This window comes from Pteronotus mesoamericanus, unplaced genomic scaffold (assembly GCF_021234165.1).
Source record: "Pteronotus mesoamericanus isolate MK-2021 breed Mesoamerican mustached bat unplaced genomic scaffold, CSHL_Meso_final scaffold_174, whole genome shotgun sequence".
NCBI classification, from domain to species: domain Eukaryota; kingdom Metazoa; phylum Chordata; class Mammalia; order Chiroptera; family Mormoopidae; genus Pteronotus; species Pteronotus mesoamericanus.
This window is the reverse complement of record NW_026555309.1, coordinates 37,603,873-37,892,230: the sequence shown is the minus strand read 5'-3', so window position 1 is coordinate 37,892,230 and position 288,358 is coordinate 37,603,873. Positions and strand designations below refer to the sequence as shown.

Sequence of the window (288,358 nt, the reverse complement as noted above, 5' to 3'; positions counted from 1 at the left end):
ATGAGAGGGGTCTGAGGAGATTTAGAATGGAAGATAGTCATCAAATAAAAGAGAAGATCTTCTGAATTAAAGGACTCAGTCATACCTCTTCTCCACACAACCATGAATACATGTACATGTAAGATAGGCCCTGTGCATGGGAAGTTAAGGCAAATGAACTTTCTGTGTGTTGTTGGTGGGTGAGTCCCTCCAGCAGACAATCTGCTCAGGTCTAGCGTGTATCTTCTTCCCAGTGAATGCAATCATAATAAGATCACTGCATCTAATCAAGGTTTAAGATTGTGTTGAATGAGGAAATAAAGCTCAGCTTGGATTACTCTTCCTCCAAACCAAATACATGTCACCTCTGATATCAAGCTTGCCTTTGTCTTCCTGTCACTTCCTCATCACCAACTCTCTCCTGTTGTCCTGTTTCTAGGATTCAAGCAACCATCCTCCCAGTCAACAAAAGTTCAAGTCTAGAAAGCATTCTTACTCCTATTTTTATATGTGAAACTAATGCTCACAGAAGGCATGTGACATGTTCAAGGCCACATGGATTAGTTAGTGACAGGGCTGAGGAGAGCACAGGTGGTCTGGCCCCCGAACCTTAATCTAGGACTCAGGACACTGCACCAGGATGCCTCTCCTAATAATCTGCTTGAAAAGAGTATCATAACATGTGTTATTGATTCTATCAGAGTTAGTCTCTCTTTCAAAAGTGTGCGATGTTTCAGGCAAAGACATCAGGAAATTTCATTTGCAATAAAAGTGGTTGAATTCTTTGAGCAATACAGTCATCAGCTGACAACATATCGGCTGTCATTTTCCAATCTATCATCCCTTCCCGATCACAGGGATGACATTTAAGCACGTGGACATCTTCATTTTTTAGCTATGCTGGTAATATTCATGCAGATGTTTAATGTCATTTTTGATCTAGACTACCTATATCCTTTTGTTGTAGGTTCTGTAAGAGGAATGCAACTACCCGTTTACAAGTTTATCTGGCTTGCCTGACAGTCTTAACATTTTAACTTCATTAAGCTTTCCCTGGCCTAGAAGGGTTCAGGATTGGAGCAATTCTTGGTTATAACTCACCATTTTACAAGATGTCTCTTTTACAACCAACCTTCTCACCTGTAACAGAGTTTTCACAACTCTCTCCATCCCTCAGGATGAAAATTTTTATCTAGTGATTTCCTACAGACTCTACAAGATCATGCAGTTAAAGAGAAAACTAAGGGCTAAGTATGCAAGTACTTTTATATCTGTTGTCTTAGAGATTCCCATTGAGAACGAAATATCTTTGGGTAAATGATCTAGAAAAGGGATGCTTTCCTTTAATAGTAAAAGGATCTTCCTGATATTAAGAAAGTTTATAAGCCTTCATCTATTCTGACTTTTATTTTAAAATTTATAATGATTATTTTAGGGCAGTGAAACTATTCTGTATGCTCCTATGATGATGGATATTGATGGATATGTCTCTTTACACATTTGTAAAATCCCACAGAATCAACAATATCAATATTTAACCCTAATGTAAACTATGGGCTTTCAATGATACTGATATATCACTGTATCAATTGCATAAATGTACCACTCTGGTGAAGGAATGTTGAAAATAGGGAAGATGTGGGCGGGAGGGGACAAACGGTGTATGGAAAATCTACCTTCCACCCTATTTTACTGCAGATTTAAAACTGCCCTAAAAAATAGTCTATGAAAATATAATAGCATAATTGATATGAAAATTTCTTTATTATAGGCACATAAATTAAACCCCAAAATATAATCTCTCCTTTTATAATCCTGTGCTGTCTTAGAGCCTTTTTTTTTTTTCTTCACTCATAACCCTTCTCTTAGCTTCTGTACAAAGATCTGGCTGCTGTAGTTGTGTGTGCCTGCACATGCTCAAAACATATTTCAGGGAGAGAAAGGTGACTGTGATCTCGCTGTCAAATACATGCTAATTGAAATCTGTGCTATTTCACACACAGGTTGCAACTAATTCTTAGTTGATATTGTAAAGGTATGAGAGAAGGAAGTGTTAGGTTATTATAAACAATTTTTTAAATATTTTAAAAATTTATCGTCACTTTTTGGTGTGTAAACATGTAAATGACAGATTTTTATCAATTCACAAAAGCCATTTTAAGAATCTATCAGCATCACTTTGTTAGTTGCCAAATTAAATTATTGTATCTTAAGTAAAATAATAAGGCTGGCTGCTCTTATATAAATTGCACAGTAAAGAATGGGTTTCCCTCAAGTTATTTCAAATTAGTAAAGTTTAATTATACATGAGTTTTCCCAGCATCTTTAAAATTTTGATTCAAAAGGCATTTAGCAATAGAGATGTTTTCCTTGTCTTCACACATGTATATATGATCTAAAATCACATATACATCATTTAATAAACTCCATGTAAATTTTATAATGCCTTTTGATAGCCTTGTCTAATTCAGGATTTCTCTATCTCAGCACCGTTAATGTTTGGAGCTGGATAATTCTTTCTGGTGGAGGCTGTCCTGTGCATTCCAGGATGTTTAGCAGCACCCTTGGCCTCTACTTACCAGATACAGCTGTACCCTGAAAAATGTCTCCAGACATTATTAAACATCTCCTGAGCAGGAAGGGTTGGGGGGCGGGGGTAGGAGAAATCTCTCTCAGGTAAGAACTGGGCGAACAAATGATTGAGATGACAAAGCTCTATTTTCTTTAAAAAAGAAAATCTATTTTATTTTAGTTGTGCTTAGTCTACCTCGAGTTAGCTCAGCTGTTTATAGCACTAATGAGTTTAAGGTCAGAAGATTGATCCTTCCGAGGCTTAATGCATTCATCCCACAATCACTTATTGAGCGGCCTACAGTTGCATTGCACTGTGCCCTGTGCTGAGAGATACCAGACAACCATGGAGGCAACCAGTGCCTTCCAGGAGTTTGTCATTCTGCACAGTGAGTCGGGGGAGGGGGTGGCCAGTATGAGGGTGATCCAGGGTGTCTCCAGGGTTTGCAAAAAGCTATGCCTGAGTCCAAGAATGAAGGATAGAAAAAAATGTGGTTATACAGACAGGAAATAGGGTTGGTTTCTCCCATGAAGGAGCGATATCAAGGACAATTACTTACAGTGAAATGTTAATATGTGCTAGGCATCACACTAAGTATATATTACATCATATCCCCTTTATATGAGGTGTACGTATATGACTAAAGTTAAGTTCTGGCACTAAAATCATCAGATTCTGGTTTAAATCCCTGCTTCTCTTAGTCCACCAGATGACTTGAGAAAGATCCTGATCCTCTTTACATATTAATTTCTATGTATAAAATGAGAATAATTATGTGGCATGGCAGTTTTGAAACCTAAAGAGGAGACACAAAACCAATTTAGCATAGTACCTACCCTTACAATAAGTAGCAAATATCTTCATTCTCATTTTTTATTATCGTTTTTAAATACGAATTTATTTAGGGAGGTAAACCAGGCCTGTCTGGCTTCAGAGCTGTGAGCGCTGTGATTCTCCATGTTCCTGGAGCGTGAAACGTGAGCAGAGCATGGGAGCTCCCTGCCCTTCCTGGGGAAAATCAGGGAACTCCATACCCCGGACCTTGGACTACTCGCAAACAACAGGAGACATTAATGGCTCTGGGCACTGCTCATATGAAGATCCCCCCACCAAAAGAGAGAGAGAGAGAGAGAGAGAGAGAGCGCAGGAGGGAATGTGGTATTAGATGGAAGGAAAAAGATAGGCAGAAGCCAAATCATGAAGACTCCTCTAGGCGATGATAAGGAGTTTATCCTGAAACCAATGGGAAACCACCGGGAAACCACCGAAGGGTTTGAAGCAGAGTGATGTCATGACCAAATATGTCCTCTGAGAAGCTCACCTGGGTCTTTGAAGGACAGAGAATGGACTGAAGTATGACAATACTGATAAGAATGAGGCCAATGAGGAGACGGAGTGGCTGATGACAGCCTGGGCTTGGCTAGTAACAGAAAGGGAAGCATTAGAAGGTTTAAAGGGATTTCCGTGATAGACTTGATAGGATGCCCTTCAGCTAGCAATGAATTTTTATATCAATTATACTAACTTATTTTAATATCCTTTTTTAGAGTAGTTTTAAGTTTACAGCAAAATGGAGCAAAAGGTAAAGAATTGCCAGATACCTTCTGCCCCCACCCCTGCACAGCCTCCCCATTATTACAATTGATTACAAATATAGCACCTTTTTCCCCCCTCCTTACAGCTACCTTCTCCTCTAGCCTAGAAACCTCTAAGTCACTAGACACCGAGAGAGCAAGAATAACTATATGCATAAATCAGCATTGAATCCCAAAAAGTGGAAGCGAGAACTCAAAGCTTATGGCCTTCAAATGTTTTGCTGAAAATGCAAATGTCTGTGGAAGGAATAAAATGAATGATACTAGGTCATCAATGTCATTACAGTATGAGGGGAGACATGACTTGCTTGGATATGGTATTTACTTCAGTGCGCCCCATTAACATCAAGCATTTGCCAGATTATCTGTCGCTTCGGAACAAATTTGAATAAGTATGTATTTTAAAAATATGCTGAGATGCTTTTGGTTTGATATGCAGTATACTGCCATGTTAGAATAAATTGGCAGCTGACGGATGCTTTCCTATAAGCACATCTTTGGTTAACTTTTAATGCATTTACTGATTTATTCAACAAATATGTTTTGAGCTATTACTCTGCCATGTGTTGTGCCTGGTGCTGAGGATAAAATGAAAACAAGACAAAATGTCTCTGCCCTTAACCAGTTATCATTGCAGAAAGAGACAAGACAGGTAAATCAGTAATTCCAACAAAGTCAAGCACTGGTCAGAGGGAATGACTGGAAAGGTTATGGTACTTCCAGTATGGTACTGGAAAGGGAAGGGCACACAGTCCTCTTCTGGAGGAGCTATTATGGCAGTGCAAACCTGGCCATAACTAGGATTAGCCTGGAAAAGGTAGAATGGGCAGAAAAACATCCCAAGCAAAGGACTAGAGGTGAGTGTGAAGCGGACCATGTTCCTGAGATAGCAAGTATTTCAGAATGGCTGGAGAAAAGAAGTTCACAAGAGGCAAAGACCCTGGGACAAAATCATGAAAGGACTAACAGGCCACAATAGTCAGCCTCAAGTCGTGCAGATGGCAAGGTGGAACTCTGAGAGGATTTTCAGCAGGGAGGTGACATGATCAGGTTTGAAATGCAGAGACCTCTTTGCACAATGAAGAACGCATGAGTGGGGGTGGAGATGTTGCGTAAAAAACTAGGCAAGTGAATCGGAAGTCTTATGTGTTATTATAGACTAGACATTACGCATTTTAAGAAATCAGAGTGGGAATAATGAAGAGAAGTAGGCAGATTTTTAAAAGGCTATTCGGTTGGTAGGATGGCCAGGTCTTGGTTATTGACTGAATGTGGTAGGCTAGGGTTGGGAAGTGTTGAAGACAGTACCCAAGTGTCTGACTGGAGTTAGCGAACACAGGAGAAATGGTTAGGACAGGATAATAAATTGTACCTTGGACAGTTTAAGTTTCATCTGTCTGTAGGACATTTCCGTGGAGAGGCCACCAGGTGGTTGAATGCACTGTACTCACAGACGAGCTCTGTGCCAGGCTCAGAGATCTTGCTGGCATCAGTCTATCCCACGGAATTTTGACTGAGTACCGTCCATGAATAGAGGAGTCAGAGGAGTGGGAAAGCATCAAGTGAATTTGCCCTTCAGAGCTATCCTGGGGCTGCCGTAATTCCTCTCTGTAATCAGTGATATACCAACTAGTTTCCCAAAGGCCGCTGCAATGACCCTGTGGCATTACTCTATTATTAGACTTCCAGGGATTTCTGTTTACCGTGATTCCAATGTGCAGCCAATGTGACAATCAATATCTATATATTGAGTGCCCCATATATGTTCAGCACAATGACTATCTGAATTCTCTTCAGAATTTTAGATAATGGTGGGCTAGAACTGGAGAAAAACAGTTTAAACAGGGTGACTGGAAGTAGGAGGAACTGGAAAAGCAGGTAAATTGCAGGGTTAGGCATAGCAAACAGCAAATGTCAATCTGTACAAGTCAAGATGGGTCAGCAAACCCAAGAGCAAGAACATTGCAGAGACCAAGAGACAGCGCCAAGGGTAGAGAGCCAGTAGAACAAGACAGAACGGGAGCAAAGCCAGGAAGAGAGCATGGAAGACCCAAGGCAGTTAAGGTGCTTAAGCATCCACGTAATTCCTTCCTTCTTTAGCAGAACGTGGTGCTTTCATGGGCTAAATCAGCTTTTGTGTACAGGGTTGCAACAGACAGCAAGTACTTACATTGGTTGGATTGCCTCCTGATTCCAGCACTTTATTCTAGATATTTTTATTTAAGGCGGTAGTTTTACTTATAATAATTTCCACATTGTCTAAATCCTTTAAATAGGAACTCCTGAAATAATTTTAAGTAGGTTCCATTTAATGGACACTTATTGTAGTCCCTGAATAGGGATTTTACATGCTTTGTCCCATTTAATCCTCATAACAATCTTATAAGTATTGATTTTATTATTAAACTTGTTTTACAGATGAAGAAACTGAGTCTTAGAGAAGTTCATCCAACTGCTCATTCAAAAATATGTATTGAATGCTCCCAAATGTTTATAAACACTAGGTCAGATCATTAATTTATATGTATTCATGGCAGAATACTGTGCAATAATGAAAATTAATAAATTACCTCCACATGCAACAAAATAGGAAAATCCTATAAACAAAATGTTTACCGTTTATTTAAATTTCCAAAAGTTAAAAATTCAGCTTTATTTAAATATTTTATTTAAAATTTTGTATGTATTAGATAAAATTTATTAGTTATACCATTAATTATATTTACCTTTTAATTTTAATGGATCAATTTGAATAATTTAAAGTCAAAAAACTTGGCAATACTTGTGAAAAACAATTTGATGTTTTAATCTTTTGCAATTTAACGTGCAGTTTTATTAAAATAAAATGTAATTTGTATAGTTTTGACTTTTAAAAATTATAAGCAAGAATGCTAGATCATAAAAAACACACATTGTCTGACTTCACCCATAAAATTCCTAAAAGGCAAACAGCAGTCAGTGGAGTGGTTACCGTTGGGGAAAAAGATGGGGCGCTGTGACGGGAGGGGGCACGCAGAGGGCTGGGGGGGCGCACGGCTCCCATTTGATCGGAGTGGTTGTTGCATGTATGTGTGCACTCTGAAAATTCATCATGGCGCACCCATATTTATGTCCTTTTTGCATGTGCATTATAGTTCAATAAAAAGTAAGTAAACAATAGAGACAAGTTTTCTTTTGGCAAGTCACCCACAGAATACTAGTGTTCAGTACCATGATACTGGTATCAGTCTGCCATTTGCTATTCATTATAGCTATAGGGAAGAAAAACATTCCATGTGAAAAGGAACCAGATTTTGTTTAGGTGCATTTAATAAGGACCTAATGGCGAAAAGAAGGACCTACAGCAAAAGGCTTTTATAGTTCAGAGCATGTGTTGAGAGAATTGGGGTTTTTGCAAGTGTAGTATATACTGGCTCAGTGCTGTGTGATTTATATGTATAATCAAACTCGTTAAGCCTTCTCCTCTCCCATTTCCCCTATTTTGAATGGGAAAATTGCAGTTCCTGTTGTCACTGGAAGAAAACCAAAACTCTGAGGGCTGTCTGTAAGACTCTTGGTTTTGGCTTCACTTTCTTCTCCATTTTTCTCTAGAAACTTACTGCAACTCACGCTCTTGTTCAGCCCCCCTGGTCTTTAGTTTACCAAAGCCACCGTTCCCCCAGGCCCCAGGATGTTTGCCCACACTGTTCCCTCAGACTGGACTTCTTGTTCCTCTTTTGCTTTGTTATTATGGCCTTTAGAGAGATCTCAGCTCACAGAGAGTTTCTCAGGCAAACTTTCCCCACCGTCCCAGACCTGCCAGTCACCTTGGACATGCTGTGGGAACCATGTGCCTTTCCAGCAGTGCCCTGAGCTCGGATTGTAATTATACCTTTATTAGCAGGATTAGTTTTTAAGGGTTTTCACTCTAAGTAGACTCTATGCACCACAGAAGAACCTATCATGTATTTATTTGTCCACTGCTGAATCCCTGATGCCAAGTGAATCCTGGCACATGGTGAGCCTTCAGTAAATATTTGTCAAAAAATAAACAAATACAAAGGGCAACTTCCTCAAGGTTACACAGCTAATCAATTGCTATACATACTATTTCATCAAACCCTTACAATTAGAGGGTTAGTTTTTACTATTATAAATTATGAAAATGAGGGCTAGAAAAATTGTCACTTTTCTAAGCTCTGTTCATTGAATAGTACCAAAATGATGGCCCAGAACTCCCACTTCCCTGGCATTTTCTTTTTAAAATATTACCTCTATTTTGCTTGCTTTTTGCCTGGCCCCCGCCGTCTCCATTCTGAGAATTCATGCCAGTGCCCAAAGGGAAACATTAATATGAGTTCAGGGAGCTGAGCAGAGAAGTAACCCACCACTCAAAATCTAGACGGATGTATTGAAACCCTAACTAAAAACATGGCTTTGATCTGGCGACGCACTTGTCACTTCCGTAGTGTGGGTTGTCCTTTGCATAGTGCATAGTCCCCTTCAAAGAAAACTGAAAACCACTATTGAGCTGTGCCAGAAAGAGTCATAGCCGTGTTGAACATTCTACAAACATTCCTTTACGAGCATGTATCATCTTGACATGTTATTTAGATATATTTTTTTACAGAAGCAATTGCCTCTATGCTGTAAGCTGATGGAAAGCAATGGCACTTGCTCTTTAAAACCGTTCGGGCTCCCAGAGGGAAACCACAATTCAGATCACGGCTGTACAGCAACCACTTATGGGTACGACTTCCCTGTGGCAAAGTTCTTAGTTAAGACCATGGATCATATCATTCCCAGTCAGCTGACTCCTCCCTGAATGCTCGTGCCTGTGCTTCTACAACCAAATCTAAAGTTGAGCCTTCGCCATAGTAGTGTACACACTCCTTTTTTTTTCTTCTTGATTATTTCTGCTCTCCTTTTTGTCTTTCTCTTTTCATTCCTACCTTGTCATGCATGGACTATGGACAGAAAGTCCCAAAGCTAATACATGAGAAAGGCATTCCCTTGATTCAAAATGTGATAATGCCCCAATGTTTTCTAAAGATTTTTTTCCTCATTAATCCAGCCCGATCTTCAAGCAATAAGCTACTGAAGAGGAGAGTTGAATATGGGCCTCACTGATTTATCTTCTTATACTTTCTAAAGCCCACTGATCCCCTCTAAAATCAGAACATCACTCACCCAGGGCTCTTTGCTCAGAGAAAAGCCTTTATTAGCAATTAACCAAGAGACCTCAAAAGCAACTGCTCTTTGAAAAAAATAAATTAAAAGGAAGATAAGAGGAAGATGTGAAGTAATGATAATGAAGATTTTGGAGTTGGAAGTGATGTGCAAGAGCAAACAACAAAAGGGAAAACAGTCAAGGACACTCTGAGGACATCCGGGAATAGGGAGGACAGAATAAGGAAAGGCTAGGTGCACAGGCTTGGGTCGGGCTCGCTGGTTCACCTATTTATTAATTCATTCATTTGACAGTGGCAGCATGGCATTGCGGTTAAAAGTGCAGATATGATAGCCAAGAGGACTACAACCAAATCCATTTCACCATGGGCAAGATGTGAAACCGTTGATAAGTTACTTAACCTCTCTGGCTTGGGTTTACTCATATTTAAAACGGGCCTAATAATGATGCCTAGTTCACATTTACTGGGAGGATTTGATGAACTAACATAGATAAAATGACTAAAATTGCACTTGGCACATCATAGACACTATAAAGAAATTTTGTAATAAGAATACGTGTGCAAATGATTTATTTGTTCTCTTCTACTTTGCTCTGGTCTCAGCATTTCTAATGTTACCTATTCTCTAAGGCCCGCATCAAAGATCAAACCCTTTGGTGGGTAATTTCATTTAAGTGGCCATCCTACAAATAACATTCCTTTTCCCCCTGGAAACAGTACCCAGTTTCCTGGTTGGACAATGTCCCTTCCTTAGCTCACGTACTCAGAAACAGAGCACGTGAGTAGGTTGAAGGCAAGAAGAGTGTTCCCTTCCCCCAATCAGAGTGACTGCCTACAAGGTGGACATTTAACCCAACTCGTCAACTCTGAGCAAACTAGGACTTGTGTGGGGCCCATCAGAAAAAAAAAAAAAAAGTTTCTGTTCTCCTGGACTTGAACCTGGAGGGTACGGTAGTGAGGGGAGGACTTGCCTGAGGATACAGACATCACAGAGGAAGCAAAGGTGTAAAAGAAGGAAAGAAATGTTGGTCCCAGGTGCGGGACACCTGGGTCAAGTTTTTCCTGAAGCTACCCTTCTCTCTGGGGTATCAGCTACGGAAATCCGTATCTTCCCTGTCTCATTTAAGCCCTTTCTTACTTGTGTTCTCTGTTGCTAATCACTGAGCGAACCCTATCTGACACATACTTTGTGACCCTCCCAAACACAGCTGACTTCTCTCTCCTCTCAGTATTTCTTTCCGTATGTTCTTATAGAATTTGTGTCTGCGCCTGTTGTGTGGAACTTACCACTTTCTGACATGCCTCGAAATTATTTTTGAATGTATATCTAATCTTCCCCACTGGAATTCTACCTTCTTAAGGAAAAGGAACTTTTCTGATTTGTCTTTAAATCCCCCACTCTTCATGATCTTTATCAGAGGGCCAAGAAATGGCATAGAGCTGGATGAATTTGTTGATGGTATCTTGGTTGGCTGACCAAGTGGCAATGAGTTCCAAACTGAAGACCTAGAACTCCTGACAACTGGGGATTTATTGAGTTCCTCAAATCTACATGCACACTATGTGCTGCATAAAGAATCAAATCATTCATCCATCCCATATACAAAATGTCATAAAAATGTTTTTATAATCTGTTGTGCTTGTTAATCTATTGTGATTAACAAAATACAATGTCATTTTAATTCTGTCACTGAAACCATTGCAAATATTTTTCAATGTATATTCTCTCAATTAGCACACATATAGCTGGATACATACCTTAACTTCACACTTACAATAAACAAAACTGCTCACTGAACACTTTAGATCCATCATGTCACGTGAGCTTCTCTGAACACGACGCTTCTGCAATGTCTTCCATAGGCCCTTACTGCCTCTAGCAGTGCTTCCCAAACTTTACATCACAGCACTAGTAGAAAACATGAACATTCGCCTGGCTCATTATGGTCAGAGGACAAAGATACCTGCAGCTGGAGGTGATCCGCAGTGCATGTGGCAATCCTAGGTCCCACCCTGTTACACAGAAGGCTGAGAAGATAGTTTTCTTGCCACAACTAAAATTTGTTCCTGGCACTGTAGTGTGCGACAGTCTAGGGGGTAATTTTCAAGTCTTAAGCATTGAATACAACACCTTCAAGATCACACCCCTGCCTATACCTCCCTCTGTAATCCTTCTGGCCCCAGCACTGCTATGCATACACACAGACATGTACACACATGCACACACACAAATATAGACAGGCATGCATATATTTGCTGTCCTACTGCAGTGTTGGACTACTCTAGGTTTCTGTGCACACACTACGTTGCATTCCTATTTTCAAATGAGAAAACTGAGGCATAGAATGGTTAATGTGACCCAAGGTCTAGCAGCAGTGTCCAAACGTGGCCCAGGATCACTATGAATGCAGCCCGACACAAAATCGTAAATTTACCTAAAATATTATGTGATTTTTCTGTTTTCATTAGTGTTTGTGTAGTTAATGTGTGCCTCAAGGCAACTCTTCCTCTTCCAGGGTGGCCCAGAGATGCCAAAAGGCTGGACGCCCCTGCTAGAGACAAATGTTGACAAATCTAATTCTAGAGTCAGCAAACTTACTCAGTGCTATATACTGATTGTTATCACAGTTTGAATTTGAATCTCATTACCTTCACTGACTTCCTTCTGATCGAAGAAGACAACTGAATAAGATGATTTTTAGATCCGATCTGACTTTATTTTGCATTTTATTTTATTTTTTAAATTTTGATTGAATTTACTGGAAGGACAGTGGTTAATAAAATTGTATAGGTTTCAGGTCTACAATTCTATCATCTATCTGTTGGATTGTGTGTTCACCACCCAAAGTCAAGTCTCCTTTTATCACCATTTTTCCTTTTGTCTTTTAATTTAGAACTGGGACTGTACTGGCTTACAAAAATCCTGATTCAGGTGTTACCTGACTCTTGGTGAATATACCCCTGGTGTGCACCTCGGCTACTTTTAATACTTCACCACATATGGGGGTGGCTTTGTGGCTTTGCTCTTCACCACAGTTGCCTGTAGGAATGAATCTTATGTGATTTGAATCAAAATTTTATATGAGAGAGATGGTGTGTGTATTGGGGTTGGGAGAGGAGCCTGAAATGGGAGACTGGGCAGCAAAACATGAACTCCTGTTATTCATCAACATTCTGTTAACGTACCACATAATTCCAGGTCTGAAGTGCCAGGAGGTGGCAGAAACAATTAAGTTATACAGCACTAATCCGATACTGTAGTGTTTGTCAGGATGTTGAAAATGCATGTTAATTAGGCTTTGGTCTTCCTCTGATAAAAGGCTCTTTCTAAGAAGACAGAGAGGCGGTGTCTGTCAGATCCTAATGCCTTGTTTTTACATTTCTTCACCCCCCAGCTTACCCATTATCCCTGGGAACCTCCAACTGTTTGCTATGACAATTGTTTAACTGACATTAATACCCAAAGCCATGTGGGGTTTTTTTGTCATTTTTCATGGTGTATTAGGTAGAAGACATGGCACCGTTGAATCTTAACTAGGGAATGCGAGAAGAGGGTTAGAGGGAGAAGTATGATTACCATATTTTGCTGTGTATAATGTGCATCCACGTTTTTGTGCACATTATACAGAGGATTATTATACCCTTGGTATGTAATCATTATACTCATGTATAATGTGCATCCTTATTTTTCCTTCAAAAATTTGGGCAAAAAAGTGTGCATTATACATGGCAAAATATGGTACATTCCTTATAAATAAGGATCATTAAGCAGTAACATTTAGCTGGTTGATGACTGTTTGCCTTTCATTCTGATGAGCTGATCTGTCCCTGAGTCACTGAGACTCATGTGACCCCATGGGATAATCAAGAAGGCTATTGCTTGTTATGGTTAAGACCATATGCTGTGGAACCTGACTTTCGGGGTTCAAACCCTTGATCTGACATCTGTTAGTGTGACCTTGGACAATTACTTAATTTCCCTGTGTCTCAGCTTTCTCATCTGGAAAAGTTGGATAATAAGAGCACGGATTTCATAGGGTTGTTACAGGAATATAAATGCATTAATACAAGAAAGGAACTAAGACCTGGAGTTGGCACAGATGAAGAGCTATAGACATCTTAGCTATAATCATTAATGGTAAGTGCTAATTCCTTATTATTTGCTACTAAGTTTCTCCAAAGAAGGAGTGTGGTCTGAGGTTAGAAAAGCCTGGGCTGAATTTTCCCACACCCTACACATAAAGTACAATTACTTGTGAAGCATTTTGATTAGAATTTCATTTGTTAGGGGGTACAAGGTTTCATGCAACGCCCCCGTCCCTGACCTCCTAAGGGGCGCTAGCCGGTTCAGGAGGCACCAAGCAGGTGTCACAAAGGCAGGGTGTCCCTCCCTCCTGCTTTTAAACCTGAGATTACACACATGGAAAGGCAAGAGCAGGCTCTGCTCTTTAATAAGCAGCTGTAACTGTGATCCGAGTGCTTTATTGGTTATTTCTCACACTCTGGGTTGGGGAGCTGAGGTTTTAGCCCAAGGCAACAGCTTCAAACACATTACCTAATTATCTTTTCTTGTCTTACATTTTATGGCAGAAACAATTTTGTGTTCTACTCCATAACATTGCTTATTCCCAAAATTCAAATGTAACTGGTGCCCCATGAATTTGAGCTGCTTCTATAGCTTGAAATCGCCCTCTCTACCTTTTTCAAGCATTTTTGAATACAGAGGACATTCCTTTGGGGGTACTCAGACCCCATTTTGAGAAGCACAAATGTGTGTATCCCCTTCTCACTTTATATTATTCCTCTAAGAAATTCCATCTTTCCATATCTTGGTTCCTTAACCAACCACGTGCCAATGACTGCCAAATTTCTATCTTTAGTCCAGAACATACCTCTGAATCCTGGACTTACATTTACGTGACTAATGAACAAATTCACTTAATGTCTCAAATGTGGGAAAAGCAACCATTCCACTTTCCAGAACCACATGTTTAAAATTGAGCTAAAGGACCACTCCCACCTTAAAGCCCCACTCAGTCCTCCTCAGTGTCTCTTCTCCTACCCCCCAGCTGGCTGTGCAAGTCAGAAGCCTGCACCTGCCCTCCTTTAGCCTCTTCATGCCCCATAATTCATCCCTCACCAAGTCCAGTCAACTTAAACTTCCTAATTTTTCCTGCATATACACACTTCTCAGCATCTTTGCTGCTACTGCCTTGGACCAAGATACTATCACGTCTTTCAAAGACCGCCAGGGTCTACCCTTGCTCTGCTCCAATCTGCTCTCCACACTGCAAGCCTCATGACTATTTCAAAATTCAAACCCGATGATGCCACATACATGCTTCAAACCCTTGGGTAGCTTCCCATCGCCTTGCGGAAAATGAGACTTGAGGTAGCAGGGGGATAATTCTGTAAAGTACATGATTTTCTAACCACTTTGCTGTGCATCTGAAACTCATACAGAATAATACTGAATGTAAATTTTAATTCAAAGATAAAAATAATAAAGGAATTCCACATTAAAGAAATGTACTACCAAAACCTTTGAAAGCCCCTGTAATCTGTTCCTTGCCTGCCTGTGCAGCTGTTACCCATCAAAGACCACGCCCTCCAACCCTGTTCCTGCGACATTGACCTCTGATCTCTGCAGGAAGGACACATGTCTTCACACTGCCTATGGCTGCTTTTGGGCTGCAGTGGCAGAGCTGAGTGACTGACAGAGAAACTGTATGGCCTACAAGGACTAAAATATTCTGTACCTCATCCTTTACAGAAAAGGGTCACCCACCCCTGAATTACAGCATGTTCGTTTCATGCAACCAAATTTTTTCTGAGAACTGAACTTGTGCCTGCCAGTAGGCTAGCCACTGAATTATGTCACTGGAAACGAACAGCTAATGATGGCAAGTGGGTGTTTTGACAGATAACTGCTGTCCTCCTTAAACAGAATGAACTTGAAATCAAGACAGTTTTACCTTTTTAGCCCAGACACTTTCTAGATGCTTTTGTCTTCTTATCATTTCTGGGTAAGATGCCAGTTGTCTCTTAAATCATTTCAAACACCACACTACTTTATTAACAGAGAAGAAATCTGCCTTCAAATTTCTGGGGGCTTTAAATATCTTAGATTGAGTATCAACTAATCTTCTAGAGTAGGGGAAGTGAGGAAAAGAAAGAAAAGAAGACATGAGGGAGAGAGAATGAGAATTATACAAACTAGAGACCTGAAGGCTACTTCTAGATAAAAGAGGATGCACTATAGAATTAGACAGTGCTGGGATTTAGTTCAATGTTAAATCTTACAGGCCTTAGATAGAAAAAGAAATAAAAACTGATGTTAGTAAAATAAAACCGACTGAATTTAGTCAATAATAGTTTGACTTTAGAAAGTTTACTTATAGTCTTTGAATCTGAATTTCCTTGTCTATAAAATGGGGACAATAATAAAACTACATTTAGTGATAATGTGCCTTACATGCCTCTTATGTGTTAGCAAAAAATATAGCCTTAAACTCAACACTTATTTATAAGAATTTAAATATATATTTGTATATTACTTAAGTATTATAAAGTATTAAATACTATATAAGTATATACTAAAGTTAAATAGTTTTTATATTGAGTATATATAATTTTATATAATGTTAACTTATTTGTATAAATGTGAACTATTTCTGGCTCATCAGAAGTGTTCTATATATACCTGTTGAATAAATGAAAATTACAGTGTAGTATAAAAACTGCATAATATGCTCATTTCTTCTCTGAGAATGCTGAAGGACAGAGAGTGACATACCAACATTTGATTTTGGATGTGGCCTGGTTGATTGTTAACTGTTGAGAAAGAAAGAAGCACAATTTATGCTTTTCCCAGGTTTGTAAGCTACTGTCTCTTGTGTGCCCCACAAAGACACTGGCCTGGATTTTCTCAGTGTAGCCCCATATCTAGCCTGGGTGGTCTGGTGTGTTTAGTGCTCTACAAAAGAAAAAGTCATCACGAGGTATGTCTACATGACTGTACAACCCCACAGTAATGAGCTAGTCTTAGGGGACCCAGTTACTATGGGCAGCCCAGAGTGAGGGGAAGTTCTTGTTCTTTGTATCAAACAGACCCAGTTCCCAGTCCCAGTTCTTCGGCTCTCATAAACACTGGTCGTGGATGCTGTCCAACATACTTTCTCCTTCTCCTGACAACACTGCCCTAGTGTTCTTGGAGGAAAGCCCTCTCTGTTGTCAGTTTCAACAAAAATTGAATCTATCACTAACTAGAGGGATGAGCATTCAAAGGTTTTGAGTGGGTCCGGGAGCACAGACACCTCAATAGCAATGAGCATACCCAGAGTTTTTTATTAAATATCATTCTCCCCTAAAAAGAACTGTGGATCCTTGGAGAAATGGCCATTTTGGGAAGGAGGAAAGAGAAAGTGCAAGATGGGTTTGAAATACCACATGGTTTGGAAAGTATGAAAGTACTCAGAGAATGATGAGGACTTGCCAGTTTGAAGGAGCTCCCATTGGGCAAATTGGATGCAAATGGAGCATCGAAATAAATAATGATAATAGAGATTTGGCCCACTAAATAAAACAGGAAACCATGCGTCCATGCTAGATAAATAAATTAATTAAGAGCATAAATAAATATGTATATAAAAAAGTTTGATGAGCAATGGTATATGTACTTAGTTCAAACAACCTTTTCAAAAAATAATTACTAACAACAAAGCAGAATAGAGAGCTCTACAGTGAGAAGCTTGCAAATATCACCGTCCTCCAATGGTCAAAGTTAACATCACTAGTAATGGCACAAATCAATATCATGCATCTCCTGATAAGATGCAATGAGAAAAACACATCACTTCTGCAATATTCCTGCTAATGATGCACAGCATGAAGCTATTCATGAGGGATCATCGGACAAACCAAAACTGAAGGGACTCTACATAGTCACTGACCTGTAATGTTCAACAGTGTCTACATAGTGAAAGTCAAAGAGAAGCTGAAGAGCCATTCGAGACTGAAACCAAACAATGTGACAACTAAATGCAACCGCGATTCCAGACTAGATCCTAATGTCATAGAGACATTAGTGGGACAACTGGAGAAACCTGAACAGGATCTGAGGATTAGGTGGCAGTATTGTATCACTGTTAACTCTGATTCGATGGCTGTGGCTCGGTTATGTAGAGAATACTGTATGTATGGAAAATGTACATTAAAAATGTATGGGGAATAGGCTGTTGGATTGACAATTCTCAAATGACTTGGGAAAAAGTCTGCCTCCTGTACTTGCACCTTTGCTGTTAAGTTTGAGATGGTTTCAAAGTGAAAATACTGGCACTACAGACATTCCGTGGAAGATATCTTGAAGGACAGGCCAGAACTGCCATTGTTTGTGAGGAGAGAACTGGTATCCAACATGAAAGAGAGACTCACTTTCTACTGCTCATCTTTTATACTGTCAAGATATTTTATGTTGGAAATTAAAAACTATATTTATTAAATGAAATACAGTGTAATGGAAATTAAAAAATAAAATGCTTGTATAATCATTCTAGCAATTTTGAAAATTACAAATATTTCAAAGGCTTGACCCGATCCTTCAGAGATAAGCATTTTGATGTTTTTCTTATTACTTTCCGTTACCCTTCCCCACTCCCCACTGGTTTACATTTTGATGCTGTGGTCCTGCGCTATATACAATTTTGTATTTTTAAAATTGTCATTTTCTGTGCTACATAAAACTCATTTAAACATAAATAAATGAATAATCTTTTCATCTATATGTTTAGGCTATTTAATTTTGATTGCTAGCACTTACTACATGATGAAATATATAAATTAGTATTATATTACTACTACTACTACTATTACTATTTTGGCTGTAGCTCCTGCATTAAAATATTGGCTCCTCCCATGAGGCTAAGACACTTTGGTTTATTTCCCTCTGAGGCTTTGACGCCTGGTGATATGCCTGACACCCAGAAAGCACCCAGTAAATGTTTACACTAGAAAAAAATAAATGCCAAAGGGAACTTACTTATTTTTAGGTTTCAGAACCTATTAGGTAGAAATTATTTCCTGGGCTGATATTAGGTACTTACTCTATGCTCAGGTACTGTGCCAAGTACTTTACAAATAGTCTCTAATTTAAAGAAGGGGAAGGGGCAAGCAAAATACACAAACAGAAGACTCATGGGCACGGACAATGGGGCAGAATTGACTGTGGGGGTGGGGGGAACCAGGCAGGGGAGAGCAATGGGGAGAAAGGCAGGACAACTGTAATGGAACAACAATAAATAAAAAATAAGGAGGGGGGAGGAGGACAACAGAAGACGGAAGGGGAGGGGTCGTCAAGGAACATGTACATATAAAGGACACATGGACAAAGCCAAAGAGCAGTAGGATTGAGGGTGGCAGGTGGGGATGGGCCGGGGCGGGGGGGGGAGGAAAGAGGGGGAAAATGGAGACAACTGTACTTGAACAACAATAAAATAAATAAATAAATAAATAAAATGTAAAAATAGAAGATATTTCAAAACTTTATGGGAAAAGACTCTTACTAGACAGAGGAGCATCGAGAGGCTTAGGAATGAGTAAACTGACTCAGGTCACACCGCTGGCATTTAGGAACCTGAGACTAAACCCTGCCCCGCCGGTCTCTCTGGCCATTCCTCCTTCGATGCTTCCTCATGTCCTTAACGCCTCTGGCAGCCATGTCAACCGCGGGCCCTCCGCCTCCTCCCTCGCTCTGCTGTCCATGGCTTCTCCTCTGGGCTCCTGCAGCGAATCCTTAGCTTTCTTCTCAGCTTCCTTCCCATCCTTTCATTTCTTTCCAGGTTAGGTTTCCAAAGACCAGCCAATGACGCCTTCACCAATTATTTTCAAAGACCGTGTAGTGGCTAGAGCAGAATTGCCCAGAGCTTGTAGACCAATTAGTCCCTGAGAGAAGAAAGCAAGAATGTCTCGATGTCTCTTCTCTAAAGCAGTGAGTCAGGGAGCTAAGCATTGCATCTGAAGAAGCGTGCTGAAGGTCAAGGGTGTTGAAATGTTCATCCATTTAACCCATACCTGGCAGGCTTGGGGTACCAGGTGCGGCAGTAGGGTTATAGCTATAAATAACAAGGGGGGCGGTGAGGTGGGATGCGGAGGTGAAATGTGAAAGGTGAGATGTGCAGCCAGAGATAATAAAAGGAAGGGTGAGATGGGACAGCAAAACAGAAGGCAGATTTGACATATTCTAGAGACAAGACTAATTGAGTGAAATCATCCCAACAACAGTGAGTTATTTAAAGAAACTAAATAAAGAGAGTTAATGTCTATGAAGAGTCTCGTACAGGGTCTGGCACCTAGCAAAAACGCAGTAAACAGTGTATCTTATTAATACTACCTCAGTTTTAAAGTTTTGGAATATGGAAACTATTTTGTAAAACACTTCCCACAAGTAGAGACATATCTTTATTCAGATACATTTGTACATGCTATCTTCAAAGGCTTTTCAGATACAGTGACAATCTAAAAATGCATTCTAAAATATTGGTATGTTTTTCAGAGAAGTCAATAAATCAGTCATCTTTCCTATCTCTTTCAGAATCTATGGCTCTGTTGATTTTCATTTGGTGTCACTTTTTATAAGGGTTTTCTAGCCTAAACATGAAAGTATATCATCAGAGGATTTATGAAGCAACTTGAATTTTGAAAACTAGACCTAGCCCAAGATTGTTCTTGGTGACTTTTGTTTCCTTGTCTCTTACCTGCTTCTTAATGCCATTGTGTTCCCATAAGACTTTATCCCTCTATTACCCATGGTGCCATCAGTTACAGCTTGAAATTCAGACTTGCTAAACATCTAAGCTCAAATGACAAAGCAAACTTGAAATCAAATTACATATTTGTGTAGATCCTCCCCGACCACTTCCCTGCCCCTTCAAGTAAACCTATGTAAATTAAAAGCATATTCATTGAATACACAGAAATTGAAGGCAATATATTGGACTGGGAACTTACTGTACTGTAATCAGATGTGACGTTATAATTCCATAGACCCACCTCAGAGAAACATGCCTCCATCCTACTTGAATGGTGAGAAAGGAATCAGTTTGTAATGCCCTTCAAAGCAAGAAATCTCAGTGTTCCCGGGGATACTCTAAGATAGAATGCAGGCAAACCACTGGGGCATAAGCTTGAAATGTCTAGTTCAAGAGCTAATTTGAAAGAACATTGCCTGATGTTTCCTGTCTTTCTTTACTCCTTGGTCCTTAAACAAACGTTGTTACAAGTTTATTAGCCTGCTCATGGTCTTCTCTCTACTTTCTCTGCTTGAGATGAATTTCAGTTACTTTGTCCACCAGACCTCTTCCTTGTTATGTTTGCTCAAACCTGAGTGGAAATAATCCATACAGTTTAGTGGCTACAATTAGACAGACTGGGGCTAGAGTCTGGCTTTGCCACTTTCCGGCTATGTGACAGGGGCACCAGAGTAGGTAGTCAAAGACTGTCTGATGAAAAGGCCACTAAGAGTTAACCAATAAACAAACAAGGGAAAAAACAAACAAAAACTCATCGACACGGTTATCCCAATAAGTTTTATAAAGAGCATTTTTTTTCCTCCATTTTTAAAATATGAAAACTGAGATCTTGAGAATTAATCACTTCCTCCATGCCATGCAGTGAATGGAGACTCATTCTTTAGTTCGTTGTTGAGAATTCCTGAAGGGGTGGGAAAGGCAGAAGAGCATATGAGGAGGAATAATTTGTTCACGCATAGACATATTTGGTTAAGATACTCTGAGCAACATTCAAGTGAGAGCATCAAGTAAACAGTTGATATAAAAACCTAGGTCTGAAAAGAGAGGTCCAAGCCAGAGGTAAACAGGCCGTTTGCATTCTTTTTGACCTTGAAGCCTCTCAGGAATTGGGTTCCAATGAAAAATACAAAAGGCAGAAGTTGTGGGTTGTTTTTATGTGTTTATATGAGCTATTACTGAGGGAACTAGGAATCTCAGAATTGAAACTACGCCATTTGGTCAATTAGCATAATAGCCAAGGTCTCCCACAGAAATGCCCCTGTTCCAGCCACATTCGCCCTCCCAGCTGATTCCCTAAGGATTTCATAGGTGATGGCTCTGCAGGATGTGGTGGAAGAGGCCCTGAGCTAAGTGTGTACATTTGGCTTCTTGTCTTGCCTCTGTCACCTACATATCATTCATTTTATTTCAATGTGCCATTATTGAAGACCTACTTTGTGCCAGGATCTCTTCTGGAAATTAGGTCTTCAGAGTCATCATGTGCCCTCGAAGAGCTCACCGTTTGACAAAGACGTGTACAGATTAAATGTGCACAAAGTGTAAGTGGTCTCTCTGAGGAGGTGGCCCTTTTACTAAAGTCCCTCACTGCTATTAAAGCTGTGCATCTTCATCTGTCTACATGCTATGACCAGCGGAGGGAGGAGGAAAAGGGCTCAGCGTGGTTCAGTGAGGGGTTGGCTTGTATGTGCTTTGAAGCCAAGAATGGACTGCTGCTGACAGCTTGAAGACACATGGCGGGGGGGGCGGGGGGCGCTGAACACAGCGGGGAGGTTCATTCTCTCTGTGAGCAGAGCTTTGGTTAATGTACCTAATCACACTTTGTGTTGGAAGAGAGGTGGCCTGAAATAAAGGAATAGGTTGGCGCATGAGCAGGCAAATGGCAGGGCTGGTGGGTCAGGGGTCTGAAGGAGAAAGGCTGGGAGATCGAGGCCCCAGTGGCCTGGAGAAGGGGCATGAGGATGGGGCCCATGCCAGAGGCCAGGACATGGGGCCTCTTTTAATTGTAGGTAATGCCCATGAGACCATTTATCGTGGAAGGGGCCCTGGATACCAAGCAATCAGAGTGACCTGCCAGCTGACATCAGACAAAGAAAACTGGGAGTATTCTTTGTTTCTAGATCCTGCTGGGTAAGCACGTTATTTCTCAGCTTCAGTTGGCCTCCTTATCGTGCCTCAAATCTATATTCCATTTTATAATCTCATAGACCTTGCTTCCATGTATCTCTTACTCCCAAGAATAGAGACCAATGAACTGCAGCCCTTGTATTTAGAATGCATTGAGATCTTGTGAAAATAGCAATGTGAACTCTGAAGCCCGCAGGGCTATTTTTTTGTTTCTTTATTTACAAGCTAAATAGCCTTGAACACATTCAGAGAGGTAAACCTCATCTTAGAGATGATAATGCCTATCTGTAGGGTAGTTATAAAGACTAAATAAAATAACGCTTTTAAAAGGCTTCGCACAGTGCCTGTGGCATGATTAATCCTGAGTACGGGCTAGATGCTCTCCCCAGTAGTCAGAGTGCTGCAGAGTAGTCTCTGGCCCTTGTTATCCATCTAGACCTCTCCCTCTCACGTTCGGCCAAGCTCCCAGACACCCTTTTAAAATGATATTACACCCAGAATAGTAAAGAGACTTCCTCTTGCTTCCGACGCCCTTGTAACCACTATCAGAAAGGCTGTGTTGAGATCTGTTGTAGCAACACATCCACCAGCCTGCGTCCCGCCACATTGATTTCCCCCTGATTTTAGTCTACGACTCCCCAAAGTGCCCTTCACGTTCCCTAGAGTTACAGCAGCTTAAAATCTACCCGCCTAGGGCGATTATTGTAAGCGTGTTACAAAAGGAACTTAATGAAAGGTCGAAAGCTTAGACATATCACTTACCAAAGCAATTAAACATATTATTCAAGGCTGTGCCACCCGGGTTCCTGCGGTATACACCAGCAAACCTAGTAAGAGCATTTCCATTCCACACTCAGTCAACCCCCAGGTGTGGCTTAACAAAGAAATGCTAATGCAAAAATGACAACAGCTTAATGTGTACAAGCAGAGGATTATAATGCCAGGTTAACAAATCCTGGCCAAGAAACGATACATTCTGAGAATAAATAAAACCAACAATGGCCTATTGTGAGAGCTGTCCACACAGCATTAAATTATTTTAAGAATTCACAAGGTGGGGAAACCAACGACAAAATAAAAGTGGACCAGGAATAGCAGGAGAGAGCATGAGCGGGGTTCTAGCTTTAACTGTGTTGCGAAGTCATGATGCTAAATGAAAATATTCTCGCTGACAAGAAACAAACTATGAAAACTATTCTTACATATGACTGGCTCTTCCACTAAACCCTGGTCAAATCAACTTTTGTCTCCTACGTTTCTGTCTTGTTTTAAAAATTGAGGGAAAAGATGAAAAAGGCTTGGGAAATAAATGTTCATTTCTAAATGAACACTAAAAACTGACGCTGACACCACAGTTCTGTAATCTGGTTAAAAGAAATTTATTTAAGCAAATGTACAAACAAAGAGAAAATCAAAACAAAGCCAGCGAGCAAGTGATAAATGGAGCAGGTTTCACATAAACTGTGAAACAACAAATAAAATGAATTATCTATTATTTGGGCCCATAACTATGCAGTCTACCGAGGAGAACGTAAAAGAGTGCTTGCTAAATTCATTGAGTACTTACTCTCAAATAATCCCCACAAAAACCCTATGGGGTGGATACTTAGGATAGAGGGGCAGTTAGGCATGAGCAGAGCAGAAACAATGGGCCAGATATGGAAGGTCACCAGGGCAGAAAGTGCCAGATGCAGGGCAGGGGACTGCAGGCTGGGACCGTACTCCCAGGGCGAGTTTTCCTTCCCTCATGTGCTCCTAATCATGCGGTTTAGGCTTCTCTGACCTTTCATATGGCTAGTCATGCAATTTAAACACCCTAGAGGAGGAACAAGGGGGGAATCACTTCATACAATTCTCATACAAGCCCTTGCATGACCACTCCCTTAAGCATTAAGCCCTCAGGACAATGAGGTTCTGACCCATGGCAAATAATCTTAGGAATAAAGCCTTGGGTCTGCTGACCACAGAGACAGAGTTGTGGTCAAACTGGAGATCACATCTAGGCCTCAGTTTTCTTTCAGCTCCATATCCAGAAAAGCAGCCAAACCAGATGAAACAACACCAGGGCTAATGTCAGGACGAGACACAATGCCTATGATCCCTCCCCTAGCACTGACCAATCAGTAGAGACCACAATCCTGAAAGGACACACCTGGAAAGCTGATGAATATTCTATTGAGATCCTCCCCTGACACCTTCCCTGAAATCCCCACCTTTAGAAAACAAGGAAAAACCTTAAGTCAAAGGACCCTGGGCTTGCTCTCTGTTTTTTGGAGCCTGCCCGCACCTTCTCTCTCAGGCACATACCTTTACTTTCTTTCTCCTAAGTTCCAAGGGCCTCTTTTTGCCTCTGTAACTTGTTTTCTGAATCCAAGCAGCTCAGCTGGCTCATTTCTTCTGCCTCTGTAACTTACTCTAAATAAACTTTCTCTTGCATTTGAATTCTTGGCTCTGAATTCTTTCTTAGCCAAACTCAAGAACTGAGGTGTAACATTCGCCATTAACACTTAGAGATGAGTGAGCCTAGTTTTAAGAACATTTAATCATTGACTAGGATGCTTTGGCTGCAGGTAATAGAAATCTCTATTTAAGCTTCATCAACAAGGGAATGCGTTCTTGACTGCAACTGAGAGCTCAGTGGCAGGCTGACTCCAGGTGTCATAGAAGGACCTAAATTCTCTCTGTCATCAATGTCAGCTTTATCCTGTATCTGTACCACCTGATGTCACACAAGATGGCTCACAGTGACAACATGAGCTACATGTTTTCTTATTTCTGTCCAGCATGAGAGAGAACCCCCTCCTCCAGGGTATAAACTCTCCTTCAAGCTTTTGGGGACAACTTAGGTCATATGACAGCTTCTAAATCAGTAATTGTTGCTCAGGGATGTCATGTGTTGGGATGATAACATTAACAAGAACCATTCCTAGAGCTGGAAATGGGACCCCTTTCCTCTAAATCATGAATGTGAGAGGTACATATGTGAACAAAAATAGGCTGCTTATAAGAGGAAAGAAGGAAGAATAGACTGGATAGTCAATCTGTATGTCCAATACCTTTTCCCAAAGTCAAATGCTTGGCAAGTGACAGAGCCAACATTGAACTGGTTAAATAACTTTTAGAACCATGGACCAGTTTCTGCAACTTAGAAAATCACGCCACCAGGCAATTCTTATTACAATCCAACAAATCAGTTTTAACAATGGCACCCCCAGAGACACATGATAACCATATTTACCAGACAAAACAGTCAGGTCACTTGTTCTAAAGGACAGTGAACTTATCAAGACAACTGAACACAACATTTGAAATTCAGAAAGTCATAGAATATCTAAGGCATTTGAATGCTATGTCAGTAGAATCCATTTGCTTTGAATGAGAGTCAACTCCGCATAATAATAAATATTCATGAACCATTTACTCTATCTTATTATTATTATTGATATTGGTTCATGGTAAAGCAACACTGTTGTATTTTAAAAATTGCAAAAGGTATAGAAAGCCTTTAGGCAATTCTAATATTTTTAATGAATAGACATAAACAAAACACATTCCCTGATAAGCCTGCTCTAATTTCTTCTGGCTGCTACTGATAATGGTCTGTAAACAATGCTGCCACAGAGTCTGGTGTCTCTAAAATATTTAACACTGAGAGAGAGATAAGCTGGCTAGGTGATGGCCTCCTTTTAGCTAGACGCAGATCCCAAAATATTCCCTCCCCCACCTGGGGTTACACTAGTGCCACAGAAATATAATTCTTTCACAAAAGATGGGGTCGGGGGGAAGATGGACAAGTGGCAGCCCAGGACACCAAGTCTGCTTGGAGGACTGGTTCCAGCGTCCTATGCAGAGGGAAATAGACCAGGTAATTCAGCTTTTGGACCATCTTCCAACCTCTCCCTCTGCTTGGGGTCGTGACCACATACCTGGCACTCCAAGTTTGGCCAGTAACGCCATTAGGAAATCCTCTCTGTTCCTGAGTAAACAGAATTCCTTCTTATTTTCATCTTCTGAGTAGATGCTCTGTAAGTTTTGGGCGAATGCAAAATCTTATTATAGGCTTTTAAAATTGAATTGAAATGCTAAAATGAGACACTCAAATAGGGGATGATCAGGATTACAGCTGCCCTTGGCATTTCTCCGATATCATCTCTCTTTTTATTCCTTCTGCTCCATTCTTGACCAGCTCTTTCCACCGTCCTCTGAGGGGTCATGGACTCTTGCAACTTGCCACCCCAAACTCAACCACAAAATTAATTTTGTAATCATCTCTTTGGTCATTACCATTCTATTCAAAAACTTTCACCACATTCCCATTGTTCACAGAGGACATTCTCAACAGAGGTCCGCAAACGTTCTCCATTAAGGGTCGGATAACAAATATTCTTGGCTTTAGGGGCCAGATGATGTTTGTTGCCAGTACTCAACTCTGTTCATATAAAACTTTACTTATGAATGCTGAAATTGATATTTTATACAATGTTCATATTCTTCTTTTGATCCCCCATTTAGCAGGGCATGGGCCACACTGAAACAGGCCACAGGCCGGATTTGACCTGGGGGCTGTAATTTTCTGATTTCTTGGTCTAAAGCCATTTAGTCTAACACACAAATCAATTCCCACTGACAGTCCAGCCATCTCTTCAGCGTTAGCTTTGACTCCTCCCAATTCACCATCAACATCCACTCTTGCTAAGTAACATTTTGTTCTCAAAGTGTGTGCCATATGCCCTTCTGTCTTAGCTCTTGACAATGTCATTCATTCCATCCAGCCTCCAAGACTCATTTAAAGTATCAATTCTCTTATGAAACTCTTCCTAATGATCTTAGCTTGAAATAACCTTTTTATCTTTTTTAATAGCAATTTCTGCCTAGTTCTGTGTAAGCAATTTGCATACATTACTTTTAGCCCTTAGACAATGAGATAGGTACTACTGGAAGACTTGAGAAATAGGAAACTGAGATTCAGTGTGATTGTTTACCTGAAATCAAAATAGTAAATGGACAAGGTAGAATTGAAACACAGATATTGGGGACCCTAAAGTGCACACACTGCTTTTAAGCTCCAAGTACACCACACGCACTAGCATCTGTACTTTTATGATGCTAATTTTATTTCTACCCACTATTAGAGCTATTAGTGTGAATTTCATCTCCTTTTTCTAAAGGCTAAAATTCTCAAATCACAGTCCATGTCTTATTCATATTTGTATCCTCAGAGGGATTCTCATAGAATAGGTGTTTAATACATTTTTGTTGAGAGAATGAGCACCATTCAACACATACTTGTAGCAATGAATTGCTATTATTAACTTTTGGATTTGATTTCCTGTAATCACTACCCCTGATGACAGAGAATGAACCTGACCTCTTTCACTTTTTTTTTTTTTCCCCCAGAAAGCAACACTCAGAGATCAACAGAAAATCAAAGCTGGTTTCTATCAGTATGTGTGGAAAGATGTTGTTTGTACTCAGGTGAAAACTAGACAGGTACAAATACAAAACGCACTGGGTCATTTGTTTTGGGTGTTAGCCCTTTCTTTCAGACAACCGAAGAGCCCAGGATTGTTGGGGTGCACGTGAATCCCATTAGCTTGTGAGCCCTCAGGTCAGCATGGCACTTGATGGCCTACCAGAACCTTGGGCATCAACAGCCACAGGCCTGGAACCTCCTTGCTTAGTTTGTGACAGGGCCATCTCTCTCTCCACTGGACACTTGGGTCATTTAGAATGGTACTTTTCGTCTCGCTGTGGTATTGGCAACAGGGACAGAGCAATCAACAACTGCCACCCCACTTACAATTCAAGTTGCCAAAGCTAGTAAATGACTGATTTTCATGTCTCCTGAGTTAAGTTTGATAAATTGTTCCCTCCTTTGGATACGATACTGGTTAGGTGATGCACTGAGGAACAGCATGGCTCAGCGCCTGTATTGGGTCCAAGAACCACCACTCATTCCCTGTGTTGCTGCCCATGTTTTACATGATGTATCTGACTTCTGTTTTCATTGCTTATAAAATGGAGAAAAATAATATCCTCCTCATTGAATATTAAATGAGGGAGTCAGCATGGATATATCCCTACCTCAATGCCTGTCTCATGGTAGGAACTTGCTCAGTTACTTCAGCCACTGTTCTTTCCTCCTTCTTTCCATCTTATAATATTATTTTTGGAAACTAGAACTAACATGGGTTCATAAGTTAGTTGTGTGACAACAGAGTTTTGTGATTTTGTTTTGCTTTGCGGCTGTCTCAGGAACATAACTGAAATTTGACTGTATTGGGTTGGCTGAAAAGTCCATTTAGTTTCTCCTGTAAAATACAAGATACATTTCTCATTTTCACCTATAATTTGATTGATTTGGACATTTTGAGCACGTCAGGTATCTCCCATGTGGTAAAACTTTCATCATTCTCAGTTAATGTCTCAATTTGATTGCTATCAACTTCAACTGATCTACCAACTGTGGATCATCATCCAATGAGAAATCTCCAGCACAAAACTTTGCAAACCACTTTTGAGATGTTTGAACAGCCACAGCTCCTTCTCCATACACTGTACAAATCTTTTTTTTCTTTCAGTTGTGTGTTTACCCTTCTTGAAATAATAAAGCATAATGTGCCAAAAATGTTGCTTATTTTCTTCCACCCTCAATATTAAAATGGCTACTCAAAAATCCACCAATTTTGATGTTTTTTTTTAAAAATGCACACTGATACGACAGCTGTCACAATAGAACCTAACAAAATTGTTTCAAATGAAGTTGAAGACAACTAAGCACTACTAGAGCCATCTTATGGAAAGAACAAACTTTTTGGCCACCCCTGTATTTAATGATGATTTTTTTCACAAGTTGAACCTACTTCACATATGTAGTGAGCCTAAAATTTAAAACCCAAGATTTAAAAAAGAACTTTTTTCTGGTCATTTATTTATTTATTAGTTTAAATTATATTTTCAATTACAGTTTACATCCAGTATTATTTTGTATTAGTTTCAGGTGTAGAGCATAGTGGTTAGACAGTCACATACTTTACCAAATGTTCCCCTGATATGAAATGGATGCCTTGAAAGATGGGAATAGCTCATCCTATAGAGACACTGAAAGTCTGACTTACAAACCCAAGTGATAACAAAGGCGATTCAAGGGGAGAGAAGACTGCATATGGGGCCACCGATGGCTCAGTGACCGTGGCTTGATGTCACTGGGGAGAAGCAACCAGTGGTCTTCAGCTAACCACGCCCCAGTGAAATCTATTCTCTAGGAAGATTTTCTTCTGCCCCTACCTCCTCTTTCCTTTCCCCTTCAGGATAAATCAGCCAAGCCATATGGTTCTCTTATTCCTCTTCACCTTTTACCTCTAGTCATGGCTACGTTGATGTCCTCCCAGGTCATTTCGTAAATTCCCAAACTATATGCATTCCTCTTAGCTCATTTTATCCTCATATTTCTTCATCATAGTTGATTCAAATTTAACGAATTTGTACTGAGGGTCTCTGACCGCCAGGCGTGGTCACTGGCTGGGACATCCAGCCTTAAACAATTCACACAAACGGCCTTGCCCTCATAGGACTGATTTCACCATCCTGCCACCTCTCCTTTGAATGTGATTCAGGGTATCGGGTCCTTCTTTCTGTCTGTGGCCTATAGCTGGGTTGACAAAAAAGCAGTCTTTCCGTTTGGAAGCAATGTGCTCCCACACGGCACTTAAATTCTCACACAAGCGCACTTATTCTGGATTATAATGGCTGCCTACTTACCTGCGTATCTCTCCCCAAAGAAGGGAAACTTCTGAAAAGCAAAGACTTGATCCTGTCACAGTTATAACCCTGAGCCTCACAACTGTTGGCTCACATATAGAACAATCTCACATGTAGTTGATGCTGGTTAAATATTTATAGATGATAAATGTGAGGCACAGAAAGGTTAAGAACTTGCCCATGATCACAAAGCTAGAAAATAGCGGAGCTCAGCTCTGATCCAAAGCAAGCAGTCCATCTAAATAGCCTGTTCTCATGACTCTACTGTAGTGCATCCCCCTGAAATTGTCATTTCATACTCTTGCCTCTTTTCTCCACTGGACTGTGAAATTCCTTGGGCCAGCAGCTACATTGTGCTCATTAATGCATCTCTCGTATCTAGCATAGCATCTTGCAAAACGAGAGCTCCATCGTTGAACGGATGGAAGTTTGTGTAAGACTGGTTTGGATTTTGCTCTTGTGGGATGAGTCTAGCTGAGGCCTTTCATATCCATTGGTCAGCATTACAGCAGATGAGACACAGTATGTCATTCAGATGGAACAGAATTATCTCCTCTGTGAGTGTGTGTGCGTAAACACAGGGTTTTTCCAGGTCTCTAAGATCAAGGGTGCGAGCTTTATTCTATTACAAGCCACTTTTCTTCGTGGTCATTAGTTTAAGTAGGGGAGCTGACCTGGTCCAAACTTAGCCCCCAGAAAGCATATCTCAAAGGACACATGCTCAATGAATATGGACAGGGAGTTCATACAGCGGTAAAGTCTTTATTTTTAGCTGGTAAAAATTTATTTTTAGAGGCTAGAACTATGGATTTTTGGTTGGTCCCATCACTCTACATTAAGCAACTGAGTCAATATGGCAAAGTGGAAAAAGCTTACATCTTGGCACAGAGCCCAACTGCAATACCCAGTCCACACACTGATTGCCATGCGAGCCTGCAGAAGTTTTCTAAACTCTTCTCTCCTTTGGTTTCCCTGTTTGTAAAGCCCTTCTTGTTTCTGCCGGTTACTATAAGAATTCTATGAAATAAGAACTATGACATTGACATTTCAACAAGCCTGCTTCATCAGATACAATCAGAATGCGATTTTATTGTTGTTTTCCACTAACCAATTAGACTTATCACAGAGGGTTGGTTGTTCTAGCGCTGCGTGAAAATTCGATCAGCTTCATGGCATTTCTGCCCATTTAAGACAAAAATACAGTGTCAGTTCAATCACTGAAGGTGTCTAGTAATAATCAGAGCTTCGAGCTTCATCCAAAAATAAAACCACTCTCTATCGCCACATCCAGGGCCTTGAGTCGGAAGGTCCCCAAGACCAGCTCTGGCTCGATGATTTCCCAGGAGGACTCACGACTCGCATCGAGTTATACCCTGGCTCTGATTTATTATGCCAAAAGGATACAGAGCAAAATGAGCCAAGGACAAAGGTACATGGAGCGGGTCTGGGGGAAATTAGATGCAGGCTTCCACAGTTCTCTCCCAACAGACTCACACAGGATGCACTTAATTCATTCCCTCAGCAGTGAGTTGGGATAACACCTGTGAGAGGTCGCCAGCCACAAAGCTCACTGGAAACACAGCAGCGGGATCTATACCGAGGGCTTCTCACATAGGCACGCACTAAAACTCCACACTCCCAGAAGGAAGCCAGGGGTGCAGCATTAAATGTTTTACTTGCAGAACCAGTTTCAGCCCAGTGAGCTACACTGATTAACTGGAGGGATGAGGCCCCTCCCCAAATCCAAGTTCTCAGACACCTGTCAAGGGCCAACCTTCCAAGTGGGCCTTCCTAAGGGTAAGCAGCCAGGCTCGCTGGGTTCTCTCTGACGACCAGTTGCCTTGACTGGAAAGAGTAGTGTGTCCCCACATGTCTCTCTTCCTTGTGTTCTCTCCAACTACCTAGCTAATCCCGAGGACAGGGAGGAGAAGCAAGGGGAAGAGGACATTTCTTACTAAACTGGTGCCATTTCAACTTTGCCCCACATATCTGGGTCTGCCTGGTGTTCCGCGGTTGGCACTGTGTCTTACTGGCGTCTCATGGGTTCTTCAGGTTTTTCCCTGGAAAACATTGAGCAGGACTTCCTGTGAGGTGCTGACCCATTTTCTTTGGCTGGAGGCCTCTCAGCCCCAGGTTCTTCCGCAGACGCTCCTCCCGGACTCCCTATGGAAGAGCCCTGTCCTGCCTTTGAGTGGCCCTCCTGGGCAGGATTTAAGAGTGTTGCCTGTCATCTCTCTGTGGCTCCGGGAAACATCCGTGCGTTTTTACTCCTGAGAAGCTCTGTGGGTGTAGTTGGCCCGATGCGGTCACCTCCCCTTGGCTGCAGTTGCCTGGACAGCCACCCAGCCTGCGAGTCAGACACCAACCAGCCATGCCGTTACTGCAGCTGCAGAGGCTAAAGAGTAGGCCTTCTGAGCGGTCCTGCTGAAGCACCTCTTCTCTTTTGATGTAAAGATCAGATCATCCCTGTCTCTCACCTGGGTGACTGGGGACAGTGAGGAGGGCAGGGGAGGGGGAGGGACTCAGGGCGCACTGGCAGCCCTCTCCAGAAATTACTTTCATAACTACTCCACGAATTTCTGTCTCATGACTCACTTGGACGTCTAAAATCCAGGTGCAAATCCGGGTTCGAAGGAGCCAGCAGTTTGTGTAATTTGGGATAGGGGGAGATGTGCCTTCTTTAAAAAAGAAACCCTATAGAACTAAATATAAATACAAATCTAGGTACTAAATGAAGCAATAGGTAAAAAAATATGAAAATTTTAGAAAGCTGGCAAATACTACAAATGTAAAACTCAGAAAAATGTATTATCAATTAACTACCTGACACTCCTCTCTGATACTTTTTCCTATACTGTTAGCTGCATCTTTCACCGTAGACCCTGAGCCCTTTTGTACAAGACAACAAGTGTGTAATGTTTTTAATAGGGTGAAAAGAAAGCCTTTCTCTAGCATGATTTTCAGGAATTTATATTATTGATAGGTAAGATAGTTTTCTTTCAGTCACAATGCCTCACTGGTCAAGTCATAGTCATTTTTCAGATTATTGTCACAATTGGGAAACTTTGTATCAAGTTTGCGTCCGGCATGATTTGTAAGATTTCGAAGAAATTTCTGCAGACTGCCATCCAGTTCCATCATCTTCAGCCTTTTTCTTTACTCCGTCCCACGTGCTGCCATCCTGGGGTCCGTCACCCGGGGTCTGTGCCTTCGTGTCAGGAGGCTGGGTGAGCTCCGAGAGCCATGCAGAAGCCATGCCCACACTGGAACTGTCAGCAACAATGTAAACTCGAGCCGCACAGCTCTGTTCCACCCCCTACTAATTGTAGCCACAAGTCAACTTCCCATTAGTTCAGTGCTTCTCAATGGATAGAGGTTCAGTTTTCCCTTTCCAGGGGACTTTGTCCCAACTGTGGCAGGTGAGGGGTTGCGAGGGTTTGGGAGTTGCTACTGGCACCTAGCAGGTAGAGGCCAGAGGTGCAGCAAACATCCTTCAATATACAGAACGGCGCCCCCTGCAAAGAATTATGCAGCTCAAAATATGAAGAGCACCAAGCCTGAGAAGCCTTAGTAGCCAGCTCCTGCTGGCTGGCTCTCCAAAATCTGCCCCTAGTCATGGTAACACCACCAGACGCTGGGTGGCAGTGCGACAAAGAGAAAACTCAAAGTAGATGTAGGCTGGGATCCTAGAGCATTGCTGCTAAAGTATCCTACTTCTGCAACTTCTGTAAAAATGTATGATTGTAGAATCACACTGCCAGGCTGTCCCAGGGCCGTGGAAGGGGCCCTGGAATGGCGGGGTCCGAAAGCTTCAGCTTCATCAGCTTCATCGGCTTCATCGGCTTCATCGGCTTCATCGGCTTCAGGATAAATCTTGTCTTCCCACCTCAGCTGACACAGGCAGCCTGCAGAGTCCCAGGTCAGCATCCTGTTACACATGGACCAGGAAAGCATGTCTTTTAAGTGTTTATAACAGCCTCGCACATTTTCTCAATTTTGTAACATGCAAGGCAAGGGGAGGGCACAAGCTGGCCATTGACAGGCTGGGACGATTCTCACATTCAATGTCAATGAATTGCCGGCCCTTAAAAATGATATTAAACACATCTCCCAGATCAGATTTCAGGCTTTGGTTGAAAACTCCAGCAGCACTAGGCTCTGGCTCCCACCTGGCAACCAGGGATTTTGCTTTAAGTAGCAGTTGCTTTTACAGCAACCGAGGCTCCCTGCCCAGCCCTCTAAGTATTGAAGCCTGCAAGCCTGCCCTGTGGCATCAGTTCAGTACAAAGGGCTGTGCAAATATTCAACAGGCTATTGATGTTTACACTTTAAATTTCTTTTCTAGCCTTTTCTGAATGCTGGGCAAACACTCCCTTATTTATCAGGGACCATTTTTCTTTTCTTGGAGAGTCACAAGGTCCACACTGCAACAGAAGCCATGTATCCTCTGCAATTTGTCACATGCTGCATTTCCTATGAAAGTGCAACGTGCAGAGGGAAAAAAATAATTGTCCTCTCCAGGGAGTGCGGCAGGGCTGACCAGCTGACCATGGTGGCGGGCCTTGGGGGTGATCTGCAGGCTGGCCCCGGGAAAACCATTTCTTGAAGAGGCCAGGATACAGAATGCTAAATTGATTTCAAAGCCCAAAAGGCCAATTACATGATGCAAAAATTAATGAGCAAAAGGGAAAAAAGGCAAGGAATAATAATGGCAATGCAAAAATTATAATGTGTCTAAATTAAAATAAGGGTGTATTTCTCATTTGATACAGGAAGATGGCACCCACTGACATTCAGCAAAAAGTGTGAGTGGGCCCCTTTCAAAACCAGGCCTTTCTGGTCACATCCACAGATGGCTAGTAATTCCCAGCCAAGAGACAGGTAGTGTGTTAGATGTCAGGCAACAGAAGAATAGAAAGGTTGAGTAGCTTCTGTCCCTGAATCCTAAACTCTGTGCTGTTAGTCTTGTTCTTAAAGACAGGATTCATTATTTTAGTTGGATAAAAATCAAGTCCACCTTTCTTATTTTTCACTGAAACCCAGAGTTACTTGGAGACTACATGTGATGGTTGATTTTATGTGTTAACTTGCCTGGACCATGATGCCCAGATAATATGATGGTTATTATTCTAGATGTTTCTGCAAGGGTGTTTTCAGATGATATTAACATTCAAATCTGTGACGCTTGAGAAAGCAGAATGCCCTCCTTCATGTGGACGGGCCACATTCAATCAGTTGAAGGTCTGATCAAGCAAAAGGCTGACCACCCCCAAGCAAGAGCGTATTCCATAGCACATGGCCTTTGGATTTAAATTGCATCAGCTCATCTCTGGTTTTCAGCCTGCTGTCCTACCTTGCAGATTTTTTTTTTTAATTTTTATTATATCTCTGAGCGACAGAGAAAGAGGTGGAGAGAAACATTAGTTTGTTGTTCACCCACTTACATATTCACTGGTTGATTCTTGTGCGCACCCTGACCAGAGAGCAAACCCACAACCTTCATGTATTGGGGCAGCGCTCTAACCAACTTAGCTACCCACCCAGAGCCTACCTTGCAGATTTTGAACTTCACAGTTTTCCATAATCGCATGAGTCAATTCCTCAAAATGATTTTAGCATAGGTTTCATACGTCTTATTGGTTCTGTTTCTCTGGAGAACCCTGACTAATACACTCCCCAGGGAGACTTCAGACTAGGATTCAAGTCCAGGGCCGGTCCTATCCGGTATCCTGTCAACATCAAATGGTCTGACCACAAAGGCCGATAAAGACCATTGTTAGGGAGGCAAACCGTCACACTCTTCATGGGGTTATCACTTGTGTATATTGTTCAGCTCCACCAGCATGACTATTTTTCAGCTCTCTCTCTTTGAGAAAAATAAGAAGGACAAGCAGACTTAGACTTGAATCAAAAGACTGGAGCAGATACAAGTTCCAGGAAGTCAGAGAGCTGAGGCAGGAAGTGCTCAACCAGGGTGACAGAAGATACAAGGACCCCACAGGGGGACGGAGTGAACAGCAGACAGGAACACTGAGATGTGACCTGTCAAGAGAGACCCAAGAGGAGTCACACCCTAGGGAGACACGGAGGGTTGTTAAAGCACAGAGTCAAGAATTTAAACCAACCCATTTAAAGCACGTACAAGTGTAGACTATAGGAGGGAGAGTGAGCGATTCACCCTACAAATATTTGCCGTGGGCCTCCTGTGTGTCAGGCCATGTTGTAAGCACTGAAGATGAAATGGTGAGCAAAAGCAGCATGATCCGTACCCTCAAGGAATCTGGGGGCTGCCCTTAGCAATTACCTGGAATAGTGATTCTCTACAGAGTAAAGGAGAGGGCGTACCTTGCCATAAGCTTGCTTTGTGTCTCCAAGGAAACAGGCAAGGGATGCGTGGTTGTGTTGTTTTGAAAACGCATATTCCAAATGATTCTATACATTTCTGCTGGGAAACAATTTTTAAAATCTATTGTTTTCATAACATAAACTACAGAAAGTAAAGCTCAGGGAGTTCTTCATGCAGAAAGGGACAGTGTGAGAAGTATTTGCCAAGAATAGTAGCGAGCGTTCATAGCTTGCTTTTATAAACTGGCAGGATTGGGGCGGAAAAATTTGTTGACAAGCATTCAAGGACCAGAGCAGAGGAGCAGATACAGATAAATTCGCAGGCACACATCACTTACCCATCCTGCAGCTCCCACCTCTCTCTCAGTGTGCCCGCACACACCTCTGCACACACATACGTGCACATGCTATCGGAACAGGGTGCTTCCCCATTGCTTCCTTCAGCAAGGCATGCTGTCCATGCGGCAGACCCAGCACAAGGCGCTGGGCAGGCAGCCCTTGCCCTCACGGAGCTTACTATCCGCCAGAAGAGGAAAGCAGTGAGCAAACGCTTGCTCTGAAGAGGACACTTCAGACTGATACCCAGCTGGAGAGGAAAGGGACACAGCACGGCGAGAGCACAGAACAGGGAGACAGCCCAGCCCTGGGTGTCAGGAGGAAGGTGCGATCCAATAACTTGACCTTCTTTGACCTTCTCAAAGAGGGACATGTTCCTCTTTTCAGAGCCCTGGAAACAGCTTATCATTCTCTTCCTTCTTGTATTTCATCTGCATACCAGAATAAAGGCAGCAAAGAGAGGGTGGAGGCCATTTGCCTCCGTGTCAGTGGTTGATAGGAGAGCCGTTGCCTACTGAAAGTGTTACCTGAATATGGTTCACACAGTAAGTGGGACTCTCCCACCGTCCTTTAAGAGTTTCATAAATCCTGCCTATAAGAAAAAGTGCCGCGGCCACTCACAACACAGAAGTTATTTGCAGCCTTTTGATTTTCGCCAGGTGGTGTGCAGTCATTACTAATTCAATCAAATAGCCCAGCTTCAATAAGTCATTGGCCCCAGCAGTGTGCAAAACAAAACCAAAACCAAAAACAGGCATCCTGGGCTTTGTCCGTGACCCCAAAGCCAATTTTTTACTTTTCCTGATGCTTTTCTATGAGATTTCCTTAGGGAACCAATATGGTTGTTAATTTCTACCCTCCTCCTTTTTAGATAAATAAGAAGGCAATTAGGTTCACCCTGCAGCCCAGAAGTATTTACTCATCAGTAAGTATTTTTGACGGCAAGCCTCTTGACCTGTTGACAGGCTAGCAGGGAGGCAGGGATGCAAATAAATAAAAATAATAAACCAGGCAAGTGTGAGAACAGAGGCAGAGGCTAAACGCCTGAGAGAGGAGAGGGTGAGGGATTGTTTCACAGGGAAGATGCTTGTTTAGCAGCAGTGAAAGATGGATAGGAGTTTGCCAGGCAGGTGGGAGAGAGGAGGGTGGAAGAAGAGGGAGGGGTGGCTGAGCACCGTTCAAAGGCACAGAGGTGAGGAACAGCCCAGCCCTCTCATTCTAAGCAGAAAGCTCTTCAATTCAGTGTTCTGCAGGCACCAGGCATGAGGGGGCAGGCTGGTGGAGCAGTGAGAGTGGCGTTGCAGCCTGTGTAGCTTTCAAAGCCAAAGTAAGAAGTCCAGGTTTCTCCTGGAGGCAGAAGCAATCTCTAAAGAATTTTAAGCAGACGTGACGTTGTAATCGGATTTGTGTTTCAGAAACATCACCCTGGTAACTGTGCAGTGGGTAAACGCGGATGGAGGGACCCAAAGCGGCGAGATCCACCAGAAGGCCACGGCAACAGGGGTGCGGGCTGAGAAAGGCGGCGCATCTGATTTTATTTCTCCCGGAGCCCGCACCCTCCCCCCAGCCTCGGCTCCAGGAGCCTACTTTTAGCCTGACACGGTTGTGTTTGTTTCAAACTTCTCTCCTGGAACCCAGCACCGAGTATATATTCAGCTCCCCCTGTCTCAGCAATAATTGGAAGCTCTCCCACGTTCTGCCTCTCTCTCCTGAAGCAGAGTCATCTTCAGTCTCTGAAACTAGCTTCACCCTTTGGCAGAGGTAAAATAGAGATGAAATATGGTGGACAGAAATTCTCAGGCCTCATCTCTTATAAGTTTGCCCCAGATGAGCAACTGTGTTTTTCCGCCTTTGGAAAGTAAACATACTCTTTAGAAGAGAAATTTGGTTGGCTTGGCTTAAGATACGTTCCCCAGCCCCATCCACCCCCATCCACCCAGGAACGATTGCCAGATGCAATTGCTGTAACTACTTATTTGTAGCTGGGGGAGGCCCCAGAAAAAAAATGATCCAGGAGGCGGATGCCTTCTCCTACAGCTGGTTTCACTGATGTAGTAAATACAAGTACCTGCAGAACCTGATTCTCTTGCAAATATTTCTGTTCAGTTTGTCATTGTAAGAGTGGCAATGTTTTCTTTGTGTGAATATCATCTATCAGATACTTCTCTTCACTGCTTGTATTGATTTCTATTTCATATACACAAAGGCTTTTCCCCAAATGAAATCTAAAACTGAAAGAAAATGGTTACTTTAAGGGATATTTTTCTTATTCCCCCCCAGGGCCTGGCCTGCCTTCCTTGCTTGCAGGGAGCAATTGAGCTTTGCTAATTCCAGCGCTAGGTGTAGGTGCGCTTACACTGAGGGGGATGAGACAAGAAGCGCTTACTCAGGAGAGGAGAGGGCACACGATGGGGAGTGAAACCTAACACAAGGGAACTAATCTAGAGTCATCAGTCAGATTCCTCTCTGGAGAAAATGCAAGCAAAGGACCAGGCACAATCTTCCAGGTTGCAGTGAGACATGAAGAGCTAGCGAGGGGGCCTGGGCCTAGGAATTACAGGCAATTGCAAGGCAAAGGAATGCTGAAATAGAAACAAAGAGTAGTGTACTCGTACTCTGCCTGGCGATGCTGCGGAGAGCGTTGCAGGATTGACATGAGGCAGCATTTTTCAAGGGTGAGTGTAGGCTTCCCAGGTAATAAGAACAAGTGTAAATGTCAAAGGGCACTGCCTTTGTGAACACAGGGCACATGGAGGTATAGGATGTGTGTGCTCGGCAATGCTACTGTAATTGTAAAAAAAAAAAAATGCATATGCATACTTAGTCTAACCAAAAGAAAAGGGAAGGAAGGAAAGGAGGGGAGGAGAGAGGGAGGGAGGAGAAAAGGAAAGGAAGGAAACAAAGGAAATAGAGGGGGAAGGGGGAGGGTGGAAGAAGCCAGAGAGCTGGGGTGGAGAGTTGACCCCTGGGCGTGGAAGGGCTGTGCACGCATGGGGAACACGACCATTCTCTCTGTCTCTTGTGAGCAAGAAAAGCTCGCACCTTGCTTCTCCTTTACGTCATCCCTGCCTTTTTATGTGTGTCTACTCTGTTCTAGTTTTGCTCTAAAATAGTGTTCAACTTCCTCATCAGCTGTGCAGGTCTTAAAAAGACCACCCAATCCCCAGGCCTAGGCCCCTCCTCCATTCAACTTTTTTCTTCAAGTTTCAAAACTCTCTGGGGAAAACAAACAAAAACTCTGTTTCACTTTGTAAATTCTCAATAAAGAAAGCCAACTGTTTGCTGGTTACCCTGTGGTTTGTTGCCTTTAGTTGGAGATGCATTTTTTTCTCTGAAGTGGAGCTGCTGAAAAAGGCCTTCCCTAGCACCTTTTAAGGTAGAAGAGTTGCAACCTGGCAGTTGAGTTTAAAAAACATATATGCTTGGGAAACAGTGAGAAGTGGGGAGAAGCACAGAGCACTCCTTTACCTGTTTTGTCGTGGAACCAAGAGGAATCAAACCGCAACCAGCATCGGCACCAGCATCTTTAAGACCGCAGCGGGACCAGTTCTCCATCCAAGCGGCGGTGCTACTATGGACAGTCAAGGAAAACACGAAAGGACATAAGAAGATGCTGGGATCCAACAGGAGCAATGCCCAAGCTGGAGGTGTACGTACGACTGAATTCAGCTAGGTTGCCAGCGATGATGTGTGTCCAGAGGGTATTTGTGCTGGCTGATATCTTTCTAATACAGGGCTGCTTTAAGTGAGCTGGTAGCACCTGGGTCAATTATTGCTCCACAATGTATTTCAGACTCAGGTAGAAATTCATTATCACAGCCTATGTGACATCACTGATCATTCTAACACGCTATGGCCCTCTTCCAAATGACCCTGGGCAGGCTCCACTCTGATCTCATGACACACAAGAGTGTCCTCCCTTTCCATGATATGTGAGCTGATGTTTTATGGGAGAAACAGCCAAGAGGGTAAGTTTTCTTTTTAAAATGTGTAGAGGCCAAAACAGAAATTTTATGTAAGAAAATCAAAGTGGTCTGAAGTACATGTTCTTCTGGGAAGCAGAAAGCCCCTAGGAATCATCTCCCTAGAAGCTGCAAAGTTCAAGCTCCTACCTGTCTCATGTTTCCCAGTGCGGTTCCAAGCTGGCAGACAGGAGAAGAAAAGGAAGCCAGAAAATAGCGCCCTTAGCTCTGGAACCTACAGAAGGTTCCTCCCACCTTTGTCGGGAGCCAGATCTAAAGTAAGGCTTTATTTTGCTTTTTATTTATTTATTAATTGGGGGGCTGAAGGTTTGTTTATTTTTTTAAGGCAGAGGTGAGAAGAGAAGCAAGAAAGAAAAGAAAAATAAGTCTCTCTTCAGTAGTTTTTCTGCTGAGGGTCTGTTAGAGTGGAGGCTGTTAGTAAAACATTAACATTTAACGAGATTAAATGAAATCAATTTCTACCTGTGCAGAAGTTAGAACCACCTTTCTTTAGTCAATTGCCTTAATTTGGGGTTCATTTTTGAGTTATTTCAGCCATAGTTAGTCATGGCCAATTCTTAGATTAGAGAAGACTGGCCCACGCCCTTCTACCTAAGGGTGGGGGGAAGTCGCAAGGCAGAGAGCCATCATCATCCTTAAAACCGTGATTGTTGTCACTGTAGTCACCATCATCATACCCCTTGTCATTGATGCTGAGCTCCAGGCCCTTGAGTAAGCTCCGCATGTGCATCATTGCATAGAAGACGTACCTACTCTCTAACGTAGGACTGTAACTGCTCCTATTCTTCTGATGAGTAGATTGAGGCTCCTAGACATAATGTAAATTACCTAAAATCACGGACACGGTAAGTAGCGGGGCTCAGACTAACATTCAGGTCTTCCTGACTCCAAACTTTGTGTTCACAACTAGGACATTTCCTACAATCTCAGGGTCTAAATCCTGGGACTGTCCAACTTCTGAAAAGAAAATCAACTCATAGAGAAAGCATTAGAGTCAAAGACTAATGTGTGTTGCAGTCCAGTTCATCAGTACATAATTGTTTGGCCTTGGCAGGGCTACTTACCACCTGGGCCTCCGTTTCCCCACCTGCACCATGAGGGGGCTGGACAGGTTTATGTCAGGGTTCTCTTCCAGTCCTGATACTCTGTGAGGTGGTACTTTGAGGGATTACATACCCATACTAAGTTTTCTCCCAACAAAATAGTAAGTGATCTCAGTTTTCCCATCTGTAAGTGAAAAGATTGAAATGCTAGGGCTCTAGGGAAAGAGGTAAAAAATTATGTCTGATTGGGCTAATGACTAGACCCTGTGCTTAAGCTTCTTTCAAGTCCAGCAAGAACAGCTACTCCTACCCCCGTCAACCAGGAGCTGGTGCACTCAGCCCCCAGAGCCTCTGCAGAACCCCAAGGCCTTAGGCTGCAGAAGGAGTGCAGCACTTACTTTTATAATCACATTCTTTGCTTCATGAAAAGATCTGCTAAATGAAGACTTTAAATAGAAATCTCTTTTAGAACATTTAATTTAATTTTCTTCTTTAGAAATACATTTACCATACCAAGCAAGGCCCACCTTTATCTCCAACTAGAGTTATGAATAGTTACAGTCTAATGGAAGCAGGCACATTTTATGCTTAAAAGGGAAAAGATACAAATTTACTGACTGAAAACATATTCATTGCCAGGATATTTTTCAAGGCATTGAATGCTGGGCTAGGTCCTGGGAAAGTAGGACAAGGTGGTGTGAACAAGGTCGGTGTGGCCCCTTTCCACACAGAATCTTTCAGTCCAGTGTGTTGGGAGGTAACTTTTAAAGTAATAGCTCAGAAAAGGAGTCAGTGCTATGACAGGAGAAGTGGAGGTTTTATAGGTACTCTGAGTGTGGGCACGTCATGAGAAACTTCTTGGAAGGAGTAATGTTTGCAGTAATACCTGAGGATTCAGAAGGAAATTGGTGAAAGAGTTGAGTGAGTGGAAAGTGGAGAGCACTCCAGGGAAAGGAAAAAGCAGGTATAAAGACCAAAGAAACCAGAGAGCATGGCATGCTGAAGTAGCCCACAGCAATATAAGACAGAAGATCCAAAAGATGAGGTTGTTCAGGTAGGCTGGGGCCATCTCAAGAAAGGTAATAAGTCTTCTTGGAGATCTCAATCTGAGTAACCTTTGGCTAGTCCCTTAATGTCTCTGATGCATAAATTCCTAATCTGAAACATAAGGGGTTCAGAATAGGTGATACCTAAGGTCCCTTCCAACTATGAAATCAAATGCCTTAGCTAAAGGCAGGAGAAAAGACTGAGCAATAACTTCATCTGAACTTCAGTGGAGGTGTAGAAAGACCAGGTTAGGGTGTCCTGGTTAGTTTAATCAATAATTATTTACCTAATACCTATTCTGTGCCAGTTACAAAATTGGGACTCTATGTTAGATGCTGAAAATGTGGTCCTTAAGTTATTACAAAAACAATTATATAGTCAAGTTTTATGAAGAAAAAAATAAGGTCTAGATCAAGGATATCTATCATAAACCTATAGAAAGCACTATACTACATAATAAATCATTAAGAATGTGTCAGGGATAAGTCAAAACTAACTTCCGTGAAGATTCTAGCCAGAATAATTTAAAAAAAATGTAGAAAGATCTCAAATGAAAAAATAAAACCACTACTTTTAGCAACCAGTGAGATAATCTAAGTAGAAAACCTCAGAATATTACAAGCCCTTGGAATGAGTAAGAAAGCTTATTAAAATTGAAAGAAAACATTTATAAAATAATCGATGATATTATCCAATGTTTCCTCAGAAATTGAAAGTTTATAATGTCCTTAAAATACAATTGCTAGCACAATATCTGCAAGATCTTTGAAAAAATTATAAAACATTTTAAGTACATTTAAAAAGAGCTAAATAAATTGGTGATGACCATATTTTGGGGAGGAACCCAATATTAAAGCAAATCAGTCCTCTCATATTGATCTATAGATTAAATGCAACTCCATTCAAAGTCACAAAAAGCTATTCGCAAACACAGTTAGCTGTTTCTAACACTTATTTGTGAAAGGACAATGTCAAGAATATTGAAAACGAGTATGGTTTATAAGATATGACAATTTACAATTAACCTATAACAAATAGAACATATATAACATATAACAAATAGAAAATATAGCAGTTGCCTAGTAATGGATTTACAAACAGACCCATAGAACATAATAGAGAGTTCAGAAACAGACCCATGACCATTTTGACACTTCAGTATGATAAGTAAGTGGGGTAAGAATGAACTATATGATACACAGTGCTGGGTAAATAATGAAATTATCTCTCTATATCACACCTTACTCCAAAGAATTAAACATGGAATAAAAACCTAAATGTGCAATGCCAGATCAACATACCATATACCTTAAACTCACACAATGTTATATGTCAATTGCATCTCAATAAAGATGAGGGGAAAAAACATGTAGATGTGAAAATACCAGATTGTGTTAGAAGAATTGCTTTGGCAAAATTTCCCCAGATAGATTACAATTCAGACACTATCCTCAGAGCCTTTGTGCTTTCTCAGGGCCAGGACTGTATATTTTTCATTTCTCTGTCCTCAGGAGCTCATACTATACCAGGCAGAAAGTAAGTTGTCCATAATAGTTTGATGAATGAAATATGTGTTGAAAAGGCAATGAATACATGAGTCAATGAATGACTGAGTGAATGAATAAAGCCTCCATTATGGCAATATCAGTCCAGACTACTTCTCTGGGTAGAAGGAAACTGGATGGAAAAATGAGAAGTGCAGAGCACTAAGATTTCTTGGTCTACATGGAAGGAACCCAAGTGCACATCAATGGACAAGTGGATAAAACAGCTGTGATACATATGCACAATGGAATATTACTCAACCATAAAAAGAATGAAACCTGATCATTTGCAACAGTATGGATGGACCTAGAGGGTATTATGCTAAGTGAAATGAGTCACTCAGAGAAAGACAAATACCATATGATTTCATTTATACATGGAATCTAAAGAACAAAATAAATAGACAAAATTGAAACAGTCTCATAGACAACAGAGATCAGACTGATGGTTGCCAGAGGGGAGGGGGTTGGGAGACAGGAAACAAAAGGTAAAGTACGGCATAGGGAATATAGTCAAAAATATTGTAATAACTATGTACCATGCCAGGTAACCATAATAACGCACACTGACTGTATTATATGTGTGAGGCCTATGCCAAGAACTTTATGTGACTTACCCGTTAGCCCCTCACAAGAATCTGAAGCCATGGGTGTTCTAACTATTCCCTTTTATAGATGAGAAAAACAAGGCTCTGCCAGGCCAAGTGACTCCAGGACAAAAAAAAAAAAAAAAAAAAAAAAAGGCAATAGCCAACACCGGATTTGAATCCAGGTGTGCTTGGTCCCAGAGTCTATGGTTTAACACCGGATGAATCAGTCTATGCAGGAGAACATTTTCCAGAAAATATTTCCGTAGCTTCCCCTTGAATACTTCCTCCTTCTTTCCTTTATCTTGTCCCCTGTTAATACATACTTTCCTAACCCTCCTTTGTGATCATCTTCAAGTCATCTTCCCAGGTTTTCCTGGCTCATTATAAGCTCTCAATAAATACTCCACAGAGGGAGGTATTTCATCCAACTCTGCTTTCACAGTTAAGACTCCTATCATGAGCAAACTCATACCAACAGATATGTGTATATATTGCCAATTCAATATGTGTGAAGGTGTTGCTATTAAAGAATAGTTTACAGTTCCTCATTGAAAAATGAAGAAGTCTTATGCTGACCTTCCCAACTGCTTTCATTGTCTTCTTCAATGTCCTGCATTCAGAAAGGCCCCAGCAAAAACTGCTTAGCTGATGAATCCCCTCTCTTGGCATAATAAAAAGTAAGACACAGTCCCTGGCTGAGCAGCTCTCAGTAGGATAGGAACACACACACACACACACACACACACACACACACACACACACACAAGCACTGAGGCTACAACGTTGGAGGAGCCCTCAAAAAAATCTTGACACCCCTGCATTTCAGTTCACAAGAAGCAACCGAATGTCAGATGAATCTGGGCTGACACGTAGTTCTGAAATGACAGGTGGTAATGAGCTTGCTAATTATCATCTAGCTACCTTTCGCTAGTCATCGTATCAGGCTCTCTAGAAAATACCTTCCATCTCACCTTGGGAATCCCCAGTGGCTCTTCTCCAGGTAAAGACTGTCAAGCCGGTAACCTGAAAAAGCTCTCCAAATGACCTTCGGGTGTCTAGGCTCATAAAGGAATTAAATGTGAAATATTAATATCCCTCATTGAATGTGAACTTTTGACTGTGTCAAAGCCCCCACCAGCCTTCTCCACATGGTCCCCACTTTCTGTTTTATTGTTATTGTTATTGATATTATTCAGCCAGAATTTAGGCTGCCCCCTGAAAGCACTGTTACTTCCCTTCCCCACCCCCTGCCAAAGTCATTTATGTGCATCTTATGGCCTTGGAGATGATTAAAAGATGATTTCTATTTCCCTGTAGTCATTTGTCACTTTGCCTTGGATCATAAAAGTCTAGGGTAAGTTTCCAGGGAGATTTAATCAAATCCCTCCAGAGATAAAGGGGTAGAAAAAGGATGAGGCTGTTAGACCAGAGTTCCCGCCATGCCCTGGGTATGCAATCCTGATGGAGCCCCTTCACCCCTGCTCCTTGGTCACCTCATCTGTCATAAGTTATGTAAGCTTCACGAGCTGACACTCATAAACACACATAGCAGGTGCTCCACACATGGGAGTTCCTTTCCTCCTCACTCCTAAAGAGAAGCCCTGAGTGCTGTTATTGCAGAAGTGACAGTGTCACAGGTCCGAAAATTCTAGCACCTGCAGAGGCACAGCCAACCAGACTAGGAAGGCCATGGGGAGGTCCCTGAGGGCTGATGACAGTGGAGCTTCCCAACAGCTCTTTGGGGGGGATGGTGGTCATTGTGCTTTGCAGGGGAGTTTATATCCGGATGGGGTACAGCCTCCTCTTCTGCCTCTTTGACTCGTGTACTCCCTAAAGTCCTCAAATCCATGACAGTGGGTGAATGGCCAACCCAGATCAAACACTGGCCAGTCTCACTCTGGGCTATTGTTCTGAAACCAATGGGAGGCGTAAGGGACCAGCTCTGGAAGGGAAAAGACATCCTTGTTGGTTTCAACAGTCAGGAGAGAACTAACATTGTGAGGAGCGGTTCTTTAGAAGGGGCTGGGGAGGTGTAAACTGAGTAAGACACAGTCCCGGCAGACACACAGATTCCGTCACAATGTAAGAGGGGCTGTCCCCACATTGTACGTGTCATGCCATGAGTGTGGTACAGAGAGAAGCTTTCCTTCTGCCAGGAATGCAGGGTAGGGACAGCATACAAGCAATGTGATTTGGGGCTCAGGGATTGTGGCATGTACAAAAGAGTCTACTAGCCAGAGAGGTTGCCTAGATTGAGGGGAGGGCATGAGCGAGAATTAAGAGAAACAAAACAGGGGAGGTGGGAGTTGAGTCTGGAAAGATCATTTGGGCCAGATGATCAGGGCCTCACATACAAAGGTATCCACCAAAGCTACCGCTGAAGGGCTCTTGAGCAGAGCACACCTTGATCAGATAGATCTGTCTGTCCCCAAAGCTCCCTTTACTACCTAGTTCAGAATTTCATGAACAAATTCATGTTCTCAGGAAAACACCCATTAAACATTTATATTGGTCTTTAAAGAGAAAGTATTTGCCAATACATTATTGTACTTATTATTCAAATTAGTAGTAACGTAACACATCCAATACGATGATGGATCCATTAGTGCCCTTCCAGTGGAAATAATAGAAACCTGGTACGCTGAAAATTCAAGAGACATCTGAAGAACCAGTCGCCAAAGGGCAGGGGGTGGGCAGCTGCGAGGATTCCAGGAATGCACTCTCATGGAGAACGCCAACAGGGGAGTCAGATGCAAGTGCTTTCTTTTCTTTTTTTCCCCTTAGAATTTAGAATAATTTTTTCCTCCATTTACATGTTGTCATATCTGTTTTAATAAAATATGAAAGGTATGACCAAGGATGCCATGTACTTTCTCTCTTGGCTCCTTCTTTTATATGTTTCTGTCCAAAAAAGATCAAGACTCCTTTTATTCTTTACATCTATGGCCTTATTATTTCATTATGTCTGGATATATAAAAACACATTTTGTGACTTTCCTCTTTTGCTCAGCACTTTGACCTTGAGTTTGAGCCATAATGATTCATGTAGGTTTAGTTCATTCATTTTCACTGTGGTACAATAGTCTAGTATTTAAATATGCCCCTGTCTTGTTCTCTTTCTGTCTGCCTTTTTCATTCTCTCTACCCAACTTGGTTTCTTACAGCACGTTCTCTGGAGCCCATCTCTGACATGGAAAGTTATAAAGCTAATCAGGCAGTATTCTTGGGGGATACACATAAGAAAGTGAGGAGGGAAGGACCAGAGGGAGAAGTTGGACCGAGATGTGGCTGCAGCAGAAACCTTGGCCTGTCCCACAGGGAGCTTTGGAACTGAGATGGTTGTCATCATTGTGCCAGGTGGAGAGCTGGGGGCCAGGCCTTTGCATCACCAGACTTGCCAAACATGGACGGTTATTCCCTTGGAAAGATGCATAACCATAACGGTGCATGAGTCAGTTCTCAGCACACAAGGACAATTCCCAGCAAGGCATAGAGACGTGAGCATGCAGCACCTGGAAATCCAGTCCCTGGAGACTAGGTGTGCTGGCCTGAAGAGAGGATCTGGGCCAAACATCCATTGTAGACTGAAATGTGGTTTAACACAAAATTGGTTCTACCTGTCTTCCAGGGTCAACTTGTAATAATTGAGAGCCCAAAAGCACAACGTCAAATTCCTTGGTTCCATGAGAAGTAGTGCTGTGCAGGTAGGTTTGTGCAATCAGGTATGCTTGCTTGAGGTTTGGAAGGAGGGAGCCAGGTGGAAGCTGAGTACTTCTGCCGGCCAACAGAGGCTTGGATGGGTTTGGCATTTCTCCATCAGTGATAGCAGGGTTTCTAGAACCTGGGGCCAGGCTCAACGGTGTTGAGAAACAGCCTTTGGGCAGCAATGCAGGTGGGACAGGTCGCAGCAGGGAACGTGTGGCTCTGGAATCACCAGCAGCAGCTTCTGATATTGGCGGCTGCCCAGTTGCAGCCATGGTAGGGTGGGCGCAAGGCCAGGGGCTTCCTGATTTGAGAGGAGGCGACAGGTTTTGGGGGATCTGGTTCTGGGTGACTCTGCAGGCCATTCCTGTAACCTCAGTCTGTTTCTTCACTGTTTTCCTCCAATGATTCTCTAAGCCACTTAGTGGCCTTAAATGTTTCCCTTCTTGTTAAAATCACACAGGGAGATGCAAAGTTTCTGTACTTGGAACCTGACTGATGTATATCAGTTATTTATCATTTTATTTAGTAATTTGTATTGGAGATTTAGATTTTCTTCCTAATTTTTTCTATTAAAAGCAATGCTGCAATAAATATACCTGTACATGTCTCCTGTTGACTATATGCAAGGGTTTCTCTGGGTATAAATGTATGTATGTCTTGTTGTTAGATAATGCTGACTAGCTGTTCTTTCCTCTCATGTTCCCTCTTTATAGTATGAGAGTTCAATTTTTCTGTATCTCCACCAACTCCCAGAACTGTTACACATTTTCATTTTTGTCAGAGTGTGAAGTGATAGCTCTCTGTTGTTTTAACTTAATTTCCTCTAATAATTAGTGAGATTATTCTTCATAAACATAATAATTATCATTCATGTTTCCTCTTCTATGAATTCCATGTTCACATCCTTTGTGCATTGTTCTACTCAGTGGTTCTTCTTTCTCTTACTGATTTGCAAAATTTATTGATATACTCTGGACTCTAATCCTTTGTTGGTTATATGTGTTGTAAATATAGTCTTCCAGCCCATGGCTTGTCTTTTAACTTTTTATGGTGCTTTTCAATTATGTAGAAGTTTTTAAATTTTTAAGGTGTTGCAGAGATTCTTCCCCATGGGGGATTGGACAGAAAAAGTCAAACTTTCAGCTACCAGTGTCCATGGTTTCAGCCATTCTTATTCAAAGGAATGTGTATATTTTTAAGTCAGTATAATACTGGCTATCCCTTTTTGAATATTTAATCTAATTTGCCATTTGTTTGTACCAAGAGGATACATGAAATTATTACTATTTTCAGCCTTTGCGTGACTCCAGATTCAAATCCCAGGGAAAAACAGATTATCTCATTAGAACAGCTTGAATCATCCACTTACTCTTGGCCAGCAGATGATGGGTCTTCTTGACTGACAGGCTCATCAAGATGGGGTCAGTGGAAGAGGAGTAGACCCTGAAATGAGAGCCCCCATATATCCTTCAGGGAAAGTAGAATGGGTGCTGAGCGGGCAAAAAACAATAGACGTGCTACGAGTGTGAGTGTTCGGCAAGATGAATATTGAATAAGAATACTGACTTCTTGGTGGCAGTAACAGAGTTTTGCTTTGCAAAACAGTAAAACAACAAGATAAATTCTTTATAACATATTTGCATATAGTACAATTCGAGCACAAAAGAAAGAACCCTCAAGTCAGTCTGGTGCATTGGAGGAAGATCCAGAGAAGGTAATGCTTCAGCTAAAGGGAGAAGGAGATATTCCAGGCAGAGGAAACAGCCATGCAAAGCATGGAAACTGTAACAGGCAAGTTGTGTCCCAAGAACTTTCAGGCGTTTAGCATGACAGCCATGTGAACCACAAGGAGGGATGTTATAGGTAAAACCAGATGAGAATAAAGTGTCTTATAACTGTTGACCAGGGTATGTCTTCAGAGAGAAATAAATGAGAGTGGGGAGGTATTTTTAATAATGAAAAAAAAAAATAAGAGTATCCAAATGTAGGTGTTAAAAATATCTCAGGCTTCACAGAGGCTGACATGTGAGACACCGGCTCACAGCTGTTTAAAGGTACCGTTGGCAGAGAAAAACATTGGTCCACCAGGGCGTGCATGGGACATAGCTTATCTTCCAATCTGGGCTTGAATTTAAAGATCGCCATTTTCAGTGTTGTAGCAACAAGCTCTAAAGTATAAAAGCATAGGAGAGTCACAGGCAGGGAGAACTTATAGCCAGGATTGTTTTTTAATACAGTCTTTTTTTTTTTTTTTTTTAAATCATACCTCTGTTTTTGTTCTTCTGGAATGTACCCATGTGAATTTGTAAAAATATTTTAATGTATTGAATTTACTGGGGTGACACTGGTTAATAAATACAGGCTTTATTTCAAATATCATATTCTTGCCCACGTGCATCCTGACTTTTGTTTCTGGACACCTGAATGCCTAGATCTGGGCGTGACTACAGAGCGGAAAAAAACAGTGATGGTGTAAAACATGGCGGCAGCTGACCTTGGTTCCAAACCAGAGTCTGCCGCACACTCGCTATGTAACTTTAGAGTTCTCCAATCTTGAATTTTCATACCTGTGAAACAGTTAAAACCACCACAGACCCCACTCACACCCAAGGAAACCAAACTAAACAAAACGTAGTCCTATACACCTACACAGAGAATTAATTCAGAAGAGTCTTCACACATATCACTCTTTTAAAACGATACATACAAATAAGCTTTGTCTATTCCATCTTTCCTTGTTTTGAAGCTGTGCAGTGGTTTTCAATCTGTAGGTTGAAGAAAACCCTAATTTTGACCAGCATTTAAAAAACAATAAAAACTGAATAAAGTAGACTGGAACAGCATAAAATAGAGTAGACACAATAGAAATAGAAAATACCAAAGCAATACCATAGTTAAGAATACTATTATTTCAGGTGTGTGTGTCTCACTGTGAGTTTATGTGTGTATGAGTATGTATAGCAGGTCATGGTAAAATAGTTGGCTTACATTTTTTAACAATGTTTTTAATAGGATGACCTAGGATTTAAACGAAGACTTTCAGGTCCAGGTCCAATTCACTTGCTCACAATAGATACTTGCCCAATGTAGAGAAGGGTTGGGTGCCCTATGGGTTTCTAATGAATATTGATTGCTAGTCATGGAATGAGTGATGGAAATTACCAATTGAGGGACTAAGACATTGCTAGGAATTAATGTTCTGATAAGAAGGAGTGATATCCTAGTAAATAGCTAAGGGCTTTTAGCACCAGCTCAGCTCTATCTCTGGGGAATGTCTGAATCTGAAGTCACCATTATCCTCTTAAAAACGGCAAATGAAGATTCATAGGCCCATAAATGTCCTCTTCTATGAGCCCCTGGACTTGCACGACTTAGTTAAAAGGCAGAGCTCATGAATAAATGTCCTGTTTAGTAAACCCAGAGTTAGGGGCAGAAACACTTGCCATTTTATAATTCTCTTAGAACCACTGAGTTTAGAGTTTACCAACAAAAATATCACTGAGAAAATGACCTTTGAAGAAAGCTCAGTTTGCTCATTTGGAACTGGTCTATGTGATCTCTAAGCTTTCATTCAATTTAACATTCTGTGGGCTGAGGTAAAATTTTTACCTACAGAGCCCATTAGTGAATCTTGACAAGAGGACATGGATATCTTGAAGTCACAACTTTAATTCACTGATTCATTCAATTATATTTTAAACAAAAGCATATTGTACTCCTACTATGTTTTTGGTACAAGCTAAATTGAAAGAATGGAGTGAACAAAATAGACATGTTGAGTCCAAGCGTATTGAGTTTCTAAATCAACACAGGAGGTTATGGGAAACAACAGAAATGTCTCTTAACTGGTGAGAGAGTTTGCAGAAGACTTTTTAAAGGAAGTAACATTTAAATTATGACCTACCAGGAGAATGATGGGGAACTAGTTTGGTAAAATCTCAGAGTAGAGAGATGTTCCTCAAATATGCTCGAGGGTGAGCATATTTGAAGGCCACAAGAACAAGAGTGGGAAGCAGGAAAAGAGAGAGTCAGAGACAGAGACAGAGACTGAGACCAGAAAAGGAGAGAAGTGAGAGAGACTTCAGCAAGAGGTAAAGCTGGAAGCCGTGGGGCAAGTAAGGCCTTAAAAGCTGCATCAAGGAACTTCAAGTTTATCTGAAGGGCAATGAAAAGTCACGTGGGAGAACTTCACTCATGTTTTAACAAAACTAGTGGTTGATCCAGAGGAGTCAAATAGAACAAACAGACTTGAGGGTCTGTTTTTTGTCTATGAGGGACAGAGCAATAAGGGAAACTTAGGAGACCCACAATGATGACCTTAATTAAGCATATCTCCAAGGCCAAAATTATTGTCCTTTCAAGGACAATTTCCTCCCTACCTTATCTCTTGCCCCGTAATACTGCTATGTAACAACTACTCCAGAAATCTGCTGCTTCAACAATAATAATAATAACTTTGTTTCTCTTTTGGCACCTGTGCTTTTGGAATCATAGGCAAGAAATTGTTGCCAAATCCAGTGTCATACAGCTTTTCCCCTGCCCTCGACCCTTTTAAGGAAAGCACTACTAAATGGCCCAGCAAAGGGGATGTATACAAGGCCCAGAGAAGTGTTGGTGCTAAAACCCCATCTGGATACCTCTCTTCCCGCTCTCAACTGCTCCCTGTCCCAATACCCGCTCTTTGCTCTGGTTGGATACCTTTGTTATTGGGAGGGGACTCTGCCAACTCTGAGATGAGAGTGACCAAGACTTGTCTAAAAGAACTTCTGCTCCCAAAGATACTTTCATTTTAACCATGGGCAGAAACCTTAAACCAAGGGAAGGGCGAATACGTTTGACATTTTGGTCACCTCTAAGCAGGTGATAGAAACCTTCCCACAGTTTGAATCAGAAAACTGACTCAGTGCTCCACTTCCTGCCGTTTCTGGCATTCCAGCCTTGAGCATCTTCTTAATAAACAGCTTTATTAACAAAAGTCACCAGGATTCCACTACAAACAGGATATGGTGGAAGAGTAACCCATTAACCAAACAGACCCAGTTAGTGAAATAAACAAAATTCCTATAACCCTGCTACATAATGTTAATCCCTCCCTCAAGGTGGCGGGGCTGCTCCCCACTGGCAACGGCACCTAACTACTTTTCCTTCTTTTCCAACTTTTTTCAAGACATATTTTCATTGCGTGATTTGTTTCTTAAAACAGAAAATATTCTTTGGGAACCTTCTCCAGGTTTTGTCAGGTGTCCTTTACATTGTATAATATAGATGGTAAAACAAGTTGGTTTTCTTTTCTGTCCTCTAAACGTAACATCACAACGCTGGAATGTGATCTTCTAGGCTATACTCCCTTGCTGCGGATTCTGATTTTATGTCTCTACCAGCATCCTAAGGCACCCCTCACATATACATGCATGTGTGCACACACACATATACACACACACAGAGTCACAAATCATTGGTCCATAAAGCAGAGGGACAGGAAGAGGTGTTGGTGTTGTGTGTTTGTATTCTGTTTTGTTTTGGTGGTCGTACGGAGTGCAGAGACTGATGAAATCAAAGTGTGTGTGTGATGAACAGAGGCCAGGGATTAGCGAGGACAGCAAGGAACTGCACTAACTGTGTGGGGCACCAGAGGTCTGCAACGGAAGGAGACAGCAGGTGAGCGCAAGTGTACTGCTGACACAAAGGAGAAGGGGCGTGGAAGTTAAGTTCCACCTACCACCCAGCTGTGAGCCCTGGTAAGTCCATTTCAGTCGACTATCAAAGTCCACTGTGGACACACAGATGGGCGCAATGGGCTGAGCGGCCCCTCCTATGGGCAGATGATAAAAATCCCAGAGAGGCTTAAGGGTAATGGGGAGAGGCAAAAAATATGCATGGCTGAGGTTAGCAGAAAAGCTTTCTATGCCTAATTTGTTGCAGAAATTATTCAAGAAGAAGTCAACTGTGAAAATATGGCCACTGAGACCCTGCCAAGGTTAGTAGGGACCATTGGGATCTGCTGAGCAAATTCTAGCTACATAATCCAAAACTGCTTGGTGGAAGCTTTAGCTAAAGCACCGACTCTTCTCGCCCCCGGTTTTAATAAGGGAATCTGTGGGGAGCGGCAGGCTGAGGTGACCACATTGCAGGCAATTGTGCTGAGCCTGATGAAGTGGCTCCTGGTCTCTCTCTCAGGAAAGAGGGTTTTTTTTGTTTTTGTTTTTGTTTTTTAAAGATGCCTCTCTCACATCTCTTCATAGACATCCTTGGATATTCACCTCAGATCCTATACAAAGTGACAGAGAGACTCTCATCTTGCTGGGGTTTTATCAGACAGCTGGAAGTAGTAGTCTCTCTTTTGTTCAAATTGGCTAATTCTTGACTAGAGACAGGGGCCCAAATAAGAGCTAAACAAAGCCTGAAAAGCAGACATGAGGAGGGGGGAACCTCGTGGTCTCACATGGGCTGTGACCGAATCGGTGTCACCAGAAGAAAACTCTGTTTGATAACTCTGAGAATATTCTAGCAAAGGTTTATTTCATATCTTCCCAAATCTATAATTACACTCACTCCACTCCAGTAGAAATCTCTCCCCAGCTTTTACTCTCTAATGGCCATGTAATAAAAGGTAATATATATTCAAATACTAAGCCATAAATAGGAACACGCAGCAGCACTGTCTTCCTGAGGAAATCTCTGGTCTTTTGGGATGCATATTTGTTCACACAATGAGCAGACACAAATCAACAATGGTGGCTGAGCAGGCGCGGGGTGAATGATGGCCTCAGCTCCTAATGAAATCAAACCATGAAAGGCATTAGAAGGATTGATTGGTGTTAAGTTAGCTGCCAGTGTTAGCCAGGGTACCCCAGGCTGTAATGAAACTGCCAGTGGTTATTTATGGCGACGTAGGGTTTGGGGTGTAAGTCACACCCAGCAGGCTGGTCTTACAAACAGACAGACATGTGCTTGAACTTCCACAATGGAAGGAGCGGCAGACACCCAATTCTGTGGGGCTCCTGCCCAGCTGGCTGGGATGGCAAGCTTTCCCAATCATTTGCACCAGGCTGAATAAGCCCAGGCTCCCATCCAAAAGAAAAATGGCTCTAGGTTAATGTATAGCTTGAAAATGTTGACTTTAGGTAGGGCAAGAGAAGGGGTCAAAATCAACCCTGGGTAATTGTTGCTAAACACAAAGCCGACTAAACACATACCCATACAAAAACAACCTTCTAGTCCAAGCCAAGGGACAGGATCTATGCTTATTCTCAATGCTTGTTTCTCCTCTCTTGGCCAAGGGTCCTTTCATGGGAGACAGAAAGGGGAAGAGAAAGGAAACCAATGTTGATTCTGGGTAACAGAGTCACGTGCTCAGGTTCTGGGGGACACAGAGCAGGGGACCAGGGTGAAGGAGCCCAATGACTAACATGTTCACATTCTTCAACCCAGTTCTCTTCACTGTGTATGGTTTGGCTTTAAGGTAAATGTGGAAAAAAGGATGAAAGACAGTTGAAAAATAGGACTTTTCAAGTGCCATTAGGAACATGATTATATTACAGACTGTAACCACCAATCCTGACCTATTCCATCACCTGTTTTCCGAAACCAGAAAAACCCTTGCATCAAATGACCTGCATTAAATCAAGCCTCCATATTCCTTATAAGTATCTTCCTTTGCCTTCTGTCTTCTGATAAATCTAAGATTCTGTCAAGGTAGTGATCGCTCTTACTGCAGTATTTTCAGGGAGTCACCTTTCAGTGCTGGTGACTGTTGAGTGGCTCCTGGGCATGCTAACCATTTTAAACGAACTAGCCACCTAGGAGCACAGGATACAGCCTTAGTGGTTGACAAGGGCAAAGTAGAGGACTGGGGTTCCCACCAAGGCGCTGAGTCTCCATGGATGTTGAGAACTTGGATCTTCCTCCTCTGGAACAGTGATCTCCAAATGTCAGGACAGCATGTCTTCGTGGGTAAATAACTGTTTCAACTACAAATATGTCATATGTGTATTTATGTTTATTTTTATATAAAGTATTTACAGTTTCTGCTGTTTTGTATATATTAAGAAGCATAGATAAAAAAATATAAAATGAAGAGATTTGAAGTAGAAAAGACACAAAAACAGCTTCAAAATCATTTTAAATTTGTCTATTAACACTGTTTTCTGCCCTACAGGGTATGAACCAGTTTTATAACTATTAGGAAGTTCATTTTAGCATTTCCAATTGCCTGTAATATGTCTGCTCTTCAGATTTTTCTTTGAATTGAATTAATCATCTTATGGATTTTCTCATTAATTAATAAACTAGAGAATATCTAGTTGATACATGTTCATTTTTTTGTATGTATGACAGTCATCGTTGTATCTCTTTTGAAAATTATCCTTTAACAAATGAAAACAAATATGTGTCTTTTTAAAAATCTAAGTTTAATGCTTTGTGATACAGCAATTTAAGTATCTCATTTTAAATTTAGTTAATTTTGATAACTGGTTTTAACAGACTCTATAGCTGCAAAAATAAATTTCACAGAGCTAAGTTGGTCAAATATGAAATTATAATGATCATTTTTCAATCCCACCCCAATTATGTAAATGTATTTGAAGCATAGAACTAAAAACCGTTTTCCTTAATGTGAATCAGTAATTATTATAAACTAATAAGACTGTGTCATGTTTTTTGTATAACTGTGTGTGTGTGTATAACCAAATGAGTTGATATTCCACTGAAATTTTTATTGAAAAGATTTTTAGGAGTTAAAAATTCTGTTTCCAGTGTTATAAATGCATATCTGAGAGGCACAATAGTTCTCACACTTAATGTATTCTTGGAAAAAAATCATATATATAATTTTGAAAATATTTTCAGGCATCCATTTTTAAATGCTTTCTCCATAGCACAGGTTTCACTTGAGAAATTATGTTTCCCACATCGTCATCTTCACCTTGAAGGGACAAGATAAGTCTATTACTTTTTAAAATATATGTACTATGTAGTATTGCTTTTGTCACAACATGGCCAGAAATTTTTAAAAAAAGTGTGTCATAGGCTAAATTGTGTCCCCCAGATGTCCTGTGTTGAAGACCTGAGGCCCAGTGCCTCCAGCTGTCACGCATTTAGAGATGGGGCCTTTAAAGGGGCGGTTGCCTCAAAATAAGTCCAAGCGGGGTCCCAATCCTGCATGACTGGTGTCCTTGTAAGGAAACAAAGAGACACCCGGGATGTACATACAAAACACAGGGAGAAGGGCGCCATCTGCAAGACGAGGAGGGGGCCTCAGGAGAAGCCAACCCTGCCAACACCTTGATCTTGGACTTTTCACCTGCAGAGCTGTGAGAGAACACATTTCTGTTGCCTAAGCCGCCCGGTCTGTGGTGTTTTGTTTTGTTATGGCAAACTAATTCAATATGTAACTCATCTTTCAGTTTGACAACGCCTTTTAATTCTTTGCTGAGAAAGCCAGCAAAACATCTTGTGCTACAAAGAATGTTCATCTCTCTCTATAAAATCATGGAGATCGCACTATTTATAGTCATTCACGTAATTTAAAAGTCTCCTTAACAAGGGAATATAAACTACATAACATGACACATAAACCACAGTATGCTGCCGTGCATGGAAAATCGGAGAATGGGCCAGGCACCGCTGCCAAGAGCAGCGGTACACGTGGTACAATTCCCATCATTCCATCCCCAGCAGGTACGTCTGACGTACTTTCTAGATGAGGGCTCTGAACGCCAATGTCAAGTCATCGATCCAATGAAGCTCAAGTTCTTTCTTTTCCTTAAAGAAGGAAAACAAAATACACATAAAAATTCCAATATTGCCTTCCCACACCCTGAAGCATCATGCTTTGCGTATGCCTGGGATGTCCACACTCTGCTTTGAAGACACCACTACAGGCCATGGGAGCATCCAGAAAGTTTGTGAGGCAGACATGATTTAAAATGGTTGGGTCCACGGGAGGCTCCCCGGAGAATAAATTATGGGTAGACGTGAGTAAAGGCAGTGCAGTCAGTCAGGGAAGAGGCTAATGCAATTTTCCAAGTGAAAAATGATGAGAGTGTAAAATGAGGAGTTGTTATAAGGACAAAGAGAAGGAGACATATTCCCAACATACTGGAAGGCCGGGTGACTGGAGCCAGGCAGCAGATCCGTTGCCGGGTGGGGAGGGAGTGTGTGAAGTGAGAATGGTAAACTCAGGATTCAGGAGTTGGGGGCTTGGGCGGTGTTAAGACCATTAAAGAGAAAAGGAATGAGGTTTAAGACATGTATTTTGGAAAAAAAGATCACAATTTATATTTTATTCATGTTGAGTTTGAGGTACTTTGGGAATAGCTAGGTGAAATTATCCACTATGAAATAGGATATTTGTGTCTGGAGCTCACAAGGCAGAGATACAGTTAATTTTGTATTAATTAGAGTAACGATGGGGTACAGAGGAAAGAGAATATTGCATACAATTTGAGATCACAATTAAGACAAAATTAGAGTCAATTCCCGATATTCTAGTGCCCATTTAATCGTGTCCAGAACTATAGCCGATCCACAGAGGCAAAACTCCGTTATCACACAGGAACTGAATGGTGTGCAAAAGAGCTTCCCTCTGAGCAAGAAGCGGGTGACTTGGGATTACAAGGAAAGAAGACAGGCCTTGGGTCCAAGGAGAGGGCTCGGTGCCTGAGAGGGTTCTGCGCTCCAACACTGAAACAGCCGGGGCACCCCGGGGTAGCGTGCCACACAGCTAACTCTTCCCTCCTGGGGAGCTACTTCCATCCTGGACCCCCGTGTGCCTTCCCCAGGGCTAAGCTTCCCTCAGGAGAGAAAGAGCTGACTTGGGATATTTCAGACTCACCAGAGTGCTAGTGGCAGCAAAAGTGAAGGGAATGAATGAATTTACAGAAGAAAAGTATACCAGGACTTTCTTTAACATGGTACCATTCTGTCTCATTTCAGTTGACAGCCTGAGAGAAGAGATGCCAATGATTCCATAGTCCAAAGCATAGGCAAAAAACGATTTCAAGAGATGATCTTTAACCTGTGACATAATATCTTTCTTCAGGTATAACAGGGATGAAATTTAAAAAACTCAGAGAGAGAATTTCCTTCAGAGAGAGTTCTTAGAATGGGAGCCATTTCTTTGTCTCCCACTAAAGAGGAACATTGCAGGGTAAGCCTTCTCCCAGTCCAATAGCGAAGGAAGCCTCACAGATGCCATTGAGAGCTTTATAGTTTCCCCCTGGTGTTTGGAGGACACAGTGCACTGGTGTCTGAAACAGACGCCAGGGATCGAAAGCTCAGAGGTCCTATCAGCCAGAGGCTTCAGGGCAGAGACCTGAGCTGCACAGGGAGTTAGCCACCAAGAACAAGAACAAGTGTCTCCAGGGTATGAAAAGACAGCCACGTGGCAGAAAAGCATCCTACCCACACCCTACAACCATTTTAAACCCTCCCCCAGATCACCCAGAGGGGTGATGCATTCTCATTCAGAGAGCGGGGCCAGCACAAGGGCTCAGGGAGACACTGTACGTGGCTGGCTCGAGATTATCATCAGGCTGTGGAAAGTGCAGCTGGACGATCCTGGCCGTGAAGTCTCCAGGGAACTCTTGGGCACACCCCAGAGAAAAGCAACATTGAACAGAGAGATAAAAATCTAGGGAACACCAATGGTGGATGGCATGCCAGCATCATACAAGATCTTTCCGACCTCTGTACTCTCTTCTCCCACAGCTCTGGAAGAGAGAGAGGAAAGAAGAGGTAGAGAGAGAGAGAGAGAGAGAGAGAGAGAGAGAGAGAGAGATGGAGAAATTTGATCCCAAAGCTCAGAGTGAGACGGTGGTGAGGAGACAAGTGCAGAGGAAGAAGGTAGAGAAGAGGATAACTCTTCCTCAGTGTAGACTCCCACCCTTAAAGGAGAAACTTGTTGAGGGAAAGGAGAGTTTTAATTTCAGACAATCAATGGAGTTCTGTTAGAAAATGGGACTATCCATTTTACTGATTCAAATGAGGCTGTTCCATGACAAAAAGCAAGCCAGACAACGGCCAGTTATCTGAGGATTATGAGTCGTTCATTGAACTAGTCATGGATTTCATGCAAGGGCAAGGAAGAAGCCCCACAGACCAGGACAATGGGAGAAGCATCAAATTCTCTTCTCTTGCTCTCCATGGAGGTTGACTCCATCAAGGTCATGGCTATATGAGTTTAGAATTAAGAGCAGAAAAATAAAGCTGCACCGTCTTAGTGAGGTGTGGGCAGAAAAAGAGAAGCATGAGGGGCTGAGAAAGAACAATGAGAAAGCGGGAGGAAGCGTGATACGGTGGTGTCGCAGAAGTGGCTGTCTTTTTCCTCTAAATGCCACCCTACTCTTCCTGTGTCCTCGCACACCTCCCCGCTCATATGCACACTCAGTGCAATCCTGGGCCAGCTGGCGGGCCACTGATGAAAAAGTTGTGAACCGAACTGACAGAACAGTCCTGCAAATAGTTTCCATCCAACTGTTCCAGCTGTAAAGATTACAGTTCTCTGAACACCCAAATGGTCTTCGTTTGCGAGGTATGTAAATGATGAAATCACAGTCTTGTTTCCAACACCAGTAAAGAGCCAGAGCTGATGAAATATTTGCTGCATTGGATGAATGCTTTCTGCTTTTTGTAAAATATCCACCCTGCGTTATGGGCACAGCTCATCCTCCCGGAATAAAGGAGAACAGGTGTGTTCCTTCCACCGGACAGATGAAGGAGCTGGGACTAAAAAAGAAATCGACAGACTTGCTAACTATGTCTAGAGCTGGGATGAGGTACGGAGACTCCTGAATCTTGGGGACTTTTTATAAAACATTTTGCTCTCTCCCTGAGATACCTTTAATTTGCATGACCCATTAAGTTTACAGAATATGGTCACTCACTTTCCTTGAAGGTTCTCCATCCCCCTCAGTCCTAGGGATCCCATAAAACCCAGCCCTTTGTCAGCCCATCTTAAGTCTTTAATAAATGCTCAAATTGTAGGCAACCTTAGACTGTATCAGGTGCCTTCAGCTCATTTAAACAAAATGGAAATGATCTTATTTCCTATTACAGAGGGATGTTGAGAGGACTGAGAACATACATTAAGTGGCCAACACATAGAAAGCTTTCTGTGATTATTAATTAATGGACATTCGCATAAAGAGTTCAGTGGAGAGTGAGTAGGAAAAAGACCGTGCAAAGACGTCAGCTCTAACCTTGGGGACATTCTTGTCAGGATCACAGACATGCCTTCCTCCCATCTTCTAAATGGTAAATCCTGCCCTCACTGAGATCAGCAGGAAGACACATGCTTGTGCTCAGTTCCTGTCACATAAAAACAACAGGGTTCAGGCAAATTCTCAACCGAAACTGTTCTGCATGTTTCTGCCCCTCACTTAATCTCAGGGATAAATACCATGTAAAGAGCTGGGGCTAAATGCCAAAGATGTAAACCAGCTGGAGAGCAGCAAAAACAGGAGCCATGAGAGCCCTCTGGTGCTCAGGGGAGCTTCCTGTTCCTTTTTTTCAACAGGCACCACCGTTGGAGTACTGCGTGATGTGTTTGGTGGTCAGCATAGTAACAGCAGGGGTAAATACATATTTGAAGCATCCTGAATCCAAGCATCTCTCTGAGTGCTTTTAATACCAAGCTGTACCATGCAGACCAGCAGGAGTTGGTATTTAACAGCATGGCTAGCGAGAGGTACAGTGTCCCAGAAAATTCCACCGGTTTCAGTGTTGACCATATGTAAGGCACTGCGCATAGCATTTTCTTGGGCATCTACTCCATGACCTCCAGAGCCCTCATGACAAGTTGATATTATATCCCATCTTAGACACTGGGGACGCTGAGACCAAGAGGTTAAGGAGCCCACAGTGACAACGTGGCTAGTCAACAGCAAGGTAGAGCCTATGTCTTCTGGTCCCAACTTGCATAACCCTGATGCTACAGTGTGGTTGCCCTTGGTCTTCGATACAACTTGTAGGTCTCTGGATTCACTCATGAGTATCCTGCAGATTCTAGGACAGTGTGCTAAGGCCCCATAGAAACTCAGCTACCATCCAGTGAAGTGACATTCATTTTTTTTTAAAGATCATTATCTGCAAAATAAATTTAATTGAAAATCCCATCATGTAAAAATAAATTCAGGTGGAACTCAGCTTCCTCAGCCGTATGTTTTGGGGGTAATAGTGCCATAGCCTGAAGTGGCTCCAGCTTGGAGCACAGTTTGAAAACCACTAGTTTGGACTATATTTTATCATTGAGGAAACTGAATCCTGGAGAGAAGAAGGGACTCACCAAAAGATAACTTTTTAAAAGTCTTCAGAGCATTTTTACCTTCATTCTCTCATATAAGTCTATCTGCTATGAGTCGTGGTCACATTGTGTTAATGAGAAACGGGCAGTGACTTCCCCAGCTTGACCCAGACAGCGAGCACTGGAGCTGGGATTCCACCCCAGGTCTTCCGACTCCAGCTCCATACCTTCCCACCATTCCATCGTGGCACCCAGGCCTCTCATGAGGAAGTGAAAGGTGGGCCTTGTGAAAACAAAAGTTCACAAAGACCCCAAACTGGTCTGCATGTTCTAAAGCACCCAGACTCTGGTGCCTGTCAGTCCCTGCTATTTATTGAACTGGCACCTGTTCGCTGGTTCGTAGTCTGGATCACATTCCCTGAATTTAAATTCAGCCCTAGAAACGTTCCTTGTGTCTGCCCCTCCTCCTCTACTGTCCTGGGTGAAGTCATTATATTGTAAGGGGTTCATCTGTACCTGCCTGATCCTTCCCATGCAGCCTGGAGGGAGGGCGTCTGGGGATGGGCAGGAGGCAGAAGGGAAGCGTGTTCGGGTTAAGCAGGGAGCTGGCAGCACAGCAGGAGAACAGGGGAACAGCGCAGCAGGAGAGCGCAACCAACGAAGTAGGGAGTGAGAAAGGCTGACTCCTGCGCCTTGGAGCCTGCAAGTGCAGGCGTGGGCCCTGTGGGAGTCCCCAGGTGCTGCCGCTGAGCCCCCGGGTCGGGTCGGCTGTCGTCTTGGCTGCTGTGCAAGGTGGAGATCCCTGGGATCTTCTCCAAACTGTAATCTCACGCAGGAGCCAATGTCCAAACTCCTGAGACATAGAAGAGACTTCGGCTCAGAATACTAGCAATAATCAGGAGAAAGGGGCCATGGAAAAGCAACCATGAACAACCCATTTAAGGAGATATATATATTTCCCCTTCTTTTCCATTTCTAAGATCAGAGCAAGGGCAGTGCAGGTGAATAAGTATGTGGAACCTCCTCATCCCTCCTGTTCATGCCAATGGGCTACAGGCTCTCCTATGTTTAGGGAGAGCTGGGGTTAAATAAGAGACAAGAATTTTAGAATGAGGAGAATGAAATCTGAGTCTTTGAGAGGGACCAAGAAGTTATAAAATCTGGCTAGAACATCTATATAATTTATTTCGCATCCAGGCCACTAACGAGAGCCAAAGGGGGCACTATTGATAACTGCCTGAGGACAAAGGTGTAAACCGGAATAATCCCAGGCAACTAGGACTTTGTCACTGTGCCCATAGGAAAGAGGCTTCCATAGGGCACACTGTTAACAGATTTTGGAAAAGTACAAGCACGTCAGGTGTGTATTTGAAATTAAATTATAGAGTCAATTAATACCCACTTTAATTTTTTTGGTATTGAAGTCACGTTGAGAGGATTCTGTCACTACTGAAAGCCCCTCATGAAATCATGGGTAAATGTAAAAGTAGCCATTCAGGGTGTGAGTGCTAAGACAAAGGAAAGCACTGGGTACCCAACGAGGCTGAGTGAGAGGCAGTGAGCCCAGCCTGGACGGCCCAGAAAGAATTTCCAAAGGGAGAAACCGTGGGCTGCGCCTTTAAACACAAAGAGAAAATGCACAAATGTGTGAAAAAAGTGGGCAGAATGAAAAGGGGAAGGCAAAGAAGAACCACGTGAAAATAAATGCAAGGAGAATAGGAAAGAGAGAAAAGTGGTTAGATCTAAGGCTGGGCAGACGATGCATTTGCAGCCCAAATCTGGCCCTCTGTCTGTTTTTGTTAAAAAAGTTTTATTGAAACACGGCCACAGCCATTATTTTATATATTGCCTGTGGCTGCTTTCACACTTCTGTGGCAGAGCTCAGTGGTTGCAGAAGAAACGGTCTGGTCTAAATTATTTGTTAGCTGGCCCTTTATAGAAAACTGTTTTCTGACCCTTTTATCTAAAGCTCTAAATAGTGAACCAGTTGCTGCCTACGCCGCACCCCTACTTCACTGCCAGGTCTAAGAGAGGTATACAGAAAGGTGATGGACCTTCTTTATTACTAAGCCTTTATCACTTTATCACTTTAGTAGTTTATTAAAACTACTAACATAGGCCTTTGATTTCACTCTTTGGTTTCCTACCTAGTGAGATTGGCTGGATCCAGACCTAAGAGAAGATTATCTTGTGAAAGACAGAGGTCCTTTAAAGAAATTGCTGCTAACATCTTATGCCCTCAGGCCAATTTTTAAAGCCAGATCCTTGCAGAAACAAGCCCTAAGAAGAGAACAGAATACATGGAGTTTATTTTGGAGGTGCAGCGATCCTAGCAGGGAATGGGAAGTTGACACTAGGGGAGAAAAGCAGACAATAAAGAGCATGTTTTTCATTCAGCAACCACAGTGGACAACCAGAACGTCATCTCTCCAGGAATATATAGGAAATTGTGTACAGCACCTGCCTCAGAAACAGCCCAGCCAAGGGAGGAGGGTGCTGGGCTACTGCTACCCAACACCCAGCAGTCCTTGGTCACTAGAAACCCAATCCCCAGATAGCAAACGCCAGTCATGGGCTGGGCACAGTGGCCTCCTACAGCCTGAGGACAGAGTCAGATGAATAATTATTTAGATGAATAATATCTTCATGTTATTTGAATAATGTCATCATGATTACATATATATGTACTTTAACAAAATAAATGCATGTGCAAAATATTGTGTACATTTTACAAAAATATACATGCACATAATCTTTGAAATACCTTTGTGAGATTTATGTATGTGTTATGTAAGTGTATATATACATATACTTGTGTATGTATATTATTCCCATTTTATAGATATAAAAAAATGAAGTGCTGAGCAATAACACGTAAAGAAAGAAGAAGGAGGAGGAGGAGAAGGAGAAGGGGAGGAGGAAGGAGGAGAGAAACTTCAGCAGGGGGCAGATTGAGAGCTAAGCCCTCACTTTGACCGAGACTAGCAGAGTGGCCTCGGAGAAGTTACTTAAGTAACCTGATCCTGTGAGTTGGGTTTTTAAGACTGACAGGATTTTTAGGAGAACTAAATAATGTGGCCACAACAGCAGCTACTGTTCTAGGGGAGCTACCACACACCAGGCACTGTTCTAGTCATGCACTTTACTTCATTTAATTGTCTCAATCTTTTATGATATGTTACCTATTAAAGCTCTGTGGGGACTCAGAAAATTGAACAATTGCGTGCGAACTGTGGAGAACACCTTCAGCACACGGGGGAAGGCCACCAACAGCGGCTGGCAGTCATCAAGGAGCCTGGGGAGAAGCCCTGCCCAGGAAGAGCAGGGAGAGGAAAACAAGGCAGCAGCGGGGTTCGGTCCTGGTATGGTTTCCACATCGTGCAGGAGAAGCTGCCTGCACAAGTCGGAGGCTTGGCCAACTGTTGGACATGTTTTAGGTATGTCTGCTTATGTCTACCGCTGCAATAAATCAGGCTGTGTAACAGTAAAATACTTACTTACTTATAGGGCATAAGTAACACCATGGGGTCTAAGTATATTACATGTATAATGGCAAGTATGGAAATCTAGCTGGCAGTGGTAACGAGATGTCACATCTACCATGTCACTGAGCACATGACTTTCCCAGAACCCTGAAATACATGGCTATTTGGCTGGGCTGCAGCTCAGGAATGAACTCCAGTGGGAATGCTAGCAGAAATGGAACAGCCACACAGGTTGCATTCCTGGTCCTGGACCCCACAGAAGACAATCTTGGCATTCGCCACCCTTCCACCCCAGGCAGATTTCCTCCAGAGAGGCACACAGTCCACTCCCTCCCTTGCTTTGCTCAGTTCTGTGACCAAATGAGGGGCCTGAGACCCTCCCCACCTGCACGCACTCTCTCTCCCCAAAGCTGCTGTGGTTGTCCTTCACGGCATTTACTGACAGCCGACACTTGAAATGTCACCTCATTACTTCATCGCTATGCAGTCATGCAACGCTTAGGGACCCTACCTACACCTAAGCTGTATGATACAGCCTATCACACCTAAGCTACAAGCCTGTACAACATGTTACTGTATAAAACAATATGAGATTAAATACGCACAAGAGAAAATGACGCATTCAAGTGATGCGATAAATACAAGAGGTTATGAGGCTGCTGCCAGCGTAACCTGGCATTGTTTTACAGCAAAAATTTGGTTTTTTGTAAGTAGAAAGAAGACACCCTAAAATAATGATAAAAGTATAGTACAATAAATATATAAACCAGTTAAGCCGTTGTTTATTATCATAATCAAGTATCACGTGCTGTAAGTCATTGTGTGAGCTGTATTTTTATGCCACTGGCACCGCAGTAGGTTTGTTTACACCTGCGTCACAACAAACACATGAGTGATGTGTCGCATTAGACATTATGATGGCTACAATGTCACTAGGTGACAGGAAATTTTCAGCTCCATTAGAATCTTATGGGACCACCGTCTACGCCGTCTGTCATTGACCAAAACGTCGTTACACGGCACATGACTGTAATTTTATCTATCTATTCAGTTATTTATTTTTATTTATTCATGTATGTATAATTTTATGTTCCTGTGAATTTCCTGTCTCTCCACACTAGAATGTAAACTGCACAAGAACAGGAACTTGCTGTTTATTGAAGCACCTCAAACATCTACCATAAAGCAGGGAATAAAGTAAGTATGAATAAATATTTTTCTAAACAAAAATGTATCCTTACACTCGTTGGGAGGTTTGTTTTATTTGTTGATTTGCTTTTAAATAACAGTTATAAATAAGCTACAAAATTTATTTGAGTTGTGCTGTCTGTCTTCTCTGAGGTCCATTGAGTTGTATTGTCTAAATGTTACACTGAATAAAGAAAAGAAGCCAGAGCACGTATTAATTGTGCCTATTTTTTATCTGAGATTTTACACAATAGTTTTAAACTGATTGCCTGATCCTGGTCTCACACTACACTAAGAAGACTGTGCTGACATTATTGTCCTCATTTGAAAGATAAAGAAGCTCTTGTTCAGAGAAGTTAAAGGGCTTACCCAAGGTCACACAGCAATTAGCCACTGGGGGAACACGTGGCTGATGTTAGGATACGGTAATCTGGATTCTCATCTAGTGAGTTTTTCATTAAGCACAGGACAGGAAACTGTATGCACAGCATCTCTGCCTCCCATCGTACCTCCATGAGCACGAAAGCCATTACCCACCCACCTCTGACCAATGGCGCCCCTCCCTCTGGAGCAGGCTTGGCTCCTCCCCCACACAGCACTGCCGCCAGCCTCCGCCAAGCAGTGATGCTGAAGGTTAACACGGCTACTCACTCCCTGTCCTACTGACTCTTAAGCCCTCTCCCAGTCCCCAGTCCACAAGATGGAGACAGCAAATGGCTTAGGTTCTAGAAAGGGTCTTTTAGGGATGACTTATTAGAAAGCTTTACCAGTTGCTCAGCACCATTTCAGAATATGTGCAAGTATATTACTGTTATTTTGATACATTGCACTGGAATGAACTTTTATACACACACACACACCACATATATACAGAGTCATAAAATAGTATTATAAATTATGTGTAAGAACAGGAAGAGAGGCTTTAAAATATTTATTTCATTGCCATTACAGGTACATCTCATATTAATACTTTACAGAAACTAGAAAGAATGAATCCAATCCTTTGGTACTAGATGTTTACATTTCAATGGTCCTAAATCTTACATGCCTGCAGTGTCAGACTGAGGAAATGGGTCTTGATAAGGCATGTGTGCTTATTTATTTGTTTTGCACAGGACAAGAATGAAAAGCAATCTTCCTGTTGAGAAATATTCCCAAAGAATCTGGCTTTTACCCAAGCAATAATTGTGGTGCATAATTTTTTTTGCAAATAGTAAATAAATGTAAAATTTCATTATACCTGATTTCTCTGTAACCACCTGGGGTTCTAATTAAAATTCACTCTTGATATATGCAATAGCATCAGATAATGTTATCCTTACCTCGTTATATAATAATTACATCTGTGGCTTTTGGTTTTGTTTTTAATTAGCATCCACAGTTCTCTAAAAATGACATGGGGTGATCAACACAATTAATTTTTTTTTTTTTAACGATAAAAGAAAAAGCTTAAAGAACAAAGAAAGCATCCCAAGGTAATTAGGAACCCATGAATAAAAGGTCACTGATTTGAGCTCGAATGGATTGCATTTCATCCATCCTTTTCTTCTACTCTTCGGTTCCTATTAAAAGGCTGTGGAGGGGACCTTGTGCCTATTTTGTAAAGGTAGAGACCATGATAAGTCGTGGCTCTCTCCATTTCTGCAGTCACACGATACTGACTTCATGGGGTTTTGTCCAGCCTCATCCATTCTCCATCGGGGCTTTGCACCATATTTGCTGTAGACCTCTACAAGGAAACCTGAAGGGGTAGTGCCTGAGGACAGGGCGTATCAACAGAGCAGTCAGAGGAATCAGCAGTGTGGCTTAACCCAGACCCCACTTACAGATTTAAGGGCAGGAGGCAGGAAGAACAAGGGAGATAGAAGGTTGCCATGATTTCTAACTTCACCTCACCCCTTGAACTGGGTTTTGGGCAAGACAAAGGCTTAGAGTCACTTAGTTTGGGTTTAAATCAAAAGCAAAGTCATTTTGTATTAAAAATATGGGAAGACTAGATGACATCTTGGCTGCACAATTTTCTATTTAAAATAAAACTTTAAAAGGCATATGTTGAAAACATGAGGCTCTGTACCAAAGGATAGCTCTTCAGTGAACATAATAATGCTTTAGCTGTAAATGGCTATCTTGTTTCCTAAATAATTTGTTAATTCAGTTTTACCTCATATGCTTGAGACCTGTCATGACCCTGTTTAAGAACCTTCAATGACCCTCTGCTACCCATGAGATCAGTTCTAAATGCCCAAGCTGGCATCAAGCGTTTCCAGTCAAACCCCAAAACACATGTTCTACCTTAGCTTCTATTATTCCTCTTAAAGAACATTTCACCCCAGTCTTTCTGGTCCTAAAATCATGTCTTACACTTTCTCTCCTCCCTCATCCCTATACTTTCCTCCCCCACCCCTCCCTTCCCTTCCCTCTCCTCCTCTCTCTGTCTCTCTCTCTCTCTCCCTGTTACCCTCTACATCCCTCCACACAAAAACATAAAGCCTAAGAAGGTTTTCCTACTCTTTTGTTTCCATTCCCCTACAGAAGCCTGACATATGCCTGTCTTCCCACCTCAAGCCCCATGTGTTACGAGAGAGTACACAAGGGACTGTCATTTAATATAAGAAATGCCTACCTAGGAGCAATGGAGAGCTGAGTGCTACATTAATCATAAAATCACTTCTCTAATCTCCAGATCCATGTCAATCTGCCTGCCTTCAGCCTAAGAAACACACAGGTCGACACACTGCGATCTACCCACCAAGTTGATCCAGTTGGGCCGACGCAGAGGTTAACTGGGCAAACGTTTCTGAGCACTGGCCAAGTGAGGCGCCTTGGAAGGTTCTTCATATGGATTATCTCACAAAGACCCCCACAGCACCCTGTGAGGAAGGGACTGGGTGTGTCTTGAAAAACAAAGTTAACTCAGGCCCCGTGAGTTTGAATGACTTGTCCAAGGTCACATTGCTAAAGTGTTACCAGGAAGAAGCTGGCAGGGCAAGCATATCGGTTCACAACCCTCGTCACTGCAGACGATTCCAACAAGGGGGCAGCTCTGAAGAAGTCTCCCAGAAGCTGGCAAGGTTCCATCCCTTCAATGACCGGCCAGAACCCACCTATTCAGAGGAATGAGGAAGCATGCTTTTTCTCAGGACAGGTTAGGTTGGGTGGCCCTGTGTCAGCATCCCTGGAAGAACGTTGACCAATAGTTTATTCATTCCATTATGAGTGCCACTGTTTTCCCTACATCCTGTCTTCCCAAGGCAGCGAAGACCATAGGGATGACCTCAAGCAAGATCCCCTTGGGGGACTCGCACATCAGTCAAACTGAGTGCCCATCATCTTCCCCATGTGCAGAGGGAGCGCTGCCTCTCACACGTGCCGCAGTAACGTTAACTCATGCAATCCTCACATTGTAAGACGGAGAACAATGACGTTACGGTTTTCCACGTCCCCAACATACAGGTAAGGAAACAGAAGCACCGAATGGCTGACAGCGTCCATCATCTTGTGGGTAAAAAGAAAGGATATGGACATGTTCTATTTATTGATCAGATTAGTCATTACAGGATATTCATTTCATCATCATTCATTGAACTACATAATCTGTTCTGTGCACATGCATTACACTTTCAATAAAAATGTTTACGGAAGGACATGATTTAATTCCAAGACTTAAGAATATATATCATACATCATCCTTTGTCAAAGCTGTGTAGTATTCCATTTTATAGATGTACAGTTATTTATTTATTTTTATAGCTGTTTATTTAACATTCTCTCCCTGCGTTTCTTCCTAGTCTTTGGTATGCTTTCATATGTCACAAAAACCATCTGTGTACATATATCTTTGACCATGTGTGCATGTACATCAATAAGATAAACTATTTTAAATGTATTTAAAATATTAGTCCTCAACTAAGCATCTTTTATTAAAGATTTGACAGTTATTGCCAAATTTCTCTCCAAAAATTTGCACCTGCCTTTGATGAGAACATACTTCTTCACACCTGGCCAATATGATGATCATCAAACTGATATCTGTCAATCTAACCTGGGCAAACTTCTCATTGGTGTTCTAATGTTCATTCCTTTCATTTTAAGTGCTGCTGGGCATTTTTTCATATGCTAATAAGCCCATTTTATTTCCTTTTCGTCAATCTGCCTATTTACATCTTTGCCTAATCATGTTCCTATTAGCCAAATAGTCTTTTATTGGTTTCTAATATCTTTTTGTCTACTGAGAAATTCAGTCCTTCATTTGTCATTATGTTTTTTTTTAAATAAAAATGCTCCATTTGTATTAGCCAAATTTGTGCATCTTTCCTCTTATACCTTTATGTCTTTTGGGTTTTATGTTTTGTTTAGAAGGGCCTTCTCCATTCCAACATGACTTAAGAAAATATTTTCTCTAATACAGCATTCTTAAAGGGATTTACCTAATAAGATTTTGCTCTCTCTGGGCAACAGAGTGTTGGCAACAATATTCAGGTAAAGCCCATGTATGTTGGATTGAATATCTGAAAGATTCCTTAATGTGAAACTCTACAAACATGATCCAAATAAATACTTGAACAAGACTAAAGCCATGTATAGTATGGCGAATAAACAGATTTTACTGGACAATTAATTAAAGTTTTCTGTCATACAACAGACTGTAGATCCTATTTGGTGAGCTTCTGCCACTCTCCCACAATTCCTCCTCATGAAGGAAATGATGAATATATTTAGCTGGAGTTTGTAATCTAAGCTCTAGCATTCATCACACCAGCCACTGTTTGGTCAGTCCCGAACACAAACTACTTCCTCACTTGTCACTACTTTTATGACGTACAGAATAGGAAAGAGTTCCCAGAGGTGCAGTAGTTTGCCCTCCACAGCACCCAGCAGATGGAGATACAGACAAGATTTAAACCTAGGTCAAGCTGCAAAGGCTGAGCTCTTCAGTATCAGACAACACATCCATGTGAGACATCCAAAGGTATAACAAGACTGCAATGGAGAGGCAAAAAACACGTTGCCTCAAGAAGTTCAAACAAGTGAGGCTCTTGGGAAGGGTCTCAGTAATACAAGGCACCCCCAACTTTTAGCACAATAGCCCTTTATAGAAAATATCCTACACCCCCTACCCACACCAGTCAGTGTGCCAGGGCTATTCCCTCTGCCTTGCTTGCTTGTTCTCTGACGGATGCAGATGGCAGTGTGGCTGGCTGACTTTTTGTCTACACAGAACCTACTCTCCACAGCTCTCGTAATTTCTCAGATGCCGCCGCGCCACCTCCACCTCCTCAGTCCCCTCCTCCTCACTATTCTGTATTCGCCGTGGTTGCTCCCGTCCTGAGGAACGAACACATCAAAGCCATATGGAGTCATTCTTTCTGGGCTCCGGGTCCTTTCTCTTCTCTCCTTTTCCTGAAACATTAATATTAATAGCTTGTTTCTTCTCAGTTGCTTTCTTCTTCAACCTCAAGGGACCAGAACCTTTTCTTGGTCTTTGTGCCAGACTGAGGCCATGTTTGAAGGCGTGGGGAGCCGCGCTGGGAGCCACAGGCACGGGGATGTGTCTGATGTAATAGGGCCACACAGGGTAAGCATGCGATGCTGCTCCACTGCAGTCCAGTTGAACCAAAGATTCTTTATAATATGTGTCCCTTTTGGAGGAGGAGGAGGAGATAAAGAGATGCAAATAATCTAGCAAAAGCCCAGTGAAACCATTCCTAATTAGTTAACTACTGGCTTGGAGCCAGGCTCTGCACTAACGTTACATGCCTCATCTCATGTTATAATCACGATGCCACCAGGTTAATGTCGGTATCCCCATTTTATAGAAACTCAGGTTCAGAGAGAGTCATCCACTTGCCCAGTGTCACACAATTTGTAGGTTTGACCATGGAAATGCCAGCCTCTTTCTAACCCCAAAGTCCATGTTTTAAACCTTCACCATCAGCCGTTGCCTGTCCTGGAGCCTCTGTCTTCGGGCTGAATTCCCAGAAAATGGAGACAGGAAGAAAAGCTTCTTTTGTGCTCAGTCAATGGGCCTCGGTGTCAGAGCCTGAGATCTGGCACCGCAGGCCCGGCCTTTGAGGGCCTGCGTTCTCCTCACTCACACCCACTCAGCGGGGCTTGGCGCCGTCTCCGAGACCCCGGCAGCTCTGGCGTGCGAGGCGTGCGGCCAGGCCTGTGCCGCCAGCCCTGTGCCGCCAGCCCTCCGGGAAGGCCTGATTCCTGCGCTATACATTCCTGCCATGGGCCAGGGGCAGCTGCAAGTCAGAAATATCAAAGGGACGTCTTCCAGGAGGACTGGAGTGAATCTCAAAACGTCAGTGGTCACACTGGAGTGGGCAGAGGGAGCAGTGCTTCAAGTTCACGGAGATAACAGGATGTAGAGTGGCAATGACACCACCCTCGCTGGCATTGTGGGGTTTTGTTTTTAACTTTTTAGTGTATTCTCTGGATGTGAAAGTCTAAGGTGGCCAAAATATCTAGAAACTTCATCGTGGTTTGCAAGGCTTTCCGTGATACGGCTTTGGCGGGGTTTTTCAACCTGAACATGAATAACCCTCTTCACCTCTTAGCTCTGACACAGCAGTTTCCTTTAGGTTCTCCAGATTCCTCCCTGAGGGAGGGCTTTCCAGCCTCAGGGCAGCTGCCTCTGCCGTTGACCTGGCTCACCCTCACTTACCTTCTCAGCTTCGTTGTTTCCTCCACAGCAGATTCGGTGAGTTCCCCAGGCTAGGCACTGATTACACAGGGTGCTAGAATAGTGAGCTCTATATTTTCCTTAAAGAGCCAGGCAGTAAATATTTTCAGCTCTGTGGTCCATACAGTTTCCTATCACAACTACTCAACCCTGCTGTTGTCGTGTGAAAATAATCACAGATAATATAAACCAGTGGGTGTGGCTCTGTTCCAATACAACCTGATTTTACAAAAACAGGCGACAGGCTGGACCTGGTCTGTGGGCCCTGGTTTGCTGGCCTTTGCTCTTGGACTTCAGTGAAACGGAACTGTGGAAGCATTAACTGGGGTTTCCACAGTAACCTATGAAAACTGGCAACATGTAAATTGGTTTGGGTTCCCGAAAACTAGATCACACCTTTGAGTGTAAATTGAAGCAAACATTTCTTGCTGGGCCGAGCCTACTCGCAATACATTATTTTAAAGAGATGCATGTTATCAGCAGTCAGCTGAGACTCTGAATCCCAATAATCCATGGGGTGAAATGGGAGCAAATTATTTATTTTAATATCTATATTTTGAATCCTTTAACATGCCTCCCAAGATGCTGCCTGGCTTGAGAAACTGAGAAAGAAAAGTTAAGTGAGAACAAGAACTATGGAAATGTAGAAAACATGCTGCCAGAAATGTTCAGAATATCGATTCTGCTTCAGTCAGTGGAAGTGAATTAATGGGTGGAACTATTTTAGGATTTCATTTGGATTAATTTAAAATAAGCTCATAAGTCTGCTACATGCAGGCCCTGGGCTCCGTAGCTGTGCCTGTGTTTATACCAACCACCGTTCCCCGCCCCACCAAATTAGAGACTCCTATGTCATCAGTGTTTTCTTTTTTTGGATAAGAAATACTTCCTACCAGCTCCCAGTATCTGATGGAGTCCAGCAAGAGCCAGCTAGAAGAGTCTTATTTATTTATACATCAACCATTTATTGCATATGTACTGTGGGTCAGGGAAAAGATGTGGGTGAAACACAGACCCTACCTTCCCCTAAAGAGCATCCTGGTCAGGTGTGTTGGTAGCTAATACTTACACCTGTAGGACAAGTCAAAGGAATCAAAGTAACGCACAGCACTAAAGACTGTACCCATGTGTGAGCACCATGGCCAGCTGCACAGTGGGCCCCCAGCCACACACACCCTCGTGGGCAGCTTACTAGCTGTCGGAGTATAGGCTGCAGGTAAGCTGGGGCCTTGGAGTCATGGTCCTGCTGGAGAACAGGGGTGAGACCAGAGCAGAAAAGGAAGTGTTTTGACATTGCATGAATTCAGGGTTCCCAGGATTCTTCTATAAATGCCCAATGGGTCAGCTGGTTAGTGGAGAGTTCCCAACACTTCAGCCACCCATGAGTGATGGGCGGGTGGCATTGCCAGTAACACAATGCATTCCTTTCACTCTTGCCTCTTCTCTCCTGTCCCCACTTTAAGATGATCTCTAACCACCATCCCCCCCGCCCAAAATCTCATTCAGTTATGGCCAGGAATCCCTAGCAATGTCATGCGGAGTCATGTGGCCATACAGACCCAATGGGTACAGCAAGAAATAAAAGAGGAAAGCCTTTAGTCACGTGGGGTGCTTGGAAGTATTCTCTAAGGTTACTAGCTATGGCACAGGAAGAAAGTTGTGCCCCCAGAGCCCAGGCTCAGTTGCCACCCTAATCAAAGATGAAAGGCAGGCCACAGGAAGGTTTCTACTCATCTGACCCAGTGTATTTGTCACTCCAGACAGGATGCTAGACCCCTTCCCCCAAAAAGCACATCCATTAAACTGTGCTTGCCCACACCAATATGTAGACTCAGTCTGATACACATCTTTCAAAGAGCCTGTTTGCTTTTTTATCAGTGAAATGGAGTAAATTTCTTAGTTTCTTTTTACCTTTGTTGAATAATAGGTGAATGAATATTTTTTAATCTGCTTGAACGCATATGAAATCATGAACCTACGTGGGACACCTATCTTTTTGAATCCATTTGCTTCGCATACTTCTCTCTTATAGTGCTTTTCAAAAAAATGTAATTAATGAATGGTTTGCTCATTATTTTTTCAATATCTCTTTCTTCTGATTGCATGCCACATGAAGGCAGAGTCATGTCTGGTGCATCATTTCAAGTTCTCTCAATTTTCACTTGTTGACCTCATAAATGAATGCTCTAGCTCTCTCTGGCTTACTTCATTGCTCCTCTCCTGGGAATGCCTACATTTGGGCCGAATATCACAGACTTCGACAGGTCGATCAGTATCAGATGCTGCATCTGGACAGCCCCTCCATGCATGGACAATGGAAGCATCTCCACTGATCCTTGTAGTGGGAAAACCAAATGAGGGGGAAAAAAAAGAAAAGACTGGTTTGGAGGGAAGGCACTTGCTGACTAGCAAGTCAGATTATTAATATTCTAGGGAAAATAAGAAACCTATCTAATATGTTGTGGTATAGGAAACCCAACACAATAACAAACAACTTCCTGCTGGACATTTCAAGTAATCCAGACTCTAATTCTTCTGCATGAAAAACTGTGCGAGCCCTGCAGTCAGAGAGCCAAGGCTGAGTTACAGTGTGCAAGGCCAACATATTTCTGAGATCGCTCCAGGAGACCTAATGGGAAAATTCAAATGAGGCCACCTGCTTTATTACACGTCGAAAGGAGCGTCAGTTCCCCTCCCCCTAGACTGCAATTTATTCTCCTAACCTTACAGCATGGGAAATAGGATTTTTTTTCAATGGATTTTCCTTTTCAAAGACATCGTCTTTATCAAGCCACCAAGCTTTTCGTTGAAAATGGATTTAGATAATTCGAGGCTTAGTGTGTCGGGCTTTTATTTATTTATTTTTCTTTGAAATTTTCTTTTTCTGTTCAGGAAGAGACCCATTCTGGTGTAGTCATGCCCCATTGAACAGAGCCAAACCTGGATATAATTTATTTCCTGTGAGATGAAAGCGGCCTAATATGGAAGAAGCTATTGAAATTAAAATCTCAGAAATGAAAATTGAAAACCACCAACCCAAGGCAGCAGTATTTTTATCAATGATGCATTCTCCCAAGAGAAAGGCTATTAATGGATATATGTATATATATGCACATACATATGTTCACACATATATGCATGTGTGCATATAAATACATATAGAGTTTTATATATATAAATACAGTCTTCGGAAGGAAGATAGGCAGTAATTAGCAGAGAAAGCAGAATCAGTAACATCTAATTAGAATGGAAGGAGAAGTCATTTTTAAAAACTGTCATATATTTAATTAAGAAAAATTAGCATTTGGATGCATAACTGCTACTAGTCGGCAATGAGGTGAAGAGGAGCAGGTTTCAGGAAAAAGCGAATGACTTTCTAAACGCGCACTCCATCTGCCCCATGTCCAGATAACTACACACAGACCCTCCACCTGGAACAGCTACGTGGTAGATTGAAACTCTCATTCTATTAGTTTCTCTTTTTGTTCAAGAGCTATTGGAAGCAGGTGCAGTCAAACGCCTTGGCTTTAGGAAGTTTCCGGTCTCTGGAAGTGTGCACAGGGATGTTTGGTTAAGTGTGGCACTGTCCCCTGCTTCCTCTCCAGAGACCAGGACAACCATTGGCTGGTAGCTCCACTTGGCCCTCACCAGGCAGAATTCTCAAGAAACTGTAAATTGTTCCTTCTGCCAGCTATATTTGATTGGCTGTTGGGTGTTTCTGTTTTATTTCTATCTTATCTTCTTTTCTTTTCTTTTCTTTTCTTTTCTTTTCTTTCCTTCCTTTCTTGCTTGCTTTCTTTCTTCCTTTCTTTTTTGCCCTGATTTGGCTTTTAAAAGAAATCCACCAGGACAAACAGGTTGTCTTAGTCGATTCAGAAGTGCATAGACTGAGTGGCTCAGAAGCAGCAGATGTTTGTTTCTCACAGTTCCACAGGCTGAGACACCTAAGATCACGGTGCCAGCAGGTTCCTGGTTCATAAATGGCTGCCTTCTCACTGTACCTTCACATGGTAGACGGGGCGAGAGAGCTCTCTGGGGTCCCTCTTATAAGGCCACCAACCCCATATGTGAAGGCCCCACCCCCCTTGGTAAGTGTTATCACACTTTGGATTAGGTCCCACCACGTCAGTTTTCAGGGGTCACAGACAGGCAGTCTATAGGCTTAACCTCCCTGTTGGGCCGCCTGCGTTTTGGATTGCCCTAGAGCAATCCAAATCCCTTTATATCTTTTCAACTTGGCTTCCTCCTAGACATCTGTCCCGAATAAGTTTCAGCTTCCGTCACCTTCTATACCCCTCTGGGCTGAAATACACGGTCCTCCTATGTGCCCCCACAAGGCACTACGCTGCTCCCTTTCATCGACCTCACAGCGTTGTATTGATCTGCGTGTGAGTCTGTCCCACCATGAGTCAAAGGTTTCGGTGGACAGAGCACAGGCCTCTCTAGCCTTTAAATCCATAGCGCCTAACAGAGTGGGAAAATTTCAAATGATTATTAGATTTAATTAAAATTTTTTTTTCCTATTTTGTATTTGTCAGAGTGGGGTGGGTTTTGCTGCTTTAACAAACAACTCCCACATCTCCATGAAGAACAAAAAATTACCTTACAACCAGAAAATTTATTTCTCACTCACATTACATGTCAACACTGTGCCAGTCCTCGGGGCCTCACCTGGGCCCCAGGATGATGGCAAACCACCATAAGGACGCTGCTCCATTGTCATGGCCAAAGGAAAACAAGCTCTAGAAGACCTTACACAGGCAGCTAGATACACTGACCTGAAAGTGACACTCACGACTTCTATTCACAACTCACTGACAGGAAATAACCATAACCACACGTGAACGAGGAATTTTACTCCTGATTCTAGAAAGCAGAGTGCCAAATATTTGAAAACTAACACTAGTGATTCTAGAACAGCTGTTGAACAGCTTTACTCTAACACCCTGGTGGGGCTTGCGGGAGCTGGCCTGTCACAAAGAAACAGGAATCGTGTCTGATTTGACTGAAGAACCTAAGCCCAGCACTGACTGGCTGTGTGTCGCACTGGCCTCCAATGTGTTCTGGTTTGACTTTATGCTTTTTGTATGAGGTCTCCCTTGTACCTTGAGCTCTCATTGTATTCTGCCTGCTTTCACCTGATGATGCCCTATTCATCTTGCAGACATTTGATACAAGACTTCCTCCAGGAAGCCTTCGCTGGAAATCCCTTACACACATACCTTACCATATTGCGATTAAGTACCTTTTGTTTCTCTTTCTCACAGAGCCCTCCATCCTAAATTCAATGCTTTATCTCAATCCCCTATCATCTCATGCTAGATTGAATGTTTCCTGAGAATATAAATCCTGTCTTGTCCAGTACAGTAACCGCTGTATCTCCAAATCTAAACACATACTAGTTGCTCAAGAAATGACTATGAATGAATAGATTAAATCTCAACTGTTTTTAAATTGTTTTAAGAGGGTTTATGCCAGTGCTCTCATTCCTGGCTGCCTTCCAAGAGAGGAAGGAATGTTTTCCCTTTATTCATCCTTGTGTTTAATCCAGAATCACTACCATTCAACTCATCTTCAGATTTCCGTCTCTCTGGCTATAATTCTAACTCTCCATTTTTGTTCTATTTCTAAGTTGTGAAAGCCCCCTTCCCCTTTGGATAGTAGAAGACCTTTTCAGAGTTGTATACTCTAAATTTTATCAACTCATTTTACACACACACACACACACACACGTACTCAGGGACTTGATTTCCTACATTTAAAACAGAAGATATGGCCATGACTGCTTCTAGAGTTCATATTGGTCCCAACACTCTGATTGTATGATTTTATATAGTCAATTCTGCATGATCTGCACTCATCATATAGTATGATCTGCATTCCAGTCAATTCACCAGTGATTTTCTATAACACTTAAAATAAATCCCTGAACCTCTGACCAGTTTAGCTGTTCCTAAGCAATCTTAAGAAGCATTAGCCTTATCTGGAAAAAGGCAATATGTTAGGTCGTTAATCCCTTGAAATGAATAGAAAACCTTTTCTTGTCACCGGCAGTATTGCCAGAAATTCACCATTTGTCGATGTAAGGTTTTTGACAGATGTGTGCCAAATTCTATGCTGTATGTTTGCCCACAGGTAAGTCAGAGGTGCTATGGTAAACTTCTGCCCTTCTTCTCACTCCCTATTCCTCAGTGATGTTATCTTTGAATAAAACATGATGTAATCTTCTCCCTGCCTGTGCAGTGTTCTAACCCAACTTATTCTCCCTTCAGGGAGCTTTCCATGGCCCGCAGGCTAAGGTACCCCTTCCTGCGCTCAGTCCCCACAGCACACTGTGGTCCTCTAACTGTAACCCTCCCCCATCCTGCTGGGACGGCCTATTTACTCTCTGCTTTCCCCAGTAGAGAGCAAGCTTCCGTGAGAGCGTGGCTTGCGACCCTTACCCAACATCTGCCTCGCAGGGCCGAGTGCACCACTCAAGGATTTTTTTAATGGACATATAATAAATATTTGTCAAAAGCATGTATAGGACCTCTCTGGTCTGGTTAAGACTGAATTGGAGTTAAATCCTACAATCACTACTAGATTTTCCAGTTCTCAGGCCAAGCATGCGCTTTCGGCACCAGAGGGAAAAAAAGACAATGAAAAGCATTATAAAAACTCCCTTGACAAGCTTACCCAGAACTCTGGAATCAAATCATCCTGTAAGCAGTTACTATAATGCTAGGATATATAACCATTTGTGTCATTTCCAATTGGAAATTTTCTTTCTATGGCAAGAAAGTCACCATTACATTTAGTAAAATTAAATTAATGGTCTCTCAACTGGTAATCTAACCTATAACTCAAACATCTTAAGATATCCTTACCTGGTCTTCTATTTGTACTCTAACTACAACTTCCCAACTAAACAACTTTGCAAATGACAAGCTAACTGTTTGAAGTGAACAAGGCAACAGTGGTGTGCCTGGCAAACACAGGAGAAAGGAAAAAAGCAGAGCAGGACTCCGCCGACCCCAGCTGCATAGGGAAGCTGCCAGAGGGCCGTGTAAGGCCTTGCTGAGGAAAGGTTCCGGTAGAGCTCCTCTGGTATTTCTTATGTGCAAACCTAAGCGTGTTTAGCAGTTTCCAACTTTCAGATGGGTTTAATTCCAGAAGTACGTTTCTGTGTCAGATCCTTTTAAGAATTCAAAGCCATTTTCCCATATTGTCAGTGGCTGTAAGTTTTCCAGGCTAGCTCACCCAAACATATTTATTCTACACTTTAGCTGAAATACATTTTCAATTACAAAAGTAGAAACCAATGTTGTAAAGGGACCGTTTTCTTTCAGATGCCATAAAACATAGCTAAACATGGAGAAAAGAGCAAAATGCATTTAAAAGTCACAGTAATTCTTCGGGCTTCATGTTTGTTAAGATACAAAACTTAAAATGAGGGAAATGAATGAGAACTCAGTTTTATATCACCTATAAGCAGCATTGGACACACAATGAGGTGTTTCCTATCAGCCAGTCTTCCCTTTAAAAAAGAAACTGATAACCAACTTATAGCTGTATATGAGGTCAACCAGAATAAAGAGCAAATTTAGGTATGGTCAAATGATAAATTCTGTCAACAGGGATGCATACAGAAGTGATGTGTGTAACTTCCAGGTTACGCTCCTCAAGTCCTATCTCAGCCCCCCACCAACTGGCTGGGACATAGAAATACTGGGGAGCCATCCTAGATGGTACAGTTGAAGGTGGTACCCAAGGGAATGATGAAGCACAAGGTTTCTCAGACAATATTGAGAAGCAAGGCATTCCCTAATTTCTGAACCATCTATGATACTTAGTGATTGCCAGAATGATCACTTTGGTTTTCTTTCCAGCTTTGAAACTGAGTGCCCTAAAGAACACATCCATTCCCAGGTCTCAACAACGATGTTATCTTTATTTTTCAACAGAATCTCTAAACTCAAAGTTTAATTTGTGAAAGTATTCAGTACAAAACTGATCATTTATAAAAATAAATCTCCGCTCAAACATCCTCTCTACTTTACACAAGTGTCTCCTGGTCCATTGAGACAAGTGAGGCAGCAGCCACGTATGATCACACGTGAACATCTATCATCAGTACCATGGAAAACAAGAGCAAATCTATTTCAGAATGAAATCGCCCATCTTCTCAAAGATACAGAATCTTAGACCTTCCTGCTTCTGCCATTTCCTCAAACTCCTCCAGCTGAAAATAAAGAAGCCAGGAAATACCCACATCACAGAGGTGGTGAATGGTAATGCTAAACTTTACACTTAAATCTGTCAGGCTCCATTAAACTTTTCTTTTTTTTTCTTTTTTTTTTTTTTTTTTAGTATGCTTACGTTCTTGAGATTAACATGACTACTTCAAAGGTTGCCATGGGAATTAAACAGGACCATGCATGTGCTATAAATGCTAATACACTGTACTAAATACTGGGTTGAGTTCCCTGTGAGCACATTCTTAGGTTGCCACCATGCCTATTTAGCTGCAGACAAATAATCTCCGAACTTTAATCCCATATTTCTTTTGGTCTTTTATTGGTTTAAAAATATAGTAATTTATGTATAAGTTAAACATATGTGTTACTTTGCTAATAAATCTTGATTCTTTCACTTATTGGCTAGTTGGTCTTATGTTAGTTTCTTAACCTACATGTACTTCAGCTTCCTGCTCTTTTAAATAAGGATGCTAGCATATATACTGGGTTTTAAAAAGGTTAAAATAATATATACAAAGCATCAAAAACACTAGTTGATGCACAGTAAGATGTATAAAGTACAAGATATAATTATTATGATCGTGTCTATTATAAAATACCCAAAAATAAAATTTAAAGAAAATAAGAAATGAGTGAAATACGTTTTCTCTTGTTTACTGATTAATGATATAAACTTTTTTGTCCAACCTAAAAATATTATCATTAACTTTAGCAACAAAAATTTGATTGAATATGCTCCATTGCTTTTAAAAAGTCTGGATACATTTTCTGGGAGAGGGATTTAGTGACCTGGTAGAAGATTTATTTTGATTCTTGATTTTAATGACTGCCTTACTGAAAACTACACTCGATAAAGAAACACAGGAAAAAGCATATTCATATACAAATAATCATATTAGATTTAATTTTAAATCCTGGTCCCTATCTTTGGTCCCATTCAATAATAATTTTAAATTTTATGTTTATATTTAGTTTATGTTTATAAATTTCTACCTTCCATAATGTCAACCTCCTTTTACACAAATTAAAGGACAGTATTTAATATTTATAATCTTTACAAATGGTTTAAAAACCTACTAAAAGTTTTCATTTGGAAGATTTTTTAAAGCAGATTAGAAAATTCAGTTTCAAAGCCTTATTAATATTGAAATATGAGAGTTTTATAGATAAATACATTAGCTTTAGTTTCAGGTACAAAAATCCAATAACAATGGAAATAATTTTAAACATTTGTTTTCAAAATTATTTCTTCAAAGCATGAGTTTCCTTCAAAAGCTGTTATTTTCTCATTTAGTGTCAAAAATATTACTTTTACCTCAAAGGAATCGAGTATATTTTGTCAAAAAAATCATATCACTGTTAGATAACGTAATAGCCATTGTTTTTAGCCCAATATATGTCTGAAACAGAGTCAAAACCAGGAGGAGTGAACATGTGGTTCTTCCACTTTTTTATTATTAATTTCAGCTTGAATTATTAGTTTCATTTTGATCTTCAGTTTCTTTGCAGGAAATATTTTAAGTCACTTGTTCATTTGAAGAGGGTTAGGTTATGAAATCAGCAATCTAGCGTATAAATCCATCTCACCAAGGACATGTAACCTGCAACATGTCACCATGTGTTCAGAGCGACTGCATGAATGAGGGAGCCACCACCCACCTCTGCCACTCCCCTCATGCAGAATTCCCACGGGCCATGTGCTACCAAATCCTCTAATTTACTGATTAAGCAACGGAGCCAGTGTCAATCCTTATAGTTATGGCTAGTCAAGCTCCGTCCATCTCTATTTTTTAAGATAAAATCTAAATAGAAATTGAAGTTCTAATAGTTTGCTCAGGCACCTGAAGATATATTCTTGCACATCTCTAGGAGGTGTCCACCCTATTTTGGAGAGGACAGCGTTAAGCTGCCTCATGCCAACAATGCTACCACGTGGTCACCAAAGAATAACACGAAGCACATCTTATTCTCCTACCTCTATTCTTCCCAGAAACGGGATTCAGGCACTAACAGCTTTTCTCTTTCTTGTGTCTTATACTGTTCAAAATTAAACATAGTGATATCCCTTACTATTTACTCTCTCTCTAGCCTCCCAGCAGCTAACCTCCAATGTGGACATAGTCACAAAAATGTGTGGCAGAGAGGGATTAATAAACGCTCCCGCTTTGTAGCTAAAGGAACAAGAGGCGAACACTAGGGGAACATGAACTAATAGAGTGACTTCATAAAGTAACTTATGAACTTGTAGATGTCCCCCAAATCTGTGCATGCACTGATGTGATCCTATGGAGCATATCAAAGAATTCAAGAACTGAACATCCAGACAGACCACTGCCCACACTGCAGGCTGACCCCTGGGTAGCACACACATGTGATAGATTTAGTTGGAACTGCAAAGCCTTTAAAAATTTAAACGGGCATTGGAAATAGAGTCCATAGAAGTCAGGATGGAACTTGTAGCCTACACCTAACAAGGTCAATTACCTGATAAAACAAAAATATCAATGTTTTCAAAGGGATTTAAATGAGGCCCAGACTTTCACAGCATAACATGCAAAATATGCAGGATCTAATCCAAAATTACTGAGCATATGAAAAACTACAAAAACTTCAATCCACATAGAAAAAGACAATCAACAGGCAGCAACCACAAGATGACACAGTGTTATGGGCTGAATTCTGTTCCCTCCAAATTCATATGTTGAAGCCCTAACCTCCAGTACTTCAGAATATGACTGTCTTGGAAGACAGGGACTTCAAAAGGATAATTAAGTTAAAATGAGGCCGTCGGGGTCCATTCTAGTGCAACTGAGTGGTATCCTTGTAAGAAAAGGAAACAGACACATAGGAGGCCCTAGGAATGCCTGCAAAACACAAAAAAGGCCACGAGAGACACTATGAGACAGCAGCCTTCTGGGAGCCAAGGAAACAGGCCTTGAAGATTGAAGCCTAGAAATCTAAATACAACGTATCACAATATTTTCAGGGAAAAATTATATTTTGAGTTGCCGTCATTGCTTGACAGTGAAGAATGACTTGAATTCAGAGGTCAAAGGAGCAAGGTCGGGCTAAGCTAAGAGTAACATGAGGATGGGGTAAAGAAAAGTGTGTGCCGAAAAACAGGTCCAGCCAAGGTGAGTGGGTGTGGGTCCTTCAGGAAGAAAGAAGAGACTTCATAAGTCAGGAAACATCAGGCCTGAGGGGAGTTTGAGCTTTTAATCAGTGCCCTTTTGACCCGAAAGAGACTGTTACCAAAGGAAAGAAACTGATCTTCTCAGTCACCCAGTTTAAGTTTGACTGCTCTCCTCCCCCACCTGTCTCACTTCAGGCTGCTGTGACAGAGCATCATAGGCTGGGTGGCTTATAAACAACAGAAATTTGCCCTGGCTGGTGTGGCTCAGTGGATCGAGTGCCGGCCTGCGAACCAAAGGGTCACTGGTTCGATTCCCAGTCAGGGCACATGCCTGGGTTGCAGGCCAGGCCCCCAGTAGGGGGCACGCGAGAGGCAACCACATACTGATGTTTCTCTCCCTCTCTTTCTCCCTCCCTTCCCCTCTCTCTAAAAATAAATAAATAAAATCTTAAAAAAAAAAAAACCCCAGAAATTTATTTCTCATACTTCTGGAGGCCAGAAATCCAAGATCGAGCCCCCATCAGATTCAGTGTCTGCTAACAACCCTCTTCCCGATTTGTGACTGATACTTTGCCACTGTGTCCTCAGGAGGCAGAAGGGCAGGGGAGCCCTTTGGAACCACTTTTACAAGGGCACTAATCCCATTCGTTAGGGCTTTTCCTCATGACCTACTTGCCTCCCAAAGGCCCCACCTCCTAATACCTTCACTTTGAGGGTTAGAATTTCAACATGCGAATATGGGAGGACACCAACGTTCAGCATATTATACCACCCCCTCAGCAACAGTGGTTAAGAGTGTGCTTGAGCAAGATGAGGCAAATTCTAGAAATAACATTCTTTCTTTTTATACCGATATATGTATTTATATGCAATTTATATATTATCTGTAAATAAAAATATATAACATATTTTACATATCAAATGTAAAAATAAATATACATATAAATATATTTTCTATTTTATATATTATATACATTTACATATACATATACAATATGTGCCAGGTGGCACATATATTTTACATTTATATTAATATTTTATATATTGCACAAATTTATATTTCGTATATATGTACATTGTGTGTGTATACATACATATAGAATAAGTTCCAGATGGTGAGGACCACAGGGGGCCCCTGCCACGTTGGCCTGGCGTGAGCAGAAGTGTATAAAGCGTAAGAACATCCTACCTGTTGGGTGGTCCGAGCGGGAGCTGCCTTCTTCAGGGGCTGTTTCAAGGTGTTTTATGCCCTCAAATTCAGGGCCATGTGTGGAGAGAAGCAGCGGGGAGTTGCTCCCGGCATGGTCCCCGGGGACCTTCATCCAGCTTCCATGGTCTGGCAGGGCCTTCGGGGCCGGAACAGAGATTCAGCCAAAAGGCTGCGTCTGTGAAGGGGCTACGTTGCCAAGGGAGCAGCCTGTGGGCAGAGCACAAAGGACAGAGCACAAATGCTGGCCAATATGAAACTGAGGCTACAGACCACCGGCTTCCCATGGCGCGTCGCTGGGGGAGGCCCTTGAGAGGAAGTGACTACCGATTGACCAGAGAGCCGGGCCGGGGCAATTGAAGACCCCTCAGCCTCTCCGGTCTTTGGAATGTCCGTTCCGCCCAGCGTTCCCGCAGCCGGAGCCATTTAAAGGATGCAGCCTTGAGAGCGCAATGTGGTCTTGAGACCGTCTGGACAATACACATGACTGAGCAAGTGAAGGCATATAAACTCAAGATTCTGGCCGGCCATGCAGAGATCTACTCATCTTACTGTGCCCAAGACAAGCCTCATAGGTAAGTTCCCTTGCTTGTTAAAACTGCCCCCTACCGATGTAGGAGTGGTCTCCCTCTTCTCCGTCTCTCGCTGCTGATCCCAGAGCCAGTTTCAAATTTTACCCTAGGGAGCTCCCGAGGTTTTGGACCAATGCATATCCGCATCGCTGCCTTAGAAGAGGAGTTCAGCCTTCCACCTGAGCTGTGCTGCGTGGTTGGGGAGCGGCAGGGGCTGAGATGCCTCCTGCAGCAGCTGTGGGCTCAGGGGGCCAGGGACAGCTCCAGCCCCGCCCAGGGCAAGGAGCAGCTGAGCCAGCCTGTACCCAGGACCATAGAGCTTGGCTGGCCACCCACAGATGCCCAAACCAAGACTCTGTCCATCCAGATTTTCTGACTCAATGATGGCGCTGAGGGCCAAGGAGAAGCTTCTGCACACATTGTGGATTCTGCACACGGCCAGGACCCCCAGCTACTCGGAGGAGCAGATGGAGAACGGTTGCACTGGCCTCACCATCAGTTCATGACCAGGCATCAAGCTTTGTTGCCTGGACCTGGGGCAGGGTTTCCTCACCTGGGGCTTCTCAGACTACTCGCGTGGCGACGTGGTGTTGGGGCAGCCCGAACGTGGCTACGCACTGAGGGAGGTCACCTCCTATAGCCCCCTGTTTGCGGTCCCCTCTGTTTCCTTGCTGGCCTTCAACCCCAAGGTCCCTGAAAAGGCCAGAAGACCCAGTTCCTCTCCACAGTCAGCCCTGTCTGTAGGATGAATGCCGGACGAGGCTCCCAGAAACGGCAAGGCTGTCCTGACCGCTGCCCCAGCCACCACTGCCTGCCCGGTGTGCACCTGAGGCCCACCGAATACTGCCGACAGCAGCGTGAGCTTTGGGACTCAGACCTTCTTGAATTTCTCCCAGATGCAGCTCCAGCCTCCCTGGCCAAGCTCAGGATGCACACAGTGCCCTGTTGCTCTGCAGAGGTGGGCAGGGCCGCTGCTGGGAGGCAGGGGGTCCAGGCCCTGTGGGAGCCCCCATGAAACCCCTGCCGCTCAGCTCTGCAGCCAGAGGTACTGGCTTCGCTCTGCCAGGGCAGCCCTAGGGTGGGCCTTTCTGGTCATGAACACCGGAGGCACAGTTCCCACTGTGTGGCTTGCCCCAGAGCCTGACTGTCTAGTGGAGGACAATGTCAAAGTGGCAGAGATGAGCCCGAGCTAAGTCTGAGAACCTGCTCCTGGGACAGGATGTGCCCTGGACCCTCACCCAGCATCACCGTCACCCTGCTGGAACCTCTGCCATGTCATACCAGGACAGGAAGACAAGGACAAGGAGGGGCAGGTGGCCTGTGATCATCGGCTTGTATAAATAAAATCATTTTTTGTTAAAATGTATATGTAACTAAAATTATAATAAAAGTTGACACTTAGTAAAGCCTGTTGTGGGTTTATAATACGTAAGTTTGTGGACACCCTTCTACTCAAAGAGTGGAGTCTAAATCTCTTTATCTTGATTGTGGGATGGACTTTAGTGATTTGTTTCAACCAACAGATGAGAATAGGTCATAAAAATGATATACCCTTGTGCCTCTCTCCCCCTCCACCCTCTGCATCTCTGTCACCCCCCGTGCCCACTCCCCCATTGCTCTGACTGGGGGAAACAGCCACCAGGCCAGGAGACCATTCCAGAAGCTCTGCAGAGAGACCCAAGTGAAGAGAAGCTGAGACTTCCCTTCGACAGCCAGCACCAACATGAGTGAGTCATGTGAGAGAGCCTTTGAAAAAGGTTACCTTCAAAGTGGATTCTGCAGCCACAGCCCAGCCTTCAGACCACTGCAGGTCCACCCAACATTTATTGCAGCCTCGTGAGAAACTCCAAGCCAGAGGAGCCCAGCCAAGCCGCTCCTGAATTCCTGCACCACAGAAAGAGCAAGGGAGGGAATGAGCATTGCTCCTCCAAGCCACGACACTAGGCGGCTTTAGGTAACTCATACAAAGCCTATGTGTCAGGCTTCACACGCATTAACTTAATTACCATAAAGTAGAGCATCTTATTTTACAGATAAGCAATCTGCTGCCTGGAGTTATTGCATGGTCGTGGAGTTAATTCACAGCCAAGCTGGAATTCACACTCGGGACAGGCCATCTAGGTCATATGACTGGGGGGCCGGCACTGAGGACGCAGTCATGGAAACTGGTGAGTGGACTGATGAGCAGAGGGAGAAGCTATTTACCAGGAGAAGCATCATGTTCAGCTGGAAGAAATGAAGAACCTCAATGAGCAAATTTAGTGGAAACTCTACAGGTCAGGTTGAACTTGAGGGTAAGGACTGAGCTCTTTGGCAAAGAGAAAAGCAAAGCAAGGTGAGAAAAAAGCAGGACTATGGAATGGTTTGTATTCTTTTAAGGGCTAATAAGAGAGTCGTGAAGAACACAGCGGGAATCAGTCAAAGTGGGGGAAGGGTCGCAGGAAAAGCCGCACAGCTGGTTTCTATTACTGGTTGCCCCGGCAATGGGACCCTGCCCCTGTCTAGTAATGTTTTTTTAAGTGAAAAGATGTAAGCAAATGAAGTAACTAGTGATTTTATTGGTGTGATGTTCACCCTCATCTAGTTAGCTGCACCTTATCAGGAGGTCTGAGTACAAATTTGAAAGGGGTTTCGTCCCAGGAAAAGAATGATACCATAAAAGGGAATTTGGAGAGTATGGCCCATGGGCTTGGGCTTGACCTCTTGGCAAGGTCTTCCAGGTACCTCGGGTTTGTTTCTTCCCGCTATACTCTGGCAGGAATCATTTTAAAGCAATACATATCACAACTTTCTTGCCTGGGTCCTTCTGGCTTTAATGCTGAAGGAATCACTGAGTCAGGGCCCGGGTCTGGTCAGCCACTCACCTCCAGGGTCCTATGTAAGGGGACAGAAGCCTATAGCGGCCCTGCTGCTCAGACGGCTCTGCCTTCTTTTACCATGTCTACAGAGACAGGCTGCCCAGAAAGAGGGTATTTGTTTCCTGGGACTGCCATGACAAAGTACCACACCTGGCGGGCTTAAAGCAACAAAAATATATCATCTGATAGTTCTGGATGCTGGCAGTCTGAAATCAATGTATAAGCAGGGCCAGGCTCTCTCTAGACTAGAGGTTCCTGTGGGGGACCCTTCCTTGACTCTTCGTAGCTTCTGGTAGTTTGCTGGCAGTCTTGGGCGATCCTTGGTTGGCAGGTATATTGTCACATGGCCATCTTCTCTGTATGTGTCTATGTGTCTTCTTATAAGGAAATGAATCGTATTGGATTAAAGCCCAACCTAATGACCTCATCTTAACTTGATTATATCTGCAAAGATCCTTTTGCCGAGTAAGGTCACGTTCTGAGATAATGGGCGTTAGCGTTCAACATGAGAATTTGAGGGTGTGGGGATACAACTCCACCTATAACAGAAAGGGAGCAGAACCCAGAGCGAACAGAAATAGGCCAAAGAAGAAGTGACCCCAAATGAAGAGCCCGAGTTGATTTGTACTTTATGTGCACCCATCTCTACTCCTGTGACAGTCCTTCGTCCTTCGGGTCCTCATGCCCCTTGCAGTCCTCACAGTATCACACTTGGTCTAAGAGATAAGCTGCTAGTCTTCGAGTGTGAAGATGTGGCTTGGGGGGACCCTGCTGCTGACTGTGACTTTCCCAAGTTGCCCACGTGAGCACCTGACCAGCGACCTTCAAACTCATGTCCCTCAAACAGCTCCTGAGTCACTTGAGCTTTGGCAAGGCCTTCACACTGGGCCGGGGTTTCTTCCACACAGGAGACACTGTCATCCTAGGTGTCTGGGCCCCAGGGGCGTCCTCCAGCTCCACCATCTGCTACTCAGCCTTCAGGAAAGAGAACAGGAAGAAGGAATACTGGTTCCCAAACACTGAGGGGACAGTCTGGAAATGACATGCATCACTCCTGGTTGCATTCTGTTGTCCGGAACTCAGCTACATGGTCCCCCTCAGAAGCCAGGAAGGCTGAGAAATGAGTTTTCTAGCTGGGTAGCCATGTGTCCAGTTAAAAATCAGGAATTACATTATTAAGGTAAAAGGGGAGAATGGATATTAGTGGGAAACTATCTATAGGCACTAGATATAACACAGTGATGAATCTTTGAGTTGGAAAGGACCTTAGTTATCTTGTCTGTGCATAAATCCTTGAACTAAGATGGTTAAAAATTGTTTCTCAGTCCACTGTGCACACCAGTAAGGATGAGAAACATACACCCTAATCAGAGTCCATTTTATTGCTGAACTGTTTCCAGGCTTAAAACTTCCTCCAGTTGAACCCCAATCGATCTCCCAGTAACTCTCACCTGTAGCTCAAGACCTTCTGTCTGAAGCCTCAAAGGTAAAGTTTCATGTTTCCCACACAGGCCCCTTCACCTCTCACCTAGCAATTGTTCCCCCAACATGTTCTCACAGCTCTCCTCATCCTGGTGGCTGTCCTCCGGAATGCCCAATGTCTCTCTGATTCTCTTGGAAAAATGACATTCAGAGCTGGACAGGCTATTCCCCTGGGATGGAGAGATGTGACTCTTGCTCATCCAGTCTGTCAAAACCATGATGGCTGCAGCGAGGCTGAGAAGTGCTGGGAGTTACAGCTTCCGCCAGAACGGAGCTCAGCCATGGATGAAAACATTCGCGTGACGTCCCTGAAAGTGCGTTCAATCTGCACGGCCACTGGCATGAGGAAAGCCCAGGTCTTTTTCACTGTTTTTATTATTCATATCCAGATCAAGGCTCCCAAAGCTCTAATTTTCCAGATTTCAAATACTTCTGGTAAAAATGTGGCAAGAGACATTGAGGTGTGTTTCCCTGGGAATAGATCGTAAGTTCTGGAGTAAAACAAGCATGGATCAGCTAACTAGGTCCAACATACACTAGGTGCATGTGTTAGAAAAGGGAGCTCACCTCCTAGGGTATGTGTGTCCTCATCAGCCTTCCTGGCTACTGTTAGGAACATATGTGTATAATTAGGGTTAACATTGGGTTAGAGCTTGTCATGTGTCAAGCTGAGCTTGTGACGCATTTTATACATTTTGACTCATACCCACCTCTATGAAAAAGGTTCTATTATTATGCGCATTTTGTAAAAGAGGAAGTGGAGGCCCAGAATGTTAAAGGCCTTTGCTGAGCCATAAACCCAAGGCCTTCTAGCTCTATTCTAGGAGCACCCAGAGAACATTCTAGCCATCCTGGTACCAGAAATCCCACATTGAAAGCCAGAGAAATGGGTGGTTCCTGCCACTGAACAGTAAATGATGTGAGCCACGCCAGCTCAGGGAATACCAGTGCTCAGCCCTCAGCGGTTAAGGCCAAGGCAAAGGTCTCAGCAGGTACCATCCTCCACCAAGCTCTTGGGGTTTGGCAGCTGTGACCGATTTTGCAGCTGTATTGGCACGCTTTCCCAGAAACAGATTAGAAAGCACAAAAATTTAAAGGAAAAAAAAAAAAAAAGAAGGGAAAAGAAAACCTACCCTGAAGTGTTATTTGCTAACAGCCTTAATTTTGTAATAAATAAAGACTGCAAATGGGAAGAAAATGCATAAAATGAAAATAAGCTGAGTGAATCATGATCCGCGGTACCTACAGTATATAAATATTCATGTTAAATTACCTTTTACTCCAACTCCATGGCTCTCCTGTGTGCACTTACGGCTGAGTGGTTTCGGTGGGTCTTAGTTACCAGCACAAACATGTGTGACTTTTGTGAGGCACGCAGAGTAACTAAGAACTATTAACACAAGCCTGAAACACGTTGAATCCCACAGTAAGCCCCGGAAGCTCAAGCACCCTCTCTCTGCTTGGACGGGAACAGTAATCTATCCCTTGGTCTTTCCCAGCCGATGGAAACTGAGCTGAGGGAGAAAAGAGGGGAGACAATCCTTAATCTTAGCAACAGCAGGATCTGGTATTTTAGCTGCAGAGCTTAAAGAAAGAAAGAAAAAAGCCTTGTTGAAAAGTTCAAATCGAGGTAACCAGTTTCTGAAAGAGTCTTTTGTGTGGGCGGGTTCGGAGGAATGAGGGCTGCGTGGGCAGGGAGGTGCTTTCCTGCCTGCAGGGGACCAGCTGCCCTTCCTGTGGGGGAAGCCTGGCTGGGCTGCTGAGGGCTGGTACTCACTGTCACAGCGCTAGATGGGAAGGCCAAGAAAGGGAGGCGAGTTTGCCCCGAGGCTCAGCTGGCTCAGGGGCCCACAGTCCTTTCCACCTTCTGCTCCGGCCTCCCCGGGACCTTGGGGTTAAACCCCAGTCAAGTCCAATGGCCATGATAACATGGATCTCACTCCTCACTCAGCCATTAGCTGCTTCCGCCCAAGGCAACATTCTAACTGCGAGCTATTGGAATTCCTTGCAGGGACACAGTGCGGGGAAACTCCCCCAGCTACCCCTGCTTGTCCCAACCTAAGAAAAGGGAAGTGGGTGGTGTGTGTAGTCTGGGTGTGAGTGTGTGTGTTTAGACCATGCGAGGACATTGTCTCATGCAGAAAGGACACTCTATAAATTGTTGTATACGTAACAGCAGAATGACTTGAAAGTGTTAAGTATGCCTTCCTCCTATACCGCAGGGATACAAATTCATTACATCAGCATATCCTTCAAATAAAGACACACAGTTCATGAACTTAAAACTTTCTCAGTACAGTTTTTGGGTGTTTATTCCAGTTAACTTAGTAAGTACTTCCTGAAGACGAACTATGAGGTATTATATTCAGAGCTAGTAATGCCAACGCAGCTGATGTAGAGGAGAATGGAGACTTCTGAGACAGGCCGGCTTCGAATTCTGGCCACTTGGAACTTTGAGGCCTTAGGTAAAAATGCTGAAACTTTTGGTGCCTCAGTTCCTTCATCCATAAGCTAGGGTAGCACTGCCTCATAGGGCGGATGTGAGGACTGAAAGAGAGGGCATGCAGGGCTCATAGGAACAGAGCGTGTGGAACCAAGGAGCTCTACGAAGGGGCTGGTATTAAAACTCAGGGACTACCTGCAGAGAGAGTGCGGCCGAACATGGAGCCGTGGGCAGAGCAGAACATCTCAGTGTGTCCGGTCTTTAATGGGAGTGTGAGCACAGACCCCGGGGAAGGGGAGGGAGGCGATGACAGGGACCGGGCTGTGAGAAGGACAGCCCTCTACACGGAGGGTCAGCAGGAGCCAGTGCAAGAGGCGGGAGCCTGCGGGATAGTTTCAGAAAAGTCGTGTCACTCCCTGTAAGGGAGTTGGGAAATCTAGTTTCTGCCAATGTCAGTTCAGTAAGTTAGAGAGTCTTTGGGTAGTATCCTGGCTCCCTATTATGGGTGTATTTAGGGATATTTAAAAGAAGATCAATTTTGAGAGTCATTTATTGAGCACCCACAGGTCTTTTGCATATATGGTTTCATTTACTTGAAATAACCCAAGAAAAATATTGTTACCCCACCTTAACAAGGGAGGAAACTGAGGTTCAGAGAGGTAACGTGGCTCAACCATCAGGAACAGGAGGAACTGAGGTGCAAGCCCCACTTTGACTCATGAACTGCAAGACTGTGCTCGTCTTCCTGCCTCTGCTGAAGTTGGTCACCTCTGTGGGTCCCTGCCTTCTCCCCTCCAGCCAGGCTCCTCCATGTCCTTGACCTTGAAGATCATGAGTTTAACGATCTTCCCATCCTGATCTTCTGATCCTTTTTCTCCTGTTTCACACCAGACAGCCTCCCTACCCAGAAAATAGAGGCAGGCAGCAGGAGGGGAGCCTACCTTCCTCATTCAAAAAGACTCATCTGTCTCCTATATCTATGTTGATCTACAGCATATTCCTGTCACAGAGAATTTATAGAACTCTAGGTAACACGACTTGTTTATGCTCACACGGAAAGTTAAGGGAAAAGAAGGATCATGTGTATGGTCTGCAAATACCAAGATTAGTGACTGATCCATTTCTGAGTCAGCCTCTTTGATGGTGAGTGCTCACACTATTGCCATGCACTCGACCTCTCATACACACTGCATCTTGGCAAGGTGAGTCCCCATTTCCTGCCTCTCCAGTAACCTAAAGAACCCTTATTCTGCCTGGAAACATGACCTTCGTGATGAGTCATTTAACTCATATTTTCTTCATTAGAGCCATGTGAACATGCTACTAGAAATGGCAAACAAACGATGATTGGAATGCAGGAAGTGGGGTGGGTTGGAAGAAGTATTTGAGCACTCTTCAGGAGAGGAGAAACAAAGTTTAATTTTGTTTATACCAAAGGAAGCACATGCTCTCCAGTACCTGGGCTGGGGTGGGGTCCACATATACAACCCTCAGGTATTACAGCTGAGCCCTGCTTCATCCAGGACCAGTGGACACGGGCAGCCTCTGAAGAGAGTGGAGGAAGGAGCATGAGGGTGATCTGCGCGTGTAGGGAGCCAGACTTTCCTATTCCCAAGTCACAGCCAGGACTCCTCACAAATCTCCTGATAAACACACCCTAATTGCCAATGAAGAGTTGAGAAAAGAACTAAACAACCCCTTGAAGGCAAACCAGGACCTGTTAACTGAAAGTGTGGACGCCAGGACTACTGGCAAATGTGTTCTGGGGGGGCGGGCAGCATGGCTGCCCGGGAAGCGCCTCGAGGGCACCCAGACAGTTAGGAGCCAGTCCTGCCAATTAATGGAGTGCTTCTGAGTAGGAGCTGTGTCCAGGAGAATTTCTAAAATAAGCTGCAGCTGCACCAGCTAAGGCCCCTGGGAAGTGGGGGCAAACTCATTCTCCCCAGCAGCAGGGAGGCAGGAGGCACAGCATCGCCATGGCTACCAGGCCAGGCCAGCCCCAAAGCCTTTCAGGAATCTCTGCTATTTGTGCAAACTGGGTAGCTTCCCCCAAAGGCCAGCATTCCTACACTCTCCTGTGGTCTCCCTACTTCCCTGCACTTCAATCATAAAGGCAAGAGAGGACCCTTCCACTCGACTCGTGCTGGGGACCCTCACTGATGCTCAGCTAGGACACCTCCATCAGAGGCCGTGCACAGCGGAGGCGAACCCCGCAATTTCCATTTGCCCCAAGTCCCACGTGTTCACAGGTCACAACATGGACCGATGGTATCATGCTTTTAAATTCCTAACGGGACTGGAGGAAAAACTGGACCCTAGTTGATGTGGCCAACGTGCCAATTAGGACTCAAGTGTCTCTCCTTTTGCTTTTCTATGTTCTGTTTTCCCAACATGATCTCAGAGGGAGGTGAGTGACGAGATCATTTAATTGCAATTGTATATTTGCCGCGGATACACCCAGACACTTCCCAGTGGGGCCGGCAGTGCATGGCAGCCTGCATTTTTTCAAAAAAAACAAGCGAAATGTGTGGATTGATTTAATAAGGTTATGTTTTGGAAAACTATAGAAAGTAAATTTAAACTAGCTGAAAATCTTATTAAAACCAGACTTTTCCAACCAACAAACAAATAAAAAATTTCTAAAAAGAGCCTGTGAGAGTTTCTGTTCAAATGGTCCCTAACACTGTCTTTACCCACGTATTCAGTTCTTGTGATTTCTGGCCAGTACATCTCCATTATTCCACAAGAGAGACAACTTTATTTTTAGGGTGATGTCTCCAAATGGACTCCTTCTACGACCCCTATCCAAATATGAACTTCTAGCGGAAACTGCCAGTCACAGCACGCCAGTGCTTAGGCTTAGGGTGGACACTGACGTACGGTGGACCCTTCAGAGTTCCTCCCTGTGACTCTCAGAATAGAATTAAAAGTAAAAAGACCTTTTTGGTGGGAAACAGAGAAAGTGATTCCTGGAGCTGAGGGCGGCTATGGTGCCAGCCTTTAAGGAAAGCGTTTGTCTAAAGGAATGAAAATGACTTGCAGAAAAAAAAGCAAAGACATGATAGAGAGAACCCTGCGGTCTAGTCTAAGGTATATGCGGCAGAGCTATAGCAATCGGCCCCAATAAATTCTTTCCTTGTATATACAACCTGGTGCAGTCCCCTTCCACACTGGTTTGGGTCTTGGCCATGTGACTTGCATTGGTCAGTGGGACATCAGCGAATGTGATGGAAGCAGAGGCTTGAAAAGCAGTTATGCGTCGGGAACTACCCTTTCTGTTGCTGCTTTTAGAACTTAGCCACCAAAAGAAGCCCAGGCTCAGCTGCTGGAGAAAAGTGGTCCAGCCAAGAGCCAGCTCGGTTTGCCAGACATGAGGAGAAGACACGAGGGATCACTAGACCAACCATCAGGCTGTAGCAGCCCTGAATGATGACTCACAGATCTGGGAGCAAGCGCAATGGTGGTGGTTTATTTCACCAAGTTTTAGAGTTACCTTCTTCACTTGGGAGCAGAAAGGTCTCAGCAGCAAGTTATTTACTGTTGAGTAAAAAACCATAAACAGCCTTTGACCATATTGTAAGTACTCCAAGAGGTAATTACACTCAGAACCAATCCTTCACTAAGAGGAACCAATGCAGAAACCAGGTATAAGACAGACACTTGACTATAGCTGTTTGTTCGTTTGTTTTAGTTTATTTTTTTTCACATGAGGAATCCACATCTGTGATTAAAAGGTGAAAAAATATAATAGAGGGTATTGTGCAAAATTATTCTCTTTCCTACTTCTGGCACTTAGATCCCTATTCAGAGACAACCATGCTTACCAGCTTTTTGGATAAACTTCCAGAAATAGTCTATACATGAAAAAAACTGAGAAAGAAAAGCAAGAATATAGATAGGTAAACAGATATTATATAGCTATAGATATATAGCCAAATATTTATAGGTTATATATAACATATATAATCTTTGTTTTCCACAAAATGTAATATATTATATTATACACATTGTCTGTACCAGGAATATGGGAAGGACAACCCAGAGGGAAACTTACTAACGAGAAATCCTAATAATCTGTAATGTCCCATGTAGGGGAAAGTGGAGGGTTTTGATGATATTTTCTGCAATATAAAATAATCTTACCCTGTGTCTCTTGTGTCTCTGAATACACACACACACTCTTGATGACTATATTCACACGTGTACACCTGTGCATGTATGTCTGCCTTGCTTTGCATGCAAAAGTGACCATGCACATGTTTAGGGATCAAAGTTCTTCACCACACCAGCCTGGTCCCTCAGTCCTAGCCCGGATGTCCAGGCCGTGAGTTGAATTGCCTCTGGAAGGCCTTGTGCTAGAGACCGGGCTCCCTGTTCACTTTTCTCATGCCCAAGTCTGTGCAGCAACATCCCAGTTTTCTGGAGGCTCACACCTGACATTGCTCAAGCCTCAGAAGCCCAGTTTCCCAGATGCACACATCCTCCTCCTGCGCTCCTGACACCCACTGACAGGCGGCCTGTGGGATCTCAGTCCATCATCCCCTATTGTACAGATGGGGAAAAGGGCCCACGTTTAGGCTCAGGAAGTCCCCAGAGGAAGAACACGGACACAACACAGCCTGGAACCTGTTCTCCAGCAGTAGCTTGGGCAGAGGAGCTGGGTAGTCTAATACAGTCATAGGCTTGAACCTTGGCTTCTGTACATAAGAGCTGTTGTCCTCTTGGTTCTGGAGCCTTGGTTTCAATAACTGGAAAGTGGGTTAATAATAATTACATATAGAATAGTTAGAATTATAAAAAATACACGCCGGATACAAAATGGTGTATATTCACAGAATAATAATAGTTTTCCAAATTTTAAGTTGCATACCTGTATTTCTTAAAGAACTTCGCCCTGAGAGCTCTGGCTTTCTTTCTTATTTCTGTAAACATTATCAGCACGTAGAAAGCAGCTTACGCATTCAGGATACACAGGCAACCTAACAGCGCTGTGGGCCTTGAGAGGAGGCAGGCGTGACAGAGACTGACAGCTCTGCTGCTCCCTGGGCTCTCCCTTCCCCAGCGCCATGATAAGAAACTCCGGGAACACCGAACACTGCTCTACCTGCTGTTGACAGCAGAAAGGGCAGAGCCAGGTCCACGGTGGGTGAGACCGCTGGACCAAGGCCAGTCGCTGGCTGAAAGGGAAACAAACATTTCCCGGCACATTTCCTCAATCATGCCCACAGATCTGCATTACTCAACACCACCCCAGTTTTTCTCCAGAATTTTCCAAATACCATAGCCAATGCCGTGGCCACTTTTATTTCCAAGCTTCCAGGTGCACAGGCACACAAGAGTCCCCTCCTCAGCACCTAGGCATGTCCTCCCACCTCTAAGTGACCTCCAGATGAAGTCTCAGAGAATCGCTTGTCAAGCACGCGATTTGGCAACAGGGCAGGGACTATTTCCTGACTTGCGCAGATAGGGGCTTATATCACAGCATGAAATTTGTTTACCCTTATCTTAGCACACAAGAACAAATTATCCCACCCTTGTCATAAATCCAGCAGCCCTGTATCTATGGGTGGATTTCCGCATAAATCTCCAGCAAACTCTTTCTTGGCTGACTGTTTACTTTTGTTTGCAGCCTTTGCTAGGATTCAAGCTCACAGAATTGTCAGTTTCACTGAAGGACTCACTGGCTTTTATCTGTGGAGGTAATAGAAGAAAAGAAAGAGAGCAGCCAGAGCCACAGAAACCTCACCACCCAGGGCATGTAGCCTGTGTGTCCTCTCTCTCAGCTGAGTCACAGTGGCTCCATTGGCCAGAAGGAGCCAGCAAGTCACAGTGAAATCTGTCTTGCACAGCCTGGGAAACCAGGACTTTGGTTTCAGGGCCTCTTGGAGACTCACCGAGTTCAGAATGGTTGGTACACACAGAAAATCCTCAGTGGGGTGAGAAACCAGGCCAAGTACGCTTTATATGGATTCAGTAGCCATTTAAATAACCGGGATCAGGTAGAAGGGGAATCCCCCCACCCCCCACCCCCACCCCCGCATACATACATACATACATACATAACATAATATAACCAGCAAAGTAAACATTGTTGGCCAGGATGCCTACATTTCAAAGACAAGGAGGGGCTAGGGAATTTTTTTTTAATCGTTAACAATAACAAGAATAGCTACAGAGGCCTTACTTTGCTATGCCAGGCTCCACGAAGGCCAGGCTCCACAGAGTGCTTTCATCCAGCCTTACACCACCAGGTATATAATTCCTTCCACGTGCTCACAGTATCCTGGGGAGCGGGTACTGCTAAGACTAGGAAACTGAAGCACAGAGGTTCAGTGATTTGCCCACATGGCACAGATATATGAGCTAGTGCTTGATGAACAGAGGTGTTTAGCCTTCAGAACGTAGGTTCTAAATCAGCACTTCCTAAGCACTAGCACACAAGAATCCCCTGGCGACCTGGTGAAAATGCAGATTCCAATTCAGCAGGCAGGAGGGCACCTGGCATTTCCTGAGACGCTGCACTTCCAATAAGCCCAGCTCCCAGACCCAGGCTGCCAGTTCAGAGCTCACAGTTGCAGATGCAAGGGGCGGTCCGACCCAGCCCCGCCAAGGGCAGCGTGAGCACCTCTGTCTGTCTACCAGCGGGTTGTTACCTGTGCACAGGGCAAGAGCAAAAACTGGGAGTGAGCCACGGGAGACTATGTAACTATTTGACAGTTACTTCATGTCTGCTAAATCTAAGAATAACAATAAAAATGGGGCTGGTACTTCATCTTGTTACTTTTACTTTAGTCTTCTAGTAATTTACATCTGTGTTATTTTACAAAGTTATCAATTCACCAAAAATTGGAAATTATAAACAAAACAGAACAAACTGTCTGGTCGATCCCCATAGATGATTAAAAAATCACTTCTCCGAACTTCTGCACTCTACTGGCTTCCTAATAGATGGGAGTGGAGGCCCCTTGGTGTGGGGGTGGAAGTGGAGGGGGGAGTGTCCCCCCCACCTCAATTCACATGTTCTGGAGGTTCCATTGCCTTCTGTTTTAGGGTGCTCTTGCATATCTAGACCAAGTGCAGGTGCAGACTGCCATCCATAAAATGTCTCAAGTCATATTCATTATGGTTTGTCCCTTCCAAGTTTTAGAACCTCTGCCTAGTCACTCAGCCTCTCAGAGGCTCCCTCCCTTTCCTCTGTAGAACAAAGTGCACCTACTTTGTGAAAACAGGGTCTGAAATTATACAATGAAGCATGCAAAAAGCTTAGCACAACACCTGAAACAATCATTGATCAGTCAATAAAGAGCCTGTACAATTATTATTAGGAAAACATTGGCAGATTATTCATATCGGGCTTTCATAGTCTCTGTCAGACCTAGAAAGAACAATTTCAGGATAATGTTCCTAACACTCTTCTAGGCACCGGGAAAGTGAGATACTGTGCATCTCTCAACAAAAGTAAATGAAATTAATATCTTTTTCAACTTAGAACATTTTGAGCCCAATTTCTTACAAAAGCCTACAACTACAGTGAAATTTTAATTTAAACCGCTAGGCACAATAGTGCCCCAAGGCACTGCAAGATGTCTGATCATCAAGCAAAAATGTAATTATGTTCACAATGCTCCAGAAACTCAGGCAGGTGAGTGAACTAACAGAGTTTAGAAAGATTTTCAATAACAAGGGATGAAACAAGGCAGGTTTTATTTAACCTTCAGTTAAACAGAAACCCAGTTAACTGGAGATCTTTTGGGGAAGTGGTCTAGGTAATGGCTGGTAGATTGTGCCTGCAAGTTATTTACATAACAACTCAGGAGGCAGGAGCCCCTGACCCTGGTGGACAAAGGACAGGAAAAGGCTGAGGTCCCTTCCAGCCTGTTCCCCGGGTCGTTCACGACTTGGGCAGGACTCTGCGTGAGGGAAATTCACCTGGAGGGGATGGGAATCTTTTTGACCTTGCCCAAAGGTCAGTCTTCTTCGTGCTTAGGTTGGTGCTGTGTTACAGAGCCTGCAGGGATGTAGTGATTCAGCACAGCACACTGAAATCCAATTTATTTGTCTTGCTTGGCATGTCCCCAAAGACCTAATGACTCAGGCCCTCCCATGGTAATGCATTCATTTGTCAAATTAGTCAGGGTTCCCAGGTTGTTTCTTTTTCCTTCTCCCTGGATTATCCTGATATAGAAAGTTCAGGTCCCTTTTCCCAGTAGGGCTGTCTTCTACGAGTCAGTTTCTGCGTTTAGTATGGGTGTACAAAAGTCTAAGAAACCTGTCTAAAACTCTTGGGCTGGCTGCTCTGGGTGACGTGCGCCTCACTTAGAGGAGAAAGAGGAAAAAGAAAGTTACAACTGCACTTTGCCTACCAAGACGCTCTTTCCTGTGGTTTGTGACACCTATGTGACAGAGAGCAGTTGGAGGGCCACGGGGCCATGTCCAGCGGATTTAGGCTCAAATTTGCCCAGGTACGTATCCTGTTGGCTGGTTGGCTGGCTTACCAGCTCCGTGGTAGGAACAAGTCAGTTTTGACATTTCATTCTCCCCAGCTGTAAAATGGGTCTAATGATAACAGAACCTGCCCTGAGAGGTTGTAAGGAGGGTCAACCAGGCAATGGTGAAAAATAGCACAGTAGCTGGCACAGAATAAATGCTCTACTATCTCAGAGACAAGACCTCCCCTTTTTGCTGGTTTATAGCAAAGAGTAGTATAATCTGCTACCCCATATATATGTACTTTGGTACAGGGATTATTTTGAATTGAAGGCAATTAAGAAGCAGCAGATATTAGAAAAGCATCCTGCCCTCCCCCGATCTACCTGAAAACAGAACATAAACTCCCCTACCCCACTTCCTGCCCTAGCAAATGAATAACCCTGTCATTAGAGATGAGGTGGCCTGAGACATGGTCTACATAGGCAAACCTTTCTTACTAGCCCTTATCTACCGTTCCTTTCCCCACATATTTGCCTTCTCACAATTTGCCACCACTGGAAGCTCAAAGTCCTTTTCTTTTGTTTTGCCACTTCTCTGCAGAAGTATTGTTCCTTGCTGAGGTGCTATATTTATATGGCGCACATATTTAGGGAACTTTATAATTAATTTTCCCATCTGTAAATTGAGAGCAATCCTACAGCATTAGAGCTACTGTGAGGATGAACGGAGATGACCCATTAAAAAGCCCTTCCAGTTTTTCATTTAACTACAATTTATTGAGCCTAGCGTGTGTCCAGGCTCCATCCTAGGAGCTGGAGATAGCTTCCTGCACAAAATAAGGATGCCTGACTTCACAGAGCTTATAATCTGCTCGGGAGAGACGATAAACAAAAATGAAGTAATAAATTACGCAGAATACTTAAAGATGACAAGCCCAGTAAGTGATACAAAAATAGAGCAGGACAGGGGGCAGGTACAGGTATGGAAGGTCACGTGGGATAGTAAACGGGGTTATCAGGAAAGGCTCGCCAAGAATAACGCCTGAGTCAATGCTTGAAGAGAGTACTGTGAAGGAACCCAGGGGAGAGTGTCCCAGGCAGAGGGAGCAGCAAACAGTAAGGCCCTGAGAGGGAAGCATGCCCACCACGGCGGAGGGACAGTCAGGGCCAGTGTGTCATCAGATGTGAGCGCGTGGGTATCAGAGAGGTGCAGGAGGGCGGGGGCCACGCACTGAATCTGGCGAGCTCAGAGGAGGCCTGGGCAGCAGCCTGAGGCACGTGGAGATCTAAAGTAACCACAAAGGATGGTCTGAAATCAAACTGTGTTACCTAAAAGCAGCTCGTGGTGGACAGTCACATCCTAGGTAGGTATCTTTCCCTAACCAAGGTCAGTCTTCACCTCCACTGAGCCTGTCTGTTATCTTTTTGCATCTAAGATAACAGACCTGTGGAATGTCAAGATAATTTCCTTCTTCCAGACCCCTCAGGGCATAACCTCCTGCCAGAGAAGAGGCTACCAGAGCCCCTCATTGCTGACTTGTTCTCCAGCACACCATCTCTCTGTGCCATAAAGGTTCTCTATTAACTACAGTACACCCACCAAAGGAAAAGAAATATGTGTCTCCCCAGTGTACTTTTTACCCAGTGCCAGAGATTTTTCCCACTCTGCTTTCTCCCACCGCTCTAATCTATCACCAGTGGATTTCATGTAAACGCCCCCCGCCCCCCCCCCCCCCCCCCCCGTCTGTCTCCTGCTTTGATTGTAATGTATCCAATCAAATGTTAAACTGCCCTTCTCCGGAGCATTTCTTCATCTGCTGAGATTTTGCTTTCTGGCAGTTGTCATCAGTTTTTGGTTCAAGTAAACTCACAAAAATTCCCTAGGGGTTTCAATGATTCTTATGTTGACAGAGGTCTAGGGGGAAGCCTGAGGGTTGTTTCGGGGATGTTGGTCTTCTCCAAGGGCGATGGGGAGCCACGGGGGGTCTGAGCAGAGACGTGACCTGGTGTGGCTCACAGGCTCGCAGGATTTATGGGGGCTGCTGTGCTGTGAGCGGGCTCCAGTGGGGAACACCGTGGACCCAGGTCTGTAGAAGTGGCTTGGGGAAAGCAGACAGAAATGACCCACCAGATTTGTTGAGCCCTTTGCCCCAGATACTGAACGGGGGCGGGGGGGGGGCCCTAACCTGTGTGGCAGAAACCTGCGCTGAACAACGCGGTCTTCCTCGCTCACGAGGAGGCATGAAGAATGCCCAAGAAGAGAAAGGGAGGGAGGGTTTGCTCTGTGGACGCTTCTCTCATTATTGAGAGCCTTGTCTCCTCTCTGCCTATCTCGCCCTCCCTTCTTGCACAAGACATGCAAAATAAGATTCTTAGAATTTAAATTTTTTTTTTCTTGCAATCCCTACATTTGGATTTGCAGATATGCCAATATTTGGATTTGCCGAGCTGTAATTTAAGCCAGTCTCTCCCCTGGAACCGCTTGGTGAAATGCATCTTTCATGAGGTTTTGCAGGAGCCCAGCTACACGCTCAGACTCCCGAGCACAAATCAAACTCTGGTTCTACATCAACAATGTGATGTCAGGGGCCTCCTAAAACAGCCAGCCTTCTGGAGGGACTGGCCTCGGTGATCTCCCGCCGGCGAGCCTCCTCCTAGGGAAGGATGAAAAGCTGCTTTACAAGTTAGCCACAGGATCAATGCAGGGCGGGCTGCCGACCTGGGGAGGGCGACAGCCCCAGACCCCTTCTCCTGGTATCTCCTGGTCACCCCTACCCACAGGGCAGACTAGCTCAGCCTTCTGGAGAGAGCCTGCTCTGATGATCTGAGGGAAAAAGCAAAATAAAACACAGGTGCCAAGGGAAAGGGTGCCACTCAGCAGCCTCCGGGCTCCCTTCCTTAATCTGAAGTTCTAGGAATAATCAGCCCAAGGACAAAACGCTTCATGCAGGTTTTGAAGCCCAAGACAAGCTGGCTGGCAGAGAGGAGCTAGAGTTCCCAGACCTCTCAGAGGGAGCAGGCTCTGACCTCACCTCCTGTGAAGAGTACAGTTAAAAAAATTTTTTTAAATTGCCAAAGCAGGTCCCAACATTTGTTGTCTCTTTTATTGTTCGGCCCTGTTTACACAGTGGCTGCTCTATGTATAACTTCACCTGGAAATAGGGGTCTCTTCTGAGAGTAAGGTCTGGACAAAAATATGGGACTCCCCTCTTCCTCTCTCCCTTCCCTGTCCCACCCCCCAACAATGTCCCCAGCTCCATGCCCATGAAGCTCTTGGTTTAAGGAACGTTATGACGGGGTTTGGGGGGCCCAGGCAGGGCAGCCAGCTGTCCCAGTTTGCCTCAAATGTGCGGCTTTTAGTGCTGAGAGTAGGACGGTCCCAGGCAAACCTGGACAAATTGGTCACTCTACGTCCGGAAGACAAACCAGCCCCCTAACCAGCCTGGGTAAACCCATAGGCTGGTGCTCCTGGACAGCGTGACATGGCATCAACAGCGGCCTTGGTGCCAGGCAGATCTGGGTTTGAATCCAGCAGGATTCATATCTCTGCGCTTTTGTTCGGTAGGAATGTAAAAAACAGGATTGGTAGGATGTAGTGGGAGGGTGCCCACGTCACACTGTTATCCTTTTGCTTCCATATTAAAATCATCATCTGGCTCTTCCGTGGTGTGTAAATAATGCGGGGCAGCTACACCGCCTTTAGGATTTATGAGGAGCTTCCATATACACTGTGTCACTTGAGGGTTCACAGTGAGGGAAGAAGTATCATCAGCCCCACTTTAGAGACTGGGAAAGGAGGCCTGGAGTGGAGAAGACAGCTCCAACGTCATGCACCTGGCAAACAGGACTGCAACCTGGGGCATCTGTCTCCACTTGGCTCCCTCTCACCTCCTAAGGTCTGGAGAAAACCCCAGCAGCGAGTAACAGAAGCAGGCAAGTCTGGGAGTTCTCCAGTATAAGAGAGGTATGGAGGGACCTACTCCCCAGATAACGCAGCGGTCTGCTGCTGCCTTGAACCTGGGGCCCAGCCTGAGTTCCAGGTGGCCTAAGCTCATAGTTCTGCCCGTGCGCTCCTCCTTCGCACGTTCTTGGAGCTAGCCATCTAAACCAAGATGTCTGCCACACGGGCAGGGTCAGCGCCCATGCCGGGTCAGGTAGAAATCCCACTTCTTACTTATTCCCCGCTGCCCTGGACAGGGATACTGTGAGAGTCACTAACTGGCATCCAGCCCTTCTTTTTACTGAGTGCCTTCTCTGAGGAGGTGTGTGGGATGTGACACTTGAGTTACCGATATGGGAAAAAGCTACAGGATGGCTAAGAATTCAAATGCAACTAACATTTCTTGCCTGAGTGGCTGCTCTTGGGAAAGGGACCTTCAGAGGCTTTGTCCTTTGCTGGCAAGGTCCCTGGCCCCCTCTGAGACCTGCCTCCTCTCACATTCATTTCCCATAGAGCAGCCAGGGTGCCAATCCTAAAACCCCAATACTTCTCCACCTTTCTAACTGCAATTCCTTGAAGAAAAGGAAGGAATTACTATAGGTGCAGATAAGCTAACAGAGTGCTTCTAATTCTAACAAGAGCGCCTTTAACCACAGCCCTATAGTCATAACAAGCAGTTGTCTGGAATACGGGGCTGCCTTAGGCCCATTCCTAAGGTTATTTCGCCCAATTTTAACACTCCCAAGGTTTGAGGAATAAGACAGCAAGGCAGTTCCCCTGGGATGGCAGCTCCAACTGACTCTATTTTAAAGTGGCTTTGTTTATCTTAATTTTCACAGTGTTTTTTATTATTAGATCTTTGCCCCAGAGTGCTGGTTGCAAACTCTCATGCTACTGTGTGCTAGGGATTCCGGCATCACCAGCCACCCTACACAGGGATCTACCACAGCTGACGGAGGCGGAGGTTTCCCAGTCTAACAGACATGGGATGACGCCCCACTGCCTTCCCATTCCTTGTAGAATGGGTACCTCCATGAGCTCACTTGGTAGTGGCAAATACCATTTAGGTGACAGCAGCCCTCAGCACTGTTATCAAAATGTGGGAAGTGGGGATTCATCTGGTCATACTTGCTTAAGGCTGGTCAGACAACACATAGGTAAATTTAATCTGCATGGAAGTCTCTTTTTGGTCTAACTTATACCGTGATCTTAGACTTGCTGAAGGACTAACTTTTATTACAGCTTTGCTAATATTGATTGTTTGGACTCAAAAGTACGTAAGTTGATTGATTTCCCCCCCCTCAAACTGAAAAGGATCGCGGCAGTGTTAGTATATTTCTGTTTCCACTGCTTGGTATATACACTGAATAAATAATAGCGTTACCTGGAAAAACTTAGTCAAAAGACACAGTGATGGAAAACAGAGTAGAGGAGGTCTTGAGTTGCATTCTTAATTCCACCACAAATTAGTTAGGATGTTCCCGTGAATACCTAAATTTGCCTGCTGTTGATGGTCTACCTCCACTCAGATCTATTTTTTCAAAAAACAAAGAACATTTTGGTAGCCTGTATCTTAGGTACAAAATACAAGCTGGCAGGGAGGGGGAAGGGAAGAAGTGTCCTCCTGTGGAGGTTAATAGGCAATATTCCTCTCCTTCTGTAAATCATTCTGTCACTTCCTTCTGTAAATCAGCAGGAAGGAAGTATATTCACCAGGGGCCTCTGCTAATTTGTTCTTACTTTAAGGACAATTAGGCAATTCCTACATATCTCACCGCCAAGAAAAACAGAGCTGAATACTTTCTCTCCCTACCAGACCAAATAGTAATTCAAAACAATGGAGGCTGTGAAATCAACTTTTTGCTAACTTTGGGGGACATTTAATAAACACAGCGCTGGTCTTGGAGGTAAGCCAGTAACTAAGTCTTCCTTCTGTTTTATACTGTGTCTTTTCTGTGAATTTTTTTTCCCAACTGTAAAGTTTCACAGCACTTATCCTGTAAATACCTCTAAACTGGCACACTTCTGGAGCTGTCCCACTGAAAAAAATCTTTGTTGTGAACATTGGCAAGAAATATGTTCCAGGAAGGAGAAGACATGCTTTTGATTCCTAATGACTGTCCCTCCCTCTCCAGGTCCTCTGGTAAAAGGGAAAGAAAACAAAACAGCAAACTCTTACTCCCTCTCTCATCTCTATACTGGCAGGTGGCGTTTGCCTTCCAACTTCTTAAAGCCTACAGGTCGGAAAAATGCGAACTGAGCAAGCAGAGAGGTCCCCACAGCAGGCCCTGGCTCTAAGAAGACAGGCGGGTTCCCAGTGGCCGGCGCAGACTCGCGTACTAAGAACACCAGTCTTGCCCACGCGTTGATAATTTACCAGCTGGATTTAAATCGGCTCCGGCGTGGGGGCGTGGCCTGGGCGGAGCCCCGCGGCCCGGGTGGGTCTGGCGGGGCGGGTATCCCGGAGGCTCTGCACCGTGTGGGAGAGTCCTGGGTTCCGGGAGCGAGCGCCTGTCTCTTTAAATGCCAGGGGCTGCGCTCCCGCCCGGGGAGCCCGGAGCCGGATCTACAATCCCGTCTCTCCCGCTCCAGCGCTTGTTGCTCGCCGGGACCGAGCGGGAGCTGGCGCCGCCAGGCAGCCAGGCTGCTTCCTTCTCTTCCTTCTCGCGCCCCACCTCCCCCTGGAGCCGGTTGAGGGGGAGCAGCAACACCAGCAGAAAGGAGGAGGTGCAGGGTGAACAGATACTGACTCCCACTTTCAAACCTTAAGGCTGTGTAGCCGAAGGGAGTAAGACATGCGTCGCTCCCCTCGGTCCAGCCTTGCTGCAGCCCGCGCCAGACTAGGAGGAACTGCGGAGCCCACACCTGCAAACTCGCCGTAGAAGTCTCAGCGTGTGGCCGGGGCCTCCTCCCGGTTCCCCAGGGCCTCCACCTCTCGACGGGTGAGTTTGCGCAGGTAACCCGAGCTAGGGGGCACGCGCGCGGGGGAAAGGAGGAGGAGACGGAAGAGGAAAGCGCCGCAGGTGTGCCAGGCAAGGTGGCTCACCTGCCCGGACCGTGCTACGTAGTCCCCGCCGGTTTCCTGGGGAAGGAGGTGTGGGGGGTGGGGGTAGTCTCAGGGGTTAAGTTAGGGCCCTAGTGTGGAGGGATTTTAGAAAAGGAGGGAGTGGAGTAAAGTTTTTCTTTCTCACCCCTCCTGCCTAGGCTTGGCAGGTAGGGCGCTGGCGGAAGCCCTGGGAGCTGCTGATGCAATGGACTTTTGCCCGAGCGAGGTGAAGGGCTGGGGGCGGGGGCTAGAGCTGCAGTCGCCTGGCCTCCTGAGACCGTGACCCTAGAGGTGGAGAAATGAGGGAAGGCTCTCTACACGAGACTCCTCGTTGAATGGTTCCAGGTGCTTGACCTGAACCTTTCTTCCGCCTCTTAACAAATCGTCCTTTACACTGAAGGGCTCGCTCCTATATGGCTTCCTTGCCTTCCTCTCCCAACAGGTGGTCTCAGCCCCTGTCCGGGGACATGTGCCAATGACCCTAGTGGTGGTTTCGCTTTCTCTTCTCTCGGCCGTGTGAACGTGTCCGCAGCGTGATGGGCAACCAGGTGGAGAAACTGACTCACCTAAATTATAAGGAAGTTCCCACAGCCGACCCGACTGGCATGGACCGGGACGACGGTCCTCGCATTGGGGTCTCCTACATCTTTTCCAATGACGACGAGGACGTGGAGCCGCAGCCGCCGCCCCAGGGGCCGGATGGCGGTGGCTTGCCCAAAGGCGGGGAGGGGCCGACGCTGCCCCCACCGCAGCCCTACGACCCTCGGCTGCACGAGGTGGAGTGCTCCGTGTTCTACCGCGACGAGTGCATCTACCAGAAAAGCTTCGCGCCAGGCTCCGCGGCACTGAGCACCTACACGCCAGAGAACCTGCTCAACAAGTGCAAGCCTGGCGACCTGGTGGAGTTCGTGTCGCAGGCCCAGTACCCGCACTGGGCTGTATACGTGGGCAACTTCCAGGTGGTGCACTTGCACCGGCTGGAAGTGAGCAACAGCTTCCTGACCGACGCGAGCCAGGGCCGGCGCGGCCGCGTGGTGAACGATCTGTACCGCTACAAGCCGCTCAGCCCCAGCGCGGTGGTGCGCAACGCGCTGGCGCAGGTAGGCGCTAAGGAGCGCGAGCTGAGCTGGCGCAACTCGGAGAGCTTCGCCGCCTGGTGCCGCTACGGCAAGCGCGAGTTTAAGATCGGCGGCGAGCTGCGCATCGGCAAGCAGCCCTACCGGCTGCAGATCCAGCTCTCTGCTCAGCGCAGCCACACGCTTGAGTTCCAGAGCCTGGAGGACCTGATCATGGAGAAGCGGCGCAACGATCAGATAGGGCGCGCAGCGGTGCTGCAGGAACTCGCCATGCACCTGCACCCGGCCGAGCCGGAAGAGGGCGACAGCGAAGCTGGGCGGACTAAGCCTCCTCCCGAGCGCCCTGCTGCGCCGGGCTGGGAGGAGGAGGATCGAGAGGCGGTGGTGCACTGACGGGAGAGCTGTGAGTGCAGAGCTGTGAGTGCAGAGCTGTGACAGGGAGCTGTTGCCAGCAGCCACTGCTCCCTCCCTCTACTCCTCCTCCAACACCTTCTGGGCCCCATCTGGGTTCCTGGGCCATTCATTTGGCAACCGGAGAGTTGGCAAAATGCGCAGCCAGCGGTGGCTTGAGCTTGTTATCTTGGACAGAGGAGGAAGAGGGAGCACGTAGGAACACTTTGGTTGGGGGCGCTACCTGCCCATCCTCTCAGCCTGTCTTCTCCCTGAGGTGGGGCAAACTGGGGGCATGCCTAACACTAAATCCCTGCTGGACCTGGGTCCAACATCAACCCTCCGTATGCACGCAGGCGTGGCGAAAAGTTAGGAGTACCAATGCCTGCTGTTGCCTTCTACCTGCTGCTCTGCCGCCCTGGGCCTGGAGGATGCCCTGTGCTAAGGCCAGAGTGGGATTGGGGCCACCAGAGCCGCATGTGGGCTGCCCCTGTGGAGCTGTGTGTGGGATCCAGGAGGCTGGGGTGATTTGTTTCAGGGGATTCCTGGGATGCAGGCTTGGAGAAACCAGGACCAAGTGTGGGAGCAGCGGCCCAAATGGAGCAGCCACCTGTGAAGTATAACAAAAGAGTCAGTAAACTTGGGCCACAAAACAAAGACTTTGCTACCTCCCTCCTCTGCATCCCCAGGTAATTCTCCCTCTGGGGCTGGCTGAGCCTCCTGCCCCCTCCTGCTCCACCAGCCACTTTCTAGGTTACAACTAAATCATTGTCATGGGCCAGCCAGGGGAAGGATTCAATTATGGTTCTGTTTGGCTGCCTTCGTTCCTCGCCTGCTATTGTAGGCACTTACAGCTGTGTTATTTGTTATCAAAGGAGGGAATAGCCTTTTGTGTCTCTGATCTAATTAAACCTGCTTGGCTGTGTTCATCCCCAGGTCACCCATGGGATTGGCTAGTGCCACCCCATAAAGTATCCACTACAGAAGCCGCTAAACAGGTTTGCCCTGGCAGGAATTAGTCACGCCCACTTCCCACTGAACCCCATTCCTGAACAGTGATGGTAACCTTTTTAAAATGTAAGGCTTCGGTGGTGGTTCTGTGAATTTTAATTCCCCTCACCACCCCATCCCCCACTTTTGTTCTGCTGCTGGTAAAATCTCAGGCCTGTGGCATATTTTAATGATAAGGTATTTATTTTGGTAGCCACTCTTGATGGACACTTAATTCAAGATGTGAAGTCTAATTATATTGCAACAGTCTCGTTGTTTGGAGAACACACTTTGAATGCTTGCTTAAGAGACCTGACAGCAATCACAAATGCCACCTGGTATAGTCAGTGCCAAATCTGGTGATGGTCCTAAAGCACAGGTTAGTGATTGTGGGATCTGCTGATAGCAGACTGGCCAATACTATTTGGATCCGCTGCTGAGCTACAGTTTGCTCTACTAGGAGACTTAAATTTTTTTACATCCTGTTCCTTGTAGTCATGTGAGCTTTTTAATGATGTGTGCCCTGTATTTCAGAATGCGTCTCTGCTGCTCATTGGCATTGCTCATCCTGTCTCAAAAGTTGAGTAAAGTTTTTACTTCTCTTGGGAGTCATTAGAGATTGCACTGAACACGTCATTTTTGTGACCTAATTCTTACAGTTGGAGTAGAATCACATTTGAGTGTTTCACAGCGTGGCTATCCTTGGGCCTTCCGCCTGACTATCTCTAAATCAAGGCAACAAGACTTGAAAGAGGCCCTTGTATACTTTTTCCAAGCTTGGCAGTTGTGGCCATAATTTTAGTCTTCATAGCACCTCCACATGACATCATTTAATTACAAGGGCATTACTATGTTCCCTGTTTGTTGACGACAGGTGTCACCAGACAGGTCCTATATCGCTTTATTAGAGATGAACCACACTCAGCTCCAGTCTGTGACTTGGAGACGTATCATTCTAGTTTCCATGTTTAGTAAATCTCACCGCTTTTTGTTTATGTTCTCTTGCTCATGGAAAAGTGGCGGAGTAACACGGCTTAAGACATTGAGGAGATCCTGCTCTACCTAAGAGATCTGGATTTTCTTTTATGCTTAACACAGTAGTACAAATTAAAGGTAATGGCTAATGTGCAGAGAGCGGGAAGGAAGGAGACCAGCACTGCCCAGCAGCTCTGGGCTAGCAAGCTGGCCAGCTGTCCTTTCACTTCTCCATCTCTGTCTCCCTCCTCTGCCCTCAAATGGAAAGTGAATGTCAGCGGTCATACTGAGGTAGAGCAGTGACTCTCTCTTGTTGCAAATGAACTGCTTTTTGTGAGAAGTCTCGAACGCGAAGAAGAACTCCTGTAAGACCTACACCGACCATTGCATTCTGCCTCTGGAGAAGAGGTTTTTGATAACAGGGCTTGACAATGAGCTAGAAGAGGAAATAGATCTACTCCAGGGGCTGCTTTCCTGTGTAAAGCAAGCGTTTTGTACAGGGCACCAGAGATGTGAAATATGTGATACGTAGGAGCAGTGATTCCATCGGAGTTTTTGTAGGGCTATAGAGCTTCAAGTAAAGCACCAACCAACCAGGGCAGGTGCCAAGAAAAGAGAATCGAATCAGCTCTTGGCTCTGTCCTCAAGATGGCAGTGTTGTGGATAAGTGAGGTTTTAACCCCAGGCAATGGCTACGTCTGGCACTTTAAAAACATATATTTAATACTTTTTGTTTCTCCTTAGGCTTAGGACCTTAGAACTGTTTTGTACTTTGAATAACAGATGCTATTTGAAGAAAAGATATACCGACTCTAATGTTCTTCGGAGGCTCTGGCAGGGATAAGCAGGACACCCTACTGGAACGTGTGCTAAGTGTAATCAGACAAACTCTATTTTCTTACTTGAGCAACTTTTTTATTGAGACTGCTTATGTATGTCAGGAGCCCATGACTTCAGCTACGCAACTTTTGTACTGAAAAAACTCAACTTTTTGTAGTTCCTATTCCACATTTAACTTAAAAATAATGTTAATAGCACTAAAATGCCTGGCAGAAGGCTTTGTTCCAGAACTGTAAGGAAATTTTTAGTTTTTATGAAAAATGACCCTTCAGTGGTTAAACGTCTCATGTCTTTGGTGCTTCTGACCCTGCTAGCACCACTAGACAACACCACAACCATGTGGAAACGTATTTTTGGAAACAAAACTTTAATTTTATATGACATATGCTATGGAGAGTGAAGAAGATTTAAGGACTTCTTGTTTTCTATTTTTTTCTTAACAAAATGGAATCCACTGTGTTGAAGACTCTTGATATTATGTGATTGTCTAACCAATTTTTCATAAGTTGGAATAAAATCTAATGTGATCATGGTTATTGAATGGATTTGTTTGGAAAGGTATATTTTATTTATGAATTTTAAAAATCAGGGTAACTATAAACTTGACTGGTTTATTCAACTTTTCATTATGCTGTTATGTTCTTTGTTATAATACTGTAACCCATGGAGAATTACATACACTAACGTGATAAATTCTACATGTATTTTATTTCCCAGTGAATTGTGTAAACTTTATTTTTGTTGAAGATTATATGTTAATCAATATGTTCTCATATGACTTCTTGAGAAGGAGGTTCCAATATGAAATTGTATCATTTCCTTCAAAATGAAGGGCAGTGCTTAGTTAAATAAAAGATTGATGACATCTTTTAAACCATTTCCTCTTCACTATGTCTTCTTAAAATAAAATCTAACAAGCTCTTTTGAAAAATGCTATGAGGGTTCCCCATAAACCATCTATTGGATTTAACTGAATTTATTTATTTTTTCCACTTGTATACCTTTTTTCCTGACATCTTTGGTCCATCCATATCCAAGCTATGCAGATAAACTGCAGTTTTTCTGAGAACATTAAGTGTGTATCATTTCAGTTGCTTAGTAAACATTTTGATGAATCATTTAGCGACTGAAAATGCTCCCTGCATTTACTGTGTGAGAATTAATCACCCATTGTTTATAGGCTATCAGTGCTCACGAGAAATGTCTCATGAACATAAATCTTCAATACACGTTGATTTTCAGGATTAATGCAAACATGGCTGGAAACCACACACACATTTCGGAATCTACACTGGAAAGTTGTGGAGTTAAGGTCAGTAACCCATGCTGCATCTTAGGGTGGTTTTAGAGTCCCAGACAAAGAGAATGAGCTCAAGGAGTCATATAATTACAGAAAATGGGTAAGTGTAAGCACGTGCTACTGTCGGCATGAAGAGTGCAGGTGCCCATGGTTGATAAAGGAGCAGATGTGGCATCTGGGACTAGTGTGGGGGAGGCCACCTGCTCTCCTTAGGCCAGCACCTGGAAACGCTCCCACAAGCCTGTGAAGTTCAAAAGCCTGAGTTTTACCCGCAGACTCCTGTGAGCATTTTAAGTAGGAAGAAAGTTGAGTGCTGAAAGCTATAAGGAGCTCAAGCGGCAGTGAGACCCTTCTTCCCTAGCGTGGGAGTCCATAATTTGTCATGGTTCTCATTGCACAAGAAAGTAGGGGAGGGAAGCCTAACCTGGAATGTGTATTTTATTCTTGGGTGATTTTGGTGGAGGCTGCTGTTCCCATTTCTCCTAAGTGACTGAGTTTGCTTAATGTAGGAAAATGACATGTTGGAAAGCATTTAAAAAGAGCTCAAAATGAACAGGCTCAGAATATGTCTAGAAGGGCTTTTATTTCCTTTTACTGAATTTACTGGAAAAGCTGCTGATAGAACAAATACAGCAATTTTGTCTGCAGAGTAGATACAGGAATGATTAGTGTCCATTTGCAATCACAGCAGGGTACTAAGTATGAAGGGTTAAAGGATGTTGAGCTCTAGCCTAGGTTTTAGAACATGCAGAAGGTAAACAGGAACTTTCAGGAGAGTCCCTACCCCTGAGCTTGTTTGTAAGGGGAAATCGATTTCAATCCTACATGGAGTACAGATTATAATGAAAAGTGGCCCTGTAAATACTGATGGGTGATTGGTATTCAAATGAAGGAGATGTGTGTAGGTTCAATTGAAGTACTCCTGTTGGAGAAATGGGATCAAAAAGCACTGGAAATGCAAAAGATGAAGGAAAAGGAATGTAAATAATATAGCTAATATTCACAGGGTACTTAACTGGGAGGCTCCAAGAATACAAAGATAAACCAGATCCATACTTTATAGTTTCTATCCTCATATTACTCGTATTCTAAGAGGTGAGGCAGATCACTACTTACCAAAAAGAAGTTCACAAGAAGGTATTTATTGATCATTACAGTGATGATACATGCAATGAAGGATAGGTACAGGGTGGCGCGGGGGGAGGATGGATCTCCATCAAAGAATCAGTGAAGGCTTCTCTGAGGAAGTATTTATGCTGAAAAGATAGAGGGAAAGCCAGGTACTTCAGAATAGGCATGATGACATCCATTCAGGGAGGAAGGCTGGGGAGTAGGTAAATGAACATGGAGTGCTCTCAAAATGCCTTGGCTTCATGCTCCAGTAGGACGTCTCCTTGGGATTCCCTTCCATACCATGCTAACTCATCCATGCATCTCAGGAGCTTGACATGGGACCAGGCAAAGAAACCCTCACTCAAGAATGGAGTGACAGAGTGAACTTGGGGTTGGGGTTTGGTAGACTAGAAAACCCTCATTATCTCAAGGTGGTGGCATGACTATAGTTAGAGGAAGGCAACGCAGCAGTAGTTTTTAAGGTGGATTGAACAGGGACAGCAAATGAGTGCTTCCTCCCAGAACTAGAGGTTGTACTGCTAATGCTAGTGGTGACTTAAGTTGCTAGGCAGGTTATGAAGTGGAGGGAAAATTTGAGCCTTTGCCTGGTAGAAGTGAGAGGTGAAGCAGCCCAGGCCAGGCAGGCAGAGGTCAGACAGAGCCAGAAGTTTTGCAGCTTGTCTGCCATAGCTGTGGAATCATGGTTGAGAAAGAGTTGGTTTGGTTCATTTGACCACCACCAGCCACTGCTGTAATAGAGTCTCTTGTGCCTTGTGAAGTGTGTCCATGAAGACTCAAAAGATGAGTTCTCAGCTACTTTTTTCGGGAAACTTGTACAACAATGTCATTAACTTCCAAGGTATGATTATCTTGATATTCAATGCATTCTTTTTAACTTTATAACTTTGAAGATCATCCGTTGTTAAGCCAAACTGTGAGGTAGAGGGTCTGACCTAGGCACACAGAATCAAATAGTGGCTAAGTCTTGAGGGTCAAACTACCTGGGTTTTTCTACTCCTGGCTCTGCCTACAGTTAACCTTAGGAGAAGTTATGTACTTGATTGAAAAAATGTATTTCCTCTTCTGTACAATGCAGCTGCTGTCACTGGTCAGTTCACTTAACTCTCTCCATTTCAGTTGTATTTGTAAAATAACAATTAATTAACATAATATGATTGGACTATAAGAATTGCATCTACTTCAAATGGACACTGTGAACACAAAATGAAACAATGGCCATAAAGCCCAGATCAATACCTATTATGATTAACTAGAGAAAATTTGGGCTATAGCCTGCATTCAAAAGCCTTATTCACAATAAATAAAGTTACTGTCTGGGAGAGAGGTGTTCTTCCCTTTAGCCTGGGAGAATTTCTTAGCTAAATACCGGAAATTAGTAAGGTAAGAACACTAGATAACTAGTTACAAGATAACTCTAGTTAACACTTTAGTTTAGCCACCACTTTCATGTTTCAAATTTCATGTTTCATGTTTCTTGAGCTTTGATCTTTAGTAGATGAACCATTTAACTATTTTTTCTTACGTTTACTCATTAATTCAAATATTTCCAGAGAACTTTGAAGGTGCTAGATGCTGGAGAGCCAAGGGAGGGGGTGAGAAGGGCTGTGGCAGGAATAATATTAATAGTGATGAGGTCCCCTTGTTCGCGCCGTCCCGTTTTCATCATCACACAGCCTTCTGGACAGATGCTAATATTTTCATTTTACAGTTGAGGAAACCTGTTTAGAGAAATGAGGTGGTTTGTCCATGGTCACATAGCTAATAAATGACAACTTGTGGCCTGGAATAGGATCGCTGATCTCCAAAGCCCCAGGCTGTGGTCCCTCCACTCAAAGAGCATCTGACCATTCCCACCGCTTCCTTTCTCCCTTCTCCTTACCTGTGAAGAATACCTTATCGTCTGCATCAACATCTGCTGTGCAGCATTATCTGAACAGCTTGTATATTTGCAGCAACTCTCTTTGAGGCAGCGACTCTGGGAAGCAGGAAGAGGCAGGACGGGGAGGAGGCAACTCACAGCCAAGAGGGACTTTACATCCTTATCATGAGTAACAGTGACAAGCCTGGGGCGAATGTTCACTGTCCCAAATTACTCCCACTGTCCCTGTGGCTGAGCCCTCTGCCAACCCCTTCTCTGATAACTGCCCTTCTGCCTGCCCTTTTGTGCCATCACTTTTCCCTTCAGGCCAAGGTCTGGCCACACAGGCCTCGATTCATGCCTTCAACCCTTGACTCACTGTGTGACCTTCGGCAAGTTACTAAGTTAGGAACTTCTTTAAGCCACCGTGACTTATCTAAAAGATGGGGCTACCAGTCCATAGGGCTGTTCATCGCCTTCTGTGGTTCAGCGTAAATCCAGAGCACCGTGAGGCGCACAGGTGTGGTGTGGTAGCCATATGGGCTCTGCCACAAGTGGCTCTGCTATGACTATGACAGAGGACCTTGAACAAGTCCCTTTACTACTCCAGGATCCTGAATCTATGTTTCTGCGTGTGGAGCCCCCAAATCCAGCCGGAGGAGCCTATGGCAAGATTCTAAGTGCGACTTTATCCTTTGAGATGGTTATAGAAGTTGCTAGGCAGTCTACTTAATTATAATTAATTAATACTAATTAGTGCTGGTGCCTTGGCCATAATAAATGTAAAAAAGTTAGTATGAATAATAACACAACTAAGGATTGAATTTTAGAGAGTGCTTTTATTGTGAAAAGTAAGGAATGTACATCAGTCTTTTTTTTTTTTTTTTGTATTGGCAAACAATGATTTTATATTAGGACCAAATGTGGGCCATAGATGAGGAAAAAGGTGATTGATAGGAGTAAATTCAATCATGTCTCCTTTATTTTAGAAAAGATATTTAAATTTATTTTTCATTTTTTAAAAATTTTTGAACACTGATTCCCCCCCAACCCCCTGCCCCCAAGAGTACAATTCTCTTTGCTACCTGGCTCTACTATTGGCCAATATACGGAAAGGATTCTCCCTTATCTCAATGGATGTACATGCCTTATTCTACTTTATTCTAATGGAGCCTACTTGTTTTATATTTCAGAAAGAGCAAGGCTGTTCATAAAGCCATAAAGCATTAAATGGTGGTAGTTCTTTGTGCCAACATCTATTGTAGTACAGAAAAAAATAATAGACCTTGTTTTTTAGAACAGTTTTAAGTTCACAATGAAATTGAGTGGAAAACACAGAGTTCTCACGTTCCCTGTCTCCAACCTCACAGCCTCCCCCACCATCAACATGGGTCTCAGTGAGGTCAACTGGTTACAATGGATGAACTAACATTAATACAGCCTTGTCAACCATAGTTTACATTAGGTTTCCCCTTTTGTGTTGTACATTCTATGGTTTTCACTAATGTATCCATCATCGTGGCATCATACAGAATAGCTTTACTCTTTTTTTCTCCCCCTCATCCAGGGGGTGGCGAAGGGTCTGGACTAGGCTTCCTGGAGAGAGTAAGCAGGTAGGTGAGGTCTTATCAGAGAAAGATTCTAACATAGTCCTGCTCCCGTCTCATCAGTCCTTTATTTTAGGAGTAAAGCGCACATCTGTCTTTGTGTGATGGGGTGGGGGTGTTTGTGAGAACCAATATTATAAATTGCTCAGTAATCCCCTCTTTTTGTCTCGTAGCGCTGGAAGAGTTCAGCCACCTCTGGTACAGGAGGGAAAGATCTGAAAGAGTATCTCGAGCACCGCCTCCAGCTGGCTACAGGCAGTCCAAGCAGTGCCGAAGGCAAGGATGGGCTCCGCGGTGTTTTCAGGGAATGGGAGGCGCTGGGGGAAGCATGGGCCAGTGCCAGAGTCAGGCCCGGCGGTCAGCCCAGCACCTCCCCTTTCTGGGCCACCTGGCAGATGACCTCACCTGGCTCAGGAGGCTGCTGTGTGTTCATTTGTCAAGTGGGGATAATATCGCACCTACCTTGTGTTGTTATGGAGTTAGTGGAAATATACGTAAATCACTCAGAAGTAGTCCTGGCATGAAGTTATATGGTGAGCGGTTGCTTGGTGTCATTACCCATTTTCTCGTCTGGAGTTTTGCCTAGTGGGTGTGACGCAACACCAGAGCCTCACAGGTGAAATTCAGATTGGAGCAGGTTAAGCCAAACTTGACCAGAGTTTGGTCACAGATGGTGAAACATTTGGTTTTGTAATAGCTAACGCTCTCTGGCCCCAGGTGTTTGGAGAAGAAATAATAAGTCACACACACACACACACACACACACACACCCCTCCCTCCCACCCACCCACCCAACAAGTCAAGTGCATCGTTTTGTCTGACTTGTTGGTTTGTCCCCAGCCTGACAACTTAGAAGGCAAAGCTTAGGCAGTAATATCTTTGTAAAGCTATAATTGTTTGATTACCTCCCTGGGTAATGATGCCTTTATCTGCCTGACCTTTAAGCCTATGAATATTTTCCTTGTTGTCATTTTATTTCTTTTCTTTACATTTCAAAAATCATATGTGCTAGTATAAAATAAGTTCAAATACCAAAGTGTATAAAATAAAAGGACACCCTCCATTGCTTTCTCTTACCCTGTTCTACCTCTAACATGGGTTATCAGTAGTAGCTGTGTTTGTGTGTTCCTTCTAGACTTTTTTCCCTGAATATTCAGATACAGTATCTGCATATATTTTCCCAGTTTTTAAAAATTAGATTATCCTACCCATATTATTCTGCCACTTTTTTAAACTCATCAGTAAATTAAGACTTTCTTTTATGTTAGTACAGATAGTATCTGGAACATTCTTTTGAAACAGTTGCTTAAGAATTTCATAGTAAAAGGCTTCTGTTCCTTATCGATACATTCCTTCATTGATGTCCATTTAAACTATAGCCAATGTTTCTTAATTATAAATGATACCACAAACATCTTGCTATACCTACTCTTGGCATATATGTGAGTATTTCTGAAGGATGTAATTGTTGTGATGAAATTTCTGGATATAAGGTTATGCAAAATTTATATTTTGATAGGAAAACCATATGGTTCTTGATAAAAGATTGTGCCAGTTTAGAGTAACGCTCATAACATTCTCAAGTGTTTGAAAAATATTTGTTGTTTGATTTTCTTTAAGAGTTTTATTTTTTCCACTTGAGCTAGTCTCATTGGTATCATCAAGAATTCAAATCAGTGCTTTACTAGTTTTATTCTCTTATAGACATTCTAATTCTCTCAGCATTTGGTTATTGGACCAGCCTGGCAAATTCTAAAGTGCAATCTATGAACTTGAACAAACAGCAGAAAGTAATAGAGGAAGGTATCCAAAATTACCCTTCTTTTTAAAATGTAAATCAGAGTGATTTACACCCTTTAGTGGCTTCCAATAGTGCCTGGAATTACATTGAAGTTTCTTACTGCGGCCTGCTGACCTGCAGGATCTGCCTTCTGCTGATGTTGCCGGCCTTACTTCTTATCACTTCCCCTTGTAGCCTTATTGAAGACTTACAGGCTTATATTTATATATTTATTTTCCTAATCTCACCAAGGGTTTTCTTTCTTGCTTTAGAGCAGTGTGTGCATTTGAAACTATAACTTTATCAAACAATTACTAAAGATATTATGATGACATGCAGTAAGATGATATTATAGGCAAACTAATGCCCCGCCCCCCAAGAAAGATGTCTATATGCCAATCTCCAGACCTGTGAATATGTTTTCTGATCAGTCACACTCCCAAAATTGAGGATATATTGGGAAGGAGAGCAAATAACCCAGAACCTCCTATTTTCACCAATGCACCACATCACTTTGGACAAACCTTTCCCTTTCCTGCCTATCACATTCTTAACGTTCGCTTTGGAAATGTGAACATTTACCTCACATTGGGTGCACCCACATCCCTGGGTTAGGCGCACTGGGAAAATAAGAATTGTGTTTAGAGGTATAAATAATGGTTCGATAGTTGTGGGCTTGTTGGAAAAATCACATTAAAGAGTCAGAAGGATCTTGGAAGTAACAAAGATAGAACAAGACATTCAACTGTGACATGCAGTTAGGGGCAAGAGGACACTTGGGTCATCTTGGTTATCTCCAGCAATGACAACACTCATTTGTACCATGAATGCATCTCCAAAGCATGTTTCACCTATTATCGCATTTGATATTTGCAGCCTTTCCTTGAGGTGGTGTAACCAGGCGCAGGTCCAGCTGCTTGCCACTGTGAAGCCAATATTTGAGAGGCAGGTGCTGACGTAAAGGAAAGTGGTTTATTTTCAGGTGCCAGCCACCTGGAAGGTGGGAGACTCATGTCTCAAAGCCCGTCTCCCTGCTTCAGTGGAGGCAGGCAGAGGTTTTTATAAGGAGAAGGGAACAGAACAAAAAAGGGGGGGTGTTGCCAAGTTCTCTACATTCAGACGAGCGCAGTCCATTCTGACAAGGCAAATGATGGTCCGGTGTGCAGCATCCTGGTTTAGCCATCATGGATTCAGATCATTGTGACTTCACATCATCCTGGCTCCGTGCTTGAAGGTCAGCGAGTCTCCTGGACCTGGGATGCCTGAAAGTTGGGGTCTATATCTTTTGAAGATAGTTTCTAGGATTCTTATACAAACATGGTACTTATCTATAAGCTACATAGCAGTCAGTGTCTGCATTTACAGAAACGATGTCAAAGGAATAGTTGGTTGGTTACAATTTCCCACCATTACAATTTTCCACTGTTACACTGAGACCCCCATGGATATCCTTACCATCCAACTAACAAGCACATGCCTGCAGAGACGGAGCCACCAGCACCCGGCTCCAGCTCTCTGTGGAACATTTTGATAGGTTGATGACGACCAAAATACTGTTAACATCACTGCAGTATATTAGCTTAGTGCCTATAAGTCCTATCTCATCCATTTATAGATGATGAAGGAAGCGAGGGAGGGAATAATTAACTTTACCCAAGGTCACACAGCTAAAAATGTCTTAAACCTGAGACTATTTCATTTCTAAACCATGCCCAGTCGCCACGGAGTAGAGTCCCTGTCTCCAAGGGACCCTGCGACCTTGGGCTGCATCTCTTAGAGGGACAACGGTGAGAATGATCCTTCTGGCTTCTCTACCTCCCTGGGCATCGAAAAGTGCCAAGATAGCGAAACCTTCCTTGTCTCTTTGTTCAGGGCTAATAATCAAGTTAGGGATCAATTTTAGGCCAGAGAGCAAACACAACTTGTTAATTATTCACAGAGTTGCATACACTCTTCCCTTGAAACTGCTTCAACCAGCTGTGACAAGCCAGAACTACAAAGCTGGTAAAACAAACTTGTTGGAAATAACTAGTTAGAGCGAAGCATGTGAATGTGTCTTTAGAGAGGGAATGTGAACCAATGAAAGCGGAGACACAATAGCCTTGGGAACCAGATAGACTCCCCTCATGAGCTCTGTCCAATCCAGCAAGCCACGTAACCAGTGTTCTTTCTTTCTTTATTTACAAAATGAGAATAAGTACCTTGAAGAGCTATTTGCGGTCAGATACAATGGGGACACAGCCTGGAGCTCAGTGCCTGGCACGAGCAACAGAGAGTCAAGACGTTTACTAACCTGGACTCCAGGACCCTAAAGAAACCAGAGGAGCCGTGACTCAGCATCCCAGCCACTCCCAGAGGCCCCCTGCAGGTTGCAGTTAACGCTTCTCTTGTTAGATCCCTGGGGACAAGGATGTGGCTGTTTACCGACAGGATGGAAATCTCTTAGCTGCTGTACTTGGGTGCCTTGACTGCCCAGCAGCCCTGGCTCGCAGTAGAAGAAAGCGCTCAGCCCCGCCCCCCAACCCCCCACGGGCTGTCCTTCGTCATATGAGAAAGAGGGAATGACAAGGGGCCGCTCACAGTTGAGGGGCTGGCTTGTTTCCAGTGGTACAGAAGGGGTAAAGGGAAAGCCGAACCCTTCTCCCTCCTACCTCTGACCCTCACTCCCCCGAAATAACCATTAGTAGCAGATTCTTGTATCTCTTTCCAGAAATTTGTCAATTAGCCTTCCTTCCTTTCATACAAGAGGAATCATAAGATAATGATAGCTAATATTTATCATGTGCTTCTTATGTGCCTGGGAATATTTTAACCCTCATGACAATTCTGTGAAATAAGTACTGCTTTATTTTATTTTATTTTATTTTATTTTTTCAAGATAGAGAAACTGAGGTTAAATCATTTGCCTAAAGTCACACAGTAGGAATGGATAGGAAAAGGGCCTAGGAAGTCAATGTATGTCTATCTTATTATTTTATGTTTACATAATCTCTTAACATTAATGAATAATAGTTTATTTAACTTATTGTTGAATATTGAAGTTGTCCAAATCTGCTCTAACAATTACAGCTTCCCTGAACATCTTGTGTATTTATCTTTGAAGTTCTAACTTTTATTTGATGTCTACTTTGTGCCAGGCATGCTGGTGCTCTCTTTACATATATTTTGTCGTTGAATGCTCACAACTGCTTCATGAGGTTAGGAATCATCTATTTTGCAGGTAAGGATCTTGGGTCTTCAAGTAGTTGAGTCACTTGCCCATAGTGAATGGCAGAAGGTAGGATTGAACTAGGCTGTCTGATTCCAGACCCTAGAACACCACTGTGACTATGGAACATACATGGCTGTGTGTAAAAATGCCCATAAGGAATCCATACGTCAACAGGAATCTTCTCCTTTTAATACCATTATCATTTTATATGTTTTTCTTGTGTGTTAATCTCACTGAGACTCCGTCTTTATACCTATTAATGGAGTTAATAATACCTTCTTCTGTGAACTGAACCGTGTCCTGCCAAAATGTGTATTTTGAAGCGCTGAACCTCAATGTGATGGTATTTTGAGGCGGAGCCTTTGAGAGGTAATGAGGTTCAGTTGAGGTCATGAGGAAGGAGTCCCTAGGATGGGATCCTTGTCCTTATAAGAGGGGATACCGGAGCGTTTGCCCCCTCTCCACCATGTGAGGACACAGTGAGAAGGGGGTCCTCTGCAAGCCAGAAGGAGTGTCCGCACCAGAGCCGGACCGTGCCAGCACCCTGATCTTGGCCTTCTAGCACCCGGAACTTTGAGAAATGAATTCCTGTTGTTTAAGCCCACTCTGTGGTGTTTTTTTATGGCAGCCCAAGCAGATTAACATGCCTACCTCATGAAATTATTTTAAAGATTATTAGAAGTAACAAGGTAAAAGCATCTAGCATAATTTCTAACATAAGTCATGGAGTTATCACATGTGCCAGGTATTGTTCTCAGAGCTTCACGTGTATATTAGTTTCCTAGGGCTGCCAAGGAAAAAATGCCACTAACTAGGTGTCTCTAACCAATAGAAACTTATTTCTCCACAGTTTTGAAGGCTGAGGTCTAAAATCAAGGTGTTGACAGGGTCAAAATCTGTTAGAAGCCCCTGGGGGATGATCCCTTTGTGCCTCTTCCAAACTGTGGTAGCCCCAGGCCTTCCTTGGTTTGTAGCAGCCCAAGCCCCGTCTCTGCCTCTGTGGTCACATGTCCTCCTCTCTGTGTGTCCGTGTCTTCCCATGGCCATCTTCTTGTAAGGCTACCACTCCTATTGGAACGTATTCCCGTATGACCTTATTTTAACTAATTACACCTATATACAGTGACCCTATTTCCAAATGAAGTTCCATTCTGAGACACCGAGGGCTAAGACTTAAGCATATCTTTTTCGAAGGGAACAATTCAACCCATCAACTCATTCAGTCTCCACAGCAACCCAATGAAGCAGATATTATTATGATTATTATTCCCATTTTAGAGATGAGGACACTGGGGCTCAGAGACATGACATAACTTGTCCAAGGCCACATGACTAAGTGACTAAGAAAATATATGCTCTACTGCTTCTTGCCTAGTAGAGTTTGCAGGCATAGTAGGCACTTAGAAAGGAATGCGAATTTGTTACTCTTTTTCTTTGTGTGATTTTGAAATGACCCACAAATGACCATGTACCCTAAAGCAGGCACAAGCAAACTTTTATGAAAAGGTCCAGATAGTAAACATTTTATGTTTTGCAGGTGATAGGGTAAGTCTTTGTTGCTACTACTTATCTTGCCTGCTAGATCATGAAAGCAGTCAAAGATAGTTTTTGTCTGTACTCATATGTGATATTGATTTGTAGTTTTCTTTTATTATGATATCATCTGGTTTTGATATCAGGATAATGTGAACCTCATAGAATGGCATTTCGCATGTCTCTGAGGTGCTGTTTATTTTCTTTTATTATTTCTTGTTCTTAATCTTAATTGACCTGTCTTTCAGTTTACTAATTTTTTTCTTCTGCCTCCTCAAAACTGCAGTTGGGCCCCTCTAGTTAGTTTTTCTCTGGTACTTTCCAACTCCAGAATTTTTATTGACTTTTAAAAAATAATTTTGATTTTTTATTGACATTTTCTCTTTGGTAACATTTTTTTCTCATACTTCAGGTTTTTTGACACACTTTCTTTTAGTTCTTTCAATATATTTATGATAATTAACTTAGGTCTTTGCCTAGTAAGTCCAATGTCTCGCCTTACTCAGGGACAGTTTCTATAACAATTCGTTTCTATATGGGCCAAATTTTTATATTTCTGTGTATGTCTTGTTATGTTTTGGGGTTTTTTTTTGTTATTGTTATTGCAAACCAGACATTTTAAATAATACATTGCTTCAACTATGGAGATCAGATTCTCTCTGTTTTCTAGGCTCTGTCATTACTGTTGTTTTTTTGTTTAGTGACTTCTTGGAATAATTCAGTAAAATCTGTGGTCTTTTTATATGTGTCACCATTGTAGTCTCTATTTAGTTAGCTTAGTGGTTAACTAATAACGGGGCAGAGAATTAAAAAAAAATATTGAACTAATAATCTCCAGCCTTTTCAAGGGCTGTGTGTGTGTGTGTGTGTGTGTGTGTCTTGTGTTGTACTCAGTGCTCTGGCAGGCACTCTGCAACTCCATTTTATCCTTAACTTTCTGCTCATGCAGATACTCAAGATAACCAGAGGCAAGAGTGAGGTTTTTTCCAGACATGTGTACAGTCTTGAAATTGCAGATGGGCTCCCATATCCTCAGGAACATGTTGAAACTTTCTGAAGGTTCCTACAGACATCTCATTAGCTAGTTTTTCTTTTTCAAAATCTTTGGTTAGCCTCTTGTTAGCTTCAAGGGTTAACACCTCTTCAGGCAGCTGTGATGTTAAACAATTGTCACTGATTGTATTTGACAAATACCCTGTGGGTAGGGCTCTTTTCAAAGATTAAGCTCTGATGAGGTCAAATAAAGAAAATCCTTGAAAGTGGAGCTTTATGAAAACTGCCAGGTGGGTCACATAGCGAGCATCCCCTGGGAGTGGCTCTCCCAGCCCATTTTGCTTCCTTCAGTAGGTACTAAGATGCTGGTTTTGCAGCCAAGTTAGGAGACTGTTGGCTTTTGGTGCTACTGAATTGCTAAGGAGAGTGTGATGGGCATACGCCAGGTTAAAAATGCCACAAGCCTCCCTCTCCTTGCCAAAATTTGGCCGGTTTTCATGAGTGAATACTGCTGGGTTTGGGGCAAGCCTCTGGTGTTTTTTCAGAGTTCTGAAAAGGTTTATAGGATTTTGACAGTTTTTGCTAGTGTTCTTATGGCTTTTTAGGAAGACCTGGGTTTCAGAGGTCCTCAAATGATCATTTCAGAACAGTCCATTGAGTATTCATTTTCTATAATTAGGTAACAAAATTACCACACACTTAGCAGCTAAAACAACACTGACATATTATGTCACAGTTGGAAGTAGGTTGGAAGTCCTGGCACAGGATTTTCTGCTCAGGAGCTTAGGCTGAATTCAGCATGTCTGTTGGACTGTGTTCTCTTCTGGGGCCCGAGGTCTTCTTCCACACTCATTCAGGACATTGGCAGAATCTAAGTTGTGGTTGTGGGACTGAGGTCTCTGCTTTTGGCTGCTAGCTGCTGGCCATCTCAGCTTCCAAAGACCACCTTTTGGTCCTAATTGATGACCTGGAGACTTATGTGTTCAAAGCCAGCAGGAAGCCTCTCTGCAGTTTGTTGAGAGAGAGTCTTGTAGGAGGGATCACAATACTGGACCTCAAACTCTACTACAAAGCCCCTATACTCAAAACAATCTGGTACTGGCACAAGAACAGACCCATAGACCAGTGGAACAGAATAGAAAGCCCAGAAATAAGCCCAGGTCTCTATGGGCATCTAATATTTGACAAAAGGGGCAGAAGCATAAAATGGAGCAATAATAGCCTCTTCAACAAATGGTGTTGGGAGAGCTGGACGGCTACATGCAAAAAATTGAAATTGGATCATCAGCTGACACCATACACAAAAATAAACTCAAGATGGATCAAAGACTTAAATATAAGTCGCAACACCATTAAGAGTCCCAGGGGAGAACATTGGCAGGAAACTCTCAGATATCCCACGCAGCAATTTTTTCACTGATATGTCTCCTAAAGCAAGGGACATAAAGGAAAGAATAAATAAGTGGGACCTCATCAAAATAAGAAGCTTCTGCATGGCAAAAGAAAACATCAGCAAAATAAAAAAGGAGCCAACCATATGGGAAAATATATTCGCTAATGATACATCAGATAGAGGTTTGATCTCCAAGATATATAAAGAACTCACTTGACTCTACTCCAAGAAGACAAACGATCCAATCAAAAAATGGGCAAAGGACCTGGGCAGATGCTTTTCCAAGGAGGAGATACAGAGGGCCCAGAGGCATTTGAAAGGATGCTCAGCATCACTAGCCATCAGAGAAATGCAGATCAAAACCACCATGAGGTACCACCTCACACCGGTCAGAATGGCCATCATAAACAGATCCACAAACAACAGGTGCTGGCGAGGCTGTGGAGATAAGGGAACCCTAGTCCACTGTTGGTGGGAATGCAGACTGGTGCAGCCACTGTGGAAAGCAGTGTGGAATCTCCTCAGAAAGCTGAAAATGGAACTGCCTTTTGATCCAGTGATTCCCCTGCTGGGACTATACAACACCAAAACGCCAATACGAAAGAACCTATGCACCCCAATGTTCATAGCAGCACAATTTACAATAGCCAAGTGTTGGAAGCAACCTAAATGCCCATCAGTAGATGATCGGATCAAAAAATGATGGTACATATACACAATGGAATACTACGCAGCAGAAAGAAAAAAAGAACTACTAAACTTCGCGACAGCATGGATGGAACTGGAGAGCATTATGCTAAGCGAAATAAGCCAGGGGGCGAAAGACAAATACCATATGATCTCACCTATAAGCGGAACCTAACCAACAATACAAAGATGCAAGGAAAATAAGACCAGCAACACTGAAAGGAAAAGAAATCAACAGAGACAAGAGGGAAGGAAGGAGGGGGGCAGGGAAAAGGAAGGGAATGGGAAGTCAAGGAACATATAGCAAGGACTCATGGACAAAACCAAAGAGGAAGAGCAGAGGGAGGGAAGGAGGGAGAGGGCAAGGGAAAGTGGTGCGGGGGAGGCAGAGACAAATGTATTTGAAAAAATAAATTAAAATAAAATTTAAAAAAAAGAGAGAGAGAGAGTCTTACATGACATAACCTCAATACAGGAGTGACAGAACCTGCTTACACTCCAGGAGTGGGGATTATATAGGGCAGATATACTAAGGGGTGAGGTTCTTGGGCCCATCCTAGGATTCTGCCTTCCATTGCTTTAATTGTGGATCTTTACGCATTTTTCTACGAGAGCCATCATTTCCATTTATATTTCACTTGTGTAACTCTATTTCCTAGAGCACTTTCATATAAATCAATCTAATGTAATCTTCACAACAGCACTCTAACACAGGCAGGGAAGATGGTCCTAAACCCATTTTAGAGATGGGAACCAAAGGTTTGGAGGCATTATATGAGTTGCTCATGAGCACACGGCTAGTGAGAGGCAAGTTAACACCTCTGACTCTAAGTAGGGAGCCCTGGGCCCCACCACACACCTGCCTGCCATGTTAAGGTCCAGCCCTTTCCAAGTTTTGGCCTCTATATGGCAAGAGCATTCGTACCTGAGGGCTTTTTCAGCGACTTTGCCTTTGGAATAGTCCCCCCCACCACCCCCAACTCCCCAGCCCCCAGGCTTCTGCATCTCCTGCTGCACATTTGGGGAAAATACCTAAGTGTGGAAAATACTATTAACCGGGAGTTTTTATAAAATGGAGTTTTCGGGGGTGAAATGCAATTTAAATTGCTAAGAAATTCCATGTACTTCCAGCAATATATTCTGAATGTTCCCTCTGGCCCAACTTAAAGGGAACAGCCAGTCATTCCCACAGAAAGTAAATGGAGTTTTTATTTTTGTCTTCGAAGTGCTTTGAAATCAGCAGGCTCATGGCTGGACAATGGGCCCTCAGTGAATCCACTCTCAGAAAGAACAGCGGAGTCTCTGAAGGTAGTCAGCCATTGACCAAACTCACTCTCACTTTAATGAGGTGGTTTTACAGGTGGTAGAAGACATTGGCCATTTAAGGCCAGCCTTCCTACCATCCTGTACCTAATCTCCTGGTTCAATGTGTCCAGTCATCTGAAAGGTAGTGGGTTTTCTTGAGCCCCAGTTCAAACCTTTTAATTGCTCTGTGTGTTTCTGTGGTAGCACAAATGGCTGCTTATGGTCCTCATCAGTCAATCCTTCAAATGTCTGAGGGCAGTGGAGCTGGGCTGTTGGCCCCTTTTCCTGATTCCTCTTCCCTGGCCCCTGCACAACCCCCATAGCTGCTGTGAGAAGGTAATTTGCACCTTCCACAGGGGCCATGCCCTTGCCTTACGGTGGAAGTAACTCCCCTGGTGAGTTTCCTGCCCCAGAGCACCAGGCTGAGGCTGGAGGCTGCTGAGATCACATCCTTGCTGCGCCTCCTGCCCATCAGTGAATCGCATTCATCCAATCACGTCTTAGGTGCTGCTTCAACAGCACTGTCGCATGTGGTTCAGTTGGTTGGAGCCTTTTCCTGTAAACCAGAAGGTCCTGAGTTTGATTCCTGGTTAGAGCACATGGCTAGGTTGCAGGTTTGGTCTTTGGTTGTGGTGCGGGTGAGAGGCAACTGATGGGTATTTCTCTCTCATGTCGATGTCTCTCTCTCTCTCTCTCTCTCCCCCCACTTTCCTCTCTTTCTAAAATCAATAAGAATGTCCTCGGGTGATTTAAAAAACAAAAAAGTAGAAAAAGTTCGGCTGTACCCTTCCTCTAAATTGAAAAATTAGATCTAGGAGTCAAAGCTTTGCTATGAAAAAACATCCTTTTAAGTAAAGTAGTCCCAATTTCCTCAACCTTAGTTATCTGGAACATAGACATACACATAGAAAGGGCCTGTGAGCAACTAATTTATTGTAAAATAAAAGGCAATCTGTACTTTCATCATGAAAAATTGTGCAGATTTTGGCACCCGACAGATACAAATATGCGCCGTGTACCTGGGTACGCTGATAACCTCTCCGGTTCCGTTTACTGCCTGTAACGCAGGGCTCATCCCAAGCACCTGGCAGTGGTGCTGAGCAGACAAATGCTCCAATACATTAAATGGGTTAGTGCGCCTCAGGGCTTCAAAAACAAGAGCTTTTATTGTGAAGGTCTTCCTGTGACAGGGAGCATGCTATTTTGGTCTGGTTACAGGCCAGTTTCTGTTTCAAAGCTGAGCCTGAAAGCAGATTCTTTTTCTTTCCCCTCAAACCCAAAACTCATCAGCTCCAAGTGATACAATACTGGATGCTGATGTTGTCTCTCGCTACACGGAGTCCCATTTGGAGAGAAGGGCGATGGGTAGCTGCACCCGAGGGGACTGTGGGTTGCAGCTCCTCAGGCATGGTGAGGTGGCTATGCCAGCGAAGACCGGACAGGCCTTGTCCTGCGCTCCTGGAGGTCTGCGGAGCCCAGGGCGGCGCTGGGGCAGCCTCATCCCCACAGAGCGGGCGTGGCCAGTGTGGGAGTGACAGATGCCGGCACTGGTTAAATCTGGGCACTGGGTGCACCGTAGATGTTTGCCTTACTCTGTAATTTTGTGTAAGTTTGAAGTATTTAAAAATAAAAGTAAAGGTAGCAAAAGACTAAATGAATATGATTGCACACTGTGGAATGAACCAAATATGGTATAATTTACACTACCTTTAACTCAAATTAATGTGTAAACACTGTGTTATATGTGTGTGAATTTATATACGTGATGTATATGTCTATATCAATGTGTACATATTTGTCACATAACATTTAATTGTGTGTGTGTGTCACACGTAGGATTTTAACTGAATCTTCTTACCAGCTTGCATGACGTCCAGCCCAGGTTAGTAACCAGGCAAATGCTTGGATCCTGGGTCTCCTTTAGATAACTCGTTCTTCCAGATTTTGGGTTAGCTTTGTGGCCTCGGTTCTTTGGTGGGTCCAAGCAAAACTGTTAACTTGCAGTCTGCCAATTTTTCGTGTGTAGTAAGAGTGAGAGCAACATTCACTCCAACTCTCTGTATCCCTGAACTGACACCAGAAGTCTTTATGTTAAAATCAGGAATCTAAAAACGTGCCCTGGTTTAGAGAACGTTCCTCCTTCCTTTAAAACCGTAATTGTTGGTTAATTTCCTTTCCCCGGTTACCGGTGAAATTGAACATCTGTTCTGCGTGTCATCACTTATCTCTCGCCCCCCAGAGCCCATGCGGTGCGGGGTCTGCTCTCCTGAGTCCTGGGCGGGGAACCTAGGCTGCTAGGCAGGAGGGACTGCGGCAGGGCGATTTGAGAAGGGGAAACAATTGATGTAGATTGTTCCTACTTTCAATGATCAGGTCTTCCCTTAGGGTTCCCTGGGGCTAAAATCTCTTTGCAACACTCCCCTTTGTTCCTCCAGGGCCTGCCCTTCCCACCCCGCCCTCCCCACAGGAAAATTTATTTTTAACTGGTACTTCATTCTCAATCGTCCTGCCAGAAGACCAAGAACTTCAGAATCGGACTCTGGCACACTCGCAGGGGAAGCAGCATCTAAGGCAAAGAGATGAAGGGGGTTTCAGTCGGGGTCCTGGGAGTGACGCCCCCTTCAGGTTAGTCACATCCAAGGAGAGTTTACTTGTTTACTTGAGAGATATCGTGAGCAGGTGTAAGGAAACCCTGAAGGAAGGAGCAGTAGGAGGGCTGATAAGAGGAAGGATTCTTTATCACCTCTAGGTCAGAGGAAGAGAGTGGAATGCTGAACAGGCAGAAAGGACCTGCCTTCTATGGGGAAAGCGTCTGACATGAGTGAGGCCCTAGGAAGGAGGTAGCCAGCTCCACTGGTGACTCTGAGAATAGGTACCCCACCTTGCTCTCCCCCCGCCTTTCTTCTGCTGGTGTTTCTAATGGGCCAAAGCCAACGAGAAGGCAAAAGGCAAGGGATCCATTGATGGGTCATTCAGGTCAGCCTCTTGGGGCACAGAGGAGAAGGGCGATGTGGGGGTGGAGTCAGGGCAGGTTGATTGAACACGTCCAGCACAAAAACCATGGGGACCACAACTTATTACATATTCACATGACTAGGTATGAGTTCTCGAATTAAATGCCAAAATACTGGAAAATGATCATTATGTTTCTCTGATCATGCAGCCGGTACTTTGAGTCACCATATAAGGAGTTTACTATAATTACCTTCATCCAAACCAAAGCAGAAATCAATGACTTATTTGCCCCAAGTCACACAGCTAGAAAGACAGGTGAGAAAGAAAAAGTAAGTCTTCAGAGTCCTTGCTTACAATCACCACCCTGTGCAAATGTATCCCACCCTCTCCTTGAGCCAGACTCTTCCCCCTCAACATTCTAAGGAGTTCTGACCTGGTTCCTTGCTTTTCCTTCCTCTCCAAATGTGGACTGTGTCGCTGCTCATGGCATTAAGAAAGTGGGTCCAGGCACTAACAGGCAGGACCAGGCCAGGTAAAGTCAGGACCTGGAATGCTGGCAGGTGAGCAGGGAAGGTGGTAGACAGACAGAGCCAGGCAACCATGAACTTGGGGCCAGCTGAAAGGAATGCAGAGACCAGAAGCAGGCATTTCACCTGTAGCCTGGAGGTCAGCCTAGAAGGAAAAGCAGCAAGGGATGCCATAGTTATAAACGACGTTGGCACAGGTCCCTGAAAAAGGGGCAAAAGATGAGAGCAGTCCAGCCAAAGCAACTAATATTCATACAGTGCTTTAGTGGTTAAAGTGAATTCCTAAATATTTTACTAGATGGTGGTTTATTTGAGTAAATTGTGGGCTATTAAGATGGTACCTTCTCAATTTGGTATCCCTACCACCTAGCACGGTACCACTTAGTAGCCAATATCTATAAATATTTGTTAAATCAGTAACTGGAACTAGAGTAAATAGTGGAACCATGAAGGTTTGGGAGTCAATGACATTGGTAACATTATTCTGGTTCTGTTGATTATTGAGTGAGAAACCATGGGGCAGCCATCCAGGCTACATAAGCCTTAGTGTGCTCCTACACGACATTGAAGAGAAAAATCCCTACATCTGTGGAGAAGTTATCTGCCTCCACACACCGCACACACACTTAACCCTCTTACACTAACATGCTGTATGTATGTCTATAGATTGCATGTATATGTTTATATACAGACACACATGCACACATTCAACACTTTGCATCCAGCAAGGTAACCAGGATGCTATGGTGACAGCCAACCTGATAAGGAAGGAGTGACTTCCCTTGGGGGTTTCTTTATTTTTTTGCCACCTCCATTATTTGAGCCAATTTACCTCCCGACATCTCCTTCGAAGCAACAAACAGGTCTCGAGCCTCCCCCTTGAGAAAAGAGCAAATGAGACAGCTGCACAGGTAGCAAGGCGACCTCTGTCATTGAGTCAACACAACAGGGCAGCTTCATCGGCCACTACTGATAGCTGTTAAAGGGGAATGGGTAACAGCCACGCCACCACGTCCTCTCAGGTGGAAGCTGTCCTAGCAGGGGCCGTGCTGAGCCTTCCTAAGCCAGGGTGACCCTGGACCATGAGCTGGATGCTCCCGCAGGGCCTCTCTAGGTTAGTTGTGATTTTTTGTTTTATTTAGTTTTTACTTCTCTGTTACCTTTTCCCAGTCTGAAAAAGTTAGAATCCTTTTGCTTTCATTCTTCTCACCATCAGGGGTCCATACTTTCGCCCTCATTTCCATACCACCCACCCCTCACTCCACCAAAATCTGTTGAGTGGTGCCATCGGTTAAGATGGCACTTCATAGAAAGTGGGGGACTGACTCCCTCGCGGTCTCAGAGCTGGCGCTCTCTCCCTTACAAGGGCATGGACCTATGGTCCAAACAGCAGGCTGCAGGCAGGGACTCTCCTTAACTGTGTTTGCTGCGTCCCCAGCATGTGCTCACCACTCTGCTGTGCAACCTGGATGACAGAGGAGGAGACAGGTAGCTGGAACAAGGGGCCATGCAATATAAGGCACTCAGAAGCTTTCCTCCAAGGAGTTAGCTAAACATTTAAAAAACACTTTTATAAAATTCATCAGCTGACAAGGTACTAGGTCCTTGTTATTCTGATGGTCCATATTAACATGGAGCTCAGTCATGAATCGAAGTTGGACTTCAAGAAAGCTTACCTGAAATGCTCAGCTCTAGTAAACATTGTTTTCTGCTGTGAGAAAATGCACGGGAACTTGCAAATTTTCCGTAGAATGCCTATCAGTGACCTCAGCCAACTGATCCTGTCCCCTCTCCTCCTGCGTCCCTGGGGAGAGGAACCACCTCAGCTTCATTGATTCTCTGGTTCTTACCTATGTCCTGAGGGGGCCCGAGAGGGAGGTCCTCTCTCACTTCTGTGAGGATGGGAATCTCAGCCCGGGGTTCACAGATCTCTGCAAAGTTCTCTGCATAGTGCCCACGAGCCTTCTGATGTTTATGCAAAGTCTGTATCTAGGTCTTCTGTGGGCTTCTCTTTCTGAGAAAATTTGTCATACCTTTCAGGAGATTCCTATTGTTGCCTGGGCCCTCCAAAATGTTAAGGACCACTACTCTGGAAGGTTTGTAGAAGCATTCTGTTAACTATACACAGTAGACTTTAGGCAAAAATCAGAGGGAAAATAAAACACTCCTTTTCCTCTATTATAGGACTCTCACCCTTCTTGCCCAGAGGTCAATGAGGGCTGCATGTGGAGGCCATGGAGCATGGCCAAGCGGCCATGGCAAGGAAGGCTGGTTGTAGCCAAGACTCTGATACTATAGGGTTGGCCAAAAAGTCCATGTGGGGTTTTGTTCCCATGAAATAAAAGACACATTTTTCATCTTTGCGAATAACTTTATTGATTTGGATACTTTGAGTATGTCTACTCCCTCCCACTATTGGCTTCTAGTGGGTAGATGCCAAGGATGATGCTAAACATCTTCCAATGCATAAGACAGCCCCACAGCAAAGAATTATTTGGTCAGTATGTCAATAGTGCTAAGAAATCTTGCAAACCACTTTTGATACATTTGGTCAGTCACAGCACCTTCTCCATATACTGCACAAATCTTTTTTTGCATTCCAGTTGTGTTTTTACTTTCTTGAAATAAAGCATAATATGCCAAGAATGTTGCTTATTTTTTCCATCTTCAATATTAAAATGACTACACAAAAGGTCACCAATTTTAGTAAGTTTTTTTAATGCATGCTGATATGAAGCTGTCACAATAGAATCTAACAAAATTATTTCGACTGAAGTTAAAGACAACTGAGCACTAGTAGAGCCATCGGATGGAAAAAACTAAGTGAGCTTTTTGCCCAACCAAAAAGCGAGCTTTCAGAATCTGTGTTGTGTCCACAGTTGCTAGCCTGCCACAGGCACAGCCAGGAAAGGGCGTGTTGATTACACAAAGTTTGATGGCTTCCATGGGCTCCCACAGATGTACTCTTACAAGCGCAGCCACAAAACCAGAGAGTGAGTCTTCTTAAAGAATGATACATTAGCAAGTTTCTCTCTGTGCTTTGCATGTGAATTTTGACAAGTCCCTTAATGCTCCAGCCTGGGCTTCCTTATCTGTTCAATCCAGGTGAGCTGATTCACCCTAACTCACCTTTGAAGGATGTAATAGTTAAGTGATAGAGTTGCTGAATCACTAAAGGAAGAATGAGGCCTAAAAGAATGTAGAAACCTAGGTATTCTAGTCTGGATGGAAAAGACTTGGATTGTTCTGAATGGACAACTATGACCAAAATAGCAGGGTAGACTGCTTCTAGGAGGAAGACCCTAACAGGTAAGGTGAGACTTGTTGAAAGGGAGTTCAGAAAGCAGTCAGAATATTTCACATGCTGCTCTAAGAGTCTGAAGTTTATTACCTGAATCTGACATGACAGGGAGCCAAGGGGTGGGGTGGATTTGGTCCAGATGTCAGTTCAGTGATCGTTGTGAAAAACCCTATGGGCCTTTCCCCTTTGCTCATGGCCTTCTGGACGCCAGCCTGGTCATTCGGGGGCATGAAGTCCTCTACAAGCAGATCCCTTGGCTCTAATCTTACTAGGGGCAACCATTCTGGTGCATTAACCATGTCAGAATGTGACTACTTCATGGCTTACCTTGCACGCGCTACGTGCAGTAGAAGAAATCTTTAATAAGCTTAACAAGGATGCACTATGTTAGGGACTGCTTTCTGTTTTTGCCTTTACTCTTCACAAATATTCTGCAAAGTCGATATAAAGGTTTGTTGGAAATAGGTTGGATGTGGCTGATACAATCAGGGAAGAGCTTTACTTTTCTCCCTATCACTTTCAAACTCACTTAGTTGCATTTGCTTTCTCCTCCCCCTGATGGCTATCAGGAGCCTCTAGAGCTTCCTGGTCACTTTCAGGTATTAAAGTGTCTGGTCCAATCTAAATCAAAATTTAATCTCACATCCAGTATAAAGTACCTCCCCTGTGCTTAGCTCAGGCATGTCCCGATGCTCAGGTAAAGGCATAGCACGCTTGGTATGTTCTCCAATTCGTCTGATTCTACCTCCCACCTGACTCACCTTATTGCTGATGGATTTGCCAAGGCTGGGGTCATGGGAAGGAGGAGAGATCAGCTGGCAGATGCTGTTGGGGATGCTCTCCAGGATGTTGAAGCCACTCCAAAGGATAGGGTCCAAATGTTGGCTCTTCCAGGCAGCACCTTTCATGACTCGGCAATGTACTAGGTCACTCTCGTGACTTCTCTCAGATCCTACCCCTTGTGGTGCTCCAGTTCTCTTGAGCAGATGAGTTCCACTGTCTGCCTTCCAAGGTATTCACCTGGCCCTAGTAAAATGTACATGTACTTGCTCTGCCATCGTAGGTAACTTTGATGAGCCCACTCTTAAGTCTTCTCCAGGTCAGTGCTAAGCACTGGTCTCTATGTTTCCAATGCCAGAGGAACATATTTTAAGATTTCCTAAGAACCCCATCATGCTCCACCTCAGGGGAGGTCTTTGCATTTCTGCACCCCAGCAAGCACCCAGCCTGGGAGTGAGGTACGAGCCTGTACCCTTGCAGCAAATTCTCTCTCCAAGACTGGTTATCCTAGATGGCTTCATTTTGCTGTGGGTAAGTTGAAGCAAACTCATTTACAATACTTCAAGGCTCTTTGAAGGAATTTCTTTCTCTCTTAGGAAGCTTCTAGCCTTCCTGTAAACAAGCTTTTGGGAGTGTTAGATTTGGTCACCAACTAGGAGTTCTCATGGGGAGGGGCCCAGCTCCTCCCTTTAATGTATGGATACTTAGCTCTTCTCTGGGGTCTCAACCAAAAATCTAAGCTCTACTGAACATATGTTATAACTCTTTTACCCACAAAGAGCTGAATTGCAGAGATTTGTTGCAAAATGCCAGTGGTCACTCAACTTGTAAGAGAGAAAGTCAGATTAAATCCTGAGGTATTCTTCTCCCAAGCTCCAAGGCTTCCCTATACTCGACAGCATTCTCTGTAACTGAGGTCACCCAGCGCCAGAAGAAAGAAACTCCACTTATCTTATTTACAGGTAAGTAGAAAAAGGCCCAAAGAATTTAAGAGACTTGCTTAAGATCACCCTGTGGACTAGTCATGATCTCAACAGGAAAGAGGTGGCTCATGCAGAGGTTATTTCAAAGACAGTTTAATAAAGGGTTATTTAAAAAGGTATGGGCAGTATTAGGAAGCTGCAGGGGATAGTACAGTACTCCAGGACTAGTTAGCAGCAGGGCTGTTCCCTATAGGAGTAAAAGGAGGACAAGAGAATTGTACCCAGAGGGCCACTTTGAGAAGACCAGGTGCCTCAGGTTGTAGAAGACAACCAGTCTTAAGTCACGGCTCAGGAAGGGAGCTGTCCTACCTGTTTCTCCTTCAACCTCCCAGCTCCTCTGGGGACCAAACTCAGAAGGGAGCCAGAGGACACCTGAACCTGTTGAACTTGTCCCTACAGGTCCGTCTTCCAGAGAAGAGGGTCAGGGGATGAAGGGTGGGGAGTGGATCTGGCACTCTCAACTAGGCGTGGTAGATCTGCCATTGAAAATGCCATTAATACCATGTCTCCCTGCCCTAAACCCTGTGCTGCATCTTCTTGCCTCTGCCCTTATTTTGCTATGTGGCTGTGACACTTTGACTGTATTGTGGGTGCTCGTAGAGCAGGACTGTTTCTTCCTCTCTTCGTGAATACTGCCATCCCAAGCACACAGGGCTGGTCAGGAAAACTTTGTTGACTGAATGAACTAATGGCTTCAGGGATGGGCTACAGATCAGCTCAAAACATGTGGGAGCTGTGAGCAGAGGCTGAGAAATAGTTTGTGTTGCAATAATTTGGATAAGCATTTAAATGAGATGATGTCTATACAATTTAAATTTGATATTATGCGTGTTGTATTGAAACCTCTCATCAACACTTGAATTATCGCTCCTTGATGAGTCACCCAAGTTTATTGGCATGAGGACAGCAGCTGACATAGGGTATGAGCTCAGGTCCTCTGGCTCAAAGTCAGTGCTCTTTCGAGCACCTTTCAGTGAGGTGCAATATGGTGAGATAACGGGACAGCCCCAGTTTGTTCTCAATCTCTCTTTCTCTCTCATTTAATTTAACTTGTCCCTCCCTATTTGTACCTGCAGGTCTACCCTATTTCATATAAGTGAGCTCTTGAGGACTGATTTCAGATTAGGTGTTTTTTGTTTTGTTTTTTTTCCAAGAACACTTCAAGGGTGGTGGCTGTGTGTTTCACATTACAACATGTGAGGATAGACACAAGGCCCTACTATCCCACCTTTCATGCATCTAAGATTAATTGGTGGATTGAGGTGACATAAAAAAATTAATTATCATTATTAATAACTGGTATTATAAAGTTGAGCAACAGCAATGTCATAGGCCCCGCTCGGTATTACATGCATATTATCTCGGTGAATCCACACAAAAACTGCATGAAAAGGTATTAGCATCCTTGTGTTAAATGAGGAAACTCAAATGAGGCTCAGAGAAGTTAGGTAGGCCATCTGAAGTCACAGAACCTCAGAGTAAGGGACCGAGGCAGGATATAAATTCAGACCTGGTGGACTCCAGGCCCTGCGTTCTGAATGACTATGGGACATTATGCCTGACTTTGTACCTTCTCAGTGTGTTCTCACAGACCCACTCCTACATCCTTTGATTCTTGCTCCTCTAATAGATTATCTGTTTTAAAGTAATTTATACATTTAACTTTAGAGCCAATGCTGGGAAAAGGGCCAAGGAGAAGGGGCACTTGGTGCCACCCATGCCACAGAAGGGAGGGCAGGATCACAGGTTGTGGAGCAAGGCATTTAGAATGGGTCACAGCAGCCAGTAAAATCCAGAAAGGCAATCTAGTGAGGTCATTTTCACTGCACTTTATAAAACCGCAACCCAAAGTCACCTGAAGAAAAATTGGTTTGCTCAAGTCAGCAAACTATGGAAAGGCCAGAGGGGGACTGACCTCAGGGATCACTGGACCCAAGCACTGGAATCCCAGGGAGTGCTCCCTCCATCTCTCAGCCCTGCCTCTTCAGGCTCGCTGGCTTCCTGCTCTCAGACTGGCTGTCTCCACATGGCAGGAAGCATGACTACAAACAGCTTGTCCTTACAACTGCATGAACAGAGAGGAAAGTCCTGTGAGAAAAGTCCCAGGGAAGATCTCTGATTCGCTGGACTTGGGCCAATCACTATAGCCAAGGGAGAGGAGCCTTATTATTGGTACATTTTGGTCACATGTCCATCCTGTGTCCATGAAAGCAGGGCCTGTTAATGTAAGAAAGGAATGAATCACACAGATAAGTCCACCAGGTATATCGTAAGCTGGGTAATCACCCCAATATATTTTTCATATAGCCTTATTATGAACAAGATGATATTCAGAGGCAGGCTCTTGGGAATACTAAAAAGAACCAGTGTAGGGGAAGAAAACTGATGTTCATTAAACACCCACATGTGCTACATAATATTCTAAGTGTTGAATGTATAGCTCATTTAATCTTTATAACATACCATGAACTCCATATTTTATTCTCATGTTTAAAATATATCAAGCTAAGGCTCATAGAAGTTGATGATCAAAGTTAGTAAATTAGTAAATATGCAGCCAAGATCTGAATCCAGGTTTTGGAGCTCTAACACTGATGGTCTTTCCTCTGGACCAGACACCCTTCGGTGTTGGAAGGACTGAGGACCAAGGGATAATACTCAACCACAGAAATGCTGTATATAAAGTAGGTGCTGCTCCAGAACAATGAGGGCCCGATTTATGTTATGGCACCTGGTCAGAGCAGAACCAAAGGCCTGGCTGATGTATTGCTAGATAAAAACTGTGCTTTTCATCAGATGAACTCAAATCGAGGGACATTCTGTAAAATGTCTGACCCATATTTCTCAAAGCTGGCAAGGTTATCAAAAACACAAGGAAAGCCTGAGATACTGTCACCGACCACAGGAGACTAAAGAGACATGACAACTAAATACAATCAATGTGGCATCCTAGATTGAAACAGAAAAAGGGCATTAATGGAAAAACTGGAGAAATCCAGATAAAGTCTGGAGATTAGTTAAAAATCATGCACCGACGTTGGCTCCTTAGCTTTGATAACTGTCTCATGGGGATGTAAGATACTGAGCAATATTAGATTCTGGGTAACGGGCATATGGGTACTTTCTGTACTATTTTTACATAGTTCTGTAAATTTTAAAGCATTATAAAACTGGAAATTTATTACTAACAATTTTTTTCCCCCTTCCTGAGTATAAATCAATTCTTTCCCCCAGGGTCTGGGGTAGACCTGCAGGTAGGCGCTCACTGCTCAGTGTGGCCTGGAGCTGCTGACACCAGTGCTATGGATCAAATGTTCCTGTCCCCCTGTCCCCAACTCATTATTGAAACCTTAATCCCCAATGCAGTCATATTTGGAAGTGGTGCCTTTGGGGTGTAGTTAGGTTTAGGTGAGATCATGAAGATGTGATGGGATTAGTATGCTTATAAGAGGAGGGAGAGAGGCCAGAGATGGCTCGCTCTTCAGTATACGAGGACGCAGTCAGAAGGTGGCCCTCTGCAAGCCAGGAGGAGAGCCTCACCAGGAACTGAAGTACCAGCCCCTTGATCTTGGACTTCACTGCTTCCAGAACTGTGAGACTGTTGTTTGAGCCACCCAATCTATGGTATGTTGTTATAGCAGCCGGGGTTAACTAAGACACGTGGGATCACATACTTTTTTATGGGTGGCAAACTAAAGGAATAACACTCATAAAATGAAATCACAGGAATATGAGGAAATTAGTAATGGCTAATTTTTGCTCAAATTTCTGATTCCACCTCTGCTAACTTTTTCTTTCTATGGATGCCCTGCTAACATGCCCTCAGCACAGACTATGGCATCTCTAATGCTCACGTCTGTGGCCACATTTGATACACGACTCTAGGGTGAACTCCCAAACAGTGTTAAAAGACATGCAGCCCTTTAAGAAGTTGTCCGAACTCCCCCGCAGGTGCTTCTTATCTCAGCTTCTGCCCATGGCTTCTCTTAATTCTCTTCGTTCAGAAACAACACAGGCCAGAGAGAGACTTGCTGATTTCTAATGGTGGCTGGTTTCAAATGTACCGCTTAGATGACTTACTGAAAATGAAAAATGTCCCTCCGTTGCAGTCTTCACAGATGATAAAACTGCACAACCCATTGAGTGCATTATGGCTCCTCAGTCCTGACAACGGTGTCAAATGTTTCACATGTGCTCCTTAACCAGATCTAGAAGGTGGGTTACAAAGAGAATAGAGTATAGGAGGTGACCCAGCTGTAGATGAGAGAAAAGATTCTGAGGGTGTGACCAATGGGCCCTCCTTTTCCCAAGGTAAAAACAGGGAAAGCCTTGCATAAAGTTTACAAATGTAGATTTCAACGTTGGAAGTAGGACTACCAACAGCCCCTGTTTGCCCATGACGGAGGGGTCTCCCGGCATGTGACACATTCAGAGCTAACCCAGGACAGATCCAGGCCACCTGGGATGATTGATTGCCCAGATGGAAGGGACCTTAAAGAGATCTCCTCAGATGTAAAGGTTTCAAAATGCATATATTCTCTCCTCTGGGAATCCTGACTATATAAATATTCACAGGGATTTGTGCCTGGCAAATGTGTTGTTGGGAAGCTGTGAGCATAATTGACAGAGATGGATTTGGGGAGAGAGGAGGCTAATCAGGAAACTTAGGACACTTGGGAGCAAGCCCCAGCCCTATTGCATAACAGCCAAGAAAACTTGGATACATGATTTTTCTCTTCCTATCTCAGTTTCTTCATCTGAAAAATGGGAATGGTATTTAGTGCTGCCCTCATATGTTTATCTAGGGATATAAAATTTAGTAACTTAGACAAAGTTCTTAATATTCTGCTTAGCACATAGGAAATGCTAGATAAATATTACTTTTTCTTCTAGTCAATACTCTTAGTAGTATGGATTCTTATTCCAGGTTCTGCCAGTTATAGGCTATGTGGCCCTAGTAATTGTAGCTTCCTCATCTGTAACTATAAGGAGTTAATGACACTACCTTACTGAGAGATTGGGTGGATTAAGTGAGATAAAACAAGTGCATAATTGACATGTGAATTATGGAGGCTTTTTTCTCAATTCTCTTAGTGGTTCAGGACACATATTTTCTTGCTTCATATTTAAGTCCACTAGTGGAGTAGAGAGACAACAGGATTTATATACTGGGACTTAATCTTGGCCATACCATTATTAGTATTTTCATTTAGTTGCTTTTTCTTTAAAAAGAAAGGAAGGAAGGAAGGAAGGAAGGAAGGAAGGAAGGAAGGAAGGAAGGAAGGAAGGAAAAGAAAGAAGAGAAAAGAAAAGAAAAGAAAAGAAAGAAAAGACTGATTTTCTTGAAAGGCTGGGAATTGGCTCTGGAGAAAGTTACTCAAAAGAGATGTCAGTCTTTTCTTAACAAATGGAATCATCCTTGGAAGAAGCATGTAATCTCTTCAATTGTATAACCCGCATTCTATCACCCTGATTTCCCACCTGGTTGTTGATATTCATCGGCAAGTCATTGAACCTCTCAATTCTAGTCCATTTCCAAGTGTATCTGCTCATGCACAATCATTACTAAACAATACACTGAAGATTCTTTGTTTTAGGAACAAAAGAGTTGAAGCTGTATAACACTATTCACCATAAAATGCTTCAAGTTCTCCTTTACTATTCCTTCCTTTTTCCTTCTTCCTTTTTCCATTTCCCTCTTCTCCCCTTCTGGTTTGCCAGTGTTTTCTTTCATTTTTGGCATTCCTCATCCTTCCGCCCTTGCAGTAGACTGCTGTGTTCCTCAAAGGTGATTTTCTGTTGTTCTTGAACACATAATTAGATTACATTTCCCAGGTTCCTGTAGTTAGGTGTAGCCATGTGACTAAGTTTTTCCAATGGAATATTGGTAGAAATGATGTATACCACTTTCTGATGGCCTGGCCCATAAAAATCCCCCACAACGGACAAGCTATTCTTACTCTTACTCCCCTGATGGCTCAGTGCTGATGCCCAGGGACTGTTGGTGGCATTGAAGCCTCCATCAACCTGGCTGCATCGGTGCAGAACCAAGTCTAACTTTAACCCCCACTTCTACCCCTTGCCATCAGGATCATCTTTGGGGGGTTAACATGAGTGTGAAAATTTATACATGTGAGAATTAAACTTTGTATGAATGAGAGGTAAACTTGTATTGAGTCAAAGATATTTCAAAGTTTACCTGTTATAGCAGCTGGCTTTACGTAAACTAATACAGCCATATTCTTGAGGACACCCCTTCCACATTTTTTGATTTTGTGTTCCTCTAAATCTTTTTCCTCTTGACTGTGATGAACAACATAGATCTCAGGCTGCTGTTTTCATGCCTTACCCTCACAACCAATGTAATGCACAGCAAAGAAACCTTTAATTACAAAGAACCACCTCCTTAAAAGAGAGGATAATGTTAAATAGTATTTATTCTCTATCATTCAACAGATACCACTCTACCATTCATACCATTCTATCATTCAAAAGATAATCACAAAACACCTAATATGTTCTCTGCCCTTTTGTAGGCACTAGAGGTATAGTAGTGAAGGCCAACTGCTGCCGTCAGTACCTGTTGGCTTAGTTCTAAAGGAGATATATAGTTGGGAAGTCATAGGATTTCGTGGAAGTCAAAGAAGGGATGGCTAATTCAACTTAGACTTGAATCTAGCAACACTTCCTCATGAAGGAAGTGACTTGAATTTGAAAGAATGAGTATGAACCACACAAAGGGTAGAGGAAGGGTATTCTTGCAGGAGAACTGTGAACGCGAAGACAGTGAGATGTCATGACTTTGCTGGAAACTGCATTTTGGGTCAGGCCAGAGCGGAGAGTGTCTGGCTGGGGCATGGGTGTGGTGGGAGATAAACTGGAGGTTTCAGCTGGTACCAGATCCTGAAGGACATCTAGTTAAAGGTTAATATCCATCTGACACCACCTGTTCTTGTCTCCTTATTAATATACAATGTCACAATTTCCACATCAAAAATAATTTCCATTCCCCTTACCCGGCGCTCCCTGTGTGCTTAGCACAGTCCCTGAGGTGGAGGCGACTTCCACATGATGACCAAACTTCTCTGTGCCCCTCTGAAATGTCACTGTCCTGGGCGTTTCTAGGGTCAGCCTCACTGTATGTGAATTTTCTGAGGTGATTTTATGAAGAAAAAAATCACAGGATTTTGGAGAACTCGGTATGGTACACTAAAAACTTTTGTGTGGGGGCCAAGAACCTTTTTACCTACAACCACATTGTCATCATCATTGTTATTGCATTGTGTTCTTTTGCCTTATATGGTCCTTTACCGTTGATAATGGTTTTTACTTAAATGACTTCATTTGATCTTCCCCATTGTCCTCTACATTTTGAGGAAACAATTGCATGATCTCATCATATAGGTAAAGTGCCTGCGGCCTGGAGAGTTGCGTTAATTGGCCTCTCCTCATTTGCAAGTGGTTGGGCCAGAATTGAAATTCAACAAATATTTTCTAGGTCTTATCTCCTTGAGAGGAAGCATCACAACTTCTAAATATTGTCACCTTATCAGCGCTTTGTATAGCCACTTAGCTTGTATTTGTTGATTTAACTTAGAGTGGTGATTTAAAGTATATGCTTTGGGATCAAAGGGAACCTGGATTCAGAACCTGGTTCGTGGTCTTTGTGGGCAAGGCATTTAGCCTTAGAAAAGCAGGCTTCTTATTCATAAGTAGGACTTATAATATTTTCCACAGAAGGCTGTTGTGACACCCAAATGACGTGAGGTAAACGAGACATTGAGCACAATGCCTGGCACATACAATTCCTTGATTTATGCTAACATCCCTTGGTTTCTTGGTCTCTTTTTTTTCCAGTTCTTATTTTTTTATAATGTAAAGTTTTACATGTATTCAGAAGTTGGCAGATTAACATATACCAAACATACAGCTTTGACAGTTAGCTCAAGGCCAATTTTGTTTCATCTCTATCTTTATGATTTTTCATGTATTATTTTGAAGGAAATTTCAAGCATTGTATCCTTTCATCTGTAACTTTTGCAATATGTATTTCTGAAAGATAAGGATTCAAAAGATTAATAACTATAAACATTATGCCCCAACCCACCAAAAAATCAATAGTTGTATCAGGCAGAATAATAGCTTCCCAAAGATGTCCACACCCTGATCCCCTGAACCTGTGAATATGTTACATGGCAGAGGAGCATTAATGATGCAGGTGGAATTATGGTGGCTAATTGGCTGACCTTAAAATAGGGTCCTAATCCTGGCTTACCCAGGTGGATCCAATGTAATCACAAGGCTCCCTTAAAGGGGGAAGAAGGAAGAAGAGAAAAGGATGGCAGCACAGAAGGGCTCGGATGCTGCTGGCCATGAAGACAGAGGAAGGGTCGATGAGCCACAGGTGACCCAATGAGTTACCCCTTGTACATAAAATCTCTTCCTCTTCAGTGGAGGCAGAACCTGTGACTTGTTTCTAGCTACGGAAAATGGCAAAGGTGAAGAGATGTCATTTCCTTGATTAGATTCTTTTTTATGGCAAGAGTGTCTTTTCTCTCCAAGGCCTAAGAATAGAAGTATTCTTTAGGAAATTTTTAAGCTGAAAAGTCATTACTTGCTCTTACTATGTCACAGTGCTTTTCTGGCATTCCCTGACTCTCCAATGAAGAACTTTCAGTATTTTTACAGTCCGCTGGATTTGCCTGGAGGGATTGATCAAGAAGGGGGCCAGAAGAAAGACAATGAAAGATAATTTCACTCCAAGCATTGGCAAAGAATTCCTTTTGGATGAATTTTCCCCTCGGGTGGGTTAGGGTGAGGATTTCAGTCACAGCAGAGGGACCTCACCTGGGGTGCTGTAGAGAATGCCCAAGCACTGAATCAAATGACACCAACTCATACTTTCACCAATAGTAGAAATTAACAGGCAGCCTTGAGGGTGAAGGGAAAGGAGTCTTGACACACCTGCTGTGCTAGGTTTAATTACCCCCAAAGGGAGACTAAGAACCTGCTTGGGATACTGGGAAAACGGAGGCACGTGCCTATCTGACGTAGGTGCACACACAGAGTCAGACCCATACAGTTGCAGAAGCTTCAATAAATCATCCAAGATTTTGCAGTCAGAAAATCTTTTATTTTCACAACAAAAGATTTTTATGTTTTATCATTTGCAAAGGAGGATAGGAACAGGCAATATGGCCTTTTCTTGGTTAGGGTCTCTAAAGGCCTGTAGAGACCTTGCACGGGCAACACACCTGTCAACACTTAGAGATGCTCACTTTCCACGGCTCTCCAATGCCCCTCCCAGCGCCAATGAAGTCACAGGGACAGATAACGACTCAATCCCTGCCATCTGTTGCTGATCTCCAGCTGGTTCCCCCTAGTCCCTAGAGATACACAGACTCGTGGATACTTTGAGCTGAAGGAAACTTAAAGAACATCCAGGCCATCTCCATCACTTGACCCAAGAGGAGGGAAGCGATGTGTCCAAGGTCACAGGGCCACCCCGGTGCAGGGTGAGGACCAGCAGCTGGAGCCCCGTCCTCTTTCCTGCACTCCGTGTCTGGCCCTTTATTACCATCCTGCCTTTGCTGAAGGAAAGCGGTAGGTGGTTGTTCAGGGAATGCAAACTCATGCTAATGTCTGAATATTAAATTTTAATTTTGTAATTTTAGCCTAAAACAAAATGAAATTAAAAAGGTACATCTGCTGCAAAAAATTAAATACTGTATTTCTGGCCCCAATACAGATGATTCTGAAAAATCTGACTTGTAGACTTATTCCTGGTAGCAGGGCTGGCGTGGGTTATACGGGTACAGAGGCGGTGGGGCATCATGGGGCCTCTCTCCTGCTGGGCATTTCTTCTGTCTCCCTTTCTTGACTCCTCAAAACTTGTGCTTCCAAATAGTGGCCCCAAACTCCCCTGTGTTGTTAAGGGTGCACTTTCTGCCATCCAAAGTGCGGCTTCATGTTTTCATCCTGAGCACATTCGTTTGCTAGGGCTGCTGTGACAAAGCATTACTAATGGAGTGGCCTAAAAATGTATTATCTCACAGTTTTGGAGGTGGGAAGTTCATAATCAAGCTGTTGGCAGGATTAAGGAAGGAACTGTTCCAGACCTCTCTTCTTGGCTTGTAGGTGGCCCTCTTCATGTTCACATCACATTCTTTCTCTGTCTTCACCTGGTCTTCCCTCTGTGCATGACTGTGTCCAAATTCCCTCTTCTTCTGAGGACACCAGTCATAGTGGATGAGAGCCCACTAGAATTATTTCATTTCTCTTGCGTACCTCTGTAAAGATCCTATCTCCAAATAAGGTTACCGACAAGAGAAGAATTCCCAGACACCCTAAATTAAATTACAGCAGTCCAGGGAATGAAAGAGACAAGAGTATTTAACCAGTTCATATCTGTGGATTGACTAACAATAGATGGCTCACATTCTTGAATGCATGTTGGAGCTTTGAATCAACCCCAGTAGTGACTGCCAGATGTCACAGTACCTTGTCTATGCTTAAACTTGCAGGACTGTTTCCCACAGACAATCAAAAGTAGTCATTTCTTCTTTATAGACTCTGCACAAATCCACAGTCTTCTATGATTTGACTGATAGAAAACAAGTTAAAAAAGTCAAGCATCATTGAGAATGCGGGAGTTAGGGCGTCACCGAACTTGGTTAAGCCTCACTCTCACCTCTAATCCCATCCCTCCTGCTCTTCCTCTTGGGTCCCATCAGTTGACTACTCAGATCCACTGGCCAATTTTGTCTGGAAAGGGAATGGAAGAATCTCTGTGTCATTGGATACACTTTTGCTTTGAAGGATGAAGCTTCAGTTCCAAAGAGGCAGGAAAATCCGGCTCTTTCAAACTAATTACAACATATCTGATTTATTTCCCTCCTTAATGCCATTTATTTTGTTTTCATTCAAAATACAAAATTGCTCCCTGAGTTGGGAGATTAATGGCTTTCTTCTCCTTTAGCAACAGATCATTCATGGGCCCAGGTTATAAATAGGATGTTAGAATTTATGACACATTGTTTTTTCCTTTTTCATACAGGATGTCCCCTGAGATTAACTGTGGTATTGAGTTTTGGTTTTTTTTTTTAAGTTAAAAACATTAATGTCTAATTATTTTCAGACTGCTATGTTGGAGATTTTATTTTTAGGGAAATGTAATGTTATTTTGTGCCATACTCCTGCAAAATTTTATATTCTGATAAACCTGAATTTTAAACATCATTGAGCCATGGCTTGATTGATCACATTTTCCTTGCTTGCTTGATTCATTCATTTAATAAATGTGCAGGTATCATTTGCTGATTCTGCATAAGGAAGGTGAAAGTTCAGTATCTTGTTTGCAGCAGGATCTGGTACTGAGGCTGGAAGGAGTAGAGGTAGAGAATTGTCTCAGGTCGATTTGCTGTGTTTATTAATTTGTTTATTATGCATTCCCTCACCGATCCATCAAACACCTGTTGTAATCACAGATCCTGCTGGGGTTTTTGCACAAATGTGAAGTTCACTCGGCAGTAAAAGCAGCTAAATACAGTGCCATCCCAGACACCAGCCTCCAGCTGGACAGGGAGATGTGGATAGAGAAAGGAGAACACTTATGAGGGGCTTTGTATGATGTGCTTAAGGAGGTTTGATGTAACAGTATCTTTTTCCTTTATCTGTGCTTTCTGATACTCCCTAGCCACTTAACCTGGGATAAGTTACTTAACTTCTCTGCACCTCAGTTTCCTTTGTATTCCATGGTGTAGCCATCAGTATCCAGTCAAAAATAGAGAATGCCTGAATGCGCTGCTGGTATTGACAACAGAGAGGAATTTCATGCAGGTAATTTATTTGGGAAGAGGTAGAGGAGTAATGGGGAGGAAAGAGTGACTCAAAGGTGAGGACTGAATTAGTTACCGACTGTTGCTGGGAAGACTCTTTGAGCAGAACATCCCAAGATAATGGGGAGGCATATGAATTAGAACTCAGGATAGGGAGCAGGAGGCCAGCCTGTGTGTGCTGCTGATCTGGAGCCACTGTTGCTGCTCTTGCTTTCAGGACGTCCCTGCACCTAGGCAGAGAGAAACTGTGTTCTCGCTGTTCCTACTAACACAGCTGCGGCTGCGGGCAGCGCCAGTGCACGCAGGGGGAAATCGAAGCAATGCAAAGGCACACTCTCCCAGTGGCAGAGTCCAGACAGGAGACAGCTGGCCAGGGAGCCTGGGAAGTGCCTTCTGCAGGCTGGCCCTGCCCCTGCGGCCTAAAGGAGGACACGGGAGGGCAGGAATGCAGCTGACAGCAAACAGATGAGGAACCAGCAATCATGGAACCTGCCTTCTGCGCTTGCTCCAGTTACTGAGTTAAAGTATGCAAAGCCCTTTAGAGCAACGCCTGGAGCATAGTAAACAGTTGCTGTTAGCAATTATTACTATTGTAGTATCCAGTGCTCAAGGGAGGCAAGCAGGGTGTGCAAACAGAGCAGTCACAGAATCAGATTTACATTTGAGAAAGCACAGCTGGAGGCTATGGGAGAGGATGAACACTAACAGATCGCACAAAAGGTGTGATCCCCTTAGGAGGTGGTTGGAATATCTGTGCAATGACAGAAATGGAGAAGAGGGAATTGATTATATGGTTATTGAGGCAATAACATTATCTAGACTTGGTGATTGACAGGAGGCTGGAGACGGAGGGCAGTTCCAAGACGCTTCCAAAATTTGAATATGGGCAATTACATGGAGCGTGGGCGGTCTCATCGTTCATCATCCTGTTATCAGGACAGGGATGGCGTGTGCCTTACTGAGCATTGACTCCCTGCCACTAGGGCAGTGTATGGCAGGCTGTGTGGATGTGCTTGTCTATTGTTTATTGAATGAATGAACAAATGAATACATTGCCCAAAACCTTCACTTTACTGAAGACCTATAGAGATACAGGACACTTTCCAATTGGATCTTTAACTAATAAGTAACAAAGTCGCACTCCTGAGTTTTCTTATGTCGTTTGCACTTGGCAGTGACCACACAGACCCCACGCAGACAACATAACACCTCAAACACACGCATCATTGGCCCCTGTTCCAGCTGTGGTCTTGGAGTAGCTGGAGGCTGGATTCCTATTTTTCAGGAGAGAAATGGTGACAAGACAGCACCCAGCTAGGTTACATGCATACAAATACCCACGAGGGCTTCTCACATGTGCACAGGACACTTTTCAAAAAGAAATGGGGGTCAGTTCCATTAACTAAAAAAACACCTGTTATCTACCTGGACAGTCAGTCTCTGTACCAGGAGCTGGATGTGCCTTCAGATAAGTGGCTTCCCTTCCCTTAAGGAATTTGCTATAAGAGATGAAATCTTTGGAGATAGATGTTTCAGGCACTTTTCTGGGTTAGAAAAGATGGAACACTGGGAAGAAGGTAAGAAAAGCTTCCGGCAGCACCACACCCACCTCACAGTGGCTGTTGTCACTTCCAGGATGTCTTTGGAAACAGCAGGCCGGAGTCAGAATGCGGTGAGGCCAGCCTGGGCACCAGGGCCTCTCTACACACCTGCCAATGCAAGGTGTGCGGATGGCCCCTGCCTGGGTCACCTGGAATGCTGGCTAGAAGTGTCGGTTCTTGGGACCCAATCCAGACCTACTGACTCGGGATCTTGTGGGGTAGGAGCTGCTCACGAGGACATGCCTGAGAAATGCTTCCTCTGGCCTCACCAAGCCAGGACCTTCCCCTGTTGTTCTGTCGCTGACGTGATCCTTCCCAGAAAGACAAAACTAGTCTCTCCTCTCCCTTAATCCTTTGTACTTTGTCTGGGTCCTTCTCACATGGTTTACATGTGTATACATTTGTGTGTCTTCCCACTAGTCCTCCTTCCCTTTAGATTGACATGAGTCGCTGTCTAATTGCAGTTGCCCAGCTCTCCAAGTTGCATGGAACAGTGTTTAAGTCCCTGAGTGGACTTGGCTTTCTCTAGACCTGAGGCATCTGCACAGTGAGTCCTCACTTGACCGGTTTCTCCATTTCTTTGTTGTGTCTCTTAATCATCTTCCCAAACATGTTCTCTTCCTGGCACCCTCTCTGCACCTCTCAGAACTGCCACAGGTCCTTCATGCTCCTCTTTGCATCATAGCTTTCTCCTCGGTTATCTGCCTCTTTGTCTCTCATGCTGGATTCTGCCTTCCTGTAAACGGAGGCGATGGATCGGGCTCTGAGCAAGTCTCCGCTGAGTCAAAGGGCAGCAGAGTTGCCCAGCTAACTAACATTTGTCCTGCCCTCTAGTACGTGAGCTTGATCCTGTGTTCTGGGGAAACAGAGGGATGGACTGTGGCACTATCTGTCACTTCTAAGCCATGTGGCCTAGGGCAGTCCCAGCCCTGGTTAATGTGATCCTAAGAAGTGGTAATACAGCTTCTGCCTTCTCCACTAACTGTAGAGGACACACTTCTCTACCCTCTATTTTAGAAACAGAGGCCTGTCTCCAACACACCCAGTCATTTGTTCTCCAGGATTTGGAGTGGAATTAATTAGCTTGGAAGAGCATGGGGGACAATGCTAAGTATTATTAATGACACAATTAAGAGTTCCTTCCTGAGGGGAATGGGCGGTTCCTGGCTCTCTTGGCAGCTCTTAAAGATGGACCCTGTTCTTCCTGTTTTCACTCTAATAAGCTCTGTTCAGTGCGGAGGACCCTGCTCCCAGCCACTTCCTGGCTGGGCTGTTGCCAGGGAATGGGGCTGGGTTCCAGGCCCCTGCGGGCTCTGCGGCACAGGAGGGGGGCGGACCCGGATACCTCCTCACTGACAGAGGGAAAACCAATGGATGCAAACAGGAAGCAGAAGCAATGTGGATTCAGCACATGTTGTGCCCCAGGAACTCTGCTCGGTGTTTTCCCCACTTGCCGTCACTTGAATCCTCATTGCAGCCCCATAAGGTAGACACTGCTTTCCCCTTTGTACAGACACAGAAACAGCGACTCGCAAGGGATCCATGCGTTGTCCAAGGACACATTTCTAATAACTTTCAGAGACGGAATTTATACTTAGCTTGGTTTGACTTTGAAATGACTAGTGGTCAACCAACAAGTAGCATTGGCATAGATTCTATACACGGACTTGACAGCAGAGACCTGCTTTATGGCAAGTTCTTACATCAGTGTTTGTCTGCATACCCGCCCCAACCTCTGACCTTTCATAATCCTCTCTGGGGTTAGTACTTGGCTTCATTACGGATCTACAGCCCTTGTCTTTCTCATTCAGTTTCTTCCCCCTGTTTTTAAAGTCTCCTTGTCTGGATTCCTAAGCACATGAATGATGATTTGAGTTAATGATTAAGAGACCTGCCTTAGAGTAAATGTACTTTGAGATGAAATGGTCAGCTCTGTTAATTGATAACTGTACCTTGGGAATGTTTTTAACCATTCCATGCCTTAGTTTCTTCACCTCTAAATTGGGAATAATGCTAGTTAACTCCACTATCCCTGTCCCCTTATATTCCCACTCTCTCCTTCACCTGTCCATTGTGTCAAGCATCAGCTGCTCCAAGAAGCCTCGTATAGCCCATGACTTTGAGTTAAGGGCTCCCCTCTGTGCTCCGATAATACCCTGTATGCTTGCTTGAATGATCACAATTACCACATTATGTTATAAAAGCCTATTGCACTTCACTTGATTATAAGCTTTTTAAGAACAGGGACCATGTATTATTGTTCTCCATTGGATTCCCCAATAACCAGTATGGGTCCTGGTGTATGGTGAATCTTCAATTAAACTTGGTGAAAAAGTGAGTCAATGGATGAATGAATGAAATGATCCTTAAATTGAGTTTTAAAAGGTTGAGTAGGGGCCTCCCAAGCAGATAGGGAGATGAGAGTGTGGAGGGAAGGGCAGTGCAATCAGAACAGGCTGCATGAGCAGAGGCTTGGAGGCATGAAGCCTTTGGGGGTCTTTGGGGGAATGGAGAGCAGCCAGAGACAATTGTGGGGTGCAAGTGAGGGAGGCAGAGCAGCCTGGAGCCGAGGGCCCTTCCGCTTCCAGGATCAACACTTCAGAGGCCTTCAGTCTCAGCCACTGAGGCTTGAAGGGAACAAAATATTGGCTTTGCTCAAAGGAAGATTTGTTGTTTTGGTTTGTTCCAGTTGAGTCACTTCAGACAGCGCACTGATCTGGTCACACTTTGAAACCCTCCAGTAGGCATATTTGCAGGAAAAAAACAAACAAAAAATACTTTTGATTCAAGTCACAGTTCAAGAAAAAAAAAACAACAAATAAATAAACCTGTTTCTTTAATTCAAAGAAGCACTTAAAATCATTTTGGTGTTTCTGAAATTGTCATCCATCATTGCAACTAACGTGTCTGTGTTGGCAAGGCCAGGGTCCTGCTATGCTTTTCTCCCTGCATGTTGGGGGCTCCTAGAACATGAACTGTACCCTCCTTTCAAATATCAGGAAAGTGATGCTTGCTTTTCCCTCCCTAAAGGGGGAGGAATTATTTGTCTGCTTAATGGAGTAGGAATTTAAATTGCATTAATTCAGAGTTTTTCAAACTGTGGTTGTGACTAATTAGAGGTCGAGAAAGCAATAAAAGTTGAGCTTTATATTACATAAATGTAGAAAACATTGTATATATAGTTTCTGAAAACTTATTTGGAGGGTGTGTGCGTGTCTGTGTGTGTTTGCATATGATTGTGCATGTGTGTTGAGTCACAATACACTACATATCTCTTGTTGTGGGTCTTGGCCAGACTTTTTTAAACCTCTGCCTTAGTTGGTGCGCCTTGACTGTGGTGAGCTCTCACAGACTATCAGTCCTGCGTGGTCTGCCTGGCTTCACTCTTTCAGGGCATTTGACCTGTTTAATTTGTGTGACGAGTACTCTTTTTGTCTCATCGTCAATGTAGCGGGAACAACTGGAATCTGGGCCTCTCCTTGAGGCTGGTCTGGAGGCCCCTGGTTCCCATGGTGCTCAGTCTGGAATCAGACTGAGGTTCTCTGTGCTGCAGACCCAGGAGTGAGTCTGTATTGAGAGAACAGGCACCAGGAATGGAGTGGTTAGTGCTCTGACAGAAGCACCCAGTCAGCCATGGGGACCCGTAGGGGCTGGAATGCAGCCCTCCTTGTGTGTGCCAAACTGGGTACCCACAGGACTGCCCTCACCGCAAAGGGCACCTTTTCTATTGCATTAAAAGCTTTCTTTAAGGGCCTTGCTACTTCCCAGAGTCCACCCAAGCTAGCTTGTGTGATGGTCTAGACTTGGAGCCCCATGTGCAACGCTGCCTTTTGGGCAGCAGATCCAAGTGGCGGTTCTCCAGTCCAGCGTCATCCATGAAGAAGGTGACATTTCATTTTCTAGCTGATGCTGGTATTTATTTTTGATGGGTTCCAAACTCTGAAGATGAAGGCTTGTAATTATGATCCCTGAGAAACCACTTCTGTGTGCACACAGAATGAGGGGTTGGTGCCCAACTCCCATGCCCCCTTCCGGAAGTCTGTTATTAAAGCCATTGAGTCTTATAGTTAGAAATGTAAGGCACAGTATTTGAGTTGGGTCTGGTCCTGCACATTGCCATGGGGTTTTCCAGTCTGGCCTTGCTTTTGCCTGCTTTTGTCAAATGGCGCCTGAGCTCAGAACTGGGGCCTCTGACATTATGAGTTTGTCCTTTCCTCTTTCTTTTCCTTTTTTTCCTTGAAACCTGCTCTTCTTATTTCCCTTTCCTTTTCTCCCTGAACTCCCTCAAGTGCCCCTCTTCCTTCCTGTAGTGTTTATTGAGTACCAGCTTTGGTTAATCCATGTCATTATTCCATTAAGGTCACGCCATTCTTGTAATACAAACACAGAAACAACACAAATTGAATGCAAAGGGCATTTAGGGGACCCTGGTGTTTTGATTCTATCCCGTGCCTCTTCTATTTTACATGGAGAGTTTATTGTGATTATGGAAAAGGAACACACTTAGAATCAGATACACATGCATTAAAATTTATTTTCTACTATTATGCATTGGTTTACCTTTATGAGCCTTAGTACCTTAATATTTAAATTAGGAATAAGTTGGAAGGACTCACCAGAGATTTGTTTTTCCTCTTTCTAATGAAGCTGCCAAAAAAAAAAAAAAAAAGATGTTACCTGGTACTTTCAGAACAGGTGGAGGTAAAATGTCACCTTTGTGCTGATCTTTCAAGCCCCGGTTAGGTACGCAGGTGGATGTCAGATGGCCCCACACAGAGGAAAAGGTGAATCCAGAATTGTATTTCTTCTTAATTCTATTCCATGTGGACTGTTTCCAGCTGCTCCTTATGGTAGGCAGACCTCTGGGGAGCAGGTGGTCCAATTTGCTTCAGGGGCCCAGGTGATATTTTGAGTGAAAAAGGACTAGTACCTCCCCTAATCCCTTCTCCAAAGATTTCCAAGTTAGACAGAGCTGCTCAGTGGGTGACGAGAATGTGACTTGCCCTGAGACAGACAAATGGGATGACTGATATAATGTTAGTTCTTGTATTGATTTCTTAGGGATGATCTAACCAACTGCCACAAACTTGGTGGCGTAAGATTACAGAAATTTATTCTCCCATAGCTCAGGAGCTAGACAGTTGAATCTGAGAAGTCAGAAGGCCCATGCTTTCTCTCATTGCTCTAGAGAAAAATCCTGCCCCGCTTCTGGTGGTTGCTGGCAATCTTTGGTGTTCCGTGGTTTGTAGACACATCGTTGGGTTTCTGCCTCTGTCGCTATGTGGTTTTCTGCTGTGTCTCTCTCCTCTGTGCCTGAGCCCCACTTCCCTCCCCTTCTAAGGACACAGTCACTGGATTAAGGTCCATGCTAACCCCGTGTGACTTCATCTAACCTGATTACATTCACAAAGACTCTGTTTCTAAATAGTGTCTGATGAGAACAGACATGCCGCCCATAGGCCTGTAGGGTCCTGGATGCTGGAAGTGGTTCTTTCTGAATATTGCTTGTTCCTGAGAATATCATTTTTCTGGGCCTGAGCTGGAAGAAGTGGTAGTGAAGCCATCACACCTGAGGTTCCATCTGTTTTGATGTGGGCCCTTGTCACAGAGGACAACCCTGAGGAGTGAACCAGCTCACCCTCCAAGGATCACTGTCCTTGGTCAGAGAACTGTGGCTTCTCTGGGGGCCCAAGGCTCTGACTCAGCTCTGCATTTTGGTCTTGGCCTGCCCCAAAACTGTCTTCTGTCTAAAAATCAACACCCTTTCTTCCCTTCCCCCTCTTACCCGTCACAAATGTCATGCCCAGGTAGACACTGCAAAGCTGACTCTGAGTTCTACTCCCAACTTCATCCATTCGATAATAATGCAATAATAATATTCTAAAAAACCACCATATTAGTAGCTAACACATAAAGAAAACCTTACTGTGTGCCAAGCATTGTTCAAAGGGCTTTCTGTGTATTAGCCCCTTTAATTCTCATAGAACAACTTTGAGATAGGTGCTGGTGATATCCTCACCTTTCAGTTCAACAGATCTGAGATAGAAGGATGTGGAACTGGGCCCTGAGGGGCCCATCCTGCCTTTCAGATAGATGACGAAGGAAGGTACCACCACCCAAGCCTCAGTCTCTACCATTCCCTGCCCTGGGCCTCTGCTTTTCAGTGCAAAGTCCCTGCAGGCAGGCAGGGTGGCCTGTGGTGTGACCGGAGAGGCGCTGTGGATGCACAGGTATTTAGCTCAGTATTTCCACTGACCACCAGGGTCAGCAGAGGGCACCCTGGGGGGCAGTATCCCAGATCTTTTTCCTCTTGGGTACTCTCTGTCCCAAACTCAACTCTTTCACTCCCAAACTTCTACCAAGGCCTCCCCCAGGGGGATCAGGCTAGGTCACACGTACATGTGTTTTTTTTTTATTATTGTTATTATAACATTGTGATCTTCAGGAAGGGGTTACCAAGGTAACCAGGAATGGTGCACACACAATCTTCATCGAGACTTAAGCTCTACTTAATCGGATTACATGTTCTCGGCTTCCTCCATCCTTGTGATGAAAACACAGAATTTTCTTATGTAGTTTTCTTCTCCCTGCTTTGTATTTTTGTCACAATGTCTTATTGACCTTCAAACGCTTTTCAGAATTTCCTACCAACTCAGTTTTTCGGTTATCTAAACATGAACGCATCCTAACCTTCAAGGAAGGAGATCACCCATTTAAGCCAAGCGTCCCCTCAAACTTGAGCATCTGGGAATTCCTGCACATGTGAAGCAGGGAAGACTTAGTGCCTTCGAAGGGGGCAGACCAGATATTTGGACTCCCTTCTATACCACTGTATCCTCTGAGAAGTGACTTGGGGACGTTCATTACAACTCACTTGGCAAAGAGGGACACTCTTCCTAAAAAGATAATCATCATCTTCCATTTTCCTGATGGTTAAGAGATCATGTTTTAACGTCCCTGAGTTCTTCCGCCTTTTGTCAAGTTACACTTTTCTTGAAGATCTAAATAACTTAACTCAAACCTTCATTCTGTGTGAGTAAAATCCAGCGACCTCCCCAAGATTTCTTAAGATTCTTATCCTCCTCCAAAGAACCCCATTATAAGGCTATTCTTGCCTTTGATGACTTTGTTTTTAAAAATAATGGTGGGTGATTGTCACAGAGAACCTAACACATCTGTTAAAGTGAGGACTGCGGCTGATGTCACTCTCATTTCCTTAGCTGTCCCCAAGGATGGAGTATTTTTAGCCCAGTCTCCTGGGTCCCCACCTAGCACTGTTTCCTGGGAATCGGTACCTCCCTACAGAGGTTCTCTGATATGTCTTCTTTTTCCAAATTCTGGGGGCTCAACCCTTCTGTGCCTGGGCTGGAGTGGGGTGAAAACTCCCTTCAGTTGATTTTTTTCAGAGAATTTAATCTCCCCTTTGTCTCAATAACCTCCTCTTTCCAGATCACAGCTGAAACTTGTCATTCTTTACCAGAAAGGACATTGGAATGTTTCTTTAAATTAATGAGCCATGCAGCATGTATACTCACTTCAAGCAAGGGGGTTAACTTTGAAAAGAAATTGTTAATTCCCCATCCTTAAAGAGGCTCGAGAGAACTCCCTCTCTGCCACCTGCATCTGCTAGCTAGTGGTTGGGGAAGAAAGGCGATGAAAAGAATGTATTCCCTGCTGTCCAGGGCAAGCCCGAGAGGCCACGGGCTTTTCGCTTTCCCTCTCTTTCAGTTTCAGGTAAAGTGTGTGGTGGATGGTTGCAGTGGGTCCGTAAATGTTGGCCCTCTTTGGGCCTTTCTTACCCTCTTCACTCTCCAGCAGCAAACGTGGGCAAAGCAGCCAGAGGGCCCTGGAGCTCCGGCTCTGTCTAATCACGAAAGTTACCAAAACTGGTGCCCCCCAAAGGATGGAACCCAATTGCCCTGCCAGGGAGTTTCAAAGGAAACTTGTACATTTTTTGTGACTGTCCGTGGCACGTAGCATCACGCTGATGCTTACTGCAAAAACCTTACCTTTAGTGTCAGCATTTCTGTGGGGTAATGCACGTGTCTCTCTGGCTACTCTGCATTCTGCAGTGCACCCTCTCCATTTTGGAGACCATGATTTTACTGGAAAAGTCTGGGCCATCTATCACCACCTTTCAGATTTGGTACCTTCCTGGAGGCCAGGAGCCCAGTGCACAGCCCAGGAACTGGAGGAAGTGGGAAAAGCCAACACTAATTCACCTCGATGGGGTAGTCCCAGAGAAGGAAGTGAAGGAAGTCTGGTTGGCGCTGCTCTGTTTTAAAGTTTAGTTTTTATTTTTATTAAAATGGTCCATGGATGTGGTTTAAAGGGCCAAAAAGCTCTGCAAAGCTTATTAAAACAAGCCCCCAAAGCTGTGTTCTACTCTTCCCTCATTCCCCAAATTTACAGAGACAACCATGTGAAACATTTGAGTTCCTTCTTTTGTGTATTTTTTTTCCATGTCTCTAAATACTACTTTTTGGTTTTTCAGTGTTAGGTTTTATATATTTGATATCCACCGTAGAATATTAAATTTAGTGATCTTTCATGCCCCTCTGAACCCCCACTACAGACATACAATTCCCCCTTTCCAGTCCTCTGATAGGTTTTATCTAATTATGGTTAGACAAGTGTTCAGTGTTTACACCATTAAAAATATGTAAATGTTATTTTAGGTAAAGCATTCAGTGTACCAGGGTTGTATTTCCCTTTGGGCACAGATTTTTGTTTTCACTGAAGTTAGTAGTTGCCTTTCATATTTTTTTTCTTTGCTGAGCATATCATTAAGCAATCCTCAGTGTCCCCGCTGGTCCAAATGTCCTCTGATACATGGGGGAGGTGAGGGGTGCTCTGAATTTTATCTTCTCAAAGAAGTCCTTTCAGAACCTTCTCTGTTCTGAGACACAGCCTTCCTTCTGTCTCTCACCATCATCCTAGAACCTCTAGGTTTCTGATATTAGATACCTGGTCTCCTGTACTCCTTGATTTTCTTGTTTTATTCACTTCTTTTCATGGAGCTCCTCCCCAAGACATTCCCAAAGAAATGGTGCATCAGAGTTAAATGAACGTTGTATAGATACAGTGTCTGAAAACATCTACATTGTGCATTCAACATTAACTTAGACTTATGCAGAGTACAGAACAGTAGGAGTCCATTGATATTCTCAGAATTTTAAAGCTATTCTTTCTTGCCTCTCTTGTGAAAGCTCTGTGGTCCAAGCCATTTTTGATACTTTGCAGAGAAGCTTTTCCCCACCCTTCTCAGGAAATTTGTAGGATTCCCCTCCCCACTTTTTTTCTTGATCTGGGTGGTTTGAGTCTTTTTAAAAAATTCGTTTTCTAAGCGGATGGCTTTTTTGCTCTGGAAACTCATGCCCTTCCTTTGTGGGAAAGTGTCTTGAATTATTTATTTGGTATTCTTACATTCTCTTTTTTTGGAGTTGCTGTCATTTGGATGTTGGCTCTCCAGCACTCCAAGTCAACTTTTTTGGTTTGTTTGTTTCATCTTTCTCCCTCGTTTTCATATCTTTCCCCTTTCTTTCTCTGGATCCTGGGAAATTTTCTCAAATTTATCTTTAAGTGCTTTGGTGGAAGGTCCTGATAATAGCTGTTACTGGTATCATCATTTTTATTTCCAAGAGCTTTTTATGTTTCTGATAGTTTCACACTCCTTTTGATTCATGGGTATAATATCTTATCTTGACAAGAATAATATTTTGCATAGCCTTTTTGTTTTGGGTCTTACTTCTCATGCTAACGACCTCCCTTAGACATTGAGCAATATTTGGAGTCTCCTATTGAAGCGTGAGGCTCTCAAAGGCTGGGTAGAAGTCCAAGTGTGTATCTCAGGATTCTCAGCTGTGGGCTTCCCTGGAAGAAGCACTGCTTTGTCCATTTCATACCGAAACCACTCTGTTCCGTTTAGGTTGGTATTTCTTGGGGCCCGTCACAGGCTGGTTTCCCTGGAAGTAGACATTGAGATCAAATCAGGGTGAGAGATATTTATCCAGCACCCACACTGAGAAGGGGAAGAGGACTGGGCAAAAAGAAGAAGTCAAACTGGGGCACAAGTCACCCTGGCCGGGCGCTCAATGGGAATGTTGCCTACTCGTGTCCCATACCGGGCTGAAACGGCCACCTCTGTGTCCTTATTTCCTGTAGTTATTGAATGTGGGCCATCCCAGAAAGGGCGTGACCTTGGACCAGGGAACTCTCTGCAGCTGAGCCAGACACCTGAAGGAGCTGACATGACATCCCCCCGCCGCCCCACAAAATGGTGCAGCCAGTTATTCCTCAAAGGGGGCCCGGGTGGTGCATCTCCACATCAGACTCTCTAAGAAGGCCCCTCCGTCCCCGCCTCGCCGCAGGGTAGAAGCTGGCCCTCGAGTCTGAATAGGGCGTGGGTGGGGAGAGGGGCTGTCAGGTCAGCCTGGGAACTTCCTCAGCGTAGGAGCCCTAGTTTGCAATACGGAAGCCCCGTCTTCGTCAGTGTCTGGCATCCCACATGCCCCAAAACCCTTGCTTTATCCCTCTTAAGGAATGAACCTCCAGGCTTTTTGCTGCAGCGGCAAAGGGACGGATGCTGGGCCATGAAGCAGAGAGAAATAAATGTGGGGTTTTAAGCACTTCTTAAATCAACTAAAAGAACCAAACCCTTTCCTAAATATGTGGCTTTTGCAGAAATCAGCATGCCCCCTAACATTTTTTTCTTTCCTAATCCAAAAAAAACAAAGCAAAACAGAAAGCAAACCCTTCTGTTGTCTGCCCCGAATCCTCTTGTTTTCAGAGGTACACAGTAGCACCAATTTCTCTGATTCTTTGGGGACACGAAAGGTGTAAAGCTGCTTGTGCAGCTGGCTTTCCCGCTGCAGGCTGAGGCTTGGTGCTTCGCTCTTAGTCTCCTGTCAATCATCCGCCTGCTTTTGCTGCTATTGTGTCCTTCCTTGTTCTCTTTGTCCTTGAGAGTTTATCTGTAAAATAATCCCTTTACTCTCTTTCAACTGACGTGATGTAAGTGAAGAGATAAATGAATGTATGTCCTCCAGTCTTTAACTGGATTTTGTTTTTAAAGAAACACAGTATGTAATTTTTCTTCCCAACTAATTGTGGAGATTCCTCAGCATGCATTAGAGAAGCAGCAAAGAACTGTGAAGTTAACAAGGATTTGGAGAGCTGGTAGCACTTTTACATGCTAAACATGATCTTTACCCAACTATCAAATAGGATCAGAGTAACTCCCTGAAAGTTACATGAGATCAGGTATATAAATTACCTGGCTTGCAGTAAATATATGCTAAATTTAGTTCTTAGCTCCTTTTGACCTACAAATTAATGTGGTTTATAATGAAAATGTGAAGAGATCAAGTAAAACACTTGAAATTAGATTGTGGATGGGCTTCCTTATCATTTCTGACAGCCTCTTCTTTCTCTTGATACAATGGAGTGACAGACTAGCCTTCCAGAATGATCCTGAAACAAAAGATGGTGGAACCTTAGCTCCCCAGTTCCCCTCCTTCGGTGACTGGGAGAGCCCTAGTTTCTTGGCATTTCCTGTTTCCTTTTGTCTCACAGCTCATTTATTTTCATTCCCATTCTTGGCTTGGTTTTCAGGCTAATAAGAGACATGGGATGTACATAAATCCACTATTGTCATAAACCCTGATAGCTTCGCTTCTGTGGTTTAACAGTGACTGTAAGAAGTGCAGAATAAATTACAGTTGGGTGGCTAAGTGGTATGCATTACTCATTTATGACTTCTCATTTAGTTCAAGAGGATGACATTCTTTGTACCGTGCCTAACAAACTTCTGCGGGAAAGACTCAAAATGTAGGCCTAGGTGACTTTACTGTCTCATTTTTATGTATTGTTTGCTCACCAACATTTCATTCCATCCCCAATTCCTCTACATTAGAAACACACACACACAAACCCACACAAACATGCACACATATAACCAGACACACACACACACACACACACACACACACACACACACACACACACACAACCTGTACCAGGGACTCAGAGTTCAGTCATTTGGTTGACTCAGGGCTCCTGATTCTCCCTGAACAGAACCCTTTGCCCAAGCCTGCTGGAGAGCCGGTTTCTTCTTCAACTTCTTGTCTCCTGTAATGTAAGACTACTGGTATCACGTATCATGTTAGCTTATTAAAAATGGAGATTCCTGCTATGTACTCTGTAAGAAGTAATTAAACTTTGTGTGACACAGACCCTTTGGCCTTTGAACTCACTTTTCACAACAGTGTTTTTAAATGCATGCAATTGATACATGAAATCAAAAGAAAACTGAGCATACAGTTTTTCTATCTCTATAACTAACTGCATATAAATTTCCTGATACAGTAATATATATATATATGTTTATTTATTAACACATGAAGTAACAAAATTGAGTATCCAATTTAATAACTTCTATTATTTGAGCATAAACATTGTTTCAAGATATTGGCCCCAATGGTAACATGATGTCAAACTATGATTTCTGTTGGTGACCTCACAGATACTACTAGTATGAAGCCTAGTTTGTTGCCTACTTTCAAATGCCATAATTCTGTGTGCAGTTAGTGAAAAACATACCATACTTTCAGGCCTCTGTGTACTTGTTGTTTGCCCCAGCACTGGACCCCAAAGTCTAGTATAGACTCTTCTGGTAGCTCAAGTCTCCCCAAACCTTCCCTGATCATTTTCTTTATCCCTTACCCACCCTATCCATGGGCTATTTGCTTTCTCTTTTATCTGGGCTCTTCTGGAAAGCACTTCTGGAATGTACTTAAGGCTCCACTCCTAGGTCCCTCCCATCATAGAAGAGAAGGGGCGGAACAGCGTGTTTTGCTAACATCTGCAGGACAAACCCAAAGAGCATGTGAAGTTCTGGACAATATAGTTTATGTTTCTGTTGACATAACCCAACCAATGGAGAATCCACAAAATGACGCATTTTGAAGTGATTGTTTTAGATCATTTATCTCATCCTTGAGCTCTAGTTCACGAGTTTGGGGTTTTGTCCTAGAATTTCCAGTCCCCAGACGCCTTCATTGTCTGCAGCGTGTGGTCCCATGGGGCCTTTTGCACATTGTCTTTTCTCCCAAAGCAGCACCCTTAGCCCTTTAACTTCATCGCTCCCTTGTCCTACCCTGAAACAAAGTCCACTCTTCATTGTTAGTCATTCTTATCTGTTTGTTTCTGTAGCTTGTTAGAGGCCTAGCAGTGGCTTCAGGTTTGAGGACAGAGAAGGGAAGAGGAAACTGAGCTTCACTGTGCTCTGATCTCTCACAGTGATCTGGTTTTTCCAAAAATGTGGTCTTCATTCCACAAAGATTTGCTCCTGTAGACACATCTTCTATACCTTGGTAAGCGGAAGAGTGTCAATTCAGTCTCCTCCCCAACTTTGAGTTACGTTATCAAAGGCACCAGCTCAAGGAAAGGTAGGGAGCAAGAAGAATGGGGGGAGGAAAACCCCATCAAATCAGACAGAGTTATTTCTTTAGGTGCTTATCTAATCTCTCCTGTTCGACTGAATTCTTTGACAGCAGGGCTTACTGTTTAAGAGCAAGTGATAGTTTTCTGTTGGGCAAGTTAACTTCTTTAAGCTGAAGTTTCCTGATTCAATGATCATAATATTTGTGTTACAGGAGTATATTAAATAAAGCATCTCCCTTGGTATGACATCCTGAGGAAGCATTCAATAAAGAAGAACTTTCTTGTTGTCTTTTATTTCTAATATTCAGCAGAGTGCTGGCGTATAATAGGTACTCAGTAGACTGTTAAGGACTGGACCTGCAAGAGAGAATCAGTAAAAAACCTGAGAATCAGTAAACCTGGGTCTGAGTCCTCCCCCCTGCCACTAATTTGCACTGTGACCTTTCCAGAGTCAGTGACCTCGGCCATCAACTGAAAGGACTGAATGATCTCATTTCAAAGTCAGGAGTTTCAATGTTTCAGAATCTACTGGGGATCTTAATCATAAAAATAGTAATAAAATAATATAATAATAACAATATGAAGCAAGAGTATTGCAGATCTCCCTCCACCCTACAATTTCTCAAGGAAATCTACACTTTATTATTTTTTTCACATTTTATTTTATTTCATTTTAATTAATTTATTTTTCCAAATACATTTGCCTCTGCCTTCCCCCCACCACTTTCCCTTGCCCCCTCCCTCCCTCTCTCCCTCAACTCTTCCCCTTTGGTTTGTCCATGAGTCCTTGCTATATGTTCCTTGACTTTCCCCTTCCTTCTACACTTTATTTTTGAATGTTATTTTGATCATTAAAACGTTCCAAAGTCCTCTTATCTTCATTCCTCAAAGGTTATATTATAGCACAGTACAAGGATTATGTAGATAGTCTTAACAGGAAAATAGAACATGGAATCTTTCCAATGTACGGGGTTTCTGTATTGTGAGAGCACCTTCTATTCCTGTGGGCCCTACCCCCTCTTTTATTCAACAAATACCTGCTTTGAGCCCACTTTATGCCAGGGCCTGTGGGAGAATCAGGAATCCCAGAGGGATGGCATGCGATCTTTTCCTTGGAGGAGCTCAGAAGTTCGGAGAGGAGAGAAGACAAGAAAACCAGCAAAGTCAAGACAGTTGTCCCTGTTAGGAAGGGGGAAAAGACACTGGGGGGAAGACAAGACCCACGGCCCCAGGAGGGGCTCAGATGGCAGTGTGAGTGTTCAGCGGTGGCCTCCTCTCTTCCTTTTCCAAACCCAAGGGGAAACTTTTCTTGTAGGATCAGCCTTCCTAACAGCAAACACGCTCAACTGAACGACAACCTGCAAATTGATTAAAACCAAAACTCTCTTCTGTGAAGAGGCAAAACATAATTAAAACTTTGATGCTATTAAATTAGAAAAAATACCACTTCTTTCCCCCCCTAAACTGCAGCTGAATTGAACCCTTAAGCACTCACCAAGTGCTCATTATATACTCAGGCCAAGCTGCATTTGGCTTCTAGAGAAGTGGATTGGCTCTAGCGTTGCCAGTTCAGGCAACTTGGGCCCAGGGTGGGGGTCTTTTTCCCAACTGCATCATTACAATTTTCCTAGTATGGACAGAAAAGTTATTAACTCGCCACTCAAAAATATTTAAATGCCATTAAAAAGTTTCCATTCCCTCATAATTCTCCTTAATCACGCAAACATCAGCTTGGACTCCAGTTTTGAGGTTGCATTTTCACAAAAAAAAACCCACAACAAAAACAAACCCTGCAAGGAAAGTCTCAAATTACCTAATTACCATATTTATTGCCAGATTCTGTTTTCTAATCCCTGATGACTTTGTCAGATATATTTATGTGCTGTTCATTTTCTTCTTTGGCTGTGGGTACTGAGCTGGGTTTGTACAACCTGAATGGAGAGCCTTTTGGTTACAGACAAAAGAAGGAAGCCTGGGCAGCCATGGTTCTGAAAGGCACTCCCTGCCAGAGCCGGAGCCTGAGGGGAGACCGTGGCTGGCTTCCAGGTGATCATTACAGCATCAGACGCACCATATTGTAATCGTAATGGATGTAAAATTAAGCTACACAAATAACCTGGCTTCTCTCCTGCTTAGAAGCCCCAAGCCAAGAGGCCCCTTGAATTCTGCTCCCGTCCAAAGAGGAATGGATGGGAACAGAATTCAATCTTCTTGGATTGAAGCTTAGCCATGCAAAAAAGTTTGTCATCATAGAGAAGGAGAGAATAAATTAAATGGTGATCGTACTGAAGAGTCCTGTGTTTCTATCGAAGGGAAATAATGGCTGTGACTGAAGATTTTAAAGAAGTGTGGCTTGGTTGGTGGTTGCTAAATTTCAGATTTAGCCCAGGGCAGAGAGGCTCTGGCTCTATTTTTGTTTTCAAGGAGGTTGGACACAATTTAAAAAAACAAAATCCCACTTTAACTTATTTCAAACACTCTTCTAGGTTACCTGATTCTCTGAAAAAAAAAAAAAAAAAAGTCTGATGGGGTAAAATGAACCTAACTAGACTTAGCAGTTCCCTATTTTCTTTTGCTTTTTCTCATTAAGATAAAAGAAAGCACAAATAACACATAACCAAACAGAATAAAATACAAACTCAATTCTTCAAAATGCTTTCTCTTTTCATAATCAAGTATAATATCTAGAAAGGCATTGCATTTACATACTGGTTATGGCTGGATAGTTTTAGTATCTGCTTTTGAGTTAAGATATTTGTAGCCACTTTTTCTCTAAATTATTACAATATTTTCACAGGGCCCCTTTCCTCCTTTTTAGGGTAAAGACTGCCTTCCTTTAATGGTGCTGTGCTTTGCATATATTACTTTAAATTAAGATATTCCTGGTCATTTTCTCCCTAAATCCTTGCAATATGCTGATGTATTTCTTCCCCCCAACCCCTGTCTACATCATGTCTAGACGACCTTCTCCTGTATAAACCCTTTGTTTTTCTAAGAGATCCAGTTGTTATAACCCCAAATAGATGCTGCACATAGAGCTTAACTATTCTTGGCAAAGAGGTTCTTTGCTTGCAAAATGCAAATAGAGATTTGCTCCCTGGAATACACTGCAGTACTGTGTTAAAATAGCATGCTTAATAGCTAAACACTCAGACAAAAACTGCACTGAAGCCCTCTTAAATGTGTCCAATTACAGCAGTGAACCAACATATAAATGATAATGATGTCATAAACCATAGAAGCAAAATGGAAACCTTTGTATTTAGAAAATGAAGGGAGAAAAAAAAAAAAAAAAGAAAGGAAAACGAAGGGAGGAAATGTAACATTTACTCAGCATAGACAAAGGATAGGACCGGGCATGTGGCTTTCCCCAAGTTTTCTTACTTAGTTCTCACAAGGATCCGGCAAGGTGGGCCTTGTTATCCCAATCAGCTATTTATTCTTGTTCCTAACTTGCAAACAGTCACACACCATCTTGCTCACTTAGCCACTAGACGCTTGCGATGGCCAGGCACTCCATTCACGCCGCTCAGCTCTGCTGCGCAAGGTGAGTGGACCCTGTGTTTGGGGTGCATCCAGGTTAGGGCGGTGGGTCCAGGTGAGGGTGCAAGGGAGCAAAAGGATAAATCCTGGAATGCTGAGTGCCACTGCGGAGACAAGCTAAGAGTAAAACCTGGAGTCACAGAGAGAGCAGGGAACTTTCTCCCCGCTTCCTTCTCTAGACAGAAACTGCAGAGGACAAGGGCCTTTGGCTAAGAGTGTAATTCAATCTCTGCTAGGGCAGCAATCACCCTGATTTCCATCCAGCGAGAAAGGCAGCAGCCCTCGCGATGGGCTCCGTTCTGTTTCCCTGCAAGTTCCGCGAGGCCTCGTTTGGAAGGGTGGGATTGGGGGAGTTTAAATAAGAGAGCTAATTTCCACTCTGCAGGATAATGTGATCCAGATGCCATGGGTAGAAATGAACTTTGCAAATGATGAAATGCTTGCAAAATTAGTTTCTTTCAAATATGGTTGAGACTCTTGTTTCTCCAAATTCTTCCTGGGTGGCTGTGAATTGGGAGTGTCTAGCCTAATAAGTGTGTCTGCACTCCCAGTGTTGGGGACTGTGACAGGAGAGGACAGAGAAGGCCTGGAGATGCTTGGACCCCTCCAGGGAAGGCGCTTCCCCACTCTGTGGGCTGTCAGTGGCGGTCAGTGCAGGTTGTCGTGTAGTGTTTTCTGACACCAAGTATGTGTTTTTTTTTCATGCCAATTCTCCAGCTCTCTAACACTAACTGGGCGTCCAACGATTCAATTCAATTCTGACACTAAATTCCTAGAGTTAGCCCAGACCCTGCAAGACTGCCCCCACGTCAGACACCAAACGCAAATGGGGTTTCCAAGCTACCTACTCGTCTGCCCAGCTGACTATGGATTTGGAGGTTTCCATGATTTCTCCCTCAGGTTCTATCATTCACTAAAATGAGTCGAAGAGCACAGAGAAAGGCTGACTTCCATTTACTGGTTTATTGTAAGAGACAGAGCTCAGAAACCGCCAGGTGGGAGAGGTGCACAGGGCAAGGCGTGTGGGAGGAACTCCACGCCCTCCCCAGGCACACCTCCCTCCCAAGTGTTCTCCAGGCCACGAGCTCTCCTGAATCTCACAGTCCGAGAGTTTGTAAAACCCTCTCTCCAGCCCCCTTCCCCACCTCGAGGTCAGGGGTGGGGTGAGAGGACGCCGAAAGTTCTTACCTTCTAATCCCAGGTTTGGGTGTTCTGATGCCCAGCCCCTGTCCCGAAGCTATCTAGGGTGCTGCACCTTGTGATACCGCATTAGCATAAACACGTGTGTGGTCAAAAAGGGCTTGTTGGGACCAATAAAAGACTCTCCCATCACTCAGGAAATCCCAGGAGTTTTAGGAGGTCTGTGACGGAAATTGAGGACAAAGATCAAAAACATGTTTTATTGCATCTTCGTTGTACAACAGCCAGTAGTGGAGAGTGTAACTGAGGTGTTTGACCCCTGGGACTTGCCTGTGCTTCCACATTATTTCCCCTGCTTATCCTTGGCGTTATTATGACAACCACACCTTTGAAGCAGAGCCAAAACTTAAATAGTGTAAGAAGATAGGTTAGTGACAGCCGCAAGGGCCCGCAGCTGGCATCTTGTGTGGCATAGTCAAGGGCGCCAGGACGGAGATGTGGAGAGCAGGTGTGCACGTGGCCAGGGCCTCCAGGCACAGTGCTTTAGGTTGTTCACTGCACAGGCCACCCTACCAAGGTCAAGGGGAGAGCAGCGGCCACTGAAGTCTAGCCTGTGCTCTGCTTGCCCGTGGTGTACTTGGTATGGAACTGTGCTGGCTTGGAAAAAGGAGCCTTTCTCTATCTCCTCAAAGCTGCCATTTGGGTTAGTGGTGTCTTGCTTATGACTAAACAATGGTTATGAAGGGTACACAATAACATAAAAAATGCTCTCACCAACTAAGTGAAAATTGCAGTACGTGAAATTGCTGAATAATATGAATAGAACTATGTGGAGATTATAACTCTAAAAAAGCATACGCTCAGGAAAAATAAGATCTGAAGTGAGATATTGGTTCTTTTCCTGCTTCCCTTCTTCCCCACATTTTCAGTAATATGATTATATTGCATTTGTAATGAAATAAATGTTTAAAACGGAAATAATGCAAGTGCTATTTTTGCATCTGTGCCTTTCTCAAAAATAGACCAAAGTGTGTGTATATGTGAATGTCCATGTGAAGGCCGAGGCAGGGCAACTGAGTGATCCCAAGTGGGACAATCGAGAGGTATGTGAGCTGGAAATGGCAAGGACTGAGGAAAGACTGCTCTTTTTTGAGCCATCACTGAGCCATTTCCTTCTGCCATCATCTAGTCATTTCAACAGTTGAAGATTTGTGTTGCACAGCAAGTCACTCTGTTACTAGGAAAATGCCTCCTCTATGAAGAGTCAGCCTTGGAGATGCTGTCATGTGCATAAAGGTATTCAGACCAGCATCGCACTGCGAGTTCCATCTGCAGATTCTGTTATCGCTTCTTCGGGCTGAGGGGGCAGAAGGGGAGCGTCGTTGCCTTCCTGTTATCACCCTTCTCCTGGTAACCGCCGCTTCTGTAGAGGCCCCACTTGAGAGAGATTTCGAGTTTCATAACTGGGCTTCAGATGCGTTTCTCTAATAATAATGACAAAGATAACAGGGATGATGCTGTAGACACTGATAATTACTGAAGCGCCTTACATGGGCCATTTCATTTAATCCTGACAACATTCTTCCAGAGAAGGTGCCATTTTTCCCATTTAATAGATGAGCAAACTTGGGAGGGGTGGGTACGGTGCCCCAGGTCGCCCTGCTGCACAGTGCCACAGCTGGGATTGCAGTCCAAGTTCGCCTCTCTCTATGATGGCGGGAGGCAAACTTTTTATGTAAAGAGCCAGATAGTAAATAGCATGTTAGCTGTTGTGCACCAAGAGGCAAAATTGGGGCAGTTATACAGGTTCTTACATGTAAAGAGAGGAAACTAGTTTCTACCAATTTTTATTTACGGCCATTAAAATTTGGCTTTCATCTACTGTTCCTATGTCAAGAACTATGATTACTCTTTTGACTTGCAACCATCTAAGAATGTAAAAACCATTTGTAGCTGGCGGGCCATGCGAAAGACAACAGAGTAGGGGAGCACAGCAGTTTGATGACCACTGTGGCAGCTGGGATGTCCTTGGGCAGGTGGTCTTGGATGGCAGTGGACAGGATGCTTAATAAACAAATAAGGGGAATCGGTGACCTGGGACTTTGGGTGGGAAAACAAAAGGGATGTGGACCGCCAACGCCACCTGCATTGCCATTCTTCTGAAGCCACCCCAGCACAGCCAGAGGCATTACCTACCTTTGCCGTGAGTGGTGAGGTTGCAAGTTTCCCATTTTGTATTTAGCACTGTGAGAAGTTCTTCAGGGAGAGTGAACAGAATACTTGAAATTGGAACTGGTCTAGAAAATCCAACATATGTCTATTTAGCTGTAGGTTAAGTTTAGATATTATAATGAGCTTGGAACTATGCCCACTTCTTTCTCTCTCTCTCTCTCATTGTAACAAGCTTGTTCAAGTAGAGCAAAGAGGAGGAAAAGGAAAAAGCAAAAGGAGGACAAAGACGAGATGGGAGAAGGGCTATCCTTAGTTCATCATAGTCCATGGGGAATTTATGTACTTAGTATTCTGGACTTCAGCCAGCTCGAGGGGAGGCCAAGTGATAGAGAGAAAGGACACTGATAGGAGGTTCAGGGCAGGGCCTCAGCCCCATCTGGGCCGATCAACTTCCCTGGGTCTCTGTGTCCTCCTTTAGAAAGCAAGGAAGAGCTCAAAATTTGATACTTATGAACTGTGACCCTTGGATATATTCAAATTTGGACTAGCAATTGCTTCTCTAGAAAAATATCAAGAACAGAGAATACAAATAATGTAAATGATCACATTTGGTCCAGTGCTAACACACTCATAATCTTCATTTGAGAGAGACAAGTCTTTGATGTCTCTTGGGTACCCTGCACCAAATTTTAAGAGAGAATATGGGGCTCTCAAAATTGGTATTGGATTTAAGTACATTAAACTAAATTAGAGGTCGGTTGGCAAGACATAAATGGTTAACAACTGAACCTAGAGGAAGAAGTGAGACTACATCATACCAACCTGCAGTTGCTAAAGGATTTGCACACATTCCCAGCAGCAGACAGACCCTTTGAGTTCCACTTTCTTAGAATATCAGCACTCATATTGACAAGAAGGGCACAATCGAAGGACTTGGGAGTGAGTCCTGGCTCTGTCCTTACTAACTGTGTGACTTTAGGGAAGTTATCTAGTATTCCCAAGCCTCAGTTTACCCATTTTTAAGTGGAGATACTATCTGCTAGCCAGTGTTGCAAGGCTCAGATTTATTCATTCATTTATTCAATGAGCATTACTTAAGTTCCTTCTATGTGTTAAAGCCTAAGGATAAAAATATATAATAAACACATGGCCATTTTCCTCAAAAAGCTCTCAGACTAGCGGGAGATGGCAAGGCCGTAAGCACACAGGAAACAGTGCCGGTGGTATGGAGAGAGAACTGTGGGGGCAGAGAGTGGGGATCCCTAACCTTCCTAAAGGCTGTGAGGGTCCCAGAGGAAGTAATGTCAGTACAGTGGAAACTGCGTGGGGACAGACGAGTGGGGATTAGCGAAGGCAAAGGAAAAAGTGGGTTCTAGGCAGAGGTAGCAGCATGAACAAAGGACCAGAGGGAAGAAGAAGGTGGCATGCTTTGAGAACTGCCTGGGAAGTGCAGGGAGGGAAGTACGGGCAAATGAGGTGATTTCTGACAGATGGTTAAAAAGTCGTGTCATTTTATTTAGTTCATGTCTCAGCCAGGTGGTCACGATTACCCATCGGTGATAAGCCATGTTGATTGCAGGTACCCTTGATGTGTTGAAAATGGCCCCTCAAGGCTGTGGTCTTCCTTCCTCAAGCCTCAAATCCCACTCTAACCCTGAAAAAAATATAAAGCAAACCCAAAGGGAAGGACAGTGTGTGGAGTCTCTGATCAGTAATCCTCAAAACTGTCAAGGTCAACAAAAACAAAAAAAAAGTCTGAGGAAACTGATCCAGACCAGAGAATGCTAAGGAAACCAGATGACTAAATGTAACTTGGTTTCTCTGCATAGGATCCTGGAACAGAAAAAAAGGATATTAGGAGAAAACTAACAAAATCTAAATGAAATACACAGTTCAGTTAATACTGATTACCAATCTTGGTTCCTTAATTGTGACAAACATACCACAGTAACGTAAGATGTTTGCAATAGAAGAAACTGGGTGAGGGATACAAAGGAACTATCTGGATTATCTTTGCACAAAGAAAAAAATAAACTTAATATTATTCTAAAATAAAGAGTTTATTTACAAATATACAAAGTCCCAATTCTTTCACTATTGGTTAAGAAATAGAAAGCTCTCCAGGTCATAGTATTACCTCTGAGCACATTTCACAACCTTACCCTTATCTGGGAGGAATCTCCAAATCTCCTCCCAATGTAAGCCGTGCTGAGAAAAATGGATATTTCTGAGATCAGCTTGCATTAAGCCTTATTTGAAGTGTGAGAGTTCAAAGAAAAACAGAGCGTGACAGGCAAAGGGTCCTTGGATTTAAGATTCCCTGGAGCTGTTTTCATCTGACACTTAATTTGATGAGAGCCTGTTGCAATCTTCCCTTTGACATCTTGGAGTCTGGGAGAAGGCCAGTAGAGTTCAGCACTTTTCAATTATCTTAGTAAATCCCAATTCTATAATTGGGGGGAATGTTCTCTCACCAAATTAAAGAAGAAGAATCTTCCGCAATGGGCAGGGTACACACAGTACGGTGAGATGCAAGGACCCAGCAAGAGAGAGAACAGGCTTCTGGGCACGGCTTGGGCTAGCCACTACTGCCTCCTGCCCTATATTATGAAATGAGGATTTTGCAGTAGTTTATTTTCTCCCTCTAGCTTGAATATTCTAGGATTCATTTCCTAGACAGTTGAAAACATGTTCAGGGTCATGGCATCTCTTTTCCCAAGACTAAATATTTGCAGAGCCAAGAGAAATTTCCAAACACCGATTTAACACAACTGTATTTTGAAAGGCAACTTACTTTCCAAACTAATGAGTTTGGATGGTTCAGCCTGATGCAGCACATTTTTCATAGAATTAACTCATCTATTCACCCCTTCTTTCAGTCTTGCTTATATCAGCTGGATCAGGTCTAAGGAATTTTTTTTTTCAATTTTCCAGAGTTTTCCATTCAAGTGTCCATTTCTCGGAGTCCTCCCAAATGCAGACCACAGACAGCCAGGTCTCCTCTGCGTCTCTCTTCCCTTCAGGGTGAAGCTACAGGACTGAAGAGAAAGACGACTTCTATTAGACCTGGATCTCTCAATAGACCTGGAAGTTAGTCCTGACTCTCCCACTAATTTCCAGTGAGACCTTTGACAGTGACTTTTCTTCTGAGTATCAGTTGCTTTATCTATATTCTGTGTATAATGCACTCTTTTCAGCCCAAATTTTTTGGGGAAAAATAAGGATGCACATTATACATGGGTAGTACCTGAAATACGTTGCATCTGTTCTTATGTTTTATAATTATGTTACATGAAATTTCTTGTAACTATAATATGTTAAAATTAATGCTAAAATTTCTTTATAATAAAAAAAGTATCTATATTCAAATGCATAAAAATTGAATTAAAAAATTAAAAAGAAGGATTTTTTCCCTGAAAGTTTGGGCCAAAAATATGAGTGCCCATTATACATGGCAAAATATGATATAACCTTGTCATTGTTTCTCTGGATACAGATATCAGCCTCATTCTGGAAGATTCTAAGGAAGGGAAAAAGTGTTCCTCATTTATTCATTCTGTCAGTCATTTTCTTCATCATTTATTGATTTCTTTTGCTTCATCCCTAGATGCCACCAAGAAGCTCATATTGAAGTAGAAAAAACAAAGGAAAACATTGTAATTCAATGTAATGAAATTATACAGGAGGCACTAAGGAGCCTAGAAGGAGGAATGACTACCTCTTGGTCAGCCAGGGAACACCAAGCCTGCTCCTGCTTCTGGTTCTTTGCACTTGCTGTTCCCTTGTTCCACAACTCTTCCTCTAGGTGTACTCATGGCTTGCTCTGCAGCCTAACTCAGTTTTCTGCTCAGAAGTACCCTTTTGGTGAAGCCTTTCTCTACCACAAAATCTCTTTCTTACCATGCTTCATTTTTCATTAATGACATTATATTACATATTTAGTTGTTTATCACCTGTCCATCCTTTGGATGTAAACTTGAGGAAAGTAAGAGCATCTGTCTTATCGACCATAATATCTCCAGTATCTAGGTCTGTGTTTTGTGTATATTGGTTAAATGGTGAATGAATGAATGAATGAATGAATGAATGAATTCTGAGTGATTCAAGAACGCTTCCTGGAGGAGGTAGGTAGAAATTTAGCTGAGCAATTGAAAGCAATTGAAAACATGAATAGGAGCTACCAAGGCCAGGAACAGTGAGAATAGAAATTCTAGGTAGAAGAAATATGATCAGAAGCCCATAGGGATGAGGGATTGATACCCAATCTACACATAACTGAAGCCTAAGATGGGAGGGTGATGTGGGTGACCAGTCATGAGGTTTGATCACATGGGACTATGCAGAGTAGACAAGGAAGGGGGTTGCTGGGGAGTGCAGATGAGGGGTCATTGGAAGAATCCAGTCAGAGAAAGAGTAAAGTTCACTCAGGTTCTCAAATCTTATTATAGCTTTTCCTTCAAATCCCCAATCCAACTCTTTTTTGTTGGCATTTCTCTAGACTGGGGCCTTTCAAACATTTTTGACTATGACTCACAGTAAGTCATAAATGTAAAGGCAAACAGTCTTATGTTTCTCTCTCACATCAATGTGTCTCTCCCTCTCTTTCTCCCTCCCTTCCCCTCTCTCTAAACCAGGGGTGTCCAATCGGTGGCCTGTGGGCTGCATGCAGCCCAGGCTGGCTGTGAATGTGGGCCAGTGCCAAATCGTAAACTTACCTAAAACATTGAGATTTTCTTTTGTATGATTACATGTCACAAAGTATTTAATGTGTGGTCCAAGACAATTCTTCCATGGTGGTGCAGAGACACCAAAAGTTTGGATATCCCTGTGCGTCTAAACACTCTCTATAAGCAATGAAAAAAGTCCTTGTATGAGAATTAAAAAAAAAAAAATTAACACGATGTCCCAGTTCATAGATAGATTGCTATGTGATAGATAAAAAGGTAGATACTTAATCCTTACTATAGCATTTCACCTTCTATTCTGTTTTTCTATTCTATTCTATTCTATTGCATTCCATTCACTTTGTTCTGTTCTGTTCCATTCCAATTAATTTTTAAAAGTATTAATTGTTCTCACTAAACTGATTTCTCTACCCACTGTTTTCAAATACTCCTATAGCTGGATCATGATGTAAATATCTTTTTTACTGAGCATTGCATTCAAGAAAGTCTGAGCAGTACTGCTTTGCAATCCAAGGCCCAGACCCAGAGAGTTCTGCTTCAGAGAACACACCCCAGGCAAATGGCCTTTGACCCTGGGATGCCCAGGTCCCCCCTTGGTAGAATTCTGTGATGAAGAACAGGAAGGCCAGTTAATGGCCCTTGCCTTCAGCAGCCAAAGCTCAGACAGGGGGCTGCCTTCTGATAATGTGCTTCTGAACACACCAATAACAGTTCCCTTTCAAAGCATAGTTGTATTAAATGACTTCTGAAAATGACCTGATTCCAGCCCAGGGGAAGTGCATGAATTTCTTGGGAAGATCATCGATGTTACTATTGGTCATCCTAGTAAAAGACATTTAGTAAACTAGCATTTGTCTCCTGTGCTTGGGGTCAGCCTGGTTTATACGTTGTTGATTTTAACTTTCGGGAGGAAAGATGGACTGTTGACATAAATCATTGCCTAAAGCAATCAGAGGCCTTCCATAGCACCTTTAATGAGGGAGAAGGCAGTGTACCGACAGGAAAGAGCATAGAATTATGAGCTCCAAGACCTAGAACTGAGTCTAAAACTATCTCCCTGTTTAGGCTCTATTTTCTTACAAATAAAAAAAAATACCTTCCCTTGGCTTCACAGAGGCATTTGAGCGAGAAAAACAGTAACATATAAAAGTGGACTGCAATGTCCCAAAGTCTTATACAAATGCTAACAGTTTCTATTAAACATGAATAATGACAATTCATAAATGCCCTCCAAACAATAATAAAACTATCATTCATAGATGAGGAAGCTGACGCCCCAGAGAGATTAAAAGCCTGGCAAATAAAACAGGGCAGTAAGTGATGAAGCCAGAATTCAAATACAGGCCATTGGGACTTTAAAATTCTTGCTGCGAACCCCTCTGTTGTGAAGTAGACATTTCAGAGAACATATGAGCTCCAAGGCTGTGTTCTCTGTGACCAAGAGGCATTGTTGCCTGTCTCTTTGTACTCAGTGGCTGGTATAGACAACTCGCTCAGTCTGTTAGCTGAAAATAAATCTCTTCACTCACCCTCCTCTTACTCTTTCTTTTTGGAACTCTTAAATTATTGTTGTCATTTTTAAAACACAAAATTACTGTCACCCAGCATAGCTCACTGTCACATTTGAAATAACAATAAACAAATACAGGCTGAGATGGACTCAGAAACAAATTTGTTCAAGTTGAAAAATATATAATTAACCAAATGCCTATTTTGTTCATTTTCAAATACGGGCACCAACAAGGCACAAATGCCACCAGGAAGTCACACAGAAAAGGCGCACACTACAGTTGCATCTTAGCAATTGTGAAATTGCTGTCCAGCTTGGTTGAGTTATTGCTGGCTCAATTTGGGACAAGCTCATTCATTGTTTCTTGCCTTTCCTGTGGTTCAGCAAGGTAGAGATCATACCTTCCTAACCCAGAATTTAACCTGTACCTACTATGCATACAGGACAGGGAAGGTCACTATTGAATCTCTTAGAGCTGCTAAATAACCACAGAGTGGCTTAAACGACAAACAATTGTTTTCTAATGATTCTAGACTTAGGTCAAGGTGTCTGCAGGATGGTGGTATTGTTTTGTTTTGTTTTTCCCAAATTCTTTCTTCTCCTGGCTTGCAGATGGCCATTTTCTCTCCCAGTTTTCACATAGTCTTCCCTTCACGCGTTTCTGTGTCCTAGTCTCCTTTTATTATAAGAATACTGGTCAGATTGACTTAAGGCCTACACTAGTGGCCTCATTTAACCTTAATTATCTCTAAAGATCCTATCTCCAAATCAAGTCCCATTCTAAGGTACTAGGGTTTGGGACTTCAACATAAGGATGAATCAGGACACAATTCAGCCCACAACAGTCCCGTTGTGTAACAACATAAAACAAAAATGACAACTACATGGATAAGAGACATTTTCAACCTCTAATAAAGCCTTGGGACCTGGAAGTGAAAAGGAGACAAACAGAATTCCTTAGGTTTATGTGTGTGTGTGTGTGCGCGCGCGCGCTCGCATGTATTTATTTATTTATTTTTTTTACTTTCAGCCAAGGAATATATTTTAATAGTTCTTCAGGCTTCTGTTGTTAAGCTAGAGAAACCTCACATTGGGAACAACAGGTCATTTCCCAAGGAAAGGGGTTGTTGGTGGCATCTGGGTACTCTGCACGCTGTGGGAACCCGCCTGCACCTGTGTGTGCACCTTCTCACAGAAGCCATGGAAGGGGAAAAGAAATGCTCATATTTCACCACCAAAGAAGGAGCTACCAGAGGTCACACTGATTTTGTGTTCTTCTGGAGCCTGGAGGTGGGAGTTGAAGGCGGGACCTTTGTGGTGGCTTCAGACGGAGCTTGTGCGTGGGTCAGGCCTCCACCCAAATTGGTGTGATGCTCACCACTCTGTCTAGACTTTACTGCCTAAGAAAGTGCTTCATACTTATCATTTGAGCATTCTCTACGCCGGTTTTTGCTGTTTCAGACACCCAAATAGTTACCCCTTTTCCTTTTTTTTCTTATTCAAGTTTATTGATGTATAATTTACATATATTAAAATTCGCCCCTAATTTTAGGTATGTAGTTTGGAGGGTTTTGAAAACTATACAATCTGTAACTTGCACCACATTTGAGATACCAATTATTTCCATCCATCTCCCAAAGATCTCTACTACCGCTTTGTATTTTTAAAAACATTTAATAGAGTTTAGTCCTGGCTGGTGTGGCTCAGTGGATTGAGCACCGGCCTGCAAACCAAAGGGTCACTGGTTCGATTCCCAGTCAGGGCATATGCCTGGGTTGTGGGTCAGGTCCCCAATAGGGGACACACGAGAGGCAACCAAGCATTGATGTTTCTTTCCCACTCTGTCTCCTTCCTTTCCCCCTCTCTAAGAATAAATAAATTTTTAAAACACTCAAAAAACAACAATAGAAATTTATTTTAAAAATATTGAGTTCAAAAGTGAAATTATCTGGGCCAATTGGTAAAGATGTAACTTAGAATAGATATAAAACTATTCAAGTTCTCTAACTCTTCTTTAATAAGCTTTGGTAGTTTGTGTCTTTGAAGGAATTTGACCATTTGTCATCAAATTTATTGGCATGAAGTTGTCTAAAATATTCCTTACCATTCTTTTCATGGCCATCGGTGCTGTGATATGTTCCCTCTTTCATTTATGCTACCGGTGATTTTTGTCTTCTCTTTTTTATTTGATCAGTTTGGTTAGAGGGTTATTGATTTTATTAATAAAGTTGTATTGAGCAAATGGTATAATAAGACATGTATGAGCAGGTGGGACAATTTTTAACAGTTTGCCTCATAATCCCAGGATGCTCTTTAAATAAACTATTGCTGAATTGTGAAGGAACACTAGTAAGTAATTTGGTTTCAAAGATAAACCACCAGCCATGACAATGATAGTGATTATAGTTATTATAACAGCAAATAAGACTTTGTGGGTAGTATATGAAATCCTTGTGGTTGATGGATTATATCACAACTTTTTCAATTTAGTATTATAAATAGAAAAGTGAGACAAGAAATATTCCGAAGTTATATTAAGCCCAAAAACCACCTATACGGTTCACCTGCTCTTTTCAGTTACTCTTTTGACAGGAGAGCTACAGGCTGGGAGCCTTTATTGAGTGGGATGTGAAGCAGTGGTATTGCTATTCCTGTAGGTAGCATCTTACAGGGGCATCTTACAGGGGCGTGAGGGCAAAAAGCAGCAAGTGAGTTGAAAACCAGTTCCTGTCCACAATCCCTGTTCCAAAACTGGGGAGTCAGATGCCATTTAAAACCCGGAATTTTCATATCTTATAAAGGTAATAAGTTGCACGTGTTCTCCCTTAGCTCGGGGCGGGGCTGAGACTTTAGCTAATCAAACACAATGGGAAAACAATAACCATACATAACATCCCAGGCTTTGCAGCCAAGAGACTTCCTCCATAAAGCTGTTTTTCAAAGATTTTTTGGGTTTTGAGACTGCAAATAAGGAAGAACTATAAACATACATGGTCAAAATTGCCCATGGAAAAGTTCCTAAGTCTCTCATAAAATATGGTATGTCGTTTTGTGTATAGTGTTTTATCTCCCCACTAAGGCTAATGCGGCCAGTTGTTCTTCCAGGGCGGAACAGATTGCTGTTCCTTTAGTTGGGCACCAGATGAAGTAACTGGCTTGCATTCAGGGGCCCATGTTGAGTGAATATTATGCTTTCTCTATTTTTTTTGGCCAAGCTTGTATTATTGCATTCGGGCAGATTAAATCAATGTATGTTTAATACAACTCTACCATAAAATCCTTGCTTGAACAGTTTTCCATGAGCCGACAGGAACAGACAGGAATAAAAATAAATACCAGTGCCAAACTGCAGCCTTCCGAACCAGTGGCACATTTATAGGAAGTTAAAATATATGCGCAGAGATGGCAGAAGAGGATGTATTCTGAGGTCTGCACAAAAACAAGTTAACGAATTGGTGGCATCCAATGTGTTAACACTTCCAACTGTGAGGTTTTTTTACTGCAGTTTTTAAAATACTTCAAATATATTTAAAAAGTGAAGTCTGTGTCAAACCCTACAGCTCCACATAATTGTTTGTCTCCATGGTTTATTCTAAACATAGGCAGCAACACAGCAACAATAATAAAAACAATACGTTTATCATAATTAACATTACCTGAGTGTTTATTATCTGCCAAACACTGGCCTTTGTGCTTAAGATGTTACTCATGTAACATTCATTTATTCTCTAAAATAATGCTCTCTGAGCATTTCTGTTGACATGGAGAAAAAGAGAATTCCTCAGGTGCAGGCAGCTTGAAAAAAACCATATATTGAGCACCTACATGAAAAGGACCATCGACTTTGTTTGGGTCCCTCAGATAGGCCCTCGTTAAAACACAGTTCATCATTCACTAGACCTGGTATCCTGGGGCCAAAACTGACATTGCCAAGTCTGGGTCAAACAAACGGATAAGGCACAGAAAGCATTATCTCTGTAACGTGTCTTTTTCACCTCCAGGGTTAGGGCTATACCTGATCAGCCCTCTGAAGAGGTCTGCTTTTCGTGGCTGTAGAATCTCTCTAGATTTGCTCCTTTTTTTGTTTATTGTATGTCCCCTGTTCTAGAAGGTACGCTTCTTGTCTCTTCTGCTTACTGTTCAGGACAATGCCGGCCACATAGTAGGTGCTCAATGAACATCATTTGAATGAAGACATGAATAATTTTCCCTGTAATCATCCTTAGGAGCTTGGCTCTATTTTTATCCCGATCTCACAGATGTGAAAACTGAGGCTTAGAAATATGGAGCAATGATGAAAGAGGTGAAAGGATCAAGAAGCACAGATTAGTAGTTACAAAATAGTCATGGGGATGTAAAATATAGCACAGGGAATATAGTTAATAATATTGTAATTGGTAGGTACTGAAAATATAGGTAGGAACACTTCGTTATGCATAGGGGTGTTGTACACCTGAAACTAATCCAAGTAATGTTCAATGTAAACTGAAATTAAAAAAATAAAAATTTAAAACAATTTTAAAAAATTTTAAAAATAAAGAGAAATGGAGCAAGGTACCTGGGGCTACCAAGCAGCAGTAGCAGGAGGCATCGCCTAGAGACAGGGTGGTGAAATAGTTGAAGGGTGTGCAAAGCCCACCGCTGATTATACTAGCAGTAGCAGATCTAGTAAGTAAGGCGTCCCAGCTCCACTGCCCAGCTCTGCTATTTGCCCTCTCTGCATTGTAATTCCGTTTCTAAGTGGGAGGTGATAGTAACAGTACATCTACATCACAGAGTTGCTATAAGGACTAACTGAGTTAATACAAATGTACTGCTTAGAACAGCGCAGCAAGTGCTATTATAAATCGTAAATGCTAGGAATATATTTTGCTCTTTAACTTGTAACACACATGCACCTTGCATTCCTGCCTTCACCACAGTCGAGGTGTTTTGCATTTTGCAAGTGTGTCTAATCTTTAGCAAGATATTTGTTTCCACATATATTTACCTAATGTGTGTGCATTTGTGTCTTAAGTTGCCCATTATGTAAATAACTTTGTTTAGTAAGCAGAAAATGCAAGGATATGGTTAATGGGAAATTGTTTTGTGAAACTTGGAAAACCAAAAAATCATAAAAGAATCATCCCGAGAGACAGCCTGATGAAGGTATAACCAACGCATTGCAGGTTTTTATTTTTAAGTAATAACCAGCCACTAATGCAGTAATGGCCCCGAGCAGAACATTGATTCACCCACAGCAAGATGGGTGTTTCTCCCTGCCACGTTGCCAGCTGCCGTCTTTGATATGAAGCTGCCTCTCTTCAATCCAGTGTCTGTCAATCCAGCTTTCAAGGAGGAAGCGGAGAAACAATGTGGAGGCTTTGTCATTTTTGTGTCTGAGTGATGGGAGATTTGTGTGTGTGTGTGTGTGTGTGTGTGTGTGTGTGTGTGTGTGTGTGTGTGTGTGCTTTGTTTGGTAGGAGCCATTTACTTTTTGCTGAGCTAGAATTTAGCCTCTTAGGGTGCACTGAGCAGTCAAATTTCTTAGCAGGCTGGTGAGGCTCTTAAATTCTTTCAAAGAGAAGGCTCTTGGAGTTGGCCCCCTTTTCTGACATCCTTCAAAGCCTCAGGCAGAACTCCCCTTTGATCTGGGTACAATCTCTCTCTAGCCTGGGAGTTCTGTCCCTGTCTGCCAAGAGGGAACAAACACCATTACTCGGTGCAAGCCGATGGTACTGGAACAAATCCCTCAGGAAACTTTTAAAAACGGCTTGGTATGCTGATGTCAAAGTAGATTATGAGTAAAGGCTAAGTGGAAAATTCTTCTAGTCATTTACTTACTCATTCAGCGTTATTTATCATGGGCCCATTATGTGTCGGGTAGTCCGCAAGGTGGCAAAGGGGTAAGGTGGATATACGATTATTGACAAAAAGCACTTTCTGTTTTCATTTTCTTTATGAAAGCTGAGATTTCAAAGCAGATGCCCCAAAAGAAGCTTCATGTCTCTGGTTGACAACCACTTTAAACACCTGCCGCATGCCAGGCATGGGGCTAGTAGTTACTGGGAGAACATGAATGGGATCCTCAGATCTCAACTGTGAGTCGTGGTACAAATATTCAAAACTATTTTCCAATGGGTTTATATTCTCTGATGGGCAGAATTCTAAGATGCCCCCTTCCTTCATGTCCTGCCCAATCCACAGGAATGTGAATATAATAGATATCATGCTCATGAGTACGTTACATTTCCTGGACAAAGGAATTTTGCAGATGTGGTTACGATTACCAATCAGTTGATTTTGAGTTAATCAAAAGAGTAATTGTCCTGGTGGACCTAGTCTAATACTTTAACAGTTCAGTTTTCTCCAGCTGCCAGAGGAGGAGGTCAGAGGGAGAGGAATTGATTTAAATTAGGTTGCTGAGATAGAAGGGCTATGGAGCAAGTGCCTAAGGGCAGCCTCAAGTTAGCTGGCAGATAGAGGCTTCAGTCCTACAATCCAAGGAAATGCATTCAATCAACAACATGAAGCAGCTTTGAAGGAAATTGTTCCCCAGAGTCACCAGATAGGAACCCAGTCCAACTGGCAATTTGATTTCAGCCATATGAGACCCTAAGCCAAAAACCCAGTTGATACTCTTGGACGTCTGTAAGATTTTAAATACGTGTTGTTTTAAGCAGCTAAGTTTGTGGTCACTTGTTATACCACAATTAAAAAAGAGAATATATTATCCTTGGTTGTTCTTCATTTTTAAAAAGATTTTATTTATTTTTAGAGAGGGGAAGGGAAGGAGAAAGAGAGGGAGAGAAACATCAATATGTGGTTGCATCTCATGCGCCCCCTGCTGGGGACCTGGCCTGGAACCCAGGCACGTGCCCTACACTGGGAATCGAACAGGCAACCCTTTGTTTCACAGGCTGGCGCACAATCCACGGAACCACACCAGCTAGGGCGGTTGTTCTTTATTTTTATAAATGGTTTGTCGTAAAGTTGTCTTAACCCTTTAGTGATGTAGTTCTTTATGACTGATAATAAAAATACCTCTTTATATTTGTGAATCCTATTTACACAGTGCTTTCACTTATTCTTTCATCGACTTTTCACAGCTTGCAAGAAATCATTATGTCCATGTTACAGATGAAGAAACTGAGGATGAGACATAGTGTGATTTGCTTTAAGGAGCAGCAATAGGGCTTGAATTCAGGCTCTGGCACCCCCAATTCCCTTGGGCAAACTCATCAGAAAATTGGCAGATCATCCCACATAGGCTATTTTTAATCTTGATTCCTCTTTATTACCCCTAAAATCATCATCATTGTTATCATCAGCATTGAGGGCATTTTCCCTTTTCTGCTCATTTAGTGAATGCTCATTAAGGAAGTCATGGCAGTTAAAACAAAAATTTACAAAATTCAAAGCGTTTATTGAGAGCCTATCTGGTCCCATGGCTGCTTGCTGTCCAACATGGCATACAAAATGACAAGTGTCCTCTTGGTTATGTACATGGCATTGAAACTGGAATAAAGTCACCAAGAGGACATGCTTCCAATGCATGTGAAGTACATTAAAAAAATAAAAATATAAGGGATATATAACACTGTATTAGTTTAAAGTGTACAAAACAATGATTTGATATAAGTATATATTGGGAAATGATTATAATTACCACAGAAAGTCTAATTAACATAGATCACATAATTTTAACACAGTTAAATTGTTTTGTGATAAGAAATTGTAATAGTCCTTGTGGTATGAAATTGGAACACAGTTACATTTTTTGATGTGATGAAAGCTTTTAAGATCTACTCTCTTAGCAACTTTTAAATATGCAGTTCAGTATTGTTAATTATAGTAATCATGCTGTACATTATATCCCTAGAATTTATTTATTTTACTGGAAGCTTATAGCTTTTGATCACCTTCACCTATCCACCCCACCTCTGGCAACCACAGATCTGTTCTATGTTTCTTTAGTTTTGGTGGTTTAGCTTCCACAAGTAAGTGAGATCATATAGTATTTGTCTTTCTTTGTCGGACTTATTTTATTTAGCATATACCCATGCTGTCACAAAAAGGAAGGATTTTCTTCTTTTTTATAGTTGAGTAATATTCCTTTTTGTATCTATATGAACAGGGTGGAGCAAAAGTAGGTTTACAATTGTGAGTATGTGTAACACAGAGTTTATTCTTTTATTATTATTTATTAATTGTTGTATTTTTTTTCCACACAAAGAACTATAAACCTACTTTGGTCCCACCCTGTGTGTATCTGTATCTTCATCTACATCCATATGTATATCAACATATATCCCTTAGGTTGTTTCTGAGTCTTGGCTATTGTGAATAATGCTGCAACGAACACATGAATGTGGAGGTGGAGCTATCGCTTCCAGATAGTAATTTTGTTTCCTTTGGATATGTAAATTTTTTATTTCTGTAGGACCTTGTTCTTTTCTCTGCAAAAAATTTGGGGGCAGGGGAAAGTAGTCCTATTTCCAGATTTTTTCTTTCAGTAAAATGGTGAGGGCAATTTAACTTGGGCTGGTGAGACAAGAATCTGGGAGAGTTTAAGATGAGGTTGGAGGTTGTAATCCTACCAGTTTTATAACCCAGTAAACCTCCTACAGCCCTGCTCCCACCCCACCAATCCTCTGAGACAGCAGGGACAAAAACAGGCCTTGAGAAGGTCAACAAACCCTGCGCTCGCCCTCCCACCCAAGGCCACCTTTCGTCTCTTTGGGTCAATCCAGCTGCCTGGGGAGCCTGTCTGATTGAGAGCTAAGGCCGAGCCACTCTCAGCATAGGCCAGAACACCCACTATCCGAAGCCATAGTCCCTTGTTGTGTTTTTCTCTCTCTCTCTTTTTAAACTTTTTTCCCCTGAAAGTACTTTTTTTTGAGGGGGCAGGGAGGAAATAAAGTTAAGAATAAATGAAATTTGAAATTTGGCTTGAGTAGCTATCCATCTATGCCCATTATCATTTAATCCAACAATTCGGGGTTAATGTAGTAGGCCAAATCCATCTCACAGTGTCTGTTGAAACATCGGCCCCTCTAACATCGGTTGTCATGGCAATGGTAGCAGGTGAGGGTGGATAGGGCCGCCCCCCCCCACCCCACCCCCGCCAGCAAAGCACATTCCATGCACAGACCATGCTCAAAGGATCTGGGGTGGGCCATTACTGGAAGGGCTGGAAAGGACATTCGGTGACCAAGGTTGGCACTGGCGGGCCTGTTTAGGAGGGGCTTAGAGGTTGCAAGCTGTTGGACCTTGTCTTGCAGCCAGCTTTGTAAAGCATGCCCATTGTGTTCACTTCGATTAGAGCAAGAGCTGAGATAGGTTAAGGATGAGTGCCTTACATTTCCCCATGTCCAGCCATCACTTTGTAAATCATTGTCAACTAGCCACTACCTCATTGTCTGTAAGTCCGAGGAACATTCTTCTGGTGGGCAGCTCCCACAGCTGCTCTTTTGAGCCATTTAGAAGGGACAAGAGACAGTAATCTTCATCCTACCTGGTTGGGGAATAAACACAAGGCCCAGTCCATGGGAGACTCCCAGTTATAGAAGGGATCGATGATACACAAGGAGTAAGAACCAAAGGACTCTCAGTTTTAGGTACGCATGTGATAAGTGGGGAAAAAAAAGCCCAAATCAAAAAAAAAAAAAAATCTATTATGCCAATTTCTCTGCTATCAAGAATAGATTAAAAAAAATCAAAGTCCCATCTGTTCTGTGTCAACATTAGAGATTGTACACTGTGTCTCATCAAAGGCAGGTTTGCCATGGCAGTGAGGGATATATTTTTGGAACATGCTAGAAAACCCAGAGTAACTGAAAACAGGACTCAGCCCTCCAGGTTCCTGTCCGGCAGTCTGTGTTTGAGGCTGTCCAGCAGTTGGTGTTTTTAATTGATTTGTGTGACGAGGAGGACCCTGGAGGAAGACAAGCTAGGAAGGGCTGGGGAACAAACACAGATAAGGGCTCAGAGCTCTCAGCACCCCAGGGATGTTTTCTTGCCTGAATTTGTGTTTACAGTGGCAGCCTTGCTTGCCCTGCTATCTCAAGCGATCACATTTGAAGGCTGCTAGTGATGCTGGGGTAGAAATTCAGTCTCAGAGTCTTGCTCCCTTCAATACTCCCTCATGTCCTCCCTGGGCTCACTCTCCGCCAGTCAGCTGGTAACACACGGAGGGTTTGTTCCTAATTGCTTGGCTTCCAGGCCAGAAGAGAAAAAGGTAGACAATGCCAGAACTCTACTATTGCTGTTGTCCCTCCCTGCCCCACCACTTTGCCCAGTGTCAATTTCATGTCACTCTAGTTAGTCTGAGGATCTCTTTCCAAAGGAGTCATTCAATGACTTGTTCGGTTGCTCAGATTTAGCATGAACAGGCATCCATGAGGAGTAGTGGTGACAGCAAAGGGTATAGCCTTGGTCAAGGTGCCCATCGCTGATCCCCCTGGCATGTTGGACTGATCCCTCAGGAGGGAAAGGAGGACCGGCTTGCATGAACAGTCCAAGGGCAAAAAGAAGCCAGGAAAATATGAAGCTAGAGAGGTGGGCCAGGATGGACCAGGGTGGTCTAGTTGAATCCCAATAGTGGAGACGATCAAAAAGACCCCCCAAAGACATAGTTTAGGTTGGTGGCCTAGGCTCATGGAGGCACTCTAAGTGGCGGGGGGTTGGGGGGCAGTGATAGGGAAGAGCTAGTTTTGGCCAACTAGTGGCTGAAACTGGACCCAAGCATGCTGGTTAAATTTTGGGGCCAAGTGGTGAGGCTCATCATCCAATGGGAATTCTCCGTACTCTGGCCAAGGACCTAGATCGGTGATTTTCCAGCCTTTTTCCTCTCATGGCACACATAAACTAATTACTAAAATTCGCTGGCACACCAAAAAATATATTTTTTGCCAATACGACAAAAAAATAGGTATAATTTTGATTCATGCACACCAGATGGTTATTGTTGTGTTGGCTGTTATCATTTTACTTTTAATTTGACAATCTAGCAGGGGTGTCCAACCTTTTGGTATCTCTGGGCCATACGGGAAGAAGAAGAGTTGCGCTGGGTCACCCATTAAATACACAAACACCAATGAAAACTAATGAGCAAAAAAAAAAAAAAAAAAAATTTTAAGTAAATTTACACTTCTGTGTTGAGCCGCATTCATAACCATCCTGGGATGCACGCAGCCCGGGCGCTGCAGGTTGGACACCCCTGAAAGGGAAAAAAGGCCAGGGCCCCTGACTGAACCATCAGGTATTACATACTTTAAAAATTGCGGCGCGCCAGGTGGCAATCACTGACCCAGATCAGTAAGTTCATCTTAGTAGCCGTAGATGTGCATTTACTACCGAGTTATGCAGAGCCCGTCTGATGATGGCCCAATGTGACAGGGAAAAGAAATGATAGGTGACAGAGTAGTTATCAGCTCCCTGTCCTCTTGCTATTTAGAAACAGAACTGACCCCATCCCTTCCACTTGAGGTGGAGTAACTGTGGTGATCCACTTCCAGAGCAGTTGTTGGGGAGGTCTCACGTCTCAGCCTTTCTGTTAGTAGGGTAGGTGGGGATTCTGGTGATTATTTGGAAAAGTCAAAGAACTATAACCATATTTGGAAGTCACGTTGTTGGAACAGGCATATTTTATAATTTCACCTCACGTACTCTGAGCTCAATAGTAAAATTTATAGCTGCATTTTAACAGTTATTTTAGGAATAAAACTTCATCTTTTGCTTTTTTTTTCCTAATTGCAATCTCATCTGGTTTATCCTCAAAATGCTGGGCTAAGTGTATTCTGTGGTATTTCTGGCTGAAAGGGAGTAGGTGTGGAAAGTCTGACCATGTCTTTCAAAGACATTCTTGGGAGGGTTGGTTCATAAACTCTAGTTGTCCTCTAAAGCGCCTGCTGACCTTCGCTGCATTCCTGGAAATCCAAGAGGCTTATGCTGCAGACCCTCCGTCCGAGAGCACCGTTTTCATGGCAGCGCCAGTGCCTGGCTTATTAAGAAGAAACGTCTAGGGGGATTAAAGGGACCCCAATTAAGTTAGTGAAAGCAAGTGAGCTCAAGGCTTTATTAAATCAGGCCACCATTGCTAATGCCAGTGGAATAGAATGTTTCCTGGTGACTCTTCACAGCAGCAGGTCGGGCGTGGGGCTGGGCCCTGGAGAGCTGGATAGTCCCCGCTTCCATTTAGGACGAAGTCTCAGTGCGTCCATGTTGGTACAAAGGCTGCAGCCTTGAAGTGGTTTGGAAATGTTTTCTTTGAACTGTCATTACTGGTTCTTCAGAAGAACAATGTCTTTTTATAATTATTCTTACTTCCAGTCTCTAGCACTGAGTATTAAGTGTTTATTGAATAAAGGGGAAAAAATGAATATTTGGGTTTTAATCCAAGCTCCGCTACATTGATGTTAGTCACGCCTATGTGATTGCTCTGATCTCAAATGTTACACTTTTTTATCTTCCTGTGAGAATCTTGTTTACATAGCAATTTCCCCAAACTAGACTTTGAGCTCCTTCTGGAGAAGGGCGTAGCTGTGTCTTAGCTCAGAAGCTCCTTGGTTAGCAAGAGGCTCTGTTTGTTCTAACTTAACTGATAAGACAGGGGGTGCTGGGACTCACATCCTGAAAACTCCATTTCCTAGCTCTGTGACCTCAGGCAAGTGGCTAAGAATAAAGCTGGGTAACAAGGTCACCCACTCACCAAGTTGTGTGAGAATCAAAAAACAAATACATTCAAAGTGCTTGGGACGGTACTACCTGCTCAGCAAATACTAGCATCCCTTACTCTCCTTATTTTCATTGTGATAATGTATATTTGTTGACATAAATAACACACTCTATTTCACTAGACCTATTCTCTTACCTGTAATGTGAGGGCTCTAACAGTAATAAAAATAATAACCCGAAGGGTGGCTGTGAGGATCAGATGAGACAGCGGCTGAGTCAAAACGTCTTTGTGAAAACCAGAAAGTATTTTGAAATTCTCTAGCACCATTATTTTAATATTCACTGCCACACAGAGAGGAGCAGTGATTTGCTCAAAATTCCACAGTATGAGTGAGGCAGGCAAAGCTGGGGTAGAATTTTCTCGCAGCTTCCCCAGGGCCCCGAGTACGGCGCGGCTGTGATGCACGCAGCCGAGGCCTCTGGGATTACTGTGCCTTTTTCAGTGTTTACCTTAAGATGCAGCCACAGGTCTCACAGCAAAGCTCTGTGTTTTAATCAAAGCTGCCCTTGCTGATGCGTCCTCCTCCTTGCTGCCCTGGCTCAAAGGTCTGACAACGCACAGAGCTGCACTTGGTTTCTGAAATCCTAGATATCACCTGGCAACTCTTCAAGTGAAGGCTGGACACTCCATGTCCAGATTTTGCTTGGTGTTATTGAGAATTCAGAAGACAAGAACTTAGACTAGGAGTTGGAACACAGGAGCTGAAGGTCTAACAATGATCACTAACAAATCCTGGTGTCCCAGACAAGCCCTGCTACCTACAGTTTCCGTATCTACAAAATAAAAGCCATTAGTTTATTCCTGAGATCCCTGAAAAGTAAATGCCCTAGGAACCATGAGTCCTGTGTTTCACAGGTATTTCTTTCCTCTGGCACCATGACCTTGGTCAAATCACAGTCTCCCCTCCATCCTCAGTGTCCTCACTTGTATAGGAATTTTTTCCCAAACAAACTTTGTGTGTGTGTGTGCCGATGTGTCAGTCACTGCCCCTGAGAGTGAAAATGCACACATACGCTCACACCGATACAGGTGCACACGGATAGTACCCGTGCTTATCATGTGCAGAGAACTATGGCCAGGCTCTTTGTAAACATCATTTACTGTACTCTTTATAATAACTTTATGTGGAAAGGATTTCTGTGTGTATTTTACAGAGTGGGGAACTGAGTTTTAGAGAGAGTAACTGACATGCCCAGAAACACACCATTAGTCAGGGGTATAATACGCTAGGGTTTGAACCTGGTGAGCCTGACTCCACCTAACCACAACACTACCTGTAATGACCTGTAAAAGATAAGGAAAACATCACATCTTCCGTAGACTAGCCTCACTTCCTTTTTGTTATGGTTATTCAACTAGCGGACACATGAGGAAGGCTGACTCATTGGGTGCCTAGAATTTAGTCTGAGGTCTAACACATGAGTTAGCGCGATTCGTGGCAGCTGGAAGACTATCCCCGTTCAATGAGGACACTGCTGCTGAATCCAGCAGCAGCCTGCAGGGTTCCCTCCTTTGCTTTGTTACCATTTTAACCAGTGGCATGGGCGAGGGCATGGACTGGGTAAGTTTGCTGTGACATGACTTTGAAAGGACTGGCAAATGGGCCAAGGGACAGAATCAAAATAAGCAAAGTTGTGACCTGCTAAGTATTTTATATGCATCATCACATTTTCATCACAACCCTCAGGAGGACTATTATGATCTCCGTTTTATGGGTGAGACCACCCAAGCTTAGGGAGGTGACTGCCCAGAGATGACACAGCCCATGAGTTGGATTTTCCCCCCCAAAATAAACTTTTTATTTTGGAATAGTTTTATATTCATAGAAAAATCACAAAGATAGTGTATAGCATCCTGGTATGTCTCTCACCCAGTTTACCCTACGGTTAACATCTTTTACTCTGGCGGCACATTTGTCAAACTGAGAAACCAACACAAGTCTGTTAATATTAGCTAGACTCTAGTCTTTATCTCGATGTCTTCATTTTTTCCCCCATGAATGCCCATATATTAGTTTTCTAGAGCTTTCATAACAAAGACGCTGGGTGGCTTGCGACCTCAGGAATGTGTTCTCTCTCAGCTCTGGAGACCAGAAGTCTGAAATCAAGGTGTCAGTAGACCCATGCTCTCTCCACAGGCTCTAGGTAGGAATCCTTCTCTGCCCTTCTAGCTTCAGGGAAGCGAGGCGGGGGGCGGGTACTGGTAACCCTTGGAGATCCTTGGTGCTGTGGTCTGAATGTGTGTGGCCCTCCCAGGTTCGTATGTCGAAATCCTAGTGTACAGCGCGTAGTGGGTGGGAGCTTTGGGGAGGGATTAGGCCATGTGGGCTCTACCTTACAAGACGTCTGAGATCTGGAAGAGCACACTCTCCTGGCCCTGCGGGCACCTCACCTTAGACTTCCAGCCTCCGGAACTGAGCAATGAATTTCTATCGTTTACAAGCAGCCCGGTCTGGTACTTTGTTGCAGCAGCCTGAGCGGACGAAGACCCTCAGCCTGTAGACACTCCGTCTCGGGTTCCCTCCTCACACGGCCTTCTTTCTTCCCTGTGGCTGTGCCTCCGTGTACCGATCTCCCTCTTTCTAAGAGGACACCACTCATACTAGTTTCGTGGCTCGCACTAATCAAATATAACCCCATCTAACCTCAATTACATCTGCAAAGAACCAATTCCAAAACAGGTTCATGTTCACAGGTATTGGACGGACATTAGATTCAGGGGGGCACTCTTCAGCACAGTACAGCCCTTTTCTATTTCAGCAACACATCAGCGCACCACATTGCATTTAGTTGTTATGCCTCCTTATTCTACTCTGGTCTATTATAGTTTCTTAGTCTTTTCCTTGTTTTTCATGACCTTGACAGTCTTCTTGAGGAGTGCTAGCCAGGTATCCTACAGAACGTCTGGGTTTATCTGATGTTTTTCTCATCATTAGTGTGAGTTTATAGGTTTTTGGCAAGAATACCATAGAAGTGATGTGCCCCTGTGAGGTGGCCTTTAAACTCAGTCTCCGGAGCTCAGGTTTTTGTTATAAAACCTATCACTGTAAAGATGAAATATTTCTGAGAATCAGCTGTTAGCTTACTCGTTTAGCTCTCTCTTGGGGGACTCACATAGCACTGGACATATGACTGGAGAGAGTAAATACTCTGTGCTGGATGTCCTCCCTCTCCCCATTCCATCTCAATTATCTTTTTCCCAAAAGGGAAACTGTAGCCTTCCCTGCCTCGTATACAGGACAATCCTACCACAATGCGAATGTTACTCTACAAGTTGGGAGCCCATCCATAGAGCGAGTGCTGTTGCAAACACAGAGTTGGACCTACCTCTGCCTGGTAGGCTTGGTAATTCAAAAGGCAGGAAAACAGAGGTCACCTGTAGAAAGGCAAGCGGCACACAAAGATTGCTCAGCCTGTCAGGGCCAGGCGAACCGACAGGAGGGAATGCTGGAACTCAGTCTTACCTTGCAGAAGGTGGATTATGTGGATTCCGGGCCTCTCTTGAATATTAATGATAACCAAACAGAAAAGACTCTCTTATTCAGCATACCTCAGTCTTCACTTCAATTTAGTAGTGAAGGCAGAATAAATATAAATTAGAGGATTAGAATTCTGGAATTCTAACCTTGTCACGTATTGTTTGCTTGCTTGTGTATTTATGTATTTACTCATGTGTTAACGCATTCACCCTGGGATGGGGCAGGCTAATGCTCTATGTGGTACCTCATTCAGAATCAGCATAACTTCCCCTAAGTCCCAGGTCAGTTTAGTTATGAGCGGTGCCTAAAGCTAAGCCTCAGTTTCCCCGTCTCTACTCTCAGGATGGCACGTCCATGTAGTCCTATTTGCCCACTCAGCATTTCTCCTCACGTCTTTGATAACCGCCTCTGGATCTCCCTTCACGGTACTACCTACCCACCACTAGACGCAGTCTCCGGAGCTCAGAGTTTAGTTATAAAACCTGTAAGTATTAAGGTGGGGCATTTCTGAGAATCAGCTGTTAGCTTATGCTTTTAGCTCTCCCGTGGGGGGCTTGCATGGCACTGGACATGTAATTCCACGCATCCTGGCCCTCACAAGCCAAGGAGTGGACTCCTATCTTAAGCCAGCCCTATGGGAGTCGCTGTCCCAGGAATCTGAGTCTCAGGGGCCGTGATGCCAGGATGGAAGTACCTGGAGTGAAGTCATCCTGGAGGAGGCTGTCCTTTGGCTCCTGCTGCCCAGACCCCTTAGAATGGCTTTCTCTTATTTTATTCACAAGCCAGGGTTTTCCTCCTTTCTTTGAATTCTGTAAGTCTCCTCCTGCTCTTCCCACGACACATGTAATTTCTCTGCTGTGAGAAGCCAGTATTCGACTCTGTAGCTCATGGTGAAGAATTCTGATAAACATTCCTTTAGCTTCCTCACAGCCTTGCTCCACTTCCGGAGCTCGAGGTAATTCTGTCTGCCCTTCATCTCCCACACTGATTTGTTTATCCATTCCCGAAAGGACACGTAGCTCCTTCTCTTACATTCCTATTATTTTTCTACCAATCCGGGTCATGAAAGAGACAGTCTTGCAGAATGGTTGTTGTGGGCTAAATTGTGTGCCCCCTAAATTCCTCCCTTGAAGTCCTTACCCACAGCACCTCAGAAAATGACTGTTTTGGGGATAGTGTCTTTAAAGAGGCAAGTATGGTTAAATGAGGTCATTGTGGCAGAACCTAATCTACCCTGTGTCCTTACAAGAAGAAAGGATCAGGACACAGACACCCACAGAGAAGACCATGTGAAGTCACAGGGAGGGGGGAGGAGAGGCCCATCCAGACACTAGAGAGAGGCCTTGGAACTAAACCAAACCTGCTGATGCCTTGATCTTGGACTTTCAGCCTCCAGAACTCTGAGGAAATAAATTTCTATTGTTTAAGCCATCCCATCTGTGGTCCTTTGTTATCGCAGCCATAGCAAACTCATGCAGTGGTCAAGGAGAGAGACTGGAGCGAGTCTCCCAGGCTTCGAATCTGTATATAACCATGGATTGGTTACTCAACCACCCAGTGCTGCTAGTTTCGGTGGTGAAAAGGGCAAGAAACAAGACAGCAGAAGATGTGTTTTGAGACTTGGTCATATCTCAAGAGGAAGTGAGCCCAAGGGACAAGGTGGGCAAATTGCTCTTCACCTCAAGTCACTTCTCCTCGTGTGGAGGGAGTCGGGGTCTGGTCATGCTTTGCCAGTGGAGTTTCCTCCCCACAAAAGGAGGCATCAGGGACAGAAAAAGAGGCTCCCCTCCAAACCAGGTGATGGATAAGAATGATAAAACACAGCCAGAAAGCAAAAAAGGAAATTTCATTTGTGTGCTTTACACAAGTCACCTAACCCCCCAAGTGTGCCTGCTAACATCTGTGCGGGGGATGATGACCTCAGCCTCTCACAGCGTTGTAGGGAGCAGCGTGGGGGAGAAAGCACATCTAGTCTGTAACCAGTTCTCCTCCAGTCTACCAGTGCCCCAAAGGCGGGCTCTCTGATTATACCCTCCACTTGTTTATTCCCACCTTATCATTCAGGGCAGCACACGCAGTAGACATTCTGCTTCTTTGTCGGTATGACTAAGTGGTGGCTGTTATTAAGGGAGAGCATAGACAAATAGACAGAGCTGGGGTTGCTGTCTGTGGCTTTTATGTGCCTGCCCCAGGCTACCGCAGGGGACAGCAGGCTATGACTTATGTGTCAGGATGGAGCAAACACCCAAAATGAAAATGAAGGAAAAATACATATGTTTTTTTTTTTTTTTTAAGATTTTATTTATTTTTAGAGAGAAGGGAAGGGAAGGAGAGAGAGAGAGAAACATCAACGTGTGGTTGCCTCTCGTGCACCCCCTAGTGGGGACCTGGCCTGCAACCCAGGCATGTGCTTTGACTGGGAATTGAACCGGTGATCCTTTGGTTCGCAGGCGGGCACTCAGTCCACCGAGCCACACCAGCCAGGGTGTTTTCTAAATCTAGACTTCCTGCTTGGATGTTCACCCCCAGAGTGGGTGAGAATTTATAAACTCATCACAGTGAATTAGTTGTAAGTGGCGGCGTGTGCCTGTGGGATTGGAGTGGGGAGAGCGCTAACCAAGTCGCCTCCCGGCTGGTCTCCGTCACAGGTTCCCCAGCGCGCACCCAGCACAGCCCGTCTCTCACAGCACAGCGGATGTGGAGGCGTGACTCTGCGTCCAATCCCTCTGCTGAAATTACGGTGAATTTTCCTATGGGGCAAAATTCAAAGTCTTATCCCCATACACAACTCCTGTGTCAGGCTCCTGGCCCACTTGTTGGTGTCATTTTCTGCCCCCTGCCTCCTGCCTCCAGACTTAGATCACTATTAGCTCCGCCTCCCTATATCCACACGTGGCTTGCCTCCTGCCTGGATTTTTTTCCTATGTGTCTCCCTGGCAAACGCCTGCTCCCGTTGCCACACTCAGCTCCAGCATCACCTCCTACGGTACAGAGAGGGGCTTTTCTAGACCACGACAGTCCCCTCCATCAAAGCCCATTGCACCAGAGTGTGATCAGTGGTTTCTAACTGCCTCCCACACTGAGTTCCTCTACAGCAGAGTGACCAGTCTGCACCCTGCTGCGCACAGGTTTCAGCAATTCTGATGAAAGGGTGAGTGACTGTTTTCGACTTCCGTTAATTGAAGGCTTACTATGTGCCTGGCCCTGTGCAAAAAATTTACACTCACATCTCATTCAGCCTCCTGATATGAGGAGACAGAGGCTGAGAGAGGCTAAGTGAGCTGCGTAAAAGCTTGCCAGTGATTAAGTGGAAAAATGAGTGCTGAGATTCCCAACTCTGCAACTGAGTCTGTTGAAAACATTTAATGGGCAACTCCCGTGTTCAGGATTTGTCACTGTTGGGTTTGCTGGGTCTAGCACAAACTGTTTTAAAACATCTTCTTTTGATCTGGCCAGACCCACAAAGGAGATGTGACATGTCTATTTGGAAAAGTCAGAAACCCAAGTCAAAGCAGCAAAGAGGAGGAAGAGGGGGCCAGACTGATAAGTACTCCCGCTAAGAAGGAGGTTTTCTGCATTCATTCCCATAGATGGGAAAGAAATGGGCTTCGCATTCCCAGGAGGGCTCGGAGTGATAAAAGCGAAGCCCTTTGACTCCGGAGGTCTGGAATGCGTCAATAAGGTGAGTGGTCCTTCCGTCCCTTGCGTCCATCATCCTCTTTTCTCTGCTCCAGGGCCTACATTGTGTGAGTCAGTGGGAAATGTTGCTCTAAACACCCTTCCCACCTACAAATGCGTTCTTGATCAGAGCAACAAATGCGCCGAGTAGCACAGCTACCCCCAATTCACCGTCCTGTTCCCGTGCTTTGCATAGACCCCTACCCATATCTGGAACCCCTTACCTTCCCATCCCCATAGCTAACTGCTCACATCTCTGGATGGTGTGTTTTGCAACTAAAGCTGGTGTATTGCTTATGAAGCATCGTCACATCTTTGGCATCACTTTTGGTTGGCACTTTTTCTTTCTAATGGGAATAGCTAAGGATGTGCCTAAATCCAAGGACTCTGAGATGCGCCGTGTTTGGTATGTGCTCAGCCCCGCGTGTATCCAGATACTGGAGGGGAAGTGGAGGAGAAAGATTGAGTTCCCACTTCTCTGGAAGTCACATCTCTGCATCTAACATAGATATGAAAGTGGAAATAGGTGAGGAGCAAAGCACCGTGTCACCTCCTGGTCATTTCATTTGTCAGACAGGAAACACCCCTCTGAGACCCTTCCCTGCATTGTTCTGTGTGAGTTTAGGCAGCCGACTGGGAAAACAGCTCTCGGTGAGGGGCCCTTAGAAAAGAGTGCCAACAGCAAAAGCTGAACCTGAGTTATCAAGAAAAATTATGTTTCGTATTCTTGGCTTAAAATCAAAGAGAAGTATGTTTTGCGTTTTTGAAAAACATCTTTAAAATCACCATCCCCCCCCCCCCCCGCCCCAAAAAAAAGGAGCCTTGGCAAGTTCTTGCTCATTTACAGAGATTGTCCTATATTTCAAGAAGTGCTGACTTGGGGTCACTTGCGGTATGTGCCCTGGTTTTGTCTTTCAAGGAATTTCGTAAATCTTTTGAGGAAAACATACAGGACAGTCTCCTTTCCTCTGACAGCCTTTCTGAGTCCAAACAGACCCTGAAGGACTGATCACCTCTGGGAACAAGTTGTGTGCGTGTGTGTGTGTGTGTGTGTGTGTCCATGTCCAAACTTGATATATATAAGAAATTATATAAATATAATTATAAGTATATTTAAATACATTATATAAATATATGTATAAAATAAATGTGTAGGCCAAACAAATATATATGACATATATGTATATGTATTTCCTATTGGTTCTGTTTCTCTGGAGAATCTAGGATAATACAACCTTGTGCATAGATCCCTCAGGAGTATGCCCTTATTTCCCCCTGGCTTATGCCAGGAACCACACATGGGCTGGCTATGCTGCGGCAAACAGTAAGTCCTAAGTCTCGGTGGTTTATACTCTCCAGACTTTTCTCCTTCATGTCATGGCCGAACGTAGGGGACACAGACTGAAATGTCCACCAGGTCCAGACAGGCGAAGTCAGTGCTTGATGGAGTGGGGACTGTAGTGACCTAGAGAACAAAGGCCTTATTCTAAATTAGGAATCTTCTGTTACTTTGCAGGAAAAGAAGCTCATGTGTCCAAATTTCCCTGCCTTCCAATAGGTAAGATAAATTGGGATTTTTATATATGAAATGTCTAACTGGGATATCTTGATAACACATTCCAATAAAAAAAAATAAAGGCCTGTAGAGGCCAAACAAAATCTTTCTGCTGGTTGCAGTAGGTTTAGGGGTCTCTACCTGGCAGCTTCAGTTTGAAGGTTGACTACTCAGCAATAGTCCTTGTTTATCTTGAGCTCAGGCTCAGCTTTGATTAAAACTGCAGTCAAACGAGTAGTAATGAGGCTGGTTTGTGAAGCGCAGACGACGTCATCTGTCAGCACCATAAGGAAAGCCAAGAAGCTCCAATCAGAACAGAAAATCAGCCTGTACAGCTACTCCCCAGTACACAGGCCTGGAGTGACCAGACCAGTGACTAAGCAGACCTTTGAAAGGTTACTTTATGACACACATAGATTAAAGCTGTTCTTTGTTTAAAAAATCCTGGCCAGAGATATTTGAATTGGAGCCAGTTATCAGTACAGTATTTTAAATTTGTTTTAATGACATTATCTTAATCATTTGCAGAGGAGGATTATGGAGTTCCAGATAGACAAGTGGTAGGACTGAACTCCTAGGAAGGAGAAGGAGGGAGAGCGGTGTTGTGCATGTTAACACAAGAGTGAATTAAGCACCATCTGCATGCTTCTTGTGATACTTTGTTCCTTAAAAACCACACTAGAGGGTAGATTTTATTACTTAGGCTGAGCCAGGCAATATAAAACACTTCAAGTATTTTGAACAGTGGAAATTCATGGCATAGAAAGGGTTACACAAGGAATGAAAGCATCTGATAAACCAAATCAAGGTGAAGGAACTCAGAAATAAATTAATTACCCAGAAAGAGCATGAAGCCACTACCACAATTGGGTGGGAGGGACTGAGGGCCAGGGTCCCCTGAAGGTCAGGACCAGGCTGGCTCCACAGAAGAGACACAGTTGCTGTTACAGATGCCCCCAGGGCAGGGAGAAGGAAGAACACGTGTTTTCTCCCTTTCTTCCACCCCCTCCCCCCCCAACCTAGTGCTCTGTATGGGCCTTGGCCTGAAGCCAGATGGTATGGAAATTGGGAAAAGCCACTTGGGGGGAGGGAGGAGACAGGGGTGCTGGGAGCCTCCCCTCCCTTTGATTAATGTCCAAATTGTTTCTCCCCACCAGCACAGCTTGAGGGCAGATTACCAGGGGCATCTACTTACAACAGTAACCCAAGGACTGTGGCAGAGGGACTGAGGCAGAGGGACGCTCCCCTGCCCAACTCCCTCGCACATGCAGGTCCACAATGGGGAAAGTGACTGTGGTGAGTGAGGCCCTGCTTCTTAACCTTTCTACCCAGAAGCGACTGCTACACATTTGCTCACATTGGCCATGGCAAGTCACACAGCTATGCCTAACTTCAAAGGGGTCAGGGAAGCACACGCCTCTCAGGTTCTCAGATCAGGAGCCAGAAAAAGCTGGAAAATAGAATTAATGCCTACCATAGAGGCCAACTCAGAATGTAAAATACGGGCTCAGCTAAGCTATCTTCACAACGATGGATTGTGAGGTTTCTGAGGGGCTGAGGAGGGGTCAGAGATAAAAGCCAGGGCTTTGGAGCCAGGCAAAACTGGGTGCAAATAAATCTCTGGCCCTGGCTGGTGTGGTCTAGTAGATTGAGTGCTAGCCTGTAGACCAAAGAAATGTCTGCTTCTCCTCTTAGATTTGTGATTATGGGTGTATTATATAACATTTCTGAACAGTAATTTTCTTATCAGCGAAGTATATGTACTATAGTGTTACCCTCTCTTCCGATTAAGGCATTCATTCATTCATTCAGTCAGTCAGTGAGATGATTGGGTTCAGCAGAGTGGCTGGTAGAGAAGTTCAATGAGGTTAGCTCTTATTACTTTGTTGACCTTTATTTTTCTCTCCTTAGTAACTGACACGCAGTAGTGTTTGCTGAATGAAGCCAATGGAGCTTGCCCACACTGCGCTTATGATAGAGTAGGAAAGAGAAGACACATATACCTATAAGGCAATGTCAAAATTGTTGATAGGAGTAGATACGAGGGGACGAATGTTGTGAGAATTTAGGGGTAGGAGGCTACTTTTATCCAGGGGAATCAATTTGAACAAATCCTCAATAATCCAGACAATCAACACAGAACTCAGATCCTACAGCCTCATTGAGTCCTGGGGCTCCCGGCAGCTCAGTCAGTCACTCAGACCCCTTGAAGCTGGAAGGAGCTGTGGGAAAGCTCTAGGAGGCCACACAGGTGTCCTCAGGATGGGCCCAACAACTCTGTGCTCAATAACTCACCAAAGCCCTGTCACCCTCTCATTCTGAAAGAGGGACCATTCTTACACAATCAGAGTAAGCCCGTACAGGTATGTAGGAGGTCAATTATACTTATTTAGTTAGTGCCAGTCATATGCAAGTCACTTTCCAGAACATACCCTATTTAACCCCAACATTATAATCTGAAGTTAGATATTAGTCCCTTGTCCAGAAGGAGAAACTGAGGCTCAGAGACGCTGAGCAACTTGTGAAAGCTCACATAGCAAGTGAGTCATAGAGGCAGAATTTAAGTTAATGTTTGCTCAGTCCCAAGCCCGCTCTTTATTCATTAATTTATTCCTTTCTTGCCCATTATCTGTTAGGCAAATTTACTGAAACACTATAAGTATATCCAGGCTTCATGGGGAAATATAAAAGTAGTTTAAAATGGAATTATGTAAACCTGCATTTGTCCTGAAATAGTTTAGGGAGAGTGATACTTTTAAAACGTAAGTCAGATCATGTCATTAATCTGCTCAAAACCCTGCAGTGGGTCTCAGAATTTCAGAGAATTAAATTCAAAGTTGTGTCATAGCCTTCGAGTCACGACAGCATCTGACATCTCACTGCCTTGTTAACAGAGTCCCTTCCCTGCTCCTCTTCCGTGCTGGTGTGTTCCTTCTTCACACCAACGAAGCTCTGGTGTTCACGCATGTGTGTGTGTGTATGTTGTCTGCCTCACCACCTCAGAGGCTCCATGGGTGTGGAGTCACATCTGTTTGCTCCCTGCCTTCTCGCTCAGGCCTAGAACTGTCTGCCTGTCTGTATTCCTCTGCTTGGGCTGCCATGATGAAATCCCACAGGCCAGGTGACTTTCGAAGCAGAAATTTATTTTTTCACACTCTGGAGACTGGAAATCCAAGATCAAGAGTCCATCAGGGTTTATGTCTGGGGAGGCCACTCTTCTTGGTTGATAGACAGCCGTATTCACACTGTGTCCTCGGTTGGCCCTTCCTCTGTGCTCCTCATGGGGATAAAGGAGGGACGGGGCTGGTGTCTCTTCCTCTTCTTATAAGGACACCAGCCTTATTAGATTAAGGTCCCAGTCTTATCACCTTGATTAACTTTTACTGTCTCCTTATAGGCCCTATTTCCAAATACAGCCACATTTAGGATTAGCTCTTCAGTATGTGAATTTTGGGGAAACACAGTTCAGTTCACGACACTGACACAAAGTGAGTTCTCCATGGTTGTGACACTGAGTTGCATCCCTTTTATCCTATTCTTCACTATGTCTCCTGCTCTGGATTTCGACACTTTGCTACCTTGCCGAAACAGGGGTTTCTTCTGTGTGACAGTGAGATGGGATGATTGAAATGCTGAGGGGACTTCGTTCCAGGTGTCCTTTGATTAGTTGCCCTAGGTTTCCAGGGCCTTGGGAAAGCAAGGTGTCTCTTTCCAAAGTATATGCTGAGATAAGGTAACGTCCAACTTACTACCAGAGATGTGCAGCATCACCGGAAGTGCTGAGAATACCATGCAATTAATCCATGTAATTCTTAGTAGAGGGAGTATTTTGGGATTTTGTGTTGAGCAAGAGAATGTGCATTTGGGAATGAGTATGTGTCTATGGGTGGAAGTGGGAGAATACAAAAGTTGAAAATACATAATATGAAATAACTCTTTCATAGGTCAGAAAGTCCAATATTGGCAATTTCATTTGTTTCAATCTAATATGTATGGCTGGGCAAATGTGCAGGGGGTGTCAATGTGGGTGTGTGGATTTCTGTGTAGCTCTGTGTGTGTGCAGGCAGGCACATGTGCGTGGTGTACGCTGAGTGATGGAATGTGCACTTATGTGTGTATGCAGGGAAGAGGGCATGAATGTGGTCGGCAGGGCATAGGTGTATGTGGGGAGGGGAATCAAAGAAAGCTTCCTGGAGAAGTTAACATTAAATAGTGAAGCTTAAAGTGAAAGGACAAATAAGATCTGGTCAGGTGCTCTGACGAAAATGGTGGAACAAGTGCTCCTACCAAAGAAGAACTTTGTGCAAAGGCCAGGGATAGACGTGTGCAAATGTCATCGTGACTCAATTATAAGGGGATTGGGAGCTGGGAATATAAGGGGAGTGGCCTCAGAGGATAAAAATGGCAGAGGATAGAGCCCCCGTGAGCCATGGCAGGGAACTTGGGCTTTGTTGAAAAGAAGAGAAGACCAAGTTCCATTCACAGATTTTGCAGAGTCCACTTTGCTGGTAAAGGTGCTGCAGAATAAAGACTTCAGAATGGGAGTAGAAAGGCTGTGAAATTGTATCAAGGTGCCAAAAACAATTTGCCGTGGGCTAAGCGAGCCTTCACCTTTCCCTGAGTCAGTTCTCTAGAGCTCTTGACCTGAGACCCCTCCTGCCTTGATGGGAAGAAGCAGGGGGCAGCAGACTGCTGCTGCATTGGATGAGCTGTTGAGGCACAGAGTCCCCATTCCAGGGTTCCACAGACTCTCCCAAGAAGGCCTGCAGGTTCTGTGCTCTCCACTGACCCCACTGTCTGAAGCTGCAGCCCGGTGCTCACAGAGGGATTGGATGAGAGCTCCTATTCAGTTTCTGATCATTGCAATGACTGTATATTTCCATGTATGTTATGCTCCTGTGTGTGATGTGCACCCACATTTTTGGCCTAAGCTTTCAGGAAAAAAAAATATGTTTTAATTTTTTAATTCCATTTTTTATTTATTTACATTTAGATACTTGTTTTTTGTATTATAAAGGAATTTGAGCATTTATTTTTTATAAAGGAATTTGAGCAACATATTATGGTGCAAGAAATGCTATGTAACAAATAATTACAAAACACACGAAGAGATACAGGGTATTTGAGGTACTACCCATATATAATGTGCGTCCTTATTTTTCCCTCAAAAATCTGGGCATAAAAGTGTGCATTAAACATGGCAAAATATGGTAATGTGGTCCTTGTTAGGAGCATAAACATCACTTTGAACAGAATCCCAGCAGCTGGAGCGCATCAGAAGGATTGGGAGGCAGATTGTGGTCAGGGAAGAGAGAGGAAGGTGCAGGGATAAGAGGAGATGAAGGATGAAGGGAAGAAGCAGCAAGAGTGAGAGAGAGAGAAACTGAGGGTCAGAGGTAGAGGGAGAGCCAAAGGCAGAGGAGGGCCATGGAGAAAAATGAAAGGTCCTGTACAATCAGAGAATCGTCTGAGACCTGCGATGAGGACAGGAGGGAGAATCCATCTGAGAAAAACTATGTTGCATGAGTTTGTCCACAGGGGTCTATGAGGACATTCTGTGAGATATTTAGAACTAGACACCAACTCAAAGGGGGCTGAGTGTCCCTGGATCACCTCACTCATTTCCCTTTCATTTGTCCTGAGTCAGAGCCCTGGGACACCGCCCCCCTCAACTGAGAGCAGCCTGATTTCATAGCCCCAGGGCCCACGATGTGGCTGCTCTGGCTTTGTTTCATGGGTTTTCCATCTGTTCCAACCATCACAAATCCAATTTCATACTTGGCCTAAAATACATCAGTTTCAAGAAATATCTTGTCATCATCCAAATCAAAATACCACATACAAAATGCTCAATGCCAGCTACAAATTGTCAGAAGGGGTTGAAGAAAGAGGAAAAGACTTCTGCTCTAGACAAAAGGGATAAAGAGCATATATTCTGTGGTGTCTAAATCATTCAAATGAAGCTGGAAATAATTTTTGTTAAAGCTTGGCCAATCTGTTCTGCTATTGACACTGTCTCCCCCGAGTGCCCCATCTCCCTCTATTCTGGAATCTCCTAACATTTAGAACCACTTCTGAGTATGTGAGCAAGTCCATTTCTGCCGAGTCTCTGAAGAAGTAAACCCTATTTATACACAATTACTTCCAGAAGCTCTACTAGGATCTAGGGAGACAAGATGTCCCTACCACATCCCTAGAGTTTGCAGCCATCTAGTTTCTAAAAGTAATCCCTCAGCTCTCTGTAGACGTGACCGAGAAGGGGACCTTGAGGGCAGCACTCGATCTCCTAACACACATTTATTCTTCCCCCTGGGCTACTTTAAATGCCCTTCCTTTTACCTGTGGGGTTCTTTAAAGCCTCAGGGACTGGTCACCAAATGAAAAGTTAGTCTCCTGTCCTGCGGTATACCACAGGAAGAGGGACTGGCAGGAGTTGAAAAGAAACGAAAGAGTGGCAAAAAAAAAGGAGAAATACTATGAAGAGCCCTTTGGACATTTCCCTCTATTCCTTCACAGGAGCCACTACCATTGCCTTGGACTTTCTTCCCTCTTGATCGCTTAGTGTGTTTACTCTCGAATGCTCAAGACCGTCTTCCCAGGAAGAACAGATTATGTTTGGCATTTGGTGGGTGCCCAATAAATGTCTGCTGAAAGAATGTGTGTATGAAACAAACGTTTGTCATTTGTGTTACTTTTGACAACTCCTGTCTCACCCCATGAGTCCTTTATTCTTGGGCTTCTGTCCTGATCTCGTTACTTTACTTTAGATACACCAGCCTTCTACTTTATCATCAGCATGTAAATGCCCTTAGGGACCATCATCAAGTTTCCTAGTATGTCATTTCTTAGAAACACACTGTTTTTTGAAAATTAGAGTGAAATTTGTCTTAAACCTGTTCTTTCTCCTGGAGCGGTTTTCTCAGAGGCTGTCTCAATAGAGTTTGGCATTCATCTGTGTGTCTCCCAGCACCCTGCCTGTATTTTTTTTTCCTTTCTTTCATTTTTATTTTTTTTAAAGTATAGTTGGCCTAGAATATATTAGTTTCACAGGTACAACATAGTGATGCTACATTTATATACCTTACATTGTGACCACCACACTAAGTCTAGTAGCCAACTGTCCAAATAATAGTAAATCAAAATAATCTTGAGAGACAAGAGCCCAAAGCTGTTAAACCACACCCAGACCTGGCCACAGACTCATTTTATAGAAGAGGAATGTGAGGTTCAGAGAAGTGATATAACTTGCCCAAAGTCAAAGACTGGTAAATGGCAGAGCCAGATTGAGAAGTCAAGTGTCACTGACTTTCAAACCCAAGTTCTTGCTATGAAGCCCTATCTTCTCCTAAGCATCGGTGTGCCAGAAGATATTTAACAATGGCTGTCTCTTTGATGAGGTGGACCATGGGCATAGGAGAGAGGGGAAAAGCCCTGATTTGCAGTGTTTTCCAATATTAGTGGAGTAAACACTGCAATGGTGAATTTCAGGCTACACACGTGACATTGCTGAATACAAAGCTGGGAAGACACGTGCAATTATGCCCGTTGTATAGAATTTCTGTCACACAGATGCAATACATGCAAATAACTTTAAGAACACAGATATTAATACAATGTGGTAAAATAATTAGGAAGGGATGATTAAACCTTTGTTTTTTAATATAATTTATGAAGTTTTAAGTTTATGTAATTTAAAATGGCTGTACTAAGAGTTGGCTCACAAAATTCCTGAGCATTTAACAATTGGCTCTTCTAAGCTGGTGCAAGCCATCTCCAGCTTCTATGGAAGCAAACATGTTGACACAAAATGACTTGGCCATTTTAAGTCCAAATTAAATGTGGACATCAGGTGACAAGGCTGATGATTAGGGAGAAAAGAATAAGACTGAGTTACATTTTTAATACCTTTTTTTTCCAAATAAAATGAGTTTAGAATCAGTTTACAGTGGGGTTGTCCAGCATTTTTAAGAGGGTTTCTAAAAAGTCTCTAAATCATTTTTATTGCTATATAATTGACCTACAATACTGTATAAGTTTAAGGTGTACAGTGTAATTACTTGGTTTTGATATATTGTGAAATGATTAACACAATAAGTTTAGTTAACATCCATCATCTCATAGAGATTTTTTTAAAAAGTTATTTTTCTTGTGATGAAAATTCTTAGGATCTACTTTCTTAACAACTTTCAAATATAGCATACTATGTCATTATGTTGTACATTCTATCCCTAGTACTTATTTATCATATAACTAAACTTTTGCACCTTTTGACTACTTTATCCAATTCCCCTTACCCTCTGTAAATCTTTACACAACCTGAAATATGTCCTTAGACTTCCCATTGCCTTTATTCCCTCTTTTGGGAACTCAGAAGTCGTTCTGATCTAGACCCTGAAGGAAACAGAATTTCCTCTCCAGTATGGAAAGAGCTTGTCAGACATTGGAGAGGTTTAATGAGTAAAAGTTATTGGGTAACTGGGAATTATAAAAATAGATGGTGCCAATGCATTTCTTATCTTAACATTTCCAAACTCAGAGGGAAGCCAAGGCTTTTAGGCCTTATTTTTCCATTAGATTTCTACCAAGAGTTCTAAGACATGGAGTTTTCCATTTCTTAAACCATATTATCAAAGCTCTTTATCTTTAAAATCTTTTTGAAACTATTATATTACAACAGTGACTAATTGAAACCAGGTATTAACAATGGAATGAAGAGTCATTTACAAAAATACAGTGTAATAAACTTTTCATCAGTTATAATATGTATTTATATATTACTGACTTATTTTTACCCATTTAGATATGGAACTGCTGGAGTTTGGTCCTTAGTTTGGGAGAACTGGCCAAACTCTGCGATGCCAGTACTACCTGCACAACACTGATTATTGACTTACATGGTGAGGTGGTATTTTTTTTTAATTCCAAGATATTAGATAGCAGAAGCCACTACCTTATGTTCAAAAATCCACATGTGCTCTTTATACAGTGTAACACAATTTATTACTCACTGATTTTCCCTGTATCAAGTTAAATTAACAAATGAAAAAAGTTGAGCCTTAATAGTCTTCAAAAGTGCAAAAAATAAGTACGAGTTACCATTTTTTATTATTCAATTTGTACACATCGAAACACTAATGGTGGTCATGCAAGGAAAGATGCTGTGCAAGAGCAGAAAAAACAAAAAAAGACCATCTGTGAAGCCAGCTTGTCAATTTGCATCAAGAATCCAAACCATATACAAATGTTTATCCCAGGGTTATTTATATTAGCAAACAATGGAAGCAACCAACATGTACAATAACAGGAGTGCATATAATTAGATTGGATTACACGTATGTATTTCTACATATTGTATATAAAATGGAATATCATGCAGGTTTTTAAGATGATATATTTTTAAAAGAACTAAAATGATATATTTTAAAAAGAACTTTTAAAATATAGGTAAATGCACTTTATGTAATGGAAATCAGGGTTAAAAATTATATGTGCTACATAGTCTGAGTTACATTAAGTCTGAAAAGAAATAAGCCTGAGTATTAATAGGACTCATCTCTGGATGATAGAATTATAAATTCTTTTTCTTGCTTCTTCTTTTTTCCCTTTCCATTTTTTCCCCAAGAATTCCGTTATGAACATATATTACATTTGTAATAAAAATATAAGTAGCGCAGCCCCTGGCCCTGGCCCTCAGAGTCCCCAAGGCAATCAGTATACTAGACATAGAACAAACACCCCAGCAATCCGCACATTAACAAAAGGAATGGTAAAATCAATCATGTCACTGTTCGAGTCAGGCCAGGTACAGGGCTGGCCCAGAGACGTGGATTGGATGGAGGGAGGGGGAGACCGGAATGAACGGCTTGGGGCTTGGGGATGTTGCCTGTGCTGCAGGAGCGGGTGGTGGGATGAGGGAACCCGAGCCAAAGGCAGAGGGAGAGCAAGTCACGTCCAGCAGGAGAATGAGTACATTCAAGGAAGCAAAACTTACCTAGTGAGTTTAAAGAAAGAAAGAAGAGAGGACTCCCCTGGAGAGGGTAGGGAGGAAGCCAGGCTTAATGGGCAATGGAGCTAGGAGCTGAGGAGCCTGCACAGAAGGCAGTGCCTGTGCTGTTCTGACTCTAGGGGGACTTAGGGACATTTTACCTCGGTTTTTCTCCAGATACTGTCTTCATTCCGTTTTGCATGTGACTGTCTGTCTCATACATTTGCAGTGTCCACTCCTTCATAACTTCACTGTACTTCTGACTACAGTTTGCTTTGGTCCTTCCTTCCTTGTTCAGATACACTGGATCAGACTCACGTTCTCCATCCTTGAGATTCCCAGGAGAGAGACTTGGCTGGTCCAGATGAGCACAGGTGTCTAATCTTAGTTCAACCACCTGTGACTAGGGGGAGGGTAAAGTGGGACAAATGTGACTGCCTAGGGCCAACCTCTTAACAAAGAATGTGAGTGGGTGACTGCTATGAATACCCCCAAACCTTCCTGGATTGAGGTAAGAGAATGTTTGGGGAGATCGGTTCAAAGTAATGGCTTGGGTTGAGGGGACTCCTGTGATGCCAGTGTCAACTACTGAATGGTTATGACAAAGCAGGGCTGACACATCACACCAAAGTCAACAATAATCTCTTTGTACATTGCAATTTCTACTTCCTTTATCCTTTCAAATACATGCAGGTGACATTCACCAGCAGGCTACCTACCTTTGGGTTACCTCGGTTACTGGTCATTCCAAGTCTTCCAAGTATAACTTTCTCCCTAGCCCTTCATCCCTACAGTTTGTCCCCCACCACACACCACCCATTCTTTCTTCCTTGAGTGGTATTATTTTAGTGAAACAACATGGAATCAGCACTAATTCATTTTCCCCAAATATTAATTTTGAAGTTTCAAACCTATAGAAAAGATAAAATAGCACAATGAGCACACATGTTTATTTCATCAAGATTCACGAATTGTTCACATTTTGCTACATCTGACTTATCTTGCTCCTCCTTTTTCTCTGAACCATGTAAGAGGAAGGTGCGGATATAGATGACTCATCAACCCTAAACCCTTCAGCATTCATGTCCTAAAAACAAGGACTTTCTTCTATACACCACAATGCAATAGGTACATTCAATTTAACATCAATATGATGCTACTCTTTAATATGGATAGAATCCATATTCAGATAGCCCCAGCCATCATCATAATCACTTTTGTAGTTGTCTTCACCACCATTCACCCCATTCAGGATTCAATCAAGGGCTACACAGTGCATTGGGTTGGCAAGTCTATATAGTATGTTTAATCCAGAGCAGTTTATCTGCCTTTTTATTTTTCCTTTCATGAATATGACATTGTTAAAGAGTACGGGTGAGTTGTTTTGGAGAATGCTCCTCCGCTGGGGTTTCCCAGTCTCCTGATTTGACCCAGGTTAAACATCTTAGGGCAAGCATGTACCACAGGTAAGGCCATGGCTGTGTCAACGTAATGTAACTGGAGGAAAACCGCAGCTATTTGTCCCATTATTATTATTAACAGTGCTCGATCACTGTGCTTAACTTAATTGTTAATGACTCTATAAATATTGTTATTTAATTATTATAAATTGCCTTCTGCAGCCCCGGTAACTGATGGGAGATTGCATTCGTGTATGATGAGGATGTTGTTGAACACAGTAGCTCTAGCTGACATCCATGAAGCACAATGCTCCATTTTAACTCCACTGGCAGAATGTTTTGTTGCTTGGTCTAGAGAGGCAGTATAGTGTACTAATCAACTCAAAGAGTAAGCTCTAGTATCACGCTACCTGAGTTTAAATCCTAGAACTACCACTTGAGAGCTAAGTGACTTTCTTTTTGTGTTCATTGATCTCTACAAACTTCACTTTCCACTCTGCAAACTGTGGATCATGATTGCCTACCTTTTAGAGTTGTTATAGGAATTAAATAAAATAATAAATGTAAAGTGCTTTGTACAGTGTCTGAGATAGAGTTAGTGTTCAATCAGTGTTGTCATATTATTATGTATGGTGTACCTTGTAAAAGCAAAGGATTGTTATATCATTTTAAATCATAGTACTCCACAAGCCTAGATTTCTGAGTGTTCATGGTTTTGTAAAAAATTTATATTTTTCTTACTTTGGTGCCCTAAATCAGTTTTCTCAAGCTCTTAATGTAACCAAGAATCACTGCTGGTTGTTGTTAAAGGGTGGATACTGATCCAGTGGCCCCAGGGCAAAGCCTGAAATTCTTACAAGCTCCCAGGCAATAGCAATGCCACTGGTCCATGAACCAAACTTTGAGTAGCAAGACCTAAGTTGCTCTTGGTAGAAAATGCCCTGCCAAACTTCATGACTCACAGTCCAAGGCCTAGTGCTCTCCTGTTAGACTGAGTCATCATGGGAAATTGCCACCAAGTTTTCTTTGCTTTGGGGGATATTTCTGGCAACCATTAACCAAACACTATACTGATTAAACCACTGTGACTATGACTGTTTATACAAACATAGTCCGTATATTTCTACAAACATACCTATAACCAAGGCTTATCCATTAAGGATGAAATGGTAGAAAATTCTTTGGAGTCAGACTGATTGGGGTTTAAACGCCAACTCTTTTTTTTTTTAGCTGGTTATCGAGGTCAGGTTAACCTCTTCGAACCTCAATTACCTCCATCTAAAAGTGGTTATAATATGCTAATAATGGATCTTTTGTGCAGAATTATATTTATATCTATATAAGGAGAGGTAGAAAGAACAGAGAGAGAGAAAAAGAGAGCTCCAGTTAATATTCCCTGGCATGTGAGGAGCTTGGGTAACTTCTATTACTATTATTTGTGAATCTGTCAGGGTATATTTCTATTTTCATCAAGCAATTTTTATGGATCATGGGGTCACACACCCCTAGAGTCACATCATTTTGAAGTGGAAGAAAGCTTTCAGAGCTTCTCGGGGACCCATCTTGCCCTGAAGATAAAAGCATCGTCCCTCTCTCTCCAGTACTTGGAAATAGGAGGACATGGGTCCCCAGAAGCTCCCATGCATTTCATTTGCCTCCATACAGCCTTCAGATTAGATTCATCTTCTTCATTTCTTGTGGTCAAAATCCCAATTTACTTCACATTCATTAACCAGAGATATGTGTTTAAAATTCTTTTCCACACACACGCTAAGGAAAAGTCTCCAAAATCTTCTGGAAAGTGGAGTTGTTTTCACTTTTCTTTCCCCAGGGGGCTGCCTGGAGCCTTTGGTGAGCAATTCAAGTCTTTATCATGGAGTAGGTGAACTGTCTGGTAGTAGGGAGAAAAGGCTTTTCTGGAGTGCATATGTCATTTTTTGGTTAAGACTGTGTTTGTCTCCAGAATATTTTGTTTTCCTCTGGGAAGATCTTTCTGTTAGCTGTGCTCAGGTGAGAAGAGAGAGAGTTCAAATTACGTGACAGAATGAAGTAGGTTCATTGAGTGCACTGGGCTCATGGCTAGGTTTGGTGTAGGGAGATCTTCCTCCATTCCAGATATTCAGGATCTGTCCAGAAGGTATCCAAACATATAATATGAAAAACATAGAGATATTTGTTGAAGAAAATGCAGGAAACATTGTACATAGGACAATGACACCTCAGTCCCCTTCAAAGTAGGCACCTTGGGACCTCACACAGTTCTCCCAATTGCCATCAGCTACCCTGTCATATTTTCCTGAAGCTCCTCCATGGTCTTAAATCTCTTCCCTTTCAAAGGTGATTTTAGTTTTGGGAAAAGTCAAAAGTCGCAGGGCACCAAATCTGGGCTGTAGGGTTTGGGACTGAGTCACCTGGGTGATTTGAAGTTTTGCCAAAAAACTGCACAAGATGTGATGCATAGGTGGGCACATTGTCATGATGAAGCTGCCAATCACCAGTTGCCCATAGCTGCAGCCTTCTGAATCATACGGACAATTTCTGTGTAGGAATGCTCAAGCTTAATGCAAAATCTGATGCAGGCTCATCGTTCTATTCACTCAGTCATTTTGAATGCGATGGCCACACAGTACTCATGTTCATTCAATAGCATCTACTACCCCCACTGACTAGTACAGTGAAGTTATTATTGTTCACACATGCACGTTCCAGTCCACTTTCCTTCGTTGCCAGGTTATATCAATGTGGCACAAACTGTTCTCGGTATGTAACACTGGCTGGATTTTTCTGGACAGACCTTGTATGCTGATCATAGGAGAGGCAGCTGTTCCCCACTGACTCAGCTGCATCATAAGAACCTCAGATCCAGGTTCCCAAGGTCTCAGCAGAATTGCTACCAAATTCAACAACGTAAACTTACGGACGAGGATTCTACAACAAAAGTAACCACTGATTTTATGGCTGAGAATCAAATCAACGAATTCTTGTTCAGGATCCACAGCACCGTATGGAGGACAGAGCTGGTCTAAGAACTGGACTCCTCACTCTTAGGAAGGTTCTTTGACAGATCCCACCTTTCCCACAAACCTAACATTGCATATTTTCCTATTTCTTGCAAAGGTGAGCAGTTTGTAAATCCATCATTTTCTGTGGCACCTTAGCTGGAAATATCAAAGGGTTGCAATAGACAAACAATAGTTTCTGACTTGACCCCAAACAACAAATGCTCTGTAACCTCACTCCTCCCTGACGCTCCCTTTCTGGTCCAGGGGTCTCCTGGATTGTCTTTTGTGAACTCACAGAAGGTCTTGGCCCTCCTCCAGAGGATGTGGGCATTTCTGATGCCTCTGCCATGTTGCCTTGTGGCTCTCTGGTCTTTTGTGCCTGGGAGCAGCTGTGTCTTCAGATCACAATCCTCAGTGCAGACCTCCCACAGGTCTTCCCTCCAACCTTACACAGTGTGACCATTACCTGAGTGAAGAAGAAGGGAAGACTCTTCCCTCATTGGTATTCAACTCTGACCTGGGGACAAACAGCGGCTCTGGCCTCAACATCTTATGGCCTCTAATTTTGAGAACATTTTTATTTAATGGGCTCCTTCCACTGAACACAACCTTCCTCTCTCTAGGCGTTTGTCACACAGCCTTGCAAGAATGGAGCCAGAAGATAATCCTCTGCGAAGTGAGAATGATCCCACCCATGTTTTCAGAATAGGACACTGAGGCTTAGAGATGGTAAGCATCCCACCACTAGTAAATGAGAATCAGAAGTTGGTTCCATGTGTGCCTGCCTTCATTGTCCACAGCCTAACCATTAACAGCCTGACATTCATGTTGGAGTGGAGAGGATGTTTGCTGACATGCAAGTATTTAATTTCCATGAATTCACAGCCCATACTCTCCAAGGAAAGAGAAGACAGGGAAGCATACGCTCAATTTGCATAGGTTTGTGGACCTTCGTACTAAATATTTGTGAAGACACTATTTCCATTCAGTCATGGAAAGTCTGCCAGGGTCTGAAGCTTTGGGAAATTTTGTACTTTTCTTCAAAAATGAGAAGCCTGTGGAAAGTTCTCCCCCCATCCACCCCAACATCCCATGGAAAGAATAACTAGAGTTGTCTGCCACAAATGGAGAAGAATACAGCACATACCTACCAACCCATTCATCACTCTCAGAAGAAATGATGGTGATGATGATGATAATAGTGACAATGACAATAATGATGAGGAGGAGGAGCACCTCCCATGGCCCAGGAGTTATGCCAGGCACTTGCCATAGTAGATTTCTAAACCTTTGGATGACCTTATGAAGGAAATATAGTTGTATCACTTTAAATATGAGGAAACTGGGTCCCAGAGGGGTTCACATTACAAAGTAAGTAAGAGGCAAGACTGGGGTTTTTTGGGGGAAGGGACTCTCTCTTCTCCCTACCACACTAACACTCACAACCATTTGGCACACTAATGCTCAGTTACTTAGACTCAAGATGGCCTTGTGACAATGGAAGCTCATGTCGTCTCTCACATGTGGATTTCAGCAATCGCAGGAGTTCAGGCTGCTGTCAGAGGATTCAATTATTAATGATTCAACTGAGGCAAGCATTCGGGATCAGGCCTCTCATGCCAGGAGGAGCCACATCTCTTTTGTGCCCCTTCCTCCAGGGCATATGAGAGTTGTCATGGCAGTAATTCTATCACAGATATTCAATAACCTGAACATAGGAGGAAAATGTCAGTCAAGCTTGTTCTCTTCACATTACATGCCTGTCCTAGTTACCCCAACCTAGTCCATCCATCTTCTGTTCTCTGGGGCATTAAGGGGACAGCCACCGAGGGGAGTGGGCCGTTTGGCTGATTGACTTAGGGCTCCTGGGCAGAAAGCGACCAAGGCTTTTGAGGGGAATTAGTGAAGTCCGCCCGCTTTACTGATGAAGGGTATGAATCAAAATTGCCTTTAAAGGATTCTAAAAAGGGAGGGATAACAATAGATCAAAGCCAGTCCAAAAAAGAAAGGACACTTTATTTATAGCTTCCGCATTCATTCCAAACAATCCGATGAGCAGAGATTTGCCCATGCACGCACTTTCCACAGAAACAAATGCCTCTCAGGTTGCTTTTATTCTAATATTATATTAGTGCCCAAGGCGAGAAACATTCTGCACTTCACTCAGCAGAGCCTGTCCAAATTTGCAATTAAATGGAACTGACACAGCTGATCATACTGAAGCTCGTTTCTTTTCAACTGGGGCCTTTCTTTGGGAAGCTTGGATTTATGCTGGCTGTGTCCCAAACTAATGGAGGTTACTGTACCATTTTCCTCAGGGCATTGGGAAGCCAGAGCCATGGATTTTAATCCAGGGAGGTTTCTGTTCCCCGGGAGACACTTGGCAACGTTGGAAGACATTTTTGATTGTCACCACCGCGGGAGGGGTTGCTACTGACATCTAGAGGGTAGAGGTCAGAGATGCTGTTAAACATCTTACAGTGCATACGATAGCTCTCTGTCCCCGCCCCAAAGAGCTATCTGTCCCAAAATGTCAATAATGCTGAAACTGAGAAACCCTGAGTTAGGGGACAGCTGGTTGGTAGGGGCTGCCAGGGTAGGGGAGATTGGAGAGTCTCTTTTTCCCTGAAATTATAGAAGATGCTTTCATCAGAGGAGTTTGCTGTCCAAAATTCTTTGTGGAAAGGAGGTGCTGTAAGCCCAAGAGGGAAATCAGTGTGGCAAACAAGAAACCAAAGGACTCTAAGCAGATATTCGATTTAACATTATGGAGCCAAATTTATAGCACCACGGCAATGCTTGAAGAAAAGGAGGTTGAGTAGGTTTGGAGCAGTGTTTGGCCATAGGTCTTGCTTTCTATCTGTTAATTTCATTGTCCACTGTAATGTGGAATGTGGAAGACATGGTGTCTTTTGGAGGGCTAGTAATGAGGCAGATGCTTTTGCAATATTTCTGCTTTTTTTCCTAATGTATCAGAATGTTTTAAATAGGGGTCTCAACAGGTGACTCACAGGGCAACTAAGCATGCAGGTTAATCTTTCATTCTGCCAACATATTTATGAAAAAAAGAGAGGGAGGGAGAGAGAAAAGGGGAAAGAAAGAAAGAGAAAGAAAAAGAAGAGAGAAAGGGAAGGAAGAAAGGGAAGAGAGAGGGAGCTTCTTTGAATGCCTATAACCAGGGCACACTCTTTTTTGTTCTACTCACCACACCTACTTTTATTGTGACTCCTGGTCCCATTTTGGCATGTTTCTTGCTTAAACCTGTAAGCATTTACATTTTTTACTTCCCTGGTCTTAGATTTCATCATTGCTTCCCAGATAGTTAGCATTTGAAAAGTTCCTAAAAACACACTCTGACTTGGTCTGTCCACAAGACTGACCTAGATTTTATCTATCACACGCAAAGAAATTCTAGCATTTAGATGGCTTTCATGAAAGGTGTGGGAAGCCACCTTAACCGCTTTATGGTCATGCTTTTGAAAAAAGGATCATACAATGAATATTCGTGGAAATACCCACAATCATCATCCAGCCGAGTGCTCGTGTCCTATTATAATTAGGGGGGAGGCTTTGAAGAGCATCCTGTACTCCAGCCCCATCATCAGAGGTTTTGACTTAATTGGTCAGAAGAGCACTTGGGCTTTTGTATTTTAGTGAAGCTCCCAGGTGATCTTTGATTCAGCAAAGGTGGAGAACCACTGACCTAGTCTCTCTTCCTCATGCTCAGAAGAAGAAAGCGAAGATCAGGGAGGCATACAGTGTGTTCAAAACATATTTATGATACATGTGTGTTTCTACGGCCTTTGTGTTTTCTCTCCAATCAGTAGTAATTAGGCAGTGGAAGAGGGGAGAGGGAAACCCAAGAACTGTCTACCAGGAGTGTTTCCAACTCTTGTTGGCATAAGGACTGACTGGCAGTTTCTGGAGAGAGCCAGGCTCTCTTGGGTTTCACAGCGAGTAGGTGGCTGTGGTCCTCCAGTTCCCTGAAACATCCCACGGCCCTGGCGGGTGGCTTGTGGTGCTGCCTTAGCTTGAAAAACACTTTTTTTTTTTTTTTTTTAACAATACTTGCTTTTTTTGAATCCAATATTTTCCCTGTTTTGAATTTCAGGCATATGTGCATTATCTAAGGCATGGATGAGATTTACTTGGAAGAATAGGGAGATGTCTGTTCTTACTGAAAAAATAAAATTTAATCTACCCTTTTAGTGATGTTAATAGGGAAGGAAACAAGCCACCTACCCTTGGAGCAAAACGATGGCCCAGTGTTATGTGATAGGCAATATGGTGACCAATGTTTGTAATGGTGACCAGTCCTGGTGGTCACTTGGTTCGGTTGTGGGAGGCAATAGAGTAGTCAAACGTCCAGGGTCCAAATCCCAGGAAGCCACCTTCTGCACAGTTTGCAAATTTAGGCAACTGTTCAAGCCCACAAACCAAATTAAGACCATGGAAATATATAATTGCAGAAAATCTCACCTCTTCCAAGTATTCCAAGGCTGTCAGGCACTTGACGTGTCTTCTCTCATTTATTCCCATAGTGAGTGACCACATTTGAAGTTGATATTCCTCATTTTGTGAAAGCATAAACTGAGGGTCAGAGAGATTAAGAAACTTGATCAAAACCGATGTGGCTAGGAAATTGCAGAGCTGGAATTCAGAGACAGTACTCTTTTAACTGGAGATGAATATGTTGACCTGCACGCTTCGTGTGGATTTATTGAACACCTGCCTGTGCTTAGGACGTGGATTTGGGTGCTTTGAATGGTGTGGACTTGGTAGGATTCAATCAAGAAATAGATTTATTCTGCTTCCCTGTTGACCCCAAATATACTCTGGATCTTCACTTTCATCCTTGACAATGTTTGAAGCAGATCGCATGGCCTCCAAAACATCTTTCTAGTTACTTTCATTTATTAGGATATTCTCACTTTCAAATATTAAAAAAAATCAAAACTTCATTTCTAGTTTAGTTCAATACCCCACCCCATCTCTTTCACCCTCTCCCTCCCCCTGCCCCCCAATCTCAACCTCACTTGTCTCAGGTCAGACTCACATGTTTATGATCTGTAAAGTGGGAGGAGGTGTTCACTGTTCACCTGACTTCTCATTTGCTTTTCCTTTTTCCATTTGCTGTTTCTCCCCCTCAGCCCATGATACTGTGCTTTCCCCAGGATCAGCTCAAGAGAAAACTGAGAAATTATAAGTCTAAACATAGTTGTACGAGATTGATGCTCTCATACCTGACATCTGTACCCTCTTTCTGGCAGACACTCAAGGACTGGCATTGCCTCACAGGGGACAATGGTGGGTTGTTTGGAAGCACCCTGAGGTTTAATGGATCACTAGGCAGACTCACAGGACTCAGCATATAGGAGTAGCCACCGCTATAATTTATTTACAGCAAAAGGATACAGCGCAAGATCAGCAAAGGGAAAAGATGCATGGGGCAACGTCAGAGGAATCCAGGCGCAAGCATTCAGAGATGCCGCCCAGTGGAGACATACAGGACATGCTTAATTCTCCCGCAACGAGTTGTGATGTGTGTGAAATGTTGCCAGCTAGGGAAGGTCATCAGAGAATACTCACTCAGAGAATTTGTTGTTGTAATCCTTACCCGGGGATATGTTTATTGGCTGTAGAGAGAGAAGAATAAAGATAGAGAGATAGAGAGAACCATCAATTGGTTGCCTCCTGTTTGCTCCTCAACCATGGATCAAACCGACAACGAGGTGTATGCCCTGACCAGGGGTCGGACCCACAGCCTCTTGGTGCGCAGGACCACACTCCAACTGACTGAGCCACCCAGCCAGGGCCCCAGAGTGTTTACTGGGGGATGGTGAGTAGGCACCCTCTGCCTGGTCCATCCCAACATTTCAGACTCCCAGAAGGAGAACAGGTATGCAGCATAGGCCATATTGTTGGTACAGTTCAGGCATAGAGAGCCAGAACTGAAGCCCTTCAGGTTTCCCAACATCAGCCAAAGCCAGTCAAGGGCCAACCCTGTAAGCAGACCTTTCATAGGATAGCAGTCGGGTTGCCATGGCAACTGTTTCTACACACGCCTCATCCTTTCCAGGGTACCCTCCCGTTACTCCGTTCATCAGTCCTGTCTCACTATCGTGCTGGACAATGACTCTCAGTCTGTGCTTCCAGCAGCACAGCCACAGCCCCTTCCAGCTGCAGAACCAAGGTGCAAGCAAACTGTCCCTTAACCCACGGAGACATTTGATATCTTTGCCCATGAACTTGAAGTTCCAATCCTCTCCTGCAGCAGCACTCTCGCTCTGCTGGCTGCTCCAGGCAGCCCCCTGTCAGGGTAGGAGTTAGACAACTTATTTCACGCACTAAACTCTAAGAAATACCGGCCATGTCCTCCCAAGAATTTACCAACACTCTGCATTTCTGTTGATCCTTGGGGTCCACTGAGTTCCCTTTCTGGGTTTGCGGGGGTGGGGGTGGGTAGAAGCATACCTCCCCTCCATTCCTAACAACGTTCTGCAAAGAGATTCTTGCCTGGACAAATTTCTGGCTGCTTGTGTGTGGAGAGTGGAGGTGGGGGGTGGCTAACTGGTTTGGGCCACTTCTTAGCTTCCTCGTTGATGTGTCCAGCACCTCTTTTTAGAATATGCAGTATTTGCTCTTTATTGTGCAGAGCTTTGGGCTCCTGCCAAAATCCTGAGAAATAAATGTCCCAATTAGCGTTGTGTCACTTGAGTCCTATTTTCATATTTTTCATTCCACACCCACTCCCACTGCTCTGGTTCGGGCATGGTCGCCCCCCAGCTGGCTGTCCAGAGGGCACAGGTCTGTGCACACTCCTCAGCTCACGAAGCCCCTCACAGCCTGACCCCCCCCCCGCCCCACCGCCAGCCGCTCTGGCTCCGTTTCCAGCCATGCCTGTTTGGCTTCCAAAACTCTGCTCCCCGTGTGCTGAGCAATTTCTTTACGTGGACCTTTGCTCATGCTATTCCCTCTGCTTGTCTATGTGGGGAGCTCTGACTCATTCCCTCAGGGCCCCGGTAGAATTACCTGCTCCCTCACTGGGCCTCCATTGCTGTGTGGCCGTAGGCAAAGATGCTTCACCTCTTGGTGCCTCAGCTTTCTCATCTGTCGAATTCGGAAAACAATATTTCCTTCTTCACTGGGGACTTAGGAGGACTCTGTTCAATCAATTAGAATTGCAAAGCATGGATAGCTGTGCCTGGCACCAGCATACTCTATAATATTTGTCATACAAATACGTGCATCAACTTTCCATGTTTCAGAAGCTCCACATCCCCCTTGAGAAAGTGAGCCTTGTGAGAGCCAGGAATCTTCCCTATTTTTGCCTGCCCCAAGGCAACCATACATAGGAGGTGATCAGTAACGGGCTGCGATGACATGCTATGGATACACAATAACATGAGGTCTGAGGTTTCCCCTAACACAGTATAAGAGAACAGGAAGGGACAGATAAAAGAAGATGGGGTCATTGTTGAACTTGGTTGCTGAGCGCCTGTGAATTCATCAGTTATTCTATTTTTATACACATTAGAAATTTTCCACAATACAAAGTTAATTAGTAGAAGGGGCAGGGGGGAAATTTGTTGGAAAAAAATTAGTGAATCAAAGCTAATACTCTCCATTTCTTTGATTCCTTTATATCTTACTTCCTTTTTGGAATCTAGCTTCAAGTCTTCATTTTAGAGTGAAGGAGAGAGTGACTGAGTAGTCAGGAGTCTGTTTTCCTGTGTACAGAATGCTCTTTTCTTCCCCCTCCATCCTGGAGCCAAAAATTACACGGCCACGTACATTTGGAAATTTTTTTATGCAGCAGGTTGCTGTCTTACTTGAAATGAGATAGCTGCCTCTGTGAAGTCACTTGTAAAACTTTTCTTGGGAATGTGCGGTTGTTTTTTTCTTTCCTATTTGTTCAGAGTCACCCAGTCATCTCAGAGCCTAGCCTGACAATTGATGAAGTCATTTCAAAAGCCACACATTTCTTGATTTGCATTTTTTTTTCCCTGTCTGCTAAAGATGCGACCTCTGGAAGGGACAGTTCTATCAGACTGCAGCCTGTCCCCAACATTGGCAGCAGGCTGACAGGGCCGGCTGCAGGACACCCCAGGTACTTACTGGTGTCCCCTAAGCAGGGAAAGGAGCACCTCACATGCCCAAATGGGGCTGTGTGTTGTCAATCCTTTTGTCACTGTGTAAGAAGGGGTTTTCTTCCGCTCTCCTGGAAAATCACAACGAACTGATATGCCCCTAGAAGAGGGAGTATCTAGCAGGGATGGAAGTGAATTCATGGAGCGCCTGCTGAGTGTTCAGAACTGTTCTACATGCCTGCCTACTTTTCTTTATTTTATTCTCACAACTGTCGGGCACATTTAATCCCTAAATTGCAGATGAGGGTTGACGCTCAGAGTTTCAGTGCCTCTCCTTTGTTCAAAGCAATGAATCTGGAGTCTGGTTTCAGAGCTTCAGTCCCTTCTGTGGTAATTCCCACTGCTTTCCAGAGATTTCTGACACTCAAAGGGAGCAAAGGGTTCTCTCTCTAGCACGGTGGGGGGGAGGCGGGGGGGGGCGGAGGGGAGGAAGGTAGAGCAGATGGGGCTCTGTATCCCCCAACTTGATTCAAGCACACCTGCTACATTGTATTTACTTCTTTTTCTTGCATACCAATGACTGCTAATGCTCTGTGTGTGCCTGTAAGTGCCAGGCACTGTGCTTAGCAATTTACATCACTGTGCTCTTCCATGCTGACGACAGCCCTGAGAAGCGGACGACGTTATCACTATCCCTCTTTTATCCACAAGCAGACTGAAGTACAGAGAGGAGAAGGAACTTGCCAAAGATAACTCTCTGTTTGGCCAGGAATCCACACCCTGCAGGCTGACTCCAGAGCCCGCAGCCCTGATCCCACCAGGCCTGGTGAAGAGAAGCAGTTCCGTTTGCCTGTCCTGTAACCACCTCGCTCAGCTTCCTTGCCTTTCCCCCGTCCTCCTCCTCTCCCTTTCTTGCTTCCGCTCTTTCTGTACCGAGTACATCTTGGGGACAAGAAACTGAAACTGAGTAAGACAAAGTTTTTATGTCAGGAGGATCTTAGGGTCTGGAAGAAAGAATCATATACGTAAAGGGAATTGTGACAAAAGGGACCTATTACCCCCACCCAGAAGAGAAAAAAAGTCCAAGTGTTAGAAGACTTTCCAAGGTCACCGTGGGCGGGGGCAGATCGGAGACTTGCCCGCTGGACTTCTAGTTCACAGCAGCTTCTCATTCCCCACCCTGGGCTGTCTCCCAGGGGTGCATTTGAGTGGCAGCTCCCTGGGCTCTTAAGGTGACCCCAACAAAAGGGAATCGCTGGTACTGTGGGCCACTTTTGTTTACCCACTGCTCTTTTCATTCTCTAGTTTGGGTTTCGCTTGGTTTGCGAAGAAACAGCTGCATTTTCTCTCCTGTCTTTTTAATGACACAGTCCTCCAAATGCCGGGTCGGTACTTCTGTCTCCCATTCTTCTGCATAAATGTCGCTATCTGTCACCAGGTGTTTTCTATTTAGGGCAGTTTTGCAGGGAATGGAGGCATTTGTCCTTGTTTAAATGACTTGTTTTGTTTTGGTTTTAATCAGAGTTTTTGGATATCTCTTCTCCCTGTCTCTCTCATCTTCTCTGGCTCTAATGCCCATGTTTGAACCCAGATAGCTTTCCTAAAAGGAGAAAAATGATCAGCAATAAGGAAGGTAGCAGGTATTGCAGGGCTTTCTCAATCTATAATTCACATGCAAGCATGCCTGTGGTGTTGCACTGAGACCACACTTATGACTTAGCATCTGCACCCAGTTCTCTGGGCGAGGATGGAGTCTCCTGGGAGAAGAAAGTCCCAGAGATCCCCTGGCCCTGGGATGGAATTGGAAGAGAGCCCTCCTGCACCACAACCCAGCGCTCTGCTTTGCAACCCTGAGTCTTGCTTTGCTGTGTTAACCACATGCAATCAGGGCAGCCCCTGGCCTCCCTGTTCTGTCATCTGAAGGTGTCCGGGTATCCTGATCCAACTGTGACTTAACTTGGCAGTGTAGTAGTGTCATTGAACAGAAAGAGTCCATCCACCTGGCACCAGCAGAGCCAAACTCTAGACACCGATGACTGCAGTGGAAAAAACCTGGCTATTTCATTGTGAATGGCACCACCCAGGAAAACCGGAAGCGATTGTTCAAGAACCTGAACTCCCCAGTGGTGTATAGGTTACAGGTTATATGAGTCTGTCTGGAAAAAGTCCAGCCATTGTTAATGTAATGAGAATGGTTTGTGCGACATTAATGTAACCTGGCAGCCAAGGAGAGTAGACTAGAATGTGCATGCGTGAACAACGATGACTTCACTGTACTAGTCAGTGAGGGTGGTACATGCCATTGAGTGAGCATGTGTACCGTGTGGCTGTTGCATTCAAAGTGACTGAGTGAGTAAAGCAATGAATCTGCATCAATTTTTGCTTTAAGCTTGAACATTCCTCTGCAGAAACTATTTGGATGATTCAGAAGGCCATAGCTATGGACAACTGGTTTTGGGAAGATTCATAACAACAATGTACCTGCTCATGCCTCACTTCTCGTGCAGAGCTTTTTGATGAAACATCAAATTATGCAGATGACTCAATCCCTCTATAGTCCAGATTTGGTGCCCTGCAACTTCTGGCTTTCACCAAAACTAAAGTCGCCTTTGAAAGAGAAGAGATTTCAGACCCCTTGAAAAGATTCAGGAAAATACAGTGGAGCAGCTGATGGTACTTGGGAGAACTGTGTGAGGTCCCAAGGTGCTTACTTTGAAAGGGACTGAGGTGTCATTGTCCTAGGTACAATGTTTCTTGTATCCCGTATCTTCTTCAATAAATATCTCTATGTTTTCATATGACACGGCCAGATACCTTCTGGACAGCCCTGGTGCAGGGCAAAGTTACATGACACTGTGGGTTAGGTGTTCTTTATTTCAGGCTGTGCTGGGAGCTGATTGCTCAGAGGTGAGGTAAGGGTCATAGATCATTTATTCAGGTCCTACTGACGGTTCTGAAGTCTTCTCTGCTGTCCCTCTGTTTGGTTGCATGGGAAAGTAGCTGGGGGTTGTTCCCCCTTAGGGCTCAGGAGCTGAAACACAACATAAGTTTGGTTAAGATGGTACCTTTAGCCAGCCAGAGGTTCAGACCTTGTGCTCATTAGTCAGGTCCGGGGCTTCTGTTTTCTGCTGCCTCAGGGGCTGCTGATTTTCTGGGGAAAGTCTAGGTGTCTGAGAGAGGCAGAGAGGGAGGGGGGGATTTTTAGAGCTAAGATTTAAAGCTAAATTTTTAATCAAAGTCATAAGGACCCTGGGTTTCAGTAGGAATGCCCTGTGTGTGGTAAGAGGGTCTAAAACTCTTCTGCTGACCTGAGCCTGATGTCAGGGAGCAACTTTCTCGGTCAGAGTCATGGCTTCTGTATTCCAGGCCTGCAGAGGCCAGCTCTGTCCTGAGCGTTCTCAGGCCTTGGCCCTGGCCCCAGCCCTGCCATTCTCCTCTTACCCCAGCCCTTCCGGGTGTTCCAGGAAACCCTGTATATCAGAGCGATGGCCAGTTTCTTTTCGTAGGGAGAAAAACATTTCATTTAGTCTTTCCCGATCTAACTCCTCCTCAGGGACACATGACTGAATCACAATGAACGCCTGCATTTCCTCTGAGTTTGCTCCTAGAAGACTGGTCCCCTGCCGGAGGCGAGGGTCATCACCAGCATCCTTGAACTGCCTGTCAGCCCTGTTGACTCTCAGCTGTGGCTCCCTGTTTTGGGTCGAGCAGAGGCTTCACCGATATGGGAAGTGGCTGTAAGGTAGGGACAGGGCCTCTTGTAGATTCTGCTGTAACTGTTGTTGGTCTTGTGTGGATGCCTATTGAGATTTGTCATACTGAAAATAGCTTTGTCCTGTTAACTTTCCAGCAGCCGCCTATTTTCAGCCAAACAACAGGCATGCTAACAGAGCCCAGTTACCAAAGGCAGTCACTGACTTGTCTACTCACCTTCCAGAGAAAAGAACAGGGGAGGGGGAGCTTCTTTCCCAGCCTCAAAGGCAGGGGCTTTGTTTACCAAGATAACAACCTGCCTCAGGCAGCCACTGAGTCATTTATTTACCTGAATCTCTCCTCGAAATCTAGAAGAGTGCCAGTGCTTAGTAGATGCTCAGTACATATCATTTGAATGGACTGTTGCATAAACATCTGATAGTTCTAATACTATTAGTGCTAACAAACACTATCGAGTTGTGTCCTGTGAAGATTGTGCTTAGGTAATTTGTTTTGTTCCCATTTTATCTATAAGGGATCTGCAAGAAGTTAAGTAACTTGCTCAAGAGCACAAAGCTTGTCAGTGGCAGCAGCAGGATTTGAACCTGAGTCTATTCCCACGCTATGCTGGGTTTGGTGCACACCACCATGCAAATAGTTATGGAAACACAAAGCGGGTCGCTGTTTCCTCTGCCCAGTAGAATTAGAACAGGTTCCACAGGGGAAATACTATGATTTGTGGTTTGAACACAGAGATGTGCTCTGCAGTGTAGAAGACAGGACATCATTCAAGTCAGACAACGCTGTACATGCCAAGGCAGATCATGGTTAGCAAGAAGCAAGCCTGGGTAGCTGGGTGGTGGGAAAGAGGTTCCAAGTCAAGCAGGTGGGAGAATAGGGAAGATGCACTCAGAGGGGTGAGCTGGAGCCAGAGTGTAGGCGAGTGAGTCAGGATTCTATCTGGCTAGGGCAGCTTCCAGAGAATTCCACACTAAGCTAGCAGCATGGCTGGAATCCTCCTTTGTCTCCCCAGGGGTGGCAGTGGAGATCTTCCTGGGAATAATTTTACTGGAAGGGAGGCAGCCTTGCAGGACATTTGGTCCTGTCCCAATGTCCACAGAGACATTTGGTCCTTGCTGAGCCATCTGCCTCTCCCCATGTGCCATGAACCTCTAAGCTGCCAAAGCAAAGGGTCGTTATTGACAAGACAACCAGAGCACCATCATTAGACAAATACAATTTTTAATGTATTAATCCTGTAAACTAAAAGTGTAAGTAGACTTTCTGGGCTGTTTGAACCCAAGGGCATTTCCTAAGCATGGACATTTTTGACAGGCCAAATGTCAAGGGCCATTTGGCCTGGACCTTATGTCTCTGTGGACATGGGGACAAGCCCAAACATCTGCTAATCATGCAGCAGATGTGCAACTTTCCCCAGCTCGCATTCTAGAGGAAAGACTTAAAGTCCCTTCAGGAACTAATGCAGCCAGCTGGGCCCTTAAGGTCTTTGGGTTTCCTGCTTATGAAAGTCCTGCCTTTGATGCCCTCATTGTTAGTAGTTGCTGGCTTGTTTGTGTGATTTAATGGCCCTTCTCTCATCTCCGCAGATTGAGGGAACACCACAAAGGAACCCTGTGGGATATAAAGCCATAAACTTGATATTGCTAGCAACAGATTTCTATTTATGGTGTGCTGGAGGAGAGTGAGGCAATGGCTTTGCTACAGGAACTGTCCCCTGTGTCCACTCCCTTGTCACCTGAGTAGATCTGTATCACTGTTTGGGATCATCAATTTCTGCTCTACAAAATAGAGCTTTCCTTTGCTGATACTATATGAGTCCATAATATAGTAAAGGTAACTTGGAGATCCCCTGAGCCTAATCCTCATTTTACAGGAAAAAATAAAAGGCTCAGAGAGGTGAAATGGCATGCCTAGGGTCGTACAGTAGCCTTGTCCTGTCCTGCGTAGTAACCGCTTGCCACATGTGTCTATGACGCACGTGAGATGGGGCCAGCCTGATGAGAGCCACTGTTGGTGTAAAATAACACAGGGCTTTAATTGACTTAGTGTGAATATAAAATATCTCGTTGATTTTAGTTATGTTCACTACGTGTTGAAATTATATTTTGGATACATTGGCTTCGAAAATTGTATTATCAAAAATAATATCACCTGTTTCTTTTTTGCTTTCTTCATGTGGCTATTGAAACGAACACATGTGGCTTGTGTTATGTTTCTAATGAACAGCGCCCTTCCAAAGTCTGAATAGGACACACGTCTCTTGACTTTGATGCTCCCGCAGGGTCGGGAGTACTGGCTGATCTGGATGAAGCCAGAGGCATGGAGGCAGGGTAGGAGGCCCCCTGAGCAGCCTTGGGCAAGGCTGTGGGTATTTGCTGTTAGTCATCTCAACAAGCTCCTACCACTCAGCAGGTTGTCCCTCTGCTACCCCCCTCCCCACTCCCTTTCCCAATTTCTCATGGCCGTGAGGCTTGTTTTCTCTTGCCATACCTCTCCAGGTGTCTGAGATGTGAAGCATTGATCTTTAGACCACCTTCCAACCTTGTTCGATCTGTGGCTGATCCCTCCGCAGTTCTTCACTTTCCTTAAATAACCTTTCACTCCTCTTCCCCACAGAGCTTCTCCTTAGAAATAATTTCAAAACAACGGTTTACTTGGAAATAAATGTAGTATGGCCACTTTTTAATGGAGTGAGAGCCAGTGCTTCATTCCCTTCCTTGCTATATCTTAACCACAGCTGCTCAAAAATGGGTCCCCCCCCCCCCCCCCCAAAAAAGTAGCAGTTTGTGAAATGGAAGATCTGGCAGGTTATGGAAAACAGGTTTGAGCATCGAGTGCTGAGGATAGGCAGTCTGTCCCACTGCTGGCTACAGTTCCTTCCTGCAGCTCTCCTTAGGCTCCACAGCTACTAACGTGAAATAGGACCACCATTCGTTCATTCATGCATTCATTCGACAAGCCCGGAGCCAGCCTCTGCCGTGTCCCAGTCAGGTGCTGGGCTCTGGAGAGAATGGTGTTCAGGGCAGACACAGTCTCATACCAAAGAGAGGAGACAGATGCAAGCCAATGGGTCAGAGGCGGCCCATGGCTGTTGATGGGTCCCAACAGACCCCGGTGGCCTCAGCGCAGGCTGGCAGGTCACACCTCAATCAGGATGAAGTTGCTGGTAGAAGGGGGACCCAGCAGAAACTGGGAGTCCTGTGCCAGTTTGGACACTGAATAGCTGTTCCTGAGTCCCACTCAGAATTTTGAGGTCTGTTGCTTAGGCTCCATCTCTCTTTCCCATGCTTCCTAATATAGGGTGGGGCAAAAGTAGGTTTACAGTTGTTCATATGGAAAATAATAGGATAATTAAAAAATAATACTAGAAGCATAAACTATGTATGTCATGTATTCACAATTGTAAACCTACTTTTGTCCCACCTTGTGTTTCAGACAAAAGTCCATTCAGCCACCGGCCTCCTGGACTAAGGTCACCTCCTCTGCACCCACTGGTAGGTACAAAAACACACATGCTCCTCTGTACTTCCTTATTTCATGAAATGCCCCGTCTGCTCTTGTGCAGGGTGCTGCTCATCCTGTCCCTCTGCAGTCCTCTGCAAGGCGTCAGCTCCTCCTTCCTGAGACACGTGGCGCCTCATCCTGTGGAGGGCATGGCTCTTTCTCCTTCCGCGATGCTGCTCATAGGTTATTGATTGTTTTTCTTTAAACTTTTAAAAATTGCAGAAATAATGGACAAACTGAACTAACAAGCAAAACAGAGACAAACTCAGATGGAAAGCAGATGACAGCTAGTCAGCGGGGAAGTTAGGGGACGAGGGGATCGAACAAAAAGGAAAAAGGGCTCATGGACATGGGCAACAGTGCGGTGATTGCTGGGGGTGGGAGGGGTCTAAGGGGACTAAATAGTAACGGAAAAATACAATAAAGATTAAATTTTTATAAAAGCTTATAGAGAAAATAAGAGGATAAAACAAAAAGCAATAGAATGAAAAAACTTGAGAATTATGGCACTGATCAGTGTTGCTCAGTTGGTTGGGCATCGTCCTGCAAAGCAAAAGTCACTGGTTAGAATCCAATCAGGGCACATGTCTAGGTTGTGGGTTCGGTTCCCAGTTGGGGTGTATACGAGAGACAACCGATCAATGTGTCTCTCTCGCATCAATGTTTCTCTCCCTGTCTTCCCCACTTCCTTCCCCTTTCTCTAAAAATAAGCACATCTGTTTTAAAAATTGAAAGATATGAAATATATTAAGAAGAATGTAGAAAATATATATACTGTTTAAATAGCTATTCTACAATGAACACATATGAAAATTACCAGGTAAGTCAAGAGCTAGATGGTTGCCAGAACCTCAGATGACTCTCTGTGCCCCTTGTCAGCCACAGACCCCTGCGTCCCCCATGGAAAGAACCCAGTACTCTGACATTTCGGTTGTTTCTAGGCGTGGTTATTATGAATAAAGCTGCTATACATTTATGTACAACTTTGTGTGAGCAGAGATCTTCATTCTGGGACAAATGCCCAGAAATGTCATTATTAGGTGGTATGACTGTTGAGTAGTTCTGAAAGAAACTTCCAAACAGTTTTCCAGAGACACTACTGTATCATTTTCCATGTCTACCACCAGTGTATGCATGATTCATTTTTTCTGCATCCTCGCGAGCATTTGTGTTGACATATTTATTTTAGACATTCTGATAGGTGTGTAGTAATATCTCATCATGGTTTTAATTAATTTGTGTTTCCCTAATGGCTAACAATGTCAAATATCTTTTATGTGCTTACTTGCCATCTATATATTATTGTCTAGTGTAATGTCTATGTCTTTTTTTTTATTTTTTGACTTAATGAGTTTTGAAAGCTCTTTATAGACTCTAGATACTAGTCCTTTGTCAGATATGAGGCTTGCAAAATGATATGGGGTAGCTTATCTTTTCATCTTGACAGGGTTTTTCATAGCATTAGAAAAAACATTTCTAATTTTGATGAAGACTAATTCATCAATTTTTCTTTTAGGGATCATGCTTATAGTCAAATTTATGACCTCTGTTTGGCTCTAGATCTTGAAGATTTTCTTCTAGTTTCTTCCTAAAAGTTTTATGGTTTAACACTTTACACTTAAGACTGTAAGCCATTGTAAGTTATTTTTTCTAAAAGGTACCAAGCATGCTTTTCTTAGCCTGAGGTTTCTGGGCAGTCTGCCTCCCTCCCTCTACCTTTCAAAGTATTCACGTGTTTATTTTATTACGTCCAGGCTTTTCAGTCATGCCACTTCCTTTGGCTCAACGGTCTGTGATAGGAATTCTGCAGTCACTTTGATTTTTCCCTATAGATAAAGTACCATTTCTCTCTCATTGCTTTCAAGATATTCTCTTTGCCGTTAGCTTTCAGAAGTTTGAGGATAATGTATCTTGTTGTGGACTTGGGGGAATTTATTTAATTTGGCGTTTTCTCTGCTTCTTAAATCTGTAGGTTAATGTCTTTTGAAAAGCTTGGAACATTTCCAGACTTTATTTATTTGAGCACTTTTTCAGCTCCACATTCTTTCTCCTTTCCTCTGTGACACTATGACAGAAACTTTAGGTCCTTTATTATAGTCCCACATGTCCTTGAAGCTCTGTTCTTTTCCTTCTCTCTCTCTCTCTCTCTCCCTTCTTTCTTTCTTTCTTTCTTTCTTTCTTTCTTTCTTTCTTTCTTTCTTTCTTTCTTTCTTTCTTTCTTTCTCTTTCAGTCTGTTTTCTCTCTATTTGGATTGGATGATATCTATTGGTCTATCTTCAAATTCACTGATTTTTTTCCTCTGTCCTCCTTCCTTCCCCCATTTTGCTGTCATGCTGACCAAATGATATTTTTAAATTTCAGCTATTATATTTTTCAGTCTAAAATGTTCATTTCTTTCTTTTTTATAATTTTTATTTATTTGCTGAGACTTGCTATTTCTTTGCTGAGGGTGTCTGTTTCTTCATTTGTTTCGAAATTATTTGTAGTTTTCATAGACACGTCTTAAAAGGGCTGCCTTAAAATCTTTGTCAGGTTATTTCAATATTTCTGTCATCTTGGCATTGGCAACTGTTAATTGTCTTTTTCACTGAGTTTGAGATCCTCCCAGTTCTTGAGATTATATGAGATTTGCTAGATAAGGGGCAATGTCCTCCAGAGGTGGCACCTTCGTCCAATTTGCATAAAGGCATCTTTGCACTGGTAGTTGCCTTAATTCTAGAAGCTTAGAGTCAGGGCAGAAGTGCTGGGAACGATGGTATAAATTTTGGACTCCGTGATGGAGGAAGAGGAAAAAAGAAGGGCATTGAGTTAACTTGCTACCAGAGAAGGCCATTGTGGGGGAAGAACCAAGGTATCGAATTTTGTTTTAATTATTACTATTTTTCTCACATGTTATGTGATATAAATATGAACTCTCCATAGCTCTGGAGTTGGATGGGAGGAGGAGGGTACGCGGGTCAATGAAGGGCTGAGTCTTGCCACAAAGTGTACCGGAGCCAGGACCAGAACCTGCCCGCTTGGGTGGGGTCGGTGGCAACAGCATCTTGAGACACAATGATCAGACACTGGATTTGTTCCAGACCTGTTTTATTCAACAAAATGAGTTTTTTGTTCAAAATTCAATGAAAGGCAGCTTTTTCATCTTGATCTAATTTTTTCTAGTAACATTTTAAATCTCTTGATAGTGAGGGCTGTTGATAGCTAATAAAGGTTTACCAACCTCTTCATGCACTTGTGCCAATGAGAGTTATTTATATGCACTGACAAAGCAGGTCTACTAGAGGTCACATTTTATATTAACAGTACATTTTAATAAAAATAGTCACTTGAGTCTCTGGTTAAATTCCTGCTGGGTTGTTTTTTCTTTTTTTCTTTTCTTTCTTTTCTTTTTTTTTTTTTTTTTTGAAGTTCCACATTAGCTGACATTTGGCAAAATATAAAATTACAATTTTTTTGAAAATGTGATCTTTCTCTATTTCTGAAAACATGGTAGACATACAAGTCACATATATTATGCAATCTGGTATCAAGCAAAAATGAAGATTAAGTCATTATGAAAATTTCTGCTCTTTAAATTCTATCTTTATTTAAAATAAGGACAATCTTAATCTTCCAAATGAAAATATCCCCACAATCTTACAGATTATGCCAGAGACTGACTTCCATTCATGAAAGCAACAGTCTATCTTAATATTTTTATTAGGCTGGGTGAGAGAGGCAAGCCACATCTTAAGCAAACTTAATTTTCAGACTGTGCAGAAATGAACATTATTCTAGGTTTCTTCACTCTTTTCTTTCTTTAACTCATGACATTGTGGTCATCAACTCCAGAGCTGAAATATAAGATTAAAACTGGATTATAGACATACATAATCTTTTCTTACAGTTCTTTGTAAAAAGCAAAATAATTGAGATACTAAATAATAAACTAAATACTTAAGGAATAATTAAGAGCAGGCTACTAAAACCATGCTGTAGCTGATCTCTGTGGGAAAAGTATTGTTATGCAATCGGAACAATGGGGATGCAAATCTCTGCTCTGCTACTTGCAGGCCAATACAGGGGCGGCACTTTAAAGTGTGTTTGTGCTTCAGCTTGATCACAGTATTTGTTTGAGCAAGGCAAAAAAAAAGTTTCTGTCAATGTTTACAAGTACCACATGCTGCCCCTGCCCCCAACCAGGCGTCCAAGCAGAGTAATTGTGCATGCCTCACTTTGCATGTTAAAATAATCTGGAGAGAGAAAGGAAGTACAGTAATGGCGCAATTAGTTACTTTTTTTTTTTTTTTAACTCCACAGGGGATCTTCTTTACGCAATCAGGTTATCAGAGTGACACAGAAATAGATCATAAACTCCATAAGGGCAGGGGTTTTGAAAGTGCAACTCGTGATTGTGTTGTGTCCAGAGACGTGTCTGGCTGATAGTGGTGTTCAATTAATATTTATTGAGTGGATAAATTAATGACTGAATGTGTGCTTGACTTCATTATGTAAGCAGTGCAATCCACCCCCACGTTAGATCCTGGCATAGTCATTGTAGTTCCCGGCTGTGTCTCGATGATATCCCTGGAGCAGATTCTTTCCCACCATTAGGGTGTCATTCGAAATGTATGCTCTTCTCACACACCCCCTCCCTGCCCTCTTATCCAATGTGGCCCCACGCTGGCCGTCCCTCTATCTCATCACCTTGTTTCACTTTCTTGTGAAAGCGGTTCTGACTTCAGGGAGCACCTTTTTATTTATTTATTTGTTAATTCGGTATTTTACAATATGTTTCCTCAATCCCCACTAAAATTTAAGTGCCATTAGAATGGAAACCTAATCCTTTATTTTTTTTTTTTCCATGCAGTATATTGAGCACGCAGAACTGTGCCCAACACCAATAGAAACTTATTAAATATTTGAATAATGCATGAAATAACAAAAGAAAGACTTATTTGCTCTTTATTATTTACTATTGGGGAAGTCACATGTCTCCTGTAACAACACGTAGAACCTGCCTGCACATTATCTGGCATGTAGTGCATGTTCAAATGATGTTGGCTTCCCTTGACTGGGCTGGTTTTGTTCTCCTTAAAGGAAAGCTCTGTAAAGCATCATGTATGAACTCATCCCCTCAAAAGCAACAAATATTAAAATATTAAAAACAACAACATCAAAAGGTGGAACATAGGTTTTCATTTCTTTTGTGTAAATACCTCTGGATGGAATTTGTAAGCAGTTATACATATTTATATATCCAAGAAATTGTCAAACAGTTTTCTAAAGTGATAGTATACTTTTACATGTCCATCATCAATGTATAGGGTTCCAGTTGCCCCACATTCTTACCAGCATTTGGATATTATCAGTTATTTTACTTTCAGCATCACTCAGGTATAAAATGGTATATCATTGTTATTTGATTAGCATTTCCCACATGACTTATAATGTTAAGCATTTTTTATATATTTATTGGCCACTTACATATCTTCTCTCGTAAAGTGTCTTTTTAAATCTTGTGTCAGCTTTTCTTCTTATTTTTTTTTGTCTATTCTATACAATTCCTTTGTCAAATGCATTGCTAATACATTTCAATGCTTATAATACCTTGACAACAACTTCTCATTTTTTAAATGATGTGTTTTGATGAGCTTTATTTTCATGAGGTCTAATTTGTCAACTTTTATTTTATGCTGAGTCCTTTTTATGTTGTATCTAAGAAATCTTTGTGCCAATGTTGCATAGATATTTCATATTTCTCTTTTTCCTGAAGCCTTATGGTTTTAGCTTCCATATTTAGTTTTATGATCTATCAAAAAAGTAATTTTTGCATGTGATCTGATGAAGTAGCCCAGTTTTTCTCCCATATGTTTAACCATAGTTTTATAAAAAATGTTTGCTACAGCTTTATTCATAATGGGAAAAAAGAAAACAACCCAAATATCCAGCAATAGGAGAGTGGAAGAACATATTGTAATTGTTCTAACAATGGCATACTAATCAGCAATAATAAAAGTAACTACAGATATATGTAGTTCAGCAGAAATGAATCTAAAAAATGCTATATTGAGGGAAAGAAGCCAGACATTAAAAAAAATGCATACGGTTGATTCTATTTACACTCTGTGAAATTCAAGAACAGGCGAAGTTAATTTGTACAATGAAAATCAGCACAGTGCTTGCCTGTGGAGGGAGTGGGGGTAACTAGCAGGGGGTATGAGGGAATTCTCTGTGCTGATGGAAAAGCTCTCTCTCTTAATTAGGGTGGTGGTAACACAAGTATAATTTTTATGAGAATTTATTGAATTTTACACTTAAGGTCTGTGTAATTCACTGGGCATAAATTTTATATTTAAGAAAGCTAATAGCTGATATTGACAGAGAAATTGTAAGTCATTACATGTAAGGGAAAGCCTCTAAATATTTTAATAACTCATGCTTAGCACACTATCATCTATGTTCCTAATGATGATATTATAATATCAAGAAATGGTTAGTTTATCTTAAGAATCTTATTTTAATACAAGAAATCTACTTAGAAAAATGTAAAACATTTAATATTTAGGAAGTTTTGATATTGCAAGAGGTACACTTGTACCTAGCACAGTTTATGAATAAGAAACCTCTAATAATCGACAATATGCAGTTTGCTTATATAAATATATAAATTCACAGAATATATGTGCGTATGTGTATGTGTCATAGTGTGTATGTGTATTTGTCACTTCAGAGTCATAGAACAAAAGCCACAAAAGATGGTCTAATTATACTACAAAAGATTGATGTGCTTCTTGGGCTTTATAGTCTTTTTTTCAAATTGAATTGAAATACTCAATTCTGAAACCTCAGCTAGAAGTGCACATTAACAACAGAATACTTACGACCATAAATTTGTAACTGCTTCGGGATTTTCCAGAACAGCCTCTCTGAGCCTCTCAGGTTCTGACAGAGAAGTGTACAATCAGCCGACACCATTTCCACCCCAGATCAGTCAGCAGAATCTAAGCAGCTTTATTTCATGCTCCTGACTCTTTCTGAGCCTTGCTACAGAAGCTCAGACCCACTTATTATTTATTAACCGTGACTGTCTTTGCATTTCTAGCAGCAGTCACTGGGCTACCAGGAGGAGACGTACTGCTGCTCCTTGGTGTTGGAGGTCTGGTGCAATGTCCACAGAACCTGTCAAACAGAGCCTTCTATTTATTGGTCCATGGACAAGAATCAGAGTACTTGGAAAACTAGCTTTCCAATGTTGTTTTATGAGGAATGAGACTACAGACAGAACTGGGGAATCCTGCCTTGTTGATGGGAAACATTTATTTACCCCTTCTATTTCTAAGTGACAAGTTTCCATTGCTGCAGCTTTGCTGGGTTCTCTCACCCCCTAAGTGTCCCCTCAGGAAGAGTGTCTTTTCTGAATAGCGACCTGGGAGAATGAAGTGAACTGATTCAATACCTCATCCTCATTTCTAAGCCATGCCATGAGCGCAGTTGAGCTGGTTCTGTCCTTATGGTGGCTGGCAGATTTGGGGGGTTTTCCAATTCAGAGAAGTATTAGCAAGCCCATTCACCCAAGGACTAAAGTCATATTTTTTAACTTGACTTTTGTTCTTATGTTTCCACTGGATCTATGCTCAGGAGGGAAGGAGTGGGCTGACACTTTCAAAACTGAACACTCCTGTCTAGTTGCTGGGAACTGCCATACTCAAGCTTCTCTCTCGTGTTTTCTAAATATGTGCATCTTTATATGAATTTTAGCACATGAATACAGCTGACTGTTCAATGTCTAGGAACAGAGGGAAATTTTATGCTCCTGGTGCCCTTGGCTTTCAGTATTGCCATTGTCCCTGGATTCTAAAAGCCTTCCAATTTGCATGTAATTTAAGTGTTCAACTAGTTCCTAATTGAAATCTCGTATCATCCCCACTATAATTTATTTTTTATTTTGTAGTTGGACAATCATTACTAACTCCTGTCAAATAGATGTAATCTCACATTCCATCAATAATTTCATATTGTTTTTCTCGCTACTTTTCTAACATATGTGTCCACATTTTTCTATTACCTTTGGCCATTTTTCTGTAGACTAGATAGAAAGTGTGGCTGATTAATAAGGTCTGTGAGGAACTCATCAAATTCCAGAGAAATAGATTCAAACATCACTCTCTCACTGAAGGCAGGATACATAAATATTTAAAAAAAGAGATGAAGTGACACAGAAGTTCAAAAAAGGAAATATCACCTTTATAACCATGGGACTGATTCTCCATAGACTAAGTATCAACTTTTGATGGTCAAAACATAGTTTTTAACCTTGACCTAGGATATGTGTCCTGGATTAGCAGAGTTACCTTAGACATTTGTCTGGAAATAAGCAGCTGATAAGTCACCACCTGCAAGATGTGACAAAAGTTCCACCTGCTCCAAGACATTCCCCATCAGTCCCTTAAGTCATGGAACCCACCATTGGCTTACAACATTGAAAGGTCATTATCTTGACTAAGAGGAAGCTCAGCTGACATACTGCCTTGAACTACTTAGCCCTCTGCTGCCAGATAGTAGCATCTGAGGAAGAATGCAATGGACAGTCCAGACCACAGAGAAAACCTAGAGTGCTCTTCACTGAAAGGGTTCTAGCAGGGGCTACATGATCAACTGCCAAACATCATGGAGGCTGTTCCTGCCCAGGATAGAAAACTGATATGAGTGCATGCCTCAGCAGCCCCTTCGCACACTGAAATTTTGTGATTCTTTGGGAAGAAAGTGTATGTAAGGACCCATAGTGGACACACAGCAACAGGGAGCTCTGGTCAGACAACAAGAATGAGAGAATTGGGTGTTTGGACTCTCCTGCCCCTCCCCTCTTGAGTAGAATTATTGGTGCTTGTTCCCACCCCTTTCCAGAATCAATCTTGATTGAAAGGATAGCCCAGCACAAATAGGGGTCAGCTCTGTGCCCCTGTATCATTCTAAATTGCAAAATTTCTACTTCTTTCCCAGGATTATAGACTAGAATTCTGATTTCCTTCTGAGTATTCCATATGTGTATATAGGGGAGAATTGTTTTAATCTCAGTCTCCTTGATTAGAGATCTTACATTCTGTCTAATTACTTTAATAAAAGTTTTATTGTATTATGACATACTTCAGAAAAAATAGAATGTTTAAAGAAAAATATAATAAAAACACATGTATGCATCCCACACAGCTTAAGAAATAAAACACAGCAGTGCAGATAAAGCCTTTTATTTCTTCTCTCCTAAATATATTTCACTTCCCCCATTCACCCAGTGGCAATCACAATGAATTCTGCTCAAAAAAAGCCCCACCCCACTTTTTTTTTTTAACATACAGCAATATTATGGTATATTTGCAAACTTCCCTTGCAACCAAGTCAGAGCATGTGAGAGAATTCTTGTCAATTGATTGTGCGTGAAATAAAGTGCATCACCTCTAGATCTGGCCAATAGAAACCTCCCACATAATTGTCTAAGCTCTCCCCTTAGATGGCTGCATGGAGAAGGTCCTGAAGTTCTCCAGGGGTGACCCAAGGAATAATACTGGGTCCCTGAATGACCATGTGGAGCAATTTTTTACCACCAACTTCATCGGACTTTAGAGTGAGGAGTGAACTTGCCTTGAGCTAGGTTACTCTGACTAATTGAGTGGTTATTATTCCCATGAAGGTCTTTAGACTTTTACCACATAAGGAGGAACACCTAGATAGTACATAATTGGCAAGTTTTCCAACTTAATATAAATGGCATAAAATTGTGTGTGTTTTCTAGTATTTTGGTTTTTTCACTCACCATCGCTTGTGAGATCCATCCATGTTAGGGTTGCTCTCTCAGTTTATTTTCACTGCTATAGAATCTTCCTATAGTATCTATATACAGATACTATATAACTTGTAAACCTGTATTTCTATTGCTAGCTAATAGTTTCCAATTTCTTGCAATTAGAAACAATCCTGCTATGAACATCTTTATACCTATTTTCTTGTTTATGGTATATACAAAAGATATATACCTAGTGTACTGTACATACACACACACACACATGCACACACAGTTACCCTGTATTTGTGATTGAAGTTGTTAAGAAATTATTAGAAATAATGTACAAAGATAGCTGGAAGCTAGAGAACTGTTTGGAAAATCAATGTATCCAATAAGTATGTCTCGAGGGTCAGTTATGGGCCAGGTGATAGGGACCCAGAGCTTCACAGGAGGAGCTCACTGAGATGAGTATGTAATGGAGTTTTCAAGGGGTTCATAATCTGGGATGGAGTTGATAGGAGATAGTGAAATAACAAATATGATATCCTTAAAGAGTGTAATAAATAGCCCTGGCTGGTGTGGCTCAGTGGATTGAGTGCTAGCCCATGAACGAAAGGGTCGCTGGTTTGAATACCAGCCATTGCACATGCCTGGGTTGCAGCCAGGTCCCCCGTAGGGGACCCATGAGAAGCAACCACACATTGACGTTTCTCTCCCTCTCTTTCTCACTCTCTTACCCTCTCTCTAAAAATAAAAAAATAAAATCGTTTTTAAAAAAGAGTATAACAAAGAGCCTGAAAGGAGTAATCACAAGTAAATGTTGAAGTTTTTCAGGCTATAAAAGACCACTGATAATATCTAACTGATAACATCAATTACAAAAATATTCTATAGGTATTTCCTTGGTTATATTACATACCAGGAACTCATTTGCTTGTGAATTTGTGCCTTAAATATGCAATCTGAAATAAGGGCCAGCCCATATGTTCAAGCATTAAGCAAAATACACCTCAGAATGGTCCCTTTTCCTTTAGGTAGTTAGTTTCACTCTGCATATATGCTTCTTAGTAAGAGCAGGAAATAGCGATGTCTGCCTTGGACAGATGCCAGATGCCCTGCCTTGTCCCTCTGAAGGAGTCAATACTGGTCCGGTCACTTGCTCTAAATATATGTCTCCCACAAACACTGCTTCCAAGAGCTGCTCCTGTTCCCCTCAGATGATTCTTCACCCACGATCTAGTGTTTGGAAAGAACTAAATGACATTAATTGTATTTCTCAGAAACAAATGCCTTTTCAGAGAACCATGAAATAGCAGGTGCAGCACCGCTGGAGCGATTCCTTGAGATGGCTGTTTTTCAGTTTCAATTTCTAAAAAACCAGGGCAGAGCTTTGGATTAATAAAGAAACCAGGCAAATTGCCCTAGAATCCACTCAAAACTGCCTTCTTAAAGGACAAAAACTGCAGAAAACATTCTCTCGTGTAGTTGTCAAACTTCAAGGCTATCAGCAAGGTATTTGTTACTGACATGTTAGGAGGTGTGTGTGGGGTTAGGGGGGAGCCTTAATGTTCCTCTTGGATGTTACAGCTCCTGCTACAGACACCCTAATAACGAGAGTTGTGCTATAAACATGGTTGCAGCCACAGCTGTTAGTCTTGGCTGGAAAAGCAGGCATAAAATCAAACCCCTAATTATCCCCAAAGAGCTCTTTGGTTACTCCATCCACTGAAGCAGACTATTAAAACTGGCTCCCTTGGTGGCCGCAGAGTTAAAACTCCTCTGCCTTACAACTTAGCTGACAACCAGAAACACTGAAAACTTTGGGAGCTAAAGGGCAAATAGTCAATCAAAATCACATTGACTACTGGCGAGGTTGTGAAAAGGGGTTGACTGTCTTTAAAATCAGAGAGCTCTCATTTTCAACATAGACTTCAACCACTGCTGAGCCCTGTGACCTTGAGTAACTGACTTGGGCTGGATCTTAGTTTGCTTACTTATAAAACAGAGACAACAGCATCTTCATCATTTGTTGTGAGCATTAAGTAAGACATCACATGTAAAGTGTCCAGTATTCTACAAATGCACAAAACACATTTATATAATTCTTTGCATGTGAATCTCTACACCAAAGATGGAGTCTGAAACGATGTTGTTCCTACCTCTCCTTTCTGTTTCACCTTTCTGTTTCTCATTATTTCTATACTGTTTACAGTGTTTTGATTATTTCTTCCCCATTCACCTCTTTTCTTCATCGTGTATACCTTTCACCAAGAATGAAGAGAAATCAACATTCTCCCAAAGCTCTCAATATATGATATGCATGTTTTCAAAGAACAAAATAGAACCAGAGATGTTTTTGTTGGCTATTTATTTATTAAGGAGCTCAATCAATGTTACTTGCCAAATAGGACAGAAACCAATGGAAAAACTCCCCAAGTCATTTCATGAAAAGTTGAGGCATTGGTGGTACTTTTGAAGTACTAGAAAACCCAGGGTTGGGACCAGGGCAGGGTTCATGATGCTTATGCTAATTCAAAGCAGAAATCCTGGACTCTTTTTTTTAGAAAAGACTTTATGTACTTACTTTTAGAGAAAGGGTAAGGAAGTGAGAAAGAGAGGGAGAGAGACTTCAATGTGTGGTTGCCTCTCACGTGCCCCCACTGAGGACCTGGCCTGCAACCTAGGCAAGTGCCCTGATTGGGAATCGAACCAGTAACCTTTTCATTCACAGGCCAGCACTCAATCCACTGAGTCACACCAGCCAGGGCAGGACTCTTGATAGAGCACTAGGATTCCTAAGTCTGTCCAGGGTTGGTTAAAATGAGTTCCACAATTTATAGGTCAGGATATGCCTTCAGTTGGGTCAAGGAAGGGTCTGGTTTCCTGGGTCTAATAAAAAATTCAAGGTTGTTTAGCAGCATTAGCTAGTTAGAATCAGCTATGGTGAACATAACGTTCACTTTTCACACACCCTTGGAAAAGGTAGAAGATTTCAGGGATGGGACTAAGCTGATAAAGTTTAGAGCCTAGGGAGCAAAATTTAAGGAAGACTGACTTTTAGAGTTGTGCTAGTGCAGGGGCAACATCTGAGAGCAAGAACCTGTCGTAGGTATTCCAGTGGCTTCACCCAAGTTTGGCCTTGCTGTGAATACAAGTGCAAGGACTTGAGACTCTCCTAAGTATGAGGAGACATGAAGCACAGAGAATTTTAGAGCTGAACATTACCTTAGATACCATCTCTCTTCTGTTCCTCCCATGTGAGAAAGAAGACCACTGAGGTCCAGAGGAGACAGATTCCTCAAGTCCAAAAATCCAAGTCTTCTCAATTGCAGGGCAAGGGCAGTTGGGAACCCCCCACTTTATTAATTGCAGAAATGCAGCCAATGGGTAGAAATTTACTTCCAATTGGTTGGTATGGACTTAGGGATGGACACTGGGCAGTGCAGGGAGGTGGGCGGGAAAGAAGAGGCAGCTGGGGCAGACATGATGCAGAAAAGCTTGGGTACCTCACCTCATTTCTTGTTCACAATATCCATGTTGGGGGTAGGGGGTGGTTTCTTTCCATTTGAAAGAGGAGGAAATTTACTTTTAAAAGCTGACCTAGAAGCCTTGGCTGCTGTGGCTCAGTGGATTGAGCATTGGCCTGTGAACCAAAGGGTTTCTGGTTCAATTCCCAGCCAGGGCACATGCCTGGGTTGCGTGACAGGTCCCCAGTAGGGGGCACATGAGAGGCAACCACACATTGATGTTTCTCTCCTTCTCTTTCTCCCTCCCATCCCCTCTCTCTAGAAATAAATGGAATCCTAAAAAAAAAAAAGTTGAGCTAGAAAGAGGCAGAAATGGGACCTTTTAGTTGTAAATGAAAGAAAATCCAACCAGAGTGCCACAAACCAAAAGAGATGTGTTATCTTATATGACTATGAAGCCAGAAAGATCCCTGGCTTCAAACTTTGTTGAATTGGTCATCTGGTCTCAGCTTCCCTCCATCTCTAAGTTCTGCCTTCCTTCTCTGCTATGTTTGTTCTTGGGCTCAAGTTTGACAATAAGATGGTTGCCATCAGTTTAGACCAACATCCTCCCAGGTTGCAGTCCAGAATAAAAGAAGGAAAGATGTTCCAAGCAGTTCCAGGACACATTATATTGCATTTTATTGGTTCTGAAGGGGTCATCTGCCCATGCAGAACCAATTACAGTGGCCGAAGGGAATCCAGTGCTCTGATTGGCCAGGCCAGAGTCACGTGCCTATTGTTGGCATTATATTACCAGAGGCACATGATCTGAGGATGGGGAGAGTTAGTTTTCCTTTCTGTTAGTAGAAGATGGTTGAATGGCAAAGAGGCAAAAGCTGCAGCTAGTGCTGCAGTCTCCTAAGTGTGATGCCATTAATAAGATCTAAAAAGAGCTTGTAAAAGCAAATCACAGGGGAAATATATTTGAGGCTTAGGAATTATAGTAAAACCTTTCTAATATTGCAAGATTGCGCACAATTGGGGCAGAGAAAAGGCAATGTAATATAAGCCCTTAAATGTGACATGGCGGTATAATTGAATCAGAATATGTAGGCTTAGAGACAAAAACAATGTGCTCTCCCAAGTTTCATCAAACACCAGAGGGCTAGGATGTAATATAAATGTTGATCTACAGATAAAATGTGTACCTTATGTAAAGTCATCTCCATTTCATTTTAGTGTCATGTTAAAATAAATTCACCAGGTGGCCCATCAGATTTGAGTCATCAGATGGAATTCAGTGCACACTTCCTGAGCACTTCAGTGTGAACTGTACAGGGTAGCAGGCGGAGAGGGAAGCTGCATTTGGAGGAGGACCCAAAATAGGAGACTCCATCAGCAAAGTCAAATGCTGGGAACACTGGGCTAGAGGCGGTGCTCGGAGCAGGCAAAGAGAAAGGAAGGCTGGCCCTGGACCATGTGGAGCGTGCCGCAGACACTTGCGGCACTCTGCTCATAGGCCCCCTTGTTACCAGTTCATCATGGTCCCACAAGGCTTCCAGCTGTCAGCTCTTAAGTGTCCTTGCCTGAAGGCTTTCTTTGTTGGTAGGAGATGCTTTTGCCATATGTGGTCAACCAGAAGACCCAGAGAAGCAACTCCTGTGCTGCCCCCAGCTCTAGCAGACCTCAGTCAGTGACTGGGAACGGATGTCTAATACTCTGAGCATGCTTGCCCCAGAAGTGGAACAACTCAGAGACATATGTTTCACTCTGGTTCCCGGACTCTCTCCAGTGGGATTAAGCTTTCAGTCGTTCCCCATGATAGCTGGCTTGATAATACAGTTGACCCTTGAACAACAGGGCTTTGAAGTACAAAAATCCATTTTACATGGATTTTCTCCAATAAATACTGTAAATGTATTTTCTTTTCTTTATGATTTTCTTTAATAATATTTTCTTTTCTCCAGCTTAGTTTATTGTAAGAATATGGTCTAGAATAATATACAAAATGTGTTAATCAACTGTTTATGTTATAGGTAAGGCTTCTTCTGGTCAATGGTAGGCTATTAGTAGTTAAGTTTTGGGGTGAGTTAAAAGTTATACGTGGATTCTCAATGGTATGGGGTGTTGGTGTCCCTGACCTCTGCTTTGTTCAAGAGTCAACTGTGTATTGACTGTGTTCCTTTCTTTGTCTCACTTCTCCACTCCCCGACTGATTGCCACATCCCAAATAAACGAGCAGGGGTGTCCAACCTTTTGGCATCTCTGGGCCACACTGGAAGAAGAACAATTGTCTTGGGCCATACATTAAACACATTGCAACACATAATCACAAAAAAATCCCATCATGTTTTAAGTAAATTTTCGATTTTGTATTGGGCTGCATTCATAGCCATCCCGAGCCACATGTGGCCTGTGGGCCACAGGTTGGACGCTCCAGATAGTAAATCCCTTGCTTCCAGATCTGCTTCTGGGGGAGCAAAAACATTGGAGATGGAAAGAGCTGCTACTGAAAATGTGAGTAATGGCCAAGGACCCATGAATGTTTTGTCAGCTCAGGGCTTCTGTGTATACTTTAGGAGACTAGACTGTGGTTTTCCAGAATTCCAAATGGGACTTTGTCAAGTGAAGAGGCTGAATGTCTACTCCTGGCCTCAAGCCCTTGAGAAGATGCTTGTGAATCTCAGCTAAAGCTAAAGTGACTTTAGCCTCAATGGTTGACACTCTTTGTCTTGCCCTTCCCACCACAGCCACGTCTCATGGCCTCCTACCTTCCTCTCGTACAGTGTCTTTCTTCCTTCCTTGATTTGCTGTTGCTTATGAGATATATATATATCTATACATATATCTATATATATATTTTTTTGTTTTGTTTTGTTTATAACTCAGCTCTCCTGTCTTTCAAAAGCAGTCCATGCTCTCCTGGCTAAAGGTGCCTCCTGGCTGCACTGACTTCCTGGATTGTACCCTTGCCTTCTTCAAAGGCTGCCTCCCCAGCCTATGAAAGTCAAGCGTGCAAGAACTCTGTTCATCTCAGAATTCTTACCTTTAGCACAGCCTTTCAGTAGACCTCACTAAACATGCAAATGGAGGAAGAAGAAGAAAGAAAAAGAGCTGAAGTGTTCCCTCAGCCTGCAAAAGTAGCAGCAAATACAAGAGAATAAAGAATTGAACACCCACCCCGGCAATGATGTGGCAGCATCTCAGAAGAGAAGATGAATTTTGATGCAGTGGACAGCATGGGGAACTGTTCGAGAATGAGGTCAAAAGAGGCCAAGGCATGTGAGCTGGAGAGCCCATGGATTTAGGAGAGAGCAAGTGGTTCAGGTTGGCTGGGGTGCAAGGGAAGGAAGTCCAGAGGAGAAGGAGGTGAGGCTGGTCATGCTGGACCTTGAGGCATGGACCGTGGGCCAGCAGCAGGCATCGACTAGGAGTCTGTGAGAAGTGCAGAATTCAGAGCCACACATACAGAATCTACAGTGTAACAAGATTCCCAGGTGGCTCCTGTGCACATTCAGGTTTGAGAAGCACTAGGGAGTCATTGCAGATTTTGGAACCAGTGTGCATGCAGAGTAAACAAGATCTTCTCCCTCACCTGGGCAAAGCAACGTATTTGAAATTGTCAACAGCCCCAAGCACCCACTTCCATTTCTCTTCTTAATAAAGCCCGAGATGAAATTCACTGCATGTCAACAATTTCCTTCGCCACCTCCTTCCCTTTACAGATGGTCTTTGTGTGGGAAGCTGTTTGACAGAGGATGCAGGGCTGCATGGCAGAGTGGCTTTGAGTGTAAGGGGAGGTGTGGTGATTCCCATTCCCCCATCTCCCCCATCTTCCTCCCTCTCAGTCTTCTTTCTTTCCTCACCAGACCCACGGAGAATCGGCCTTCCTGCATTTCCAGGGATCTGGAGAAGCTCAGAATCAGATGAAATCAATGAAAGTTTATTAGAAGAAAAAATCCAAACGGATCTATCATTTTACACTTACAATATTAAAATTTATATTCTTGTTTCAGACAAGGCTAACAAAATATAAGTTCTAATACTGGATTTTTAGACTAACAATGATCTCAAAATGGTGTTTCAAAGTTTACTTCACTGTTGTCCCTATTCTAAGCTTATTCTTGGCTCCTCCTTATTTCTGGGAAATTACCACCTTTCCACAGTGGTTTTACACATGGGTAGGCAAATGCCTCAGAAACTTTAGCAGAGGCAAAATATCAGGGAATATTATGACAATGTTGTCACAGATATTTTTACACCTGTTCTCCTAATCGGAGGGCTCCTGTAGCATCTCAATGTGACCAAATGACAATTAGAATTCAGTTGTTTTAGTGGCTACCTGCATAATGTCAAGCATGGCTGCAAAGATTTTTTCTTTTTTTAGTAGCATAAAAAAAAAACAAAACCAACCTATCACTTCAGTCTGTCTTTGTCAAATAGCTTTGGGCTCTGTCTGTAGGATGCCAGCTATAAGTCAATTACCCAGCTACCAGGAAACAGATATTCCCACTTGGATCTGAGTAATTGAATTCCTCAACATGCGTCCAGATGTTTCTGTATGGAGCTGCCTATGACCAGGGAATATATACAATGCAGATCAATAACTCAACAGGATAGCATTGTTTTAAATGCATGGATTCCGATGTAAAAAGTGTAATGAGAGAAAAACATTCTTTAATATCTTACTCATAGTAGGTGCTCAGTGAGCATAGTAAAAATGTGGGGATAAACATAGCAGGCTTGAAAATGGCACATCTATCCCCCACTCTTTATATCTACTTAGTGCTTTTCTGTGAATAGCTTTCATTGATTTGAGTACCTAGAGCCATTGTGTGACTTGATTTTAAGTGCCTTTAAACTTAAATAATGATGCTCTACGGGAATATGCAAATGAGATCAGTTGAAGAGCATGGCTGCTGATAATAGGAGAATTAATTAAGTCATGGGAACTATCTTTGCCACTAATTCAATGTGATAGACTCAGGCTGATTACCCTATTTGAACATATTGCTGGAATTTCTCCTTTAATACAGCAAGAGTTTTCTAATCTACAGTATAGGAACTCACTGCCATTCAAACTAGATAAGAGTGGTTTGCAAAGGGGAGTGGGCTCATGCAGGGGATGGTGAGTGAGTCCCCCTGGGAGCTATGCGATACCAGTGTCCGCCAAGCAGGGAAGGGAGGAGTGCTGAGCGATCAGCGAAGTGCGGCACAGGGAAATGGGACTTCATTCCATTCCCGCTGTGGTTTGCGGGTCTACAAATAAAGTCCCATTTCTTCCTGGGTACCTATAATTTTAATTAATCAAAGTTCTTAATTTAGGCTTTCTTTCTAGGAGGAAAAAGACACACAAGCTTTGAGTAAAACTGATGAGGATTCTAATCACATTCACGCAGTTGACGTGATCTCTCTGAACCTCTGTTTCTTTGTTTATAAGGTGGGGTTGTTGTAGAGATTGAGATAAGATATGCAAATATTTGTCACTGCACAAGATAATAGCAATACTGATATTTGTCTCCCGAAGAGAAATTTTTAGGATTTGAGCTAGGCTTACTGAAGTTCTTAATACTTTACTGTGCAAGTTATGTGATGTCGTTCTGTTTTTTTAAATCTATAAATTGTGGAAAGTGTTAGGACCTATTTTATAGAATTATTTTTAGAGATAGCCAAGAAAATAATGTAAAGCAATGATAATAGTGTCAGGCACATAGCAAATGATACAAAAATGTATGTAATCCACAGAAATCTTCATAGCAATAGTTGCATTAATGGAGTGTCTGCTTTGTTTGTGATACTAAGCTAAGTGCTTTTAGTTCATTTTAATTTGCAATCACACATCGAGAGCAGTGTGTATTTCCACTTTACATGAGAGGAATCCTGGGCATTTTACCTGAAACTACAGAACTAGTTAAGCGAAAGTAACACAGCTGAGATTCCAGCCCTCCGTCTAGTTCCAAAGCCAGAGCTCTTCCTGCTCTGCCAGGCTACCGTCAAGGCACAAGTGAGGCTCTGGCTGGATAATGAAGCACCTTGAGGTAGGCACACTCTAAATTAAGTGAATGGTAGCATGTGATTTCTGGAAAGACTATTTTGAATAGGGCAGAGAAGAGAATTTGTTAGCCCTGTGCACATGGAAGGCGTGTGTGTGAAGCTGGGATTGGAATGAATGAGAACAAGAGAATGCAAAGAAAAAAGCTGAGAATTCTGCAAATAGACTTGGTCTCTGCATAACTTTAGCAGACGATCGTGCATAACGATTTTGGACTTATATGCCATGGAGGTATCGTGCCTTTCAAATCTCAGCCTAGCTTAGTGATTAAGAGGAAGATTTGGAAAACCCTGGGACTCAGTCTGGGTTCAAACTTTAGCTTTGCCTTTTACCCTCGGTGTATTCTGGAACACATTAGCTTCCTGTTCTGTGACATGGGAGCTGAACCCTAGCCATCATTAGAATTACATCAATACATGCCAATATCTGCCTCACCTCTCAAAAAGTCTTATTTAATTGGTCTGGCATGGAACTGCATGGACGTGTTTTAAAACTTTCTGAAGTGAATCTAATAGGCAGTCATGGTTGAGATCCATCAGTTGAGCATTAGAATAGAGGTTCTTTGTAGGTAAAACCACTGTTAGTTGATTGTTATGGCCTCAGAGTCTAGTTTGTTGCCCAGCATACAGTAAGCATCAGTGCGGTTTTGCTGAGTGATGACTAGATGAATGCATGATTGGGCTTAGATTCCGCTCTGAGGTTTGAGTCCACATCCAGTGCTCACTCTATAATGCTGCTTCTTGCATACTTTTACCTGACTCTATCCTCCTGAAATAATATGACTTACCCTCAGTTCTTCAGATAACCAAACCAAAAATACAAATTTATTGACTCTCTAAATTGAAAAGCCCAAGGATTGCCTAGCTTTCAGGCATGGTAGGATTCCAGAGCACAGGTAACCTCGTCAGGGCCCTGCTTGTCCCTCTTCTTTTCTTTTTTTTTCTTTTTTTTTTTTTTCCATCCCTACACAGTTTTATTTTGTACTGTTCCTCCCCAAATGTGCACACATGGTTCATCAAAAGTAATAGGTAGAAAGGTGGTATATACATACAGAAAAGCTAATCGGTGTTTAATTTGTAATATGATTTATAAAGGTTACTTATAATTAACTATCAAAGGCACATTAGTGAATAATGCCATCACAATTTAAATATGTTAATATTCTGTGGGTATTGCTGACTATAGCTTTAATGAGACCAATATTGTGTAAACACAGATAACAAGGCTTTAGCTTAATATTTCTTTTTTTCTTTTTTATTTATTTTTTTTAATTTATTTTTTTAAATTTATTTACTTTTTAAATACATTTGTCTCTGCCTCCCCCCCACCTCTTTCCCTTGCCCCCTCCCACCTTCCCTCCCTCAGCTCTTCCTCTTTGGTTTTGTCCATGAGTCCTTGCTATATGTTCCTTGACTTTCCCCTTCCCTTCCCTTTCTCTGCCCCCCCCTTCCCTCTTGTCTCTGTTGATTTCTTTTCCTTTCAGTGTTGCTAGTCATATTTTCCTTGCATCTTTGCATTGTTGGTTAGGTTCCGCTTATAAGTGGGATCATATGGCATTTGTCTTTCGCCCCCTGGCTTATTTCACTTAGCATGATGCTCTCCAGTTCCATCCATGCTGATGCAAAGTTTAGTACTTCTTTTTTTCTTTCTGCTGCGTAGTATTCCATTGTGTATATGTACCATCATTTTTTGATCCGATCATCTACTGATGGGCATTTAGGTTGCTTCCAACACTTGGCTATTGTAAATTGTGCTGCTATGAACATTGGGGTGCATAGGTTCTTTTGTATTGGCGTTTTGGTGTTCTCAGGGTATAGTCCCAGCAGGGGAATCGCTGGATCAAAAGGCAGTTCCATTTGCAGCTTTCTGAGGAAATTCCACACTGCTTTCCGTAGTGGCTGCACCAGTCTTCATTCCCACCAACAGTGTACTAGGGTTCCCTTTTCTCCACAGCCTCGCCAGCACCTGTTGTTTGTGGATCTGTTTATGATGGCCATTCTGACCGGTGTGAGGTGGTAACTCATGGTGGTTTTGATCTGCATTTCTCTGATGGCTAGTGATGCTGAGCATCCTTTCAAATGCCTCTGGGCCCTCTGTATCTCCTCCTTAGAAAAGCATCTGCCCAGGTCCTTTGCCCATTTTTGGATTGGATCGTTTGTCTTCTTGGAATAGAGTCGAGTGAGTTCTTTATGTATCTTGGAGATCAAACCTCTATCTGATGTATCACTAGCGAATATATTTTCCCATATGGTTGGCTCCCTTTTCATTTTGCTGATGTTTTCTTTAGCCATGCAGAAGCTTCTTATTTTGATGAGGTCCCACTTGTTTATTCTTTCCTTTATGTCCCTTGCTTTAGGAGACATATCAGTGAAAAAATTGCTGCGTGGGATATCTGAGAGTTTCCTGCCAATGTTCTCCTTCAGGACTTTGATGGTGTTGGGACTTATATTTAAATCTTTTATCCATCTTGAGTTTATTTTTGTGTATGGTGTCAGCTGATGATCCAATTTCAATTTTTTGCATGTAGCCATCCAGCTCTCCCAACAGCATTTGTTGAAGAGGCTGTTATTGCTCCATTTTATGCTTCTGCCCCCTTTGTCGAATATTAGATGTCCATAGAGACCTGGGCTTATTTATGGGCTTTCTATTCTGTTCCACTGGTCTATGGGTCTGTTCTTGTGCCAGTACCAGATTGTTTTGAGTATGGTGGCTTTGTAGTAGAGTTTGATGTCTGGTATTGTGATCCCTCCTACTTTGTTTCTTTCTCAAAATTGCTGCAGCTATTCGGGGTCGTTTATGGTTCCATATAAATTTTTGAAATGTCTGTTCTATTTCTGTGAAATACGTCATTGGTATCTTAATAGGGATTGCGTTGAATTTATAAATTGCTTTGGGTAGTATGGACATTTTGAGGATATTAATTCTTCCAATCCATGAGCATGGTATATGCTTCCATTTATTTGTGTCTTCCTTAATTTCTTTTTTCAATGTTGTATAGTTTTCTGCATACAGGTCTTTTGTGTCTTTGGTTAAATTTATCCCTAGGTACTTTATCTTTTTTCATGCTATATCGAATGGTATATTTTTTCTGATTTCTTCTTCTTCTATTGCATTGCTGGTGTACAAAAATGCCTTTGATTTCTGAATGTTGACTTTGTATCCTGCTGTTTTGCCAAATTCACTGATTAGGTTGAGGAGTTTTTTGGTAGAGTCTACAGGGTTCTCTATGTACACTATCATGTCATCTGCAAACAATGATAGTTTTACTTCCTCCTTTCCTATTTGGATGCCTTTTATCTCTTTCTCTTGTCTGACCGCTGTGGCTAGGACTTCCAATATGATGTTGAAAAGAAGCGGTGAGAGCGGACATCCTTGTCGTGTTCCCGATCTTAGTGGGAAAGCTTTCAGTTTTTGCCTGTTGAGTATGATATTGGCTGTAGGTTTTTCATATATGGCCTGTATTATGTTGAGGAATGCCCCATTTATTCCCATTTTGCTGAGTGTTTTGATCATAAATGGGTGCTGTACCTTGTCAAATGCTTTTTCTGCATCTATTGAGATGATCATGTGGTTTTTGTCTTTTATTGATGTGATGTATCACGTTTACTGATTTGTGTATATTGAACCATCCCTGCATCCCTGGGATGAATCCCACTTGATCGTGGTGGATAATCTTTTGAATGTATTGCTGGATGCGGTTTGCCAATATTTTGTTGAGGATTTTAGCATCTATGTTCATCAGCGAAACTGGCCTGTAGTTTTCTTTCTTTGTAGGGTCTTTATCTGGTTTTGGGATCAGGGTGATGCTGGCCTCATAGAAAGAGTCTGGGAGTCTTCCCTCCTCTTGGATTTTTTGGAATAGTCTGAGAAGGACAGGGGTTAGCTCTTCCTTAAATGTTTTGTAAAATTCTCCTGTGAAAGTGACCGGCCCTGGGCTTTTGTGTGCCGGGAGTTTCTTGATTACTGCTTCAATTTCCCCAGCTGTTGTCGGTCTGTTCAAGCTTTCTGTTTCTTCCTCCTTCAGTGTTGGAAGATTATACTTTTCTAAAACTTTGTCCATTTCATCAAGATTTTCAAATTTCTTGGCATATAATTGTCCATAGTAGTTTCTGATGATCCTTTGTATTTCTGTGGTATCAGTTGTTATTTCTCCTCTTTCATTTCTGATGTTATTAATTTGGGTCCTCTCCCTTTTTTTCTTGATGAGTCTGCTTAAAGGCTTGTCAATTTTATTAATCTTTTCAAAGAACCAGCTTCTGGATTGGTTGATCCTCTGAATTGTTCTTTTTGTCTCTATGTCATTCCGTTCTGCTCTAATCTTGACTATTTCCTTCCTTCTACTTGCTCTGGGGTTTATTTGTTGTTGTTTCTCCAGTTCTTGAAGTTGTAGTGTTAGGTCTTTTATTTGAAATGTTTCTATCTTTTTAAGGTAAGCCTGTATTGCTATGAACTTCCCTCTCAGGACCGCCTTTGCTGTGTCTCATAGGTTTTGGACAGTTGTCTGTTCATTTTCATTTGTTTCCAGAAATTTTTTGATTTCTTCTCTTATCTCATTATTGACCCATTCATTGTTTAATAGTCTACTGTTCAGTCTCCATGAGTTTGCAAGTTTTTGAAGTTTCTCTTTGAGGTTGATTTCGAGTTTCAAGGCCTTGTGGTCTGAGAAAAAGTTTGGTATTATTTCAATTTTCCTGAATTTGCTGAGGCTTGCTTTGTGTCCTATCATGTGGTCTATCTTTGAAAAACTGCCATGAGCATTTGAAAAGAATGTGTATTTTTCTTCTTTGGGATGTAAGGTTCTATATATGTCAGTTAAGTCTCTTTGATTCGGTGTTTCATTCAGCGCCACGATATGTTTATTCATGTTTTGTTTGGAAGATCTGTCCATTTTTGACAGTGGGGTGTTGAAATCCCCTACTATCAGTGTGTTGCTGTCTATATCTTTTTTGATGTCATCCAACAATTTCCTTATAAACTTGGGGGCTCCTATATTGGGAGCATATAAGTTTACAATGTTGATGTCTTCTTGATAGATTCTTCCTTTAAGTATGATAAAGTGCCCCTCTGGGTCTCTCTTTATGGCCTTTGCTTTGAAATCTACTTTGTCTGATACAAGTATGGCAACGCCAGCCTTTTTCTCATGTCCATTTGCTTGGAATATTATTTTCCATCCCTTTACTTTCAATCTGTATAGGTCTTTTGCTCTAAGGTGGGTCTCTTGTAGGCAGCATATGTGTGGGTCATGTTTTCTTATCCATTCAGCTACCCTGTGTCTTTTGATTGGGGCATTTAGAGCCATTCACATTGAGAGATATTACTGACAGAAACTTACTCATCTTTTCTCTTTGTACTTGTGTTCCTCTCTGTCTCATTCTTTTCCTTCATCTGCTTAAACCAGTCCCCTTAGCATATCTTGGAGTGCTGGTTTGGTAGAGATGTATTCTTTTAGCTTTCTTTTGTCTGGGAAACTCTGTATTTCTCCTTCTATTTTAATGGAGAGCCTAGCTGGGTAGAGCAGCCTTGGCTGTAGGCCCTTGCTTTTCATGGCTTGGAATATTTGTTGCCATTCCCTTCTGGCTTGTAGTGTTTCTGTTGAGAAGTCAGCTCCTAGGCGTATCGGGGCCCCCTTGTATGTTACTTTCTCCTTCTCCCTTGCTGCCTTGAGGATTCTCTCTTTGTCTTTGACATTTGCCATTTTAATGATGATGTGTCTTGGAGTGGACCTCCTTGGGTCCCTCTTGAGTGGGGTCCTCTGTGCCTCCTGGATCCATGAGAGCCTTTCCTCCCTCAAATTAGGGAAATTTTCCATCATTACTTTTTTGAGGAGGTTCTCTATTCCTTGCTCCTCTTCTTCTCCTTCTGGTATCCCTATTATACGGATATTATTGCGTTTCAGGTTGTCCTGCATTTCCCTAAATGCTTCTTCATTCTTTTTGAGCCATTTTTCCATTTCTTGTTCTTTCTGGGAGCTTTTTTCTACCTTGTCCTCCATCTCACTGATTCGATCCTCACCTTCATCCAGCCTTCTTTGGATTCCTTCTACTGTGTTCTTCAATTCAGAAATGGTATTCTTCATATCCTCTGGCGCTTCTTGATAGTTTCTATGTCCTTTTCCAGGCTGATATAGTTTGTTGTAAGATCCTGATAGTTTCTCTGCAGTTTCTCATAGTTATCTTTGAGCTGGCTGAGCTCATTGAGCTTCCTTAGAACCATTGTTTTGAATTCCATATCTGATAGTTCCCTTGCCTCTATTTCATTTAGCTCTCTCTGTGGGGAGTCCCCTTTTCCACTCATTTGAGGGGAACTTCTTTTTCTTCCCATTTTTGTGAGAGTCTGTTAAGTATTTTTGTCCTTTACTTTTCTTTCTGGGCTTGCCTCTGATGATGTCAGTTGTTGACCCTATAGGGCCTTGGGTTGTTTGTTTGAGTCTTTCAGGAGTCTAATGCCTGTGTCTGACTCCTGCTTGGAGCAGCTCTGTGACCCCTTCGGTCAGGGCTGAGCTATTTTTTGGGATCTCTCTGCGCTCTCACGCGGGCTCCTTGAGCGCGTTCCCAGCGCGGCAGGGTCCCCCACCTGCCTGGGCTCGTATGTGCTTGCCCCAGACCAGGGGGCTTATTCACGACCTCCCGTACTCATCTGGCCTCCCTGGAACGCGAGCTTCGCGGCACTGGTTAGTTTAGGGTCTTCTATTGTGTGTTTTCCCCACTTTTAGCTCTTTGGGTGCATTGCTTGCCCTCGCCAAATAGGGACTACGGAAATGGGAGGAAATCAGCTCTAGGACTCTCCGGTTAATCCTGTTTCTGGTCTCTCCTCCAGGGACTCTGGGCAGCTCTACTAATTTTGTGGGCCGCTCGGCAATCGTGGATGGGCGGGTCAATTTACACCTGCCCTTGCTGCTCTGTGCACTCCCTCACAGGCCGTATGGGTGCCAGTCTGTGTGAGGCCTTGCCGGCAGGTGCAAGGGTTCACCAGCCCGCGTGGGTCACACACACGCTCGCCAACCCTCGCCGGTCACTTGGCGCAAGTGTGCGCGCCTGCTCTGGGTGTTTTGGGGGTGTCTATGTTTGCTTTTCAGCTTTTGGCTCTTTGGGGGTGTGGCCTCTTCCCGCGCAATGGAGACTACGGCAAGGAGAAGGAGTCGGGACTCCCCAGTTCCTCCTCCCGTTCTTTCCCCAATGCCTCTGTCTCCAGTCTCTCCTCAAGGCTCTCCCAGCCAGTCTGCACTCAGCCCCGTAGCTCACAGGCGTACAAGCTGTGTGCGGAGCGCACAAAAGGCAGGTTAATTGATTCCCTTATGCCTGAGCGAGATGGTAGCTGCAGAGTGGGAAATGCGTTATCACCCGGGCTCCACCAGCCGCGTGTCAGTTCTCTTCACAAAGTTTTCCTCACCAGTCTTTTCCCAGGCACCAGCCCACCCTGCTGCCGCCTCTACCCAGCGATCAAGGAGGGTGGCTGCCACTGCAACTTTTGTGTTTGCCCTTTAAATGTCTTTTTGCATCCCCAACCACCTGTCTCTGGCAGAGAGCACCCCTAAGCTTTTTGGGGTTGCGTTTTGTCTGTATTTTCTCATCTTTAGCTGCTGTAGTTTAGGGGTTCCTGTTTATGATTCAGACCCCGTTCTTCTCGGAGGGACGCTAACTGGCCATTTCAATGTCCCTCTGGTGCCAGTGCCCGTGCGCACCCAGCCCACCCTCTCGAGCCTCCACTGCAATTCTCACCCGTTGGGATGTGTGAGAGTCGAATCCACTGTACTGCGGCACCAAGGCTCCTCTCCCACTATCGCTCCACTGCCTTCCAGGTGATTACTCCATTATTTAGTTGCAATTCCAGTTTGGTTTTGGGAGGAGGTCAGCGTGACTCCCTTTCACTCCTCCGCCATCTTTCCAATCTCCCTCTTCTTTTCTTGGCTCCTCTTCTCCATTTGACCCCTTCCTCAGGTGGGCTGCTTCCTGCAATCTCATGGTGGCACCTTCTGTGTCTGTGTGTCTCAGACCTCTCTTACCTCTTCTACCCCAGGACCCAGGGAGTAGAAGCTCAGTCAACATCTGTGAGCTGATTCTCAAAAGAGGAATCAGAGTGCCATGATCAAAGAAGAAGGATGGCCTCTTGACTACTAAATACAAGCAAATATCTGGACCTTGGTTATCCATATGATTTCTAGGGGACAGAAGAGCATTGTAAGGAGAGTCCACCCGTAATCTTTTGAGGAGCCCTGCTTCCGCATGTAGTGTACCCATTATTTTGCACAATGACAAGTAGTTTTTCCCTGTGGTAAGTCACTTTCACTTGGTGTCCTGGTACTTGACCCATTCTCTCATCCTAAAGATCATCACCTTTGATTCTACCCTATTACCAATCCTCTGGATTAGTGGTTCTCAAAATAACCAAGGGTGATTTTATCTCCCCATGGAACATGAGGCAATTTCTGAGGATATTTTTGGTTGTCACACCTTAGATGACAGGTGCTACTACTGGCATCTAGTGAGTAGAGACTAGGCATGCTGTAAACATACAGTGAACAAGATAATCACCCACAATAAAGAATTATGTGCCCAAAAGGTTAATAGTGCCAAGGTTGAGAGATCATGAACTAGATAATTATAGTATCTTCTTAAAAGTTCTCTGCACCTTTATTCTTTTTCCTTCTTCCAATCTTTCCACTACTGGACCACTGATGTGGCTTTTTATAAAGTAAACATCTAATGGTATTATTTTCCTACTTGAGAAACTTGTGCATCATTGTGGTGAAAAGAAGCACAGATTCTTCACTATGGTTCAAGGTCTTTAAAAATGTGGCTCCAGCTGCCCTTTCAAACCCTCTCCCTTACTGTGTCCCCCATACACAATGCACACTTACCCAACCCAGATGTGTTCTCTGTCTTATGCAACCCTGTATCTTTGTACTCTTGACTACACCAGGCCTTTCTTTATTTCACATCTTTATGGGACTTCTCCATACCTGGGTTGCTGTTCCCACTTTCACTCCTCATTTTTCTATTATCCACATATTCAGTCCTTCAGTGGGTATTTGTTGAATGCCCTCCTTGGTACTAAACCATGCAGACACAGTGGCGAGTAAATAGCTTCAGTTCCTTCTCTTATGCTTAGAGTTTAGCGAGATAGACAAAGAAGTGGGGGTAATAATAGGAAAAGGACCCTGGAAGCCTGTAACTGGGTTGGCAAATGGTGTCCATGAAGGCTTCCAGGAGGAAGTGACTTTTAAAGGGAACTGCAAAAATTGTTAGAGTTAGCCAGGAGTTGGTCATATTTGGAAGTGTCTTTACCAACCTACCCAAAATTCAAGGCGTAGTTCAAAGGTGAACTCCTACATGGGGCCTTCCTAGATTTCCCCAAGAGGGATTCATTTCCTTCTGCTTGGCTCTCATAGCATTTCTGAGGTCTATTATAATATTTACTGCCAGCTGCTTGCATTATGTGTTCAGGGTGAGCAAGATAATCCAACTCTTGGTAAATATTTAAATGGAAAATTACCAGACATTACAAAAGATTCATAAGCAATGCTCTCTTATCTCAGAAAGGCAGTTTGAATGTTGTGGAGTACATTTTTTTCTTTTTCACCAGCAAAATCGCCCCCCAAATATTATAAAGATATCTTTAGAAGGAAGTTACTCTATTGTGCACTGTTGGAAAAGGACACCAGGGAGTGGAAGGGACAGCATGGTCACCCGAGTTCAGGCTTTGCTGTAGTTGTGCTAAACCGCAATCCACATTTATTCATTCAGTGGATATTTGCTGAGCACCTACTCTGTACCAACTGTCAATATTCAGCACTAATATATTACTGTGTCAACTTCACACAGTTTTATGTCATGTCTAGTAGAAGATAGACATTAAGCAAAGAATTAATTACACCAATAGCTGTAGACATGCTAACTGCCATGGTTCCAGTGAAGGATCTACCCAATTACAGACCGTGATGAGTCCAATGAAGGGTACTGTGAAGGAGTCTGACTAGGGAACTGACCTAGTGTGAGGGGTACAGAAGAAAGTGACATTTGATCTGAGGTCTGGAAGTTAAAAAAAATGACAAGTAAGTGGAAGGGGAGGAAAGAGAACATAGGGAGAGGGAACAACATGAGCTAACAAAGAACATTCTCAGCAAGGAACACTGTGACTTAGGGAAACTGAAAGTGGGACAGGGTGTTCTCTGCAAGAAACTCAAGAGGCGAATCATGAGATGAGGTAGGGAGGGCGGCACGCAGGGCCTCTCGGCCATGTTGAAATTTGTGGGTTTTATTCTAGGAGCAATGGGAACCCATTGGATGATTTTAAACAGCGACATGATCACGTTTGCATATTAAAAGATTACTCTGACTACAGGGTGTAGAGAACCAGAAATTGTACTTGTGATGGATCCTGAAAACTTACTTCGTTAATGACCCTCGTAGGTGATAGACACCAGAGCATGACGTGCCTGATAAATTGGCTGCAAGTCATTTAATATGGTTGCGGCAGGAGCACACCCTCACCCTTTCTGCTGGAGAGAAAGAAGACTGGAAGGAAGGTGGGACATTAGAAGGAAAACTAAAGAATTGTTCAACTCTGATTCATTTTTCTCTAGCTGCAGTACTAGAGTCAGTAAGAAAGACTAAGCTGATATTTTACAAGCGAAGGAGAGAAAAAGGACTCAAACCTGAAACTGGTTTAATGCCTCTTTCCTAAACCCTTAGGCAGCCCCCAATGCTGTGTGCTTTAAGAGTGTTATCAACACAAGTGATGACCGTGGAGTGTAAGCTTCACATAGCTATGTCTGTGCCTCAGAATAACACAGCATCTGAGCTTAAAGGCTGCTCAGAGACCTTGAGCCACATTAACAGGGAAATCATGAGAAGAGCTGAAAAGCTGTCACTTCAAAGAATCCATTAGAAGGAAACAAAGAAGACCTCTGAGGGAGAGGGAGTAGAGAAATGTGCTGCTTTGGACTTTTTCTGAGTGTTATACCAGGAGACCTGAAGATTGCACTTGCCAAATGATTGCTCCTGAACCCTCTGTCAGGAAACAAGACTGGGGCTGAGAAAACAGAGGGAAGGTCGTAACAAAGCATAATGGAAAAACAACCCTGACTCTGGCCTGGGGCTCAGAGAGGGATGGATCACCAGGCTCCATTTGCGACCCTGCTGGGAGCAGAGATGGAATCAGCGGTCACCCTACTCTGGTCTCATGCTCCATTTCAGCTCACTTACATTCACATCAAATGCAGGACCACAGGGCATCTCTGGGAAACCAAAGTCACTTAAATATGCGGGCTCTTTCTTGACACTGATAAGCCCAAAGTGGCCACACAGAGGATATTAGTGGCAAAGTGGCTACATCTCACATACCCACCCATAGCATACAGTTAAATGTGCAAAGTTCAGGAAGGAGGAGCACATGTAAGTACAAACATGCATCTATAAATAAAAAAATACATACTCCTATCTATCATATATTAATCTGTGCTTGTTCATGGACCATATGTATGTGAATTTTTAGAAGAATGCACATATTAGAACATACAATAACTATAATATGCACAGGTACATATACATATAGATGTACAGATACACATGTTTACACTTGACATGCACACACATGCACACATGTGTGACTACTTCAGTAGGAAAAACCATGAGTGAACTGAGTAGGCTTGGGTCTATTGTATGTAGAAAGGGGGTTGGGATGAGAGAACACTAGGGCCAGATTGGCTTCAGGGCCTGACTACGTGCACCCAGTGACTTGAATGGGTCAGATCTTTCTCTGAACTCAGTTCTGTGTTGTTGTTTATTTCTAAACTTTTGCATAGGAAAACCTTTGTGTATCGGGACTGTTTCAGAAGTCCAAAGGGTGTTGAAGCAATGGTGTTGAAACAGAGGAAGGGATCAAAGGCAGATGTGATAGAGCCAGAAGAAGCATGAAACTGATTGTGGACACGCCTTAGAATGCCTGGGAGTTACAGGAGAAAGTTACAAGGAGAAAGCTGTGGGCCACATTTTGAACACACTTGGCTGCAGGCTGAGGAATTTATCCTCTGTCTTCAGGGGATGGATTGTGTTGGAAGATGTGAAGCATGGAAGTGATCATCGGTAGATTTGTGTTTTAGAACTAGTGTTCTAGACGTAGGGTGGTCGATGTAGAGATATCCCTAAAGGAGAAAAGAAAGCCCAAAAAGGCTCTTGTATCTCCTGGTGGGATACAAAGAAGGTCTGAACTCAGGCGGTGTCTGTGGGGAAGGAGAAACAGAACTCAGCCACGACCCTGGACCTCTGAGGAAATTGTCTTTGATGTGCGGTGTTGTGGCACATGCTTATCAGAGGACTATTGGATGACTCGGAGCTCTTTTTATTGAGATGCAGCCGATGACTAATGGGCACCTGGGTGTTGCTTTGCTTTGTCGACCTGGGAAGGTGAAAGCCCTACATGGGCATAAAGAGTCAAAGAAAAACTTACCAGTAATCGCAGCAAGCTGGAATCTGAAGAAGTGACTTAGAGAATGGTGCCAAGGAAATCAGTAGCAAAAAATGAGAGACATGTTGTTGGTTACACAGAACCACACACTCAGTACGAATCAAAGATTAGATGCAATATTGATAATAACTTGGAAATCAAAATGCTATCCTAGGCACAGGCTGTGTTCACCTTCATGGATGTCATGGTGTTTTAAGGGATTAGGACTTAAGTAATGTCCATTAAGCCCTTCCCTAGCAGCCAAGGGGAATAATGACTTTGTGGACATTTTTAAAGAATGGGATAAACAAATATTTTCTTGATTTCAAGTAAACATTGTTTCTGGTGGCAGGATGCATTAGGGTTCTTTTACTGTGTAACAAATTACCGTAAATTTAGTGACTTAAAACGACACATTCATTATCTCATAGTTTTCATGGGTTGGAAGTCGGAGTGCCCCTGACAGGATTCTCTGCTCCGCATCACGCATTGCGCACGGCTGCCATCAAGGTGTCCGCTGGGCTGGGGTCCCATCGGAGGCCCAGGGTCCCCTTCCATGCTCAAATGCTTGTTGGCAGAACTCCTGCTGCAAAAATCATGGTAGCTCTCTCTTCCTTTTCCCCCACATCCTCTTTTAAGGGGCTCATTTGATTAGGGAAGGCCACCCCTATCATCTCCCATTAGATTAACTTACAGTGAATTCATTAGGAACTGTTATTATATCTGCAAAATGCCATCACTTTTGCCAGATAGTGTAATGCAGTCATGGGAGTGATGGCCCATCGTCTTCACCACATTCTATTGGTTAGAAGTCACAGGTTGATTTCTTCCTTGCGATTGGCCACATATATCTGGTTGAGTTCTTGTCAGGCTCATCCTGCAACATACTGTGCCACGTTTTAATGTTTGGCAAGATAACATTTAGCAAGAACCTGCCAGACCTTGAGACTCCTGCCCTACCTGACATAACTGCCTTGTTGTGCCCCCTCATACGCTTTGACTTTCACAGGTGCCTTCCCCAGCTTGGTGCCTATTTCTTGGGGGACCCAGCGATATGCTGATCTTCTCCTGTTTGCCTTTGCAGTTATCCCAGTACCCTAATAACCGGGTCCCCCATATTAAATTCCTCTTACTAAACCACCTGGCATGACTTTTTTCTCTGACTAGCCTTTGACTGATGCAAAGTTCTAACTGTCCCAAGAAAATACTTTAGAGATACTCCACAGACAGTTAGTGGGGAGGGCCTAAGTCCCTCATCTCCGCTTCAGCCAGAGGAGGTCATTTCAGTTCTGCTCTTGGGCCACAACAGTGAAGTTCTGGGCGTAAGTGGGCAGCTGTCCCTCTCACACATTCTGTCCACTCCCTAGGCCTTGTCATGGTCATCACTTGTAGCCAGGGTCTGCCATTTGTCCTGCATGTCCTAATGAAACCTCCATGCCACCAGTTAAAAGGCTTGAGGACAAGGCTTAACGAATTTTCGGTAACCCCAAGTCCAGTCTCCAGGAAGCTTGCCCTGTTTCCCCTCAAATGTTGTATGAAGAGCAGAGGGTTGATTTGGCATCCTGGGTCTGGAACTATTTATAAACAGCACATACTGAGTAGGAGACATGAATAATGTGTCCTGCTGGCTGGACAGGGGTAGGGGGTGGATTCGATTGTCTTTTTATTCCCCTTTCTCTCTGGCAATCCAATCGATTGGGACTAATTTGCAAGCTGCCCATTTTAGGCAGGCCCCGGCTTTCAAACACTGCTGCTAATGTAGTTCTTTATTCTGCTCTGAATTCTCACTGCCCTGAGAAATAAAAAGAGCTTCGCAAAAAAAAAAAAAAAAAAAAAAAAAATTAAGTTGGGTCTTTGGTAGTGAGCCTGTTTAAACAGATGACTACACTTTCAAAAGCTTCCACCCTTGAATTTCAGAAATGCATCTTCCCAGAGAGGGCTGAGTGAGGAACTTGCACACTTTCTCAAGTTTTGGGGACTAGGAGAAGGATTATGGTTAACACTTTGGCCTTGTTCGGATGGATGCTTCATTACCCACACGGACGCTTTCTTCTCCCCAAACCAAACCTTTAGCCACAGGGGTGTGTCTTACTCGTACTATGTATTTACTATCTGGACCTCCACTGAAGTCACTAAAATCACCGTCATAATGATGTAAGTCCATCCAAATTTCACACAACTATTAATAAGGATCAGAGCAAAACCAAGTAACACATGTAAATGCACTATTAATACAGAGTGCTGTCTGAGCTGAAACAGCTTTAGATATCAAGCGGTAGAGTAGAAAAATGTGTGGTGTGGGCTGTGGATTCAGGCACACCTGGACTCAGATTCCAGACAGTGTAACGTGGTCATGGGAGTGATGTCAGTCACTTATCAGCTGGGTAACAAGATCCCTAACTTCTCAGAAGCTTAGGTCCCATCTGAACATAAAGATAATTTAAACTATCTTGAAGGATTAACTGACACAGTCTCTCATTCTGCCTTCCTACGTGATCTTTGTTAACTCATGTAAATTATTTTCATCTGTGCAATAGAAATAATATCTAATTAGATTAGACACCTAACTGGAATTCTCAGAAGATTTAATGAGTAAAACATCTAAATCTAAGATTGTAGAAAAGTACAACTGTAAGGTATTATTATGTTATAAACCATAAATAGTACCTTTATTAATTAAAAGCCAATGATAGCAATAAATGATGAATAAATTCTAGTGGGATGGAACAAAAGGATCAATAGACTTGATTTAAAAAATAGTTTTTAAAACAATTTTTTCTAATTGTCTAAATATTATAATTAATATATGTATAGGGACTCTGACATGCATAAATTAGTGACAATTGTTCAGGATGTTTTCACCATTCCTAAAAAACTTTAGCTACTCACAAGACCTGAAATTTCCAGCACTTAAAATTTATTCTTTCTTTAAGAAGGAAAGTAGGAAAAATATCTTATGTGAATGGAATGTCTGTTATGTGGTAGATTCCTCTTAACTGTTATGCAATTCAATCTGGAAAAGTGTTTTATGATACAAGTCTTATCGTCTTATCACTATCACCAATTTACAGATGAGGAAGTGGAGACAGAGAGTGTTTAAGTCATTTGCTCAAGGACAGTCACAGCCAGAAAGTGATGGATTCTTCCACTAAAAACTAGATATATCTGACTTGAAAGCCAATGCCTTTTTTTTTTTTTTTTTTTTTTTTTTTTTTTTTACAGCCCTCTGCCTTGCAGTTAAAACTACAGTATCAGGAGTCCTTTGTCAGAAAGGAAATCTAAGCATTTGTTGACTTACTAACATGCAGTTTATAATTGAATAGTACGTGGGAATTCCTGGAAGCCCACACATTCCTCATGGGGCCCCTGAGGTCATTTCTTTCAGCCAAGGGATGATAATGTCTCCTTAGTGAACAAAGCAAGACATTGGCAAAACCAGCATTTCTTTTTCTCTCCCCTCACCTGATTTTCACTGATTATAATACAGTTTGCTTCCAATAAGCAACCTTTCTCACAGTTGAGAATATATGATCACTGTAAGTGGAGAAGGCATTTTTTTAATGGATTGACAGTAACAAAATGAAGAGAAGGTTGGGTTTTAGCCTGAGGAAGTCCCTTTAGGAAAGGATTTTTGCCTGGATGTCCCCGTCAACTTCCTGAAGTCTAAAGGCAGGAGATTGATGTAAAAGCCATGGTTACCCTTAAAAGAGGATGACGTCAGAAAGTATCTTGGTCTTTTCAGCTTCCATCACAAAATATCATAGCCTGGATAGCTTATAAACAACAGAAATTTATTTCTTCCAGTTCTGGAGGCTGGGAAGAGCAAGTGCAAGGTGTCAGCATATTCTCTTGCCAGCATGACTGTGTTCTGGTGAGGACCCTCTTCCTAGTTTGTGGCTGTCACCTTTCTGTGTCCTCACATGGTGGAAGGGACTAGGGAGCTCTATGGGGCCCCTTTTATAAGGCACTAATTTCATCCAATGAGAGCCCCATCCTTGTGACTTAAGCACCTGGCAAAGGGCACACCTCCTAATACCATCTTTCAAGGTTAAGATTTCAGCATTTGGGGGAGAGAGACACAAACTTGCAGACTATGGCATAAGAGACAGAAAAGTACCAGCATAAGCTGAACATGTTAGGTAATGGTCCAGCTGTCAGATGATAGAAAAGCAAAGAGGGATTCTTTGGTATAATGAACTGTTTTCATGACAATGTGTAAGCCAGAGAATATTTATTAGTTATTGATGGGCAGTTAGCCAATGGCACATCAATGGCACTTGGAGACCGACGTGAAGATGATTACTATTGTTATCATCTGTGTCTAATCAGAATCTATGGTGATGAGGTCATTATTCTTAATGCACATGAGCAGGACGTGGCACTTCAGGGAGATCAGCGTTTTCTAATGAGACATAAGCAGACTTGCATTTGTCACTTAAAGAAGCACATGGTCAAGAGGCTGGACTAGAGCCCTGAAACTCAAACTGTGGTTCATATACCTGCAATCAGCATCACCTGGGAGCTTTTAAAGTGCAAAATCTCAGGCCTATCCCAGGTTACTGAACCAGAATCTTCATTTTAATGTACTCATCAGAAGATTTTTTTAATGCATATTAAAATGTGAAAAGGACTGGTTTAGAGTGACTCCTTTCTCTTTCTCCCCCACCTCCCCAATCCCCCTTTCTATGGGCAGGTCTTCTTGGGGAACACCTATGAAGTCCCCTGTGAAAACTATCCCCCCAGGTCACAGGTAGGGTTTGTTCTAATTCTGCATTCCCGGGGAGGGGACATTCTTTACACCTGGCTCACTCCTCCCTAAGCCTGATTTTCAGAAAATGCATGATTTCAGCACCCGTCTTTCCCCTCAACTCATTTTTACTCATTTCAACTCAGTCACCTCAACTGACTGAGCCTGAAGGAAGAAATGCTCTGTTCTTCTTCCTCTCTTGCCCTCTCTCCCCTCACTTTCTTCCCCAGTGGTGTCCTGGAGCCGGCGTGGAAGACTCGGGCAGCTAGCGAGAGCACATGTGTGGCAGATGGAGGGTGCCTAATGGCACTTCTCTTTCCAGCTCCACGTGAGGATGTCATGCTGGTAGCTTGAGATCAGCCAGACAAGAATATTCACACTGAGGAAGTTGCAAACAGTACAAATCCAGGCTTCCCCTCACCTCAGCCAGTTTGCCAGCATGGTACTGCCTCTTCTTACCTTTTCTCCAGATGTTTTCCTCTTCTTCTAGTTCCCTCTGTATTATTAATCCTCTCTCCCTCTCTTCTCTCCTATTTTTGCTTTCTTTCGCCTCTTCTTCTTTTCTGGGAAACTACCACCACTACCACCAACAAAACAACACAATAAAAAACAACCAATGTTCTCTTAACCCAAACAACATTTAAAGCCACAGAACCTGAAAAATGAGAAAGCAGAAAGTTGTCCTATGGATAACGTGCTGGTTAAGGAAGAAAAAAAAAAGAGCTGTGAATTTTTAAATGAAATTAGAAATAATCAAACACCACATTTCCCTAACCAAACACATATCAAAGTGCTCAGAAATATTCTGTTATTCATCTACTTCACCTTTTTGCTCCTTTAAAGCAAACTGTAAAGTCCGTATCAAAATAATGCTTATCAAAATAATGCTCACATGTTGATTTGAGATGAGGGCAGACCCACTTAGTGGGTATTGATATTAAAAGTGCTCGTTATGCTGAAAATGTGATATCACAAGTGGAAATATGTGGACATATGAAAATATATACGCCAATTATTTAAAAACATTAATAACGATAAACACCTCACAAAGGTAATAACATAAAATAACCTATTAGTAACTGAAAAGTCAGTCTGACATGCAACAAAGCATGAAGAAGTACTCTTCAATCTGATATATGCACAGGAATGGCAAGAATAAGTAGCAACACCTCAGTTTTGGCTAATATAAAATTCTGGTTCATGTACATCAAACTGTCAATCTTGTTGGACCTTTATTTTCCCTCTGGTATTAGAGTCTGTTCATGGCCCTTGTCGGTCTCTTGAGTAGACTTGATTGACAGGTGTGGCAAATCCCGTAGTGGCAGCCCTCTCTAAGGAGGATTGATGACCATGTAAGAACAGGCATTAACCTCCATGGCTTATTAACCTAGATGCCTTGAGGCTGTGTGTGGAGGTGCCAACACTTCCTTCAGGCTCAGTCATTTGGGCCCCCGGTCATTAGCATTTTCAGTGGAGACTTAGGCCTACTAGGAAAAAACAGTTCCTTTCCTTGAAATGAAATTGTTATTACTGATTTTGAGAAGGAAGGGGCAATAGCAAGTCATGCTCTTATCCAGATACAAAGTTTTGAATAAAAGTATTTGAGGAACTGGCCAACATCTTTTCTAAAATAAAAGCTTAAAAATGTGTGCAAAAAGAGTCAGAATTAGGAATTTTAATGTGGTTTGAGATTGGGATTAAAGAGTTGGTATTTACTAGCTAAGCATTTCTTGTCCTTTTTAAAAACACCTGAACACAGATTGTCCCTGTAAAGTTGTTTGCTATATCATAATAAGAATTATCAAGACTTCTATTGCCTGGACAGAGTTATCAAATAGCCTATGGGGAAACCACAGGGTATCATGAAATGCCTCTTCAGAAATTTAGATGGCTCTGAAATATAATTTTCAAGCACCTTGGAGTCTTCTAATGAATAGTATTTCATTTATGATACAATTTCAGTATTTATATATCCTATACTGCAATTAATATATATTTATATAATTTTATAGATTTTATAATATATATTTATAATTTTATAATATATAATGTACAATGTTACACATATACATAATGTATGAGATTTTATGATAGCTCAAAAGCCAGTCTTTTGCTTCTTCTAATTGGCTGTGATCAGAACAAAGGAGGTATGTGAATTACCTGAGAGAAGGTAATAGGAATTCTGCATTTACATAAAGAAATGCCTTTCAGACAGCTTTGGGAGAGCTAGAGCAAGCGCAGCAGAGGGTACCAGATGCATAATGCTGGCCCAAAGTGCTCCCAGGGGTCAGTTTTCTGGTGAAATTGTCGGAATGTGCATTTAAATTGGACAACCTATTTAGCGTGATGGACAGATAGAGTCAAGGCGGGGAGATTATTCAAATGAAGGACATAACGTATGACCTCTGACCAATCTGTAGTGGAAATGCCAATGGGAAAAATAACGAAACAAGGCACACCCAACCCCACACTCACCATTTAGAATGCTCTCCTCGTCGGTGGCGATGGCAGCTGGCCTGACGTGGCCAGGGAGCACCAGGGCAATATTTATTTCTCCAAATGAATACTGGGCAAATTGGCATGTCATTAAAGGCTATTGTTCCTCAGCTGTTAGAGACAGTCCTATACTCTAGGCCTCAAGTCATAAATACAGTTTTTAAAATTTGGGATGGTTCTATCCCATGTTTGACTGCAAAGGGTTCCACCAACAAAGACGGCAGTGTTCAGCATTGTTAGAGCATGGTCGGAATGGTAAACCATGGCTCCTCCCCCAAAGCAGCTCTGGAGGAACAATGGAAGCCATAGAGATACATGGACTAGAATTAAAGACAAAGGACAATGGCCTGATATAAATTTCTGGGAGGCCCAAGGCTTTCTGGTTGCAACAGCCTGGGGAGAGGAAGCCCAGCCAGCAGGTGGAGTAAGGTTGGAAGGAAGTCTTTACCTGATTTCTTGCTAGGTTGTTTCAGAGGCAATAGTCAATCCTTTCCTCCTCAGATATTGTTAGCATAGCCCAGGCTGCAGAAATCAAAGGAGGTGATGTTAAGGGCAGAGCGTGGCTCTAATGGGGTGAAGAGTTGATGAAAATAGACTGGTCACTTTTCAATGATTTCTTGGTAACCTCTTCCCCCTTCAGACTCTTAGGTCTACTGGACTGAAATGTTGGAGAATGCCTCATTCCAAGGCTGCTTTTCCTAAGGATATACAAGTTGTAGAGTGCCAGCAAACGAGAGGGGTCACTCTGCAGGATGTGGGCCCACGCTGGGCCCTCCTCCTACTTCTTAGATTTATATAGAGGTATATAGACAAGTACCTAGCTCTTGGTTTTCCTCCATAAGCTTTATTAGATGGAGTAGCTAGCTACTGCCTCCAGGAAAGCATGTGCTCACAGGCCAAAAAAATCAGACCCTTGATCAAATAATCTCTACAAAACACACACCAGAGATAAATAGATAGATATGATAGAGAGAATGTGAAACCAAGGTGTTATTAGAACAGAAAGTTCAATAATTTAAAAGTAAAAAATATATATATAAAGAGGGAATGTTATAAATCCATAACTAAAAATTACCCAAAAAGTGTGAAAATATTGTGCATGAAAATTATAAATTTGACATAGGAAAAAATACGTGAGATAAAGTGCTGAAGAATGAAATAATGAGTTGGAAATCAGATTGAAGAACTTCCTCAGAAAGCATCAGGGCATGACACCCTGATGAAAGGAAGATTTGAACGAGAAGGTATAAACTTCATGGCCAATGCATGGCCAACAATGTAAAAAGCTCAAATTGACAGAACTGCGGGGAGAAACAGAGAAATTAATAACTGCATTTGGAAATATTAAAACACTCCTTTAAGAAGCTAATAGATTAAAAAAATGAGAAACAGGCAAACAAAACAAGACAGATCTGAATATACTTGAGTTTTATATATCTCTATATACGAACACATTTTATCACTATCTGTATCATTTATATTTATATAAATGCTTCACTCGAAGCATATATCTTATTACTGATAAAAATGTTATTTTAAAAAATGTATTACATATATATGTTAGGACATATATAGGAAGTCTCTCTATTAAATGTCAAATGATCAATTTTATGCAGGCTATATTCTGTAAAAATAATGACGTAAATTTAGAAATGTGTGATGACAAAAGTGGCTAAAATTTCCATAGGCTTGGAACAGAAAGTGCATCTGTTGATGCACTATATAATTTTCAGCTTAGAAAAGCAATCATAGAGGAAATTATGAAATGTGTAACACGGATAGGTAGTGAAACACAACACGATGCGTGGAGGGTGCTGCTAAAGCAGTGTTTAGAGAAAGGAAAATTATTTTAAATGCATCAGTCAGGGCACATACAAACTTTAAAACAAACAAGCAAAATATTCAACTCCAGAAGGTGGAAAAAGAAAAACAGAGCAAACTGAAAGAAAGCAAAGGTAGTAAATAAAAGAAGAAAAGAGAAAAATCAAGTAATAAAAACATAGAGAATAATAAAAGTCAAAGCTGATTTTTTATAAAGATTAGTAGGATAGACTAGTCAAGGAAAAAGGGGAGGTTCCAATAAAGAAAATACTGAATAAAAAGGAGAAAATGCAGATTTAAAACAATATGAAATATTTTGCCCTGGTTGCTGTGGCTCAGTAGATTGAGTGCTGGCCTGCAAACTGAAAGGTCACCAGTTTGATTCCCAGTCAGGGCACGTGCCTGGGTTGCAGGCCAGGTCCCCAGTTGGGGGATATGCAAGGGAACCTATCGATGTATCTCTCACACATTGATGTTTCTTTCTCTCTTTCTCCCTCCCTTCCCTCTCCTTAAAAATAAATAAATAAAAATCTTTAAATAAATATATGCTTATAAATATGAAAACCTAGAGAAAGGGAGTAATTCCTGGAAATGTGCAAAAGCCAAACTTGGATAAGAAGGAAGAGAAAACGCGACCCCAGAAGTCAGCAGTAAATGTCTCAGGGCAGTAGTCAGAGACGCCTCTCACAGAGTCCCCGTCCCAGCTGGTTCTTCCAAATGTTGGCACACTAATGCCTCTCTTAGGCAAATTGTTCCATTTATTTAAAAACAGAAAGTGAAAGTTGCCCAGCTCATTTCAAATTAGAAAAAAAGAAAATTAAAGAATGTCTATTTCATGATAATATGCAAAAAATATGAAATAAGACATTAGTTAACTGAAAGCAAAAATGTATTTAAAAATAATACAACATGACCAAATTAAAAACTTCTGTCAGTCTGATGAGTTACAAAAATATACTGAAGGACAAAGAAAAATATGTGATTTTTGTCATTAGATGCCAAACAGCTTGGTAAATCCAATATTAATTTATGGTTTTAAAACATTAAAAACTTTTAAGTTGAAAAACCCTATAAACAACAAAAACAAAAACCTACAAGCAACATCATATTTAATTGAGAAATTTTCAATGTGTTCCTTTAGGATCAGTAGCAAACTTATTGCCACCACTTCAGTTTAACTTAGAATTGGAGGCCTTGTACAATGCTTAAATAAGACAAAAACTAGTAAGGCTTAAGTATTGGAAGGGAAGAAATAAACCTATCATTATAGAAAGATGATATGATTACTTATAGAAAATGTTAGTAATAGACAAACTATTAAACCAAGTATAGAGTTTAGCAAAGCTGCTGGATAAAATACTTAGCTCCATCCTTTGCATTTAAGATGTGCAATATATAAATGAATGAATTAATTAATGCACATATGTGTGTGTGTGTGTGTGTGTGTGTGTGTGTGTGTGTGTGTGAGGTCTCTCCGGAAAAAGTACAACCATTGTTAATATAAAGAGCACCATTTGCCCGACATCTATGTAACCAATGTAACCTGGCAGCCCAGGAGAGTGGACTGGAATGCTCATGCATGAACAATGACAACTTCATTGTACTAGTCAGTTGGGGTGGTAGCTGCTGTTGAGTAAGCATGTGTACTGTGTGGCCGTGGTATTCAAAATGACTGAATGAGTAGAGCAATGAATCTGCATCCAATTTTGCATTACGCTTGAACATTCCTCCACAGAAACTATTCAGATGATTCAGAAGGCCGCAGCTATGGGCAACTGGTGATTGGCAGCTTCATCATGACAACACATTCACTCATGCATCATGTCTCCTGCAGAGATTTTGTGAAACGTCAAATCACCCAGGTGCTTCAGCCCCCCTACAGCCCATATTTGTCGCTCTGCAACTTCTGACTTTTCCCAAACTAAAAGCATCTTTGAAAGGGAAGAGATTTCAGGCAGTCATTGAGATTCAGGAAAATACAATGGGACAGCTGATGGAGATTGGGAGAACTGTGTGAGGTCCCAGGGTACCTACCTTGAAGGGGACTGAGATGTCATTGTCCCATGTACAATGTTTCTTGTATCTTCTTCAATAAATGCCTCTTTTTTATATTACATGAATGGATACTTTCTGGACAGACCTCGCGCGTGTGTGTGTGTGTGTGTGTGTATTTATTACATCACTGTATGCATTAATACACTATATCTATTACATGTACTATATATGATATTTTATATATATATATATATATATATATATATATATATATATATATATATGAGACCATTTTAGATTTCTTTGCTTCATCTCCTCATGCAGCCTACAAAATAAATGGAAACATTATCTGATGGTCTTGTTTTGAACTCTTCTACTTTGGTGATCTGTCATACAGTTTATTCCATTAATGGTGAAAGTTGTTAAAATCACTAACTGTAGTCTTGAATCTTCCCCTGTGTTCCCAATTTCTTAATTACTTCATTCATTCATACAAAATGTATTTATTGAGCACCCATTTTGTGCCTGGTACTGCTATGTACACTGAGGATCCAGGAGAGAGTCACACAGACACATTTACTGTCCTATTAGAACTTACATTCTAGCAGAGGGAAATAGACACTAAATAATAAAAACATGTAAGGAAGTTATCCTGTCTATGAATTAAAGCCCATCAAAACAGAAGGAGGTGACGGAGTGGCTGGGTGAATGAAAGGCTGCAGGACAACCTAGGAAGACTTCCCGGAGTAAGTGGTCCAAGATTTAAAGGAACTGAGAGAGAGAGAGCTATGCAATCCTCAGGAAAAGGAGCTTTTTAAATAAAAGTTACAGAAAGTAGAAAGGCTTGAAGGCAGGATTACGCCTGTTGTGTTCCAGGAAGAGCAAAGAGCGAGAGAAGGACTGAGTAAGGCGGAAGAGGTATTGGAGTGCAGGCAAGGGTACGTTGTTAGAGGCCACTGTAGGACTCGGGCTTCTACTCTGCATCAAATGGCAATGATTGAGTGGAAGCAAAGTTTTAAGAGTACCCCTGGAAAAGAAGGAAACAGCAAGACCCTTTGAAAGGCTCCTGTAATAATCCAGTGGAAAAGTGGCGGCAGTTAAGGCCATGGGTTACCATGGAGGTGGTGGAAAGTGGGTTGAATTAAAAGTAGACTTTGGAGGAAGAGCCAACAAGATTGGCTGGTAGATTGCAGTGCACAGTGTGAGAGAAATAGGGGCACCGAGGGTCGCTCCAAAGTTTGGGATATGAGCAACTGGAAAAATGATGCCAATGACCAACATAACCAATATGTTCAAAACTTTGTCTTCTTCAAATCACTCCTTGACTTTCTTAATTTTAGGTAATAGCCCCAGCATTTATTATAACTCTGAAACTTCAGAACTACCTTTATGTCCTCCTTAAATTGTTCCGCACCTGACTTGCCTCCCTCTGAGCCTGGCCTCACATTGGCCTCCCCTTTGGGGCTGCCATGCCCCACTCTGTGGATACCGTGTTCGGCCATCTTCAAGGTTTCTTGGATGCCCCTGCCTGCCTTGCTCCTGTTCCCTGGATTTCCTGTCTCTCCCCTCTTCTTGTTGTAGAATGCAAACAGAAATATATTTTGATCATGTGTTTTCCCAAATAAAACTTTGGTCGTAGATGGATAGCAGAATGGATAATTCATCCATTTTCGCTTTGTTGAAGAACTGCAGAGTCCTGGGGAAAAACAGAGGACTCAGCAAGCCCAGATTTCAAGTCAAGGAGACTGTAGCCAGCACCCATACCCAACTGGGAGGCATGTGTTAAGGGTGGTAGTCAGGAGAGGGTGAGTATAAGACTATGAAAGGAGGGAACTTGCTTTCTGGACTCTACTGGTGGTGGCACTATGTAGTCGACACATCATGGGCTTTGGTAGCAGACAGATCTATGTGACTTTGACAGAATTGTGCTATCTCTTCTGTCCTTCATTTTCATATCTGTAAACTGAGGGTATCGATATCTATTTCTAGGCTATAGTGAAAATTAAATAAGACAACGCACATAAAGGTGTATTTCAGTGTCAGAATCACAGTAGGTGCTCAGTCTGCTCCTATAAATTCTACCACCCTCCTTGAGTCATAGGTCATCCTCTCAGCAGTAAATTAAGCTCTCAGGAAAATGAATGAACTCACCCATGCCTCTGTGGGGTACTTCAGTGCTTGGCAACAATAATACATTTTTCTGATGGTTTGAAAGTGTTAGTGTTGCTTCCTGCAACCCTATCCAGAAATGATTTGGACCCCTGAGAGAATCTGCTTCTTTGAGTTACAATCTCCTTCTTGTTTCTTTCAATGAGATTATGGTATCATATTTTCTGATTGAAACTAATCATTCTTGTGGAAATTGCATGGCTTAAGGGTTTCTCCTTAAAAGAACTGCATTTTCCATGCAGTTGACATTGCCCTAGCAGCTATAGAATTTTGCAAGAAACATTTCCAGTTCTTTTGACATTCTAAGGATGCAAGATCAGCAGTTACTTCCTGTAATCAAAAACCTACACCCTCATTGACCATGTACAGGTCACTGACTTTTGAATGATGGAATGAAATATACATGCAATCTGATCGAGTCATGATGGATACTATCTGGGAAATATTCATAAATTAAACCGTCCATACACCAGGGAACATGTATAGAATACTTTTTCTCAGGGAGAAAGGAGACTGAAAATGATCCTTTTCCTTTACTTTTCTTTACAAAGGGTATCTTTCTCTCTGGTAATACAGAGGCTGACAGCATTTAATGATGGATAAGTTATATTCATCATGCATTTAATTTTCAAGTAAGAAAAGAGTGTTTTGAAAATCATAAAATGATAATAGCATAATCATATCTTAAAATGTTATGGTATATTTTCTCATAGGAATTCAGAAGTTTTCACATAAATTCTCCCCTTTATCACTTTTGTCTACGGTGAAGTTTTGGTATAAAATGCAAATAAATAATTTCAAATATTTTATGGGGATTCCATGTTATATTTAAGACTTCCCATCATGGAGTATTTTCCAGATTCAACATAGTACAATTTTAGGGGTACAATTTTTTTAAAGATTTTATTCATTTATTTTTAGAGGGGACGGGAGGGAGAAAGAGAGGGAAAGAAACATCAATTTTCTGTTGCCTCTCGCATGCCCCTTACTGGGGAGCTGGCCCATAACCCAGGCATGTGCCCTGCCTGGGAATCAAACCAGCAACCCTTTGGTTCGCAGGCTGGCACTCAATGCACTGAGCCACACCAGCCAGGATTTAGGAGTACAATTTAAAAGATTTGGTCAAATGACTTTATCCAGCCAACTTTCTTTCTTAGCTTCATTGACAGAGTAACTATTTCTCACATGTGTATACATTTTAGTATTTCCAAAGACATTTTACAACTATAGTGTTTTATTTGATCATTATTTTCAAGGCAGATATTTTCTCAGTTTCATAGATGAGGACTTAGGGCGTGGTAAACTCAGTAATTTGTTCAAGGTCACAGAAACAGGTAATCTCACCCCCAAACCTATCATTTTAATAAATTTTATCCCATTTTGCAAATGGTAATTCCAAGGCACTGACATAAAGTTAAGCTCTCAAGATCACAGAGTTCTCAAATGCCAAATTTTAAAATAGAAGGTAGAGGGAGGAGGAAAAAAACTAAAGTTGTTGCTCACCTATTATGAGCAGACCCATTCTGAGAATGGTCCCTTTTAATCCCTATGACATTTCCGTGTTGCCTCAAATCCTTTTGGAAATATCATAAGGTATTAATGCACACAAAAATTTCAGAGAATAAGGAAAAATACAATTACCCTGGATGAGTTTATATTATTATCTCTCTTATTATTATTATTATTATTTTATTTTACAGGATGAAACCACAATTTGGTGAGGCCAAACAATTCCCAAGGTTCAGCATTTAGAAAGGATGTTTATAAAACCAAAGTTTATTCCGTGTCAGAATGAATCTAGAAACCTGGGTACTATCCTTGGTCACTCATACCTGTCTTAGGGACAAGTGAACCAAGTTTTAATCTTTTTGTCCAAGAAGATGTTTGGTGATAGAATGAAATTGAGGTCTTCTTTATCACTATGTAAAGTTTTTCCATTTTGAATTCTTTTTCCTGTATCTACAGAATGGAAGGAGAAATAACAATGTAGAGCCCAAAATCATTCTACATTCTAAATGGTCTCTAAACTCAACAAATTCAAAGCCTCATTCAAATACAAATTCCCCATTCACACATTTATGTAAATAGTCTTGTGCTTAATGACCTAGAAATTCATTTTGCAGTGTTGCTTGAATTCATGAATGTATTTGTCTTTATGTATTTTTTAATCGATATATACTAAAATATGACCATCATAATACTGAGAATTGTTTTCATGCTATTAAGACATCTTTTAGAAAAGATTGGGACTCCTGGGTATAGGGGAAGTCCAGCATGGAGGCCAAACAGGTTAATTTTGGATATTGACAAATATCTAATGACTTACAACTCATGAATTAAAAATCTCTCCCACCTTGCCTAGTGTGACTCAGTTGGTTGGAGCATCATCCAGTGTACACCAAAAGATTGGGGGTTCAATTTCTGGTTAGGGCACATACCTAGGTTGCAGGTTTGATTCCTGAGGGAAGCAACCAATCAATATCTCTCTCTCACACCGATGTTTCTCTAAGTCAATAAACATATTAAAATTTTTAAAAATCTCTCTCTCTCACACATACACACAGAGACACATTTATCTCTCTATACATATATCTGTATACGACATACTGATTTAATACATTTGCATTGCATTATTAGATCTTCAGACCTTATGTACCTACAAGTTGCAAGTATATACCATTAAACATCTCTCCTACCTCCATCCCACCCAACAGCTGGTAACCCCCATTCTGTCTGTTCTCTCTTTTCTCCAGTTTTTTTATTTTCCATATAGAGTGATTCATGCAACATTTGTCGTTCTCTGTCTTATCTCACTTAACATAATGAGCATAATGTCCTCAAGTTCCATCCATGTTGCTGCAAATGGCAGGATTTCCTTTTTTTCATAATTCTGTGTGTGTGTGCGCGCGTGTGTGTGGGTAATTTTATCCACTCATCTGTTGATGGACACTTAGGTTGTTTCTATATCTTGGCTATTATGACTAATGTTACAATAAACCTGGAAGTGCATATATCTCTTCCATAACTTGATTTCATTTCCTTTGACTATATACAGTAATCTTAACAGAGAGAATTAAGAGTCTATATTGGAGAGATTGACTACATTTATGCTTATTATAATTTATTTACATCTTTTCTTTATGTTTTCCCTACTATTTAGTAACATTATTTTAGTTACTTAATACTACTTACCAATGTTGGAAATCTCCCACCACCCCCCAAATTACACCAGAACATTAAAGATAAAGAAATGGACCTAGGACCAATGAGGTGGTAAAAATAACCAGATTATAAGAAAAATGAAGGAAATACACAACTTGGGAGGAAAAATGTCAGGGCTACTGCTATAAAGATTCTTCTGTTTGAAATACTGAACATTCTATTTTGTTTATGGCAATGATGTTCTAGCATCAAACAAACAGAAAATTTTGAAATATGCTTGTACTTTTTTCTCTTTCCAAAACCAACTTGTTTATATGATCCTAGATTCTACCCTAAGTAAGGTAATAAATAAAATTAGTCTTATTATTTTTCAAAATTATATTTGTTACTCTAAATTTTTCATCATATAATAGATGGATATTCAAGAGCAATATGTAAGTTCTTACTGGAATTTAAAATAAGAGATTTTATTAATATGAATGCATGGATTGCCTTGACAATGGAAATGTAAGTAGAGGCCCACCTAATGTGTTCCACTTCTCTTACAATGGATATGAGACATCAGTTAATTTTTATGTAAAGACATAAATGTAAATGTGCCTGAGAAATATTATCAGTTAATGGATCCTAGGAAATAGATAAGAATGAAGAATTATATGGATTATTTTTTGCAAAAAATTTAGGTTATTAAAAAAGTTTTTTCTTTCAAAACCTAACATAAAACAAGAAATTGGTGAGCCCTGAGAAATGACACTCGTTTCCTCAGTTCTAATAAATTTGCTACAGTATCTCTGTATTTTCCCCAAAAGATGATTTTTCCGATTGTATCGCCAGTGTTCCTCTAGTGTTTTAACACATTAGACAAATCCACCAGTTGAAAAGGAGAATGACAGAGACACAAAGCAATGCTACTCAAAGCTTTCCAAACAGTGGAACAGACACTGGGGGGGTTTAGCCTCCTCTCTTTTCATCTCCTTCAGCTGCCCACATACTTGCTTTATATAAAAAGAAACAAAAGGATATTATTCTGGCTTTGCTTTTCAGGCCAATTCCTCCTAACAAGTTGGTGCTTTGGTGTTTGATTCAGTCACCAAAGATTCTCCTCAGAAGGCACCCACTGAACAGATAAAAAGACAGAGAAACATCCCACTGAATAACAAACCTTTTGATAGTATTTGTTCAATAATGTTTTTAAAGTCAATGGAATCTCTCTCAGAAACTCCCTATACCCCAAGTTTCCCAATGCCCTAAGGCCTACTGCCTATTAACGCCCTTTGAATGCTAAATCATTATTAGAACATTTTTTTAAGCGATAATAGAGTCCTGAAATGACTTCTCTAGTGAGAATACTAGCAAAAAAGAGCTATTTTACATTCTCACAGAGAATGTACTCATCATTAGTAATTGTATTATTGTGATTTATAAGAAATATATATTTGATCATTCAGATAACCAAAATATATTTATTATATATATTTGGTCTTTCTTCATTGTTACAGCCTTACAGCTCCCAACACCTCTGGAATTCTCCAAGTGCTGAGAGCGGAAAGGTGGGTTTTGTTATGTTAATGAGGTGACTTTTAGAAAGTACCTAAGGATGGGGACTGGTCACCCGGAGACTCCTCGTTATTTTCTTAGTATTTTGAGGGGTGACGATGGGATCGGAAGTCCATAAGAAGTTAGCCTTATAACCACAAATTTTTTAAATTTTGTACTGAATTTATGAAATATCCATACATGGGTTGCATAGAAGAGTTGTCTTCATTTTCTGCTTTTGATTGTATATACAAAGTGGATGGTGATGGAGAAACCATAGATAAAGCTCAGAGGCCATATGAACATGAACTCTAGCACTTTGATATTCTATTTAGGAAATACAGTTTTGGAGTTTTAAACAATGCTATCAGAATTTCAAACAAAATTAGATGAGAGTTACTTTTCATTCAGGTGCCCACACCCGCCTGAGAGAAGCTGCCATTCACCAATCTTGGGCAAGCAGTACACAAGCAAATGCTAATGATCTAATCTATTCCTGCTTAAGGATAATGCAACCTGAAAGCACTTTGAAGAATCTCTAGAAATGTGATTTAGGTTCAAAACAAAAGTTAAGAAGATGCTTTATCTGTGAGGCTGGATTATGTAATCAAGAAATATGGGCAGATTGAGGTATGGAAGGATTCTCTGGAGATGAGGATCCCAAACTTAAGAGTGGGAAGATTCTTCTCTGGACTTCTCAGGCCCACAGGAGCATAAAGGCATCTCAAGTGGCGAGCTTTCTAACCTGGGCACTGGGACATGGGACACTGGACAGCCGCTGAGGTCTACCTTGTGATGTCAAGTGATGTTTCAGCTTTTCAGATAAGGAGATGAATTGATGTTGCCAAGTGGAGTTTTTTATTGGGACTCCCTGTGCCATGAAGAAACAAGAATCTTCTGGGGGAAATAGTGTCATTTGGTGTAGACCAGTCTGGGGCAGAGCAGGAACGTGTAAAGGAAGCCTTATACCTGGAGGAGGAGAAGAAGGAGGTGCAGGAGAACATTGAGAGAAAACTCTCCCTGTAGAGGCCACTGAAAGGTCACAAAGGACTGGAGGTGGTGATTCCAGATCTTTCCATTCAGAGATGCTGAAAGCTAATGTAGAATGGTTTTGTGTAGGTTTCTCTAAAAGTCTCCTTCTTGTTGTTTTCTGTGCTTTGTAATGTAATGTAAAATATCACATTTTGTTGAGGAGTCATCTTGGCCCTTTGGAAAATGGACTGGAAAATGTGAGAATTACATGTAAGTCTCAAGGAAACCTGCTAGAAAAAGTAGCTGTCGCTTTTCAGTTCTTCCTTCTCTTGATGGCTCTGATTTTTGTCAATTTCTTTGAAATAGTGTTGGGCATTTCACTATCCACAGAACATTTTTCATAAATAATGGTTATGAATCAGTAGATTAATTTTGATCATGGTGTCCAATTTCATTCCATTAACAGTCTTTGTGTGAAAAGGACAAAAACAAAAACCTCAAAATAAAACAGCTTTATAGAGAAATAATTGACATGCAAAATCCTGCACATTACCTAATGTATACAATTAGGTAAGTTCAGACATATGCATTCTCTTAGGACTCCACCACCACAGTCAAAGTAATAAACATATACTTTACCTCTAAACGTTTCCTTGTGGCTCTTTGAATTTTTTTTTTTTTTTTTTTTTTTTGGTAAAGCCACTTAACATGAGATCTTCCCTCTTAAGAAATTAATTTTTAAGCCCAGTATTTTTTCCTTTTTTTTCCTCACCAAGAACATGTTCATTTATTTTAGAGAGAGGGGAAGGGAGGGAGAGAGAGAGGGAGAGAAACATCTCTTGGTTGCCTCTTGCACGTACCATGACTAGGGACCAAACCCGAAACCTAGGCATGCATGTGCCCTAACTGGGAATCATACCTGTGACCTTTTGGTTTATGGGGTGATTGATGTCCCAACCAACTGAGCCACACCAGCCAGGGCTACAGCACAGTATTGTTAACTGTAAGTGCTATGTTGTTCAGAAGATATGTAGAACTTATTCATTGTGAGTGAGTGAAACTTTATACCCATTGAACAACTCTATATTTATCCCTCCCCGAACCCTTGACAACCACCATTCTATTCTCTGTTTCTATGAGTTTGAAAACAGAATGGAAGTTCCTCAAAAAAAATTAAAGATAGAACTACCATATGATCCAGCAATTCCACTTTGAGATATGTAGCCAAAAGAATTAAAACAAGTCAAGTAACTTAACATAGGAGGTTCCTCTTGGGCAACTAGCAAGATGAGTAGATTTCTTCCCCCAACCTCCAGAATCTTAAGAGTTTATATTGAGCCCTTTACTCAGTTCAGTCATGTATGCCACCCAGATGGTCCAAATACCACTTTACTTTCTCAAGGCTATGGCCTTGGACCACCTCCTACTGTGGGAACAGTGGGACACATGGTGTACATTCCAAGGACAAGGCCATGGGTGAAGAGTCTCTGATTGCCCAGGTCCAGCTCACAAGTCAGCCAGGGGTTACATCATTTTGGTGACCTCCAATATCTGCAGAGGTTCATGGTCACCAAAACAGTGTATGTGCTTGTTATCATTGAGAGTGAGGACATGTGACTATTGGTTGGTCCAAACCACAGAAAGATGAGCAGAGAGTGACTTCCAGATCAAGGAAGTTGACATTTTTCTCTTTCTTCTTTTGCCACAGCTTCCATGGACCCATGACCATTGCTTGAGGAGAGTTGCCCTGTAGATTCCAACACAGGCCAACGACTGTGATGTAAGTAAGAAATTAAGATCCGTTATATTCTATCATTGAAATGTAGGGTTATGTTGTGTTAGTTATCCTTAGTTAATTGACTGAAACAGCAATGCCTTCTTTTTTGTCTTTCCTTGATCAGTCTTTCTGGAGGTTTATCTACTTTAGGAATTTTTTCAAAAGAAAAGTCAGCTTTTGGGTTAGTATAGCATGGTTGATAAAATCACACACTGTAAATCAATCTCTTCTCCTTATTAGCTTTGTGGTCTTGGGAAACTTATGCAATGTCTCTGTGCACTGCTTTACTTGTCTGTAAAATGAGAAAGAATAATTTTACCTATTTCTAAGGATTGTTGTGAGGGTTGAGTCGGCATATCTAAAGCACTTAGAACGGCATTTAGCACACAGTATGTGCTGTAGACGCGTTAGCTGTTATTGTCAATATTTTTTCTCCACTTTATTACTTTCTGTTCTTATCTTTATTCCTTCTCATTTCTTGCCTTCTTGCTGCTTTGGATTTATTCTCTTGTTTTCTTGCTAGTGTTTTGGGGTAATATTTAGCTCACTTATTTATAACCTTTCCTGTCTTCTGATAAATATTTTTTGGGATATATATGGCCCTCACAGTACTGCCTTTGCTAGTTCCCAGAAATTTTGCCACGAAGTGCTTTTATGCTCACTCAGCTGTAAATTTAAAACTTTTATAAATTTCTCTTTAACCCAAGTGCTGCCTAGTTGTATGTTTCTTGATTTACAGGTATTTGGAGTTTCTATAAGACTTCATATTTGGTTTTGATTTCTAATTTTTATTGAGTAATATTTGGAAAACTCTCTAAGATGTTGCTTTTATGCATTTTTATTGAGGTTTTTGGTGTCTCACTACTTGATTGAATTGTGAGAATGTTTCATGTGTGCTTGGAAAAGAAAAATTGTACTCACTGGGTATAAAATTGGTCACATATCTTTTCATTCATAGTTATTAATTACCATACATAAGAATTTTTAATGTTTCCTTGAACTATATGTTTCTGAAACACAGGCTTTAAACTCTTTAACTACAGCTAATGATTTAGCTATTTCTCCTCATAGTTCATCATTTGCTCTCAGAGATTATGTATATATTTTTATACACTAACATAGTCATTATTAATCTTTTAGATTTTAGTTCCTTTTATTAGCCTACATATAAGGTAAACTTTTTTCTGTGAATGACTTTTTTTTCCTTTAAAATCTATTTAATCTGAAATTAATGTTGCTATACCATTTTTTTTTTCAGCCACATTTGCCTGGTATATTATTTTTTATTCTTTTTTTTTTTAATTTTAAGCATGTTCAGTGTTGCACACAGGTTATGAATTGATGGGAAGGCAACATCTATATACCTGTTATAAATATGTGATTCATAAATTCCTTATTTATTTAATGAGAGTATCAGAACTTAATGGGATGAACATGGTAAGGCAACTATTACAGAAGTGTATCATTTGCATGAGGGTTCCGTTGCTCTGCTTCTATGCGGTGCACAATTGCAGGGGATGTGCACCATGAAGTCTGTGTACTGCCAATTGACTAAAATGCTAAATTTTTATTGCATCTCTGTCGTTTGGTTCAGGCTTACAGTGCAATTCCAGAACAGCTTACACTAGAAATCATTTTGCCTTAGTTTATGAGAAGGCATATAAAAATATAGTTTTCTTGATTCTTGAACTAAACTCAGCACCAGAGAGCCCAGCACCCTATTAATGTAGGGATGGGAGTGTGTCCTTGAGTCATATATTTACTTTCACATTTCCAGTGTCCTGCAGAATCCTGCCTTACTCACATTGTTTCTTAAAAATAATTTATAGCCATGCCTCTTTCTCAATATTAGGCTGAGGCTATATTAATATGGGGCTATAATTAAAAATGTAGTATAGTGCAACAGTGATTCGTTATTTATCATTCACATTATAGTTTGATGTGGGAAACAGGGATCTTTCGGTTGGTTCTACTCCAAGAGGTGATTCGGGGGTATAAGCTGCTACAAGAGCTCTAACACATAGGCTCTTGAGTTAATCCAGCAGGGGAAAGGAGAATTTGAGCATCATATTTTAAGGGCCTGGCGTGAAAGACTTACACTACTATGGCCAATTAGCACAATCCAGAACTCAGCCACATATCGCCAAATTAGCTGTCAGAAAGATGAGGATATGCTTTCTGTCTGTCTGTCCAAGAAGAAGTGCTTGTGAACATTTAGCATTACCTCCAACAAATTATCTACTTGAAGTAGCTGTCTTTTAATTGGTATATTGACCTCTGTTAAATTTATGACACATTTCAGTTATTTCTGATATCTCACTTTATATATTCTATTTATAATATTCTCATTTTGTTTTTCTCTTACTAACTTCCAGAGATAAATCAAATTTTCTCCTGGAAGTTTGAAGTTCTTTAATGTTATTAGTTATCCCTGACTTATTGAGGCTTATAGTTGGGGGTTTTTTCCCTCCCCAACCAGTCTCTTAAGTTTACCAATTTTTGTTTTTCCTTGAAGTAAAGATCTCTCTAACTTCCTCTGGGCTTTCTCCTTGGTCTTTCTACATGATATTATGGATGCACTTTAATAATTTTAGGATATATTTCATTGGTTATTGTTTACTTACACAACAATATATGTTATTAAATAGTTTACTTATCATGGCTTGCTGCTGAAGTATTTCAAGACTTCTTTCAGAAAGGCTCTAGTTGTAGTAAAATTTCTGAGGCATTCATTATTGAGAATATTTGTAGTTTAGTCTCTTATTTAAGTGACAATTAAGCTGGTTATAATTTCCTATATTTGCAAATTTTTTCTTTACCACTTTGTAATTATTGCTCCATTACTTTTTGCCTCAGGTATACATGATTCTTGTCATTTTCTGTCAAGTGATCTGTTTGTACTCATGGAATTTTTTCTCTTTTATTTGGAACCACTTAAACTTGACAACTAGTTATAGCTTTTATTTTTGTAACCTCTATGAACCTATTTAATATGATTTTAATATACTTAACTTTAGAATCTTTATAATCTTTTTTTTTTACATATTGTCTTTCTTTTATTAGTTTTTCTCAGATTTTACAATACTTACGGTGTGGATATGAACAAATCTTTTCCTACTTTTTATATTGCTTAGCTTTATTTATTTATTTATTTATTTATTTATTTATTTATTTTGCTTAATTCCATATTTCTGCCTCCTGTGAAAGTCATAGACATGATATTTTATATTTTTGATGGGATATACTTTATTAGTCAGCCTATGTATTCAGCTGTTTTTTTTTCAACAATTCTATTTTTATAGCACTTGTTTCTAATTATTTATTTTCTAAAATTGCTTACTTATCCTTGGCTTTTCCAATACCCTCACTTTTCTCTTTGAAAATTTTACTGTGGATATTTAAAATTCTTATTTCTTTCATGTCCATTTATTCTGCTTAAGGAGAATAATATGCTTAGCATGTGGCTTTAAGGGTTTTTAAAAATAGCGTAGCTCTTATGTCTTTCCCCCACCACTGTTGTTTCGCATTCCATTGGGAATATGTCATTGGAGCTGCCAGTGGGAACTAGGAAAGTGTGGTTTAATGAGAGGCCCTACTCCCAGGTATGCTGAGCAAGTGGGAACTGTGGGGAAAGTGTGAGTGAAGAGACTTTGGAGTTCCCACCTGACTCAGTTACTCTGCATTTTATCACACTATTCCCAATGGCTGTGCTAGGAAAATTCCTTGTTCCTTTCGAATGCTACTCTGTCCATCCCATAAGTTGACTCTCCAGACTGTCAAATCATGGGGTGTTTTGTAGTGATGAAAAGAAATAAAGGACATAAAGGGCTAGGAGTCAGATCTCAAACACATTGACTGAAAACAATAGGCATTTATTTAGTTCATAAGTCAGCGGGTTGCCAAACTAGCCTGGAGACCTCTTCTGGTCTTACATGAACTTGTCCGCATAACTGAGCATGACTTGCCCGCATGGCTGAGCATGACTGTTGCATCATCTGTTGGGTGCCTGGCTGCTGGCTGGAGAGACATGTCTCTCACATCCTCCCAGCAGCGTAGCCTGGCCTTGTTCTCCTGGAAAGGGCAGAGGTGCAAGCGCTGGGGCAATCCCTCTCTCCAAGCGCTCTTCACTGTCTGTGTGTGTCACATTTGTTAATGCCCTGTTGTCTAAAGCACCCCATGACTACGGTCAGACTGTGAGGGTCCTGCAAAGTACCATTGCAAAGGCTGTGGATGGAGGGGCAGGTGAGAATATAGACTTGACATGTTTATAATAAAACTATCGTAAACTGAGGTAAAGGTCTTTGGTGGAAAAAGATAGCTATTTATGGGCCTTGTGGTATATGTGCTAGGTGTTTTCCAGCATAATATGTGTTTTTATTCTTTGCCTTTACCACACTTCCAGAACATTCACATTTCTTGAACTTCTACATTTGGACACATTCAGACATTACTCAACTTTTCTTGAATCATGAAAGTTTTTCTGTACTTCGGAATTTTCTAGTTCTGGATTGACAGTACTCAAGATTTTAAATTTTTCTCTGTATATTTGGGGATTTAAAATGCTTAACTGTAGTTGAATTAACTTTGACTAACAGATGCCATAATCAAATACTTGTTAGGCTCCAAATTGAGAAATCCTTCAATGTTTTAGTTTTTGTGAAGTAAATTTATTTATTTTTTTGTTTAATAGTTTAAGTTTAAGGTTTTGCATAGAAAGTTTCCTGATATCTTGATTTTACTGATATCTTGATAGCAGGAGATTCATTGCATACTACTGACTTTCAGAGCTGTAAAACAATATATTTGTATTGTTTTAAGCTACCAATGTGGTAATTTGTTATAGCAGCTGTAGGAAACTAATAAAAATTAATAAATTTTATCAGGATTGATCATGGACAAAAGAAAGAACAAATACATGTTAATATAAATGACAAGAATAGGAAATAACTGAAAATGCTATAGTTATTAGAATACAGTAAAAGGATATTATGAATAACATTGTAAAACTGGAAATGTATTCTGGAAATATTATTGATAAAACTGATCCATAAAAAAATGAAAAACTTGAATAGTGATACAACCATTAAAGTATTTGAACAAATACCTAAGATTTTCCCCCCAAAAATCTACTGAATATTCAAGAAATTTTTTTTATCCTACCCAAACTACTCCTGAGCATAGAAAGGAAAAAGAAGGGTATACTACCCAGCACATTTATCAAGATTATCATAGCGTTGGTACCAAACCTCACAGAGGCAGTATGATAATGGAAAATTATAGGCCAGCTTAACTCTTGAGCATAAAGGCAAAATTATAAACCATTAGTAGCTGAATCTAGAAATACATTAAAAATAAATTTTATGATGATAAAAAATGAGTTAATTCCAAGGAATAGATGGTGGATTTACACTTAAAAATCAATATAAAATATTACTAAAATAATAAATCATAAAAGCACTTTTATTATAGCTGTAGAAAAAGCATTGGATATAATTCAATACTTATTTGTTTAAAAAAATGCCCTAATAATAGAAAGGACTTTCAAGAAGCTGATATAGGGTATTTAAAAGAACACATACGTCATATATACTGGTGAATCATTAAGATATTTTATTTAAATCAGGAATAAAACACATAGCTATAATAATTCCTTCTATTCAATATTTTCCTGGAAATCTCGACCAATATAGTAAGGACAGAATAATGTATAATTTATAAAGATTAAAAAAGCAGAAATAAACCTTTCAT

General features: G+C 42.7%; 1 protein-coding gene across 3 annotated transcripts; it reads left to right on the top strand.

Annotated features, from left to right (window-relative positions):
- Positions 1-109,131: 109,131 nt before the first annotated feature.
- On the top strand, positions 109,132-114,148 carry LRATD2 (LRAT domain containing 2). Of its 3 annotated transcripts, none has more exons than XR_008530582.1 (3): positions 109,132-109,452; positions 109,999-111,711; positions 112,547-114,148. XR_008530582.1 is itself a non-coding variant. In XM_054590484.1 (2 exons), exon 2 carries the CDS (start codon positions 110,093-110,095, stop codon positions 111,023-111,025), a length of 933 nt encoding a protein of 310 aa, XP_054446459.1. In that variant the 5' UTR covers positions 109,132-109,452; positions 109,999-110,092; the 3' UTR covers positions 111,026-114,148. The 3 variants fall into 3 exon arrangements, 1 of the variants encoding a protein (XP_054446459.1); XR_008530581.1 differs by having other exon boundaries at positions 109,999-112,391; XM_054590484.1 differs by having other exon boundaries at positions 109,999-114,148.
- The last annotated feature ends 174,210 nt before the right edge of the window (positions 114,149-288,358 follow it).

What these genes read in the sequence shown, in the direction of transcription:
- LRATD2 (XM_054590484.1), top strand. Translation starts at nt 110,093, where the DNA reads ATGGGCAACCAGGTGGAGAAACTGACTCACCTAAATTATAAGGAAGTT.